The 286,387-nt window shown below is 36.1% G+C and overlaps 1 protein-coding gene across 2 annotated transcripts; it reads right to left on the reverse strand.

Annotated features, from left to right (window-relative positions):
- Positions 1-91,856: 91,856 nt before the first annotated feature.
- Positions 91,857-242,810, reverse strand: CDH12 (cadherin 12). 2 transcript variants are annotated; one of them, XM_041475908.1, is made up of 11 exons: positions 242,580-242,810; positions 209,787-210,081; positions 163,380-163,499; positions 156,439-156,606; positions 138,872-139,059; positions 129,002-129,255; positions 108,395-108,531; positions 101,625-101,746; positions 100,906-101,023; positions 96,425-96,676; positions 91,857-93,005 (listed from the first exon to the last, which is right to left on the reverse strand). In XM_041475908.1, the coding sequence occupies exons 1-11, from the start codon at positions 242,808-242,810 to the stop codon at positions 92,509-92,511; spliced, it is 2,382 nt and encodes a 793-aa protein (XP_041331842.1). In that variant the 3' UTR covers positions 91,857-92,508. The 2 variants fall into 2 exon arrangements, with proteins under 2 accessions (XP_041331842.1, XP_041331843.1); XM_041475909.1 differs by lacking the exon at positions 163,380-163,499.
- Positions 242,811-286,387: the final 43,577 nt, after the last annotated feature.

The raw sequence follows: 286,387 nt of genomic DNA on the forward strand, positions 1-286,387 counted from the left end.
CAAGCATCTACATTTGCAAAGAAATGTCTTGTTAATAATATGGAATACTTAATTAGAATCTGGGTCATTTATGGGGTTTTTTGTCATATAGAATGAGAAAAAGATTTAATCTACCCAGAAATAGTGTATATCTAGAGTGTTTCTAGAAAGGTCTTAAAGACTAAACTTTTCAACTTTTAAGTGTCACAGAGCTGCAAAAGAAATGGTACAAGAATGCAAAGGCAAAAAGTTGTGGTTATAACCCATCACGTGGTAAGGGTGAGGCTTCCTGTCTGGTGCAGCAAGCTGAAAACACTTCTGTTATAAGGATTAGATTATTAATTTTACGCTTCTTCAGTGTTTAAACACAAGCAGCAGCATCAACTTAAACACCAGCTTTAATACCATATAGGTTATTGCTTTATTTTTCCCTTCAAAGTATGTATAAGTATACAGATTTTATTTAACACACTTCTTGCTGATTTAAGTTCCTTTGTATGTTGACAATATTCTCAGGCTTTTCTGTTCTCTTTAGTCAAATTATAATTGTGACTTCAGACTTCATACGGTGGGAAGATATTCTCATATGTTCAGTAGACATGTATTTGGAGGTTTAAAAAAGGTATTTCACTGACTTTTCAGAACTAAATCTCTATTTAACAGGCACCTTTGACACTGCCACATTTTTGTTTGTTACTTTTTACTTGTGTACTCCTGAATAGCTGATGAATCTCCCAGACATAACCACATTCAAAACATTGAAATCATCTGATGGGTGGATGTGTGAGAAATTCTCCTATTATTGTGTCCACAGGGAGCTGATGAAATTTGTTGTATCGTGCTTTTTGTTTTATCAGTGGGTCTATGGTTTGATTTGTGATTTAGTGCTTTTCCTGGTGCTGGTTTTTCCTTTTGTCTCCACCCTTTTCCCAGAAATGTCGTCAGCTAGTTTCTAGTTTCTATTTCTCCAAATTTTACCCATTTCCTAAGACTGTTTTTCTTCCTTGGAAGTTTATTGGTTCACTCCTGTTATCCCCCGCCTGGGTTTTTACTCCCAACTCTCCTGATTTGTTGGAAGATGGGTCTGCCCCTGCCTTTCCCCTGAGATATAAGTCTTTGTCGGCCCCCGAATCGGGGCCCAGGAAGAAAGAGGGGAAGAAACACCATCAAATAAAGTTTCCCTGGGACCCCTGTGCGCTGCCTGTGTTTTATTCTGCGCCGAAACAACTGACAACTGGGATTCAAGGAGCTCCAGGGGGAAAACTGCCGCCCCCCTCATTCTCAACATCAGCTAGCTGGGGAAGCGAAGCGGCAGAGAAATTAATGAAATACAGTTGTAATCAAGGTGTGCAACATGTCCTAAAGCTGGGTCAGTGGTACCTCCACAATAGAGATCCTTTATTTCAGTGGAGGGCAGTGAGCTCGTTTTGCAAAATATTTCCCCTTTGGGAATTTGAATACTTAGTACACTGAAAAGCGTTTGTGGTTGCATTACAACACTTTATAAGGTCAGAACAGCCTTTTCTCTCTTTTGTAATAATAACTGGATATTGCTGAGATATGTTTATTGTTTTATCTCTGCCAATATGGCAGTTCAGTATTTACTGTTCCCATATTTCAGAGTAAGAAAGAGAACAAGTATTAAACAGTTATGACAATCCTTTGTGCTTACCTAAGAGCCACAATTTTATCATTGCTCTAAGCACTGTACTTAACCTTTATATAGGCTAATTAGTTTAAATTCCTTCATCTTTTTTCTCCCACATATACTTTTACAGAGCAGAAATTTTGTATTGCTGTAGCTTGAGATCATTCTGGTTTTACACAAAGTAGCTGCAGTGAATTAGTTTTCCCTTACGCTTTGATTATATTTCTGCACAGAAAGTCAGTGGGAGGTTAACGACTTCAAGGGAGCGTTGTTGTGTGCATGTTATTTAGCTGAATTAATCTTACTTAAATGTTGGGAAATGTTACTTACTTTAATGGGGTTCTATTTTTGAAGCTTACTCTTACAGTTCAAAGATAACTTAAAATGATAATGATAGCTTCTAGAAGTAGTGCTTCCTTCTGCAGGGTGTTTTCCCTATGTTAGAACCTTGGAAAACAACCTTCTTATCTTTAAGATTGCCAGTCCTTCCTTCAATAATTTCATAAATTAGAAAGTTCAGGAAAATTAAGTCAATGTGAATTTAATTCAAACAAATTACTTAAACTACATTAAACCTGCAAGTTGTTGTTTCTGTTCAAAATATACGGAATTCACTTTAGACAGAAACTTAAATCCAGATGGGGTATTTTTAAGCTTGAACTCCTATACAAGTATTTTCCCGAATTTAACTATTTGGATTTAAAATTTTGCAAGAGGTTCATAATGTCTCTATGTCCATCAGGTACAACTGAGATTGAATCAAGGGGAGATGATCAACTAACGACTCCTTTTTAAGAAGTCACCTTTTTTACTTAGTTCCTTTATGACAATTTTCTGCAGGAGACGTTTTCACAGTGGTAACAAAATAAATATTAAATTTGTTTTTTTAATGAAACCTTTTTTTTAATTACTTCCATCAAATATTATGTTTCACTAACTAGAAAAAGTTTGAAATTAACACTACTCATGCACACTTTAACATGCATGTTAGCAGCCTGATACATATACTAATATAATAAAAGCATGTCATATTTTCTAGTGATATTTTAAAGAAGGAAGATTGACTTGTACAATGGCTTCCCTCTGGAGAAAGTATAATGGGAAGTGTAATCAATCCCTATGAATAACCCCCATTGCTGCCTTTTTAAGGCAACAGCACAATTCTTTCAGTCCCTGCATTGCAGGATTTATTGAGACATATGATGGTCTGAACTGCAGCAACACTGATAATACCAGTGATTTTCATTGACCTACTGGTAAATATGATACTTTAGTTGCATTTTCTAGTGACTAGCAGAGATGAGAAAAAAAACTGAAAACTAGTCAACTGAGGCAGAGCACATAAAAGGTAATAGTGATACGTGATGTAACCTAGGGCAGAGGGTAGGAAGACTCCTAAGAGGGATCTGGACAGGCTGGATAAATGGACCAAGGCCAAGGGTGTGAGGTTCAGCAAGGCCACGTGCTGGGTCCTGCACTTGGTGGCAAAAACCCCACGTAGCTCCACAGGCTAGGAACAGAGTGGTTGGAAAGCTGCCAGTGTTCACTGACAGGGCTATCAACCTTTGGAACAAGCTGCCCAGGGAAGTGGTTGAGTCACCATCCATAGTGGTATTTAAAGGCTGGAACAGGAGTCATGTTTAACAGATGAACAGGCTTTAGTAGGGAACTTCATAGAATTAGGCTGATGGCTGGACTCAAGGACCTTAAGTGTTTTTCTAGTCTAAATTACTCTATGATTCCATAGATAAACAAAGATGTTTTCATTTATGTAATTACTTTTAAGATTGTCAGCTATCTTCACAATTAAAGATTAATTTGAATCTTGAGTGTTTGTCCTCAGGGAGAGGTGGTGGTCAGGAATTTTCTATTATCTATATTTTTTTCATAAAACACAGACTTTCAAGATTTGTAAATTTATGTTCTATATGCTGTATTACTTACAAAAAATTTAGTCTCACCAGTGTCTGTCACACTGAGAAATGTTGTGGCTCAGGACTTGACCTTCCTGAAAAAAATTTTATTTCAAACATACCCTTGACAGTGGTGCAATTCTTTGCAGTTCTCTTAATGACCCTTATTCTTAAATAGGAAAAAGTTCTCATCTTGAACCTATGAAAAATATATAAATATTTAGTAAAAACACATTTTTGAAAAATGTCACCATGCCCTTAAAAATGTCTAATTTTTTTTTTAAACCACTGCACAACATTTGGTTCTTCCTTGGGAGGGGTGAGGTGTAGGTGATCAGAGTTATACAGGGAAGAATTTTTATGTACAACAGTGATCATATTCATGTGCTATTTTTTACCTCCAGAAGTAGTTTTCACTTCCTGCTAACTTATTTTGTTTCTTATTGTTATTTACATATTCATTAAAAAATATCAGATTGAGCTAGAAACTATGTATGCTGCTGGTTAAACTCTTTGACATGATCAAATTACATAAATCTTCTGATATCCATGTGTCAGGAGATAAAAAACGATGATCTAGTTCTTATTATAAGAAAATCAGTTCAGGTCAGTATGTGCAATACCTTTTCACTGTGAACAAGAATCAATCTGTCAAACTGTGTCTTGTTAGTTTTCTGGAAAATGAGTTTTGATGATCTATATCTTGAGGCTCCTAATTCTAAATGAAAAAACAGATAGCATCATGTACTGTATCAATTTTCTGAGTGCACTAAAGTGCAAAGTTAATTTCTCCAGTGTTACACAGTTTTTGCCTTTCAGCATGACTTCTAAATGCTTTGGATTTTTTTTTTAGTTCTTCAACACAGGCTCTGCTGTGCAGGCACTTTCTGTTCTGTCGCTTTGATTTTGTAAGACTTTGTTAAGCTTTCTGATGTTTACATACTTTCAACAAACTTTCTCACACACAGTTCTGTAAATAACCTATGTTTTGCATTCTTTCATGGAGGTGGAGAGAATTGATAGACCCTTGGTCTGTCCAGTGGCATTGGAGAGGTGGCACTGTCACTTTTAGAAAACTATAAACGTTAGAGTTAGAAAATAAAGCTTCTTCTTTTTGTTCCTTTCGAGAGCAGCAGTGTTTGTGTCATCATTTCGTGCCTTATCACAACACTGTTCTACATGAAAAATGGAGGAAACATATGGATCACTCAGAATAATTAAGAAAATTCACAGATTGATTGTTTATATATTTTACAAATCTTGAAAATCAATAGTTAGAGGAAAAATGTTAAAATAGTTAGACACAGTAATGGAGTAGTTGTTTTCCATGCCCTTCTGCCTAGGTTTCTCTAAGGCAATGACTCAGGAAAATCATAGGCAAATTTGCTCACTCTTGTGTCAATCAGTAACACAGAATTCCTTTTCCTAGTTCTCCCCTCTTTTTCTTTTCAACATAAGAAATCTTATAAAGATGTCTGGGGGTTCTGCATAGCTCAGATTACATCACTAAAAAGTCAGTACCTAATATCCTTTTGTATATATTCTTTTTCAAGTGTAGATAATTTTCATCTGTGGATAGAATGGAAATTCCTGTGCCCCACTTAGACAACAACTTTTCAATTATGGAACATATCATTATAGAGTTATAATTTTGATGAAAAAAAATGTATAGAACTATCTACCACAGAGTTTGGCAGGCAAATACTGAAAATCTTATATAAGGTTTTTGAAGTCATGCCATCACCATTAACTTATTTCAAGAAAAGCTTCCATTCAGGACTACTCAGGAAATACCTTCTTACTCAGCATTTTTGTGACCTCCAGAGATGGATTTGAGCTGTGACCCTCTCAGATTAAAAATAACATGATTTTTACTTGGTCATTTACTGCTGCTTAGTGTTGGCCAGTAACAAACTGATAAAACTAAGGTCAGTTTTGGACAGTCTCATCTTACAAGGAACATATGTTTCTGCTTCTGTAGGGATTTTGATTCATGAAAAACATGAAAGTTTTTGTCTTTGGCCTCATTGGTATGGGGTGCTTTTAAAATTTTGACCTATCTGAAAATGTAAGTCATTCCACTGGCTGCTGATAAGAGCTAGTTGTTGTTTCAACTTAGTGCATTAGGAGTTTGACAGTGTTTCACAAAAATCTAACTCTTTTTTTCCTTTCTAGTATGTATTTTGGAAGCCTCAGTTATTAATGAGTAGTGACTGTAATTACAGGAATGCACTAATATGGCCAAGTAAAATCAATATTAATTCCATTGGAAATAATATGGATTTATAACTTCCTTCAAAAAATAAAAATGTGAATTGCAGCTTAGGCAACCATAGTTAGTCGGTAAGTAGTTACCTACTAAGACACTTATTATGCTAATTTATACTTTTTAATTAAAAATACTCAATATATTTTAAAAATATTGTGGGGGGTTTTGTGAATTAAAAAAAAAAAAAGAAGTATGCTGTTTACGAGTCTCATTTGTGAGAAATATGATTTTCTTTTAGAATACTTTTTACTAATTTATGTAGTCCTGAATATAATTTTTAACAAGACAAAACATGTACCTTTTCATCCAGTATAGAAATGCCCTGTCTATTGTGTGACGATAAATTATCACTTGCTGATCACTCTAAGAAGAACCAATGTTTAATGACCAGGAGAGATGAACTGAGCTCTCAGTAAGTAATCGTTTTCATGAAGCAGCAAATATAAGTGTGAAATGAATGATGAAAAAGACATAGATGAAGTGGTGACATATTTTTTTGAAAGATTGGTTTAGACCTCTAGCATGGGTCAAATTAGGAATGACTTTTAGAACCAACACAAATGAGTAAAATTCTAATGGAATCAACTAAACAGTCACTTATTAATATGAGATTTTGGTCTCAATCTCTCTCATAATCTGTCAAGTATTTAAATATTCATATAAAATATTAACTTTCCCTTGAAATTACTAAAACCTTCTACCATTATGCACTAATACAGAAAGCCTAGCTGTATTTTACTGAGGGTTAGGTATCACTCTTTATTGAACTCCTAAAATTTTATTGGAACATATTCTTCAAGATCTGTTAAAACTAGAATTTATCATTACATTTTATTGCCAATCCCACACTTAAATGTCTTAGAGGGGTTACTACAACTTACCTTTGTGTAATAATCTATTTAATGGTCTCACCCTTTCAGTATGCATTTGGAGGCAGTAATACATCTAAAAGGCAGTTTGATACAAATTAACTTTGCCAGTGGATCAAAGTAGGTAGGTACCTTGCTTGCTCACATATCACCTCTGTGCAATCAGTTCATAATTCACCAGTAGTTTTCCCTTACTTAGCAGCAATGGAAACAAAAAGGCTGAAAGTGCTGAGGTAAAGGAAAAGTTAGAGTTACACAAACCATAAAATCTGAAATTCTTTCCAAATCCTTCCTGAAGGAGTATTTGTGCTTTCTGCAGTGAAGTTTATTCCGAAGCTTGAGAAATCCACTATATTGTCAGTGTGTTGAAAAGATCTTGTGTTGAATTTTCATATAAGTCAATGGACTTGTAATATCTGTTCAGCAATCCACATAGTGTATATTAGATCTTTTCATCAATCATCAGACTGCTGATGTACTTCTTACTAATAATTAAGTAGCCTTGGATGAAGCTATGGGGATTACAAACAAAGCAAAACAAACCAAACCCACAAGAGACTTGGCAGGTATTTTGTAAGTGGCTCCCAGCCAGACAAGCACCTGCCCGTATCCTTGTACAAGTGCCTCATGTGCCTTGCCAAATTTCTTATATTTCCTATTGACCTGTTCCTCCAGGTTGATTAGATATGTATGAAGAGTACCCCTTCACTCTAGAGTTACTGACCGGCTTCCCTGCATTTGGTGTCATCTGTAATGTTTGAGAGTGAGCTCTGACACTTTCTCCAAGGGACTGACAAAAACGTTAAATGGGCATGGTCCTGCAAAATTGACCTCATGGTTCATAAACCAAAATCAACTGGAGAAAACATACTCTGAGAACTGCATGTGAGGTCTCAATTCCAGCAAACCCATCCTAGCCAGTCCCTTCTGCTGGTGTCATGATCTGGGTTCCACCAACAGGCCTTCCTTGCCCTGACCAGCCTCACTGGGGTCACTATCCTGGTGTCTTCTGCCAGGTCCAGGAGTTCTGTCTGGGCTCAGGCTTCTCAGGCTGGGACACCCCATGACACCTTGTGCTGAGTTGTGGTTGTCCCTGTGTTCAGTCTTAACATCTGCTCTTTCTGAGCAAACCCTCTGGATGGACCCCAGCCCTGACTCATCCCCTCACCTTGGCTGGGATTGCCATCCAGTGGATTGCCATCCCCAGTCCAGCCCTGCTTGGGTCCTGCCAGGCTGCACCCTGTTAGGGACAGCATGGCTTGTGCTGTCAGCATCTGCTGCTCCTGCTCCAGCAGCCCTGGTGGAGCAGCCTCAGTGCTGCTGCTTGGTACATGGTTTGTTTAGTCATTTCACGGGGCAAACATACCTGCCTGTCCAAATCAGGTGTCTGTTATAGAATACACAGGGTCTTTGTTCACTAGGGCTTCCATAATTCCAACCAAATTCTCCTCCAGCCTCTGAAGTAGGTCAGTGTAGGGGAAGGACAGGAACATGGAGAATTCTAGCCTTTATATGGTAAAATAGGATAAGAATAAATAAGAATCAAAGGAAACTTCAGCTTTGCCATAATAAAAATTACTTTCTCTTGGATAAAATAAAAGTCTCTTACATAATAGTATTCTCATTTTCAGTTTATTTAAGTAATATTAGTGTTTCTATTGTTGCCTCTATTGCTAGCATTACAAAAAAAAATATTCTCAGATAGATTATTAAAAATTCAGTAATTTAACTCTATAATTTTTCATTTTCTGCCCTGAGGTATGTTTCATGCTCTTTCTCCTTTTGATCAAATAAATGGAAGTACAGAAAATTCTTTTTGTAAGTGGGATCATTGCATTCACATTTTCCAAGTGTTTTGATAGTTCTGCCACTTATAAAATGTTTATTTTCCATTTCATTCAGACCATGCTATATAGACAATGACAGAAGGACCTGGGAGATCACTTCCTAGTTTCAAGAAAGTAATGAAAAGTTCATGAGAGCCACAAGCACTAAATCCTCTTGATGCTTGCAGCTCAGTTTAGTAAACAAAGCACTTACAAGATTTTGCACTGTGATTATACCAATTTTCTTTCATCTATAGGACAGAAATTATTTTATTGAATGGTTTTGTCTCCTGAAGCAAAGTCATTTTCTGCATGACCAGCAGTAATGTAATGTGGGAGATTTTAATAAGGGACAATTATTTTTAAAATTAAACTTTAAACAGAATGCAGATTGTAATAATATAGCAGGGAAGTACTCAAGATTAACACACTGCTTTTAAAATTGTTAACACTGAAATGCACTCTTTGATGATTCAGAGCAGCACAGAACTTCCAGAATTAAAAAGATTTTTCCACTTTTTCTTTCCTTATTTCTTGCATCTTCAAAACCTTCCTAAACCTTACATACAAAAAGAACAAATTACAACATTCAAAGAGAGACATCTAAACATTGTTGGATTTGTTTGTTTGTTCATTTTTATCTTTGATTTGGGGAGTTTTTGTTAAAAAAATATAGTGTTAAAAATAGTGTAAACATCAGAGAACAAAAAGTTCAAGTTAGGAGCTGTCACGTTCCAGTCAACTTCCTGTTAAAGTACATGGATGACAATCTCCAAATACAAGATCAAAGCCTCATTTTACATCTAGTAGCGAGACAATGTTGACATATTCAGACACTGCTGAGATCGTAGTCTTGCCATATACAGCTTCCCAAATGTTGGAAAATGTGTGAGGTTTTTAGAATGTGAGTATGGCACAAATTCACTACAGTTAAGACTCTCTGATGATCTCTATACATCTGTGGGCCTTTAACCTTCTCTCTGTCAGTTATTTTACACTGAGTAACTTTTAACTTGTAAAGAGGACACATACATCTGAAGAGAACAATCAATTACACATTGGTTACTCATAGAGCTGATAGTCAGAACTAATGAGTTCCTTCAACTTTGCCTGGTTAATATGCCCATTAACATGCTCATGATGAGCCTTTGCTGGCCAGTCAGTCTTAGATCAGGAAGAATTGGCCTGTGTTGCTCCCTGCAATGGACCAGCGTTCAATGTCAATCAATGCTCAGCATTGTAGTTTCACTGTTTCAGTTTTTGTTTTATTTACCACTGTCTGCTCTTGCATACCTGTAGTTTTCTTCCTGAATTCCTAAGCTGTTACTCATCTCTCTTTTAGTTTTCTTACATGGCATGACTCCAGGTTATGCAGTTTCTTATGTGTTCTTTTTCAAAGCCTAAGAGTTTTAGTGGTAAACTTGACCCAAGGTCATGCAGCTTGGTACATCAAACGTAGACATTGGATTTCAAACAGCTGAACTGCTGAGCTAATTGATAGAGATACAGGGAGAAAAAAACCCCAATAAAATAACATGTGCCACAATTTTTTGTTCTTTTCTCAAAAAATGGCTAAAATTAAATGGTTACAAAAATTCAGCATATGGCAAGAAATGATGCAGAATATCAAGCGTTAATTTCTAGAAACCTAACATGTAATTAACACTCCTGTCAGGTGGTCCTAATCAATGGTGCTAGAAATAATTAAGGTCTACTTTGGGATTCACCTCATGATGCATGTTTTCATTTGATTCAGATCTGTGTGACAGCTGCCAGATTGGTCAGTACATTAACAATTTGGCTGGGAGCATTGCCATGTACAAGGTCCTACTGCTTTAGCGGAAGCTCCAGAGTTCTGGGGCCAGTAACAAGCTTTTTTTGGTACAGATTTCATGCTGGGAAGAAAGCTACAAAATCCACTCCTATAAGCACTGATTAACTTGAAGACAGAAAGTTTTACTGATTCCAGGTTACCTTGAGTGTGTAAATGTGGAATGGCTGCCACTTATTTATAAGGGTGCTGATTATCCATTCTAATATTTAGAGCAACTGAAGATAAAATAATAAAACAACTTTGGATCTATGAGCAGTTATACTGGACAGAAAAATCTTTTACAGAGCAGAGAGAATCAGATCCTGAAAAGTTCTCTTAGAGCTCAAGTATACGCCCATGAGGAAGTTCAATTAAAATTTTGGAGATATGCTTTTAAGATACAAGTTCATTGGCCAGATTTTAAAATAGGAAACTAATACTTTTTTAAGATTTTTATTAGAATCTTAGCTCTATTAGATTCTTAGAGATAACTAGTTCTGTCCTAATAATTTTCCATTATTTTCTTTTACTTTCAGTGGGTGAAAAGGGAATTTTATGGAAAAATAAAGTATCTGAGCCATATTTCAAATTTCAAAGCATACTTGACAAATAAGAATGTACTCAACAGGAATTTTTTGTAGACAAAGCAGAGAAACACTTCCACGTGATTTTGTCAAGGCTGATGTTAATTTGAGGTAGAGAAATTAGCCAATGAATATGCTTTTACATAAGACTCTTTGCAAAAGTGAGTAGAGTGAGTTACCCAAGATGAGAATGTCCAGATCTTCAGACATATGCAGGCTGATATTACAAAAGTCTTGTATGTGTTAGGTTGGCTGCATTTTGAAGAAAAATAATTTGTATTAAATGAACACATTTCTAAAACCCAAGTAATCTTTTTTATTTCGTCTTGTTTTTTTAAGTGATTGGATCATTAAATATCAAGCAAGCTCTTTCAAAAAAAAAAAAATCTATTATTTCAGAGATTTCTCATTAAACCAGCTATTGACAAGGACGGATATATCACCTTGCATAATTGTTTCTAAATCAGGCCTTACACCATGGAGAATACTGTCAATTAATTATCTCAAGTTGTGTTGCAAACAGTTAAGGGAAAAAAAACAAATACTCCCCCGCCCCCAATGAACATATTTTTTAATGAAGTTGTCAGCTTCAATTAGCTTAGAGAAAGACTCAAAGACAGAAATGCTGAAAATTTTGTAGAATATATGTATTTATCTCTCAATTACTTTTTCAAAATATCTCTCAGGTCTTTTACATATGACAATAGTTTATGTGGAGCATAAAACCTGGACTGGATTTTATGCTTAGAATAAAAGTACATTTGAAATATTTATCAGGATTTTAAATGGAACTTTTAATTCCTGTTTTAGATTGAATGATGGCAATATGGATTAAACTAGAATGTTTTTCTGACAAAATCTATGCTAGCCTGTAAAAAGAAAATTAAAAAAAAAAATATTTCCCCTGTGGTTGCCAGGTCATATTAAGTAAAGTGAAAGAATTTCAGACTGACAACCTTTTCTGCCATAGAACATCTGGAATTTTCTGATGAGAACTTCCAAAGAAATTTCAAAAAAGACCAAGAAAAATGGAAAGGGTGGAGAAGGGTTTGTTAGGAAAGAATTTAAATTAAATTTCAAAAGTGGAGGTTAGATTTGCTAAAATTAGAGTTTCATGTTATTCAAAGAGAGCAGAGAAATAGGATCCAAGAATAACAGCTGTGGTACTATGAGGTAGGTAAGAAATTCAAGTAAGTATATTAGAGAAGAAATTAAAGAGATTAAAATTTAAAATAATTAAGTTCAGGAAAAAAAAAGATAGTTAATGTGCCATTAAAAACTATGTGAGTGTCAAATATTTCTGGAAAAAAGTAACAAAACAAGAGCCATAAGGAGACTTTAAACTGTAGTAAGTTAGGTACACATAAATGCCTTCTAGGAAAGCAGACTGTGGTGCTAGCAGAGGCAATAGCACATGATTGTGAGTGTTCTATCTCTTTGGTGAGTCTAAAACACAGGAATGATACAGTATTTTATGTTGCTGAGGAAATACATTGATATTCAAAGTATTGCAGCTGCATTCCATTACTATTTTACAATAAATTGATAGCCATATTGGTAAAGAGAAAGTTGTTGAAAATTTTATTTTGGAATTTTCTTTATTGGAAAGAGCAGGTCATTCTTCCATGGGGGCAGTCTTTCAAGTACAAGCAGATGCGGCTTGGGCTCCTTTCTCCATGGGTGTCCCAGAGGGCCACAGCCTCCTCTCAGGCATCCATCTGCTCTGGTATGCGTCTCCTCCAAGGGCTGCAGGTGAATATTTGCATCCCTCATGAACCTCCATGGGCTGCAGCTGCACAGCTGCTTCACCATGGGCTGCACCACGGGCTGCAGGGCAATCTCAGCTCTGGCATCTGGAGCACCTCCTGCCCCTCCTTCTTCACTGACCTTACTGTCTGCAGAGCTGTCCTTCTCACAGGTTCTTACTGCTTTCTCTGGCTGTAATTGTAACTGTGAAACAACTCCTGTTTTTGGGGTTTTTTGGGTTTTTTTTTTTTTTTTTTTTTTTTTTTTTTTTTTTTTTTTTTTTCTTAAATATATTATCACAGAGGTGTTATCAGCTTTTCTAATCAGCCCAGCCTTGGCCAGTGGCATATCCGTCTTTGGAGCTGCCAGCGTTTCGCTTTGCTGTACATGGAGGAAGCTTCCAGCAGCTTCTCACAGAAGCCACTCCTGTAGATCCCCCTCTGCTTCCAAAGCTTTCCCATGCAAACCCGATAGACAGACACATGGCATGTTATTTTAACATTTACTCGTTAGATAAAACCATGCTGTGTAAAGTCTAAGAACCTTTTGAGTGGCTTTGTCACCAAGCTTTCTTATAAATTTTTCTATTATTCAGATAAATCTTTGTAAGTACATATTATTTTTATTCTTTTTAGCAGTCTCACGATCACAGTGTTAGGGAGAAGTATGTTGGATAAGTTCCTCTTCCAGAATTTAAAACACCAGCATAAAACAGGGGACAGCACTTTCATGCAGCCACTCTGAACAAAGAAACAGATAATTTATTTCAAGTCCACAAGTTCTATACAGGGAGAAAGTCCATTTGAAAGTGTAATGGAAGCGTTAGTACCTAAATGATAACTTGCAGAAGAAATAAATAGAAAGAAAATGGGGAAGTCACTTAGTAAGTGTCAAAACTATAATTTGCTCCTTCCTCTTGATACAATGCCCATAGTTTATCTACTCCACTGCTCTTATGCAGTAAAAAGAACAGAAGTTCAGGGCGTAACAGATTGATGACATGTTTGTAGCAATATGAATGAGAAGGTTAGGAAATTTACATTACTGTGAGGTACAAGATGGATTAATGTAATTTCTGTTTACAGCCTCACATTTAATTCATCAGTTTTTCCAGGAGAAAATTCATTACTGGTATCATGCTTTGAGAGAGTTTTGGAGTACAGTTATATTAGTAGTGTATAACTGGAGACATTTGTTATGAATACAGAGCTTAATTCCATAAAATGTTGAATTCCATTAGTTTCCTAATGGAAAATAGCTTTTCTTTGATAAAACAGTGAAACAGTGTCTAGGTCTTGGAATATAAATGAAACAAAAGTATGAAAGTAAAGGTGATAAAATTGCAGAGCTCTAAAATGGAATTTTATTTTCTTCATCATGTTATTTTCACTACCTTTATTGTTTTTCTGAAACTTTGATTTAAATTTTCTCTTTCTTAATCTTCTCAAAATATAAAATTAAATTAAATTAAAAACAGAGAAAACTTGAAAATATTTTTTCTTAGTGGGTTACAACAGGATAGTCATGACACACTGCTGATACTTAGCTATAATACCCAATTTAGAAGAGGATTTAAGAAGAAATTTAAATAATATGTTGAATAGGAATGGATTTCATGTATATGTGTCACTGTTGTTTTTCTCTTTTGATATTTTAGTATGTTAGACCTGATACCATTTCTTCAAGGATTTTTACAATCTGTGTCATTATTCTCTTATTTTTGGGTGAAAAACACCTGGAATGAGGGAAAAGCTGCAGTTCTGTATTGTAAAACCTAATTTTTTTTTTAATATTCAAATCCAGTTAAAGATGTAGAATTGTCCTCCTTTGGAAGAATTTGCATTTGTGTACAAGATAGGAAGCAAAGTAACCTACCTGTGATGAGAACTAGGCCCATTCTTGGTCCCCTTGCTTTTCATTTGTGTCTGCCTCCCAAATCACAGCTCTGTGGCAGGCCCTGCTGTAGTAGCTGTCTCTTTAAACTAGCTCTGCCAGTTTCATACATTTTTATATAAATATGTCATCTGCAGTCAGGGGGATTTGATAGTTTTTATGCTGTTAGGAAATCGAATGGATAAACAATATAAATATAAAATATAACATAGATGAGGCACGAAGTTCAAAGATGCTATTTCACCAGAAATTAATTAATAAATTCGTTACTTGAGCTTTTCTCTTTTGTTCCTAAGGGAATTTAAAACAGCAGCAGAAGCAGGAATTTGTGATGGGGTAGGGAAAATGAAGACTCTAGGCAGCATTTAATTAATTTTGTAATCTCTCCAGGCAGTGAGCAGGCAGAAGAAAATACTTACACTGTATTGCCAAGATCTTGAGGTATTACAGAAATGTGTATTTCTTGTTTATTAGTAAATTAATATCAACTTATAGTTTACTTACAGTTTGCTTATATATGGTTATAGGAAACCAGAGGTCTGAATGCCACTGAGTGTAGCTCTCCTGTACCTTTTCAAAGATGTGTGCTCTGTGTCCCCTCCTTTCATTAAAATGATGGATTCAGGTAATTACTTTTCGTATGCAGAAGCATCTGGAAAGATCTGGAAAAAGGAACATGAATATTGTTATTAACAAAAAAGCCTAAATGGACATTAATATTGTAGTGTATTTTTTTTAAATATAAAAATACTAAAGAATTTTCTTCTAAGATTATCTTAAACAAAAACTGTACAAAATCTTTTGGATGTTTATGTCTTAAAATGTTCACAATACTTTTCCTTTTTTTCTTTTCCAAGCGTTACTAAAATGAACAAACTAACAAAACCGCAAAACCACTATATGTATCCAAATCTCTAAAAATCTGATCTTTTATATAAACTAAGTCCAGAGGTTTAATTTGCTAAAATATTGGGTTTGGTCAATTTTTACTGCATATTTCCAACAAAAAATGGGAGTCGTGCAACCTAATATATAAGACTGTCAAGGCTTGGAAGAGAGACTGCTTATGTTATAAGAATTTAATAAAAATTACATCCTTGTATCATTGTAGAGGTTTTAGCTGTTTTCTTCCTGCCTATTTGCTTTCAAAAGGAAGAAAGTAGGGTTCAGCAAAGCCCCTGGCAAAGGGTGTGGTACTTCTGCAACACCTCTTCTTCTGAGAGAATTACTAACAGTCAGAGAGGAAGCTAAACACAAGGGGTCAGAGAGGTGGGGGCTGGGGGACTGGGTGAAGGGACAGATATTTTGAACCATTTTTGAGTCATTCATGGACGACTTAGCATTCTGGGATTGTGATTTCAATACAGCAAAAGTGACACTGTTCATTCCTCCTAAGGGAACGAATATCGGTCACTGCCTATGTTTGACGACATTGTGGTGTTCTCTTTGAGAAGTGAGAAGGTGAGGAGAGATGAGATGGTGTATCCCTTTGCTTTTTTAATCAGCCCATTTTGAAGAGACAGGAAGCACTGCAAAAGATCAGGGGATGCCTCTGGCACAACTGTTGTACTCATTCTATACTTCCTTCTGTGGCTATATTTCAGTGTAGAGAACCTAAGGCTAATCATTGAACAAATGTCAACCTACCAGGATAAATTTAGTATAGACAGCTTTAAAATCTTTAATGTGATTGTAGTCATCTACATCCTAAGGACACGAATTCTAAGACAGCTTCCAGTTACTTGTCCTCATTCCTAATGTCAGCATGATCCTTCCTCCCTTGTGTGAGACATTCTAGTAACAAAAATATCCAAGGCTTATAATACTTCCAGACAAGGATATACATTTTCCCTGGTTTCCTTTACAGAGGTAATTTCCATCCTTTTTGCATACCCTCTGGGTATTTTTTATTCTTTTATTTCAGTATTTTAATTTTAAGCTTTAAAGATAAGGGACTGGCAGCCACGCAATAAAACAATTGTACTCTAGCTTAAAACTGTGCATTCCCATTTAAGTCCTCCAATTTCTGTTGTTGATCTGCTCTTGGATTTCGTATGTTTATTCCCTCTGCCAGTCCCAATTTTCAAGTTAATTTGTGGCCACCTGGTATTAGCAAGCTCCATTTAGAACATCAACATCACACAGCAGCATGCAAAACCAATATTTTGCCAACAGTTTTTGACCTTTAAATAACAGTTTATGTCAATGTGGCTGTTTGTAGTTATCCAACAATTGTATGATCCATAGAACAGAATAAGATCGTGCCTAGTTGAGACTTTAGATTCTTGTATGAGCCCTGATTAAATATCTGGGTTTAGTCATTCCATAAAATTATGCTGATGTAAGAAAGATTTTACTGGGTTAATCCAATATGATTTCTCATGTTGTCACATAAGGGGGTCATAGTGGACAGCTAGCAACTGCAAGAGTTTAGCACTCCATTGTTGTTTTTGGTTTTTTTTAACTTCCCATTCAGTGGTAGAATTTATATCACTGTACTTATTGCCAGAGATTAAAAATTTTTGTAAAATCATCTGGCATTTGGCCATATCAAGACAGAATTTTGAGCAAGTTACTTCAGTGAGTGTGGTGTTTTTCTTTACTTAGAGTAGGCCATGCAACACACAACAAGAAACTTACCAACAAGAAGTGGTATGACCAAACTATGGACGATTTTGGGGTAGGTTGTCAGATACCCCTTCAGTCATGTCTTTTCTTTATTCACAAGTATCCCATAATCAAAACAAATTTTTTTTCTTATATTCTTTTAAGACTGAGGACCATAACTGCAATATTCAAAACACAGGACATCACAGATATGAATTTATGCACATTACAGTTTTGAATTTATACCTTTTCTAGCAACTTATATAATTCTATTTACCTTTTTTGACTGCAGCTGAACTTAATTTGATAATCTTAATTCCTAATATATGGTAATATGGAAATGCTCCCTCTTGAATCTGTAGTTTCCTTCCTTGGCTGTGAAACAGAGTAAGGAATGTGAGCCAATTCAGTCTCCCTCCCCTTCCCCTCAGCCTTTTCTATCATCCTCTTGAGTGCTGATGACTAGCAGTCTGATATTTTGAAGTTATTTGCACTGATTTACATCTCTACCTCTTTAACAATGACAATTAACAAAACTTAAATTACAGATAACCTTTTCCCTTGGTAGGAATGACCAAAATAAATAGTGCCATTCTACATAATTGTGGAAAGGAAGGAAGGAAAGAAAGAAAGAAGACAAACTAAGATGAGCTTCATTTTAATTTTAAGCTGCACAACAATCTGTAGATGGGGCATGACTTCTATGGTTTGTTTAAAAGTGGTCTAGTGGTGCTAGACTTCAAACATCAGCTGCAGAGATTTTGTAAAAAGAGATGCCCTTTGGATGGATTGCTCTGTTGCTTATCTCTCTGTGTGCTGACTTCTCCAAAGAATATTGGTAGATAGTGCAGACAGCCTTTCCCTTTATAAAGGCTCCTCTCATTATTCTCCCTCATATTTCCATTATACTTTATCTTTTATAACTTCATAGAAATGAAAGTCATACTGCAGTGAAACTCAATCCTCTTTTTCATTTGCTAACTATTTGCATAACTGAATCCACTTATTTTTCTTCATAGATAGCTAATGTTATAGGCTTGTCTACATTAGGAAAATAGGTCATATTTTGAAAAAGCTAAATTATTAATGTTTCAAATAGCATGAAAATCAGAAGGAAAATGGTAATGAAATCTTGATATGTTTCAATACCAGGAGAAACTAAAGCACACTCAGCTTAAAGGCATAATATCACTGGACTAAAAATCATTACAAAAACATGAATAGAAATTAAAAAATATATATATTTGAAAAGTCAGGAGATAAAGACAAAAAGATTTCAATTGAAAGGAAGTTCTGAAAAATAATAATGTAGGAAAATGTTAGTAATTTGAGCATTTGTGTTTGCATGATTTGTGCATATTTCTCTCTTTAAATACATAGTAGCAGAGCAGCAAAAGTCCCCAGATTTGTGACTTCTCCTGGAGAAGGTGTTGTGGGAAGTGATTATAGCATAATAGGCAAAGCACAGCAAAATCAGTGTGTTTATCAGTCTCTAAGCAAGCTCCATTGCTGTCTAGATTAATGCATGCCATGCTGCTGGATCCAGATGCTCAGGCATGAACAGTCACTGCTTCATGGGGAAATAGCAACAGAAGAAACAGCCTTTCATGGAGTTTTCTTCTTAGGAGGGTCACTTTGTGAGAGCAGCATAATCTGTTTAAAATGAAACATTTTTTCAGAAGTAAAAACAAAATCTACAAGGCAGTTTTGAAAAGGGAAAATTAAAAAAAAAAAAAAAGTAGGCAACTAAGAGAGTTGAGTCTTTGCAATGGGACTGGAGTCTGGGATACTGTATGCAGTAGAGAAAGAAAAAAACAGAAAACAGGCATTTGGCACTGCTAATAGCTGGTGCTGGGGTGTGACTGCACCAGGAGGCTTTAATAGTAAGTAATTCTTATGAATGGAATGGGTTGTAAATGATGATGGAATAAAAATTCAGATTATGATAGAATAAAAATGCAATTTAGAGGAATATGGGTGTGGGCTGAGGGTTTACGGTAAAACCACAGAAGAAGAGCTGGGAGCAGATGATCAGCAGTCAATTACTGGCCACTAAACACATGCAGTGTTGAACTGGGAAAACTGGTTTCAGAACCAACAAAGGAAACACAGAATAGCTATTTAGTATATGTAAAAGATGTCATATACATTAAGTTCAAGTATAACACAGAACTGCAGACCAGTAAAACAAAAACAAGGTACAGTGCATATTCCAGAATACATAAAATTAGTCCATAAAATGAGGAAGGAACAATATTTGCTATCAATATAACCAATTTGCCAACTATTACAAGGGGAAAATAGCTCAGTTCACCTACATTAATCTTAAACTAGAATCAAAGTAATTAATAAACTTATTATGGACTTGTGTTAACCATCTATCCTTGATTTGTCCATTTGGGATTAATATATGTTGTACAACAGACAAGTCAGAATCCTAAGCATTTTTAAATCGTCAATAATCATCTCTCTGCAACTGAACATCCAAAATTCTAACCATGCTGGGGCACAGTCTGCACACTAGCTACACATGGCTTCCTATGGGGAGTTCATCCCCTTTAGCAAGGGCAGAAGTTACAGTGCCAGCAAAGATGGGTGCTGCTGTTTCTACTCTAAGGTATCTTCCTCTCTTTGTTACAGTCTTGTTACTTCTGTATTTCTCAGATGAACTTTTCATTTATTTCCAAAATATGTTAGAATTTTCCTATTTACCATTTACTGGGGCTGATGTTTTTCTTGCCCTTTAACACCCCTGGAGGTAATTTGTTCCCAGCCATGATATTTAATGCAATCAGTTTTGGGCAGGCACACTGCTGAGCTTCGTGCATTTAATCTGTATGCACACACTGTTCTGTACACTTGTTCTAATCCTACTCCTGTTGCTATTCAGTCTATTTGCCAGCAATGGGCTGGATGAGTGTGCCCACATCAGTGAAGAATTCAGAATATTGACAACTCACCACAGTAATACCCACATCTGTTCTTGAGGAGCGTAAGGCTGGGGATCATAGCAACAGGGAAGGGTGGATACAGTGAAACCTGTATACAGGTGATTTCTAATCTTGTTGTTGAGAAAAATAGTTTCAAAATGTGGTGAATTTCTTGTAAAGTTAATAAGTAACATTTTGAACATATTGATCGTTTATTAGTTTAATATTTTATTTAGAGTATCAACACATTTGCATGTAAGGTGTGTTTACTTATCACACATGGATTGCATGAAGGGTCTGATATGGTACTTCCACCTGTAGGTTTAATTTGCATGAATCACAAGGCCAACAGTTCTTTAAGATACATTGACCTATATATTTACAAAAAATACACACCAAAAAAATAAATTAGAAACAAAATGCTTGAACTGCTGCCTATGATATACATAACATCTCCCTTGAAATTGATTCACTTCCAGAAGACTAGACAATAGAAAAAATGATGGTGATTTTCATAGAGGATTTCAGGGGCGATGAGTCGAGCAGATGAATTCATTGAGGAAATTAATTGAAAAAGGCATTGATGAGAGTCAGAAACAGTTAACAATTTGCCCAGGGACTTATAGATAATGACAAAGTGGTTGTGAAAGAGGGTGGTGCCCATCTATCACAAGGGATAGGTGCCATTTCATGGCCTCTGGAGTCTGGCAGTGAGAGATTGCGACCACTGACTCATGGACTGCTGACCCAGAAAATCCACCAAGATTGACCATGTGGCCTAATTAGTACGAGAAGCAAGAGAATATTTTAACAAATAAAGGGTAACATGCTAATTTTAAGAGAACTAAGTAAGTTGTAGCCAACAAACTGTTATTTTTATTGTGTTCTAAAAGGTATCGATAGTGGAAACTTTTGAGAATCTGTGGGCTTAATTAATGGAAAAGCTTCCACCTTGCGCCCTGTTCAGAATCAACAACGTAGCCTATCTAAATTAGGCACCTTGCCCATGTTTACAGTCCCTAAATTGGCAACAGTGCCATACTAAACTCAAAGATATTAAGCAGACACAGGACATCTGTGAGTTTTGGGTGATGATATGTAATTTCACAAAAAATGTTGGTTTGACAACAGTCCGGTTATGTAAATAATGGATTAGAATTTGTTTTTCATGCTTTTTTTTTTCTCAGGTACATGTTAACCTCTTAAGTGCTATTTTCTGATGAGTGTGTGTGTGTCTTGGTTTGAAAAGACAGGTGTCTGCTAAGGAAGGCAGGAGCCCCCCCTGAAATGGAAAATGTAAACCTCCTCCCTCCGAATTGTTATAATTTTTAAATTAAGGGAGCTCTCAGGCAAAGATATGGGAGCAGGAATAGCAGTTCTTTATTAGAGAAGAAAATAAAAATAAAATAAAAATGCAAAACAACACTGATGCGACAGAATCAGAATACAGCCTGACACCCTGTTGGTCAGGGTGTTGGTAGCAGTCCCATTGAAATGGTGGCTGCAGTCCTCCTGGAGTGACAGGTGTGGTTCTGTTGAAGCAGTGATCCTGTAGAAAGGTGTAGTCTTCCTCTGAAAATCCAGTGGTGGTGTAGATGGGCCTGACCCTACTCCAGGAATCCAATGGACCAGGCAGCTGCTCCTCTGGGAATCAGTGGAAAAGGCTGCTGTGGTCTTCCAGATTTCTGATTATATCTAGCTAGGAATGCTTGGCTCCTCCCTCTGGGCAGAGCTTCTGGCAATGGGACAATGTAATTAGTCACACAGTGAGACTCAATGGCCTGTTAACAGATGATATCTCCCTGGAGGGAAGATGGGTTGTGGAAGAGATAAAGAAAACAGCCCAATTAACAGAAGATGACTGCCCCGTCAGATAGGAAAAGAATACACACACCATTTCCAACCTAAGACCCTGTGTAAGGGGAGAAGAAATCACTAAACATTTCATCCAATACTGTGGCAAAAATACATTACTGACAATCATATCTAACTCATCTCAAAAACAGTAACTTCAGTTGTGTATTTTAGCAAGTTAGTTCTATTCTAAGCATATTTTCTAACCCTAAATCTATTGTTGGTGCAGAGTGCAAATGTTCTTGAAAAGTTATTTAGAGGACAAAGGAAAAACAACCTAATGATCATTTTATTTGGGCTCTCTAATTGCTATTTGGCAGCCTTTAATTAATTCTGCTTCTGGTCTACAGAAAACAGACAGGGACTTTGAGCGATTTCAGTCTGTCATAAAGCAGCCTATGCCTTATCCGGACAGTACCTATTATGAGAGGAATTTACAGACACACAACACCTCTCATTCTTGACCTTTATCATGTCTGCCCTTCTTTGAGAGTTGTTGAATTGGCATATTTACATCTATTTATTGGTACAGTATCCCTTTTCTAGTGGACACAATGAATCAGTTTGCAGCAACACCTGTGTAGATCTTTGATAGCAGAAGAATGAACTCCATAGGCTTGGATTTTCCCTGCTCCCAAAAGGTTTTGTTTATTTACAGTGCTGCCCTATCCAGCTTAGGAATTATATTGTTGCCGTTGCTGGTAAGAGGCTTGGTGCCAGTTACACTGATCGCATGAGCCTTCGGACCTGTCAGGCTTTATCTGGGATTGTCCTGTTCATGGACCTGTTTCAGCTTGTTTAGCTGTAACACCAGCTGGGTAATGTCCAGGTAACTATTGCCTCTCTTGGTTTAATATTTTATTTAGCCTTGTACTGCTGTGTGGAATAACAATAATTGCTATTCCATGTTTGCAGCTACTAGGCCACAATAACAATTAATTTTTCTGCATAAAATAATGAAATATGTATAGCCTTAGAACAAAATTCAGAGCATAGGGATACAGCCATGGAATGACAGCAGAAGCCTACAATGTACCGGTGAGAGTGATAGCCACTGGGCTACAAAAAACTGATAAATGCCCAGCAGTTGTTCAGCAGCAGAATGTTGCCTTGGAAGCTGGGAAAAACCAGTTTTATGGATAAAAAAGTGAGGGAAAGGGTAAGTAACCAACCTAAGCAACACAGACTTTAGTAAATCTGAGTGCAATGGGGAGTAGCAAATCAGTGGGAGGGAAAACAGCAAGGTGAATCACATTAACAAACGTATTTAAAATGATACAAAACATGACAAAGAAGAAACCCTCAGCATTGTATCTGTGCTGCATAAGGACTTGCTCTTGAAAATACTTTGAGTGTAATAAACTGATGTGGATTCAAGCAAAAAAGAAAGTAATTCAGATGCAACAAGATAGTAACCATACTTGAGCTTTGCACATAAAGTAGGACGCTGTTTTGTACTGCAGACACTGATTTAAAAAGCCCCAGTTTTATGCTACAGGACTATTGGTCTTTTTTATTAATTTTTTATTAATTTATTTTTTATTATTATAATTTTCATTTTATGGGTTCTGGCTGCACAAAGTATTCTGTTGAAAGTCGGTAGCAGATTTAAAGGAGACTGGCTAGTAAAAATCACATGAGGGATAGAAAAAATACTGTTGCTTTTTCAAATTTTATGTCTATCCTAACTTTTGCCTCCTTGAAATACTAGGATTAAATACCAGTTGAAGTTGACTGTGCAGATTTTCACAGTGCTACTCTAATTTACATCATGTTCTATAGTTAAGGGGAAAGAATCCACATATTTCACCCACTGATACCACAAAAAGTAGTTCAATAAAACAAAATTGGTCTGAATACCAAAAGAACACTCTATTTTTTACATATGTAAATATTTGGATTTGCAATGTTTCGAGTCTAAAGTACTTACTTCAGCAAAATTTTCTGTGCAGATTTTATTAATTTCACAAAATTAACTCTGAGCTTTACAAAATTCATGGAGGCAGTTATTTCAAATTCCCCAGATGATTCAAATGATTTCCTAACAATTTCATTAAGGCTGTATGCACTTACTCCTCCATGTGCTGTGAACAGCATGTATATGTCAATTCAAGTTTACACATGGCTCACAGGTATATTAGAAAAAAAGGTTTTACAGGACTGCGTTCAGAAATTTCTATTTTCTGTGAACAGAGAATGCTATTCCTTAGGGCAGAGTCCATGGCATATGAGTTTTCTGTGGGAATCTGTATGAGAAATAGAGATACTTCACAAGTCTAAGGCTTCTGGTGGAGTTAAGATGGCCTCATAGGCCAAGGCTTATGGGATCAGATGTTTGAATTTATGTATTGAGATGAGCAACATTGTTTACTATCACAAAGTCTTTACCATTAGCTGGTCAAAGTCTTTTTGCATGATTTCAGTGAAAGCTTTGAGAATCGCTTTTCTATGTTACAAAATTGTTTTCTTTAGTTTTGTGTTTTAAAGTTGCAATTTGTTCTTTAGTAAGCAGCTGAACTAGTGCTCTGTCCTTACATAGTTGCAGTTTGAATGCTCAGCCTTCACCAAATTGTGCTTGGATACAGCTTTTAGGCACAGCACTGTTAATTGGGAATTTGGGTGAAGATATTTAATGTTAAATTATGTATTTAAACAGCTAAAATTTGAATGATTTCATAAGTGTTTGTCCAATACTTCTTTAGATACACACTCTTACCACAGTGCACTAGACTCTCCTCTGCACCTAAATGGAGCTAGGGTTTTTTAAGAAGAAGAATAAAATTTAAAAGTCAAGAATAAAATTAGTGATTCAGATCAGCAGAAGAAATCCTAAATGAAGACTGTCTTGTCCTAATAGACATATATGCTTATTGTGTTTTTGTAAAACCAGATGTGGAAGATGGTCAGGGGAATATATAATCAGCCACCTACATCCTGTTTGCTGTGGTTGTGTGTGGGTGGAGATTCCTGGTGCTTCACACCAGCAGGGGATTTTTCCTTTGTTGTTGTTGTTGTTGTTGCTTTGTTTTGCATTTTTTGTTTGTTTTTGGGGGTTTTTTTTCTTTTTTTTTTTTTTTTTTTTTTTTTTTCCCTTTTTTTTTTTTTTTTTTTTTTTTTTTCTTCCCTTTTTTCTTTCTTTTTTTTTTTTTTTTTTCTTCCCTAGGCTCCTAAATTGTAATCCCTATGAAAATGCAAGCAAAAAAAAAAAAAAAAAAAGTTGGGTTCATTTTTACATGTTTCCTTTTTTTATGCTGTGGTCTTTTTAATAACTTTCTTCTATTAAAAAGAAGAAGTGAATGGCCCTCAAGGGAATCAAAGCCATGACCTTGGCATTATCAGCACCATGCTCTGACCAACTGAGCTAATCTCAGGGCCACACTATGAACTATGTTTAAAAATTCAAACCAAATTCTATGCATTCTATGCATTTTAGCAGGTGTACTCATGAATAAATGCTAGTGTTTTAAGCTGAAATACTCCAAAAATATTTTGCACAATGCTATGGTACATTGGTAATATATCATTAAGGTGTTATGATTTGTAAACTTGAAGAATAAATAGTTTTAAGATTAAATATTTGTACAGGGATCTCGATCTCAGTATATTCCCAGGAGAAAAATCACAATTTTTCATATTATGGAGTGAAATCTAGACCAATTTTATGAGTAACTCTTCACACCCATTTTTTTTCCTTATAGGTTTTGGGGGATTGGAGTGGATGGGACCACAATGTTTCTTGTGAATTATTTTTAGTATATCTATGTGTTTTAAAGTCCTTTTATAGCATTTATAAGTATTTACTGTGGAATAATCTTATATTTATTAAGAGATATTTGTTCCTGTAACATGTTAATGGCATTTGAAAATGGTGATCTACATATTCAAATGTATTCCTATGATAATATTGTTAATATAGTCAAATAATTTCTATTTCATTTTTCATATATCCCTTGAAACTTTTACTAACTACAGAGGTATATGCTTACACTGCTGATTATGGGAAGTTATGATTTTAAAAGGCTTCAGCATAATAGTCCTCTTAGATGAATCTGGATGTAACTTTCTAGAAATAAAAATGCTTTTAAAATTAAATATTCACTGGCCTCGGTGTCTTGGGAACATTTCTCAGGTATTGGATGGAATCTGAGCAAGTGCTTTAAGTGCAATTTAGGAGAATTCCAAGGAGTCTGGAGATGAGTTAAAAATTCAAGAGGAAACACTTAAAATAAATCTGCATGTAGATGATATGGTTGAGTCTTTATGTGTTTGTGACTTTGTTTTTTATCTCAATTTTGTGTGGCAACTGATTGGCCAGTTGCAGTTGACAAGCAGAACTGTGACATTACAATGAAGTCATCACTTCTTAGTGCCCTTCTCAACAAGAGTGGATTAAGAGGTTGCTCTGCCTGGGGCTTAGCAGCCAGTTTCTACCACTACTGGAAATGAGTGCCTCATATGGAACTGATTTAATTCCACTCCTGTGATGCACACATATTTTTGGTCATTACACTGCTAGTCTTGAAACAGAAATATTTGTTGCAGTGCTCATATATGATGGATAAGGCATTTAGAAGAAAAAGCTGATACCTGTTGAATCTGTGCTGGAAAATTCAACCTTTTTTAAAGGAAAATAGGGGGTACTAATGCTATAGTATGTATGGGCCACATTAAATAGGGTTGGATTTCTTGTTTTTTTTATTCCTGGTTGAGTAGGAAATATCTGCCTTTCCTGTGTTCCCACACAATGTGCTAAGATCTCCTGCAGACTGCAAAGTTTGCTACTTCAATGGAAAGTTATTGTAAATTTTATTCTGTAAATTACCTTGAAAAAGTATAAAATTAACACAAGTGAGATGTACAAGAGACAAAACTAAGAAGTTGTTATGCTTTAGCAGGGAAGGATAAAATATAACTTCTTTTAAAGAACTGAGAAAAGTTCTTGAGAGGTTTTTTGTATGAGTAAAAATGTGAACTATTTGGGAGAACCACATAGAATGTGCCTGGAGAAAATGGGTAAAGAAGGGTATGTAATATTAATAGTTATCCAAGAGCACTTTGTGATGACTGCTTTTGGATAATTCATCGCAAGAACTGTGTCAGTAGTGCGGTGTGCTCATCCATGAAGTACTAAAAGCTTTGTAGTCGTGGCAAGGATAAATTCCCATATGTGAAAATGATCAGTGAAGGAAGAATTACTTTGCATTACTGAAAGAATGTTAAGATTCTGAACATAACATTTCAAAAGCATCTGCCTCAGCTTCAATTTACAAGTTCTGTCTCTGGTAGTCAAGGGTATGACAAGCACCAACTTGCTTTATAAACTTACTCTTGGATACCTATCCTGTATTTCTTTCTTCAGTCTGTAGTATCTGATAAAAAACGAATCACTTTTTCTCATAGAAGTATTTTTAGTTCAGGGAATAATGGAATTGCTGGCCTTGCTCTCAAAATTTTGGGTGAGTTTTCAACTGTCCCTAATTTGGAATACTTAGGAACTAGAGATTCAAGCACCTCAAGGCCAAGTCTTATCAGGTCAGGTATTACCTATTAAGTTGTAGAACTAAATGATGCAGCTTAGTCTCCAGTGAAAACTATTCTTAGAGCAGCTTTCAGCTGTCAGCCTGTGGATGCTCTTACCTAGTGGCAAATCCTTACACTTGAATATGTCATTGACTGTAGGCTGAACTCTTTGCAAGCGCGTGGCATTTAAAAGGAAAATCAAGAAGGTAGACTTCCAGTAAAAGATGTGTTAATGCAGTTACTATTGCTACCGAAAACATTCTGGTTTTGAGACTCTGTATTTTCTGCTGAAACCTTAAATCTGATAATCCTGAATTGGATCATCAGGAAAAATTCATGTAACCGTATGAAACCTCAACATGTAAAATATTTTATTTTGGCAAAAAAAGCACTGAAACAACCAAACTCTCTACCATGACAGTATTATTGTAGATTTTAAAAATATTTCTTATTATCAGATGATCTAGTGTTTCACTGCATAGCCTGAGGTCCTGGTGCCCGATTCACCCTTACAGCATAAAGCACCTTAAATTACTCTTCTCCTTCATCCTCTAAATTTTATGTTGAACAGTGATAATAGTTCTCTGAAGGATGCATGTCAGACTTATCATGAACCTCATTCCCAGAGACAACTGAGATCACTGAAAAGATGTTCCCTTAGCCACTGGTAGGCTAAGTTGGCCTAGCAGTTACTTTCTAGAGCCTTTTAAGGGTACGTCAGATCTTTCTGAAGCAATAATTTTGTGCTGAAGTGCGTCCAAAATATTCTAATTTTTCCTATTGACTACTACGATGCCTGTAAAATGTGAAATTGCCATCATCAGGGCATTAGATTCTCTGTAAAAACTGGAAGCAGCAAAATTTTTTCACTTCAGAAACCTTTCAGATCAGCAGAAAATCTAGATTACACCAAAGGAGTTAGAAGGTAATGGTGACATTTTTGTATCACACATAAGGCAAATAGAATATTTCAATGAACACTCAAATACATTTCTTGCAGTGTTTCAGCTACAGTGAGTCAATAATGCAATACAGCAGAAAATAAGCTCATATATGTTACTGTGAATATATGCTTTTATTATTCCTCTTATGTTATGCCCTTGGGGTTATTTTATGTTCAGGAGTTTTCAATACAGACATTGCTTAAAATTAATTTTTTAAATTATAATGTCACTTTCCCTCTGTCCAATAAATCTGACTTAATCATGGAATAAACCCTGCATCTCTTGCCTGGGATTACTAATAATAGCTCTTCCGTAAAGTAACGCTGGAGTGGTTAAAGAATCTATTTTAATTATTCTGCACACGAACTGCAAGAATGAAAGATGCTGTTTTTCAAGCATTTGTGTTCCATAACAGATAATGAGATGGCTTCTTGAAGCTAGGGATTACAAGGCATAGAAGTGCTAGCAGTCATTAACTGGAAGAGAGTTCATTATCTCTAACTGCAGAAAATCAAAATGGGTAATATGCATCATTAGATTGGCCTTTGGGGGTGGGTGGTGGATGGAGTGACACACTTCACTTTTAAGAGATAAGTAGCAATATTTTAATTGATATAAACTGGCAATTTAACAAATTTGGATAGTAAATAGTACAGTTGTTAAACAAGATTTGATAACAAGGTACTCTTGAATATTTACTGCATCAAGAACTGGGTCAGACAAAACTGTCAGGGAAACCCTCCTACAGAGTTCTGAGTTTCAGAAAGGACATCCTTATGTTCTAAACTCCTCCTAAGAAAGGAATTTAGGTGCAGCTGGATCCAAGTCCCAAACTTGATCAGGGTTTTATGTGTAAAGTATTACATATGCACAATCAATCCTTTATGTCAGCAAAGATTTCAGTATGAATTACTCACCAAGGATCTGCTGTGTTAAGGAATATTTCAGTCTAAAGAAGTAACCTTGAGAAGCATCTCTACTCAAGGGGAGATCCTGGCACGCAGCCCACTGCCACACAGGGGAGCTCAGCAGGCCCTGGGCTGTCCAGTATTTATAGGGTAAAACAATTGACTTAAAGTCATATTTGCATATGGACTATAGACATTAATTTCTTCCAAACTTGGCTTGATTCAAACCACTGACCGGCACTATTGTTCAGTACTTGCGCTGCTGACATTAGCTCTTGGCTCTTGGGTTGTTACCTGTCTCCTACAAATCCACAATGAGAGCTACAGCTAAAAGGATCAGACACATCCATGATAACGACTGGAACTGGTGGTTAGCACTTAAGTAGACTTATGGGAAATAAAATTCATGTTGGGATCTTAGCATGTGGAGTGGAGAGCAAAGCATCACAGGATGTATTGCTCCAGTGGATATTTTTTAAGTGCTTTTGTTGTAAGTGAAACTTGTCCTAGCATGAGTATTACAGATCCTTATCTTTCTTTGCCTCTTATGACTTCCATTTCCTCTGCATTTTAAGATTTATTAGAGAGGAGAAAACAAAAACAAGTCTGGTGAAGAAGAGCTCCTAACAAAATTAAGTCATAATCTTTACAAGGGATTCACTAAAAGAACATAAAGAATTATACAAATGTTTTAATGCTTCAGCATTTTAATCTTGTGCTGCTTTAGTAGCTGGAAGCCATCCTGGTTTGCCTGGTTTAAGGAAAAGTTGAAGACGATTTCACTTTTATAGTCTTGCTCACCAAAGTTTCCTCCACAAGCATAGTGAGTAGGAATGCTGAAAGAGGACCCAGATCTGAAAATAAAGAGGATATAGTTTCCTTTAATAGCCCATATTCTTGAGAGAAAGTATTTCTTACTTCACTGTGAAATATGCTAGTGTGTGAAGAGGAACAATATGCTGGTGTTCTCAACTAAGCTGGCCTTGTAAGGATTTTTATGAGCAAGCTCTGCTAGTGTTCAGTATGTAAGATTAATTTGAACAAAATCATAATGCTAAAGGAACTTCAATTTATTAAGTGGTGCATAATTGACATTTTTTATGCTTACTAATAAATGGATGCATTATGCCAATTTTCTCTGTAACACTGAGGTTTACTAAGCTATTGTAACATTTGGTTTCTGGTAAACAAAGGAAATTTTCATTTGTTCTGATTATTTCATTATGCCAGAGAGTTCCCACATAAAATTGTTTGGGTTTTTCGTTTTTTTTATTTTTTTTCCCCTAGGATTTTTATTGAACTCCTTTGTTGATATCCATATGTAACTTTTTCTTATAGTCTTGCAATGTACCCTTAAATGTCTTGTCCTTGCCAAACATATGTTCCTGTCACTATCTGTGTGCTCTTTAATTGAAGCAGTTTCAATTAAAAAGTTTCAATGCAAACTGATGTTTTGTTCTGCACTGCCAATGGAACTTCAGTCCAGATAGAATCACAGAATCATGGAGGTTGGAAAAGACCCTAAAGGTCGTCAAGCCCAGCCATTAACCCAACACTGTCAAGTTCACCACTAAATCATGCCCTCCCTGAAATCTACATTTACCCATTTTGTAAATACCTTTAGGGATGGTGACTCCTCCAGTTCTCTGGGCAAGCCATTCTAATGTTTGGCAACCCTTCCAGTAAAGCAGTTTCTCCCAATATCCAGTCTAAACCTTTCCTGCTAAAATGGGAGGCCTTTTCCTGTTCTATTCCTTTTCACTTGGGAGACAAGACTGACCCTCACCCTGGTGGTCAATACCTTTCCTGCTGCAGCAAAGAATACAATTCGGCACTTTTTCTTTGAGAGAGCACTGCTGACTCATGTTCAACTTAAAGTCCACCAGGACCCCCAAGTTCTATCCTGCGCTTCAGCTTTCCGGACAGTCAGCCTGTAGCTCATTCTGGCATAAGGGGTCACTTTACCAGGTACAGATCTTGGCACTTTCCTAGATGAACTTCATGAGGTTCCTGTCAGCTATTTTCCCCAGGTTCAAGATACCTCCTGAATAGCAGCACAACACTGACAACACTCATCCCAGACATCTGCAACTTGCTGAGTGTTTGCTCTGTCCCATCAGAATCATGAATAAAGGTGTTGAACAGAATTGGACCCCATACTCTGGGGTACATCTCTAGTTTCTTGTGATTTATAAAACTGTGGTTCTAACTGTCTGTTGTACAACAGCACTGTTATTCCAGGGTTTTACCCTTTTTAAGTCATAAGTCTTCAAAGTACTAAAGAGACGTTTTTACCAATTTATTGAACTAGATTGATTTGCTGTCTGTAGGAGCAAGTTGCTTAGTATGAAATAGATCCTCCTCTGCCTGGTCTCTGAAATTTTTGAAAAAATGTGGCACATGAAAAATGAGTAGGCTTTTAAGATTAATTTTGATAGCAGTAGTTACTAAGAGTTAATTGATCATTATACATGTTTTTCAGTTTATTTTTTGGCAGCCCTTTAGAGAAATTTTCAGAGAAGACAATTGCCTGCACTTAGTATACTCCACCTGAAATGCAGGTCTTTATGATGTAGGGATGTCTATTTCTGTGAATGTTGAAATATGATAAATGCAAAACATTTATATGTGTAGGTGGAATATGTATACTTTGTACATAACTAGAGAAAAATAGTATCATTTAGCAGACTGTCTTTGATAGGTTACCACTTAAGTACTTTGCACACCTTACAAAGAAAAACTCTACTGTCAGAGAGGTATTCGGACAAAAAGTCATGTTTCTACTGAAATTAATACACTGAAAACACATCAAGTTTTATTATATGTGGTTATCAACCCATGTACTTAAAATCTAAAATGCAAATTTAAAATGGAATGTTGATTTGAATTTTAATATGAGAATAAAAACCTTCAAAAGTTGAGAAGGAATTTATTTAATCATGTGAATGTTCAAAATATGAGAAATCATATTTTTAAACTCTGTGTTAAAATAGGGATGAACACATAGAAATTCTTAAACTCTAAACTTTTGTTCTAATCTACCACTACTAAACAAGTTTTTTTATACTGTTGGGACTCTGTATGCATGCAAATATGTCCTATGATTAGGTTTATTGCCTTAGGAGAAAAAAGGAATGAGTATTGGGTTCAGCAGCTGTAATCAAATGCTTTCTGCTCTCAAATTTCTTGCATGTGTACGCATGTGTTTGTGTGTGTGAGATAATGTTACTTAGTATATGAACCTAGAGAAAATTATTTGAGGTTGTGTGAATTGTAATATTTCTTTCAATTTAATTCCAACTCCCTTGAAACGTGCTGAAAAATGCTGCTGCAAGACTTTCAAATGCAAAAAAAATACTGATTTTTTTCCAAAAAGTAGAAGTATGCTTATCCAGTATTGGGTTTCCAATTATGCAAATGACATGGTACTAGATATTAAGATAAGCAAATACCTTTTTCTCCAGAGCTTTATAATAAAGAACATCTATTGCCCCTTACATTGCTCTTCCAAATAAGTTTGAAACCATTGCCTTTTACAACATATAGTGCCTTGTTTTAACCTCTGAATACAATAAATTGTGTCACTCATAATGCAGAAGTACCTGGTACTCTGAAGGATAATTTAGTCAAATTATATATGCCCTTGAGTAGTATCACCGCAATCACTTCAATAAAGATAACCTCTGTTTATGTACCAGAGTATAAACTTCCCTGGGGCTATGTAATTCATTCACCAAACTGCATTTTGTATTGAGAGCAACCTGAGGGATCAAATGGATTATGCAGTTGTCTGAGATTTTCTTTTTAGTCTAGATAAATGCTAAGCCAAACTGCTTCCAAAATGTAGAGTAACTCCACACTGAAGGTATTTGGAAACTCTCTAAAAACTTGGAGAGATGCCTTTTGCTGTGGGAGTGCTTGAGGCTATATTAATGTCCTGGGTTGGTAGAAGTATATAAGGTTTGTAAGATTATACAGAAATAATATATCTTTTTTTTTTTTAATGTAAACAGTCCATTTGCCTGCTTTTATTTCTGCATTAGCTGCTTTTGTGTTGCAATTTCTTTAACAGGTCTAGGTGATAAATCTTCCTTTTGCCTGTAGGAAAGCAATAGGTAGCCTTAGCCATGGAAGTTCTGGTTAAAAGATTAAGAAACTTCTGTTTTTCTGGCTCTTACTACAGTAGAATCTCCTAACAACTCAAAAAAAAAAAAAAAAAAAAAAAAAAGAAAAAGAAAAAAAAGCAACCAACAAACTAACAAAAAATCCACCAACAAACTAACAAAGAAACTAACAAACAAACAAACCCCAGTAATTACAAATATTTTTTCTTCCCGTGGGAAGAAAAGGGCAACTTAGGTTATATGCCTAATGCCTTGCCTATGCAAGGAAAGGTGAACCAAAGTGTAGTTTTAATACTCCTCTGTTCTCTCGGTATTTTCATGTTGAGTACACCCTTGTCACACTCTGTGTTTTCTGTTTATCCCTTTAAAGGATGGGAGATTAATTAATTCGGGAAGCTTACATTCAGCCACACACTGTTCACATTCTTGTGTTGTTGTTGTTAAGTACTTGACTTCTCTGTAAAAGGAGTAATGTGTTCTGCTTAAATTCTATCACAAGTCCTAGAGCAAGCCCTTTTCTGTAAGTTCAGAAGCTTTTTTCTTTTTGTAAATGGAGGTCTCTTCAGGATATGCATTTCATAGGCATGAAAGGAGACCCATAGAGCACTGAGTGTCAGCTTTATGAATAGTTTTTCAGAACACTGGTTTCATTAAACTATTACCAAAGTAGGGAAGAATTTTTTTTGTTTCCCCCTGCAGCTCTGAAATTAATTTTATAAATCCTAGATGAAATACAAAGAACCTTCCTAATCTTCATTGTGAAGTTCTTCAGAGGTACAGTAACAGCTTACCCTCTGGAGCACTTGCATAAGGCATAAAAGCCCAAAATCATGCCCTTGGTTTGCTTGATCTGGATCAAAGTTTAGCTTAGTCTTTTTACATGCCTGGTGGTTAGACAAACCTTCTGTTCATTGGTTCTTCTATACTGTATTATGCTGGGAGGCCTTGAAAGGTCCTTTTTGAAGCTTATACTAGTGCACTTGTAGGTGTCTGGATACATCATAGTCCCTCTTTCCTGTTTATGTTTCATACACAGATGGTGAATGAATTTTTATATATTTTTCCATTGTCCTTGGAAAAACATATTAGATGTGTCTCAATCTGTTTGCATCTAACTTAGATATGTGGCCTTCTAAACAGTCAATATTATCTTGTCAGCATGGTGAAAAACTTCCATGCTATATGATATAAACTGATAGATCTTCAGCCTCACATGTTCTACTCTAGTATGTACTAGCTGTTTTCTGAACATTTGAATGTGTTAGACATCATACAGAACATTTGGAAGAGAAGAAAAAAGTGAATTGCCATTAAATTTTTTCCAAATGGCTTACTGTGCTTTCTCTCTTCTTGGAACAGTATGTTAGCAAACTGATTTATGATTGTAGTTTAATGAAAATCTTAATTTCAATGAGTCACTTTCAAAGTCCTTCCAAAAGTCAGGTGACGCAAGACATCAATCATTATAAATTTATAAATCATTAAATTTCATTTTATTCAAGGAAATCACAGATTTGCCTGTACTGCAGATCTTTGCCCCACATTATGTTTAATAATATTCCTCTGCATATTTTCCTTCTCCTACAGATTTTATAATTTCAACAACTGCAAATTCTTAAGAGAAAAGATTTTATTTATTGGAGATGAGTCACTGGGAGACAAAGAATTTAAATAATTTGCTTATAATTGCAAAGTGTAACAAAGATTTATTTTGAGTGTTTTTTCTTTGACTGTCATTTTTCAATAACTGTGAGTGCTTTCAGTGGAAATAAAAGGGCTTGCATTTCATAACATATGAGAACATGGATTTTTAACATTAGTATTAATCATGTGTCCAAAATTTAAAGACACAACAGATGATGTAAAAAAATAAACAAGGCAAGGGATTTTGGGATATACAAAGTCCTGACATGACTTAGAAGGATGTCAGAGCAAACCAGCTCTCCGTTCTGTCAACGGTGTCAAAGTTAATCCTAACTGTTCATTTCAAGCTGCCTGTTCACCCTATGACAGCTATTTGAACAGATCAGCTGTAGTGGCAGTCTGGGAGTCTAAAATTATTCATGTGTTAGTGACCATGGAAGTTAACACCAAGATGTGAATAAAAAATACTTAATAGTTAGATCACAGTTCTTTTTCAGGATTGCTTTGCCCATATTTGTAGTAATATATGATCTATTAATAAACATGAATATATTCCAGTGTAATAATAATAACAAAGATATATGTATGTGCTGATTAAATCAGTTTCTCTTCCTTAGGTAATACTGATATATGCTTTGTTTCCAACTGTAAATTTTAATTAAGGTGGAAGGAAGGCTGGATCAAGAAGATAAAACATTGAAGTTGAAAGGCAGAACTGAAGGAGAAATGGAATTTGGTGATAAACAAAATGACGAGCACATGAGGCAGGAATATTTTAATAGATCTTATGAAGTACACAGCACACAGATTGAGGTGATACAGTCAAATGATTTAGCATACCTGACACATATATATGGAAGAAAATGGCTCTAACAGGGAAGAGGTGTAAAAAAAAAAAGTAAAAATTGAGACATTTAGAAACATGCAGTCTGTCTTTGCTCTCTTGACTGAAGGGAGAGTCTTTTGAGTTTCTCTCCTTAGAGACCTGATTTAGCTGGTTTGTAGGCATGAAGTTATGAGTAGTTGCACAAACCAAGGATGTAAAAAAAGCATATAGGACTTCCTGAATTGGCTAATTTTAAGTATCATTCTTGAAACTCTTGAAAATGAACTCATATTTCATTGCTCAAATTTTTAAAAATTAATAAAATAAGGAATCTGAAATTACAGGAAGTTACAGAAATGCTGGCTACAGCACAATGAAAATATTACTGTTCAAAGACCAAAATAAATGAAAGTAAATAGAAAACTGATAAAGACAGGATATTTTCCTAGATGTCTCCCTGAAATAAGTAGAAATTACCTGGAAGAAATAATTAAAACACTCAATTAAATACAAGAGGAAAATAAAAGGATATGTTGCCAGAAGTTTCAAAGGTCAGGAATTAGTAATGTGGCTGCATGTGTCCAATTTTACTTGCAAGTCAAGATGCAAATAAATGAACATAGTTAAGTGCAATTTCTGTTGGTTCAACTAACTTGTACAACTTTAACTGGAAATTACAAATTATCGATGAATGTTGCATTTTCAGATTTTTTGTCTCTATTCTTTATTATTTCAATATCATAGTCTAATGATAATTAGTAAGGGAAAAAATGCATGGTACCAGAATGTACATTGTTATGCACCAATGCCAGAAGAGGTCAATTGAAAGTAATTAATAAATACATAAACACCTTGTTTACAAATAACACGTTTACAAAGAACAAAATGTATGCCTAGTGGATTTCTGTAGAAGCTACCTGGAAAAGCAGTTACTATACCAAGAATCGGAAACAAATTTTTAAGAAACAAGCGATCTGTTGCAGTTTTTCAGACTCATGTGGTCATGTCCCTTTGTATATCAGCTGAAGTATAACCAGGTTTACATGTTTCAGTCTGTTGTTAAATGCTTTATGACCATTGAAACACCTTTGTGACATGCCGAATGCATCCAACTGTGAGACAAGTGTCATAATAAAGTGCCAGTCAAGGGACTTGAACTCTTGCCTCTTTTCCAAAAGACCAAGCTGCCAGTGAAAAAGTAAGCAGTGTTGGCTTTGTGTGTGTGTGTGTGGTGGTGTGTGGATCTGTTTTGTTGGGTTTTTTTCTTTTTTATTTATCGATTTGGTATGGTGTTGGCCCTGGGAATACAATCAAAAATTGTTTAATCTTTCTAAAGAATCTATTCTACAATATATTTCAGCTCAGTTACACTTTCCTGAATGATAAATTAAAACACTGTGGAGTTCTAAACAAGCTGAAAGCTCCCCCTGCTGTTTCAGAGCGCTAGGAGATGACTCATCCCTTTGGATTTTTTTATTTGAAAGAAAAGACAAAATCAGATGCTTAAAACGAGCTAATGGACAAAAAATGTTTATTTCAGTGATGACATTTTCAGCAGATGAAAGGCAGAATATGTGTGCATTAGTATTCAATTACTGTAAGAATCATTACAGATAGAATGAAGCTCTTTTAGTTAAACTAAATGAGGAAAAATGTTAACTATAAAATCCTTTTTTCGAATTGCACCACTACTTAATATAGGAAGGAATATTCAAGGTATTTGAGTCACACTTTACCCTTTATTGTTAAGGTTATACATATATTCTGGTTAAGGTCAATTAGCAATCTCTGAAGATTACACTTTTGAGAATATTGGGTAGTTTATTGTAGCAATACTCTATTCTATAAATGGTGCTCTGACACAAACTGAGTTATAACTTAGCTACTGTGTTGAAGGAAAACATACATATCTGGGATAGATGCCTTTCATTCTTCATATGAACAATGGGCTCCTATTATCCATAAAATCCAAAAATCAGTTGGTGGAGGGATAGGTACAACTGAAGGGCATATTTTTAACCATATTTTTATTTAAGGAGAATACCAACAATATTTTGCAATTTATTGTACAAAAAAGCATACTGTGCTTGGACAAGGTTGCAAATTACACTTGCGCAATACAACACAAACCAGAGAAATTGCATTGATGAGAATGAGAGGAAACCATCTGAATTGTATGCAGACAGAAGAAACAAAGTGGATCTTTAATTCTTTTTCTAATTCCTGTATAGTGTTTCTGATGTCTTTCACAGGGGGAGTAGCATCACAATTCTCACTTTTCCTGTTTTTTATTCTCCTTGAAATGCTGATCACACATCACCATCTTGATACATGTCAGCCAAACATGTAACAGGTCTGTTTTGTTCTCAAACTGTGTCATCTACAGCTATCTGTGCTTGTCTTTCTGGTTGACCATGCCTGGTTGCCAGACACCCACACAGCCAGGCTCTCATTCCCCATCCTCACTAGGACAGGGGGAGTAAATAGGATGGAAAAGCTTCTGGGTCAAGACAAAGACAGGCAGATCCATTACTGTCACAGTGACAGCAAAACAGACTCAATTTGTGCAAGAGCAATTTAATTTATTGCCCGTTGAAAATAATAATAGAATGGTGAGAAACAGAGACAAAACCCCACAAATAAATATTTTCCCTTTATTTGTCAACTTTACTTCCAAGGATCACCTTCATCTTGAACCTTCACTCCCGATTCCTCTACCTCCTTTCCTCCAAGGCATTCCTGGGAACGGGAACCTGTGGTCACAGCTTTCTGCTGCTCCTTCCTCCTCACACTTTATCCAGCTTCAGTGTGAGACCTCTCCAGAGGCTGCAGTACTTCGGGATAAACTTGCTCCAGTGCGGGTTTTCCACAGTCTGCAGTCTTCTAGGAAATATTCCCCGTGTCTGGTGTTGAGCCTTCCCACGATTTGGTACTGCGATCTTCTAGTTTTTCTCTCATCTAAAGGGGACAGTTAAAATGTAAACTGCTACAGAATTCCAAATTACTCTATTTCCTCTGCTGTTTGAAATTTCTACTTGAGTTTCTTAACTGCAGTCTGTGAGTTTTTTAGTACATCAGGTCTATAATGAGGGTTTTATTCCTGCTGGTATGCCTAACAGTGGTGGGTGAAAGGTCTGTTTTATGTAAGAATTTATAAAAATATGAATTGCTTATGTTGGCAAGTATTTATTATCCCAAATATATTTATATTTTAACATTACCCTGATCATTTCTGCATCTGACTACTTCATGCTTACTACATTATTTTATCTACCAAAACATACAAAGAAGGAAGCTATTACCATAAAATTAGAATCAGAAGATTCTTTAGGTTGGAAAATATCTTTAAGATCACCCTTAAGTCCAACCATTAACTCAGCACTGTCAGTCCAAAACAAAACTACGTCTTTAAGTGCCACATCTATATGTCTTTTAAATACCTGCAGAAATGGTGACTCAACTACTTCCCTTGACAACACTTTCAATGAAGGGGTGAAACTATTATAGAGAGGAATGAAGTCAGGTATCAGGGAGAAGTTTAGAGAGAATAATTGATAATATAGTCAGATGTAGACTGAGTAGAGCTAAGCAGCTCATTATTGTTTCAAAAGGTCAGGGTTGGATTTGCCTTTTTCCATACAAAGACTGACTCATAGGCTGCCCTTGCTCCCTTCTGCCTAAGAGCACCTTCTATTTTCTTCAAAGAAAAATCATCCAAAAATGCCTTAAAAAAGAAGAAATCTAAGCTAAAACTCAGTGTTTTACATTTAGATAGTTAGGGAGTGTTCTTAAAAGCTGACAGTGTGGGGTGCTAGCTGGTTAAGAGAAATCCCTCAGACAGTGACTCAAGTGATTTAACAGGAAAACTGATTGAGCCAAGGATGAAATCTATCAGCCAGCTCAGGATAAGCAAAAATAAGACCATGTTAATATAGGTAAAAATCAAACTATGCAGATAGCAGAATGTTAGTAAATTTTGCTTTCAAGTGATTGCTGTCATAAGTCTAGTAAACTCTCATAAAAAATTATAGCATTTTATTTCCAGTAGGATTCCTGCAAGAGCTTAGCAGAACACGCAATTCTTTTCTGTATAAACTAGAAGATGGATGGAAGTAGAAATTATTTCTAGATCTTAATTATTTTTCACAAAATTTTAAGTTAAATTCACTTTGGCAGCTTTACCATTTACTCAGTATGGTCTCTGGTTTCTGTCTCTTTTATTTTTGCAGGTTTTGCATTTATATATGAATGTACATGCATTTACATATGAACAGAGATGAACAAAGGGCAAATTGGAGTTAATATTTTGATGGATCTGCAAGGCAAGAAGAATGAAACTCTCTAACTTTCATGATAGAAAAATAAAGCTCCAGAAACAGTGACATAACAAATACTTATATAGTTATTAAAATACACCAGTTAAAGCTCCTGCATCTGACATGTTGATCAAAAGGGTGAGAGAGAAAAAACTGATCAATCATATTACCATTAGCTCTTTTACAGAAATAATCAGTGCAACGTAAACGCAACAAATACTTGCTGACGGGCTGCTAGTAAAAAATAATCTAATGTTCATGAAGCTGCAAAAATCCATGAAGGAGTGACAAGAAAATGATGCAAATATCTAAGATTTCAGCAGATGAAAACCAGCATTAAACCTAACTGACTATATGAAGATATATCAAGTTTCAGTGTTTTGGGATGAGTACCTATAAATAATTATTAATTGTTTACTGAGGATTACTGAGTGTAATTTCAGACACAATAAATAAAATATTTTTCTTTTTCTTTTTTTTTTTTTTCAAATATCTTATTCAGGATTTGTGTAGTTTATTTTGATTTCTGCATTAAGGCATTATGGTTTGGAGGAAGGCTTGTCTCTTTTTGTAGCAGTGAATAAAAATGTGCAGCTGCATTGTTAGAGATGCAGCTTGGTCTGAAGAGTGATAAAATAGCACATTATCTGAGAATCTGCCACTGAACTGCTTTGAATGATTTTTTTGATATGACTGTGGACAATGTCACTCTGTCATTGTCATAATTGATATTACATTAGAAAAATGCTTGTTTCTTTTCTTTTTCAGAATATTAAACTGCTATGCATCATTTCAACACATAATGAGAATCAGTATGTTCCTTTTGATAATGTATTATGTTGGAATTCGGGAGGCCTAGGTTGTATTGCTGATTGATGGTGCTTTTATAAAATATAATTCTTTTTTTGTTTGTTTTCTGAGGTGTTAGTAAACTTTATAAATAATGAAATATTACTCTAATTCTGTTTCCATGGATTAAAACTGAGGTTTTTTTCTCAGTCATTGCTTTTCTTATTCCATTTATGCCTGCTTAAAATGTGCCTGAACAAACCTTTATACTAATTCTTAAAAGTATAGTGATCCTAAAAATTCCCCATACTGTAATATGTCCCTAGAAATGAAAAAGGGAACTCTTTTTAGGGCTCCTGAACTCCCAGCAACAGCAAACTTTGCAATGGTTCCAGTGACTCTCATATTGTAGCATGTTTTCACCAACCTTATTTGTGTACACTGGAGGATGGAGAATAACAAGACAAGCACTCCTATCTACCAGATTTATTTTCAGTTTATATATATGGACAGATGGTTGTGGCTATGGCAGAGTGATTATTAAGACAGTGCTTTTGTTCATAAAAACAATATTTTTTTTCAGAGGAAGAGTACATTTAATGACTGTATTTTCAAAATTCTTATTACTAAAGTAGGATTACTGATCTGATACTGCTAGAGGAATTTTTGCTGCCATCTACTGATACAAAATTGTGATATTTTCCAAGGTCTTAGGTGAGGTCCCCATCAACTCAGTGCATATAAAAATGGTTGTTTATAGTGGCAGTTTAAAGATATCTTTCTCCTCTTCTGATGCCTGTGATATCAACTCATAATCTCGCTCACATTTATCATCTAAGGCCTCTATCATCTACCATGTTACTTGCCCTTTAATTATGTTGAAATAGTGTGATGAGGAATGTCTATGCTTCTTGAAGTTTTCAATGCCCATTACTTAGATGTTGACCTTTGCTGGACAAGTGGTGCTAACCAAGCTCTGCTATTACTTCCCCTCCTCAACTGGACAGGCAAAGAACCATACTAAAAAAAGTGCTTTGCTGGAGGACCTCTCTGATTATGTGAAAAATCCATATGAAACAAAGGTTTTTCAGGAGATTAGAGCTGGTCAATTTTTCTTGCCAAGATTTAAACCAAAATATTGTTTTGAGTAAAACATTTTCTAACACAAATTTTCCTTCTACTTTCTACTTCTATTTTTCAGTACTTCAAACATTTTTATTTCAGCGCAAAATTCTGGCAGTGATCAAATTGCTGTTTGCACAGTCAGCATTTGGGAAACTTCCTCTTAATATTGAAGCATTCTCAAATGAGATTTCCATCTGTTGAAACTCAGTAGGAAAATGCATAACTGAGCAGCTATAGAGTTTTAAATGTAAGGTGTGGAACTTGATCCTTTTCCACACAAGTTTGAGTCTATGCCATCAGAGGAATGGCAGCAGAGTGTGATGGTTATTTAGCTGAATGTTTTCATTAGATCTGACAGTCTCTTCAGATGTAACATGGTGTGTTCAGTTAACTGCATATTTTGATAGGGATGAATGGTACTGCTAACCTGAATAGCTCTGCTGATTTTTCATGGTTTTGTTTTAGGGAAAAGTAATGAATAACAGTCTTGTAACTGAGGAGAGCAATTGCTTTTGGACATTTATAAAAAATCACTTGGAGAGCTGAGAGCTAGATTCCAGAGATGAGAGTACCAAAACCGACTTCACTTATAGCTTATCAACAACTCACTATTGACTTGCTGCTTTTTCAGAAAATCAGTGAAGTAAATCAGTCATTCAAAACTCCTCATAGTTTCTAGATATTTGTGTGAGGATGGAAAATTGTTTGAAGTACATGCACATGCAGTAGAGGATCTGACTGTTTTCAAGTGCATTCAATAAATTTTAAAGGTTTGGTAGGAAGTGAGCAGAAAAAAAAAAAAAAAAAAAAAAAAATGTTATTGAGGCCCTAGAATTAAATACAGAAGGTTATGTTTTAGCAGGAGCCAAAAATAGCTATGTTAATCACCAAAAAAATTTGAAACCTCTTTTTCCATCTTTCTTTCACCTTTCTACCAGGTGATAATTGTTCTTGATCTCCAGGGTATCCTAACAGTTAAGCTGTTTTTATGTCAACCAAAAGCATTCTTAGCTCTTAGCAAGCACTTGTGAGGAGTTATGTAAAAAGTCTCTGGTAGCTGTGAAAAAAATCCCTCATTGCAACCGCAGCTGTGAAGCTGATAATGTACTTCCATAATACAGTACTTAATCTGTTTTATACATGGAGCTTTCAGGACAGCATTTATATGTCCTTGAATTAGTCACCTGAAACTTCATAAACTCTTCATGTCCTAAAGGCAAATACTATGCTGGGGGGTTCTTTTCTAAATGTTCTATTCTTGCACCACTCACTTGAGATGCAAAGCTGGGATATGTACCTTCATTTATATTTAAAGAATGTGTTATTGATTTCTTGTTCTTACCTTCCTTCTGGCTTCACAAGACAAGCAAAAAGTGAGATGACTTTGCTCTTTCAATGATCATATAGCTCCTCTGATTCAACATTTCAATTATGCTGAATTGGTGCCTGTAGTAATGTGTTCTCATTTCTCGTGTTCTAGCAGGGACATCACACTGGTAGTGCAATGAAAACACCTCACTTACACAATTTTAGTATTAAGATTTGTGGTTTTTAAAATGCAACAGAGGGTTGTTTATTAGTCTAAATTTTGAATTTATTTTTTTCTAGGAATGAATGAATGTTGTCTAATGAAGGCAAGAACTGTTGCTTGCATGACATGAGTATGCTTCTGCATTATATAAACAAGCTTATTTCTGCAACACAGTTTGTTAAAGGGAAATGTGTAATTAAAAATTCTGTAAACTAGGGCACAGTAATGAAAAATCTTCACAGTTCCAAAATACTGGATTTGAATAAGCACACAAAAAAATTAGAATATGTTAGAAAAAATTAGACCAGATTTACTCATTGTCATGTTTTCTTAAAATCTACCATTTTGATTGTAAGGTTACATGTTTACATCTGATGTAATTTCTAGTGTACTGATTTTTGATCAATCTCCATAACCTAATGCATAGTGTTATAAAACCCTGAAGATTCATTGATAAATGGAAATAATTTGTTCTTGATAGCACTATCATAATTCAGAAATTGTTCAACAGAGAGATATTAATGTTCCATAGGTATAGGGGAAGCAGTTACCTTGGTTTTGTGCCAGTGAGTGAGTGTATATGCAGTGGCATTGAAATTGATGCTTTTGAATAGATTTTAATCATTGCAAATCAGTTATAGAGCAATTGCTAATTTCTAATTGAGAAGAACAAAAAACCCAACAAAAACATTATCAGCAAACACCCCCTCAAAAAAAAAAAGCAAACTAAAAGTTGTGAAGTGCAAATAAATTTAACATCAGTTTACAATTTCCTACAGTATCTTTTATTTAAATTTATTTTCTATGTGTGTGGCTGGTTTTGTATTCTGTAAGCTTTTAGTTTGTATCCCCTGGTCACCATTTTATCTTTTGTTTGTTGTCTGATTTTCCAGCAGATCACATGCCAGGGTCATGCTTTGTAGTTTGCATCTCATCTCTGCTAGACCGACACTTGTGTTATGCAGTTCATTTTAAAGTCCAGGTGCAGCAGTCATCCAGATTGACATTTGAAGGATAAAACCATGGAATTAAAATCTTCTTTTTCAATTTGGAGGCGATGCATTTGTTTAGCTTTTGCACTGTCTGCCTGTTTAGGCATCCAGTGCTAGAATATGCAAAACTAGGGAACAGTTAAACAATTTAAAGCAAATGTTCAAACCAAGGGTATATTTTAACCAGCTGGATTTCAGAGCTGTTTCAGAGATTTGTAGAATGACTAGAGTTTGAAGGGACTCTAAGATCATCTAGTTCCACTCTCTCTACCATGGCGAGGGACACCTTTTATTAGACCAGGTGGCTCAAAGCCTCATCCTGACCTTGAACACTTCCAAGGATTACACACCCAAAACTTCACTGGGCAGCCTTCTTCTGTGCATCACAACCATCACAGTAAAGAATTTCTTCCTGAAATCTACTGTAAACCTACCCTCCTTAAGTTCAAAGCCACTGCCCCTTGTCCTGTCCCTACATGCCCTTGTGAAAAGTTCCACTCCCTCTTCCCTGTTAGTCCACTTTAGATACTGGAAGGCTGCTAGAAGAATTTACTGTGTACTTGCCTTTCCTTCCTGTATCATTAAGGACTACTGAAACATGTTTTCTGATGTATTTTGTAAACCAGTTTTATCTAGAAGTGGACAAACACAATAATATTATTGGGAATTATGTTTATAATCTGTCATGGTTTAATCCCAGCCAGTGGTACTCAGAGAGAGTCAGAAGGGTAAAAGATAGAAAACTCATGAGTTGAGGTAAAGAGAGTATAGAAGGGAAAGCAAGTGCTGTGCACACAAAGACAGACAGGAAATTCATTCACCACTGTCTATGGGCAAGCAGTTTCTCAGCCATCTCCAGGATGTATTCCGTATATAATGATGACTTGGGAAGACAAAAGCCATCACACCATAGGTGTCCACCCCACTGCGTTTTCTCCCTCTTCCCACCAAGACCTTCCTTCCAAGGTCTGGAATATCCCTTTGGTCAGTTTGGGGGACCTGTCCTGGCTTTGTCACCATCCAAGCACTCCCAGCTTCCTCACCAGCAGAGCAGTAGGGAAAGCAGAAAGGGCCTTGGCACTGTGTCAGCCCTGCTGAGCACTAACAAAAACATCTCTGTATTATCAACCCTGTGTTCAGCACAAATCAAAAACACAGCCCCACACCAGCCTCTGTGAAGAAAATTAACTCTACCCTGGCTGAAACCAGCACATGATCTTATACTCGGCAGCTGCATCTGTACTGTAAAATTCAGTGACACCAGCGACCACCTCCTTGCTTCACTTATGGCTTTAAAGAAAAAAAATTAATTTGATTTTATTTCCTGCAAGTGAGGTGTGGAGAAACTAGAGGAGAAAGATTATTTATTATTTTTTTTTCCCTAAAAATGACTTCTGAGGGCTGAGAACCATTTATCATTCAAAGAAGTGGCAGTAATGGAGTTTGGCATAGCATTTAGAATATTAAAAATAAAATGGAGAAGAAGAGTGTCAGTGAGACATGTTTATTACTATGCCTGAAGTCACACTCCTGCACTTATTATCTTGGTTAACATAATATTATTTAAAGAAGACATACAAGGAATGCAGAATTGATGAAAAAGTGCAAAAAAATGTACGTTTAATTATATAAAACCTAAATCAGTCAATACAATGCAGGTAAATAACTTAGTTTCTTCCAGCAACTGCATATCAGTAGGATTATTTGAAACATTTTGTCATCATTAATATTTTAATGGTTTCCCATTTATTCTTTTCAAACAGATCATAAATTCAAAAGGAAGTAACACTTCTTTGGTGTTGATCTCTCTAGTTAAAGTTCACATAAAATGCCTTTTAACAGTTGCAAAAAGAGATTTGTGTTTTTGCAGACCAACAAAAAGGTTTAATTTTTGTGGTTTTCACTAAATTACACTATCCTGTTCTGACTTCTAGGATACAGTCTTCTAGAGAATCAAAAAAGAAAGCAGGAATATTTGTATCTATACTGTGAGCTCATAGCATTACTCTTTTTATTAGTTAGCTGATTCTGCATTGTTTCTGCATTTATTCTGCATAAATAAATGCTGTGCAAGACAAAATTGTCTTGTTAACATTTTAGACTAAGGTTCAAGGACCACATAAAATGGATGAAGGCAGGTCTACGCAGAAAACGATATTGTCATTTTGATGAACTGTTGATGGACTCTCAGAAAAGAAATACTATATATGCTTAGTTATATTATTATCATAACCCATGACACCAAGATCACAAAAAAAAAAATTCCCTTTACAGTTGGGATGCACAGACTGAGTAATTTTGCATATTTAAACAGTGGTTATTCATTATTTTTGAATTATCCTATATATTAGACTTTATTGTTGAACAGATTTATTTCCTCTGGGATACAGAAACCCCATGTATCTTCCATCAGCAGAATGAATTTCATAACAAATTATAATATCAAGCATGAATTAACATAAGATCTTGGTTATTTTTTAATATTGTTATCTCAGTTTAAAAGTACCTAATGATTAAAATGGCACCTTTATTAATTATCACTCATATTCTATTGACTTAAAAGAAATTTTGAAGTCCACAAGCATTCAGTTTGCACTAGTGGTATGGTCTATTTTTAAGTAATTTTCCTAAAAATTCAAACTAAAAATTCTTTCATAATTTTTCTAGTTATGAAGAGCATTTACTTAACATAGTATTCTTGTCAACACTTACTATTTTTTTCTTAATATTTTCTAAAACGATATATGTACTTCTCTTAAGCCTTCTTCTGTAGGCATCCTTATGGCCCAGTGTGATTTTCAAACATACTATAAAACAGACCCTGTGAAAGACTGTTCTTAACCTCAATAATCTTGTGTTCTAGAAAAGGAAGATGCAACAGATCATTTGAACCACATTCATTTTATATAAGTAACAAAAAACTTGAAGGCTGCACTAATTTATGCTGAAAAGAAAATGAAAGCAGTCAGCAAATGATTAACATTTATTTAGTTAGTAAACATGTAGACAGTTATACATTAATGTCTGTAACACTAATGCGTTTTAGAAATAATTTTGCAAAGAAATCCTATGTCACTTTCCCAGCATGGCAATTAGTACTTATAGCGGACATTCTACACACTTTTGAAAATGTGAAATTTAACTATTTTGAGTTTTATCAACCAAAAAAGCATCTTTTTAACTTTAAGTATGTAAATACTATTCTGAGACATCCCTAGATCTGAAGCAAAGCCATTATTTTAAATGTGATTTTTGGGTCAAGATCACCTAGAGAGATCACCTTGCAGATGCTTTCTTAAAAAATAGTAAAAGCAGACAAAAATTCAGAAAATCACACACACTTGCCTCTCAAACATTTCAAGACCTAGAAACATCTTTTCAATAGTTCTGTGAACTCTATTCTCAAGTAAAACTAGATACCAGTTTCAGTTAGTTTGGCTCAGAAAGGCTTTTCACAAGATTAATCTGCTTTGAACAGAATTTAACCTGAGAGAGATTCCTGGGATTCAATGGAGAATATTTAATCAAAATCACAGATAACTAAAAAATCCTTTTTCAGAACAGTCAAGTGATAGTTATGTACTGAAGTCTGTACTTCAGGTATTTAGTGTTTAAGTCCTTGCTCTGGTGTCATGTCATTACCTTACCATAAACCCTTCAGCCATCGCTGTCATCTCTGCTGGATTCTGTGAATAATTTTAGTACAAAGTAGACACATATGAGGGAGAGACTACAGCAGTAATCTAAAAATCCCAGTGGGTCATGGGAGCGGCATGGGAACTTGCCTTTTAAAGCCTGGCTTTCTGTGTGACAGCATTTATGTAAGCTGATGAGCCTCTAATTACTTAGATAAGTATTCTAACTATAGGACTTACAGGTTTTGGAGTAAAAGAAAATGGTTTGGATTTTTTTTTCTCCACAAACTTGACAAAATTTGTCCAAGTGTATGTTGACATCTCAGTTAGTTAGAGGAGGGGTAAGCTTTTTTTTTTTTTTTTATCTAGTGTTAAAATATAAATAGGAAAGTGCTGGGAAGTGAAAGTAAAACACTGAAATAGCAAAAGGCCTAAAAAACACTGATGAAAGTGTAGTTTTCTGACAAGCTTCAGTTCTGCATCATTCTGATGGATGCTGCTCCACTATTTGTGTTTCTACCCACTTTCAGGGCTTTAAGTTCTTCATTGCTGCTGTTGATATTTGCTGCTTGCTTTCACAACTTAATCAGTTTATCTTCCTTTGGGATTATCTAGTTCAAAAGAGTATCTCCTGATTTTGGTTTATAGGTCACATATGTCAAGACATATGTTCAGGACATATTGTCAGGACACACTGTATATCTCCTGGATATATGTGCTCAACCCTAATGTGCTTCCAGCAAATGTTAGGATGATGGAATTCCTGCTTCAACATCTGGGCTCTGTGTGACTCATGAATAACAAGATTTGTTTCAAAAAACTTTCATGGGAGTAATTTGAGGTTTTCCACAATTATTGCTTTCCAGATATTACATATCTATTAAACTATCAAAGCATATTTTTCAGTTCTTTCTGTTAATATATACATATTCTAGTAGCTGTGCTCTGTGACCTTTGACCACAATTAATATCCTGCATAAAGGAAATAATGACAGCTGTTTAAATATTCATTCAATTCAGTTTATTATGAATCATTCCAAAATCTTAGCAAGACCTGCAAGATTTCACCTGAAAGAATATTAACTGACTGTAATTGTTAGACCAGTGAGCTTAAACAATGAACATTATAAAAGATAAATAGTGTCTCCGTCTCTCTGGGTGCCTCCCAGTGAACCCCGGCCAGCCCCGGGTCGGCAAACAGCGGGGGCAGCCCCGAAGTGACCGACAGCGGGGGGACACTCTCTGGTGCCCCGAGGGTACTGAGGGCAGCTAGGCTGGTCACCTTTGCAGCAGAAGAGACGATGGAGACATCGGTGGAGGGTAAAAGGCCGACTCTCAGCAGGGGCCAATCCAAGGTTTATTCGGAGCTCCCCAGAGAGCCCCACTCCTCAGGGGATGCCCCGTGCTCAGAGCCCGACAAAGGAATTCCAAGGTTACATTTAAAGGGGGGGAGGAAACCGAGGGTAGGTACAATTGCTGACCAATAAAGACCCTCCAGGGATGCAGCCTTAGGGATGGACATTTGGGATAGCGTATAGCATCATCTTTGGGGGGCTGACCCCTGACTTCGGGCAAATCACTCGACGGCTTTGACCGAAAGATCTAGATAGAAGGGATGGATGCTGGGTGACTGACAGAAGGCCAGGGCGGGGATTTGGGGGGTGATCTCAACACAGGAGAATAGTTACACAGGTAGAGGAAGGGGGTACAAAAGGGGTACATCATCTGGGGAGAATCAAAAGTATTACAAAGTATTACAAAGTATAAAAGCACGCTGCAACAAAATAGTACTTATTTCATAATTTAGGTATTCTAAGTCTGAGTGATCTGTACTATTTTCAGTGTAGGTTTCCTTCTGCAAAATTTTTAAAAAATAATTGTGGATCAAATGAGAAAGAAAAATAATCTTATCTTTGGTTTATGTCAGATATTTGATTGTTTGGGTGGAGTTTACTATGGCATTCTGTTATGAAACGTTCAAGATCAGAAGAAACTATACTTATGTCCGTTTTAATAACCCGTAGGAAATGGTCCCAAATAAAAAAGTAATTTTGCATTGCATCTGATTCAAAAAACATCATTTCAGTTTGGTAATAATTTAAAGTGATGCATATACTACCAAAATATTTCAGTGACAAGTTGTTTCAGCCCTTGCTTCAAGTCTGGTTAATTAGCTAATTTTAAATAAGCAAATTTAAAGTTTTTCTTCCAACTCAGAATGTCCAGTGGTTCTGTGATATTTCTTCCTGTGTTCATACAAAGGATTTGATTTCAGGTTAATTCTTTGTCAGATATATATCTGTTTGCCTGCATTTTGCTGCTTTCTACTTAGAGTCATGAGTAAGCATGAACAAATTAAGTGACTCCTTAAGTCACACATGTAAGTAGGAAAAAGATAAACTTTCTGTTTATACATGTGCATAAACTTATTCAGGAATATGCGTGTTTGATATATGAATACCTACATGTATTTTTTAGCCACTAAATTTGATAATTTTTTTTACTGAAATGATAATTCACAAAGTGCTGCTTAGCTTATTAAAAGTGAGATGTAGCTGGGAATTTTCTCCTTTAGTTCTTTTGAAATTTAGCTCTTAGCCATACCAATTCTTAAATAAACATACTTGAGTTGACTCCAAGTTACTCCATTTATACCTGCAACAAAGTTGCTGGGTTATACCATATTATTGATTTATGCTAAAGAGTCTCTCAGAGACTAGGAGGTCTGTTTCAGATTCCTGCCATTGCAGCTTGGAAAAAAAAAATCAGATTTTAATTTCTACTGTAGCTTATTTCATGAAAAGATAACATCAGTTACATGAGAATTCTGTGAAATTATAATTTCTATATGACTTAGAGTACTGAATGACTTTGGATGACATATATGAATCAAAATATCCCTAGTATTTTTCAGGGTCATAATGATTTTAATTTACTCATAGTGTTACCTAAATGGAGGTCTCTAATTTCTGAATCTTCCAGTCAATCTCTAGATCACATTTTCATTCATAATTGCAGCCACTGTACAAGGGTAGTGTAAGGATTGATGAACCATCCCATAATCTGAAGGATGGAGGAAAAAAATTCAATGATCTGCTTCACCATTTCTGATCAGAGAAAAATTAATTACAAGTTATATTTATGCCCATTCTTCACTAGATGAAAGGAAGTAGCAGTCACACACAGAAATATGCAATTGTGACATATGGTAAATCATATGGTCATTTACTAATAACCCTTTTTGTGAAAAAGTGCAATAACTGTAAATTTAGGTACTTCAGTATTGAAATATTTATTTTTTCACAGAAAAAAACTGCAGAATCTAGAAAAAAACTGCAGAGTGTAGAAAAAGATAAAATCTTTTCCTTTTGATCTTTCTAAAGCTGCCATTAAAAATATTTTCTAATAGAGAAATATTTTGAATGATCATTCTTAAACCTATTATCATTATATAAAATTCTTGAAACCCATACATTATTTAACATCAGTAACATTCTGTCCTTTTCGTGCAGTAGAAAGAGAGGTACATGAGCTCCCACAAAATGCACCGTATCAGGGAGGCAGAGAAATCATACAAATTACCAGGAATAATATGAGCAAACCCATGACAGAGCTGGAAACGTAGCTGACACCTCTACAGGCTCAACATGCATGATTCTACCAACATGTGGAGGATGTGCTGTTCATGTGTATAACTCCTCAGTCAGGAACATCACCTCTAACATGCCAGGCAAGTGTTGTTAATGTAATGTGTTACCCATTCCTGCAGTAATGTATGGTGAGGGTTTCCTAATGTATGATGAGGATCCTGTTCTATACTCAGTACTTCTTTCATGAGGTGCAAACATTTTATTTCCAAATAAAATATCTTTATCTTTTTATTTCTAAAAAAGTATCTTTAAGAACTGTGAAGTAAGCAATATGCAGGAGTCTTTATACATTGACCTAGAGTGTAATTATTCTCAACAAGATATGAAGGTTCTACACATGCATCAGTGTAGAGATGTATGGCTGTATCATGCTGTCCTTCATTAATGTATTTTCAGTGTTTTTTTCCTAGCTTATACTCTTCCCTGTTAGCTGAAAGCATGTTCCAGGGTTTTCCCACAAATTCTTATTCTATGGTATCACTACCAGGGGATTGAATCTGGCCTTATACCTTAGATGAGAAGGATGCTAGTTTAGTACTTTGCTCACATAAAACAGCCTTCTAATAAAAACAGTTATTCTCAATAAAATGTAGAATCTGACTGATTCAGTCTCTCATAAGCAACAGAAAATATCTAAAGCAATTAGACACCCCCAAATGCAGGAAAAAATTATTTTTGCACAAATTCCTTTATTTCTCCAGCATATAAATCTTAGCCTCTAGCCCTCTGCCATGATGCAATGGAACTAAGTCTGAGTGGGTTATCTGCTATGGTAAAATACACTGTTGCTATTTCTTTTATAACAGAGCTACAGACTCTTACATGTTGTGGTGCACCAGTTTAGTTGTTCTCTCGCACTGGGTGATTGGGAATTTGCACAGAATTGATTCTTCACCTACAGATCAGTATTACAGCATTAACAATTTACTGAAATGCATTAGTAACTTAGTGCAATCTGGACTGTAGATTTACTGTGCAATTGCAGTTGTGTAAATACAGAACTAACTCCCAAACTAATCACATGCTATACACAAGGACTATCAAACCTTAGACAAAGTACATTCAAAGTGCTGGTGTAATAAAATTTTGTCTTAGTGACTACTTTATCACTCCTGGAATATATATTTTTTTTTCCTAAACAAGCAAGACTGATGCACCTAATTTATAGTATTTGGGACTAAAAATGTTGACAGTGCTGTACTACAGTGCAAGGACATTACTACCATTTATGCTGTATTTGGAAGGGAAGAAGTCTGTCTGAGTTCATCCTACTGCTTTTAAGCTAGTATGAGGAAGATTAACTGAGGCCAGAGAGGTCTAGAGTCTTCTGGAGTGTAATATATGGCTCACTTAATGCAATAAATTAGAATAAAATACTATTGTCTTCTCCATTTTGAAGAAAATATGACTGAGGCCTGAGGCTCTTTACCTAAAATTGAGCAGAAAGACGATGATACTGTGAATTCATGAAAGGAGATTAACTACTGATAGTGATTGTAATGTAAAATTCTATTTCTATTTTTGGGTGAAATAAAACTATTTCTTCTGCATTTTTTAAAAATTGCTTTACAGAGATTTTTGTCTGGATGCTGGTTATTATCTATAAAAAATGGGGATAGATTGGGGTTTTGCCATCTTCTCTATTGAAAGACCTCCATGGAAATTTAGATGTGATAGCTTTTCCCGAAAACAGAAGCATGTGAGTCAAGTGATCTGTTCAAGGTATACAAGTGTATCCATGTGTTTGATCCTGGAAAAGATGTTTTGGCAGTGTGTTGTATAGCAGAGTCATTCCATCTTTCTGCCATAAAATTCAGTTTTCTGCTTTTGCAGAAGGAAGCTATATACCAATTCACAAATTTATCAGTCTGCATTTTACAAAATCATTCCTAGTCCTCATCCTATAGTTCCCTGAAGATAATCTTTTGGAATCTCTCACTTTGGGTTGTTGAGCTACGTGTCCATATTCAGACTCATTATGCTTTGTGTCTGTGCCACTGCTAGTTTGCTTGGTCCTGTCATTTATGTACTCACAAAAAAGATGGACAAGGCTTCCAGAGTGAAGGAATGGCTTTTACTAGAGGCCACTAAATGAGATGTTGGAATGAAAATTAGGATAATTCTGTGTATGCATTCATTCTTCAGATTTTCAGAGGGTTGTATCTACTCTGTAAACAGGTACCTGGAAATTCTGTACACTTAGTCATCAATATCCAGGACACAGCTGAAATATGTTGTGGCATCTTTCTGGACTTATTTTTTTCTCCTCCTAAACATTTTATTTCTGAGACTTACCAGTCTGTCAGTGTTTTTCAGTGTTCCAATCCTTTTTTCATTATTGATGCTTCACAACTTTTTGGTGTCCTATTCAAGTGCCAGGATATTTGGGCTTTTTTTTTTATTAAGGTATTCTTTCATGTCAACTCATATATGATCTGTGATTAGCAGGTCATACAGGTGCTGGTGTAAGAAAAGTTGGTTCTCTTTGGTCTTTCACGTTTCAGTTACTTTCTCTGTGATGAAAAGAGAAAATCTGTTGTTCACACAGCATTCCAAAGAAGCTGTGACTACATGGTGCTGAGCCTGAGCTAATTTATCTTGAGACAGACTTACTAACTGTCCCTGTGATGGCTAATGGAAATGTTCTGTGTTCTGTGTTCAAAGCAGTGCTGTGAACTTTGTGCTCATCCCTGAGACGCAAACCGAAATATCTGTAATATTTTTTGGTAGTCCATGCAGACATAGGTCCATAGTCAATCTTCAGGAGACCTGATTTGGAAATAAATACAGAAATTATTCTAATTATGGAGCAGTCTTAAAACATGTTTCAGTATCATAAGATAAATGAAGCCACTTCCTGGCATAAGCATTTTTTGCATTTCTAGAATAGTACATCTGCAAATAGCCGGAGATTAAACTCAAGAGGGGCAAAGGCAACAGAGTGGTAAAAAACAACACCTTTGACAGGCTGTCAGGTTATTTTCCTCTGTAAGAGTATGAAGTTTACATCAGTTTATGCCAGAAGGTGCTGCCTTTTTGCCAGTGTTTTGCAGAATAAGTTTCATTTCATTGATACCAAGTTGTTCATTTTTTTTACGAACAACTGCATAGATGTCAGTAGGATACTGGCTGTCAGAGATTTTGGGGATTTTTTTTTGTTTTGTTTTTTCCCCCAGGTTAAAGTAGCATGTTTTTAACCGTACTCACTTGGTTATACAAGCCTGTGTTCATGCCCAGTAGAAAATTAGGCCCTATTTGTCATTCCGAATAATATGCTGAATATTATAAAACACATAAACTTAGTATATTGAACAAAGAAAGAACACTATCTTGGAATTACTTTGAACTGCAAGAGAATAAAATTTAACTAAAATTGAGACTTTAAAATGAAATGGAATATTGATCCATTTCATATTAGATAAATACAGTCAAAGTTCATCAAAAAATGCCTCTTATTCACTTAAACAGAGTGTCCTAAAACTCCTGCAGATCTCCCTGGCCTGAAAAATTGCTACAATATTCACTATACGTTTTCTTTCAATTCTTTTATAAAACCTAATTATCAGAAAACCATTTGGAAATTCTTCTTATGTTTTCCCCTAAGCAGAGAGGAAATGAGAGTCTAAAAATTTAGTTTTCACTTTTTCTGAATGGGGGGGGGTACTGTTGCACCTTTTATCAGGACTGGTCTTCCATCTTTTCTTCCTTTTAGCATTGGAGAAGTTTGGAAGCAGAGTAGAAAAAATGGAGAGGAAAAAAGATGACACACTGAATTCCGTAACACGCTTCTTTCTTTTACTATCCAACCAGATTTTGGTCTAACTAGTTTCTCATCATAAGCACCGTTTATGTTTCAATGTTGTAAATATAGCAAAGTAAAATCTGCGGGAAAAACTAGCAAAGCATGATCTGGTTTGGGTTTTTTTATGTCTGTTATTATGTAACTCTCTTTCGCTATGAGCAGAATGGATATGATTAAAACATTTTCAGATTTTTAGTGAGAAATTAGGGACAGAAATATTAGAATGCAATATCTCTCTTATCTGTATTATGGTAGAGAGTTTGAATGATTGCTCAGCTTTTGCAGTTCTTTGTCCTTCTCACATTACATTAAGAACCAATTTCCACCTGAGATGTAGTATAAAGGGGTAAGATTCAATGAAACACAGGAAAAGTGAAATCCCAGAGATCTGAAAAGTAGGAAAGTGATGTCTCAAAAATTGAGATCTTGGTCTAAAAACTGAGCATAACACATCCACTATAGAAGTCAGATGACCTCATGATCAATCTAACAATGTGTTTAAGGTCATGCAGGGAATTTTTTCCAGTGCCAGGCACTGAGACCTGATCTGTCCCCATCCAACATGTGCAAGAAAAAGTTTGTCTTATTTTGCTCTTTTCCTTCTCTCACTTTTCTACCGGCTCAAGCTGCCCAATTCACTTTTGCTTTGCAAAGCAGTAGTGAGCATTTGTCTCTTATTCTTCTTTCCATTATCTCCACATTTTCCTAAAATTTAAAGTTTAAATTAAGATTATATAGTTGTGTCAGAAGTTTCTTTTAAGAGCTCTGATATACTGCATAGGATTGGAATGGGCATAATTATATTCAAAACATTAGTTATTTGCTGCTGGCAAATAACTCTTTCCTTCATAAAGCAGGAGTGCCTCTTCTATAAGAATTGCATCTCCAGCAGTATCAGATTATACCCAGGAACACTTGTACATAGTGCTACACTTTTACTTTCCAGGTCTACTGAATTTATAGCTGGCAAGCTAAAAGAATTTATAATCTTTTTCTCCAGTAAATTGCTCTATTTGTGAATTTGTAATTGTGAATGAGACCAGACTTATAGTGTAAGCCATTACATGCACCTGGGGTCCTATTGAACACAACCAAAGTTAGAATTCCGAATTGATTCCAATTGGAAATTAAGCTCAGCCACATTCAGCACCTCTAATCTTGAAGGACCGGATGGAACATAAGGTTTATTTTCTGCCAAATTTCTAGAATCTTAATGCAACAATTTCCCACTTAACCCAATAAAATTAAAAAAAAAAAAAAAAACAAACCAAAAAGAACACAACAACAACAACAACAACAAAAAAAGAAGATTTTTTTTTTTAATTTAAATCTAAATATATTTCCGTATAAAAAGAACACAACAACAACAACAACAACAACAAAAAGAAGATTTTTTTTTAAATTTAAATCTAAATATATTTCCACTGATGAAAGGAAACCAGAGGATAAGGATAGATGGAAAATTGCATTTATCTAAAATGAAGCATTGAGTCTAATATCTTATTGAGACTCCATTATGTTTTGCTCTTTGTGCAACTTACAAGGGAAATAAAAAGTGGGAAAGGTTTAATGCCCCTTTTGATGTGGGTAGATAAATAAGAAGTCATTTCAGTGGTTTTAAAAGGTCATATTTTACTACTGTCACTAAAACATAGTATTTATATTAAAGCTCTTATTATGGAGATCCTCAGAGAGATAATTTTGGACACAAAAATAAAGATATTTAAGTTTCTCTAACACATTTAATTCTTTAATTTTATTCACAACAATTAAACTTGCAGTCTCTTTAAGTCTCACTGTTATTGATTTCTCTTTACTTTCTCTTCAGTGAGAAAGTCTTTGTAACTTGATTTATTGATAAGACTTCCATGTTTCCCAGGCTTGAAAGTAACTAGCAATTAATTGTCTCCCCTTAGCATCTCTCTAGAGGTGACACTAGAGTGGCAGGTTTTAGTCATTTACTTTATCAAGATTTGGAGGTTAGGATTTTAAAATTTAGATTAACCTTGCTTAAAAGACAGGAATTTTCAAAGGTATAATCAGTGTGGTCCTGAGATGTACTGCAGTTTTTCTTCAAGTATATTTTCATTCTGATTTCAGTTGCAAAGACAGCTTCTGATTGCTTTTGTATGATACTTAAATTATTGTTAACTCTCCAGTAATGCAGGCACAGGAACACTACATACTACAGAGAAAATAAAGCCTTAAACTCATCCTGACATTATTAGAAAAACTTTGTGGAGTAGTGGAGAGAATAACTGAAAGCACTAAGATACAAAAATAAAATTCCTTCTGTCTTCATTGTCTGAACTACTTGATTAGCTAGTAGGTTTTGTTTTGCATCTTCTGATGCATATCTTTAATTGGTGGTTACACATTAGCATAGCAATGGTATCTTCCATGACTTACAGATTTTTTGTATAAATTGCATAATTCTTTTCAATATTGCTGCATACAGAGCAACAGTTCCCTGCAAAAAAAGGTAGCAGAAGTGTCTGATATAATAGCATAGTCAGGATAATTATATTTAAATGCTACCCAATATCCTTGGTGAATATCCATTGGTTGTTGAAACAAACCTCTACCAAAATACCAAGCTATTCATATTATATCAAGGAACTGGCAACCAGTTTGACTAGCTGATATTCACAAGCTGGTTCTCTTGGAAACTGAGGAATTTTCTTGATTTGAGTGTGAGGAATTTGATGAGGCTAGTTTGGGGTTTAACACATTCTGGTATTGCACCCTGCATAAGCTTATTTACTATTTATATGAATTGTACAATGAAAGCCAAATATGTATAATGAGCAATTCTATTAGTAAGAAAATAACTTGGAAAATTAAGGTACTTTCTCATAAAACTTTTTGTCCTTACATTTTTGAAAGAATGCTACCCTCATCATTTGGAGAAAGTTCGTTAATGCTGACACTTCCTGTCAAGATTTTTAAAATCAGTTTGTAAATATTAATATCCTTTAAAATTAAATTGGAGGAAGACATTCTAAATGTATAAAAGATATCCACATCAGATTCAGACTTATCAGAAGCTCTAAAAACAGGACAGAAATGTGTATTCCTATGGGAGCAGTGTAGAGCCTCAGCTGCCACTTGAGATGCCCACACAAATCATGACTTGACCTCTACAAATCAGATGCATGCCTTCCTTTTTATAACCATAATTGTCATTTTGTAGTTAACTTCATGCTTAACCTCTGGTACATCCTGTCACTTATTTTGCTGGGAAGGTGGAATGTAAATTTTGAAATGTGAATCAGCATAATGGAAAGTTGCTCAAAGTATTGCATTTATACTCTGCAATTGCATTCTAAGAGTTTTACTGACCTTGGGGAATACAAGTAAAAATCATTTCAACAAAAATTGAACATGTATTTTCTAGGAACCTGTAGATAAACCTTATGAGCCTTTCAGAACTTATTAAATGGGCACAGCTTTCTCATTTTTGAACTTTATCATCTGTCTGAAGCACTTTGAAGTAGTTTTACTGATTTGTGTAGTGGAGAAATGTCAATTACAGCCTTGAATTTATTACCATTTGGAAACTGATACATTGCCAGACAAATTATGAGACCACCAAATTAGTAACTTTATTGCAAAGCCAGAAATGCTCAGCAAATACTTGTGTCTAAATTTATTCAGTTGGTTTCCACTGCTTTTTACATTATTTTGTACAAGTTATGAAGATTAAAAAATAGATATTAACTAAATGCTGCTGAAATGTACATTGTTGTGGGGAAAAAAACTCAGTTTTCCATAAGTAGCAGAATATACTTTTAATATTTTTGTAAGTATATGTTGCAGAACTGATAAACTGGTAAACAGAATCTTAGGACATACTTGCCTGGTACACTGATGCTGAACTCATCTTCAGACAAGCTGTTACATCTGCACAAAACAGAGCATTGCAGTTTTGCACAGATCTACTGCTTTGGGGTTCAGAGCCAAGGCCTAGTATTGCCCCCTTATTTCAGTGGACCTGTGTACTGGGTTTATGTGGTCAGGTTTGAGTAGCAGATGGGCTACAGGGGCGGCTCTGTGAGAAAGTCCTGGAAAATTCACCTTGTCTGACAGGGCCAAGGCCAGCCTGCTCCAGGACGGACCCACCACTGGCCAAGGCCAAGCCCATTAGAAATAATGGTGGTGATGCTGGGATAGCATATTTTAGAATAGGGCATAAACTGTGCAGCTGAGGCCAGAGGAATAAAAATATGTGGGATAAAAAACTCTGAGGACATCAAGGGCAATGGAGAAGGATGGGTAAAGATGCTTCAGGCAGCAGAGCTGAGATTGTCCTGCAGCCTGTGGTGCAAACCATGGTGAGGCAGCTGTGCCCCTGCAACTCACGGAGGTCCATGGAGGAGCAGAGATCCAACTGCAGCCCGCAGAAGATCCCAAGACAGAGGAGGTGGATGCTCGAAGAAAACTGTGACTGTGTATGAAGACTCACTAAAGCAGGCTCCTGGAAGGATCTGTGGACTCAAGGAGAGAGGAGCCCATGCTGAACCAGGTTTTTAAGCAGGACTTGTGACCCTGTGGGGGGTTCATGCAAGAGCAGGCTGTGCCTGAAGGAGTGTGTCCTTGGAAGGGACCAACAGTGCTATAGTTTGTGGAAAGCTATAGCCCACAGGAAGCACTCACATGGGAGAAGTTCATGGAACACTCTCTCCCATAGGAAGTACCCCATGCTGGAACAGGGGAAGAGCTCTCTCTCTCTAAGCAGGAAAGAGTGGCAGAGGCAATGTATGATGACCTGACAAAAACACCAATCCCACCACCTGCTGTGCTTCTGTGGGAGAGCAGGTAGAGAATCAGGGAATATTGTTAAATCTGGGAAATAAGGAGGTATGGGGACAAGGCATTTTAAGGTTTTGATTTTATTTTGCATTATCCTACTCTGATTTTATTGGTTATAAATGTCATCATTTCCCCAAATACAGTCTGTTTTACCTATGGTGGTAATTGGTGAGTGATCTCTCCCTGTCCTTGTCCCAGCCCATAGGTCTTTTGTTATACTTTTCCTCCTCTGTCTAGCTGATGAGGAGAGTGATAAAACACTCTCAGTGGACATCTGCTGTCCAGCCAGGATCAGCAACCTTCACAAAACTGAAAATTGTATGGCACTACTGCTTTTATTCCCAAAAGAGTATCAATTAAAAGTTGAATTGTACATATATGGAAATAATCCTCTCAATAAGATAAAAAACCTCCAGCTGTATCAACAAAACTGGACTTCTTTCATCAAGAGAACCCTCAGTAAAAGGGTGGAAACTAGTTTCGTTTGATAACCAGCTTGATCTCACTTGCTTTTGAAGTCTCAGACTCCTAATTAGCAGCTCACAGCATGCTTCCATGTGCAATGACTGAGAAAAACAAGGCCCTCCTCATCCACTAATGAAAATCTGTATTTGTATTTCTTCTCTGTTACAGGTATTTACACTTTATTACATGTTATTGAGAATGAAAGATTAATTCCTTTAAAGATTTTTCTAAATTGTATTTTCCATTCTGATTCATTATCTTGCTTAGGAAATCAAAACCAAAAACAATTTCTACTCAGTAATTTCTCAGAGTGAGAAAATGGTGGCTTCTTTGAAGTCAGGGAAATATTCTATTTAAGTTTGATAACTCAAGGGTGGTTCTAGTTCAAATGCAGGATGAATAATATGAAGTAGTTGTTTATAAGTGGAAAAGTTCCATGAAGTTTAAAACAAACAGAACCCTGACTTATGGTATATTACAGTGCCAGATGCTGCTGTGGAATGAGAAGGCATAACTGCAGAGCTACTCCAGCTATTTAAACAGATAAATTCCACATTTACTGGCAGTACTGTCAGCTGGATGTGACTCTGGGTTTCTTCTTTAATATGTGACCTTGGCAACAAAACCTTCTAAAGTATTCTGATAAGAGATTTTTGACTCAACATGTATCTTACATGGTTGGGGAGCCTATAATAACATTGCAAAACCCAGCATCTTCACTTTTAAATTCTATAGTGTTTGTTTCTTTGGTGAAATTCATTTCACATTTTTCTGGCAAAAATGAAAAGTAAGATATTACAGTTGAGGTATAACTGAAAATAACTGGATTCTGTATTGAAATAAAATTTATAATATTCATAAATGTAGTTTATTTTTTAAATTGAAAACATTTTTAATTCTTGTACTTAAATAGTGGAATGAACATTAACTACTTGAAATCTTTTCCACTCGTGTCTCCTGACATGTCCTAGAAAACCTTTAGAGAGTCACAAGTCTTGCTTGTGATCCAGAGTTTATCCATCGTAATTTCAAAAATGCTGCTCTTTTTTAAAATGTGTATTTTATGAAATTATCAGTGTTAAAACTGTAGAATTTATAAAACTTGTCTTCCTTTCACACTTTAATCTGCAGAACTGCATTTGTACAGACATACCAGCTAGAATCAGAGGTCTCAGAGCAAAATAACCAAAGAGTATTCAGATACACTTCTTACCAAAGTGTAGACCAAAGGAAGGGCGAGAGAGATCACAAGCTGTGAAACAAATGAAGGTATGTGAATGAGAGGAGACGTGTCAGTTTAGTGATGTAATTTAAAGCATTCAAAGATTCTTGCTGTATTAGCCGTGAGAAAACAGTGTGAAAAGTGGATTAGTGGAACACTTGGAAAGCTCAGTTGTTAATGTAAGGGTCTGCAACATTGGCACTTTCAAAATATCAAAACCTACAGCCTTTACATCAGTTTAAGCCTTGGTACTGCTTCACTGCACAAGATAAGCCTGTTCTCTTGCCTTGAAAAGACTACCTAGTTGCATTGAAGTACTTATCTTTTATAATAAATGATTGAAAAATTTGCTGGCATCATTTCTTCCTTCTGTTCCTTACAAAAAATGGCTGAGTTTGTAATCGCTTTTCTTAATGCCAGAAGAGTTTCCTCTCGATCTTACTTTTGTGTTCATCAGAGGACACAAGAGATTCATGAGACTTAGGTTGCCTGTCAGCATATTATCCTCTTCCTGCCTCTTTTCTTTTTTATTTCTTTCTTTGGAAGGCTGCCAAAGATGTGCAGTATTGTTTCCACTTATTCTTATGTTTTCAGCAGGCAAGAATTAAAATTTAAACAAAAGAAAGCACAGAGTATGTGGGAAATTACATATAATACCTGGATGAGAAAACTACACATGCCATAAAAATTACCTGAGAGAACATCAGCTGTAGTGTTCAGAAAGACTAGCTTAGACACTTAAAATTGTCACATTTGTTTAAAGACAACAATTATACAGCTGTTTACAGAATATAACTTGTGTATCAGCCTCTTGTGATTTTATTGTTCTATTCTTCCATAGAATCTCCACCAATGATAAACGATAGTAAAATAAAATAGAAGTCTGTTTAATGGAAGAAACAAAAGGCTCAAAGAGCAAAAGCCAATCATTTTTGTAGAGCCTTAAATAAAGGAGGAGATAAATTTATTTTTAGGTTTCATAAGATGGATTTCTAAGTACAGAATTTCAGTGATGTCTAGATCTTATTCTGAAATACAGGAAAATACAATATTTTCATGAGTGAAATTAGAGTTCCAAGGTTTCCCACCCTGTCTCTCCCAATTTTCTGTTCATTTTTACATATAGTGCAAAGAAATACTGTAAAATATCTTTATACAGTTCAGTCACGATTTACTCACAGTGAAGCTAGATTCTTTCAAACTGAGATTTTTTTGCAGCATACATATAAAACAATGTAGACTACAACCCTGTTAGTGATACTCATTGATGTTATAAACTTTATATTGAGAGTAGAATAAAGTTACGTGAAGTTTGTTAAGTTATATTGGGTCTGGGAAGGCAAGACATACAAAGCTGTCAAGATGTCAAGAGAATGGAGTCAGGCTCTTCTTGGTGATGCCAAGCAATAGGACACGAGGCAACGGAGAGAAACTGATGCACAGGAATTTCCTCCCAGTTATGAGGAAGAACTTCTTTACTGTGTGTGTGAACAAGCACTGGATCAGATTGCTGAGAGAGTTTGTGGAGTCTCCCTCAGTGGAGTTATTCAAGAATCATCTAGACAAAATCCTGTGCTCTAGGATGTGCTCTAGGATAACCCTGGTGGAATAGGGAGATTGGACCAGATGATCCACTGTGGTCCCATCCAAACTGGCCCATTCTGTGATTCTGATTCTGTGACAGATAGGAATCAGAAATAGGTCAAAGTCTCAGGTAACACTAGATCATGTTTCCCAGAATTTTTATGGTATCTCTGTCTCTGGAGATACTGAAAACCTGCTTGGACAAAAATTTGGAAAACCTGCTGTAGCTGACGCTGCTTCAGCAGCAGGATTTGAATAGGTTGCCTCAAGAAATCCCTTTCACCCTAAATGGTTCTGCAATTTTGTGTAAATACATACCAACATATATTAATTATTTTTATAAATTTGTTACATCAAGTACAGCATTGATTTGTACTGTCAGAACTGTAAGCAGTACTTAAAAAAAAAAAATCCCTGCCAGGAACAACTGAGACAAAGTTTTTAAATCATATGACACAACTATGTGCCATACATTCTAAAAAATGTTTTTCCTTTTCTAATAGTGTGCCACTACATTTTTGTTATTAGGAATTTGTAACCATTCATTTTGTTTCATTACAACATTTGTAGTCTTTCATTATAATTTGCGGTGCCTACTTCAGCGTGTTCTGTGGAACAAAACCTTTCCATGGTGTAATCAAACAATCTGTGTACACAGTTATATATGATTGATCAGACTGATATTTCCAATTATCATTTCTGATTACATATTTTTCCTGCAGAATCTTATTGATTTTTTTTTTTTCTTGACATTTGCGTACTTTGCCTTTGGAAAGGCACACTTTTTTTTTTTTTTCTCTTCCCCGTACAGATGTTCCTGCTAGGACAAATAAAGGGCAATGGCTACTGGGAGAGATTAGGTTATTTATATTGCTCACTGCCTTCTAAGTCCTTTACCACAGAAAACAAGCTGAATCACAAATACAGTGTGCGCTGCAGAATGAGATTACACTTTTGGGTTTTTGCACTATGCTTTGAATATGCTAAGGGTTTATTTATATTATAAATACAGTTTTGTTAAAATAAATCTCACAAAGGTGGTCTCTAGTTGCACAAGCTGAATACTCCTAAGAGAAACTTCTACGCAGTTTGCATTTGCTTCTGAGAAAATACAAACAGTGTATTTTTTGGCAAAAAGTGAATTCCAGGTGCAGTTCTGTAAAGTTAATTTGGGGAAAATTCATTTGAGAGGAAAAAATTTCCGATGCCTGGTGGATGACCAGTTTATGTTTACATGATGACTGACAAGAGAAAGATGGGAAATTAATTTCTGGCAGGAACAAAATGCAGGTTGCAAACATTTAATAGAGCATCTTTTAATTATTAGAGTGAGGAGGATGCATAGAAGTGAATTCCTGCCTAACAAACTCTGTATGGTGCCCAGATATTCTCCTGTTGGCAGAACTAAACTAGAGCATTTATTATGTGTGGTAGTATGGTAAAAGTTTTATTTTGCATAAGAAAACAAAGTTAAAGACTCATAGTTGTGATTTTAAATACTCAAGGGGTTTTTGTTTTGTTTCTTTTTCAATACAAACTGACATTATATGAGAAAGGAAGGCAGAAACTCTGTAGTCTTAATTGTGATGTTGAAGTAGTCTACAGGTGTAAGGTAACTTTGAAGTTACATACTTATTGCAAATAGCATCATGTTTTTATTGTGATAGGATAATTTGGCTTTACATAGTTAAGAGAGAAAGCATCTGAGTATTTTTCACCCCATTAACAGTCCCCATTACTTTTATTTTTCTTTCTCTTTTTAAGAGCTGTTTTCATGTGGAGTGCAACTACTGTTTTCATGAAACAACATTGTACTTTTAATAACAGTCATTTAGACAGATTCATACTTCTTGCTGTGCACAAATGGCTCCTCAGTGTCACTTCAGGACAGTGTATACTGTGGGCTGTGTGGAATCACATCATCCTTTATGGAGCAGAAAAGTCTTTATGGCTGCAAGCATCTACTACACTGTAGGGATTTGTTTAGTGTCTCACCAGAATCATTAGTCAATTCAGAGAAAAGAGGAAGAGCCTGGCCCCAATATCCTGCTGGTACATAATTTTGGAATTACTGGGCAAACTGAGAAAGGGAAGGAGTGTCTGTGCAATTTATAGAAACTAAGGCTGGAAGAGACATTTTCAGGCCAGCTTTGTGGATAAGTACAATTTAGCCTAATAAAGGGGGTTTTGATCCCCTGAAGAAAGAAAAAAATTATTCTGAGCAGAGAATTTTTTCAGGCGATGAGGTCAATATTAAGGTATGTTCTAAGATACTAAGTAGCCATGCATTTCACCCATTTGTTTGGAAGGGCTAAGATAAGGATGACTATCCATTTAAATCAGAGGTTCAAATCCTGACACAATGGGAGAGGCAGAAACTAGATTTCTCAACTATCAATATAAAAGTGAGAAATAAACTGAAGAGAAAAATACAAATATATACATTAAGCCTTTTCATAGGGAATTAGTAAATTCTTTTGTTGAAAGGGAGAAATTGGGCTTTTTTGGTGGTTTGTTTTCAAAGATGCATTATATTAATAACAAAAGCATTCACCTAAAAAACGCATTGCAACCACTCTCAAGATCAGATTGTATTATTGTTTTTCAAAACAGAATGTCTAGAAATGCGTGGACATTTTTAATGCCTGGGCACCCACTGGGATTGCTTTCATACTGTGAAAAGTAAATGTGTAAATCCCCTAGTTCTTTTGAAAATAATTCTGTCTTCTATTTTCACCAGACACAGCAACCCATGCACTAGACAATGCTAAAATCTCTTTACTCAGGAATGGAAACATAAATAGCACTTGATGATAGTGTGTAGTATTGGATAACTTGGAGATAATTTTAAACATAGAAGAAGTGGTGAAGTATATTTGATAAAATTCACTGAGATGGACTTTCTGCTTTTTTCACTCACAGTATTCTTTCACTACTCTCTGGCTGAGTTTCTAATGATTTAATAAGTAGATTGATTTTAATCTTTTGCCTCCTGAAGTAGGCTGTTTCTTATCAGGTGTGCTTCTTGAGAAGTCAATGGAATTAGAAAAACTCATAGCAAAGCAAAACAAACTCTTTTGTTTCTTATTTCATTTAGAAATGAAATTTGTGAGGAATTTATAAATGTTCTCACAAGAAACTCTTTTCTTAACTGAGAAATATTTATGAAAAATGCTCATCAGGCGATGAGCTCTCACTACAATATGCAGTAATGAGGATGAGGAAACATAACTGAAGATATATTTGATTAAGCTCAATAGACAAACAATAGACAAATCATTGTATGCCCAGAAGGCTTGAGATGGAGAGCACTTAGAGGAAAAAAAAACCAACCCAAACCACAAATTATAGTGATTCAAAGCAGCACTAGTTTCAAAGCCACAGCTGAATGCAATAGTGTAAAATCAAATTAACATCTTGGGAGAAAAAAGCCTCTTTTATTTTGTTCTCTCTATTGTTTCGCATGCCCTAGACCTGCTTATTATGTTCTTTATTGCTTCTTGTGCAGGCAGATGTGGCAGTTGCCTCCACATTTGTCTGCTTTCAGTTTGAAAGGACCACTTTTGTGTGGGGAACCACTGGTGCTGCTTTTCCTTGCTTCTCCTTGCTTCCTGGAAGGGACAAGTGGAAGGGAAATGCAAAGCACAAGAAATGGGTCTACTCTTTCTAACTTGCTGGATAAGACTTATGCAACATTTCAGAAGACAGCCCTGCAAAAGGAACCCCTGGAAATACTGATTAATGTTTTACAAGACAAAATGCTAGAACATTTCTTGCTGAGATGTGATTTCTACACTAACTTTTATCTTATGCTTTAAACACCAACACCACAAAATGACCTCGCTGTCACAGCCAATTTTGTGAACAGGGTTCAGGATTCACCACAGGCCAGAGCACAAATCTGTAGCTAGAGTACAAATGCATTAGAGACTTTATAAAATACTATTTTTGATTACTTTACAGAAAAGATCTTATATAATGATTAACAGTCCTTCAGTTTTCAGAAAACAGTTTAGTTCAGTTATGAGAGTTTAAATGTTTCTAAGCCATTTTTTGCTTTTGATTTATACCCTTTTTAAAAACTTTTAATGGTGCTAATGTTGCACACCTAGTGTGCAACAAATATTAATGGCTATAAAAATTCTTGCACTTAGAGCACTTGAAGTGCTACACACTCAAATGTGGCTTGGGGAAAAAGAAGGGTTGAAAGCTAATGGGAAAAACCAGAAAGTTATAAACTTGATGAAATTGAGTCAGAATATATATATATATATATGACTTCACAAATTAATGCTCATTGAATTTTTTTCTTCTCAGCTATTTTATGGATAGTTTATCCCTTTTCTGTTTACCTTCTTTTTCTTCCACAATCCTTTGTCTTTTGAACTTTGCATTCTTATGTTGATACTGTTTACACACCTGCTTCTTCATTCCATTTGTGGCTGCAGATTTGGTGCACTGATACAACTTCTGTTCAGAAAGCTGCCTTTTACAGGATGGTGGATGAAGGGTGAGGTGCTCTGACTGCATACCTGCGCATGCAGTAAGGTATTTGTGGCAACTTCAATGGGAATAATTATGGAGTACCATACTAGTACTCAGCCTAAAAAAACCAAAAATAAAAGAAAAAACCTGAAGGTTATGGAATTTATTTGTTTTACTTGTATTTACAGCCCAAGATTTGGGTCTGAGATAAAACTCACTCCTTGAGTTATGGCCTGGCTCACTGAGCAATCTGTGATGAGGACGTGGACAAGAATGATGGGAAGAAGTAAAAGATCAGAGTGAGCTTCTGTATGTGTGTGAAACCATAAAATGCTTCAATCTGATGTTTCAATTTCCGGTTTCAAAATGAAGTCTCACCCCCAAATCTGGTTACGTTAAATAAAACAAACAAAACCCAATAACTGAAATAAACACCCCCACCCAAAAAGGGCCAACAAGAAGAAAAAAAACCCAGCTTTATATTTTTAGCTCCAATAGACAGTGTTTATTTGACTGAGAATTATGATGTGAGGGGATGAGATGAATATAAGTAAGAAATACTTTCCTTTTATGGCCTTAAATACTAATGTTTTTAATTGTTTTTTGGTGCCCCAGACATATCAAGACAATCAGTTATTTGCATAGCTTTGCCTTCTAAAATAATTTTATAATCTTAATGCTAGAAGCTCTTTCTTCCTTAATAGCAGTATAATTAAGTAAATTGCATCATTGATATAAATCAATGTAGCTACATTGCTTAGTTTTGAAGGAATTAGAAGTGTAATCTGATGAAACTATCTTGAGCATCTGGCCTTCAGATGAGATGCAGAGCATGTGAAGGGCAAAGGTCCTGGATTTTGGTCAGAAACAGCATTTCATTACACTATCCTTAATAAGACCATAAAACATAGAACTGGTTTGGGTAGCATGATAAAATAAAAAGATGGAATCTGGAAGTTCTTGCAAGTTCTTTATATAATAAAGACACAGACTGGCTTGTTTATGAAGTACTGCACAAAGCTAGCCAGATAGTTGTATGTATCACTGTTCTGGCAACAAAGTGATATTTCAGAATGAGTGTGCCATAAACTCTTTTCTGCTAAATAATCTATAAAACAATATTAAAGGTGATTTTGTTTGTAATGTCAGAACAGTAGTTTTCATAGCAAGTTGTGTCACATAAATGAAATATTCAGCTTGAAGTCAGAGGCATGAGAGAAAGCCTTGCTTGGCTTCAGGCTGTCATTGCTGTAATTGTTGAAACGATAAATTGTTATGAAACTATATCAATTTATATGGACACAAAATCATGGAATTTCAGTTGGCAGTTTTATACACCTGAGAAATGGTATTGAAAATTGTTGCCTTAAGACAATTTCTGCATAGAGTCATCTCGTCATGCTAACTTTAACTGCTTTAATATTTTTGGATGGGAATAAAAAAATAATCATTTTTCACAGAGGCAATCTAGAAAACAGCTTATAGAGAACCAATGTGTCTCCATTGTCCACTTGTATCATTGCTTGGAGTCCAGCCTGGTGCTGAATTAGCATTAGTAAAAAGTAAATGTCTCTGTTTTCCCCAATTCATTTGTCTCCAGATGTGTCCATGTATCCAGAGGTGACCTGCCTACTGTCTCGTCCCCATACATGATCTCTCAAGCAATTAGAATAATGCTCCAAAGTGACTGAGACAGTGATCTGACCTTTCTCTTTCTCCTGTACTTGCTGTTGTGTCCCAGGAGAATAGGAAAAGTCATGTTTCTTTCTTATACTTTTCTAGTTTTAAATACACCTTTCCAGGCATCATCTGTCTTCACAACAAAATGATGACAGAAGGCTTAAGTTAACAAATGTCTCACTGAAGTATTGTGAGAATTGAGCTTGTGTTTAGTAGTTTTTAATGGCAATAAAACAGAAACAGAAACGGTGATTAGTTGTCATGAGGTGATTAATAAATGCTGTGTTTAAGGAGAACATTTCCTTTAAATGGATGCAGATCTTTGCCAGGATAGTTTATTTTCCTCATAATATCGTGTATGGGATTATGTTTTGGATTTATGCTGGAAACAGTGTGCTTCACGCCTGGCACAGTCATGTTTTCATTACTGAAACATGTAATGTTTCTAACGAGGAGTCTGGGGGTGCACAAGGAGCTGAGAGGGCACACAGTGGGGACAGCTGATCTCATCTGACAAAAGGATATTTCAGGTCATATGGCATCCTTCCCAGCATATAAACGTAGAGGAATGAAGAAGGAAAGGGAGGCCTTTGAAGTGATGGTGTTTGTCTTCCCAAGTCACTGTTATACATGATGGGGCCCTGCCCTCCTGAGGATGGCTGAACACCTGCCTTCCCCTGGGAAGCAGTGGATAAATTCCTTGTTTTTCTGTTTGTGTGTGCAGCTTTTACTTTCCCTGTTAAAAAGTCTTTATCTCAACCCAGGAGTTTTCTCTCTTTTACCTTTTCAATTCTGTCTCCCATCCCACAAGGGTAGAGTGAGTGTGGGGATTAGTTTTCAGCTGGGAGCGCACAAGGAGAGTAGGAAATAGAATGACCTTTTCCATCCATTAATCATACCTGTTTCTTTCATTTCCCTGGTTTGTATGGAATGCAGGTTTTCATTTCCCACTGTAGCTGGTGCAAACCCCACAGCTCACCATGGGACTTCTGCTGGGACACTTGTTCTTCTCCACTATTCCCACAGTGTCTTGAAGAATTCATTTGCTACTCAGCTAAGTTTCTATTCCACAATATTTTGCATAACTTCAGCACATGTATTGTTTACTAACTCCTAGTTAGATCTGTCTGAGATATTGTGGGGAAGGTCCCTTTTCCCGCCCCTGCCAGATTCCTTTACTTGTTTTTGGTTATCCTAGAATATATATGATGAAACCAAATTTTTTGGCAATTCTCAATTGAGTTTTCATTTGGAAACCATTGCTTCCAAATGGTTGAAAAAGTTGACTTTGTGATTCATTTTACGTTTTACATTTTCCATAAATAAGAATTTTTGTTTAGAAAATGTAATTTATCTGTAATATATTGTTGAAATTTCAGTAACCAAAATTAAGCATTAAAAAGTTTTCAGATTTCTTTCCTGAATTAATTATTATTGATGTCAATAACCCTTATAAAATTTTAAACTATTCCCACCAATTTAAGATAAGAATAATTTTCATAGCTGTCAGAGAACAGCAAAATTTTCTTTCCTCTTTTTTTACACTTGGGTAAAAATCTGTGCCAAGTTCTGTCTTAAGAATTATGAAAACTAAAGCAGACAGTAAGTGCCAAGATAACTGTGTTTGAGCAAAATCATTACTTTTTTAAATTAATTTGTTTGTTTAGATGAACATTCTGTAAATGTGAAAGTCATGTGGAGTTTACATTTTTCTCCCTTCAGGTTTGCTGAATGTCTTGGTGTGATGTTCTTCATTATTCATCACCTTTTCAAGTGAAGTTTACCATATTATTGCTGGGACAAGGCTGATAAATCCCTAAAGGATTTATCACACATTGCATCCTACCTGTCAAATCAATAACGGTGGAGTGAAGGTTAGCTGGTAAATGGGATTAGGTCTGTTATGGGGCTGTGTATCTACACACCTCTAAGATGTTACTTTTCTCAGCATCTTTCCCTCAGAAAATCCATTCATTTTGGCAGAGGTGAATGACTCCTGCTTCTTCTATCAACAACAACTGAGAATAACTGAGTGCTGCATTCTTCAGCTTAAGTACATTGCCTTGGGTTATTAGTTGAGCAAACATCCAGTTATGATTCTCTGAAGTGTTAGTAGTAAAATGAATAACTATTGGTTTAAATGTTGACTAGAACCGAACAAAAACTTTGGTTTTGGATAGAACTTTACATCTACACAAGATAAATATCAGCATTTTTATCAGCCCTTGCTTAAAGGTAGTTTTCTGAAGTAATATGATAGTTTACTTGGGACTACCACATTTCATAATGCTTTATTAGAAGCAGTATAACATATTCACTAAGGACTTTACATCCTTGTATAATGCCCTCAGTGATATGTGTGAAAAATGCTAATAGGAATCTGGGGACGAGGGAGAAAAAGGTACCTGTCATTCTTCAGGCTTGCCATCAAGTGGCACAGTCCCTGTCATAAAGTAGAATATTCCCAAAAGCAGTCTTTATCAGCTGTCAGATATCTCCATAGGCTCTTCAAACAGATTGCAAAAATGTGGGAAAGGCTTATGTACATACTCTTTATTTATAGTCCCCAAACACTTACCCTGGGGAAAGGTAGGACATTACTTTGTAAAACACTCCAAAATGTAATTAAAAATGGGAGATCTTGAAAAGATTGTTCTGAATCTAGGCTGCAAGGTGACTCATGAGGAAAGTTGGCATGAAAAGTAGAGAGTAGAAAGTAGCACAGCTAAAAATGCTTTGGTTTATTTTTTGCCTGTAGTTCTCAGATAAACAAAGATAAAGTATATTTTAGTCATGGTGTGAACACTCCAAATCCATAACTCTTTCTTCGATAACCTTAAAAATAATCTCAAAAAAACCCTATCAACAGAGCCACTTTAAGATCATTTCCAAGCTGCTGTGGGACAGAGTAAGCAAATGACTGGATGACTCCTCTTAAATCAATAGTTCCAGGATTTTTTTTTAATTTTTTTTTTTTTTTTAATTTATGATGGCTATTCCACTACATCATCAAAGACCTAATATTGCAAGTACTGACTACATGCCTCTCAAGGTAGGCTCATCAGTATTTGCTGAGCAGAAATAAAGCACCTAAATGAAACTATTATAGAATGTACATGTCCTAGTCATCATCATTTCACTATAAATGAAGAAATGGGTTTATATCTAAAATACACAGGTAATTTCCATATGCAGATTAAACCAACAAATGAGTTTTAAACTAAGTTAAAGGAAGTTCTTACCTTCCACATACGTCTTGCATTTCTTCTCAAGTGTATTGTGACTGTGATTAACTACTGCTGAATTGTTTCTGAAAACTGCAGTACTTTCACCTTTTCCTCAACTCATCTTCACACTTTAAATTCATAACAATTATTAAAAGCATGTTAAAGGAATTGACAATAATGCAGATACAAGATTTTGTTATCTATTTCTCACTGCTAACATTTTTCTAGTAAAGATGTACATATTTGAGTCATTGTATAGACACTTTGAGCTTAGACAAACGAAATACAAACTACAAACAAGACTATATCCTCTTTCCCATTCTTGTAAAAACACTGAAAGCTGAAGAACTCTTTCTTAGGCAAATTGCAATGTAACCATATTTTGTAATTGTAGCCTTGTGTCTTTCTTCAGAAGAACATTTAAAATCAGTAGCTCTGTAATCTGCTTTTAAAAATGTTTAAGTTTTTTGGCAGTAGGTAGAAATCTGAGATTATGAAAGCTTTTCTAGACTGGTATATTTTGTTATAACTGTGCAGTAAATTATGCCAGCCTAGATTAAGCCCATCAGAAATATGTGATATTCTTTCCTGGATTCATCAAAACTAGCATTTTATGGGTTTACCATGTGTAAATACACATCTACTTTTTGCTTTCATGTAGAGCCAAATAGCCTGTTTATGTTGTAGGAACCCTACTTTTAAAAGTATAAGTATTTCAATTGCTTGAAAATGTAATTTTTTCCTTGCTTGCCTAAAAAGTTTATCTGAAAATTCTGGGAAAATAAAAAGGCTGTTTACATTAATCTTGACAGCCTGCAGGAAGGGAAGAGAGCAATTAATTTGTGATTAAGCCATTCCAAACAAATAATTTGAATAAATATGGCATTTTTCTTAAATTGGACAATACTTATTTTCGGTTCATATTTTTTCTTTGTTTAAATAATTGATTTAATAATTTTTATTAAAAAATAGGGATTGATGATCAGGAAAAGCTAAGGAGAAATAGATTTGAAAAATATACTTCCACCAATGAGTAGCAGTTTCTGTTTGTTTCACTCAAAAGGTAAGTGAAGTAAGGTAAGTCACTTTCAAAAGGTAAGTGCTTCCTAAAAATTAATACATTTTTCCTCCTTCCTCTGAAGTAAGATGGTATTATTTTTCTCAGTTTGGAAGGAGAAAAAGTCTTGTAGAGATTTTCATTATAGAATAGATTGTCTGAATTTAATGGTTTCTGCTGTAGAACTGGGGCTGTCTGATGGGCTCTTATGGTGGTGGGCACTATGCATACTCATACTAGTAAATTAAAAAATAATTAAAAGTGCTCTGAGCACTAATGGGAATATTTCTATCATACTTATGAGGAAATTGCAGCAGACAGAAATTTGAGAGAGATTAAGGCAATTGACATTTCTTTTGGGAGTTGCTATTTAGCTGCTAATGAACATTTGAAAATATTCCCTGAAATTTAGAATTATTCCACTTAGTTTAAAACACTGAACTGTGACACCTAAGATACCCACCTATTCACTTCAGATTCCCACCATAATTGAAGAAAATACCTGGACTAAAATGAGGCTGCATTAGTTACTGGTGAATCCTGACACTTCAGAGTAGGAAGGAGACTAAATCATCCTGAGAAACCAGAACATAGAGGAAAGCATTATGTGTAATTAAATACCGCCTTTTCTCACCCCGTCCATCTTCTTTTCTATACTTTTAAATCAGCAGGTCATCATTCTTTATTCATCATTTTGACATATTGATGATCTTGTTTTCTACTGAGAAGCACTTTTATCATGGATTCACTAATTTCTGAGATAGGGAATGAAACTGTTCTTTAACAAGAAGAAGAAAAAGATAGAAATACTTAAATGAATACAGTTTTATAACATATCTACAGTAGCTCTTTTACAATTTTTAAGTACTTACTATGGTGCAGCAGAATGTTCTCCTTTTTTTTTCTTTTTCACAGTCATTTCTGATGCACAAGACATAGACTCAGATAATTGCTTGCAGAATGACGAAAACTCCAGCTGGTTTATACAACTGGATTCTTTCTGCCTAGAGTGATCAAAAAAAAAAATCTCTGTATTTCAGTTCAGGCTGGTAATCCTTGTAGTTCCCTGTCCTTCATGTTGAAACAGACATCAGGAGAGATTTTCTAACATAGTAAAATCTGTCAAAAGCTTGTCTTCCCACAGGGAGCCGCTGATTGCTGGTCTATTGTTCCTAGTCTCACAGTGGTCAGTGGGACTTCTAAAATTGAACCAAACTTATCAGTCAGGTAAATGGAAAACAATTAAAATTTGTGAGAGTTCAGAAAGGTCATTTTGATCTGTTTGCCATCCATTCATGGCCTCAGTATGGTGCAGACAAATTCCTACCTTTAACAACAGAACATTGTCTTGGAGAATTGAAGAGATTACTGATATCAGAAGCCTAAGAAGTTTGTGTGGAAGCACTTTACGAAATCAAGCCAAAATGAAAGTTTTCAAAGTTTTCAAAAGCTTTTCTTCTTTTTTGTTCTTTTTCTTCTTTTCTCTTACAAATCATTATTGTTTCTCTAGGAGGGGCCAAAGGCAGCCATCTCTATCTTTCTCACTGCCAGCTATTGACACATATTGTTAGCAGCTACATCAAATGACCCAGTTGGAATTCAGAGGTGGAGAAGGTTATACCTACCTGGCAACTTGAGTTCCTGTTAAAAAAACACAAAGAACCTGTGCACTGATGTGCATTGACTTTTTATCGGTTCCCAGATAAATTCTTACACAGTGTTCTTAAGCTCAGATCCATAATGAGTCAAAACAAATAACATTCTCATGGATTTTGGCCAGAGCAGACTGCACTCAAATGAAGCTCATGAACATCTACAAAATCCCATATGGACAGTAGATGCCATGTTGCTGCAACGCTTTATGTTTACAATAACTGTTTGATTATGATTTTAGGGATTTTTTTTTAAATGCATCAAAACTGCTTAGGCTAGATGCTTTGTTTATTCATAATAGGAAAAATTACAGAGCAAGTAACATTGAATGGCTTTTCCTTGCTTCCTTTCAAGAAGCAGTGAAAAAATATTTGGCAGTGAGTCACTGCTAGATTAGCTTCCTTTATGCACACAAAGTTTTAAAGTGCAAGGTAAATAACATAAAGTTGCTCATTAAAAACTATCAATATTGCTAATGTAAATATTTTAATTCCTTCTCTTGGAATTTATTCATGTTCATATTTCTTTAGTAGCAGTTTTGATGCAAGTCAATTTTCCTGTGCTAACACACTACAGAATACACAGATTTATAACTGTTTCTATGTCCATTTCACAGAACTCAATAAATGCTATTATTTCAGCATAACCTATTAATGATTTAAGGACATTTTAAATGTCTTCACATATTGACATTAGGCTTATGCAATATTTTTTAAAACATCCAAAAACATCCATTTAAATAGTAGAAAAGTGAAAGAGGGGGCTGACTGAGAGAGACAAACTGTGTTTAAATATCACTCTATAGAGGGTACATCTGTAAAATAATTTCATCCTATATTTTTTGTTTTCCCTTCTTATCAGACATTTTGCCCTTTTCCAAATTAACAAAAGTTTCCCTTAGGATTTAAAAACCATAATATTGGAAAGTTCCTTCTATTCAGAACAAAGAATTAAGAGAGCTGTCCATCAATTGCATTGTTGTTTATAAGTAAAAGTCTGTATCCTCTGTGTCTGAATAGAAAACTAGTTCTAACTCAGAGAACTGTGGTGGTTGTAACTCTAAACTGAATTGTGTGCCTTAAGTAATTGTGGTGATTTTACCCTAGATGGACACCAAGAACCCATCAAAGCCATTCTATGACTCCCTTCCCCAGCTGGAAAGGGGAGAGATAAAAATTGGGAGAGACTACTCACCAGTTGCAGTAAGGGGCAAAAGAGACTTGATTTGGAAAAATTATTGAGTTTATTATCAATCAAACCAGCACAGGAATGAGAAATCACCTAAAACTTAAAAAAATAAAAAAAAAAAAATTCCCCTCTCCTTTCTTCTCAGGGTTAACTTTATTCCTGAATTCTGTACTTTGCCTCCCACAAAGGGGCAGGGGGACAGAGAATGATGACTGTGGTCAATTCATCACATGTTCTCTCTGCTGCTCCCTCCTTTTCAGGGCGAGAACTCGTCACTCTTCACCTGCTCCAGCCTGGGGTCCTTCCCAAGGGCTTCGGATCTTCATAAACTGCCCTGGCAGGGGTTCCTTTCCATGGGGTGCAGCTCCTCATGAACAGCCTGCTCCACTGTGGGTCCCCCACAATTCCTGTCAGTGGACCTGCTCCACTACAGGCTCTCCTCTCCCCTGGATCACAGGTCGTACGAGAAGCCTGCTCCAGCACAGGTTTCCCACAGCATCACAGCCTCCCTCAGACATCCATCTGCTCTGGCATTGGGTCCTCCATGGGCAGGTGGGTCTCTCTTCCCCCATGGAGCTCCATGGGCTGCAGAGGAATCTCTGCTTTAGTGCCTGGAGCACGTCCTCCATCTCTCTCTTCACTGACCTTGGTGTCTGCAAGGCTGTTCCTCTCAGGTGCTCTCACTCCTCCCTGGCTGCAGTTGCTGCTGTGCAATAACACGTTCCCTTCTTGAATATGCTTTCCCAGAGGTGCTGCTACCACTGCTGATGGGCTCGGCCTGGTCCAGCTGTGGGTCTGTCTCACACCCAGCGGCCATTGGCTCTGCCAGGAATGGGGAAATTTCTAGCAGCTTCTCACAGAAACTACAACTGGACTCGCCCCACTACTAAAACCTGTCCCTGCAAACCCAGTAAGTGTTCAGTTAAATCTGGCTCATATGTAAGCTGTCACAAGTCTTGCTGACTTGGAATGTTCAGCACTTTTTCTTAGCTGAATGCAGTTCATTGCTCTCAATAAAGTTGTGAGCACTTAGCAGGAGAAGCCTTATACTAAATACAGGAACTGTGGAGAGCCATTGTTGGGTACTTGCTGCTAATTTATGCTTTTGAAGTGCACAAAGCCCTCTGCAGTGCCAATATTCATCAGACTGTGTTGTTTTGGTGGATTCAAGCTTTTCCTCACAGTCAGTGGTACTGCTGAATAGAGATCTGAGCCTGTTGATTTCAATTAGCTAGTATTTGATTGTCAAATCTTTTTATTCTTGTTTCTATGAAGTTTTGGGCAAGCTGAAACAACTTTATTATAGAAAGAGCTATTATCTCTGATGTTAGTGTATAAATATATATATATATATTATCTTCAGTGACTGCCATTTTTATATCCATTTCTTAATGTACATAAAATTTTGTTACTGGTGGTAGCAATCAGCTTTACTACTTGAGAATTAATTGACAACATCCAGTGTTATTTTTATGAAACAAAAAACTCATAAAAAGTGAAATGAAAACTCGTAAAAAATAAACATGCATGCTATACCATGGGGAAAAAAATCTTAACAAATATAAATAAGGAGTCAAATAGGAATCACCAATACTACCTGGTATGATTTGTTTCTTTATGCGCGTGTACTGTTTCTAAGTGCAGCCCCATCCCATCGGGTCCCGCAAAGTTCGGATGTGCTGTAACAAAGGTACACTTACCCAGGGTGAACACGGTGAGGCCCCTTTCCTGCCTTGGAAGGATTCCTAACCTCTGAGCCACATGAGGGCAGCAAAGACCCAGACTCTAAGGGAGGGTTGCGTGAGCCGTCGACAGAAGTGATAATGCCACAGTGGCTTCTTGATTGTCCTACTTCTCTTTTGCTTTTCCCGGATAAATTTTAAGACGATAACAGTGATGGTAGAAAATCCATCACTTCAGTCTTTTAGAAATCACTGGACAGAGATGATGGCACTCTCTTGCCATGAGGAAGGTCCAGCGGAAATATGTATCTTTCTGTACGGAAATATGGAAAGTTTTCCTCTGATGCACTGTTTTAGTAATATTTTTTTCTTTTGAGTACTGTCTCTTTTTTTGAGCCACTTTGCTGTTCATTTTCACAGCTGCTTTTCCTGTCACACTGATTACAAAACAACTGAATATCCTGGGTTTTTTAATTGTTTCAATGTTTTATAAATTCACACAATGGAAACTTTAGGTAATCTGAGCCAAGAGAACCCCCCCACTATCTATTGTCTTGTCAGTACAATCTTAGCCTAAATCGTAGGAGTACACATTTCAGATTTCCGTATTTTAACTTTCTATTGTTCTACTTAACAAAGAATGAATTTAAACAGAAATAGAAATTCATAAAAATCAGATTAATAAGCATGCATGGCCTGCAGTCCTCTTAGTTTGTACTAAACAGAGTATTTCATAACTACACACAATGAAATGAGTCAAAATTTCTGTCAAAATTGAGACAAGTTTCTCTGAAATATAAAGCGTTTTTTGCAAATTAGGATAGTAAAACCTACCAGCTCTATGGTTTGATATGGCACTCAACAGTTGTCAATCAGGATAGTTCCATTTTCTGAAATCTTAGTGCTGATCCTATTTCACATAGGCAAAGAAACATATCAGGTGGTTACCCTCTTATTTTATTGTTATCCTGGTAGATAAGTATTCTATTTTTGTGCTGATGTTGATCATTACTTTTTTATTTTTCTAAATGTTAGTATAAACTTTTTTACCAAATGACTGTGACACTGATGCTCAAACAGTGCAAGTAGAGCTGAATGGCAGACATCTCTTCTGCAGTATCCTTAACCATTAAGTCCCAGATCCCACTGATCAGAACCAGAATCCAGCCGTTCAGACAGATAGAAGTTTGTTTTTTTGCTTACACTTCTGTTGCCTTGCACATGTTGGGGTACTTTAGAAAGTTCTCCTCAGATGTTCTGTTGAGTGAAGGAATCAAGTCCTTGCAGCAAAGTACTCCTTTTGTGCTTACTGTAAGTATGTGTCATAAAACATCTCTAACTGCATCCCACCATTTTTCTGGGGAAAGGACTGCATATCTGCCACACTGCATTTCAGGCATAGGCATACATCTGACCTGTTCCAAGGAAGAAAGGCTGCTGGATTATCAGCAGCTGGTGTTTTTCAGATGTCTATTTGTGTTCTGCTCTAGGGAAGTCCTCTTCAGATGTTTTTCAGTACTAGTAAAACACCTGTAAACATTATTCCTCTAAGACAGAGCATATCAAGCAAGAGGAGGCAGGCCAAGGCTAGAGTGTAGCTGGAACAGTTAGAGCTGAAGGGGATCTCGATGCCTGAGAGTAGCTGTAGCATAGGTAGAGTGCACCAGAAAATGATGGTGAGAAGCATATTGATTGTACATCAAGATTTGTAAGGGTTGCAGGACTATTGTGAGTGCTTCAGCAAATTGTTGCCAAAAATGTGAGTTAGTGGACAGGCAAGAAATAAATTATATGTTTTGGGGTGTGGAAGGTATATCTGAGAGAGCATGATTTTGTAATCCTCTCTAAGTGATCAAGAGTACCAGCAGAGAAGTAATCCTATTTACACTTCTGAACAGATCTATATAATAGTAATTCAGCAAAGAAGTGGCCACATCCTGTAGACATGATGACCTATCGCTGCCCATAGATCACAAGAACTTTGGTATCCAAATGATCCATTGTCCAATTTGCTGTAAAAGTGGAAATTCTGGAGAGGAGACTTACTGAAATAGGTTAGTGAAATAAGCTAAACCTGAGGTGTGGAACATGAAACTAACTCTAGCAGTATATTAATGCTGCACCTGTGTTTATTTTCCAACTTGTTTGCATTCCACTACCATCCTTTCTTAGCAGTATAACATTTTTCAGTCGGTCATGCTGACTCAGCCAGTGAGGCATTGCAGTCTGGAAAATGTTGTGCCTGACTCCTGTGAAAAAATTCAGTGATAGATAACTCTGTGCTGCTAACAGAGGCTCTAAACCAACAAAGGCTTTGAAGTCTTTGCAAATTCCTTCTCATTCTTTTTAACCTCATTTTCAGCCATGCAGCAAACTGAGTATTCTCAATCTGTGTCTCTATACTGGAATCATTCATCCTACTAGAATTGTCAGATTGATGATGAACTCATTTTATTAAGTTCCTTTATATGCTTGTAAATCAATGTATTCAATGTATTAATAATTTTAAAAATTGCTTTGACTATTTTCAATACTTATTGAAAATGGTGAACATTTGGTTTTAAACTTAGTAGTTTAGAATTAATTTGATAAAATATGATTTCAAATAACTTCTTGATGACTGGGTGGAAGTAAAAGCATCAACAAAAATTTTAAATACAATTTAATAAATAAAATTAGACACAACCACATCCACATTTATAACATTATTTCTTGTGTAGTAAAAGTATCAGCCTAGTAACTGCAAAGTGAAAAAAAAAGTTTCAATGTAAGAAATCTGGGGTTAGAAAAATGGGTGTTATTGTCTGGATACACATTTTTCTTTAAAATTTTCATCACATTTTTCTATTTTAATGGAATTTATTTTGAAAGAAGTAGATTGTCAAAAAAAGTTACTGTCAATTTTTTCCTATTATGATGAACTCTTTTGTTTCAGTGTCTTCTCTACTATTTGTTCTGTGAATCATACTCATACTAAAACTTTCTGAAATGCTTTAAAGCCATAGTTGAGGAAGCTTCATGTATTAGTTTTAAACACATTTCCTGTTGAAAATATATTTCCTGTTCTAGTGCCTAGAGTTGCCAAACTAATTTACAACACTTTAAGTTTTTAAAATGAAATTTAATGAATAAAAATAATCTCTAATATAATAAAATACACATGTTTTCAGTGAAAACTTGTTCCATACACCAGAACACACTTTTCAACTCATAATAACCATTATTTTCATTTACAAGTCTTGTGTCACTGCAATTCAGGATTGTTTCTGTAGAGTTCAAGGTGTTACAGTGCTGTTAAAAGTACAAGGCATTCTATCTCACACATTCAAAACATATCACCTGGCAAAAAATATATATTTTAAAAAATTATTAAGTTTTATTGCTTAAACATGTTTGAATCTTTAAGTAGTTATGTAGAATATCCATATGTCTCATCACATAGAGTGAAGACAGTGTTCTGATATCTCATTAAAAATTACTTCCTGTTTTTATGTGGATTTTTCATGGATATAGCTTTTGTTCTAAATTTTACTTCTCAATATCTGAACATTGCTGGAGAAAGGCAGGAAAGTTTCCTCTACATATTTTTAATAATAATTATGTGCAGTAGTCTCTCTTACAAGTTTTTTCAAGTTTTTTTTTTTTACAAAGTTCTTCAGTTACATTAAATATTGCAGATTCAGCAAGTGCAGAACAGAAAAAAAGAAGAGCTGTTGCACACTTAGAAATTTTTTTTTTACTTTCTTTTAATGGATAGTTCCAGCAAGCAATTCTAAGCCAGAGAAAATTCAACTTGATACTTCAAGTTTAGCTGTGTCTAGGTGAGTAACAGCAGCCAATGCATGAGACCAACACTGAGGGGGAATCAGAAGGTACCTGGCTAGATCTTTCTGTCATACAAAATCAGCCAGATAGCAACTTTCTAACACAATTTTTCTAACATATATTTGAAGTTGAGCATTTATTGCAGTGTATTTGTCACTCTGGAGATCCTTCCCCTAACTGAGCGCCCCAGCATCAGGTGAATGGAATTTTTTCATGCACACTGATCACATATTCATTAGTCATCCCCTCTTACTTGATGTATACATATTAATTTATTTCACATATTCAAACCCCTTGTCAGAAGTCCTTGTGTGGTCATTTGGAGTCTTCTTTTATGATCTTTAGTGTCTGGTGTCATAATATTTGAGGTGGTCATTCATTGACTCCAGCCCTTGAGTAAGGTCAATACCGCTGTTTTGCATGACTCCTGCTTTGTCAGCCTTGCAGAGTTGAGCTGCCATCCTGTTTGCTTAAGTTTCATCCTTTATCTATTTTCCCAAGCCTGTACTGTTCTGTTTTACTGTCCTTATCAACTGGAGCATTTTCAGTCCCAGTCCTAAGAAACATCCAAAGGCCAGCCTGCACTTATTCATGATTAATTGAGTCCAATCTTCTCATAGAATAGACATTTCAGTCTTCATGATGAAGGATGAAAAATTCCTGGAAGAAATACAACGAATTAAATGCCATTATTTCTCCACACAGGAAAGAAGACTTTGCCAGGGATTTGAGCTTGTAAAGGGCAAGTATTAGCTGTGGGAGAAGAATCTAGAGGGCAGAGTGCCTTGCTTGTGAGCCTAACTTTTCCTATGGTGCATGTGGGTTATGTTTTATGGCATGACCTGCTAAATTATCTACTCCTTTGCACACAATTATTATATATTTTCAGCAGATAGTGTGAGGGGCACAATGATCACCTGAATACTTTAGTTGCTGCAATCTTTGGAGTGCTTTAAATTGGGCTCTTCAGTTTTGTGTGAATGCTTTTACTGTTGAGCTACTTCATGGGAGAGAGGGGAGTTTCTTGTCATTGGCAAGTTTAGTTTTTTCTTCTGTTTTGATTGATTTCTGCAAGTGACTTTTGCAGCCTGTGGGATACACTAAGGCTGTGGCAAATAGGATTCCAACTGATGATTTAGAAAAGTGAGGATGTCCTCTGCATTTCAGCAGAATGTAGATATGTTAGCACTGTCACTGGTTTTCTACCTTACCTGGAAATTCTCCACAGAAAACTTACCTTGGTTAGTAAAGCAGGCCTAAGGACAACTTCTCATCTGAGAACCTGGCACAATCTTAGGAGGAAAAATACTCTTCAGAGCATGTTTTCAATTGTGTGTAAATGAAGTCATGTATGGTATGTAGATGTCTGTGGGAAGATTCAGATTAGTTGCTCTTCACCAGCCCTTTGGAGGCTGTGCTGTATCTAGCTGGGATGGAGTGAGCTTTCCTCATAGCAACCCTTTGCACCTGTGAGCAAAGCAGCACTGATAAACACAAATCTTCTGGCTATTGCTGAATAGTCAAGGTTTTACTTTCCCAACTCTGCCACTCCAGTGAGGAGGCTGGGGATGCACAAGACTTTGAGAGGAGACACAGACAGACCAGATTACTCCAGGTGGCCAAAGCAATATTACATACCAGATGGTGTCATGGTCAGCAAGAAAGCTGGAGGGGAAGGTTTTTCTTGGAGGCAGTCTTTGTTTTTAGACTGGCTGAGCAGTGGTCTCCACGTAGGAGGAGGAGATGAGATCATCACTTTGTCTTGCTATGTGGTTTTTTTTCACGCTTTTCTCTTTCCTTCATTTTTTGGCCTGTCTTTAACTTGTTCCATGAGTTATCTGACTTTCCTCTGCCTATTCTGTCCCCCAACCCATTGGGATGGGGAGTGAGTGGCTATATGGTGCTTACGTACTGACTGGGGCTAATCCTCCACAGGGGCTCTGTCACATGCGGAAAAAAGGGTGGATTTTTACATAAAGAGAAAATAAGATGCATGATGGAGCCTGGTCAGCTCAGAGACTTGGAACAAAAAGGAGAGAACAATTTTGGTTTGCAGCATCTTCTCTGATCTATGTTACACTGTTTTATTTAATCCTGCAATGCTTTGTGAAAATGCATGCATGGTCTCTGAATTTCAGAAGAGCAGTGGAGGCCATTTATAAGGAAAACGTGCCTTACAGTCCTTTGCAGATCATTTCAATGTGAAGAATGGTCCTGCTTAGATTTTCCCACATATTTAAGTTTTCTCGGCTACTGAGTATTTGAAATGAGGATCTCACTGTGGTCGTGGCAACAGTTTTCTAGAGCAATTACCCAGAGGAATTGTCAAGTCAAGACACTGTTTCATGAAATCTGAGCCGTGGGAGAGCATTGTCTTCTCCATAACCATAAAGAGAGAGCTGAAGCACTGCTGTCAGCTTGGGTTACAAAGCACTCTCTTCCAGATAGGCAGCAATTCAGACATAGGTATCTGTCTTTGAAAATCTTTGGTCAGCAAATTGCTTAATTAAATAATTTTTCTAATGTTACTTACCGTGCTCTCTTGACTACATATGATATTAAGCATTTTCAATCATATCATTTGGATCAACCAAAAAAAAAATAATGTATGTGATATAAAATTTTAATTTAAATAAACAGAATTACAATCATAAAAATTAGTCCTAGAAGGAAAAATGCAACACTTACCAACTGTGGGAGAGCATTACTAGAAATAATTATCATTCATTGGTGAGTTAAATTCATCAAACCTGAAAAAAGATAAACTGAATTTCTGTTATTAAATGTTGCCTTTTATGAACTGAAGATTAATATCTTGCTTTACTGCATTTGAAGCATTTCTATTTCATTTGTCACTGACAAATCCCTCTTCATTTCTAAGAATATATTTTTCTTAATTTAAGACTAAAAGCACAGTTGAGCTAAGAAATGTTAGCTTGTTATTTATAGATACAAAAGGATGCTAAATACAAATAGCCATAAAAAAGAGGACATAATAACTCCAGAGTCCTTCATCTCCTACTCTTTGTATTCCCTTCACAGAGAGGAGGTGTTTTTACATACTGTGGTAGAACAAGAGAAAATATGCTACAGGTTTTGATATTGCAGTTAGTTTTTTTTCTTTTTCACTTTCATTGTCTGATTTTTGCCAATGTAAGGTTGCAGAACATTAATTTGATGTTTGTTCATTCAGAACCATCTTATGCAAACCCAAACTACAGTTTTGCACCTGTCTTCCTGTGTCCTTTTGGTCAGATGTTTCTGGTGTGAAACTTCAGCTGTAGTCATTTATGCAGAAAGACTCACAACTGGGATCATAATGAATACACAGGGGGATAAAAATCCAACTTCAAAGTAACCCAAACAACCTAAAGCAGCAGGGGCTGAAGGCAATGGGAGCATTTGAATAATATTAAATGTATTTTCTGACCTCACTGCTCAGAGAAAATGAACTCCAAGGACAAAATTAAAAAATATAAAATTAAAAATATAACTATTTACTGCAGTCATGTGACCAAATAATATAAGACAAGCTTTTAAGGCATGTTTATTTGTGACCCCTCTTAATAGGATTTCATTTCCTCGCCATACACCTTTTTGTGTATGCTTCTTGAATTGTCTTTTTTGATGGAGGCATACAGTAGAAAAACATGCATTTGAGTGTAGATGCAGAGTGTTCAGCATTTGAAAGCAGCAAATCACCTCTAACATTACAACAGATAGCAGGAGAGCAGTAGCCTGCATTCCAGAATAGTGGACTAATACTGGCCCCTTTTCTAGTCAGTAACTTCATTCTCCCTCCCCTCTCTTTTTCAGGTGTTCTTGGAACACAGGGAGGTACCCAAGACAGCTAGCAAAGTGAAACACATGCAAAAGAGGACATGTATTGTAGAGGTTATCTTCCTTATGCAGCAATGATTTTTTTTTTTTATTTTTTTTTTTTAATATAGACTAAACCAAACTGTTTCATCAGCCCTAACAGCAATCAGAGTTAGTGTCCCTGTTAAAGACAGAAAAGTGTAAGGTCTATATAAGGTGTGCAGTATTGAAGGATATACAGCAATTACAATAGTTAAAATCTGAGGGAAATAATAAAATATGCATGTACATAAACATGTGATATGCAAACAATAAGAAAAATGTTTTTATCTATGTGATCTGAAAATCAGAAGTAGGAAATGTTGATATGAAGATCAAGTAAATTTAAAATAAATTCATAATAAGAAAATAAGTGAGTAAAACTTGAGTAGTAAACTTTCACTCAGCACAGGCAGAAGCTGAGACCCCAGCAAAACACCAAGAAACCAATCAGGTTATGAGTCTTCCCAGATGCTAATCAAGCACTATTCAAGAACAGATTCAGCCAGATATGATTCCTATGTATTAAGCAACACACAAACTATCTGTTTTTCTGGACTTTGTCAAGCCTCTTTTTCAACCTGTGTAAACTCTGAGTCTCCATGATTCTCTCAGCTAGTTATCACGTGAAGAACCACATCCAGGTTTTTCAATTTCGCCCTTGCATCTACTAGTTTCATGTGATGCCCTTTACATCTTTTACGGAAATTACAGTAAATAATTTATCTCTCTCCACCCTATCCTCATTGCTAGTAACTGTACAGATTGCTACTCTATTCCTTTGTTCCTACCTGAAGCTGTCTCACTGAAACAAGACTTAGTTACCATGGATGGAGCTTTGAGAAACCTGATCTAGTGGGAGGTATCCCTGCCCATGCTGGGGGACTGGAACTAGATGGTCTTTAAGGTCCCTTTCCAACACAAACCATTGTGTGGTTCTGTGATTCCACTCTGCTTATGTAGTTAGGCCCCTAGTGCTGTTGAGCTTACTCAAGCTAAGGAGTCCAAGCATGATTTTATCACAAGTCACAAAGTGGATGAGGCTGGAAGATCCCTCTGGAAATTATCTGCTCCAGCCTCCCTGCTTACAGCAGAGTCAATTACAGCAGGCTTCTCACGAAAAAATCCAGCTGGGTTTTGAAGATCTCCAAGATTGGATACATGACAATTTCTCTGAGCAACATGATCAACTGTTTAACAGCCTGACAATAAAGCACCTTTTTTCTTGCATTTTAATGGAATTTCATGCATTTCAATTTAAGTTCATTAACGCTTCTCCTTTCACTGGGCACCACTGAGAAACACCTTGCTCCACCATCAGGTATTTATACACATTGATAAGATTTCCCCGAGTCCTGGGAAGCAGTTTGATTGGAAAAACAGGCATGAAAGTAAGATATAAAAAAAAAAAAAAAAAAAAAAAAAAAAAACCCTTGAAATTTTAGTTGAAAACTAAAGTTGAAAAAAAGAAGCCTATGAATTAAATAAATAGGTTAAAAAACACTCCAAAGGCCCACCAAAAATCTCCAGGTACTTTTCTTAGTTTTTCTCAAAATAGAAATGGTTACTGGTGTTCTGACTACTTATCTGATTCTTGACTTCAATAAGTACAGAAAAGGACTCAGGTTATTATAGAATTTCCATTAAAATAGGTTGTGAATGAGTGTAATATAAAATCTGATTTTCATTCACACTTAAATGTCACATCAGTAGGGTTATTATTGGGGGTCATTTCATTATTTGCTTTCATTAAATTTTTCAAAGCTCAAATATGTTTTTATACACACGGAATTTGAATGTCTATGCTAATAACAATCATAATAATAAAAGTAATAATGTAACTGCAAAAACAGTACAAGCCCAAATCTCAACAAGTAAAATACAGTCATTAATGTAATATTAAATGCCTTTAACCCAGTGAATTATTACCTTTTCTTCCTGTATTCTTTCAGTAGAGATCTGTTATTCCATAGCATCACAGTCTTAACTCTCACATCAAGAATGGAGGTAAACCTAGTAAGAATATAGCATCAGCAGAACCAAATTTTTAGCAGTGTAAAATGTAGGCTGTGTTTATGAAGATATGGAAATCTTACTGTTAAGACAAAAATATTTTGAAGGCAATCTCTAGAACAATATTATTAGTAAACTATTGTATAATTGACTATGAGTCGTTTATTGGTCTTTGCTTCATAAATAACTCTTACTTCCAAAACCTAGAGTAAATCTGCAGTAACTGTGATTGTATTTTGAACGGTGAAATTTTGCCAATATAAAAAATAAGTAAAAATCATGAAAGTATAAAATATTCAACCATATCTTTGTGCAGGAGACTTAATCTACTGTCATTGCTTTCCAAATCCTTACTCTTTGACTCACTGTTATTTTTGCAGATCTGTGTTATGAGAATAGCAGTAATTTCAGATTTGTGTGATAAATGTCTTAAACCCAAATATTAACAATCTTCTATATTCTGACTCCACAGAGAAATTGTATGAACTTCCCTAAGTATTGACACTTTCAATTTTCTTGAGAGGGCAAAGAATAGTGGCAAGGATGATTTTTTTCCTTCTTCCCTGAAATTCCTTTCAGATGTTCTGTTATACATTTGTCTCCAATTCTGTACATCTGTGATGTAAGTTTAATAGTTGAGTTTCTTTAGATACTTCCACTCTTGGCTGAATGCTTCATTTCAGCACCAATAGTGTATGTCATAAACATTTAATTTAAAAAGTGGAATTTTTTGTCCCAGTGAAGTATTTGAATTAGTTCATCTGCAGAAAGTGTTTTACAGAATGTGATTTGTAGGGGTGTGCACTGTTGGGACATTTGAGATGATGCTACATGCGTATTCACTAGTGCCCTATTTTTGGAAATTAAAACAAAAAAAAATATTCTCTCAATTCTGTGCCTTTCATGCATTTTCTTAGTTTCTTGACACTCTGATAGCATTTGAGGTTTTGGAAGAGAGACATCCACTTCAACATCTTGACTGTGCAAGGATTTGTTTTAAGATACAGTGTGCAAAACCCGAAGAAATTAATTGATACAATTTACATGTGCACTGGGGCTCCCTAATCCTACTGACTTCATGTCATCTCAGATGCCTTAAAATATTTTAAGTATTGTAAATTTCATATTTCTTTAATTATCTTTAAAAAAAAAGTTTAAAATCTGACAAACATCTTCTAGAAAGGGAGTGAAGAACATGGAATTAAACAAAAATTTCCTGAATTGCAGGTTATGAATAAATGAAAAGCAATTCTTTTCCTTAGTTCTACAGAACTGTTTACAAAAAAAATACCTCTATTATGTTAAAATTGTTTTATAACACTTCAAAAATGATCTCCAAATATTTTAGTTATATATTTTTAGAACACTTTTGTAAGTAATTTTTTTTTCTAAAATCTTCCTTGATGTGTATCAATTATGTGATAGCAACATCTCAGCTACAAATACTTTAAATGTCAAAAATATGCACTTGATATTCAATTTTGGTACTGATTTAACATACAGCCACTGTCACATATAGATTGTGCGTAGCAGCATGGTAAAGGTGCACTTGATATTCAATTTTGGTACTGATTTAACATACAGCCATTCACTGTCACATATAGATTGTGCATAGCAGCATGGTAAAGATCATGTTTTCTGTGTACCCATTTTGGAAGTCAGGCTCACTGTCCAGCTTAGAACAAAAGCCTACCTATTCAAGACAACTAATGTTCAGCCAGTATGCTCTACAAATACACAGAATTTCCTCAGGAGCAAGCATGCCTCATGGTGTCAAAAAAGTCAAACACTGCCGTCACTTACGGTGATTTTACAAGTGAAAAGCATATAAAAGACTAACACAGTTGCTAAGAGCAGGGTTTGGCTACAGGACTCCACATCTGAAAATTATCAGAATCAGATGTTTATTTAAGTTGTGGCAACAGGTAGGAAGCCTTGCCATGCACATGCTACATGAGGAAGCTTTGCTAATTAGTTGTAACTCGTGTATTAATCAAGTCTCAATTGTGGCTAGTAGAAAACATAAATATTTCTCCTTTTATCCAGTGCTCTGTTTTGGACCCACTGTGCAGTATCAAGTTGCTTTTGATGTACTGTCAAGATGTGTGAAAATTTAAAACAATCTTCCACAAGAAAACTTCTGTGCTGTCAAATGGTCTCCATCACTTCATCTGCTTTCCTGTCCTGTGAGGTGAGAGCTTTTATTGGTTTAGGCTGCCTTTAGGGAATGCAGGATACCTTTCCTGAAAACAACAAAAACGACAAAATTTTCTTGTTGCCACTTTCTGTGTCTCTTCCTCAGCACACTGCTGGTAGAAACTATGCCAACTGTGCTTTTAATGCAGCCATGTCCAATTGTACTGAATGATCCAAAACTCATTTATAATGTGTCTCAAAGTCTTATTGAGAGATTAAGTTATATAATTTTGAAATAGCATTTCCCCCAGAGGGTAAAGGGAAACTTACGCACATTAATATCAGACTTGTCAGCTAAGTATATCTGATAGTTATTAATTCTTTAGCCATACAAAAGTTAAGCTATAGACCTGAGGTGAATAAAAGACTTCTGGTTCAAGAGAGACTCAGGCTGACCTTGGCAGTGCCATTAATCATGAGTACAGCTCAAACAGATTGTATAGCACTGCAGAGACTTTGGAAGGAGAATAAAAGGATATATGCACTTTGGGAACCATAAACCATTGTCTTAGAAAACGTCTATGCCTTAGATCATCAGAAAAAGTCACATAAAATAGTTTTGCAAGACATTTTTCAAGACATAATGCCTTGTGCATACCTGAACTTCTGTCATCTGCACAGCTACATTTAGTCATGGGTGTGTACATAGAGAGTGGACAAAAGTGCTGGTTTATATATTTATTCTGCTACTGTTTAAATTTTGTCAAGAACAAAATTAAGAAAGTGACCAACCTCAAAAGGTTTTCTCAAATGTTTCCTGTGGGTGTGGCAGTAAAATATGGTGCTATGCTGAACTGTAGCAGATCTTCAATGGAAAAATAACCATATTTATAATAGATATCTTTATGGCAACTACAGAGTAACAACCCAACTGCAAAGAAAAGTGGTGTGGAGTTATTTACATGTACTTCTTTACTGATACTTATAATGGAAAAGGTGTCTTGGTACTGAAAATACAATAATAGTCTTTAAAAACCCTCTCCATTTTCACGTTCTAATAACAGTCTCATTTCAAAAGAAGAGGGAGAGACAAGGGAAATTTCCTTCACATCAAGGAATAGCTGCTTTCATCTTTTTATTATTTTGGAAAAGTGTAGTATTTGTATGAACATTTTAAATATTCACTGACGTATGCTAAGATCTTTTCATTTTTAATTTGGGCTTTACATCTTCAAAGTGAGCAATAGCATTTTAAATTTAAATTTTCAGTGAAACTTTGGAAGAGGAAATATGATGTCTCAACATACTGTTTTCTTTAAAAAAAAGACAACAAACATAACCCCCAAACACAATGCACACACCCCCCTCCTCCCCCACAGTTCTAGTCATTAGATACTCCAGGAAGTGATCTCCATTTTTTTTCTAAAAGAAGTCAGCATGTTGCTATTGCTTCTTGTCTTAAAGTTCGTGTTTGATTTACCATTCAGTTTTGTAACACCATCACAGCAGACAGTTTACCACTTAAATGATAAAAGTTTCAATAGGCACTTTAGTGGAATTACGAAAAAGCTACCACTCTTCCACCATGATGCCAGAAAGCTACCTTCTTTCTAAGTCAGGTCAGTAAACTGCACCTTGTAGGCCTGAGCTTGTCTCAGTGTAATTCCAGAGTAACAAAATAACAACAACAAAAACCTGTGTATGTTACAGGATTTATCATTCTTAAATCAAACCAAAACTGACGGTATGATAAATGTAGTAACTTGCTGGAAACAATTGCTGTCTTTTATAATCAAAGTAATTGTGTCTTATATAAAGCTTAGGTTTATCTTTTAAATTTGTTGTTGGTTTGCTTTTCTTTTTGTTTCTCAGTCGTACTTGTACTTAAGTGACTTTGTCAGGGTTATAACTTTCTTCTCCAAACATATCTGCCAAGATCTTAAAGCGAGGACCCCAGTCACTCAGATAGTCATAATCCTGATCTGCCTCTGTAGTGAGGGAGTCTATAGAGCTGAGAGACTCTGCAACAGATCCGTTTCCTTCATAAGCATAGGTTGCCAAGGAGTCATAAGGGGGTGCTGAGGGATCTACATCATTTTCCTGCAGCCTTTGATTAATGAAATCTCTTATGTCTGTGTTATCTTCCGCTGGTGGTCTGTGGCGTGTAAAACGCAAGGTGTCTGGTTTTATGTCCCTGCGTATTTTATTATCTTCAATCACTTTGGGATTCCTCAGGGCACCTATGTCAAAAGCCTGGGTATCCTCTTCTCCACCTCCTTCATCATCATAATGGATAACATTATCTCTGATGTCTTCTTTAGAGGTCATCAGGGTGTCTTTCTTCTTCTGCCTCCGTAGTGCTACATACAGTACCACAATGACTGTAACGAGAGACAACTGAAGTTAAGACATGCAGAGATATAATTTAGTACTCTGATGACACATCATTATATCTTTCTTTGAAAGCCACAAGCAATCAAAGGGACTTTTGTCCTTAGAAAAGAGCAGTGCTTAACAGTGCTCTAGCCAATGAAAAATTATTTGCTCTTTGACATATGCATCTATCTTTCCTAAGTGCTTGCTGTACTGCTGGAGAAAGTACCAAATAATTTTCCTGCTGACCTGCTTTGCAAATGAATAGAATTGAACTGGTCTTCAGGTTTTTTAGTTCAGAGAAAGAGAGGTGATTTTTTAAAAAGTATTTTCCATAGAAAAATAGAGAAAAGAACCCTAAATTTACACTTTGAAGAATAAAAAACTAAACCAAAACCCAACCCAAAGAGTATTACAGAAAAAAAAAATTGGAATTTTAAATAGTAAATAGTTTTACTAATTTCAAATTTGGAATTTTTGAAACACAGAAAAAATAACCCTACTGTATCTTTTTATACAGTACACTTCAGCTTCTTCAGGGATCTGCTTCAAAAAATTACTTGTTATAAGGTTCTGGAGAGAAGAGGGGTCTAGGAGAGCTGGTTGATTTTCAAGTATTATGTCCTTCAAACTCAACAGTGGTCCAACCTGAAAAGAAGGAAATCAAGAAAAGGCAGCAGGAGGCCTGCACTGATGAATAAGAAGCTCTTGACTAAAATCAGTGATAAAAAAGAGGCATCTAAGAGTTGAAAACAGCGACAGGTGAGCCAGGAGGCATATACAGTGACAGTCTGAACACGCAGGAATGAGGTAAGGAAAGACAAAGCCCACGTGGTGCTGTCTCAGGAGAGTCATGAAGGGCAGCAAGAGGGGCTTGTACAAGTAAGACAGAAAGAAAGGGTAGAAAGGTAGAGTAAAGTTGGGCCCAATGCTGAGTGGGGCAAGGGATCAGCTGCCAAATGACATGGAAAAGGCCAACCTAGTCAGCAACTTCTTTGACTCTGTCTTTTTTTTGTAAAGTTGTCCTTCAGTAATTCCATGTCTTTCAGATGCGAGGGAAAGTCTGGAATAAGAAAGACCTAATCCTTGGTGGAAGAGGATCAGGTTAGAGAATACTTGAACAAACTGGACACACAAGTGCACGGGATATGGTGAGATACACCCGTGAATGAAGAAGAAGTTGTCACTCCTATCTTCAATTAGGGCAAGAAAAATGAGCTAGGGAACTAGAGTCTCACCTTGATTTTTAGGAAAGTGATGGAGAAAATAAGAGGGGGTGTAATAGCAACAGGCATGGATTTATGAAGGTGTAATTGTGCTTAACTAACTCAATAGCCTTCTACAATAAGGTGACTGGTTCATGAAGGGAGAAGAATTTTATCCTAACTCTAGCAAAGCTTTTGATACTATCTTTCATAACAATCTTCTCAGAAAACCTGAGAAAGTGTGGACTATGCAAGCAGATGGTGAGGTGGATTGTAAAGCTGCCAAACTGCCAGCTTGTGAGCAATATTTCAAAGTCCAGATGGAGGCCAGTCTCTAATAAAGTACCACACTCCCAGATAGTGGGACTAGTTTTATTTAATATTTTCATAAATAGCCTGGATGGTGGGATTGAGTGCACCCTCAGCAAGTTTACAGGCAATAAAAAAGAGGGGTTGTGCCACTGTTCAAAGCAATTTCATCAGGCTGAGGGAGTGGGCCAAAAGGAATTCCCATGATGTTCAACAAATAGAAATTCAAAGTTCCACACACACAGAGGAGTAACTGCCTACCGTAGATGCTGTTGGCCAACTGACCAGAAAACAGCTTGATGGATGAGGCCTTGCGATCCTGTTGGACAAGAAGCCAACAAGAAGCCATGAATGTCCCCTTGTGTCAAAAAAGATCAACAGCATTTGGGACTGAATTAGGAGAAACATTGCTAGCAGGTCTAGTGAGATGGTCATTGCCCTCTGCTCAGCTCTGCTTATGCACACTCAGAGTTCTGGGCCCAGTGCTGGGCTCCTCATTAAAAGACAGACATGGACTCCCTGAAGTGAGTCCAATGTAGAACCACAAAGACAATTAAGGGATGGGACCATCTGCCACACAAGGAGAGGATAAGAGAGCCAAGTCTGCTCATTCTGGGGAAGATGCAGGGGGATCTTATCAACTTGAATAAATACCTAATGGACAGAACTAAACATAGAGCCAGGCTTTTCTGAGGGTTGTCCTGTCACAGGAAAAGAGGCAGTGGGCACAAAATGAAATGTGGAAAATTCCATTAAAATGTTAGAAAAAAAGTCTTCTTTATCACCAGGATGTCAAGTAGAGGAATATGTTGCCCAGAGAAGTTGTGGGGTATCCATCCTGTTCTAACTGGAATTGTGGCAAAGGAGAGAGCATTTTCCTTGCTTGGAAAAAAAAAAAAACTAACATAAGTTATTTTGTCTAGTTGGTTTTTGGTTTTGTTTTAAATTCTTCAGAGTGAGTGTATTTGTAAATATAACTGCTACTCCATGGGAAGTGTGACCGTTTGCCATTCTTGTTCTGATTTGAAAACAAAATTTTCTCACAACAAAATTTTTTGACACAGAGCAGAAATCCTGACTTTTACCCACTCTTACTCAGAAGCTATTTTTGTAACCCTGAGCCTTCAGTAATTTACTTAAGTGGCACCTGCATCATCTAAATGCAATGAGGTATCCACATTATATTCTACGTCAGGAGCTATTTTTGCGTCCTCATTAGACTGTCATGGGACCTTGGAAGCCACTAGTATCAAAACTAGGCATAAGCCAGCATCTGTAAGACTCAGTCTGGTTTCTAAAGCCCACATTGTGCCTGTGTAAGCCTTAAAGTTGGGTTTATTTCATTAGCAGTTGCTTCAGGCTATTTTACAAGTCAGATGCACTTTGGATATGCTGTAAATAAGACAGTATATAAATATAAGGTAGAACAAATAATAATGCCACCTTATGAAATCAATGCCTGGCTGAAATAAAAAAATTCTTCCTGTGAAGTTTGATATAGATGTGGCCAGTAAGAGTCTATGTTGCAATTATTTTCTCCTCATCCATTTCTTCATTCTCCTTTTGCTTAAGTGGGCATGAAGAATTAAATAAAAACTCTTACTATGTTCTTACTGCTGTTACTGTCAGTAGGACATGCCTACTTTAGTAACAATCTAAAAAATTAATCTTTCAAGAAAGATATTTAAAATAATTTCAGAAAAAAAATTATTATTTGGGTTTCATTGAAAACTGATTCTCTTAATGCAATAAGATATATTGCATGGATTAGCAGATTCACGGTCATGAGCAATACTTTGGGATACTCTTCTAGAAATTAACAGCCTCACATTTTCCATGTCTTTTGTTAAAAACTAGGTGAAGCTAGTGAATAATCAGAGTAAAGCACTTTGCAGGGTTTCATGGGAACTAACCTAGAAGTATAACAATACACAACAAGATTGCAATCAAAGCTCCTGTGCTGAGGCCGACTGGTAAGAAGATTGCTTCCACGTTGCAAGACTGGATGGTGCCATCAGAATCACATCTGCAAACACGGATAGTCAAAGTGTTTGTGCTGCTCTGGACAGGGTAACTGCTGTCTTCAATTACTACTGGAAGAAAGTAAAGCTCTTGCTGCCTTCTGCTGTAGCCATTTCTTCTGGTTTCAATCCCAGCTGTGTTGTCTGTAAAACATGACAGTCATTAGCAGATTTTTATTGTGTACTTCACTCCATATTTTAGCTTGATACACCTTCAGTAACAGGCTGGTATTTAATATTTGAAACTTGGTGAATGACATGCATTATGTAATTGCCTTGCTTTGCCATTACAGAAAGTATCGTATTCTGACTGGTACAGTTATTCATTGCAGAGACTTAAACAATATTCCTTTTCCTGTAAACCTTTTTAACAGCTGACATTTCAAAGAAGATAAAAGTAACTAAAAAACCCCAAACAAAACATTACAAGTGTGATTCTGAAGATTTTTCAGGTTTTTTTCACTGGGTCTCCTTGCATTTTAAGCCTGTGGTCCAAAGGATTTTGATTGCGTATGAATTTAGACTCATATATCTATCAACTAATTAATTACCTAAAAAATATAAAGTAATATACCTGGACAATATAAAATAATTTTAGCTTTCCGGACGCATTAAAAATAACTAAAGAAATGAACTAAGTACTAAAAAAATCAGTAGTTTCCATCAATTAGTCCACTTCTAGACTGTCATTTCTTCCCAGTTAGTTATTGCTGCTTTTCCTGAATCAAACAAAATAGCAAGGAAATGATGTAAAGATTAAAATAATTACATTAAAATTTGGAAAGGAATTAATGAGATGACGGAACTAAATGAAAGTAATCTGCTGCAATTACTATTATTTTATCTCACCTATATGCTTTATTATAGTTTTTAAAAAAGGTAATATGATGGTTTTTATGTCTCAGAGGTTTGTTATGAGGTAGAAGGATTAAGGGCTCTGAACTTCCCACTCATATACTGGTATGGAGTTCTGACTAAGGACAATAAGAAGGAACTCTAAATATCCAAAATTAGGTATGTTATGATTAGACACCACTGAGACAGTGCATAGCTAAACAAATGCTTCAGACTCCTCCTTTTCATCAAACTCAAACTTGGACAGGTCAAGTTCAGTTACACTACGTTTTGAAAAGGAAAAATGTCCCAGAATAGTGTGAATGCTTCAGCTTTTTCTTTCTCTCTATGATTACCTGCAAGGTATAATAAGTTTAACTAATTTGAAGACATTCAGTTGAACCTTATTTCTGTTATTTTTTCCATATTTCTATTATTAGAATGATTTATATTCTTCTATTTTTTCTTCTAAGTGAAACACTGAAGATCACTTTAATAGCCTCCAATGCAACTAAATGACTTTTCATCCTCCTTTGAGAAGAATCAATCAGATCAACCTGTTAACTCCTTGATTTTGAACGCTTTTTGTTGCTCTTTTATGACCTCTTTCAATTGTTCAAAGTTCTTTTGAGAATACGAACACAGGCAGGTATTTGAACTCTACACAGAAGAACCTAAAGAAGCTGAGATAGCTTCTGCTTCTTCAATCTGCTGGCAATAAATTAATTTATATGTGTGAGAAAAAGTAATTCTGTCTCTTACATGAGCAATGGAGTGTACTCCACATGGAAGCTGCCCTCTAGAGAGCAGAGTGAGGCCAGCAAAGCAGGAAGAGGGAGATCTGTAGTCCCTCTGGAAGCACTCCAGCTCTGCCAGGGCATCACTTCTATTAACACAGTGGATTGATCTCAGTGCTGCTGAAAGGCAACCTTGAGCTTCTGTCTCGCTCCAGTCCTCATTAAGTTATATTCTGAAGTTTGGGGCCTGGCTTCTCTTGAGTGCAGCACAAGAGTACCTGCTGAAGTTACACCTGCTGAAGTATCAGACAACCCATGATTTTCAGTTGTACAGAATAGCATGGGGATTAGGGCTTCTTGATATATTTAAAAATTTGAAATGCTGCCTTTAATTGTACTACAGTGAAAAACACTGTGTCCTCAAAAAATAGAAAAAAATGCTTTCACATAATACCTGCTTGTTACTAACATAATTGCTAGCTTAAAAGAAAATGGTACTTGTTTTTAAAAGATTTCTTTAGTGAAAATAAGGCTGTGTTAGTACACCTCTAAATTGTGCACAGAACAGACCTTCCTCCACATTTTTGGCAAACAAAAGGCAGATGATATTGCAAGACAGGGTTTTTGTTTGGACAGATTTTTTTCTAATATCTCTGCAAATCATCAATAATGAAAAAAAGTTTTTATGGGGTTTTTTGTTCCTTACATTGTAACAAATCACATACTTTTTTTTTTTTTTTTTTTTGTTTCTAAATGTTAAGAAATGCTTTTAAAATTTTATATCTTGGTGGTTTCCACTTTTTATCGGAATATTGCACTTGTTTTTATGCAGTAGCGAAGCTTCATTAACAGATTACTGAGATCCAAAGTCATCTCAGTGTCAACATTACTGGTTTAAACACGGAAATTTAATTATCTAATAATATTTGAACAATTTCCTCACCAAACTCACATGCGAAGCACACTTTACAAAAGCTGTAATTACTGTATAGACTTGCTAAGTTTAAAAATTCTTTTGCTGTATTAAATCTGTTAAAATTACCTGAGAAGACTTCTTTTTAAAGCGGAAGTTTGTGATTATTAAAAAAAAAAAACACCAAAACTTGGTGAAGTTTAAGGATATTTTAAAAAACAGACAAGAAAAAAAATTAATACTCTTACTTTAAAGAAATTTTTACAAAAAAAATCAAAGTAATTTAGAAATACATAGTATTTATGTTCTAAGACTATTTAATTGTGAAGATTCTACCCATATGGGCCTTGAACTATGTTCCACAGCAGAGTAATGCCCTAATCTTCCAGGAACAGAAGTAAGGGAACCGGAATCTGTTATAAAGTCATCCTTCATATTCATTGAGCTCTCTGTCTCAAGAAAACTGTTTGAATGCCCTTTGATAAAATGTGTTAGATCTACATAGTTTTGGTTTATAAGATACTATTATTCATGTCTATAATATTATGAATGGTTTCACTATATTCTCTATTTGCGAATCCCTAAGGGAAGTTCTTGGCTCATCAGTTCAATCTTTTTAACTATTTATGGCACATAAAGATAAAAGTCACTATTTAGTTTGGGAATAAACCATTTTCATTGTATCAGCCTCTCAGGAGAGCTATACATAAAGAGAAAAGAAGCACAGTTTGTTTTTTCAAATTTATTTCTTCCTGGCATTTCTTTAGAACTAACAGTGGTTAGCTTATGTTGTTGGCTTTAGTTTTCTATTACATAACAATGTCAATAGTGCATGGCCTCAAAAATTATGTGGGCCATATAGATAATTTAAATACATTTTTTTTAAAGGCCAAAAAAATAGGAATTTTATTTCAATTGATGTGTTATTCATTTCTAGCACTTTTAAGGGCTTGGGTCACTTAATTTACAAGAAAGGAACCTTTACCTCACAAATGATGTAACCACAAATTTAAATTGAAAACCGCAAATAAAAAATTAAGAGTTATATACTTTTTTAGATAGTGATACTTACAACCTGCAAAGTCGAATGTTTTTGGACTTTGTTGGATGGCTTAGATATTCTTTCTTTGAAGTGTAATTTAAATTTAAATATCATCTAATAGGCTGAATACATTTTTTTCTACTACTTGATTAAAGTAGTTAGTGATGAAAATTTATTACAGTTTTGGTTTAGCTGTGTCTGTTCACAAGACTACATCCTTGAAGATGCTTGCAGTAGAAAAAAAAGATCAAATTTTTGTCTTGTTTTTTTCTTTGCCACCTAACAAAAGAGTTAAAGTCAATAAGGAGAAAAAAGGATATTCAATTATGACAAAAATTGGAAGAAAAATCAGGGATGTCAGCTGCATAAATTTCCAGGTTATTAAGGGTGTTGTACTTCAGCAGCTCTGTCCATATTTGGAACTCATTCTGCAGGACTATGTATCCTCAAGAAAGCACAATATCTGGGTACTTTGAAAATGGTTAGCAAAGTCATAGTATTTAAACAAGACAGCAATAGTGCCTTGTTTAAAGGTATACCTGCATTGGCATATGGATTCTTCCTGAGATACTGAATGATAAAAGGAAGAAAATAAAACAGGTAGCAGTATTTTTGAAGGCCTGTAGGGAAATCTCAGCCTTTGGTGTTCTGACAATTCCTGCTCCTAAAAATAAGAAAAGGTGCGAGACCTGAATTTATATTAATGTAAGTCCCAGAGAATTTAGCAATTAGAAATGTCAAAGAAAAATGTTAGGTCTGCAGACACAACTGCAATTGAAAGTAAACATATTTGTCATTGTAACTACAGTCCGCTGCTCTGAAAGAGAGTTATGGGTAACCAACTTACTTCTGTAATCATGGACTGTGAAGTTTGGTTTGTTGGAAGCCTCAGATGACAGTTTGAAGGAAAATCTTTGCCCAGCTGGTGACAAATCTTTATCTGCTGCAGTGATGGTCTGTATCACCTGAAACCAGATTAATTCTGAATCAGTTCACTCTTCCAAAAGCAGCAGTTTTGTAGAAGTACAAAGTGAGCATCAAATGAAACTATTGAAAGTGACTTCTTGCTGGATTACTGTCATTCATTCGAACACTGCACAGTGAAAGCAAGAAGTCTGAATTCTATAACCACTGAAGAACTAAGAAGGTCTTGCTTTGACATATCTGATAAAAATCAGAAAGATTTACTGTACATTCATGGTATTTAATATTTATTGATTATATTAAAATGCTAGTGATGGCTTTCGGTTGAATGGTTATGCTTCACTTTATCTGCTACCACTTCTGTCACAGATACAACCCTTTAAGGAAAAGATTTGTTCTCCACTCATAGCTATCAGTAAAGGGTGGCTCAGGCCTATATAATTGGAGAAATTAAAAAAAAATATAGGCTGCAAATTGGCCATAAAAGTCAACAAACAGAATTCCAATATGTATTTCCAACACAAACATTTTGTTTGTAGAAGAATTCTGCCCATGATGTAATTTTTAAACCCAGAAATTTCTACTGCTGTAAATAATAAGGAAAGAAAAAGCAAAAGAGCAAGCATCACAAATTTGAAATACCTGTCCTGGCTTGGCATTTTCACACACAGATGTCTCATATGGAACTGAAATTTCAGGAGGAAACTCGTTGACATCCAAAACATTTATTATAACATTGACTTTGCTGGTTAATAGTGGGTTACCTATAAATAATTTTAAAAGGAAAACATTACATTTTTTGTCATCATCAGTCTCATAAGCTGTTATAAACTTGTGATTTCAATACTGTGTCTCCCAAAAGCCCTTGACTTCCATTTATTTCTGTTTTGAACTAAGAAGAAAAGAGAACCAAACTTCTTATCAATTTGTATCAGACTTTGATCCATTACTCTTCATGGGTTAAGGAATCAATCAGGGTGATTATGTTTATCAGAGCATAAACAGAAAAAAAAGTGAAGGTGTACCTGTTATTAAGGATGTAAACTTTTCTCAGATCACCTTTCATTAAGCCTGTGGAAAACACTTTCAATGATTAAAACTGAATTATGTTTTCCAAAACTAAATGCAGAAAAACAATATTTATGGCTTAGCCATTGTTTAAATCTTCAAAATATTAAGGAGGCAAGCAGAGCATACCAATTTAGAAGACAGAGAAAGAGAGAAAGATATGGAAAAACAAAATCTTGCTGAAAGCCAGACAGTCAGTGTTAAATTCAGCAGTGAAACACACACAGCTGGCATTCAACTATTTGGCCATGTCATGGAAGGTATTTCTTTAAATGTAAAAGTGTTTGCAGGCAGCAAATATTTTTGTGCAAAAGAAATGTTAAATAACAGTATACACCGTGTTTCTTTCCACTGTCCTTCCTCTATAGATAATCTTCATCAGTCTCTAGATGCATTTTATAAACAAGTTTACTCGCAAATGCAATGTCTGACAAAACAGAGACACTAGTACAATACAAAGCAGATAATGTTCACTTTTACTTTATGCTGAGACCTCCTGCAAAACAGCAAATATGTGAAAAATAGCATAGCTGGTGAGTAAAAAGTATAATTATTTCATCCTTTTTCATTAAGATGAGTGGCAGAAACAGTTAACTACTGAAAAAATCTATGCTATAAATCAGGGTGTTGTAGGAATGACAACATGGGATAGTGTTTAATTACAAGAGGAGCTGTGTTGAATCTTCAGGAGTAAATCATATAATCATAGAATCATAGAATGGCTTGTGTGGGAAGGTACTTTAAAGATCAGCTAGTTCCAAACCCCCTGCCACATGCAGAGACACCTTCCACTTGACCAGATTGCTCAAAGTCCCTTCCAGCTTGGTCTTGAACACTTCCAGGGATGGGGCACCCAAAACTCCTCTGTGCAACCTGTGCCAGTGGTTCAGCACCCTCACTGTAACAAATTTCTACCTGGAATCCAATCCACATTTACTGTCTTTCAGTTTGAAGCCATTCACCCTTGTCCTGTAATTACATGTTGCTGTCAAATGTCCAGCTTTCTTGTAGGCTCTCTTTAGGTAATAGAAAGTCACAATTAGGTCATCCCAGAGTGTCCTCTTCTCCAGGCTATAAAAGCTCAATTGTCTCAGCCTGTTTTCATAGGAGACATGCTCCAACACTCTGATCATCTTCATGGCCCTCAATGGACCACTCAAATTATTTGCATTGGACACTTGCTTTGCCCTTTGCTGCATTAGTTATGAACAAAAGAAATGCCAAGGATTATACAAACTGCAAAGTTTCTTCACGTTGTCACTATAAAAAATTTGCATGCTTTCTTCCTTATTCTTTGGAACTACTAAATGCAGGAGTAGTTTCAGGAGACCTCTGTCGAAACCAAAGGTACTCCCCAATTATTTCCCAAGTTTCACAGGACTAGCTGCAAGATGAACTTTGTTTTACCTATTTACGAGTAGTAGATAAACAGACCAAGCTATAAACACAGCTTGGAGCCTAGAAGACAACAAAAATGCACTATCCAGATCTCACATTTGTAGTCCCTACCTAAGAATTTAATAGAGAAATATTTAATATTTAATAGAGAAAATATATAACAACATCTCTTTGAATTCTCGTTAATTTCCAATTCAGCATCATCCCTACTTGCAGAAGGTCTCTGTGGAGGAGGGCATTGTGCAGTACAATCAAAGACACAGTTTGGTCTAGCAACTAGGAATTGGGCACTCATTCTTTACATGCCTGAAGAGCTGGTTGAATTGGTTCCTTTGTAAAATAGGGAAAAAAAAAACCCACAAAAACAAAAACAAAACAAAAAACCCAAACAAACAAACAAACAAACAAAAAAAAGCAACAAAAAAACACCAACTTATTTTATTCAGTAGAGGGCAAGACCTCTATAGACAGATCAGAAAATCCCTGAAGAGGTCAAATTCACACAGCTACTGGGAGAAACAATCTGACCTAAAACGTTCTGAAAGGGACACATCAACTCACATGGAGTAACACAGGTTTTTCTTTAGATGTTTTTGTGTGTCTGTGTTCAGTTTAAGGTACAACACTGAGAATCGGGGGTCCAGGACATATTCTTCAAACAGATTAGAGATTAATGCATTGCCACCAAGATACAGGCATAGATGTCCATTTCCTTTTAGGAATATGCTCACAGTGCCTTTCCAATAAAACTTTTGAATGTATTCAAAATTTATGCATCGTGTACATGAAAATATCAGATGATTTTGATAATTTCTGTTAGACGTATCAGTTTCTTTAAGAAGATTTTTAGGTCATATTTTTGTAAAGTAACTTGTATAAATTACTTTTTTCTGCTTTTTGCAACAGTTTAGGTAGTAAGTGACCATATTTTTAAAATTAACAAAAGGATTTGACTTTTTTTCCCCCTCAAAATCACAACAGAATAGCATACTCTGGAAATACACATGAAAATGAGTATATTGTTAGATTTATTTCTCACTGATGGTATCTGATTTATTCTCTGTTGTTCTTTGAAAGATAAATTACAGACCAAAATCTTCTATTCCTAAGTATTTCAGCAAACTAGAATTTTACCTTGCATAAATGCTCTGGAAAAGACAGACATGAAAGTAAAGAGAATTACCAGAGCCCAAGATGGACCTATTTCAGGTTTTCATTTTGTTTACAGGATTTTCTTTCTGGTTTGCACTGACATCACTTTAACTACTAGTATATAGAAAGGAAGACTGCAAGAAGATTGTGTACAGCTTTGAATTCATATATAGTACCAAAGACCTGTAATACTTGATGTGAGCAAGCATGAAGAATTGCATTTAAAATTCTACTTTGCAGACTTGACCTCCATTTTCTCTGCCTTTTGGTTGATGTTTCGCTCAAATTCAAGTCTTCATGAACCCTGGGAACACAATTGTGACGTATATACTGGTATCAGTGAGTGAGTCACTAAAAACATACTACTTATGGCTTTTAAACCCAGATTATACAGATGAGAAGACAAACTGGGTAAATCATGAGCCTAGAAATTAAGAAACTGATTTAAAGTTTGAATTCTGCATGTAAGATATAGGAAAATTAATTAGCTTCATTAATTTCTTTTATCAACTTAATTAATTAGTCGACTTAATTTTCCCTTGTTTTTCCTGTCTATAAAATAGTGACCATGCTGCTTCCTTTTTTTGCTTGATTACCATCATTTGTCAGCATCTTAATGGTTCAAAGCTATTACAGCAGTAGAAAACGTAACATTCTTTGAATAATGGACTTGTGAAAATCCAAGGTATCTGAGAAAATAAATACTGACCATTGAGGAGAACTGCTGATTCCTTAATCCCAGTTATGGTATATAGGAGAAGATCAACTCCATCTTGAGATTTAAGGTGAGGTTTCTTTAAGATTCTCAAAATTTGGGTCTAGACATAGGTGAGTTGGGAAGATGGTTTGGATAGGAAGGATTATTACTTCATTTTTATCTTTAAATTATGAGGATAGAAAACAGAAGTAAGTTCTTATGCATTTTATCTGTCTCCTCTTTAGTAAAATGGAAAAAACACTTCCATACTAGGTATAGAAAAAACACTTCCATACTTAGGCAGCATATGGAGGAATTTTGAACATGGGACTGTGATTTTTTTATGCCACTATGCTCTTATAGCAGCTCTTGGTGCAGTTTTGGCCTGGGGCAACCAGTGGTCTTATAGACAATTCACATGCATGTGATGGGAATTAGTAAGGGCAGGGACTACTTTTAAAGGACTGATTTACATCTGGAGGGACTCTGGAAGGTAAGAAGGCATAGAAATCAGCTACTTCATGCCAGCTGGCCTTCGTGCTTGACATGAATGAGCTCCATGTTTAATTTATTAATTTGAATAGGTTCTGTGGCATCAAAAATGTTCAGAAACAGCAACCATGCAGACTACTAGGGTGTTGATTTATTCTAATTATTAAGAAACAGAACAACAAGCTAAAATGAAATATAGTCATGCAATGAAAAGAGGTACAGCGGAATTGGGAAGCAAAACGGGGAAAAACAACATAGTCTGAAACCTCCTCCACCTGCTCAAGCACTTTGTTCTATATAAAACCTGAACTTTATATCTATTAATGGGTTAGGGATGTTCTAGGGATTCAGCTGCCTTCTCAGTATGTCTGCAGAATAATCATCCATCTCCTGCTTAAAAGCATTTCCATTCAGGGACAATTCAAGAAAAGTTAGTTTACAGAATGGCCATTAGAATGTGCCTAAAAAGTGTGAGAGGTGTTTTTGTTGCTATTCTCTCACAATGAGAAAACAAAATTTTAGCAATGGCATGTTTAAATAACATTACTATTTATGAGTCTACTTATTTATTCTTATTTTATAAAGATATACTATATATATACGTCTTTATAGAGAGATAAAGTCACCAGGAAGTGAAAATACTTCAATAACAATACTGTCTGTTCTTTTCTGAAGAAAGTTTATGCAGCTAATTTCAATACTGGGCCACCTCTTTACATAGCCATGTATATGTCAAGGCTCTTCTCAGTGTATTTCTCCTGTGATAAGGGATGACAGTCTCAGTTTCTATGTCAGCACTGGACAGCAATTTTTTATATCAATATTTCTTCAAATATAGCAATTTCCCCTCAAACTTTTTCAATTTTTTTTCTCTCTAACCATTACTTTTTGCTTTTGTGCGGTGTGTCATCCCTCAATCCTCCACCCTTATTGCATGCTCTTAGTCAGACAATTGCACACAATGTTTTGACAGTTACTATAGCCCAAATCCTCCCAAATTTTGCCAGTTACTAGTATAGTAGAGGTATGGCAATTATTACCATTATAGGTAACAGTCAGTATATAAATATTTTGGGATATGCTGCAAAAAAGCCCAGATATGTTTTAGGTGCAGATTCTTAGCATAGCAATTGGTAAAATTTGGGATATCAAAATATATACTTTTTGCTACAGGTCTGCTTAAATGTCATACTATTATAAATATGTATCCATGGACAAATAAATTTCAGGGGTTTAGACATCTTTAATTACTCTTGGGAATAATAAACAGATTTAAATCAAGTTTACTAAAACTGTTTCCCTTGCTGCAGGAAAAAAAAATCACAAATCTCAAATGTCCTTTGCCCACTACTGAGTCTAAATAGTTAAGCTTTACTGAAACATAGACCATGATGATACCTTCTTTCTGCATCTGCCTGCCTTTCAGTTTCTCTGGAAACAAATTACAGTTCTGTTAATTTTTCTGTGACTATACATCTGCACATGTATCTCCATGGAATCAACCACTTCTGACAGTTTAGGCTTCTCTGTTAGTGTATGTCTTTTCCAGTCTTGGAAAAAAATTCAAGTGTTCTGGTGTTGTTTTTATATTTTCAGGTTCCAAGGAGTGAGCCCATGGTTCGAGATAACTACAACTGAGAATTGAGGTTGTTTCTTTTTTTTTTTAATCTGAAATAATATATACCATCTCTGCTTCCCAAATCTCCTTCTTCCTGTTAGTAGCAGGTATTAACTTTTGAAGACTCAGCCAAGCAATACATTGAGGAAAACATGTTATTAGCTACAGAAACTTGCCTTTTCTGACACATAAACAACATAGAATTAATAAGCAATACCTCTTTATAGCCTGTTGATGTCAGAACAGAATGAATTCTTTGGCCTTTGCTCAACTGCTAAGTGACTAAAATACTTGTATTCAAAGCATGAGATACACCTATGAGAGTTAGTTTGACAGGAACATGAATGAGAAATGCCACACATGTGGATGGCAATGAAGAAAGTTGCAGGTACATAATACCGTGGAAGAAAGCACTTCTTATTTAAAAAAGGCTATGAAGAAGACACAAAGACAAGAAATGAAATTATCCCACCACAAATCACATAGGAAAAATAAAAGAAGGGGTTAGGCATAAAATTTTGGGCAGAGAGAAGAGATAAGAGCAGAGATGCACCACACAGATTCATTTATTGCATTAAATCTTTACTTAATTTTAGACTTTTTTATCTGAGTATCAAATGACTCTTTACATTTTTCTGCCTTCAAAAAGCATATTGACAGACCTGTTATTTGACTAACCCAATTTCATATTAAGTGACTTACAAAGTCAGAAACCAGAACTGGAAGGCACCCATACAGCTCCTTATGCTCTCCGTGCTGACAAAAAGCTTTTCAGCTTCTAAGGGAACTGTGGTTACTGCAAGCAAAACCTTACTAAACAGGACTGATCACATTTATCCTCATGAGTCTGGGAAAATTATATTCATTGAACCTTCTTAAATAAACACTTGGCAATTCAAGTAGTCTTCACATTATATTTATACCTGAGCATTATATTCTGAGAAAAATACCATATTAGCATATTAATTCCATTTGTGTCATACTTACTAACTTTACTTGCAATTATAGAGAAATTGTATTGTGCTGTGCTTTCTCTGTCCAGTAATTCATTAGTAGCAATGGTTCCCTCAGTAGCATCTATTGTAAAGTAGCTGTCCACATCATTCTTCCAATCCATGAAGTATCTGTATGTGAAAAATATTAAAGAAAGTAGATGAAAATGTGCAAAGATTACTCATTTATCATAGCAGCAGTGTACCTGCCTCAAGTTTTGTTATTTTTCCCTTCGCAGCTATTATCATCCTTGCAGGAAGAAGACAATAAAGAATGATTTGTTTATTTCTTTTTTTTTTGCCAGGTTGGAATGCTCAAGGGGAAATGGGATATAATAAAAGGTTTAAGACTCCTGGTGTTCAGGTTATTTAAAAACCTTGAAGTCCCAAGAATTTGATGCACATCTTCTGTGACCCTGATTACTTATATCAGCCAGTTTGGAAGCACTATATAGGCTTAGAGGGAAAAAGAGAAAATGTATGTGAAACAGGGCTTGAGGTGATGAATGGTGATGGAGTGTGCGAGATCTGGTCTCTTTACACCCATTTGTAGCTGCAGTGGGCTGGACACAGCCTCACAAAGAGGTGTCCTAAAGGAATTTGGCGGAGTAACAGCAAGGGAGATGGAGAAGACTATGCTTATTCCCATACATATATAGGATCAATAAATAGCACTTTGTGAAGAATAAGTACCTTTCACTGGACCTGTGAGGAACAGAGAAATACTATTATGTTTTTTTGTTTTATTTTGTTTTGTTTTCTTGAGCCCTCATTTGTCAAGAAGTATGAACATAGAACAGATTTAAAACCAGAAACATTTACTTATTTCTTATTTTTCTCTAGCGAGGAATAGAAAGCAGAGATGTACCTGGTAACACAGCTGCTTAAAAGCAATGTGATAACTATCCCAAACCCATTTCCCTTAAATGCTAATTAATTTGAAAGTCTATTTTCACATTTGATGCTACTGTTTGTAGTCACAACAGAATAATATTTTTTCTGATGCAATTGCCTCTAGCTACTAATTTCCTTTTCATTGTTAGTCTCTTCATACCTTGATAGTGTTTCTCAAAAACTAGGCAGGATGAAATTGAGAAAGCCATTTGTGAGCAGTAGGTAGTAAGAACAAAATGGCACTCAACAAATACATTCAGAAGATTATAAAGCCTAGAGGACCACTCCTATGACATCTCATTTCATGCAAACCAGTGAGAATAGGAATAAAAGCTGCTTTTTCCATCTCTAATTAGAGTTATTTATGTATTTAATATAGAGGGGATGGAATGATAAGCACTGTGTTTGCTTCCGTAGAAGGAAGAAACAGTAGAAAGGAATATGTCATAGTCACAAAGAAAATATTTCTACTTGGTACTAAGAACGCCAATAGCTCTGGAAGACTTAAAGAGTAAAAAAGCCACAAATAAGGTGATGTGCTTGTTTGCAGACATTTTGTTCAATCAAAATCTCAAAAAAATTCCTCTATGTAGATGAAGTAGGTTATTTCATCGATTGACAGGCATCATTACCGGTTTACAGCTTTAATTGAAAAGCCACAGAAATGGTTTGCTAAAGGCAGCATGTATCCTTTTACATAGTTGAGCAAGCACATTTTCTTGAATATGATATTATTATCTACCCATATTGGTAATTTCAATCTCTTTGTTCAAAATTTGCTTGACATTAAAATTATGAAAAATATATAAACCATTTATTAGAAACATCATTACCCTAAGATGCTCTCTCAGGAGCAGCAAAATTACTCTGTCAGGCTTTGCATCTTTAATAAATTATAATTTCTTCCAAAATTAAATATGCAGCAACACACAAATAAATGAGTTCAAAGCATGAGAAAGTAACTTGGCTTTTATTTCCCCTTAGGAAGATTAACTTTGCCTGAGTACCCTGCACATTGCAGTATGAGCCAGGGAAGAAAAATACAGGCCTTAATTCAAAGCACCGTGTAGGGGATGGCCTTCACTGGAGGCTTTGAAAATACAGAAAACATATTAAGTATGAGCACTGTTGTGTTTGAAATGAAGTTCAGGCATGAATATTTGTAGGATCAGAATCTGGTAGTCTGGAAGTATTCACACAGGTAATAATTTCATGCACAGGCCCAGTATGCCTATTCCTAAATATAAGCATCAACAGGACCAAAGTTCACAGCAAGCACCACAAGACTAGCGCTACTCCTGCTGTTACTTCTGGCAGAATTCCTCATGGCTTCTGTGGAAATGGGAATTGGGTTAAATTAAGCATGTTGTTTCAACTCCTCGTATTTTAAGAATCTACATATCCAATTAGACTACCAAAGGGAGAGGTATAGGCAGAATTATTGGAGATGTATTGTCTAAAAGAGATAAATTAACAGGAAAACGTGCAAACAAGCATCCATTCTTCCTCCTTTGATAGGTTCTCCATGTATAGTACCCAAGAAAACATTCCTAGCAGAAAATCCTCTTACAAGCAGATCTTCTGGACACAGAATTTCTCCCAGACACATCAGTAAGCCTATAAAGCTTAAGAAAAGTAGGAATAGGACCCCATCTGTCTGGTCTTGAAATGGGAATTTTTTTGGGACACCCCACTGGGAGGTCACTTTTGGCAAAAACCCTAAGAAAATGTAGGTTCCTTTCATAGGCAGAAATCACTCTTTCACACATTGATGCTCAGTGTGTGATTTTTTTGTAAATAGGACAGCAACAGCTAATCTCTAAGGCCAGCTGCATAGCCTGAGCTCTGTCCTTAACATGGAGGAGATGGTTTGAAGAAGAGAAGAAATGGGAAAAATGTCTCCAACCAGAAAAATCAGTAACTTTCCAGAGATAAACCCAGATATCTGGGACATAAAGCCTGACATTTCTTGTGAGATTAGGATACACAGAGGAACACTGTTGAAATACTGGTATTAGGACAGCTGTCTAGATCTTCCAGTCATGGTCTAGCAGTTTGAAACAACTGAGGTTGGTTTATTTGACTGCTCAGAGTGCCTGCAAGACTGACCATGGATAAGTGCACTAATCCTAAGAGGCATTTCCTTCCTTGAAAAGTTAGGGGAGAACTTGTTGATATAGGACAAAGCAGAATTATTTTCAGAAGTCCCTGAACAGGCCTGCCTTGCAGGTCTCAGTACCAGATATTCATATCCACTGTCAGTGAAGAAATTGTGACATGTATGTCTTTCTGAATATTCTTTCCAGCAGAAAAGTGTTTTCCAGATGATATTGTTGAAGGCAAGGAGTGTGTGGAAGGACATATCTTTGCTAACACTGTCTAGAGTTTTCTCAAGAACAGCTGCATTTGGACATCATGTAGGATAGAAGAGATAGAATGGAACAATTTGGTTTAAAAAATTATAAGATTCAAGCCTATAAGGCTCACCCAGAGTCCACAATGACCTCTTAGGAGCTCCAAGAACTATGGACATTCACCCTGGCTAGACAGAGAGGCTGCATGTCCCTCACAAGCTCTCACAGAACACTTCCACAGAAGAGGGCTCACCTCCTTTCAGAGAGAGAAGGACAACAAGGAAGACCGAGCTGACTCCTGCTGCAGCACAGAAGATGGCAGTGCTTGATGGAGTGCTATTGAATGCATGAGTGACAGCAGGTCATCCCTGTGAGGATAACAGTGACTCTGAGCCATTGAGCAGACAACTGTAGTGCCTTCAGACTGTTGTGCCATGAATAAAAGAACCGGACAGCTGTCCTGCGCTGCTGGAGAAACCCGTGTGACAACTTGCTCTGAAGGGATGGGAGGTGGCAGGATGCTAAGGAGGCTGTGAAGCCTAGGACTTGGGATGTATTTTTTGCTCTTAAAAGTGTGGAGGGGAAGATTTCTCCTGCCTATCACAGAAAACGTTTGTTCTTGATATTATGGTCATGTAATGTAAGCCAGGAAAAGAGCAAGGTAAGAAATCTAAAAGTGTGTGTATTTTAGAGGAAGAGAAGACTGCTTTAAAGCTGTGCTGGGAGGATTAAGGCCAAATGACAGAGGTAAAACTCAAGGATTGACCTTAAAGAGTGCTAAAGCACAGACAATAGATAAAGTGAAAGATAAAAAAGGTAGTGGCAATATCCAAAATTAGGCATTTGAAGGTTAATGGTTTCTGATCATTATGCCTTTGTGCTCAAAAAACATTTCTTTAAAAATAAAATTCCTATACTTGTTTTGTTTTGTTTTGTTTGGTTTGGTTTGTTTTTTTTTTTTTTTTTTTTTTTTTTGTTTTTTTTTTTTGTTTGGGTTTTTTTTTTTTTTTTTTTTTGGTTTTTTTTTTTTTTGTTTTTGTTTGGGTTTTTTTGTTGTTTTTTTTTGGGGTTTTTTTTGAGAGAGGGAGAAATAACCAGGTGATAGAGGAGCTTTACAAAAATAACCTTAATTTGTCTCAACTCACACTTTGCTGATGTAAAGCACATTGCTTACTCTAGTACCTAGTGACTTACAACACAGGCTATTTTTAAGAAAAATATTGCAAAGAAAGGTAAGGGATGAAATAACAATTCTGTAATGTGAGAGATTACTAATTGTGTATATGACCTTAAGTTGTTTAAACTGCATTCACTTTAAGTTTTATTTAAATATTAAACTGCAACTAAATGAATTTCTGTGTCTATGACAACTTAAGATATATAAATACCACCCATCATATCAGAAATAAAAAGCAGTGGCCTAAAAACATTAGGAACATAAATGAAAGCTAAGAGAATTCAGTTGGATATTGTGATTGGTTACAATTTTTTTGTAATTCCAATACATATATAATTAAATAGATGAAAGAAGCATTAAAGCAGGAATGGCAAAAGTGATAAGGGATTGGAGGAATATAAATGAGATTCTAGGTGTGATGAGACTACCTGAAAACCCAGAGGAATTTTCATTAGTAGAATAATCATGTGCTGTGGGTTGAAATTATTAGATCTCTGCATGTAACTGTATGTTGAGAATATGACACCTCTACAGTACAATTGTGTCATGGTCATTAAATCAATAGATAAATATAAAAAAAATAGAGAAAGCTTACAGAAAAGCAAGAAAAACTGTCTTGGGTCTAAAAATTTCCAAGTTATAAGGAAAGATTAAAGGAACTAACATATGCTTAGCATGGATAAGAGATGAAAAAAGGGAGACAGGGATAACAGCCTACAGATAACTGAAGAGCTTCAACAGCAAAAAAGGGGAGGGTAGGATTTTTTTTTCAACACAGAGAAGTGAAGGACCAAAACTCAGAAGGGAAAGTTTATGTGTTGTAGCAAAATCTTTCTGTCAGTGATGTACATTATGCTGCATACCAGAGGAATGACAGAAGTGCTGTCACTTGGTACTAAAAAGGCAAGCTGGGTAATGCAATAGAGACTATGGAGTAAAGGACATTTCTAGAAAGGTGAAATTATAATCCTTTCTTGCCTCTGCAATTGTAAACTCTGCTAAATAGGAAACAGTATCATCATACCAATCATACTCATCATGAGGTGAAGTTACAAATGTTTTAAAGTATAACAATGGTTTTCAGGTCATTTTAAGATTGTTGCTAATAAAATGTAGGAAAACAGGTAAATCACTCCAACAATGAGAAACAAGAAATTTAGACTTCAAGTTAAGCCTGAAAGAATTTAAAAAGTTAGAGAATGCTATGTGTTGAAGGATACACGTTACATGTGCTCCAAAATCCCATCTTGCCACTAAAATTTCCTTCCTGCAACTCTAAATCCATTCACTCTGAGTTATCATTGTGTAAAACTCAAACAAATCTTATCACCATATTTACATGCATAAATATGAGAAACTCTAAGTCAGAACTTTATTGCTCTTCTCAAAGGTAAGTGCTAAACTCTTCTGCCAGTTACTGGAAGTATCTTCCATTCCAGTCAATGCAGAGCAGTGATTTCCATGATTTTGCTAAAGATGCAATCAAGAATTTTCAAAATGAGTCCCCAGTGTAAAAATATTGAATCAAATACTCCAGCATAAGCTTTTCCAATTTCTGAGCAGCTTTTTTTTACTGCAAAAAAGATGGTACAAAAGTACATCAGTCCCTGCTCTCAGAGTCCCAGCCACCTACTGAACAAAGGGTTACTGAAGGAGTCAGATGTTCTGTGTGAGCTGCTGCGTCACAAGGGCACAGACACTCATCAGCTGCAAGAATTCATCAGCACAGTCTGCCAGATGTTTGTCCACTCTGGAAAGTTTCTCAACAATGACAGCTTTCTGCTTGTTGCTGTAACCCATGCATGCCTAAAGAAGTTATTAAGTTCAAATAGGTAAAAATAAATTTAACAAAACATTTTATTTTCTTGTGCCAAATTATACAATCATAAGAGTATTTATGACTAAGTAGGATTGTTAAATTACCTTTAGTCTTTCTCAGGGCTACAGCATTTGAATCAGAACTATATTAATTTATTTTCTTTTCCATATCTCCCTTTGACTTAAAAATTACCCCAAATCAGTTTCTTTTCGTTTTCTATTAACTTGAAAATGTTGTTTCACATAGTTTTACAGGAGCAGAAATGCTAAAGAATCTTTTTTCTCCTCTGTAATACTGTAATACGAAGTAAAATGTCATGTACTACTTGCTCAACAGTAGCAGGCAGGTTTGCACATCATTCATGTTGTCCTCTGCTAATACAATTGCAATAATTTTTAAGTGCCCTTTACACTGTACAACCCAGCAGCTGTTGTGCTGTATGCATGCACACTATTACATATGTGAAATATTTGATATTTTAAAAAATAAAAGTGCTTGTTATAAAAAAGTACTTGTTATATAAAGCACATGGATAAACTCTGTAAATGTAAAATATTCTAAGAAATAAATTTCTTAGTGTAATGAAAAGAGATAGGACTTCTCTTGTGCAGAACTCCCAGTTTTAATACCCTGGGTTTAATATTGTGATATTCTGCTTGAAGGAAGTAAATGCAATCAAATTTACCTATTTTCACATAAAACCATAATCTAAATACATTCGTACCTATCTTAACTTGGTTCTTACATAGCAGATGCTGTTCCACTAGTTTGTGGGGTATTATTTTTGTTTATATATTTTAAATAATTTATTAAGCCATCTCCCTTAATAACAGGAGAAATTTTCTGTACCTGTGCTGAAGATCTTAAGAATGCTACTGAGGTATTAGAGATCAAAGCAAAGGAAACTTGGACTGGTCTGCTGTCAGATCATATCCCTTCATCATATCCCTTCAAGATATCCCTTCAGTAATCTCATGGATACCAAGTAGATCCCAGAAGAACCCTACCCATGCCAATACATAACAGTCTCAAATAGGTTGGTTTTGCTTTTCTTTTTTTTAGAAGAAATACTAGAAATGGAAGATAAATAATAATAAACAAGCAAACAAACAAACAAAAAAACCATCAACAGAGAAAACCCAGCTCTATCTGAAGTGTGGAAAGGAGTCAGCACAGTCACAGAAGGGCTTCTGCTGCTGTTCCAGGCTAAGTAGCTATGTCCTATCCTGACCTCCCTTCCTACTGTGAATCAGCATTATCCTGTAGTTCTCTCAAATGCAATTTCCTTTTCAAATGAAAAGGGAGAATTTGTAAAAATGTATTTTGGTTTCAGCTGCTTTGTGACCTAACCAATGTCACAAACGGGTCATTGCTTATTTGTGCTTGCAGAACTGATGTCAAAAACCACCTGAAGTGTGATGCTAAGTTTGCATAATAAAATGCAACCAAAAATGAGCAGCCAATGTTGGTCGGCTTTACTGTCATATAATAACACAAAACCAACAAGGGGAGCATACACTGAACATTTTCAGAGACACTGCTTTGTTCCAAGGTATCAAAAACTAGAGATGGCCTGTGTGGCTGATGTTATAGAAGTGGCAGAATTGTCTTTATACCACATCACACTTGACACACCTAAAAAAAAAAAAATACATCCCCAAGTTCACTGACATACCAAAATATTTCTGTCTGTTTTACTATGATTTTTCATTCAGCACTTCACACAAAAAGCCATAATCTTACATGATTTTGCAGAAACTTTCAAATGTACAATACACTGAGGTAAAGTTTTTGTGATAGTCCACGCTGAGTGCTTTTGAAGATCCCAGTGAAGGAATGTATATAGTCTTTTAGGAAGGATAGTTTTGCAATAGTTAAAATGTTTTGGCTTAAAAAACAGACAATTCTGGAATTATTTTGACAGAAGCCCAAATAAGTTGCTGTCTCTGTATCCTCTTCCAAAGTTCAGCTATCCTGCGATCTGTACTTCAGCCCTCCCACAATGAATGTTGTATATACTGCCCATCATGTGGTATGCTTAAGAGAAGGACGAAGGGATTGTTACACCTTGGGAGAAAGTATGAATGCTTCTTGTCATTGTTCCATGCCTGCCATTTTCATGCCTTTCACGAAACAATCTCACTCCCACAAGAAAAAAACAGTTTGTCTTAGGCATACTACTTGACTGGGTTCGCAGTCCTTACACAGGGCTCCCTACTTCTGTGATTTTAATCAGGAGGTAGAAGGTTTAGTGGTGTTAGCAGTCAGTATCTTACTTGGTCTGGAATGAGTAGTATCAGTGCAAATAAATTACATTTTGCTCCTTTGGAGAAGATCAACCATTATGCCAAATTAATTGACAGGAAAGCAGTGGCTACAGACAGCCAAACTAATGATGGGTCAGAGTCAAGCGAAGGAAGCTGTTAAACTTTTCATAAGCCTTATAAATCTTACATAGGAATTTTAGTAAAACATGGTAGGTAATATGGGAATTAAAATGTGCTGCAGTTCAGTTATCAGCCCTTTCAACCTGCCAATTCTGCTTGTCTACAACTTCCTGTGATTTCTCTTCCTTCTGCCTTTAAAGGTTTTGTTCATTTGCTTATCTGACCCTCCAGTCAGCTCCACTGTCTGCTCTGCATTTCTCATTACCAGCTGAGTATCTTATCAAAAGCTGTTGTCATTTGGAAAATGCATTGTTTTTATTCAGTCTCAACATCATTTTTCCTGCTTCATTGAGCAAGCAGAACAGCAAGACAGCCAGGGAGAGGGAAAGCTTTGTCCTGCAGTTTAATTAAGTCTTAGTTTTTGGACTGTGAGCAGCAGCAGAAGGCATGCTGGACTTAACACCCTCACTCCCGGCTTAGCAGTCAATCCTGCTATGGTAGGAAAGCAGTAGAGCACTTTCTATACCAGCACTACACATTATAGACCCTGAATATAATTTCACCCTGATTTGAAAGGTGTGCATTTGCCCTTTGCCCTGCTGCCCATGGTCTCTTCGCTCCCCTTTCATCCAGCCCATAGCAGGAAGAACCCACCCCCTGCATCCACCAAGGTACCCAGGTATCAGAGGGCACAGCTCACGCTTGGTGAAGAAGAGAAGGGCTCTTGCTTTGCTGGTTTAGGTGGAGAAAGAGCATGCTGGGATGAGTGTCTGGATGTGTAGAAGTATCTCTACTAATGGGCAGAGTGAGTACAGAAAGATGGAGCAAGTAAACCTGAATGAATACTTCAACCCTTAAGAAAGCTGAGAGGCTGAAAGCAGATGCTGTGACTCCATCAGATAGTCAGCCTCAGTAGATGCCTAAACTTTATTTTGCACTTGGGTGCATCTGACATAAACCCAAAGGATAAGACAGAGGTGCTTCCTGGGCTGCTGTTCCCATATCTGGCCTGGAACACTTTGTCTTCTGATAAAGTGCTAAGGCATTAAATATCATAAATACGACAAAGGAGAGCTGGCCCACTGGCATATAGCCAACATAAATAATCTTTGATTGTTTTCATTTGCATCATTTAAATATGTAAATATTAGCTATTTTCTATATCTTTGGGAACCAAAATCTGAACAAATACCTTATATTTTTATCCATTCAAAAAAGCTGAACTAAAATGCTGATGCTGAGATAATAAAAGAAAAAGCAAATAAAATAACCATGCTGACTCCAGAGAAAACTGCAGCACACAGTAGAAGATTTATTGCTTGCTTAGATCATCAGTTGGGACTCAGATTTTCAGCTGGATCTGCAAGGGGAAACAGTGAAGTCAAGAATTGGAGGCTTATTTGTGCTGCTTTGAAGTTGATTTGATGAAGTGCTTATAAAATAAGAAATTATTCAGAACAGCCCTGATGCTGCAGAGCTGCTGCATTTTCCTCTTTCATTTCTCCTCCCCAAGCCTCTGTTATATCAAGGAATGCAAGATCAACAGAGGTCAATATAAGTATGAAGTCACCTTTTCAAAGGTTTTATAAATTTCATGAGGACACCAGGCAAAATTTGCTGGATAAGCATCTCCTTACTCCCATTTGCATGCTGATGGCCTGACCTGAGCAACATCAGGTCTCATAATTTATTTCTAAAATTGGTTCCTCTCTCTTCCTATCTGAGCTGAATTTCTTTGCTGTTTCCTTCACACTATTTTCAGGCTTATTTTCTAAAATAATCTGTTGTTACAGTTCTGTATTCTTACTATTTCAATGAATGCTGACAGTAGTTTTTTAGCTATCATAGATGATTCCCCGCCTTTATTCTCCACAGATTCTGTTCCAGCTTATTAAAGGTGGATGTAACAGAATCAGAGAATGGTGGAGGTTGGACCTCTAGAGGTCATCTGGTCCAAGCCTTTCAGTTCAAGAGACACCAAGAGCCACTTGCCCAGGACTAACTCCAACTGTTTGGGTTTTTTTAATATCTCCACAGACACCCCACCACCTTCTTGGGCAATCTGTGCCAGTGCTTGGTTAACATCACAGCAAAAAGTGTTTCCTGTTCCTGATATGCAGAGGAAACATGTGCTTCAGTTTGTGCCCACTGCCTCTTGTCTTGCCTCCAGACACCACTGAGAAGTTGTCTCCATCCTCTTTGCACCCTCCTTTCAGGTGCTCCTACATGCACTAAGTGCTTCTATAACTCTTAAGATCCTCTTGAACCTTCTCTTCCCTGGACCACAAACTTCTTGGGTCTACACATCTATTTCAGTTCAATCTCCTGACTGACATTTTATAGTGTAATATGACTGCATATGCCAACAGAAGATCACTTGCTGTTTTTCACAGGCTTCAGTAAGTTGATGAATTACTGACTGTAAATAAAGGTTACTGGCCTCTCTCATGTTTAGACTTTGTTTTCAGTTGCTTTTGACTTGCTGGACTTCAAGTGCATCCAGGAGTTATCTAGGAAAATTTATACAAGTCAAATGAATCCCATCAGTCTTTTATTTGGGAAGGTCTGATTTTTCACTAGCACAGTCTTTCTGACTTGTGCCACTTTGCTCCATGTTCCTGCCAGTCTTGAGAAAACCCACACAGATCAAAATGTCAGTCTGCATGTGTCCCAAAATTGCAAATAATGATTTTTAACGCACAACTCCATCTGTTTCCAGTGAACCTGCTGCAGCATCACAGAGGCTAATAAGTGACTACATTTAACTTTCCCACTGATCATGTGTGATCACTTCAGCCTTAAGTATATAGATTTAAGATTAAGACAAATTCACACCTTTTTTGTAGTTTCTCTTTGTAATAGCTCCAAGCCAATCACTGAATCAAGGTACCACAGATCCTGAATTGATACAACTGAGCCACTTACCAGCTGAGCTGTGATAATTGTCTGCATGAACCTAATCTACTGCAAGTGCAAAATAAAATGTAGTAATTTAAACTAACATGAAGGGGATTGCCACAATAATTTGTTATTCACACTTTGTTTCATGGTAAAGGTAAAGCAGAGACTGTGCTGCTAGAAAACAGCTCCTTTCAACAGACAATTTATACACAGAAAAGAAATATTTTTTCTGCACTCTCTTTGAAAAGTCACTTTTCTGTCCAGTTCCTTAAAACCACCCAGTCGCTAAGGAGGAAGACAGGTCATTCAGACCTAGAGAATGACAGAGCAGTACATAGGACCATAGGGGAAAATCTTACAGGAAAAGGGCAGTGGAGTAAAGGATGTGATTGCTTGAGTTCATGAAGTTTAGGAGCTAGAAAACAGAGAACAAAGGAAGAGCCAGAACGTGGGGAGCAGTGGGAGCCAGAAGTAGGAGTTAATTGCCCTATATCATACCCAGCATTGCTGGAAGGTAGGTAGATGGAGATCTTGTTGATTATATGGTAGCTTAGTGTTCACAAAAAAAATGAGCCAAATGAGAATGGAGAGGATGGTGAGAAAAGAGCAGATGTGTCTGGTATATGTGGCATTGGAGTCCCTAGAATGGTTGATTCCAACCTATCCTTGAGTGAGCAAGAGTCCCTGTGTAGATTGAATCCAACCTATCCTTGGGTGAGCAAGGATAGGTTGGATTCAATCTACACAGGGACTCTCAGCCAATGTCATCCAGTTCTAAATGCAGATGTATCACTGGCCAGAGAGCTGGATGGGGCTAAAACTTCAACCAATCACATGTGTAACTGGAGCTCCTATAAAAGGAGCTGGAGGAATAAACTCGAGGCTGTTTGTCATAGGAAGCTTTGGTGTGTTGTCCCTGTCTCCAACCATTGATCCCACGAAACACGTTGGTAATAAACATAATTGCCAAAGATATACCTTGGGATTCACAGAAAATGTTGGAGGGAAACCCAGTTTCCATAGTTTTCAAAAGAAGATAAAGTAGCTGGAATAAAGTGAAGTAAATACGTCAAGACACTGAGATCAAAAAAGGTGTCTGTCCTCAGCAGAAGAAAAGAAGAGGATAGAGAGGATAGAGCAGGACACCAATGAAGCTGATGGGAGATGATTCAGCAGTAAAAATACAGAAACCAGCCATGGGAGACAAAAAGACTGTGGAGTAGGAGACTGGTATTAGACAGAGCATAAGAGATATAAGAAAACAGTGGGCTAGTAGGAGAACAGAAAAGCATACCAAGGCATCTGCAGCAGAAACTGAGAAGTAGTTCTGCAAGATTAAAATTAAATAGTTTGGATAAATTAGAACTTGGAATAAAGGTTTTAAAAGTGGGGTGTGTGACAGGGATTTGATAAAATGCAAAGGATAGAGTATAGCTAATATTGCAACAGAAACTGACAGGAGGCAATAGAGCAAGAAGTGTGCAGAACCACCAGAGCAGCTGAAAAGGAACCAAAATTCATGAATCCCAACATCTTTTATCTGTACAAAACTGGCTTGCTTCTCTCCAGCATGATACCATACACAGAAAAAATGGCTGTCACTTAATCTGTTATTAAATGAAGATGCTTAAGGTACTGGAAATAGATGTCCCAAATTTTCTATATATGTATGAAACTGTAAGATATATTTTAATGTCACAGGGTGGGACTTTTTTTTTAAAAGAATATATAAATTCAAAAAATGCAAGCATAAAAAAGTTGGAAGAATTCTGGGACTGAAAAGTCAAATTCTTACATTAATTCGTCTTGTTGGTGCTTGTACATTTAGATATGGTGTTCTAGGATTCAGGAAGATTTCTTTTTATTTATTTTCTTGATCTTAACATTACAAAGTATTTTTCTGGCAATAAAGATCATATTCATAAAAGTGTATGAACCATTGTGAACTAGTTCAGAAAAAAAAAAAATGAGTATTCCTTTGAAAGCACATGCAGGGAATTCTTATCCCTGAGATACTGAGGACAGGACTGACCTATGGATAGTACACATGGCTTTCTACTTTAAAATCACAGTTTCATGACTCTGGACTTGGTCAAGGAAATGCATGGTCCCCACAGCTTTCCTCCTTTGATTGGTTCTTTCAGTTCATAAGGCAAAACTCCTGAGTCAAGCAGAGAAGACCTGAAGGACACTGTTTTGGCACAGAATATGAAACCCATTGTTAATTAGAGTTGTCTGGGATTCACATCAGGGACAATAATCCTCTTATACTTCATGCCAGAAGATCATCTCCATGGAAATCTGACAACTTCAGACGTGTCAGTGCAAAGTTGTTGAACTTCTCACATACTGTTAGACGGAGCTCACTAGGAGGTACTGCATGTAATTCGGTCTTGCCCTCCATTTCTAATTTCTTGTTATTTAGACAGCTTTATCTATAGCATTCATGCTGTATGGACACATAAAACAGTGATTTTTAGGAAGTCCTAAAACCCCTCATTCCAGAAGTACAAGGATCTTTACCAAAAACTTGCGTAGATACAAATTACAGGCCTTGCAACACACTACAGGAGAGCAGCTTTTTTTTCCTCCCAGTCATCTTCAAACTGTTGTAAACTAGAGAAGTTTGGGAAGAAAATGAGATCGGAGCTGTTTTTGTAAGTGTTTTGGGATTTTTAATGGCCAAAATGTACGTAGGACTTCACCTTAACATGGTTCTTGAAGCACTATGGATAAAATGGGAATAGACAAAACAGATCACTTGAGACACATAAGCTCCAGATTTAACACAGTTTGAAAATTAGGTGCACTGGGGTAATGTTCCAAAACAGCTGCAAAGCCAGTCACCCTTGCAGGTGTTGAATACCTGCAGCTCTTTTTCTCCTTGTGCTTAATTTCCTGTTCATTACTAAATGTATGCTCTGTGCCCTTTCACTCCAACATTTCTAGCAAATACCTTCCTACAAAATAAACCTTTTAAGGTTTCTGACTTGTCTAAAAATTTGATACTGGTCACAGAAGAAAAGAGAAAAATAATATGGCCATTTTCAATGTCCTCCAGCAAAACATTTTTCTTTAACGTCTGAGTCCGGTTTTCATCCTTAGTTATCTCCCCCTTCCTGATGTGTCTAACATAACAGACATAAAATTTTTGTCTGATAACATGAATTTTGTTGCTGGAACAAATACTGTTTCTTTTCATCTGAGCTACTCTAGCTTACATTGCTCTCTGGAGTTTTGCCTTCTCTTGCATACAGTGCAGATTTTATCCTAGTCTTTATTATTTGGCAGAAGGTTGACTATTTCTTTTTTCTGTTACAGACTTCATAATAGGCAAATCATTCCAGGAAAACATTTCACAGAAAATGAATGAATTTGTAGAGAGACTACAATCAGTAGTTGTAGTACTACCAGTACTTTGTATGGGCTGTGTCTTCAAAGAGCATGACTTGCTTTTCCCCATTTGTTTTGAGTGTATATTTACTCAGAAGTTGCTTGGACTCTTTTGCAATACGATGAAATTGATTAAGTCATTTTTTAGCTCTATGAGATCATCTAGATTTTAAGTAGCTAACAGAACATGATTGGTTAAGATACAATAAGAACTTGCAAACACATTTAATGCCTTCAAACTCATTTACACTTTTCTAACTTATGGTCTTGTTTTGTTGTTTTTTGTTTGGTTGGTTGTTTTTTTTTTTTTAATTTAGAGGATATTAAACTTATGGAATATTGAATACTTATACATTTGTGTATTGGGTCTGATTGAGATGGAATTCATTTTCCAATAGCAGACTTCACAGTGCTGTGCTCTGCATTGGTACCTAGAAAGGTGTTGATAACACACCAGTGTTTTGTCTACTGTTGAATAGCTCTGGTATAGCATCAACTCAGTGTCTCCAACATTTCCCAAAATCCTGGGAGGGGACACAACTATGCCAATTAAATTAATGAAAAGGATAGACCATATCATATGACATCAGCCAAGATATGAAAGCTAAGGAATGGAGGAGCAAGGGGGGGCATTTGTCATTTACAGTGTTTGCCTTCCAGAGAAATCACTATGTGTGTTGAAGTCCTGCATCCCGGGAAGTGGCTGAACACCCCTTGCTGATAGGAAGTAGAGGAAATTTTTTTTTTTTTTTTGTTCTCTTCACTTATGCATGCACAAAGCTCCATTTTTTGCTTTACTAAGCTGCCTTATCGAGTTGTTTTCCATCTTATTTTCACTCCCCATCTTCCTGGGAAGGGGAGTGATAGAGTGGCTTGGTGGGCATGTGGCATGTCTCCAAGGTCAACCCACCACAACCTTTTTTAGTGCCCATGGAGAGAGACAAAGGCAGTTCCATCTCTCTCTCTCTCTGACTGTCTGATTGTCTGTCTATCTATCCATCTGTCTGTCTATCTATCTATATCTCGATATTGCATGCTAGAGTAATAGCAGTTATCTAGTTGCAAGCTCCTTTGTGGGACATGAGGTTTGTCAGCTGTGCTCCTTATCTCTCTGTTTTGCTGCGTTTGCTGGGAATGTGTTAACACAAACTATAGCTCTGTGCTTTGCCCTGACATGGCAGCCTTGTTTAGTGGGGAGAGCTATCTTCTGTGGATGATGAGGAAATACATCTCCCTCTCCCTGCCCAAAATTGATGTGAGTGGGTTTATAATGCAGGCTGCCATGGGCATTGCTCACCCTTATTTAAGATGCTTAATACTGTTAATAGTATTAAGGAGTACTATGGGCACACCATGGGATTTGTGGAATCTGGTGTTGTCCTGGTGTAAGAGAAGACTCACTTTGAGTATGGAGATATTGAAATGTGCCCTGAGACATCCAGTTTTTGGGTGTCAGGGTATGTGGAAGCATTTGGGCAGGTTCCTAGGGTGGTTATTGCCTCCAGTTACCTGTGACTTTACACCTGAACATGTAACCAACCCTTGCACTGACCCGTCAATGATGGAAGGGTGCCTTCCCACCCCAGTGAAAGCCAGCAGCTTCTTGCCCTGTGCTGGGGCTGGACCTGTGCCTGCTGAGCCACTGTTCAGACCTCACAGAGGACTGTAGTTGAGGCAGGAACCCAAACTGCATTTGAGGACACTATGGCTGACACAGGGACTCAAACCACAGCAACTACAGTACTTGCAGCAGCAGTGGAAACAAAATAATGGGTAAGGGAAGCTACTGGTCCATATAATTGATAAGAAAGGGAGGAAGAGGAAAACAAGGAGGAGGAGAAGGAGGAGAGAGAGAGGAGAGGTCAGATGAAAAAGCTGGTCATTCAACAAATAAGTTTGAAGGAGTGAGACAAATCAAATAGAAACCTGAAGTTACCTGTTCCTTGACCTCATCAGAACTTTGAGACTTGCGGAAAGACTACAGTCACCAGCCAGGTGATGCTGGGATAACAGGGCTGACAGTCAACAATTAGAAGGTCATGAGGCCACAACAACTGAAATCCCTTGCTAGAGATGGGGAAATTGAAGGAGAAATTGGAAAAGAAGGAGCAATTTGCAGTCTCTAGAGATGACCTCTCTAAAGCATGAGGGCACAAAATCCATTTAAGGAAGATCTTGTGAATTCCCCGGGAAGGTGGATCACTGCAGATTAAGGTATCCAGTCCTTGAGAAATAAGAAGTCCTGGAAGTGCTCTATAGTTAAGTAAAAAGGGATAGTGTCCCTGTCTATGTTTAGGGACAAATTTTAGGAGAAAATGCCCTGAAATGAGCATTTCCTCTAGAGAGAAGGGCTTTGATCATCCTGTTTGCCAATGAGAGAAATAAATCCTAGCAGGTGAAAGTCCAAAAACCCCAAAACTGTTTATTAACAAAGAAAAAAACAAAAGGGTGCCCATAAGCATTAAATAAATGCTAGATACTGAAATTTCAAAAACTTCACCCTAACCCCCCACCAGACAGGACAGCCATGAAGCAAACATGGAGGCTGCTCTTTATATCAGGGAAAGGGAGGAACAGGAGTTAGCATAGCCACTCAGGCAGAATAGATGGGAATTTTTCTGATGTTAGTCTCCTCCTTGCAGAAGGAGAAGCTGGTGGGTTTTAGTGTCCTTTCTCATGTTGGTTCAGCTGCTTTGAGGTCTCAAGTTTGGGGTAGCCTCCCCACCAGCTCCCCAGATGGGTAAAAAAAAAGTCAAAAGGAAAAAAAAAAAAGCAGAAAGAGTTCAAGGGGAAAAAAAAGAAAAATGAAAAGAAAGCAGCTGTTTCTGGGCATAAGCAGACAATGACGAATAAAGTATCATTATAAAATCACCCCAAGACAGTCCCTAAAGATCCAGAGGATGCCCTTTGCACAATGGCCATATGGAGGAAGGTGGCTCAAAGTGCCAAAGAAGCACCATCATATAACAAGTTGTCCCAAAACAAAAGAGGCCATGCTCTATTTACTGATGGATCTTTCTGAGTGGTAGGAAACCATTGGAGGTGGTAAGCTGCTGTGTGGAGTCCTACACAAGGAGAAGGAGAGGCAAACCTACTTGCAGAAGTGAAAGCCATCCAACTAGCTCTAGAGATCTCTGAATAAAAAAAGTGCCCTGGATTCTATCTCTACACTGACTTCTGGATGGTGTCTAATGTCCTGTGGTGGTGGCTGCCCCAGTGGAAGAAGACTAACTGGAAACAGGGGCAAACCTATTTGAGCTGCTGTACTGGGGCAGGACATTGCTGCAAAGGTAGAAAATATGACTCTGAATGTAACTCATGTAGATGCACACGTACCCAAAGTCACACCACTGAAAAACACCAGAACATTCTGGGACATGGTTCATGTTTTTCTGTGGACATGAACCAGCTGAATCAACTCATAAATGTGACCCTGGGAGCATTTATGGGACCCCCTACGCAGCTTATTGGTATAATGGGTCACCAGAAAGAGCAGTGAGACTAAAATGTATTAACTGTAGATGGGCATTTGGACACTTAAGCAATGAATTCAGGGTTAAAAAACCGTAGTCATGGACCTTATAAAATGGCTTAGGATTCAATATTCCAGTGAACACACTATGTGGATAAACCATCGAGAGGCAATTATTTTTCTTGTGTAGTTGCAAATACAGAATCAGTAAAAAGCACTTGAGTCTCCTAGGAGCGTTTGTGAAAAAAAAAAAAAAAAAGCTCTCACTGAAGACTGGTTATACATCCAAATGATTCCACTGTCATATGAAAAACTGCTCAACAATGTGATTAAAGGCCTTCTATCTGGTTGCAAGAGAGTATGGTTTTCAACAGAATATTGACTTCACTGGGGCTATTTTCTTTCATAGGCTACCACCAGGGAAAAAGGTTCAGACTTCAGTCTTTGTTAGTGAAGGTTTTGATCCTTTGTCAGAGAAGGAATGTGTCACAGAGTCATGGACAAATACATTTCTATATTTTAAAAAAATGAAAATTATATTAAAAACAAGTGAAACAAACATCAATAGTAATAGTTTTAAGCAAAAATTCATGACTTGACAAAGCAAGAGCTAAACAGTCACTGATGTATGTTAAATTTTTGCGTGTGATTACAACTAACATGCTTATTGTATGTTTTGAGATTATAAGTATTGAGCCAAAACACACATAATTAATAAACATGGATTTAAAAAGTCCAAATTCAATTTGTAATCAAATATGCATGAATTTACATGTGCTTGGTAGACACTTGTGGCATTTTCCTGTTCTCTCATAGTCCCATTTGATAAACATTAATATTTAAAGATTGATGACATGTGCTGTCTTTAATATTTCTTATGAAAATCTGGGGATAAAAAGGGCCTGAAGTCAGGTAGGCCCAGAACAAATTGCTACTGGAAGTATGTGTTAACAACTGCCTACATCTTAGACCATGCCTAAGTTTTAAGGAGCTTCCTTATTGGTACATGACTCTGGTTCACTTTAATCTTTCTAATGTGGCTATAAATAGGTTCTCAAAATCAATGTATTACATTTGTATACCAGATCCCCCCTCCTTTTTATTTCATTAAAATAAGCTATAGCAATAAATGAGAGGCTTGCCTGGCAGGAGTTTCCTTGTGCTGAACACAGCATGTTGGTCAGCAATCATGTCCCCATAGCCTCAGCCAAGACACATCTGATGATTGTTTATGAGAGCATTCATTCTTTCAAAGATGTAGAGAGTAAGTGGTGAAAGGGACAGTTCTGTCATCCATCGGGGTCTAACTCAGGCATAGCAAGTAAAACCTTCTTTCTCACTACTGTACTTTGGAGATATTTTTGTGGAAGACCCTGTGTAGAGGACCAGACCTAAACATATTTTGTCTCAAACTTTCTGAGCATTGCTATAGGAAAGGTGTGATCAGAGGAGAGGATTGTGCAGAGGTGGGGCTGGGCTGTTCTCAGCCAACATCCTGCTCCACCTTGAGACTCATTCTCAGCTTCCACCTGCCAACTCATTTCCTGGAGAAATTCTGGCTGTGCATGTGCCAACAAAACAGTGTGAAAAATCTACTTTACGTAAGAGGTGTGCACCAGGTTAACTATAAAAGTAATGGATTGGGCCCCCTCAGTCTCTCTGGAGGAGCGTTGTGGCATGTGAGCCAGCATGGTTTAAGGAGCTTGTTGTGGGAGTTGAGAACTTATTGAAGTGTACCTTACAAAATTAAGGGCTACCACTCTTGTGGAAGTCCATTGTAAGAATTTAAGGGCTTGTTAGCTGACACCTTATGAGTCAGAGTTATAGTGATGGTACGATAATAGCATGAGAGTTCCCTGACATGTGTCTTTGTCAGACTGAAGGAGAATTTATAGCAAATATCACGTCCTCTACCAGTGGGTTGTGACACCCAGAGACCATGCTATTCCTTAGTCTTAACACACCACCTCTGAAGTCATGTCAATGTGTGGTAACTTACATGATCCATACGATACGAAGCTCTGAGCACTTAATTCACTCAAACGAGCATTTCCTTCCAATATTTTTTCAGAGCATCAGTTATCTGTTACAGTGACAGACTAGGTATATTTCATCTCTTCATACTAAGTTCTTTGCCAGTGCATCCAACTGTCAGCAGCACTTTGGGTTGTCAGAGAGCTACTAAAGGAGAAAAAGCTCTCTTACCTAACTGAGCTGCTTCCAGCATCAAGGTCTTGTGCTGTCACTGCACCTATAATGGTCCCCACCGGTGTATCCTCATAGACTTCCATCGTGTACGTGGGCTTGCTGAACACTGGAGGTTCATCCATGTCCAAGACGTTTATCTTCACAGTGGCAGTATCTTTGAATGGACCCACTGAGTGAAATCGATGGTCAAGATGGAGATTGGAGGCCTCCACCTTAAAGGTGTATGCCTTCTTTGTTTCAAAGTCTAATGGCTGTAGAAAGAACAAAAGCAAAACATTATATTTGACTAAAAATTAAGCATTGCAAAATCATTTTGGTTGGATTAATCAACAAAACTTAAGATGCCTTTTGTGCAAAACTCATCTCCTGAGTTAATCAATCATTTAAGTTTGTTTTGCAGTTCATCTTATGCTAAGGTGAATTTTGAAATAGGCCAGATGAATCATAGTCAGGAAATTACTGCTTCTCTACATCAAAAAAATCAGGATGACTGGCATAGATGTAAACAGTTACAGTGTAGATGTCTGAAGATAAATGAGTGAGATTCATCTCTTGCAAATGAGCTGAGTGAAGGTTAGTCAGAGATTTGCATTTGCAACTCCCATGCACCGGTAATCAGCTGTCTCTAGCGGATCCAGCTCCTTAAATAGATTTCCTAGTTTTTTTAGCAGGAAAGGCTTTCAGAAGACCATGACAGTGATGAAGATGAGCCCAAATGAAAACTCTGGTATATACTAATGAGTCAAACCAAACTTCAGGTATGACTTGGAATGTGAATTCTCACTTGATCTGAAACAAGCTTTTCCTGTAAAATGTCGATCTTAGCAGTGAACTGCTATTCATGCCATATGTTTGATCTGCATGTACATTGCAAAATGCAGACTTTGGCTCTGTCTTATGATCCTAGGTGTAATTCATAAGGTCTTGAAGATGACACAGCAGCTTTTGTGTAGTTATGTGAGGTTTTGACAGAATGTATCCTGCAAAATAAGGTTGTTTTGATGTGGGTTTCTGTCAACCCATATCAATTTAGTGTCTTTACTTCTAGAAAAGTAATCATCTCAAAACCCTTAATGCAGTCTTATTTAGTTGAAAAGATGCAGAAGCTTTATTTTCATTTAAAGGGTTTATCTGCATTGGCTTTCATGTTGTTTTTAACGTTTCTAACAAAGCCTTTTCCTGATGTCTGGGTAACACTGGCACCTAGTGGTTTCTGCCTATAATTGTTAAGCTGGAAATTTGCTAACAGGAATGAATAAAAAAAGAGCGCGTTTACACGTGTATGAACAAGAATATTTCAGTGCCTGTTATTTTTGAACCAGTGCTTTCAGACAGCTGTCACAGCCAGGATAGATTTTAAATTCTTCAGTTTTCTGTCTTTATCACAATAGGACATAATTGGCCAAATGACTGACTGGTGTAAATTGAAACAGCTCCATTAAAATCAATTGAGTTACCTTGACTTGCATTAGCTGAATAGCTACCATAATGATTATAAATCCTTATAAAAGACTTTGTCATTTCAGTAGACTAGATGCTACCTTGCTACCTTTTTTTTTTTTTTTTTTGAGCTGAGGATTTAAAATTAGCCACATAAATTTTAATGCCTTAGAAATAATCAGACTTGAAAGTAATTCACTACCAAATGCAACCATCCTCCTACAGACAAAGTTACCAGAAAAGCCAGTATGGGCTGCACCTTTGTGTCTGCACTGACAGAAAGAAGAAGAAACTAAGCCTGAGAAGAAACAGACAAAATTAAGTCTGGTAGATCTCATGTCCCAGTGGTTAAACCCTAAGATGTTGCCTTCACTAAAAATAAAAATGTTGGTCCATTATCCAGATTGCTGCCACACTGTATTTTTATTTTCTGTACTACAAGTGCACACTTGTTATGCATTGCCAAAATAATTTTACCCCCCAAAAAAAGAAAACTCTTCTCCAGATATTTATATTAATTGGGTAACACTTTTTCAAAAAACATAATAAGAGGAGAAATATGAAGTTTAAGGACTTTGTCAGGAGAAGAAAAAGTCAAGGGTTAAACTAGAGATAAATGATTAAGACAAAGAAAGTAAGAAATCTAAGCTCCCATATAGGTAGTAATTCTGGGTAATACCTTGTATGTATTTTTCATACCACCAAAATTGCATTAAAACTTTTCAGACTGGCTCCTGTAATACATCAGTATATTTGCAAAGAGATGTATTAATGGAAAGAGCCATAATTCATGCAGTCTTTGCAGGCTGTCTTTCACCAAATTACTCTTCAAGCACTTATGCGAGATCATGGTGCATGGGCAGTGCCCAGTCACAACATTTCGTGATGCAAGGGGAAAAGAAGGCAGGAAGATTTCAAACAGTTTTGTCTATTGATATATTCAGACTGGCATATTTTACTGCACAAGTACCCAGGAAGCAGGCAAAGTGGCTGCATTACTTCTCTACTCCCCAGCATTATGGGAAAATACTAAAGTATATTTTTAAAAAGACAGTGTGTTCCCAAGAAGCGATAATATTTTTCCACTGTAATCTCAGAGCAACTCATCTTCTTTTTCTGTCCTTCTATGGGTCTGATGATAAATATAGTTAGGGGTTATGCGGCCAGTGCAAAGCACAGATGGCAGTCAAAATAAGAAGAGACAGGCTGAAAATGATGAGCCATCATGAGAGAAAGAAATCAGTGACAGACTCCCACAAAATAGCAGAAATTAGCCTTTAGCCTAGGTGAGGCTAAACCACAACTGAAATGTATGGAGAGTTGAAAAATGTTGCAAATGTTAAACTAGGACTTAATTTCAAATAGAAAAAGATTTTGTACAACATATATCATGTAGCAAGAGTATGGTTTTATTGTCTTGTGTGAATGGGGATTGCATGCTACAGTCTCCTGACCAGTTCTGGTTTTCCCATATTTGAACAGTTAAGTCATATAGATAGCATTGACAGTTTAAGATTTAGGTTTTTTTATGAATTGTCCAGACTCTGCCTGAAAACAGTAGAATTGAACGTCTGCATAGGTCTCAGGCAAAACCTTTTGGATTTTTGATTTTTGGTTTAAAACATGTTAAAAGCCCATTTCATTATATTTTTATTTTTTAGTAGATATCACTAAAATCTGTCAAGGAAATGAGTGGTCCACACAATATTTTACCTGTACTAAAACAACAACAAAACCCCAACAAACAAACAAACAAACACCTCCATCATTGTGTTTTGCTGTTATATAATAACTGTCTGAGGGTGCTCAGTCCCATTTTCATTTTGAATCTGGAATAGGGCTAAGGAAATAAACACAGTAAAATGTTTGAATTGTACAAAAATCTCCAAACCAGCCCTGTAAGGTTCTTGAAATGTCTTTCAATAAAACAGATTTTAATTAAATTACTTCATAGATTTTTTTTAATAAGCAAGAAAAATATGTATTTCTTCTATAAAAGTAATTACATGCAGAAAGTAAATTTGAATAAGGCTTTTATTTTGCAAAGTTTGTTGTTTTGCTTTGGTTTTTTTGTGTGCAGTAAACAGCATATTTGCTCATAATAAGGTGATACCTTATTAACTGTGAACTATTAAATAGCAGGAGTATTTCTAATTGATATTCTAAGTACCAGTGACAGAACAGATGTATTTGACCCCCTCAACTTTTCCTCATCTGCTTTTCCTATGTAGAGGTTACCAGCTGCTCTATATAGTTGCCTAGTAAAGTGTTATCAGCATATACACACCTGTGCACAGCAAAGCCATTCTACAAATCCCCAAATCAAATACATACTGACAAATTACTTTACCTTGCAACTCTGTAAGTACCATGAATGGACTTATTTAGTATGACTAGGACAGCACAAAAACAGCTCTGTATTAGAAATAAACATATTTTGAAATATTGTTGTTTTCCACATTCAAGGCAGAAGAAATGCTGCTATAGTGGGAAAGAGAGAGAAATAATTAAAGAACTGAAAGAAAAAAAATGGTCCAAAAGATACAATGAATTCTAATGATAAGCACGACAAGGGTGGAAAAATAATTACCCTGTCAGTTTGTTCTGCTTCACAAAGAGGCAGGACTGGAAACCCCAGAAATTTCTGCTTTTTATCCACAGATATCCACACATAAGAAATACTCTCTCACATAAGAGCGTATTGTTTCTGATAGAGGTTTTCACCTACAATGATGGAAAAGCTACATTTTCGGATGAGTTTTTAAGCGACAGGACATATGGATAGTTATGGATAGTGCGACTGGGTTGACAGGAAGTGCATAATAAATTAGGCTTGACTTCATAATAGCATTGTGCAATTGCAGAATAGCTCTGGGTCATCTGTGCTGGTCTCAAAAGCTGGAAACACTTTTCCCTTCAAATGGGTTGGGCATCTATGCATTTTGTTAAATATTGGCATAAGACAATTTGCTGTGCATTGACACAATTTCTGCATGAGCAGTTAAGTTTCACTAACTGGATTTCTGCACTGGATTCTAAATAGCATAAAGAAAAAAGTGGTTTTACAAAGCAGGTTTTAGTAAAGTAGGTTCTAGATCAACCAGGAGCATTCATTAGTTAAGTGTTTAGAATGCACAGTAAAAAAACGAGATCTGTAGTGAGTATTTCAAGATTTGATGGCAAGTGGACAAAATATATGTCTGTTCTGTATCTGGAGAAGGGGAGAAGCTGACCAGTGTCAGGGGTTCAGTTGTTTGCTGCTCTCAAGCTTCTCACCAATTTCTGAAGGCGTCTTTCCCTGTTTCAGGGAAAACCAGACCAAACAGCTCTATCCACAAAGACTGAACGTCTCCTCTTCCTTACTTTGTCTGTTGCTCTTTATGATCGTATCTGCACACAGCTCACCATTTTCTGCCTGTACTGAAGGACTTAATATCACCTGCTGATCCTCCTCAAAATGCACAACCACTATTCCCACTCCCACAAACCCATGAGTTACAATTACAGGCAGACAGTGCCTGTGCTCACACTTGCGGAGTTAATTCCCTGCCTTTGGATAAAGAATGGGTGGGGTGGCATGCGATGAGAAGTCTGTACAATTTTGGTAGTAAAGCAAGGAGTAGCTTTAACACAGTTCTCACTGAAGGACATTGGGAGTCTGCCTTATGCTTACTCTTGTGTGGTACAGGTGTTCTCAGACCACTCTTAGATTACAGCAACTTCCCAGAGCTATGTACATGGGCTGTCCCACAGGCAACACAACTGAACTTAGCCCACAGTCAAGGCACTATTTACTGACTGCATTAAAGGCTTCTAAAAAGTGCCTCCTGAGGTTAAAAGGAAGCACACACTCCCAATACTTTCCTCCAGCTTCTGGTTCTGTTAATTGTCCCCCAATTTCTTCTATTTTATCATCACTAAAGTCACTGTTTCTCATTGTGCAATGCTATGACATGCTGGGATTTCATGGCCACAGCTTTGTCATCTGATCAATTAGTTTTAGTCATGGTGCACAATTTACACAAACCAAGATGTGTTTGTCCCCTGAATTTTCACTGAACCATGTGGAGAAGTTCACCCAGTATAGTGGAGCAGTGTAGGATCACAACAGGTGAAGCTTAGAAGAAGTTGTTTTCCAAGGTTTTAATGAAACTCTGCACAAATTAGTAAAGTGATGTTTTCAAGCAGAACAAGTTCAGTGCCTGAATCCTACTCAGTTTCTGGATTAGCACATGCTGAGCTAATTAAAAGGCTTCTGCACAAAATGGGTTTATTTTATAAACTCATCCTTGGTTTAATAAATTGACAACTTTTCAGAGAAGGTTGGAACCTTCTATTTTCCTTTACTGTTGTGCCTGGCCATTAAAGATTGCAAAATCAGTCCCTTGCCTGGGACTGATGCATCTGAGGCCACTATACCCTGGCATGAAGGCGATGGCCCCTTCTGTTACCATGTTTCTTATAGCTTACACCCACTGTAGTTTGCTGAAGATTCAGGTACAATAGAAGATGCTATTTAAATACCAAATGCAATAAACACTTTATTAAACAACATTAGATAAGGGAGGGAATTATAATTCTATTCCTAATATAGCAATATTTCTGACTATTTACAGAGAACTGTATACAGCACTACCCTTAAGCCAAGTTTCCCCCTCCCCTTTTTTAGGGGTATTATTTTCCTTTATTTTTTATTTTTAGAGGCAAAAAATATTACAGTACTAACCACACAGTGGTGCTGGATGGCATTTGGATGATTTATTTAGCAGAATATAAGAAAAGCCATTTCATTTTTAACACATGTAATTACCACAATACTAGTAGTAATCAAACTTATATAGGATCATGGCACCAAAAAAATGAACAACCAAAACAGATGATTTAAGATTTTCAACTTGTCCAGCTGTAGCTGTTCTTACCCATTTCCAAAGTAGAGAATGGCATCCCTGAAGCAGAGAATGGCCTTCTGCATCCATCAACATAGTGTGCTAAAAGGAACAGTTTAGTCTGTGCTATTTTTTTCTCATCAAATGTATTTTCCACCAAAAATAAAGATAGTCCAGGAGGGCTTCATTTTTTACCAATTTTGATATAGAAATCTCTCAATGTTTTTCTGCATAATAACAGATAAAAAAGCATCTATGCAGTGATGGACAGTTTCTGGCTGCAAGAAACTTTTCAGGGAAAATAAAAGCAAATTTTATAAATGGTATTGCAGTGGCTCAGCACTGAATTAATGCAGCACTTACAGCACATGCTTACAGAATATGCTATAATAGACAAGAAATTGCAAACTTGTTTTTAAAGCATATAGCACTTTTTATTAGTAGCTTTCACTGTTTATTATTTATAGTTCTTAATTGAATGTGTCGGTCTTATTCATTCACCCACTTTCATTTTTAAAAATACTTCAATACATACTTAAATATTTGCATAATTCCACAAAGTCAAATGAGGTTGTGTCAATTTTATTTTTTGCTTCACCTCTCTAATTTTCTTTCTGCATGCCCTAATGACATCCTTAAACATTTCCTGAGATGCCTGCCCACTTTTCAAAAGATTTTATAACCTCTTTTTTCTCCATAGTTTCTTCAAAAGCTCCCTGTCCAGACACGTCAGTTTTTTGGGTCTTTTTTCCTGCAGCTGTAGCTTGTCCTGTAGCTAGTCTTTTGACTCATAGGGATAGCCTGCTCCTACACCTTCAAGATTTCTTTCTTAAGGTATGTCTATCCTTCCTGGACCCTTTGTTTTTAAGGGCTGTTTCCCAAAGTACTCTCTGATCAGCATCCTGAAGAGGCTGAAGTTTGCCTTCCAGAAGTCCAATGTAGAGTTTAGTTGATACTCCTCCTTGTTTCACTGAACACTGGAAACCTTATGATCACTGTACCCCAGATAGCCTCTGACCACCACATCTCCCACCAACCCTTCTCTCTCCGTAAACAGAAGGGCTAGCAGAGCCCCACCCCTGGCTGGTGATCTTCAAACATCCTCCAGCAGCTTACAGAATAATATATCCCCCTCTTCATCCTGGTTGGGTGGTCTATAACAGACTCCCACTAGGATGTCTGCCTTGATGGCTTTCCCCCTGATCCTTACCCATAGGCACTCAACCTCATCACCATTGACCTCAAATTCTGTCTTGTCAAGAGACTCCCCAGTGTACAGAGCCACCCCACCACCTCCCCTTCCTGTCCCATCCCCTTGAAAAGCCTGTGACCATCCATTGCTGCACCTCAGTCGTGTGAGTCATCCCACCGTGTTTCTGTGATGATGACTACGGCCTAGCTTTCCTTCTGCACCATGGCTTCCAGCTCCTCTTGTTTGCTGCCCGTACAACATTAGAGTACATGCACTTCAGGTGGGCTCATCTCACCCTTGACTCTGACTTGCCACTCTTAGGCTCATCTCTGGAGAGCCTGGTTTCATCCCCTTCCCCCTTCACACCTAGTTAAAAGGCCTCTAAATCAGCCAGTTTATGGGCTAAAATCCTTTTGCCCTTGTTAGATAGATGGATGGAGCCTCTCTGACTCTAGCAAGCCTGGTGCTGTAAAAGTTACCCCATGATCAAAAAACTCAAAATTGTGCTGATGACACCAGCCCTTAAACCACTAAACCACTTATTGGTAGCATGGGTTTTCCTGTTCCTTTCATCATTTATCTCTGTCACTGAAGGAACTGAGCAGAGCACTGCCTGCACTCCTGTCTCATCAACCAATTGACCCAGAGCCTTGAAGTTCCTTTTTAATTACCCTGGCACCCTTCTTATCAACATCATCACTGCCAACCTGGAAAACCAGCAGTGGGTAATAAATAAACTTAACCAAAAGTATAGAAAATTCTATTGCTGTGTATAATTAAAAAAAAAAAAAAAGAAGCACATAGGAGGCTTAGGACTAATGCAAGGAGAACTGAATTCTATCAAAAACCTGGTCTTGATGATCTGGTCTCGATGATGAAATATTAATTTTTTAATGGTTCTTGCTTACTGCATTTTCCAACTGGCAGTGCATATGGAGGGGTATGCAGCTGCTCAGCCTGACAGCTCCAGATGGACCCATTTTTGAGTCATCTGCACGGAGGGAAAAAAGGTGACCAGAACGGTTTTTAAAAATGAAACTAAGTCTACAAATTCCCATTAGGAGGAAACAGAACACTCAAACCTTTAGTCAGAAAAGAAGGGGGGTGTTAAGAGGTCAAAGAGTTTGTGTCTCATTGACAAATTACTTCCTGTGAGTATAGTGGCTTCCATTTTATGTCATTAAAACTAGCAGAAGTGTCAGTGACTTGAGATCATCATGTTCTTTAATGCACCCATGGATAATTTACTATTTCCCAGGTAAGGAAGTTGAAGCCAGGACTTCCATTATTAGAATGGATATAATTCAAGTATAGATCAATGGTCAAAGCCAAGGAAAGTTAAGCACCAGCATTCTAAATTTTCTTAGAATTAAAGCTTCACTTTTCCTAAAGCTTATCTTAACATACATGTCCAGAACTTTTTCCTTCCCAGACACTTGCAAAGAGTTCAGCTAATAATTTGGTTTTTTTTACAAAATCTACACCTACAAGTCTGAGCTGTCTATAAAACATAACTATGCCTTCCAAAATGACCCGTGGTTCAGATTTCTTTCTACAGAACATGTTGATCATTGGTGTATATGTAAATGCCTGGGCTCAGAAAATAACAACTGGTTAAAATGTGAAATTCCCTGTTTTGATTTCTCCTACTAAGTGCTTCAATCACTAAATTCTAAAGGAAAAGCACCCTCTCCATCTTTGAAATTCATGAATTCAGTAATCTTTAACTTATTCTAGTGTACTAAAGCAACATCAATGACCGAGATGTGTGTTTTTCTGCATGAGTATCTTATAACCAGCTACTTGGAACGCTATCACGAGTTTGGAAGTAGGGCATGGCTATTTGCCATTTGGGACTCTTCCACCCTGAATAAAAACTGTGTTCACCTTAGTACTTTACAATATTCATTCTCAAAATAGCAAACACAAAGTCAAAATTTTCAAAATAAAAATAAATAAAAATGCTTATAAGTCAAAATTTATTACATTCTATCTAATATAAAATATAACTCTTTCATTCCATGCTCTGAATTAAAATGTTTTTTACATGGTTTTAGGTAGAAAACTTCCCAAGCAAGAGAAATTGTACTTTCTAGACAGAGACTAGAATTGCTTCTTCACCATGGCATTATTTATGAAACATCACACCTAATTGTATATGAAATGAAAGATTAAACTGCAATGTATTTTAACATGAAGATCACAACTGTGGATTCAAATAGAGCTATAAACTACTTATGTAGGACTACTACTGTGAGCTACTTATGATGTAAAATTGTGAAACATTTAATTTCCTTAGCTGGTTTACCACATGAGACGCAGGCACATTCACCCATTGGTGCCACATACCTTTTTCAGTTTAATGACTCCTTCCTGGGTGTACTCATCTGTTGTGATGTCAAACAAGTTTCCTCCATCTCCTGGAACTATGTTGTACTCAATTTCTGCATTTTTTCCAAAATCAGGGTCCACAGCTCTGATCCGTCCAATAGCAGAACCAACGTGAGAGGTCTCAGGTACTTTTAAGTGGAAGATACCTGTGACAAAGTGGTAGACAGTCATTCTTGGGATTTCTTGGTAATTACAACAGGTATTTCTGATTAAAATCATGGAGTCTGGGTAAAATAAAAAGACCTAAATAATCTGATTAAAATTAGGAGAGGAAAACAACAAAGGTTTTGAAAAATATATTCCAGTTTTATCTATTGACTCCTTAGATTCTAGATTTTGTCCATTGCAACTGCAAAGTCATTAGAATATATGTCTCTTGAGATATATATCTATATTTCTATCTTTAATTTTTCGCATGTGGTTGACTCTCTTGAATTAAATTGTACTTATAGATAGTAGTACAATTAGATAGCACATGTTTTTAAACACTTTCCTCCTCCTGTTTGTTTTTTTTTTGTTTTTAATTTTGTTGTTCCTTTTTCATTTGCTTGGGTTTTTGGTTTTTTTTTTTGTTTTTGTTTGTTTGTTTGTTTTGGGTTTTTTTTTTGTTTGGTTTAGTTTGGTTTTTTTTTAGAAAGTATATTTATGAATTTCAAGTTGATTGAAAGGAAGAATTCAATGGAAAAAGTTTTCACCCAGTTCTTTAAAATTCAGTACTATTAATACACAACTGCTTTTAGAAGATATAGAGTATTGTTCATACATGAACCACCAGAGGGTGCTCTTACTAAAATTTCAGGGCTAAACAATTTTTAGCTTAGAACACTTTTGCTTTCAGATTATTTACTACAATCTATAATTTAACAAAAAAAAACAAAAACAAAAACAAAAACAAGCCACCAAAAATTACACACTTTTAAAATAAGTGTTGCTGCTGGCATGTAAGGAGAAAATGGTTTCATTCAGGCGAACAGCTATGTTGAAAAATGCTAGACATAATAGAGCTAAATGTGAAAGTCAAAAGTGCTTTGAGGCAGCCTTGATTTTCGCAACAGCGGTAGCAGCAGGCCTGGGCTTGTAACATGGTGCCCTGACCTATTTCACTGCTCCTGAAGTGTCTGTATTCCGTGTTTAGTTGCACCTCTTGCTGGAGTTACTACTTTGCTCAGCTGCCAGTGAACACCTCCACGATCAGTGTTTACAGTGGGCAGGCAGAGCTCACCTTTTTTCATGTAGCAGTCTCTGCTGTCAAAACTGCCAGCAACTTTTGGAGCTGGTTTTAAGCCCAGGATGTTTGATTCACTTCATCCTGTCTCTCAACAAAGCTAGCCCCATCATTTTATTTCCCTTGGTTCATTTTGTTTTCCTGGGTCAATGTTCCACAGCTCTCACAGAGCAGCCCCTTCAGAAAACATCAGCAGTGGCCTGCTCGGTTCTGCTATGTGTGACATGTGGGAAGAAATTTGCACCTCTTTTTCAACAGCATAGCAGGAGAGGCACCTGTGACTCTTGGGAGACACACTAGGGGGATGTCTCAGAGATTTCCACCTGGCAGTGGTTCAGCCACATATCACAAAATGAGGCCCTGAAAAGCTGTATATTATGTAACAGCAGGATACATGACTTTCACATTCAGCTGCTGAATTAAACAGCAGACAATGTTCCCTGTCGTTATCTCCTTACAATGCATGCTGTGTCAGCTTTATCAGCTTCACAATATTTTCAGGTGAGGAACAAAATGACATTAGCACTCCTGGATTAGGAGCAGACTTACTCTTTTCTGAGCTAGTCATTTGAGGTATAATACCTATATAATTGTCTGTTTGATTGCCTCTGAAAAAATCTCTTCTGTTTGCTTCCCCCCCTCTGGCCAACAGTATGCAAAGTATACCAGAAGGCAAAATTTGCCTTTTTTCTTAGAGAAAATCCCCATAAGTAAAGTCAGCTTGTACCAGCATTTACTTCTGGACATCACAGTGTATAGGATTGTATTATCCATTGACTGAGCTACTGAAGACTGAGCATTTATCATTTCACTACATTTCTTTCCAAGGGAACATACTAAAGGAAGCTGTACTTCTTAGTGTTTGTCTAACAGCAGGAAAGGATTATTGTGACACAAAATGGTGTAATGACAAGATAGCCTCAGCTATTTCTCAGATGTATTTCAGTGATTCTGACTAAAGAACAAAATTTCAACATGGTATTCACGATACAATCAGAAATCCTCCTATTATTTAATGTCATTTATAAACACATGCATTACTGGGTCTCTGCTATGCAAATTATGAAGTAAAGAGACCAAAAAGGCCTATATCTACACTTGAATCTTATATTAAGTTTCTGCAACATAGTCCTAGCCCTGATGTCCCAGTCATTTACTGGCACTTATATCAGATAACAGAAATCATTGCTGCAGTCACTGCTGTTTGCATCCACAATTTTAGTGAAAATCAAATGTAAGAGCATATGATCAAAGATTTTTCCATCTTTGACAAATTGATCTATTTTTAGTGATCTGAAGATCACTCAGATTCACTAAAACAAGCATTTCCCTATAAAATATTGCACCTGGATGAAAAGCATATGGGACTTACATGAAGTCAAAGACTAAATTATTAATTTCTCATTGTTTAGGCTTTTATCAGTTATTTTCAATGACTTGGCATTTCATCATTTCCAGAAATTCAACAGCAATAAAGATGGGGTCATCCAGACTAATTTGAAAGTCTGAAGCAGTCTTCAACCCTGCAAGAGTCATATTTCTAAAGACATTGTATGTAATTACAGTCCATTGTCCTTCTGTGATATTATCTTCACAGCACATGGAAGCTGTTAACTGTTCTACTGTGACAACTTACTTCCAGAATAAAATAAATGGAAACAAATAATGTATATTGCTGCCAGCTCACAGAAAAACTTCAAGGGAATACAATATATAGCATGAAACCCCCATTCCCTTCCTCCCCACCCTCAAATAATAGAATCCTAGAATCACAGAATATGTTGAGCTGGAAGGGACCCAAGAGGAACACTGACTGCAACTCCTGACCCTGCACAGGAGTCCCTGAGAACCACACCATGCGCCTGACAGTGCTGTCTAAAAGCTTCTTGAACTCAGAAAGGCTCAGTCTTTGTAAGGAGAACATTTGAAATGATCCATATATGCTATACATCAAATGAGATAGAAAGACAGTTTTGTAGATTTTTATTTTTCTGTTTCCAGCAGACATTACTTGCTGTGGACTTGCTGTGACAGTTTAGCATTATTCATTTTTTATTGTCCATTTTGCCTGTATACACTACTACCTCCATTTGCTATAGAGATATATTGAAACAGGCCTGAGTAATAGCCTTTTACTCCCAAAGGTCCTGAAAACCTTGTTCTCTTCAGCTTCTAGGAATGATGGAACAAGCACTTCAGACAAACTTACGCAGCAGCTGGTTATGCTGCTCAAACAGTTCTGTCAAATTTTGTTGATGTGACTTATGTGGCAGAATTTCATGGGGGCACTGGCACTGTGCCAGAGTCAATCCATGACAGCTGCAAATACTATTCAAACATTTTTTTCTAATCTGTCACCATACTTGTACTGTGCAAGATTACCCTCTTCTGAGTTTTTTTTTGTCTGTACTTTTTTCGGCTTTCTGGCACTTGCCAAAGTATTGCGTTGCAGTGGACCACAATAGCATGATTCTTAAAGGCAAAAACACTGAAGTTAAAAAATTTATCTCTCTTTCTTTTAAATCTTTAATGCTTCTTCAGGAGAAAAAACCAAACCAAACACCAAAACAAACAAAATAAAAACAAACAGCCCCCCAAAACAACCAAAACCAAACAAAGAACAACAACAAAAAAACACAACAAAAAAAAAAAAAAAACAGCAACACAAAAACCAAACAACAAAACTCAAATCCACCAGACAGTGTGTTGTAATATTCTTTTAAATTCATTTTCCAAGGCATTTTAATTTTTACCCTGATCCAGGTAGTAAAGACACTGATTTACATCTGTTTAGGAATAATCATAAGGCAACAGTTCATATTTTCTCACTGGTGTTTTAACTACAGTATAATAGGCAAAGGAAAGTACAATGTAAATATATAAGCATACGCTCAATATATTAAACCTGCTACATGAGCTACACCTAATCAGCCTCATAAATAGCAGCATCTGATGCATCCATTCCTTTCCTGGATGTGGCTCTGTGCCCTGCAGAGGGGCAGGGACATTATGTGGGGGAAAAAAAGCTAGGCTGTGTCACCATGCGCCTGATGCAGGTCACGCATGATCTGAGATGGGCTTGTAAAACTTTAGTTATGGAAAAGATCCTTCCAGTCTTTAACCCACTTCTCTGAGTAAGGGTTTGTGGTCTCATTAGATATAACATAAACATGCTTAAAATTTTCTGATTCTCTTCTGTGGATTCCAAAGTCCTCATCTAGAAAAATGCATCTCCAAATGTTGCAGAGATTGTGGATGTTCAAGAGTCACCAGTACTTCAAGGGAAAATGAGCAGAAACAAAAACCATTTTGAGTTTGATCCTGCCCTAGTTTAGGATAATCCACATGATGGATCTTCTCCAGAACTGGCAGCTCCTGAGCCAGCTCTATCTGGCTCCTGAGCCAACCCTCTATCAGCCCTTGAGGTGAGTTAGCAGACTGTGTTTTTGAAGCCATCCTCCTTCCACCTTCCTATAGGTAAAATTATGTTCATCATACTGGTATAATTTTTGTATATTGAAATATTCAGTATAATAATTTGCTGGTTTTTGGGGTTTTTTTTCCTACTGATAAGGTGTTGTGGTCATATAGCTTTCTAAAAATAGACCTACCCACTGCATGTCAGAGAATAATTCCACAGACATGAACATCCCTCTTGTTGGAGCAAGGGTTCAGGAAATGGGAAATGGCAGTTCATTTTTTTTATTTCAAGATAGTCAAGCCCACAGCTTTTGCCTTCAAAGTGTGCTGGTTGTTGCATAAAGAATACTTGTTGCAACAGCAAGTACTCTGTTTAACAACAAAATGTAAAAATAATTATAGAAGCAGTTGTTTGGAGGCACACACTCAGATGTGTCTCCTAATACTGAGGCATGGATAACTTGATCTTCTTTGAAGATCTTAAATCATCTTTGTATGGTAGTACAGTTTTATCAAGAGGGGAAGAAAATACTAGGTTCTGTGAATTTCTCAAATTTATAAAGAAGAGTTTCTTTAGACAATATGGAGTTTCCATGTTCCAACAGGCTGAGAGAACTAATCAAGTTCCTGAGTAACTGCTTTAGTCCTGATGTTTTTGTTGTATACAAAAGATCCCACCTTTATCACTTCCTCTTTTTGACTTTGCCAAAGCATTCACATGTTAGTGTAGCTTTCTGTAACTCTGAAGGCTTACGTGGCAAACCAGTTCCACATGATAAGTTTCATTATATATCATAACCAATGAAGAATTGTTCTGCTAATATCCAGTCTACTCACTAGAAATTACTACCAAACAAAATAATCCAATGAGAGAAATCATTTTTGGGGGATATAGTCTAAAAGCTTGAATCAATTATTTTGTATATAAATTATATAGTGATTATAAAGAATTATCAAGGTATAGATTTCTATATCTATATATATATATATATAGATATATATCTTTTTTCTATCTTATAGATAGAAAAAAGTTTTGAGGAGAAGATATCTTTCCTTTTTCAGAATCACAGGCAGCATGTAATTGGCATTTATCAGGTAGGTTGCTTGGTAATATTTCGGTGATCACACCATCACCATGAAGTAAATCAATACGCTTGTTCCCTTCATAAAATTTAAATTGAAAGATACATGTGAAACATTAACATGATAAAAAGTACACTTTCAAGGATGCAACATAGAGTTTGTAATGCTCTGCTTAACATCCCTGCTTCTTAAATATCTTGCCGGAGACTTTTCATATTGTCTTTATCACTCTGGCACAAGATGTAATAACACAACTTTTACTACAATTCATTCACTCTTAGGAATATGGTTAAGCCATTTACTTTAGGATCTAAGCCAGGTGCTCTAAATCATCTGTATTGGAAGAATAATTTTTTTCTCCATCGACTAAGGAAATTAGGTTCCTATCTTAAGTCCTCCAAGTCACACCTCAGTTGTATCCCTAAAATCACCTAAACAAAGCATTCTCAACATCTGTATTACTCAAAAAACTCCTTGTGAAGACTTAATTTTTACATACTCATTAAGTACATTTCATGCAATTTTTTTCCCCTGAACTCCATGTTACTTTTCATCCCCATGAGGGCAGAGGATAAGGCCAAAAGATGAAATTGTGAAATCAAGTACATGTTTATAATAGTTTCCTATACTTTGTTTCAAGTTTTGGTTTATTCTCAACAGTTTTATTAATTGCTTGTGAGTTAGTGTGTGATATAGATAGGAAAATAGTGATATAATGGGATAGAAATTGTGTATTTTGCATTTGTCTTCTCTTATACTTTTATAGCAAGTATGCTCAGCTTATCACCAGTGATGTCTATGTTTTACAATTTAAGTGTTTTAAGTAAGCTCTCCCTGTAAACACTGCTCATTTTGCAATAAAATGCAAAAGGCATGAGTGCTTAATTACAGGTCTTTCTCTTGTAAGCACTAGACAATCACATTTACAAATTCAACAAATTTTCCATAGAAGCCAACAAGAATAAAATAAATTGTCATGAATTCAAGACAAAACTTAAAAAATATACTCTAGAGTATTTTTGTTATTTTATTTTTATTTTTATAGCTTTCTCTCTGCAAATATACTGAAGACGTATTTTGGATTCACAGAAGACATTTACAAACTGCTTGGTATCTTCAGCTCAGCTTCTACTGCTGTCATTAGGAACATGTGGATTGTTGCAAGCACTTGGCATCCCATTTAATGCTTTTACAAGGAGTGGAGCACTGCTGAAAATCTGCATACAACTGTAGTTCTTAGATATTTTTGAAAATCATGAGTCTAAACTATTGTGATTATAATTAGATAACTACATATGGTCTGTTTCACTTTATGTTGCCCTTTAGTCTCTAAATTTTCAGAAAGTAATCTCACCATGGTTAGAAGCAGAAAGGATATGTGGATTTCTTACTTAGATGGAAGACCTCAGGGAGAAAGGCAGATGTTGCCAGAACTGATAGTGACACAGCAAGTGACACTGTTGTCAGTGAGTCACTTTGGAAGCAATTCTCAAAGCATTGCAAGGCAACCCCATGCTGTTAAATCTGTAGCCTTAGCTACTTTTCAATATCAGAGTAGGCGGAGATACATGGGGCTTTTAAGACATACCAAGGTTACTGAGAGTAATTTCATGCATCCAATCTAAATACTCTCTGTGTTTTGAATGAATAATTTCATCACTCCCCACAGAAAACACATTGTAGTGGAATGAATGACATGATTCCTGCCAAAGGTTATTGAATTTCTATGAACGGTTTTTATTTGCACCTTCTGTACATAAGGTAGCAGATGTAAAATACCATTATTAATGATAATAATCTACTATGATGGTAACTATAGTGTTTAAAAACAATTTACCTAATCTTTCCATTAATGATTAATTACTACTTAGAGATGATGATAGGAGGGAAATGAATTAACAACAGAATGTTATGACAAATAGACAATATTTAACTTTTAATCACTATTGTGCTCATTTGTATTTCTTGAACTGTTGTTTACAGTGCAATCAGAGCATTGTATTTCAGCAAGTGAGAAATTACCTCTATCTTTCATTGACTATGGAGTAGTTTGAAGAAATAGCTATATTTGGGCTTATGCTCTGCTTTGCAGCTAAGGGTTCAGTCTCTCACAGTTTAGACTTTTAAACATGTGTTTTGGTTTCATTTAATGCGTACTCCAAATTGTCCTCAGATAACCTTTGTTACTTATGCATTCTAGAGAAAGTTAAAAAACAATGTAAGTGTAGCAGACAAAGAATTTGCTAAACACTTAGTGTTTTGTGAATCTGTGATAATTGAATATCTCCCCCTCCAGCTGATTTCTCAGTTTTCTTCCAATTAGTATGCTTTGGTTGGGAATTCAGTTATTCAGTCTGAATAAAATTATTCACTCTTCAAGATGCTTTATGATTAAGAACATGCAACAGTGGCAGCTACAAAAAAGAGAAGAAGTTTCCAGGGAGTTTTTACTGAGGCTACATGCACCTTGGGGGGAAAACCAGCTCTTACTAAAAGTGCATGAAGAATTCTGATATGGAAAAGAATAAGAAAAAAATTAAGAAAAAGTTTGCCTAAGTGTAAATAGAAATTTTTATAAAGGTTAAATTTTAACTCCTTTATGCTGGACACACACAAATAATGATAGAAGACTACTTAACTGTGGGGTATTGTGACCCAAAGAGGGCTGCATGGCCTGGATTACAAAGCATAGGCTCAAACCAGTTACAAATATTACACAGAAATTTAATGTTCCAGCCATTCTCTGTGGCCCAGAAGCCAGCCAATATAAATGGCCTCATTCCATGTTATTAAATTCTTTTACCCAAACCAAAATAGGTCAATTCCATGGAAAGTGACGGCAGAAAATAGTTCCTGACCTGTACTAATTTCTCCAAATGCCCTGAAATTCTCAGAGAAAGCTTTACTTGGTGTTGATCAAAACTGTGCCCTGGACTGTACAGACAACGTAAAACTCCAGGAACTTTCCCAGATATTCTCATGTCCTTCTTTTTGCTTTGAAAAGCAAAATGTAATAAGCCATTGTATATTTTCTTTTAGTCTATGTAAAAATGCCCATAGTTACACTGATTGAATGGTGGTGACGGTAAAAGAAAGATACAGAGGCTTTTTTATGACTACCTGCCAAATATGTAACTCAAGTGAGTGAAATAGAAACAGCAGGCAAGGGTCACTGAGCTGTGTGACAGGGCAGAGGCCTAAACATGTAAGATGAAGATGTAAAGAATTTATCTGGGATGGTGAAGCCTCATGATTTCAGTATAGCAAAATATGGAGAAATGTAGAGCTGGGAGTGACTCAGAAAAATATAAATTCATTTTGCAGTGCTATCATTGGGAAAGGAAAAAAAAATCTGCTTGTGTAGTTGAAGGAGAAGACGGCCACAATCTGGTTATACGATGAAAATGAGATCAAGGATAAATATTCGTCTCTCACACAGCAGAGTGGAGACAGGATTGCATGTTGAAAATAAGAATATACAGGATGGAGAAGAAAGAGAGGCCAAAGGAGGATGGGACAGGTGAGAAGCAAACACAAATTGTACAGAGGTGTGAGACTTGGAAGGAACCTGGAATACAGAGGGGCTAACTTTCGTTCTTGTCCTGTACAAATACTGGCCACCTGGTATTTGTTGTTGTACTGATTTGACTGTAGTTTTACTGATGCTAAAGCAGTAGTGAATCAAAGGTAATGCAATCAGAAATGGGTGCTCTTTTCCTGATTGGTTTGCAATTGCATGAGTCCATTTCTGGAGCCTTTGCATTCCTATCTTCCACCACTGTTTGAAATGGTTTGTTAAAGTACGTGTTTAACTCAAAAATGAAGTTTTAATTTATTCATAACTCACAGTAAATGAAAATCAGACTTGCGTAAGATTTTCTGACATAAAACAATATAAGCTTGGTTAACAAAATCAAGCTGGTTCATTTTTCCTTTTATGTCTTATGGCATAGACATTAGAAAATTAAAGATGGAGAAAATCAGGATTTGACCTTCCCTCCTTTTCTGATTCAAAGCAAGCTCTGGCTCAGTCTCACAACTAATCTCTGCCTGCAGGCTAGTCTGCAATGAATCTGTCCACCTGTCCTGTGCAGGTATCTCCCAATTGGTGTAACAAGTAATTAGTTGCTGGAACTGAATTAGGACATCTTGTCTGCCAGGCAAATTTTTTAATCAATGAAAGATGGACTCATTTTCATTCTGAGATGCAAGTGCTGTATATAAAGCACAACTTTTAACAGAAATACCGAGAGAAGCCATGTTTCCATATCTAAATTACAGGGAGTAGAACAACTCCCCAGAAACTCATGCAGACTTGTTAAAATGCTTAATTAGGCAGATCTGAACCTTAATCCTGAGTACATTTTCTAGCTAAAGAAAAACAAATAAGTTTTCTGGTTCTAAATTGTCCAAGAAGGAGGGAAATAATCTCCCTCACTTATTTTTAAATCAAATATCTGCTTTCATTATTTACATTTTTTAGATTAGTGAACAGAATAATTTATTAATCACATGATCTTTTTCTATAGATTTCTAATGCACTACTGTGTGGGATTTGTGTTGCATTTTTCTGAAAACTTTAAAAGTAGATACCATTGTCTCTCATAAGCTACTCATCCAAAGCAATGGATTAAAATATTTTCCTTTCTATCTCTTGTGGACCAGAAGACATGTTCCTTGCACTCTGCTTCTGAACCAGTTTTTCAGTATAATCTGAGCTAGACTTGTTCAAAGTCACTTGAATGGAATCAACCCCATTTAGTTTACTGATTTAAAAACTGACCAGCTTTAATGTAGTAAAACTTAGCCCAGTTGATGCATGTGCAATTTCTGTGATGTACTAGGTTTCCAATAATATATAAATAAGTAACTATGATAAGAATTTTCAATCTAAGAAGTGTGTATGCATATGTATATATAGGCAGGCTATTCCCAGTTCATCACTTGATTGTTCTTTCTTTTTAAATATTTCTACAGATTGTAGTACTTGACAGTAAGCCTTTTCAAATAAACTTCAATAAATAATCACAGAAAAATAGATTCAATCTAAAGGGTAATAATATGCAAAGCCTATTCCCAATATATAATGCATATTATGACTATATAATAGATCATCCAGTTAATAGATCATTCAAGTGCCATGCCAAGGTTAAATAACTAAGAGAATCATAGGCTAGTTTATGTTTGCAAGGGTCCTTTTCACTTACACTGAAATTCCTGGAATTGCATAAATGGAAGGTATTTTTCTCTTTGTTTCTGAATTGTCTATTTTATGAACTTCATTCTCTAAGATCAGTGTTTCCTGTGCTGTCTCCAACAGAGGATTTAATATATTCTATGGAATACACTGTACTGGCCACTGAAATCCAAATCTAATTACCTGCAAACTCTTACAGTATGGACTGAGGTGCAAGGTTATAGGAATGATCCTTCAACCTTGCTTTATTTTAGGTGTCACCACCAGAAAGATGAATAGTTGTGTTTCTGTTTCCAAAAATGTTAGCATTTCTGGAAATTTGCCATGTTCTTTTATGCAAACTATCTTGATAGATTTCACTGAGATGCTTTTCGAAAGACCAATGACAGCAAAAAAAAAATGGTCCTTGTGATGTCTAGGCCTTGCTCTACAGCTGTCTGAATATTTTAAGTGTGGTTGCAAAGCTGCCCTGAGATAATGGTTTCTGACCATCTGAGATGCATTTTTTTTAAAGCAAAAACATGCACAAGTAGACAAAATTCAAATGTTGGGTTCAAACCTTAATTAATTTCTCTCCTATTAGAAAAAGCTTTTAAACATTCTCTCACAAAATTGACTTCTATTAGCTGGAAATGATGTGATAAAATATAGCTTTATCCAAATAGTTCTTTTGAGTTCAGAAAAGCAAATTCAGGAGGTGTCACCTTAAAAAATGCACACCCTAAAAAGAAACCAAATTTATTACTGGCTTCATAAACACTTGAAATCTTTTATTTGCTAATATTAGAATAAATACTATATAAATTTTAAAATTCAATTTCATTTCTTCCATGTCAGGGTCTTATTTTCCAAAAGCATATTTATGTAATATTAAAACAAAAATACATTCTATTTCTTTGACTAAAATTATTCCATGTGCTTTTATTGCTCCGCATATAAGAGTTTATATCTGTAAATTGTTTTTACACTCACTCTTGTCAGCAGTGAACAAAAGAAAGAGACTGGAAAACTGAAGCATAATAAACTTACAAAGTATGAATCCACCATTTCACTTAATTAGTTTGATTCCATAAAGAATAATTTATAGCAACTAATTATGCAGTTTTTGTCATTTAAATGTTGAAGTAAATATAACCCATCCATTTTTTCTTGAAGCTTATTTTAAGAATTGGAAACAAGCCACTGCTGTCCTGGCAGCTTGCTCCGACTGGTCCTCTGCTCGATGAGTTAAGGGTTAGCCCATTAGCTTTCAGGAATTATGTCCTTAAATATGTTTTTACTTAGCCAGCTATCATGTACATAAGTAGCGAGAGAAAGGCCATTGGTCCCTTTGTGGACCAGGATGCATGCTTACACATACACAGCTTTTGTTCCCTCCTCTCTGCTCAAAGGCATTGTTGTGTTATACCAAATTTTTTTTCAATTACTTGAACATTGTTGTTATGATAGGAAAAGTACTTACCTTTTCAGTCATTGCCTTATTTTTTTTCCTCTTGTTTTGGTAAAAATAGAACTTTGATATGAAATATTTATTTTAATATTTGCCAAAAATATCTATCTTTAACAATGAAACATGCACAGCAATGCAGAAAGCTGCTGTACTAATGAAGAGCCAGGGAAGAAAAAAATACTCCTGGAAATAAATTTTTACTGATAAAATCATTCAGATTAATTTTTTCCTACTAGGTTTAAAGAAAATATCAGTTTACTGAAGTGTCAGTTTTCTAAAATGTGGGCCAACAGATACCTGCAGGTCAAACTCTGACAGAAATATATGTTTAGAGCTTTCCTCTCTGTTACACTCCTCATTACTAGGAGACATGCAAGGTGGGAGTTCCCCACTGAATACGTTCAAAAGCACAGGTTCTAAATAAGAAATTCCATGTTCAGCAGAATAGTCAGTGGTTTTTCATCACTGGATGCTGATAACCCATCCAAACCTGCCTGTCTCCTTAAAGGACCCTCAATGAGATGAAGGTGTTTCATGATACATTTTTTTTGCAAGCTTGTAATGTATTATTTATCAATGTAGCTCCTTCCAAATATTAATAATACATGTTCTCCTATTTCTGCTGTGAAATCTTTTTTTTTCTCCAGCTTTACTAAGTTCAGAAAATAAATTTAAACTTTATCCTGTGAAATATTAGGTGATCTATAGCATGGCTTCTTTGGCATAAGTCCTTTGCAAAACTGTGGTCCTGATTATGTGACACAAAAACATTAACGCTGCAGCAGTTTGTGTCCTTTCTTCCAGTCTTCACTTCCTCCCCTTGCTGACCAACGACGAGCAGTGGGATACTGGAGGTCTCAATCCCAGCAGCACCCAGGGGTCCTGACCTCTTGCCAGGCCTGAACTTGGCACCAACATTGACTGGATTCTAAAGACTTATTTTTCACATAAACTAAAATTCTTCACAAGTATCCTTTTAGCTATGGTAGTCAAGCAAATGGCAAACTCCTTTTCCTGGCAGGTAATTAGTCCAAATCATTGCAATGCTTTCAAGGAAAAAAAAAATGAATAATACAGTTGTTATGTTTGAAATATAATTCATGCTCTACTTTTTCTCAGTTATTTAGTTTAGCTGTAATTAGCCTAGCACCTCTGTGAATTTCAGGCACACTACACATCATCTCATGCTGTGTAACCAAACAAAGCTGACTAAGTAAATCTACATTGATCAAAACTGTTGCCTCTAACACATGAAAAAAAAAAAAAAAACCAAACAAAAAACCCCAAAAAAACCCAAAAAAACCAACACGTGACCAATACTCTGGAGTTCCCACACTGACATGTTAAGTGTTTGTTATTTTCACTATCAACACAAACCTCCAATCTTATTCTCATCTGTTTTGTTGAGCATCACTGCTGTAATTTGTCTTTTGTGACATTTGATATTATAGAAAGAAAAGGTTTTCAACCTTACTAGCATGCAAAGTACAGGACAAGCTTGGTCTCTTGTGTGTGATTTATTTTGTTTCTTCATAGCAGCAATTGTGCAAAGATGTCATAACTGCAATTCATGCATTAAATGAGACCTGGAGGCTATCTTCTTCAAAGAGGATGATATATTCCATGGTTTCTCTGTGTCATGAAAGCCATCTGACATTATGCGAAAATTGTGCATTTTTGCACCACCACAGCAGATGAAAGCATACAACAAAATATAAAATACTAAGGCCCCTAACAACAAAGGAAGTAAAACATACAACTGAAAACCAGAATGGGAGTGAGCACTGGGCACATGAAGCTTGCCGATGTACTGAGTTTTCAGTCTCCAGACAGTTAGATTATTTCCTGTTGTACCCATGGTACCCTTCCAAGAGCTGAAAAGGAAGCTGAAAGGAAGGGGCAGACTGCAATTGTGGGCAGTTTAACAAGCACTGAGGATGAAGGCAGTAAGAATGATGGTACGAAGAGGCCCTCTGGGATGATATGCTTATTGATCAGGTTTGGAGCATCCCACAAGTGCTTTGACAGCATGTCATGAAACTAAAGGACATATCATGTGAGGTCTGATAAAATAAAAAAGTCTTAGGATTGAAATTTAGGCTAGCAAATGAAACCTGAAGATTAGGACGTTGATAGTAGCATAGTTTGAACTAGTCTCACCATGTACAATCAGGAGAAAAAGATTGAAAGGTAGAGCTTTAAATGCCTGGCTGAGAAAACGTGGTGAGGAGAAGTGAGTCACAATATTAGAATGTTGGAGCACTTGTTAAAGAAAAGGAAAAATGGCAAAATTCCTTTTGGCCATGAGAAAAATAGGCTTATGAAAGTTTAAAAACTTTTCTATGACCATTGTGATACCAAGTGAAAGGTTCAGGAGAATTTTCAGGTGTTGGAAAGCATAAAATTAGAAAAAAAAAAAAAAAAAAAAAAAAAAAAAAAAAAAAAGCAAAGGTATGCAGTTCAGACAAAGGGTGAAGTTATGAGAATTCTGCATTCTTCACTGGAGAATGCTACAAAAAGAGATGACAGACAGCCCAGTAGGAATTGCAGAAGTGGTAGCTCATGCAGAATCAAACTAGGGACCAGTAAAGATGAGAAAGAAAGCCATAATACAAAGCCAAGGGTTAAAATGGGACCTAGTTACCCTAGTAGAGGTAACTTTAATGCTTAATGCTAAAGAAGAATATCAGCATTATACCTGTGTTCAATATCTGTGGGAAAGAAGAAAATCAGTCAGGCAGCATAGCATCAAGGAGCAAAGTACGCAGGAAAGTCACAGCAGACTTTGTCCGTGGAGGAATAATGATGCTTGTGAAAGGAATCTTTGTCAACTAAGACTTAAAAAGAGGACAGTATTAACATTGGGTATTCAGGAAAAGTTCCCTAGTTATTCTACACTTTACAACAACTATAATTAGCTTAAATGCAATACTTGTGCAAGAGCAATAAAAACTAGAATTACAAGATGGTTGTATTCAATTAAATAAATAAAAATATGAAAGTGTAAATAAATAAAACTGAGGCATATTACTATAGAAATTCTGAATGGGATAGCTAAGACTGTTAAATCACTATGGGTGGTGTGGATACTATCTAGGGATATAATTTAGAAGACCCACAGCAAATGCACATATCCATTAAAAGGAAAATCTGTAAGGGCAAACAACATAGCTAATAAAAGAAAGAACACATCTTTCAAAAAAATGAAGTTATATCTCAGAGAGGACAATAGAAAGAACCATAAAACCTGCTTTATCTATAAAACCACAATAAAGAAGACAAAAAATGAGTTTGAATAAATCTCTGTAAAGAAGCTAATAATAATTGTCTTTTAAGACATCTGGAAAAAAAAGCCTAAGAGGAACTGTATAAAGCCAGCCCAACACTGAAATACATAAGTGCTCAGAGAAGATAATATCACAAACGTAAAACTTACTATATTTTTTTCTTTATTGTTAGTGTAGAAAAAAACCTGAGGAGGATTTTTTTTTTTTTTTTTTTAGTCCTAGAACTTTATAGGGGACTCAGAAGAAGGTTAAATTAGCTATAGAAGCAGTTGTGGAACAAAGAGACACAACAGTAACAAATCATTTGGATTAGCTGTTACATGCCAAGAGCCTGAGGAATGAAATAAGGGAACTATTATGATGTGCAATATTTTGCTTCAAACCACTGTGGCAAAAGAAGGTTTGGAGGTATAATATAACTCTGATTTTTTTTTTTTCCCCAGAAGTTCTCCAGGGAGTCCAGGGGAGATAAGGGTGGATATGACTGACATGTACAGGCAAAACTGTAGGCAAAACAGTTGGAGCAGATTTACTCAATTCAGAGGGAATTTCCCATTCTGAAAAATAAGAAATCAACACAGCTTCTCTAAATAAAGCTGATATTTTGCAGTGCTTTCTGAATTCTTTGAAGAGGTTAACATGCAGGCAATTATGTGAAGATGGATTAAAAACAAATGAGGGGAAGCTGTTAGTTGTATGATATATATTAATCTGTGTACCTCTGACAGAGGTTGTGGACTCTGAAATTTAACATAAATTTCAAAGCAATGGGGCAAAATGCTGCAAGAAAAATACATTGCAGGTTGTTAAATATAAAGACATTAGAACTAAGTACAATTCGAAAGTAAGGAAGTTTTATGAAGTATTGCTTGGCTTGTTTTGTAGATACCATTTAGACATGAGTGTAAGAGACAGAAGGAATGACCAAATGCATCCTTCTCGTAACATGATTTTTCTTACATGCTTGCAAAAACACAATTTTTTTTCATACTGAGTAAAAGAAGAATAATTTTTATATGAGAAAAAACTTCACAGTTGCGGATGTGGTTTTGTACCTATGGAGTATTCACGATACATATAGTGGGATTTCAATTCATAGGCAAGAAAGAGATGCAAAGTAAAAAGCTGCCATGATCTTACTGCAGATTCATGCAATATATTCTAATATGAATTAGCCTTACTAACGAATTTTAGCAACTAATTATTTTGGCATAGTTATCAAGATATATGCTTGATTAGTTTCTGCATTTTGAAGGTCCGGAATATACTAAACTTCAGTAAATTTATGGAGACAAGTGACAATCCTCCTAATCATACACAGACTATGAAACTCTTTAAATTAGCATAATTCTGAAAAGCTTCATTTAAACTAACTGATGTGAAACATAATAAATTATCAGTGAATGATCACTGTTTTGAGGCTGTATGTGTTTTCAGGGATAGATATCATCTTCTGTGCCAAGACATCTAAAAATCTGTTCCTGAATATCATATCAGTAATGCTTAGCATGAGCCAGCTCTGCCTTTGGTACTTGGAAGTCTCAGGTAATAACCTTTTGTAATTTGAAGGAGTTCATGCAGTTTCCCTTGACAAAATAGCATTTCCCAAATAATTATTATAGTGTAAATGAAAGGAACTCAGGCTCAGGCTAGTTTTGTGGAATGATGGTACATATCCTCTTAAACATTCAACTCATACTTTCAAATTGAGCTTTATATTATTTTTAAAAAACAGGATGTCTGATTTTTTTCATCGTATACTGTTCTTTTCCCAGGATCTCAATTTCTTATCTACAGGATTTTTCCAAATTAATACTTTTAGTCATGCTTATTTGAAAATCAGTACTTTGGAATATTACATACTCTTAGGAAATCTGGGTGGGTTGTCGTTGACATCCGTGAGAGTAATGTTTACAGTGGTAGTACCAGCTAGTCCTCCCAGCTGTCCTCCCATGTCCTTGGCTTGGATTAGAACTTGATATTGTTCTTTCACTTCTCTGTCCATATTTGGCAAAGCTGTTCTTATTACACCTATGAGAAGAAATGGGAAAGAAAAGGAGCAAATAAAAAAAGGGCTGTGACTGTCTATTCCTACAAATTAATATCGGATCTCGAACGAGGAACAGAATTCTTCTGAATGGTTTGATGAGAGGAGGTCACATGAAAACATGCAAATCACTCAGGCTTTTCAAAAGTGTTTCTCAGCTATTCAATCACTCAAAATGACTGTTTTGTCTTTTCAATGAGGTTATGAATGGATGAAAGAGAATGATGCATTTTCACTTGGGATGTGAATGCTGTGATCATAGGTTTGCCACATCAGGGATGAGGAACACTTATACAGAGTAAGGGAATGTGGAAAGAGGTGGCATTGCATTGCAGAGCCTGCATCTTCAATTCTTTCCAACCATTCACTTAATAATAATTTCAAGTTACTGCAGGCCAAGACAATGTTCCTCTGTACAAAAGGAGGTCTTTATTAGAAGACACTTCCTTTCCTAGAGAAAGTTTTCTTGATATAGCACAAATATGCAGTGAAAATTTGGGACATTTCTTTTAAAAAAGGAATTAAATATCACAGTAAGACATTGCTTTGAGTCTTTAGTGATTTTGGATAGCTGCTATCTAAGCAGATGTGCCATAATCTCCCTTTGGATATGCTAAGAATATATAGAATTAAAAGGAAAACATGGAGAGTGAAAGAGGGGGAGAGAAAGGGAGAGGTACTACTGAACACACAGATTAACTAATGAGGTTGTATAAAGCTAAAAGGTTTGGGGTACTAAAGACTTTTTCTTGCAATCAAATATGTAGGTGGAAATACATGCCTTCATCAAAATTTTACAAATACAAATAGCATTGCAAAATTTATTTATGTTATTTATTCAACAGTTATCAGAAAATGCCTAGGCACATTGGTGCAGATAACATGCAAAATTGAAAAATAAACCAATAGTAAGTATGTCCTTCCTGGTTATTATTGATTTAGAAAGTATTATTTTCTAGTATTAAACATTTTGATGTCAAAAGCAGGTTTTTACCTGGCGTTAAAATGAGTCTGGAATGGCAAGAAGCAAACTTCAAGGACCATTCTTATCTTTATAGCAGTTAACCACTGCTGTCTTAACAAGCCAGAATAGGAATCATTAGCTTATAATACTTTTTCAGAGTCTAGAAATAACGTTGACCTAAATCTGCTATTTCTGGAACCTATTAAAAATTCCCATTGAATTGAACTCCATAAAAATATCCTTTCTAGCCACCTGTAACATGATGATAAGGACAATATTAGGTATCACCATTTTCCTGCCTCAGGATGGCACATAGTATACTGCTTGCAGTTTGCTTCAAATTGAAATATTGAAATTTAAAACTGAAAAAAATTTGTTCATATTCATGAGATTCAGAAAAAGTATATTTTTGCAAAGAGGATGAACCTTACAGGTTTCCTCTTGATTCTCTTAAACTTAATTAATGCTTATTTTGGCATATATTTTGTGGAGGCTATATGTTCCACAGTATTTTACAACAACCTTTGTATGTTCATTCCAAGGAGAAAAGACCTATGGGAATGAAAGCCCTCTTGTGTCATACTAACAAAATTAAATATGAGAATTACAGAATCAAACTATGCTAAGTTGGAAGCCACCCATCAGGATCATTGTGTTCAACTCCTGTCCGTGCAAGACACCACAGGAGACAGACACCCCAAGGACACCCCACATACCTGAGAATGTTTGTACAAATGCTTAATGAACTCTGTCACACTGAAACTGTGATCACTTCCCTGAGAAGCTGTTCCAGTGCCCAACCACCCTCTGGGTGAAAAACCTTTCTCTGATATCAAACCTAAACCTCCCCTGACTCAGCTTTATGACATTTCCTCGAGTCCTGTCACTGGTCAGGAGAGAGATCAGTATCTGCCCCTCCTCTTCCACTCACAAGAATGTGAGAATGTGTGTCTCACAATGAGACTTCCAATCAGTCTCCCCTTCTCCAGGCTCAATGCACCAAGTGACCTCAGTCCCTCTTCATATGGCTTCCCCTCAAGGCCCTTCACCATCTTCGTGACCTTTCTTTGGATGCTCTCTAGGAGCTCTCATGGGTCTTTTTTATATTATGGCACCCAAAACTGCTGCCAGCACTTGAGGTGAGGCTGCCCCAGTGCAGAGCAGAGCGGGACAATCTTCTTCCTTGCCTGGCTGACAATCCTGTGCCTGATGCACCCCAGAACATGGCTGGCCCTCCTGGCTGCCAGGACACAATGACTCAGACTCAACTGGCCATTGTCCCGGACATCCAGGTTCCTTTCCACAGTGCTACTTTCCAGCCCCTCATTCCCCAGTTTATACACAACCAGGGTATAGACCGAAGAATCTGGTGCTTGTCTTTGTTAAGCTTCTTATGTTTGGTGACTGCCCAGCTCTCTATTTTGTCAAAAATCTGCAGGACCTCCCTGACCCAAGAGAGTAGACAGCTCCTCCCAATTGTGTGTCATCAGCAAACTCACATAGTGTTCCTTGCAGTTCTGTGTCCAAATCATTTATGAGGATGTTGAAGAACACTGTGTTGAGGATGGAACTTGGCAGACCCCCCACTAGTGCCAGGTCACCACTCTGATCACCCCATCACTCAGGTCACCCATTCACTACAACTCTTTGTGCCTGACCTGTGAGCCAGTTGCTCACCCATGACATGATGTGGTGTTTACCCAGCTGTGTGCTGGACGTTTTGTCCAGAAGGATCCTGTGTGAGATGGTATCAAATGATTTGCTGAAGTTAAAAAAGATGACAGAAAAAACTAAACATGGGCACACAGCAGATTGTGAAGAGAAAATGCAGTTTATCTGGTTGATATAGGTGTTCTGGGTACAACTAAGTGACTTTCTCAGAAATTCCAGGGGTTTTTCAGAATATGAAGAATGGGCTATCACTCCAGTAGTAAAGTTTCAAATCACCCACTGTTTATTCCTGTCTGGAAGTGTAAGGTCATTCTATATATTTTTCTGGAAAAAAAAAACTTTTATCTTTAGAAAAAAAAATCTATCAAAATAATTTTTATGTCTAGGAATTCATGGGCAATTTTTTTTTCTGCCTACTCTATTTCAAAGGCTTATACAAAATACTGAGAAATATTACTTCTTCCAAAATCAGTTCATATGGACAGGACAAATGTGTATTAGAGTTATCTTACCAGCAAAAGAGAAGAATAAAGTAGAGGTAAGGATCCACGGGAAGGAAAGGGCTACAAATGCTGGTATTTCATTTACAGCATCACAAAGAATATCTAAATTTAAATCAAAGCATTATTAACATGTAGAGGCCTTATGTGCATGTGATGGTGTTCCGAGTTTTTGTAAATCATTTTACATTAAGATTTTACAATATTGTTCAACTGCAGAAGTGAATAACATTGATTTTCTTTTTTTGTCTTTTCAGATGTCATCAATATCAAAAGTGTAGAAAAATATGGTCTCCATGAGATTGCTGAAAACTGAAAATAGTATGTATGGTACTTGGGCCATAAGATTTTCTTTCCAAAGTTATTGACCCATAATTCAGCACGAGATCACTCCCTTTTGTGGAAAAGAAAACACAGATTCCAAGAAAAATCTCCTGCATAAATGTTAACATCAATACTCCTGCTGATACCAATTTGGATTTCAATAATATAACTGAAGTCAGAAGATGGACTAGAATGCAAAGTCTAACAAAACCTGGTAACATCTAGCCATAAATAAGAATATTGACCTCAAAAACATATCAGAAAATTGGGTAGAAAGGACATTTTTATGGTGGAAATGTACATTTTTATAAGAAAAGAGAATATACAGAGGAAAGAGAAGAGAGGTAATCTGTTTTAAGAGAAATTCTCATGTTAAAAACTCCTCACATTGAAATCAGGAGAGAAATTTTATAGCATTTAAAAGTACCCCTGACATACAAGGCTTGAGGCCTTACATTGTGGCATTCAAACAGTTGCTCTCCAGATGGTACTGTACTTCATGTAACCTCCCTGAAGTATAAATAAAAGCTAACTCTCCTGTTTCCACGTAGTTTGCTTATCTCCAACAAAAAGATGGAAAAAGATTAGGAGGTCAATAAAGACAAGGAGTAAAAGGGGCAGCTGTGACATTCAGACCCATAGAGGTTGAAAACTATTTAAGTGTACTAGTTTCATATCAGAGTAAATGTGTAACACCTCTTAGGAGTGATTTGAGGAAAGAGTATGTGCTAAGTCATGTGCTTGACAAACACAACCTTTATTTCACACATAAAGTTATGGTCAGCGGTTTCTCTGTTACTGCTTTGCAATGGGATCTTGAGCTAGCAACAGAAATTTCCACAAGCATTTCAAGATCTGTGCCGTAGAAGCTAAAGACACAAACAATGTTGGGAACTGTTTTGGAAGGAATAGAGAACAGAAGTGTGGTTAAACAGCTCTATACATCTATATCAGCTGCCTTCCTGAATACTGTGTGCACTTTCTCACTCTGAGGAGGAGAAGGATGATTATTGGTATGGAATGGCATCTGAATAAAGAAGTCTTCAATCTGGAAAGAGTCATTTGAGGGAGAATATAAATAGAAATTAACTATTCACTGTCTTATGTAATGTGTGAGATATGAAACAAGTTAAGAGATGCCCCTATTTAAAAAAAAAAAGAGCAAGAGGAGCAGGTTCTTAACCAAATAAACTTTTGCTGTGGAATTTCTAGTTGGTGGGTATGGAGCTGCTGTACCCCTGGACAAGTCAAATATACTGGAAGTGGAAAAGTTGTGAAGGAGAAATACTTTCAGACTTTTAGTTACTTTGACCCTGCTAGTCACCCAGGAACTTTGAAAGGACAAATTCTTTCAAGACTAGAAATGTATTTCAGGGATACATCACTAAACACGTTTCATCCGTCACTAGAGTTAAGCAGGCCATCACTTTTGGAAACATGACACAGGGTAGAAACTTAGCATAGATGTTCCTGTGTTCTTTAAATAACTACAAGATTATGTCTCAAAATTGTTTTGGAATGCAAGAGATGGCAAAACAAGCCAGCAACAACACAAAAAATGCTTATTAATCTGCTGGGGTGTTCTGAGTTTGTCATTGTACCAAAATGACTTTTTTCCCCTTTCCTGTCAAAATCACTCAGGACAGATTTCTGCAGTAAAACTCTGCAGTCAAAAACTACTGTATAAACTCCTCAGTTATAAAATAAAGAATTTTAAACAGCAGATCTGTAGCACTGCCCTGGACTTCTGGATTTTAGACCAAATCCTTAGGCATCATCCTGTGCAATGTTATTCACATACTGTTTACCTCTAAAGTCACTGTTAGACCCATGAGTCCTGGACTTCTGGATTTTAGACCAAATCCTTAGGCATCATCCTGTGCAATGTTATAATATGTCATAATTGTCATAATAATATGTCAATTGTCATAATATGAACTTCCTAACATATGACATGTTACAGCATATTATTGATGCTTGTAGAAGCATGAATCTATATGCTTTTTTTCTGGTATAGGATTTTAAACTACGCTGGCCTACTGTTTCACCAATCTTCCTCTACAGCTGTGTCCATTCTTTTAGCACATGAAATTCATTTAAGGTAATAGCCAGGTTTGTATGATGTTCCAGGGCTTGTAGGGTGCAGGCCATCACCTATGGTTGACTCACTATTGAGTAGCACATGAGAACATATGACACAGCCATTTAAAGGGCCATGGAAGAAATAGTTCTTCTTCCATGTGCTACTCTTTTTTTCTTGTGAAACTTGTACTAAAACTCTAATTTTGGCTCCAGTAAATCTTTTTCTTGCCACTGAATTTATACCCATTCTTTACAAAACTGAAATGAAAAATAAAATATAAAGGCAACTACTTTTTTTTTCCAGACACCCGAAGAAGTCCTATTTCAGTTTGAAAAATAAAATTGCTCACTGCAAACTGCAGTATGATTTCCTGCTAAATGGAGCATGGAGAAAAGGAATGTGTACATTGGAGATGGTGCTTTCACAGCCTTTCAAAGCTCCACCATCATGGCTATAGGCCCTGAATCTGACATTCAAGTACAGCTACATTGGAAGGCGATACTATTTGCTGAAAGGAGCATATGGATAGCTTTCCCTGTAGCACACTCAGGATGCCACAATGTGTGTCATTCACCATGTACGTTATCGCTTCCTCAACTGAATTACTAAATATAGAATCAAGAATGACATTTAGAAATATAGGACAAGATACCCAATTTACATGTCTACCAACCTCCCAAATACTTCAGTCTCTTTAAACATATTATCTTTTTCTGCTCACACATCCAGTAACCCCAAAGATAATATGCCCCAGGAAAAGAGGAGGGAATGAGACAATTACCTGTTCCACAGTCTCAACTTAGTTCAACATAACAAAACAATAATTGCTGGAGAATTTCTGACTGTAGGTTCAGCAAGTAAAAATGCTGAGAAGACCCAAGTTGAAATACTCACTCATCAGGGAAAAAAAAAAATAAGGATGCATGTAGAAGACAAAGCTTTATCTTAGGGAAATGGCAAAACATTGAAAAAATATTCATTCCATGTAGACATATTTTAGACGTTCCAGTAGTGATTGGACGAGCATGTTTCTTTTGTTTGTACAACACATTGTAATTAATAAAAAGCTAGTCAATACTCAAAAGTGAATCATGGGAAATTGCTCTCCTGGATTTTGGCCATATCAACCAGGTCCATATTTATTCATTGACACTGCCTACATGAATCAAAAAACCCAAAGCTTAAATTTTCCACTATTGCTAATAAACTGTTTACCTGTCTTAGGATCAATGGAGAAATATGGTTGCCCCTGAAGAATGCTGTAAACCACTCTAGCACTGTTTCCATAAGTGGGATCATCAGCATCTGTCGCTTTTACTTGAAGCACATATGCTCCTGCAAAGAAACACAGGTAATCAAATTTTTGTCATAGAGCAGTGATCAGCTATATGTCAGACACATTAGACCAGTTGCTCATGGATTCTTTTGCAATTCTTGTTCCACTGGAAAAAAGGTGAGAATAAAACTATTAGTTCTTCAGGTCCATGCTAGCAGGCATCTAGGTAATAACTAAGGCATAAAGGGGAAGAAAGGGAAAGGTATGCACCATCAGAAGATACTTATAAATAGTTTATGATTTTTTGCAAAAATCATAAACTATTTTTTTTGCAAAAACCTTTTACATAAAACATACAGAATGGAGGTTTGGGAAAACTCAATATTAAATTTTGAAAAAGGATTATACCCCACAGCTTTGTGAAAAAGTAGACAACCATGAAAGCAAAATATGGGAGTTGCCTTTAAAACAAGTGTTTGGTCAATCAACTCCTGAATCTTCAGTAAGATCAAGTGAACCAAGCTCTAAGTACATTAAAGAACTGCACTGCAGACTCCTAAAGTTGGAATTCATATTCTTACTGTAGAATGAAATTAGGTGTTTAGTTCAGGTAGTTGTCTTTAAAATCCAGGCTTGAGTACCCTTGCCCTTCCAATACAGTTCAGTAAGAATTAGAAATACTGTGGAGAAAGTATTCCTTGTCACTTGGTTTTCAGCCATAACTATAACCAGACCTAGTGCAGTTTTCTTTACATTACAACTTAAAATGGACCAATGGAGCAAAAGAAATGCACATGAAAGCAGAAAATTCATTGCAAATGGAGAAAGTCCACAGAAATATCTTGTTCCTCCCGCAGTTTGTTAATCTGTTTACTTGCATTTCCTCACTGCCCCATAATTAAAATAGTTTTCAAACTATACTGCAGCAAAAATACCTGCCACATTGTTAGGCTTTCCCATCAGCCTTGAAGAATTTTTTCCTATGACCTTCTGTGCAATTCAATGTTGGAATTTGCATTGTTGATTTGGAATGAAGATTGCCTACATGAGAAACAGCACAGTGATGTGTGTAATCTCCACCATTCCTGTTTTAAGCAGCATTGTGCATTTGGAGGTCATTGGACATTTTTCAAGAATATTCATGGAATACTGCAAGACCTTTAAGACTTCTACTTTTCTGCAATGAAAATTGACAAGTTTTAAAAAATATTCAGTATTGGAAATAAACCTTAATGGACTTGTCAAAGTTTTATTCTGGGAGTACCTCACTGAGAGATGTTCCACATGAAAGGTCCTATGACTTTGGCAGGAAAGTAACAGCAAAGGTTAACTGTTTGAAGGACAATTTTTTCAGTGCCCGGCCCATGTAATCTCGTCATACGATAGCAATGACTGACAGTGGTGCTGAGAGGTTTGGTACTAGCATTGTAAAAACACTTGCTGCATGATGGCAGCACAGACTTCTCCTGTTATGGTTTTTTGAGCAATAGAGAATGAAAAGCTATTCCAAGAGACATTCTATCTCCTGAGAAAAACACAAAAACATAAGTGTTATTTGATTAACAATCACTTTTTAAAGTTAATGGGCACATCATGTTCTTAAGCTGACAAGAAATTTCATTAAAATCAACTTCTAAAAGAAAGAAAATATTAGCAAATAATAAGTGAATGAATGAAAATAAATACCACAGCTAAATCCATATCTGTATCTCCTCACTCAAAAATGTGATGATGCAATGTGAAGAAAGCAGACATTGGCCATCAAAGTTCCTGAAAATTCTGTCACCAAATGAGGTGCTTGATGATTCCTGCACATACTGATTATTAGTGTAGATATTCCTAGGTACATGCTCCAGGTAGTCCAACTTTATTATACAAAAGGAAGAAGAAAAGTTGATGTGCAAACTAAGTTTTATTAAGGGAAACATACAGAGTCTGATAAATAGCTGGCACTGAATATGAAAAATATTCCATTTCACATTGACAGCATTTTCAACTGTATTAACCTACCTGTCAGATCTTTTAAACTAACAGATAATATGTAAAGTTTATCTTTTTATGAGAGGCCTGGCATGTTGGTTTGTATTTTTTTAATATGCCTCCAGTCATTTACTTATTGAAATGCATACTTAATGTTCTAAATGGGCTTTCTGAAATTGGTTTCTCATCCTTTCAGTATTATCAAGTATTGCTCTTTGTATCTAACAAGCTTTCTATTTTATTGCAAGGCATGAAACCAATGTATTTTTAAAAGTAGACTCTAAAATCAAGTTATATTTTTCCAGGCAATAATGCAGGGCACTACAGCTGTAAATCTTTAATGTGAAAATGTTATGAGGAAGGATCACATTAACTATACTTCATGACATTTCAATTAAAATATGTACTTACATTACTACATGGAGTAATGAAATAAAAAAAAAGATACAATGTTTCTTTTTAGGGAAATACCTTATATGACAGTCAGCGTTTAAATATATTTTTAATTTTTCATGTGCAAGCAACACACATTTGATGTAAAACATTACAAAATGCAGAAAAAAAGAATGATGTGCTTTAGTTATTTATGTTTTATAAAGAGAAAAAAATAATGTTAAACCATTGACACAGCTCAAGAAATGGTATGGAATTTTAAAGATTGTGTTTTCTTTGAAAAAATACAAGTGGTATTGAAAACTAACATTCTGTAAATCACAGCAAGCATACTCACCTGAATTTTACTCTAAAATTTTACTGCTAAAACTAAAGGACACTCATCAATAAGTGCTAATAGAATGGAGCCTAAGATTTATAACTTGTTGGCAAAACTGACAGAAATAGTACTAATAAAAAAGCCTTGTTGTTTATATCAGAATAACTGTAAGGAACTGTAGGACATCTGAGTTTATACCATAAGAGAAATGTTTATGAAATATTGATTTGACTTCTAGAACAATTACCTTATTTTTTTTTTTTTCGTGCCAGTCCTATTGGTAAAAATGTTATTTTGCCAAAATAAAAAGAATCTTTGAAAGAAGACCAATATTGATGGAATCTTTTCTCATCCAAGGAGTACTACAAAGAAATTTCAAAATATTCTAATAATTGGTTTGAGATTTTTAAATTGCTTATTTTGTCAAAATTTGTTTAAAAAAATATTTTAAAGTTTAGACCCTCCCAAATTTTGAAACAGAATATTTGATTCATTGATTATCTTTCCTGTTTTGGTTTTGTGGTTTTTTTCCTTATAAAAGACTAAAATATTGACCCTTTTTATTATTTCAACATAGAAATATATTTTAACTTCACCAAAATGTAGTTGGGGCGCGATATCTTGCTCTCCGTTGAGCTATTTCTGTCATTCAAAGTAATCAAGCATGAAATGTGAGCTTTTTATGTTTAGTTTGTTGACCTGAAGAGCATGACAAAGAGTACACAAAGCTTGACTGGGACTAGTTAAAATGGTTATTTCATTGTAAAGGAATATGAGAGGATTCAATGCTATGAGAATAACAGAGCAGACTTATTTAAACATGATTCCCGAAAAAAAAATAATGCACAGTCAATAGAATTGCAAAGACAAACTAGAAAGGAGACGTTGATATGTTATGTATTTTCTTGTTAAGAACAGCTTACACTAGGCCTGCAAATCCCATTAAGTTTGGTTACAAATGCCAAAATTCAGTTATGTGGTAGCAGTGCACTGTTTTACACAGGAATTGAGGGTAGCCTGCTTCAAGTCTTTGAAAGGTAAGAGAAGGCTGGATGGGAGCAGTAAGTTTGAAAGGTTAATTGAGAAAGGAAGGGATGCTGAAATTATCATATCACAAGACTTCAAGTTTTCCATAGGCTCTGGCTGGAGCCTCCCTCCACTCCACAGTGATCAGAGGTTCAGTCAAAGCAGGTGACTCAGGCTGTCATCTTGCCAAGCTTTGAATTTCTTCAATAAACAAGACATCACTTCTTTGGTGATACTGTCAAGCAGATTTCTACCTCAACTTTTCTCGTTTGAAATTCAGGGCTCTGATTTTGCCACTTTTCTTGTTCACCTTTTTTCCAGTCTTTTGTTAGTAGGAAATGAGTTTGTGACATTGTGTGTGAATTGTCATGGAATTACTTTTGGTAATGGACTACCAAAGGTAGTTTCATTTACTTCATGGTAAGTAAAGACATGATTTCCTTGTACAGTCAAAAAAACTGTCATCTTGCTGCACAACCTCTCCCCTTCCACATGCATTATGTAGTACTTTTGAAAGAAATTAGATGATTGTGAAAATATTTTTTTATGGGATGGGTGAAGGAGGAGCACAGCTGCTGGCATAGAAACTAACTATTTTGTGCAATGTTCTTTCTAAACAATTCCAAAAATAGCACCATGGCAACCCAAACAGCATCCATCTTCTTATCAGAATCCAAGTAAAAATTGAATCAACACATTTCATAGTTGTGGGTTTGGGGTTTTTTAAGTTTAAGAAAAAAAAGAAGTGAATTTATGGCTCACTGCAGCACTACATTGCAATTCAGATCAGGAGATTACGTGTCTCAATAAATATTCCCCTGACCTTCCACTAGTAGTTTCAGCAAAACTCCGGCACTCAGAGGACACGTGCATTTGTAAAGAGAGATGCTGACATTGCCCTTTTGGGGCTTATCTTCTATAGAAAAATTACCAGTAATAAGTTTTGAATATATACTCCGGACGCTGACTCCCACAAAAGTAATGTGAAAAAGACATATTTTACTTGGAAAAGTCAGTTTCCAGTTTATGTATTCATGGCTGTGCAGCCTCGATAATAGCACAGGCTTGCTGGCTCCATCAATATCTTGAACACTAGACACAATCAGGGAAGCACACTTTATTCCTGTTTTGCATTCCAGACATCACCCTGAACATATATATTTCTCTCAGCTGTCAGAAGTGGCCATGGCCACAAAAGCACTACTGCCATTCCCTTTTGTAATCGATGAAGAATGGCAGCCTTTTGCTAATAGTTTTGCTAAAAGCAGCTGTTGCAAATCTCAGCATTTAGTGCATAATCAAGCATATTTCTAGTATGTCTAGAATAACAGTGAACTTATATTGGCAACAATCCAGGGAGTATGGAAGCTGGCTTTTTTTTTTTTTATTTTTTCCTGCTGGTCATCCCTGTCTCCCTCATGGATGATGAGGGAAATCAGGGGAAACCTGCTGTGGTAGTTTCAGCTAATTGTTTAGCTTAGAAATCAGTGAAGCAATTATTTTCTTTCCCCCTTTCTTTTCCTTTTTTTTTTTTTTTTTTTCTTTTTTTGGTACCGTCATCTGTTGGGGTCAGCCAGAGTTAAGCAACTCGGTGTGGCTCAGCTAATAACGCCTGTTATCCACTGAATATTTATTTAATTTATTTATTTCTATTAATTTAGGCTATTCATTTATTTATAAAGACAGTCAGTGGCTTACACAGTCTCAAGGCTGTGATAATGTTTACAGAGGTTACACTTCTGAAGAAAATTAGGAGCTTGCAATAGCAGCTAATAGTCTAAACCCAATATGCACATAAAGGTGTGGCCTGGTAAAGTAACTGCTGGAAATTATGCATAAGGAGAACGGCAGAGGAACCAATTAGCAAATACTAAGCTTAATATCTACCTGTTTGAGAAATACACCTCTGAAGAGTGATTTTTCCTTTCTGTTTTCAAGATTGTTTTCATCTTAACAATAAGACAGAAGTTCTTCTTATATATATATATGAAATTTAGCAAACAGAAAAAATTAGCTTTGACTTCTGCTTTTATCTTGACAACTTGATTATTTTTCAGGCTATGACTTAACAGGGATTTAAGTATGCCAGTATACCTTCATGGCTAGGGTAGGTGAGATAAAAATAACCAGTACACTCTCTAATCATGATAGCTGTATTGGCAAATCTCCCACTGTAGATGTTTCTGTGCTGATAAAAGCATGCTTTTGCTGCCTTAGTTTATGTTTTTCAGTAAGGTGGTTTAAGTTGTATTAGAACCTATATGATATCAAATGCTGTGTCTCAACCAGACAACTTTCCCAAAAACACCATTGGAAATCAGATCTGTTGTGGGAAATGCCTTCTTTGATGGAATTGCAACACAATTAATTTTAGCCCTACTCAATGCACTGAAATCTTAAAGGCCTGAAGAAAAATGAGTCAGCCCTAGAATAACAGCACAAAGACTTGCTATTCATTTATTAATCTGTAAAATTGTTTCCATGCAATTAAAATTTTTTTTCAGACTCAAATGTTCAAAGAAAATACTAAGTTAAATTTGAGCAGGGAAAGTGATACACTGGAACTGATTCCAAGCGGATGCAGCCTGATGATTGTTATGATATTCACCTGGACAGGAATTGTTAGTATCAGCTGCATGCCCTTTCAACAGCATAGATTCTTCTCATGCCAGATAAAAGAGTATTAGATAAAGCATTTTTAAGCATTCACTTTTCTCATAGAAGAGGTCCTGGAAATTCTTAATGTGTGACAAAGAACTTGAAATTGTGACACTCCTCCTGACAGCCTTCAAGCCCACTTGCCCCCAAAATAAAGTATGCCAAAAATGGTGGCCATCACATAAAAAACTCAGGAGAAAACAACTCACAGTGTTACTTCCACTATTTTATGGTTTGAAGTTTTCATGAGTTGGAGTTTCACACATCAGTTCTTCAAATGTCAAATGATTTATTCAGAATGTAGTAATAAGAAAACTGGAGCTTTACAGGGGATACAAGAAAAAAAAATTACTGTGAAATAAATGTCATTCAGAGTGAATGTAAGCTAAAGAGACGTGGTTTTGAATCTCAGTAGATGTTCTAATGCTATATGGAGGCTGGGTTGTTTCAATATTTTTTTACCAGATATTGGACCTGTTTAAAAGTAATTTAATTCTATGTTCACCCAGGTATCTTTAGCTAAACAAAGTTGATTTCTACACCAGTATTTGGTGAAAAAAATATTTTTTTAAAATTTTGAATGAAATAAAGAATTTTATCAAGGCCATTTCCCCAGTTATATTTAGAGTCATGTACTTAGGCTCAAGAATTTGTAACGGAATTACATACTTATATAGTAACATTTCAAGGAAAAGACATTTGGAGATGTTCATGACTGAGCACTTCTAAAGTTTACATTGCCTATATCACATTTCTTTCTACCTACTTAAAATATTGTGGTTTTTATTTATTTATTTATTTTAATTTACCACTTTTTCCCACTCAAAATCTACAAATATGCCGAGGGCAATGTGACTTCTACACAATCAAGTATGCAATGAGATTCTCTGTGAAAGTTGCTGACTTTGATTATTTAATCAGAATATTCCTTTGAAGACTTTCCTGCTACTTGAAGATCAAAGTACTGAAGAATTCATAGAATTCTACCCTATACATTTGCATTAAAATTTAAAATGTAATCTGATACATTCAGTGACTTAATTCATAATGTCAATACTATTTTACACAGCTCTCTACATCAATACCCAACTACAATAACCTTCTGTGGTGAGAGGAGACAGTAACCCCATATACCCACCATAGTGGTATGACTATAGGGGCTTCAGAACACGGAACAGCATGGATATCCTCAGGCTTGACAAGAGGTTCCCCTCATGCAAACCCATGTGCAAGAATAAGAGAAATGGCAAAAGAGGGATTGTTACTTTAGGTGGCATCAGGCACGTCTTCCATCACAAATGGTATTTAACAGAAAAAAGGGGAAGAAATCCAGCATCTGAAAACAATCAGGATAATAAGCCCCTGTGTAAGCCCTGGTCTGATTCCTACCCATGACCAATTTACACCATGAAACATACCATTTCCAAATACCTCTTACCTTTTGCCACAATAACTGAACAAATTACTCCTAAAACAAAGCTAATGATCTAATTTCCCTTTCTACAAGAACAGTACAAGGAACTGAAGGGAGTCAGAGGTTTGTGATGGATGAATAGAGAGAGCTTAATCAGAGCTCACTATGGTGACTTTTCTCATCTGAGCTTTGTGTTCCCTCTCAGAAATCCCATCCCTGTTGTAGGAATGACCCAGTGACTTATAAAGGTACAAACTCAGGTCAGCTTCAGATTTCCTTAATAATTCACAGCAGCTGGTGGACTTTGAACATGCAGCTGAATCATCCTTGCAGCAGATGCTCTTGAAAGAGTGGGAACAAACAACTGGCAACAGAAAACCATGCAGGCATTAAAGGTCCAAGTGGACAGACTTTAAATAGAGCCCTCATGTTAATGGTAAGCACATAATTAATTCCACTTTGTTCTTTCACTAGAGGGATCGTACCATCACTATCTTTGGAAGTTCTCAGGAACAGATCAGAAATGCATTAGGAACAACATATGTGTGGTGATCCTCATGGAAATGCATTAAGTGATTCTGAGATTCCTTCTGTCCTAGCTTTGTGATGACTTGTACTGCATAAACAGACTTTCCTCACTTCTGAGAACCTTGTTCTTATGGCTATGATGGAAGTGCTTTAATTTGGTTCAGGAGTGTACTATTGAAGCAGATCTTTCCCTTGTCCTCAGTACGCTCTTTCAGCATGTGAACTTGATGATTTTGGGTTACAGCTAAGATGGAAGGTAGGTGTGCACTTGATGCAATGCTACTGTTAATAGGTAGTTGATGAGAGCGTATTTGAAACCATGAGGGTTTCAAATACTCTGGATGCCAAATTCTCATAACATACTGTTTCATCACACAGCTCTGTTTCTATTGCATCATGCTACTGCCTAGTATGACATCACATTATTTTCAGAGCCTTTAAATACTATAGCATTACATAAGTATCATTATTATTTCACATCAGGAACAGTTGCAACTAAAATAGCAAAAATCTATAAAGTATTAACTGAATATATAAAATGCTATCATAGTACAACTACACATATTTGGCCAATTTAATGGCACTGAAAAGAGAACATTTTAGTGATTAGGAGAGAGAAGGAATTCAAACCACAAGGTCATATTACACATATGGAAGTTTTAAATATAAACACTTACAACTGAGCATGATTCTCCTGTCTCAGATATATTAGCGTGACAACTCCCTTCTTTTCATATGCTTGCATTAGGTTTTGATACTTTTTTTCATAAAAACATTTTAAAAACTTCTAGTGTACCAGTCTGATTTTTTGTTGATCTGAACATTAAATGAAATTTTGCATTTACTTATAACTTGGATAAATATAATGCTTTGATGATACTGTCCTAGTAAACAAAACCTCAAGCATCCTTCTCAGCAGGCAAATTTCTGGACTGTGTGCTGCCAGAGTGGGGACATACATCCAGTTTTATTAGGAAAAGTCCACTGAGCCAAAGAAAATGTCAGTGTTTCACTGGAGGAATGCGCTTCCCAGGCATAACTGGGAAGATGTTCTTTGCCAAAAGGTTACAGAAACATGTTTTTCATTTTTTTCTGCCTTACTAAGCACAACTCAATTTCAGGATACTGCATGCAGAGTTTTTCTCAGCATGAGGAAAGACTGAAGCAGAAGACGGTAACAGAGATCTGGTCTTGTTCTTAATTCAATAGCAGACTGTTACTTAACAAATTATCTTACTGTTTCTTAGGTTCTCCATGATAAAATGAAAACAGGAGCCTTCAGACCCTCAGTGGTAGATGCTCATCTAAGACAGTTTAATGTGCAATGACTTCTGGTGCTCTGGTAGTGTGATGGTAATAGAAATGTCTTCTGTTAAATCATTGATCATGACATAATAATATACATATAATATACATATTTTGAAAATGTAGCAGAATACCACACCATCCCAAAGTAAGACATGAAGAAGCACATCCTAATTTTCAAATCCCTCAAATTTATATCTTTGAAAGAATATGTACTACAGTCAAGAAGCAGTCAAATAACAATCTCAAGAGCTGACAGAATGACAATATTGCCTATTTTGAACAAAATTTTATAAGTGAATAAATGTTATGATAGAAGAAAGAATCTTGCAACCTGTGGCTGTGCAAACACCCAATATTCTTTGTGGCCAACTTGTTAAAAACTGAAAGACAGTGTGGCTTTTGGAACAAACAAAAAACCTGAAGGAAAAATATGATTTTAGTCAGTACACAAAAAGCATTTCAGTTTTGAGCATGGTAAACAGGCAAGAGCAAGAAAGCTTTTGTTTCCAGGGTTGCATTAGGAGTGGAACACATTCAGGTATGTTGTGGGAGTTCTCAGTTCAGATGATTTTTTTGCCTGAGGAAATTCAAATGTGTACTGCCCATCTTTCTGGAAAATTTTGTACATGTGACTGCTTATATATTTCATTTAATCATTCACAAGGGTATACACCTGTTTTCTAAAACAGCTTCCTGACTCATGCAATATTACTCTTTCTTTCATTTTGTTCCATCTCAGTTTCTTCTGTATGAGCACTCCTCATCAATGGAAATTTGTGTTTTCAGAAACATGAAACAATATTATCAAGTGAGCCTGAAAGACACACATTTACCTATGATAGGTGGAATAAGACCACTGCTGGTAGAGAAACAAAAAGTTTAGTCTTCTACATAAATTGGAGATCTGTATTAAAAATTTTCCCTGACACATTTTTATGTGTGCATAATTGGCTAACTGGCAAACAGATTCAAGACATTTTGAATTGAGCTTTTAAGTGAGTGAACTCTTCACTGACACAAAATTGACTTCTGTAGCATTCTTGCCTTTTGTGACTCAGCTTCAACCTCCTAAGAGAGATTCAAGGAGATGTTGCAGCAAGAAATGAAGGAGAATATGGAGAAGAAGGAGGTTTGAAGTATGGGACAAAACCCCCACCTCCTCTGCTTAGGGAAGAAAATAATTCTAAGATTGCTCTATTTTATAATTAATATTGTTTTCATCAGTGTGTCCTAGTTGTGGGCACTGAAGTTTTACTGTTTAACTTCAGGCACCTGAGACCCAATCTCAACACTCAAAAAGTTAATGTACCTGCCTGTCCTAAAATATGGGCAGTGTTCATTTATCAATTAAAGTTTAATTCATCTGTTATTTAAAAATAAGCCTGAACCCTTATGGGATAGTCTGTGTTATACTGACTGCGTGGCTTGTGGCTGCAAATCTTCTAACTGGAATGATGCCAGATCAGATGAAGAGCCAGCCAGTGGTCCTGGGGTTATTCCAGATGACATTAAAGGCTGTATTAATGTATGTACCACTCTTCCCAGAGTCCAGACCTCCACCCCCAACAGTTCTTGTTTTGCCATGGATGACTAAATAAACTGTTCTCAAAGCTAGTCAAAACATGTATCTTCTGGCAAAGTGTTATTATTTTCCTTATCTTTTAGCCAATTAAGAGTATTTCAGCTCATTTTATGCAGCACTTCCCATTTTAAAGTCCTGTTTGAGAAGGCTGAGATATTGTTCATCCTAAAATTAACAACAAAATTGTAATTACCTTAGATAGCAAAGGACCGTGCATTTAGACACTCTTGGTGCTTTGAAATTCAAAATCTAGCTATCTCTATCAGTCTAGATAAAACCAGATGTTTCCCATCAGGTTGATAATTATCCAGATAAAATGGATAGAAATTAAATTTTCATAATTGACTTTATGAGCTATCAGTTGGTTTTGAACAGCCTTTCTGTTGGAAATACCGACTCAAAGCATTGCCTGAATGATTCTTCAAGCATTCCTTTCTTCAAATCACTAACTGACAATGTACTCTGTATCCACAATATGTGATTGAACTCCATAGGAACTCTTAAAATACAAAACCTTTGTAACTATCTCAGATAACTACAAGAAATCCAAAATATTTTGCTCTCCCTTGCAAAGAGACATTAACATCCTCAAAAAAAGGGGTGTTTAGATTACAAATAATTTTTAATTTTATGTTTCTTATTGCATTTCTCTAACTTACTAGATCACTTTGAAGATTTTAGCACTTACAAAAACTTGGTAGCCAAGGTTCTTTTACCTAATTCACTTGAAACCAGCTCAGAAAAATTTCAAAAGTTTTTAGAAATATACTTCAACCTATGTGTTACAGATGCTACAGGAGACAAAAACCCCCAGCTTTTAATAAATTATCATTTATTTCCCAAATATAAACATTTTTGACATAATTTTCTTCCCCAAGAGCCACAATCACATTTGTCAACTTAACTGATCCCTGAAATGAGATCCAAATTATTCAACAGGGATAAAATTAGTAGCAAGCCTCAGGCATAAGACAGCAGTTTTCTTTAGCATTCATTTTTGGTTTATTAACTGCTAAAGATCAACAGCAAATGAGATCATATGATGATACTGCAGTCCAGTTTAATAGTCTCCTACTCCTGCAGCAGAACAACTTTTTGTTTGTGGGTTTTTTGTGTTTTTCTTGGTTTAGGTTTTTTTTTTGGCTTTTTATTTATTTTATTTGTTGTTGTTGTTGTTGTTGCTGTTTTTAATTGATTGGTTTAGTTTGGTTTTGTTGGGGTTTTTTATTTAGTTTGGTTGGTTGATCAGTTTAGTTCTTTAATTTTTCTAAAACTCTGGAACCCTTTAGATGAAATGGAGCACAGTTATGTGCAAAGGCACATTGAATTCCTCAAATTTCCAGCATCTGAAAGCAGTAAGTACCCAATTTTCCTCTCAAATTTATTTAGGCTTCTAGTCATAGGACAAGTTACCATCTAAAAGCAAAATCAATCCAAAACAATAAAAATGCCAAGTCATCCACTGAGCTGCTAGAAGTAATCTTTCTTTAGAGAACAGTGATACTTTACCTTGACTGACTGTAGCTCTTCTGCTGGGCTGCTGAGAAGACTCATACCTTTTGCAATTTCCAGCCATATTCCTATTCCCATTCCCACAGCCTCCGTCTATTGAGCCACACAGAGGAAATTTATCCAGTCTAAACTGCAGTTTCCCATAGTTGCTTACTACATTTGCTTATCCTCCCTGTTTCTCCTGACACGTACCCTACTGCACTTGTTATGAAACCATCTCCCTTGTACCCCTGTTTCTTTCTCCTCTGAGTCTTTCACTATTGAACCTATTTTTGACACATTTCAATCTTTTTTACCAATTATGGGATGAATAAATGTGACATTGTATTTTCTGGAAATGTATTGCAAAGGAAATATTTCACACTGCATCACAACAATGTTTTTCCTGTCCCCATTGTACCTAGTGCCAACAACAAGCTTCATGTCAAGATACTGAAAAAAATATACTAAGTAAACAATATGGACACCTTAATGAGAAATCTAAGCAGTATCAGGCCACTTATGATTTTCTGTGTTTTAATTTATTCATTTTTCTTACTCTGAAGACCTCTGTGATTTTTCTTTTTTAATCATCAAAAGTTAAAATAAAGAAAATTAATAGTAATCTATGTTAATGGAGACTAGTTCAGGAGAAATGTATAGGAAGACAGTGGAGAAAACAATAATTTATTTCTTTTTTTTATTGCAGCTAAATATAATGCAGACTACAGTCTTATTTTCTTAAAATTCAGTAGGCATGTGAAGGCCACACTGAATAAAGGAATGCACTCTGACCATTTTGTAAAAATGTCTAATTAATTTTCCTTTGTCACTTTCAATATGTTTCTATTACATGCTTGGGACTACTAGGGTTCCCAATGGTAACTGAATTTTGCAGCTGAAAATTACTGTCCTTAAGTAATTCTAAGAATTTCTCACTGAAAACTCTTAAGCACACATCAGATGATGGCTGTGGCCACACAAAGAAAGACTCTGCTTGGTTATACTTATTATTTTACATTGACTTGAGTATTATTTGTTTATTTAGGATAATTGCAAATTTTTTGAAAAGTCACCTGCAATATTTTCCTCTTCACTATAAACGAAGATTATATGTTTCTGAAATATTCTTCTCATGGGCAGCCATGCATGATCCAATAGACTGCATGCTCTTTGCTAGAAATGAATTCTGGGAGTGTGTCCAGTTCACCCAGTTATCTGAAAAGTTTTAAGTGGTGCAATGCAGCAGCAGGGCAAGTACAACTGGCAGAAGGTACCAGCACATACTGTCGTCCAATATTCCTGTGGATAAAGGTAACCTGTGTTACCTGCATGGGAACAACTGACTGAATAACTGAGATTTCCAACGCTGCTGGCGACCAACAGAATGCATTTGCCAGTGACTGTCATTGTATTTGAACAGCAAGAACTACGACTACTACAGAAGTGCTCAAATCAACTGAATTGCAATGTAATGAAGGAGTAAATAAAGGCATTTTTATCCCCTCAAAAACTCCCCTGTACTCCATTACCATGAATTTCCTGTACTTCATTACCATGTTCAGAAAATTATTTCACAGAATTAGAATAGGTTCCTTAATAGATACTCATAGCTGTGAACAGACAGTTCAAGTAAACACTTAATAAATTGTTTTCAACTAATTTTCTTTGTTCTCTTTATTACTCACATGGAATTTATTGTGCAAAATATAATGGTAATTTTCCAAAATGAACAATGGTGAAAATTATGTTTTTAATAACTGTTATATTTCTTCATATCTTATTTAACTTATAGCACTTGCAAAATATTCTGTTTTATGGTAGAGGAACAGCCTCTAAGTTACGACTCCACTTTCCAGGAAATATTTTCCAAAGGATAGATCCACCAGATGGTGCCATTCACCTAGCCAGATGAGGAATTTGGTCCATGAAAGCTTTCAATTTCTTATTCATTTATAATATTTAATAATCAATATATCCTTGTTCACCATTTTATCGATGTCCTATGCATTTATGAATGTAATGCTGATTTTTTATTTAGAGACCTAAATTTGTCATAGCATCTGTTTCTCAAGGAAGGTAGGTGGTCAGAGATGTCCCAACATGTTATTCAGTAGCAGAGTGGTCAGTTTTGGTTTTGGGTTTTTTTTTTTCCTGAGAAGAATAAAACACAACGCTGTGTTTTAAAAATTCAACAAAGGCACCTGGGAAGGATTAAGCCCATGTACTAGGACAGGCTGAGGGCTGGAAAGCAGCACTGCAGAGAGGGACCTGGGGATCCTGGTAGACAGCAAGCTGTCCATGAACCAGCAGTGTGTTCTTGTGGCCAAGAAGGCCAATGGGATCCTGGGGTACTCTAGGAAGAGTGTAGCCTACAGGTCGAGGGAGGTGATGCTGCCCCTCTGCTCAGCCCTGGTGAGGCCACATCTGGAGTGCTGTGTCCAGTTCTGGGCTCCTCAGAACAAGAAAGACAAGGAGCTTCTGGAACAGGTCCAGCAGAGGATGACAAAAATGATTCAGGGATTGGGGCACCTCAGGAAAGGCTGAGAGAGCTGAACTTGTTTAGTCTGGAGAAAGACAACTGAGAGGGGACCTAATTAATATGTATAAGTATCTGGAGGAAGGATGTCTACAGGATGGAGCCAGGACAAGAGGAAACAGGCAGAAACACATACACAAAAAGTTCCAGCTGAACATGAGGTGACCAAGCACCAGAGCAGATTGCCCACAGGGGTTGTGGAGCCTCCCTCACTAGAGAGATTCCAGAACTGTCTGATGCAATTCTGTGCAATGTGCTCTAGAATGACCCTGCTTGAGCTGGGAGGTTGGACGAGGTGACCACTGTGGTCTACTCCAACCTTACCCATTCTTGTGGTCCTGCAGCTGATGTAAAACTTGCATGTGAACACAGAAAATAAAAAAGGTAAAAAGAAAAGCAAAACCTTCTACCTCACTTCCCTACTTTTTCCCTCAGAAGGAAGCAACCCATTTCTGTCTTCCAAAACTGCTCAGAATGTTTTACCATTGGCTAATATATTTAATTTATCTTCTATTAATTTTGGTCTCCAGATTTGAAACAAGCTGGAACTGAGTCTATCCATTAAATAAATGCATGGGTTTTTTTTCTGATTTACTTTTAATGGCAATTTCAAATTATTAGTATTTCTTCTCAGAAAAATAAATATTTATACACCTATTGTTCCATTATCAATCCTAGTCCCTAGTCCTTAAATAGCAAATACAAGTCCAAATTTCCATTTTAGCAAGAATCTTACTCTCTTTCTATCTTCATACCATATCTTAGGTAGTATTCAGTTTTGCCTGATCCTTCATTTGAGTACAACAATAGAAGACCATTGTATGGGGTCCTAAATCCTTACCTGGTCGACCCTTAATGAAAATACATTATTTTTTTCATCAGGCTTAATGTAGCATTTGTCAGAGAGGGAGTCTTCATTTGTCTCCATTCCCCAGAAGTGATTCCCTCTACCCATTCCACAGGCTGCCTGTCATCACTGTTCCCAGCACAGAAATGACAGTAGAGCAAACGTATCTGGAACAATCAGCAAGACAGTTTGAGGTGCCTGTGAAACAAGGCACTTACCTAGATGTAAACGCTGTACTTACTGATAAAGTGCAGACTAAAAAAGGGATTAGACACAGACTAAATGGTTTGGTGCTAATTCTGGACGCTTTCCTACATGGCTGTGTGCCAACACAGGGCTAAAAGCCACACAGGCATAACAGTGCTCATCCGTTCACCTGAGATACAGGACATGTCAGGCTCTGCACAGACATGTCCTAATGCGCACAGGCAGCCCTGGGAGCAAAGCTGCTTCTCACAATGCATGCCCAGGGATTTTGCACCAATGCATACAAACTCTAAGTGAATCCAACACAAATGTTTCTCTATTTAATGCAAAAAATTCATACATTGAGCCAAAAAAAAAGAGCATCTATAATGTCCAATTTAGTTTTCATCACAATTCTGGAAAGCCCTGAAAGCAGAGTACTTTGAGGAGTTGAAGTGCCTCCTTGCTCAAAATTACTTTCCCATTTAAACTTTGAGTCTCTCAACCTTTACTCAGGACAATGCTAATAGATTTTGGAGGAACTCTTACCTTTATGAGCATGTTCTCTGCCTCATATATTGACAGAACACCATAGCTTTCACTTTCTTTTGATTGGTGCTCTGTTCCTTTATTTTTCTATGTATTTTTCATTGAACTAAATATAGTTAAAATTGTGTCCAGACTTTGACATATTAATTTTGCATATATAAATGCTTACAAATTCGATCTGTGGCCTGAATATAGCAAATACATTTGCTTGTGTGTGCATGTGTATATATAAATATATATATGTATTTGTTACTGACCTGAGAAAGTTAAAGCTTTTCACATATATAATTAGCAGGATTCCATATTCTACCAAGTCCCCCTTTCTTGAGTTTTGTGTTTGCTTAGTTTTTGTAAACTGATGGTGGTAATAACAGGTTTGCATATAAAAACTACACAGTGCCAAGACTGTTAATAGTGGATCATACAATTGCTAGAAAGCATTCCATAACAGTTTCTTAGCTTTTTTAGGGTAACAATTACCTAATCAAAAAAAGGAAGACTGATTATAACTTCAAATTTTATTTCTTAAAAAAAAATGTTTAATGAGAAAGGTAAGTCATGCTAGTTTCTAGGTATCTGGGGACCCAGCCAAATCTGCTGAACTTGGCTAATTTAAAGCCCAGTGCTAGTTTCCACAATGGATTGCATTAGTACACTCCTAGAACAACTCATCTCATGAAATCAAACTAAAATGACAGATGCCACAATGGTGTTAAAGATTCAATACAGGTGTTATGGCACTAATCCAAAATTCAACAGAGTCTGACTTCTACATCCAGCATACTTGTTCTTATTGACTGTGTGGTTCTTTCCATGTCTCACAGTGTAACAATGCATTCAAAGAATTTTTTTTTATTATTATTTTTAATTTGCCTTCACTGAAATTAGTTGCTGCCCCTAGACTCTGTTGCAAAGGCTGACTTATGTTTTCATTATTCCCTATTTTCACTGGGGAATGCCTCTAAGTAGAGAACAGTGGCAGTGCAAGAAAGGTTAAGCAGAAGCACCCTTGCAGTAAGTCCTCTGTCAACAAAGAAGAAATGAAATATATCAGATAGCTTGACTCAAGACATTAACTTCAGTGTGATATTCTGAGCCAGACTCTGTGGAATATAGTTTGTTTCAGGTACAACAGTGCCCTTTTGTCAAGATAAGCAGGTCTTCATCCGGAGTTCCTTAAATACAAAAAAGTTCAGTAGTTTAAACCAAAATAAAGCAATTAAAGTTAACTATTTCTGCCCTTTTTAGACTTTATGACTGTTATTGGCAATGACTAATGAATTATGTTTACAGAGACTGTTGCACAAATCACCAAGGAATTTTTCTGACAGCAAATCCCACAGACTAAGGACTCCATACACCCTCTACTAATGGTGTGGAGCAGGACTCACTTTAACAGATAAGTCTTTCAATATCATTGCACGTATATACCTGAAATTATATGTTTCTTTAAACTCCTCTCTCCAGGGTTTGTACACTTTATGTTCTTGACTGGATTTAAAAATATGTGACCATTAGAAAGATACCATCCTAACGGTATCTCATTTTTCATCCCTTTCATTTTCCTGATTATAATGCACGAAAAGATGCATTTGTATTCCAATCACTACAAGGAAATATTGAAAAAAGCATAATCATTTAGCCTTTTTTCTGCCCTCATCTCCTAGTAATAAGAAATTTGTACACTTCTCTATAAGAAAAAATGTAATAGCCTTTTACTTTAAGCTATGTTACAGTAAGAGAGATTTCCTTATAGAATGATAGAATGGTTTGAGTTGGAAGGGACCTTAAAGATCATCTTGTTCCAACACCCCTGTTGTAGGCAGGGACAACTTTCACTAGATCAGGTTGCTCAAAGTCCCATCAAACCTGAAACTTCCAGGGATGAGGCATCCACAATTCCCTGGGGCAACCTGTTCCAGTGTCTCACCACCCTCACAGTAAAGAATTTCTTCTGTATTTCTTAATATCCAATCTAAATCTGTCCTCTTTCAGTGAAGCCATTACCCCTTGTCCTATGACTTCATGCCCTTGTGAAAAGTCCCTCTTCAGCTTTCTTGAAGGCTTTTTTAGGTACTTGAAGGTGCTCTATGGTCCCCCCAGAGTCTTCTCTTCTCTGGACTGAACAACCCCAACTCTCTCAGCCTGTCTTTATGGGAGAGGTGCTCCAACCCTCTGATCATCTTCATGGCCCTCCCCTGGATGTGCTCCAGTAGGTCCATGCAGCTCTGGGGTCCCTCCTGTTCTGGGGACCCCAGAGCTGGTTGCAGCACTGCAGGTGGGGTCTCACCAGAGCAGAGCAGAGCAGAGCTGAGGGGCAGGATCCCATCCCTTGCCCTGCTGTCCACACTGCTTTGGATGCAGCCCAGGACATGGTTGGCCTTATGGACTTGAAGTGCACATTTCTAGGTTATGTGGAAGCTCACAAAAGGAAAGAACTGAAAATGGCAGGTGTGTTACCGTAATTAGTATGTAACTCATACAGTATGTGGAAAAACACTTCTGATCCTTAGGTCAGTTCTCAGAAAAGGAAGAAGCATGAAAATGATGACATAGGACAGAAGCATGAAAAATGATGACATTTCTAATCCCTTGTCCCGTTACATATGAAACACAGGAATTGAGTATACTTTATTCATCCACATAGGGCCTTTAACCATGAGTTTTTTGTAAGATAAAAATTATAAATGCCACTGCTTAGAGCCAGCAGCACTAGAGATCAGCTCTTGCTCCGACAAATTTTGCAATGTATACTCCCACCTTTGTGAAATCAGTGTGCTTTGTCCATATTTGCACAAAACTAATTTAATTGAACGATAATACAATAAGCAACTTAAAGACTTTTTTTCTTTTGATAAAATTTTGGTTTTTTCTACAGAAGTAATACCTCTTCTCCAAACATGAAGTCAGAAGTTCTACTCTACATAATTTATTGTAGTTTCTCTGTTCTCATGGTTTGGTAAAGCCAAAGCTCATGCAGTTATCTCCATAACTGACTACTGGCATGTTTGCTATATTTTGCTTGGTATAAAGCAGAGAAAGCTAGTGATTTATCTTTGGCAAGTTATTGGTACGTCACCATATGGCATACAAGAAAGACTTACCAAATCATACCTTCATGTAAGTACATTTAATAACAAACTTCCATCCTTTTTTACCCTAAGAAAGAGAAAAGCCTCTGTAAGAGATATGAAGACCACAGAAAGGCTGATAATACCTTTGTCCCTCCTTTTCAGTATCTATCTAGATACAGTTCTCCACTACTCCCATTCACTTACCAGGGCTAAATCTCTGGGACTGCTGACAGGTGGTTATCAGCACCTTATTACAGACCCACTTTGGGACAGAAACACGGGCACTTGGTCAGGGCCACAGGGCACGAGGAGCACGAGGAGTGCCACAGCCGTGGCTGCAACTTGGTGCACTCGCTGCCCACTCCTGTTTTTGTCCTCTGCTCTATCCCTGAGGGCTTTGTGAGGTGACACCTTCAATGGCCTCCCAAGCAACACGGGTATTCAACTTGCAGGCAGCTGGCTACCTGTCAAGCAGCTAACTAAAGAAAGATGTCTTTTCAGATGTCTTTTCAGAACCCAGGCAGGTCATGTCTCATTCCCCAGCCCTCTGCAGTCACTTAAAATGATAAGAGTCATGCTACTTAAATATTGCAGTAAAAATAATTATAGGATGAATATGCTGTATGGTTTAATTGAAAAAGAGAAAAGCAATTAGAGAACTCTGAGTTTAATTTTATATTAAACTTAAAGATGTACTCCTGCACTTGAATTCATTTTTGCTTTCTCTTTAATATGCACATATCTGATTTTTATCAAGTTAAAATTAAACACAGAAGGACAACTTACCAAACATGATATGTGCTGTGCCCTTTCCTCCTCTTACTTCATATGCTTAGAAAAGATTTTTTTTCTTTTTCTTTTTTCTTTTTTTTCAGAAAGCTTGCTGTCAATTACTTGGATTTTTAGGTCATCACACTAAAAACCATTCACCACTTCAGTTTCCTTTAATTATCACATATTTGATTTTAAAAATTCTTTAGGCAAAATTCTATTCTCAGTTACACACATGCAGCCCCACTGAAGTCACTAATTACCGTTTAATCAGATATATAACTTACTCTTAGGGAAAGCAGATAAGAATGAAAGGAAAGGCAGGAAAAGAAAGGACTCAGAGCACAAAATAATAGGCTGACTAGCAAAGATAATTTAATAACATAGACATAACTAAGGCTTATGGTGAATACTCTCTTCTTCCTCTGATTTTGTGAGTTAACAGTCATTTAAGATCAATGACTATGTACATTTCATCAGTTTCATTTAAAAGACAAAGGGAAAATTATGTTTAGTTATAATTACATTTATAAGGAACATGCTGGCTTTTAAGTTTTCACTATTGCTATTTTTGGAATGTACTAAATACTCAAAAAGCAGAGAGACAGAAGGTCAGCTAAAATGCAAAAAGGAGTATCACACCAACAGCAGAAATAACAGTAGAAGGAGTGATGTAGAGAGATTACATGCATTGCACCACAACCTCCTCTACCCCTGAACTAAGCTATCTAAAATTACCTAGTTAATCTTTTTATTTAATGTCTAGCTGCATTGAGATGAACAAGAGCTTGATTAGTTTGAAAAAGCAAAAAAAGTTACAATGACAACATAAACTATCCCAGGAAGAGAGCACACTGGTTTGGTTTTTTTTTTTTCTTTTACTTTAATGTCCATACTAGTTTCTTAAGATTTTCTTATACCACAGCCAAGCAACCACTGCACCACGTTGCTGCCACTTGCTGGCAAGGTTAACAGCAGGTACAACATGAATAGTACGGGCTGCAGAGCTCTGTGTCTGCTCCTGTGCCCTGTAATCAGGAGATGTAGCATCCTTAGGTGCTCACTGATATGTACTGCCATGCCTGCATTTACCATCTTCTCTAGGTCATGTTTTGTGCAGCCAAGTTGCCAGGACATTGGCTGTGAGCTCTCTGCACCTGAACCCAGTGCAGTGTTCTCCAGCCTGGCTTGAGCAGCCTGCAGTAAATGTTCAAGCCAAGACAGATGTTTTGCCCCTAAACCAGATAAGGACTTAATATGCCATTATTTCTCTTTGCTCAAATGTGGGGATGGTGCTTTTGAGACACAGCAACATTTTCAATTAATATAATTAATTTTTGCGGCAATTGCCTAATTATGGCCTCTAACACACATTTCAAAAAATGTTATCAGAAGCACAATTGCATTGGCTGTCCAGAATATATTGAACCACTGCCAGTTATCCATGTTTATTAATTTCACTAAACAGTATTTTCAGTGGTTAGCATCACTGACATGGCTTCAGTGGATGTCAAGTTTAAAAGCTTTTTGCTCTATATATCGTAACTGTGTATAATAATACATTTTCACTAGTCATGGTTGCATTTCAAGAATTTTGGACTTCTAATTTCAGTTGAGAAAAGGCTTGGGAGTCTGAAAGTTATTCCTACTTTTTTTCTACATGTGTTGAATCTGTAAAATTGAATTTGAAAGCCTGTTAGGGAAGACCTTTTCAAGAAGCCTTCTAAAAATCTGCATTTGGCCAGGAAAACCTGCAAAACACTTATGATTTCTCAGAAATTTTGACAACCCTTTCAGCTAGAAAATGAGTTAAATCATTATTAAAAATTATTATATAGTGGAAAATAAAGATGTTCTGTAAAGATGCAGAACATCTTTGATGGATTGCTTTTAGAAATGTTTTAGAAGAATGTTTTTTTTTTCACTGAATTGGTTTATCTTTACCTAAATTTAAACTATAACTAAATGCAACATAGTTAGTGATAATATTGCTTTCTAAATAGCTGTATGTATATTTTCAGATGGTCTCAAGAACTCCATAATGGTCAGAAGAAAAAATGGAGTCACTTTTCCTTGTTTCTCTTGCAAAATCTAATTCTCAGAGTTGGTTTGGGGTTTCCTTCCTCTCTTTATTTTGCTCTGTTTTTTCTTCAAAGGATGAGATATAAGTAACATTTTCCTTCCAAAGACTCCTGTTATTTCCTTACCTTTTGGCTTGCAGTAGCATGACTAAGAAGTTTTAGTGGGGAATTTACATATTCATCAATTAAAAAACAATGTAACTCTTTCTCATACAAGATATTAAAAAATAACAAGATATTTAAAGATAAGAGTTTGAAATTCTTCCCTCCAAGAAATGTCAAATCAGAAAGAGTGTCCAAGAACATGGATTGTGAAAATATAATATTATGTAAATATGCCCAAAATAATGACGTAAACATATTTTATTTGTGATTCTTGACAGGGAGGTTTGTAAAGCTGTTTTCAAAACCTCCTAAGAAAAGCGTTCTGATTCACAAAGGCAGCCTTCCATGCTTCAAATTTATCTTCTGTGCTGGTTTTGGCTGGGGTAGATTTAATTTTCGTCACGGTGCCTTGTATGAGCCTATGTTTTGGATTTGTGCTGTACACAGAGTTGATAATATAGAGAAGGGTTTTTGTTATTGTCCAAAATGGACTGTTGTGGTTTAACCCCAGCCAGCCACCAAATCCTACACAGACACCAAATCCTACACAGCCACTTGCTCACTCCTCCACCAGTAGAACTGGTGAAGGAATCAGAAGGACAAAAGGTAGAAAACTTGTTGGGTGAGATAAAGGCAGTTTAATAGGGAAAGCAAAAACCATGCACACAAGCAATGAGAAACAAGGAATTAATTCACTGTTTCCCAAGGACAGGCAGGTGTTCAGCCATCTCCAGGAGAGCAGGGAGGTGACACAGATGACTCCATGACACAGAACAGTGACTTTAGATGACAAACACCATCACTGCAAATGTTCACCCACTTCCTCCTACTTCTCTGAAGTTTATATACTGAGCATGATTTCATATGGTTTCGAATATCCCTTTGGTCATTTAGCCCACCTGCTGTGGCTGTGTCTTTTCCCAGCCTCCCAAACACCCCCAACTCCCTCGCCAGTGTGGCAGTGTGAAAAGCAGAAAAAGACTTGGCTCTGTGTAAGCCCTGCTCAGCGATAATAAAAACATCTTTTGCTATTACTTATCAATAACAAAACCAAAAATACTTAGAAAGTATTATCAACCCTATGTTCAGCACAAATCCAAAGCACAACCCCACACCAGTCTCTGTGAATAAAATTAATTCTACCCCAGCCAAAACTAGCACAAGTTCCTAAGTTATATATTTTACAAATCTTTATATCATAAAGTATTGTCTAATACACAGTCATTTTGTGATAATTGCTTTTTAATAAATTAAATCATTGTATTAAAAAAGACAATAAAATAGAGAGATGATGTCTGAAGATTGACTTTGTTAAATCTCTTGAAACATAAGTGATAACAGGGTACTCTTGCAAATCCACTTGAGCTTTCATGATTTTTTTTTAGTTGTTCTATACGTGATCCCATTTAGAAAGGTGAAGGAATAATATGGGAACTTTTTAATTAAAATTGTCATTGCCCCAAATACTCTGAAAAACACATCAACATTTATGGCAAATGGAGCATGAAACACAGCACTGTGAACATGATGGTCAAATTGCTGGGTATGTAAATATTCTGCCTCAAACCCTTTTCAATGTCAGATATGGCTAAATATTTAAAGAATGGTTCTGCTGTTAAAAGAAGCTGTCAGAAAATAACTGTTTTGTACTTTGGAGATCTGCTTCTTATGTGACTCGTGACTGAAAATATCAGACTCTATTCCAGCTAGCTGCATTCATTTTATCTGCAACGCTGGCTACACAGACAAGATTGAGTGTGCTTACTTATGTCTCTGGCAGTATTAACATAATTGTTAATTAGTTTCCAAGAATAAAATCTTAATTGCTGATAAAGACTGTGTATCAAAGCACAAGTGAGCAGTTTTGCTCGTGACAGCGTGTGGGTAACAGGAGTTCAATATGTCTAGGCTTCAGAGTACACCAAACATTGTGAATGTTTAGTACCTTAGATTACTGTGCCTACGTTTGCTTCATATGTTAGAAATGGTGAGCAAACATTTCAAATGCTCACTGTGAGATAAAATGGAGGGGAAAAAAACATTAGAAAGACAAACTACGGGGAGTCAAGAGAAAACTTTCTTCCATATCCACCCCAAGCTGGTAGGACATCTGCTCAGTGCCCACCATCTGGGTGTGTCTAATTAGAGACTACCTGGAATAGGCTCTCAGAGAGCTATTACAGAAACAGCTCGGCAGCAGATGCAGCTTCAGTCCCTGAGGGCTGAAAGATAAGGCTGCAAGAAAAAGGGGACCACTGAGCAATGGGAATATTGTATCACTTTGTGCAGCAGTTTTGTAGAGTGAAATGCTTGCAGAAGAAATAAGTATTGCTTGCACTTGGAATTTACATGGAATCCAACAGGGAGTGATGATTACACAGAGCAGCAAGTACAAAGACATTGGAACAGCACACTGAGATGTAGTAAATACATGCCATCCCATACTGATGCTTCTGATGCATCACAGTTTAGACTGATGTGATATGGATTTTTTTCTTCTCTTTTTTTTGTTTTTTTTCCTTTTCCTTGAAGAAGCATTTTCCCCCCCATTTTTTAAACTACTCTTTTCAGGTTTTAATATCGCCTCAATTTCAAATTATATTCAGCTGAAATTTAACACAGATCTTCTCTGTTTAGTTTCCCACACTCTAGCCAAAAAATCTCCTTAAAGATAACTTTCAGAGGTTAAACAAAGTGCAGTATAACATCAGGAGGAGCAAAGTTATTTTCCCCTTTTTCTAGCCTTTTTTCCCCTGTAAAACTATCACACTTGCCAAGCATAGTACTCTGCAGACTGAAACACAAACTCAGAATCTTTAGATATCTCAAGATAACTCTACGGAACTGAAGCAACTTCCCTTGTACCAGAGATGCATTTATGTAAAACTGCTGCTTGTCAGAGAGCTCAATTCTTTTTTTTTACCTTTTGTTATTTCTACTGATCCTAATGCTTCACTGTATAGAGCCTGCAATAGGGAAGAAAGATCTTAGTTCTGGTGGAGCCTCATTTGATACGGCCATGTACATGTCATGACTTGGCTCATGGCTTAGAGCACAGTCCCAGCTACGGAGCTCTCTGGACCCCTTCTGCGCTGCCCTCAGAAGAGCCACCATCCGCTCTGCCTCTTGTTAAAATAAGGCCATGCTTTTAAAAACACAAACCATAACAGGTATAATACATCATAAAGGTTATACCTTCTCCATAAGCCATTTCTGTTATGTTGCTTATGAAATACCTGTCCTTTCCTGGGTCTTTCAGGCTAACTTGCATGTCTCAGAGTCTTCACTCCAGATCACCTCCACTTTGCACAGCAGCAGGAACAGCTTCAGGGAACTATCTGACTGTGAGACCCTCTGAAGCCTAGTTCTCAAACACTCCTGATCTTTGGCCTCCACCTGTCTTGTGCCTGGAGCCAGATGTGAATAGACACCTCTAGTTACTCGCCTTTGGGGCTGACACCACATGTGGACAGATGAATAAGGTCCTCTGTAAATAGGCAGTTTCCATTTCCTTGGACAGAAAATCACTGACTTGATCTTACTTAAATCTTCTGCATTCTATGATTATAATTTTCCCAGAGGTGATCTGAATAGTGTAAAAAAATCCATATGGGACTGCAAACATTAATGATGTTTTCACCTGCAACAATGGCAATATAAATTATATTCTTAGGCACAAAAAATATATTCCTCCTCCTATTGTAATTTCTGTTAGAATTTAATGCAGTTTCTCAGTGTTATCACCTAGCTTTTAAATGCTCAGTGAGGTTTTCAAGCATAGAAATATCATTTATCAAGTTCCTCCTGGTAGCTTAATAAAGCTGTGCATTAGTGAAAGTCACTGTAGTAAATTTGAGGACTATTAGAGATCAGTAGCCCCAGCTCTGACTGTGCAGTGCACCCATCCAATGTCATCAGGGTGATCAGAGCTCAACAGTCTAATGACAAGCACAAGAATGGATTAAGCCAGCTGGGATGGGAGATGGAGAGATGTAATAGCAAGGGACCTGAACACGACCTAGTTCTGCTTATTCTTTTGACATACTCAAGGTGTGTTTTTTAAAGGATGTAGTGTTAAACCTCTTATAGAAGAAAAGAAACCCTATGCTGATTTTTTGTCACATGAGGCAAGATAAAAATACTGGGAAATGTCCATGCAAAACCCTCAAAAATGTGGAAACATTTAATATTTATGAAAAATTTAAATATGTTGAAAGATCTGCAATTACATTCCACTTGCATACTGACATGGTGGGAACTCTAGTGTTAAAATCATCTTGATACGCACAAGAGTATCATGCAGTCCTCAAGCAGAGCTCAGATCCGTTTGTTAGTGCCCAACTGAATCCACACAGAAGTTTGCAATGACCATGTTGCAATAGATAATTGATCTTCAGTGAAAACTTTAGTTATAAACATTTAGTATGTTAAGAAATCTTTTCAAGGCTTTTCAATGGTTTCCCTCTGCCTTGGATACATAATCCTAAATATTGCTTTAATTTTGGATGTAGAAAAATAACTAAATAACTCAGGCTCATCTTAATCAAAGATATGTCTATATTTGTGCTGAACAATTTTACCACAATTATCTCTGAAATTTTAGTAAGAAAGGTCAAATTATTTGGGTTTCAAAATTTCAATTTTAGGTGGTCCTAATTTTTCAGGTCAGTAAACTAAGAAAAAGCAGCTACTTGTACAGACTACTTGTATGTCAAAGCTCTTTATTTACACTTCACTAAAAGAAATATTAAAATAAATATTAAAAGAAAAGGAAGTCGTTTTTCCATACATCTCTGACTCCCCAATACACTTAGGTCCTGATGATTCTCTAGGGCAACAGCATATGTACTTCAAAATCTAAGCATAGATTGGTAAAACAAGAAAATTCTATGTCAGTGTGGTTCCCCAGATGAAAAATGGACAAAAAAGGAAAATGAAATTTCTGCTAACAAGTTAAAGATCTGCTTCATGAATGGGACCAGTGGCAAAAACAAATACATTGTACATTACCAAGGTGTGACATGATGTTTCCTCTTGAACAAATATAAAAGAAAGGCATGGTGAGTATCTTCTTAAAAAAAGAACCCAACAAGTGTAAGAAAAAAAAGCCTTTAAAGGTCATCAGTTTTTCCTATGGCCTCTGGGCTAAAAAAAAGAAGAAGAAAAAAAAAAAGAACAGCACTGAATGTTGTATATCACCACTGTACTAAAGTACAGGTGAGAAAATGTGCCTGAAGATAAAACTCTCAGCCAGTGCCTGACATTCTTATATTGCTTTCCTAGCAGAATTTTCCTCTGTATTCTTCATTTAGTAAGCATGTAATCAGTGTGGATCATCTGCTAGTCTACATACATAATGGACACACCACACAAAAGCAGTTTAAAATTAAAAGCTGTATGCTTTATGTATATTTTAAAGTATTTCAGTATGCTTGAAATAAGATTTGAGATTAAATTACACACTGTTTTGCAGATTTGGGCATAAGATCTGTAGGAATACTTGGGAATTTACTAAAAAGTAGAACTAATTTACAAATACAGTGGAAAAACATTTGGAACTGATATGAACATTTGTAGAAATAAAAGATCATGGGAATTCATCAGCCTAGTGAAAGATATGATTTTTATAATTTTTTCAATCGTATTTTCAGAATACACTGCTGTATGGAGTACTACTCTTCATTTTAAAAGAGCTAGTCTCACAAAATTTTCTGTATTGGAAGGTTCCTATTCATTCCAAAAATAAGGTAAGATTTTTCAGAAAAGGGGAATTTTTTTCCACTCATAGGTAAATAACAAATACAGTGTATTTGCTAATATGTCTCAAGTCAAACTGGAAAAACAAAACATTAAATAGCAAACAAAATAAATAAACAGGATTAGTATGGGCCTGGGAGTTCTGGCTTGGCTCCATTTCTCATATTGCAGTACTACTCCATTTCAAAAGGCAGTCCCTAAATGAAGATGGGAGATTAGGAGGAAAAAAAAACCACTGAGGAGAAGAATGAGGTTCTGAGTTGCTCAGATACATAAATCTATCTAAGAACTTGAGTTATCTATTTTTGCATGTGGGAATGAAGTTAAAGTTCTTCAGTTCTGAGATTGTTTTTAAAACTGAAATTCTGTCCATTTTTTTTTTTGAATGAAAATACCTGAAAATTTTCATGGACAATATTAACTAATCCCACTACACTTTTAGTGTACAATATGTGGTGTTCTGCAAATTGGAATGCAGTGTTAACTGTCTGTAGTTCAGGCATCTGTGGAAAAAAAAAATTAAACAAGGAGGGGCCCCATTTTTTTGCCCACATTAGAGAAGCAATTGAATATGGCACCTTATTTGTCTAGTTTGGATAAGACAGAGTAAAATATGGGTGAGCATACAGTACAGATCAGATTTTAACGGCGATTATCTTCCTTATAATAAAAATGTAGGTATTTCTATCAGTGAAAACTAATTTTTTTATTTTTTATCAGATAAATTTTATTAAGGTATTAAGTATTTGTTAGCACAATGTGTGAAGAGAAAAACAAGTGTGTGTGAGCTGTGAAGCTGACCCCAGTCACCAAGGATGACTGCCATGGTCCTGTACATACATCTGCCAGCCACCACTTGAGGGAGCAGAAATGTGCTGGAGACAGATGTGTGCAAAATACCAGAAATATAGAGGCTCATTAACTCTAGGCTATGTCAAAGAAAATACACAAAACTGATAATTCCTGCCTCATTATTTGAGTATCTAAAAGGCAGCACTGAAATCACCACTCAGAAAGCATTCAAGAGAGTCTCACTCCACATCTACACAATCCTCACCACTGCCGTATCCCCACCCTAGTACAGAAATAGTGTGTGCTCAAAACATCTCACTTTCCCAGATGTTTAGTCAGAGGACTTCTGTCAGCAGGAGCTCAACACTGAAACTCATCTGAAGAAAAGCTTCAAGATGTCTTTTTCTGGGACTTCCCTTGGCTTCATCCTCACTGTCCTGAGTTCCCCCTGCCACCCAGGGTGGTTTATCCTCCTCCCTTCCTGTCATTTGAGCATCGTCAAAAGATTACACTGATCAAACAGTAGCAGTGGAAGTTATTTTCTCTTCATGGAGGGTTATCCCTGGATAAAATGACAAATACCAGGCCAGGTCAGGACTTCCACTCAAGAATCCTATTACATTGCCCCATGGCCCAAATATCTTGGCTAAGCACAGCCTTGGATTCATCTAAAATGTGAATGAAAGCCTGAGTGCAAACTTTAGGAACATAACTACTCAGCACACCACTTGGCATAAGTTTCATTTAAAGAAAACTAAAGGGTAATGAAGCCAGTGAGATCCAATAATTATATTTTAAAGTAAGTAATTGAGATTTATTATTGAAATAATTGAAGGAAATATGGTAATACAATATACAGTTTCATTTCCTTTCTCCATGGTCATTCCTTCATCATGTTCTTCTGTTCCTTATCAGTAACCATTCAGGTGCATAACTGGTAATTGGATAGCTCTGAGGAAAAATCTAAGCCCAAACTTTCTTTATCTGCCTAATTTCCTAACTGCTATAAAATGTAAGCAGAAAACATTTGTTTGCCTTCCTCTGCTGTCACTGCACTATGGACTGACAAATCTTTGTGACAAGAGTTACAGCAGTTCTTCTTTGAGGAGACTTTCTCTTATTTGGGAGTTCTGAGCCATCACCTCTACAACATATCCTTCTCCTGATGTGATTCAAGTATATACATAGCTATAGTTATATATATTTTCTTTTATATATATATATATATATATATACATATATACTTTGCAAATATTTCACTGGTTGTCTGTTAGTTTGATAAATAAGTGTGTTGAAAAATGGTGTTTGCTTAATTAAAATACCTGGACTTTGGAAAATAGGAGTAAAATCAAACAATGATGCTTAACTGTCTCTGTAGGAAGGGTGCAGCATTCTTTTATAATTTTAGTTTTAAGCCCTTGTATCCTATTTGAGGGCTTTAATGCCTCAATTTTATTTCAATGCATTATGTTCTTTAAACAAGACACAAGACAAAAAAAGACCAGAGCAACAAGCAAATAAATTGTGACCATACCTAAATGCACAAATGCAAGTATTTCAATATTTGTATAGCACAGATAGGAGACAGAAAATTCTAGTTAAGGGTGATACAAATGGGCATAACTTTGTATTTCACATGGTTAAAATTATAAAGGTGGAAACTCTACAATTCTTACCAGATAGGAGTTTAAATCATTTACTCATTAGAGTTATTCTGAGCCTACTCTGGGATTTTTCCATCTGATTTGCATTTTTCTCTCTATTTTGATGATCAAAATCATTTGTCTCTGGAGATCAGATAAAAAGCAATGCTTAAGATGGCACCACTGGCCAAAAAAAAAAAAAAAAAAAAAAAAAAAAAAAAAGAAAAAAAAAGAATAAAAAAAATAAAAGAAAAGAGAAGAAAAGCAAAAAACTGAAAAAAGAAAAAAAAATTCAGAATAATTAAAGATAATTAAAATGGTAAAGGCAGAGTATATCATTGTTGTCCAGGCTGATGTGTAGTCTGACGCTTCTAAGGTAAGTATTCTATTCTAGAAATTTTCCTTTATATTCTACTCCCCAACATTCTTATGTTTATTCATGAATTCTACAACCTGTAAGGTGAGGTAAGCAAGCCTTGATATTTATAAAATTCTGAACTTGTGAAATACCAGAGTTAAAATTAAAAGCACCTAATATGGCCTAGATATCCTCCATAACTCATAAAAACAGAGTTCTGCATTTCAGAGGAAAATATTTGCTCAACATTTGTTGTGTTAAAATTTTATAGATCAATCTACATCTGTTAAAAATCAAATCCAGATCTGCATGGTTATCAACTCACTAAACTAATCCTGCTCATATTTTTTAATGAACATTAATATATTGTCCTGTTATTCACCTGCTTTACTAACCTTTTACTACATATTTTTTTGTATTCATCAACATTTTTTTTCCCTGACACCTTTACAGACATATTTTAAAAGCCATACTGTTTTTTAAGGTAATTTCCCCCAATTCACTTGCGCAGACATCCTGTCTGTTTTTTTATCAGTTCTGGTACCAAATAAGTATTAAGAATCAAGCTCTGCAATGAATATTTCTTCTCAGTTTTTGTCAACTTCAAGACTACATCTATAAAACAGAGATGTGACATTATGTGGTGCACATATTATGCACAACAATACTGAGGGCATGAATCATAAAAACGAGCCACTGCAAAATGCAATAAGCCCAGATGCAGGTTTTTTCTCTTTGGTGTTATTTAGATGCCTAACAAAGAGATCCATACAAGCGAGCTTATTAGGGAAAAGATGCTGTAAGAAATACCAATGAGAAAAGCTGTATCCTAGATATCTTCTTTCTCAGAAATTATTTACTGAGAAAAATTTTGAACTCTTTTCTGCGTTAACAGTTTAAAGCAACCTTATTGCGATAAAATGAAGAAGCAGAAGATGTTGCCCTCCTGACTGCTCAGTGGATACATAAGCTACAGAATTTTTAAATCATTCTCCTGTTATATGTTGGTTGAATGCTTATTTCCTACCTCCTAAGTGAATGCTCTCTCAAGCGCATCACTCTTGAAAAAAAAAGGAGGAAGCTGATCTGTTTTATGTAGGATCATTAAATATTTATCAGGCCCAAAAAAAGGGAGAAGGAAGAAAAGCTACAAAAGGCTCTGGTGGTTAAAACATAAGGAGGGGGTATTCAGAAAAAGGAAGGTATTAAAGCTGCATCTGCAGCATCTTGTGTGAGTTTTCTACATACCTCTCTGCGAAATGAAAAACATATAACCTCTCCTCCAGCAACATTTTGCATGGGATATAACTCTGAACTCTGAAAATGTCACTGACTGGCTTCCGAAAGAGAATTAGGTATATCTACTTTATGATTTCTGACAGTGCTTAGGCATTAATTGGCTTCTAGCTGCTCAGCAGTGTAAAGTTCAGATGCTTCTATGTGCAAGCAGATTTGGGACAGACTTAGATGACATTTTAGGTACCCATGGAAAAAAAAATCATGGAATTTTACTTTTTTTACAGTTTCAGGCAGGTGCTAAGATATTTCATGTGGAATCAGACAAATAAATGCATGTGGGTGTCTAACCCTCAATGGTATGCCCTCACTTACTGTAGTAGTTCTGAATTTGATTGTTGTTTGGTCTGATTGGGCTCCAGAGACATTGCTCCAAGTACCTGTCCAAATTTCGAGGACATGTTGACTCATATTTATAATGTAGGTCAGCAAGAGTTAGGTGTCTGTAGATAAGGGATTCTCAGTATAGCTTGAGGAACTTAGTGGTACAGCTCAAGATATTAAAAATATTTGGAAGTCTAAAGACTGACTATGGTTTTCAAAACCATTTATATGCCCTACACTTAGTCATACCAAGGAAAAGAAATACAAGATTCATGTAAAACTCTCAGTGCCAATTTTCCCTTAAAAATCTGTCCTGAGTACATGCTGATGAAAAGCTTTCATGAACAAGACCCTACAAAAGAGTCTAAAATCTCTACTGTTGATAAGAGCAGTACTGATGTGATGCACAGTGTCTACAAGTAAGTCAATACTCAAATCATAGAACATATTTGCAGTGTGAGAGGTGCAGCCTCATGTAGTCTTTAATACAGACAGTCTGAGCAACAGCAGCACTGGAAATGAACCATCAGGACATTTCTGCAAGGTAGCTGGTGAGTTAGTGTCCCAAAGTCTCTTGTACTATGCTGCCATAAAACCTGTCCTGTCGTCACTGTTACTGTCCCCTTGTGCTAACCAAAGTAAATCGATCAAGGTGGCTAAAATATAAAGCATCCAGACTGCAGTGTAGGTATTACTGAGCTGCCACAACTTCATCTCTACAGTAAATCAGCAGGATGTGCTGGTGCAGTTCTTATCCCTTATCTTTCCTTTAAATCAGCCGTTCAAAGATCTCTTATTGCTGTGCAGTGGCCCAAAGAGAGGATTCCTTCTTTACAGCTTGCCAGTTCAATTACTAGCTTCATATGGATTTTGGAATTTAAGGAGCTGATGCCTTGCTACGATCTTTTGATTCAGGCAGGCAGTCTGACATCTTGGCACCTCTCGGGTCATTTATGTAAGATTTTCTTCAGAAGGAAAAGCTAGAATTTGCTTTTGCTTATTTCGTACAAAGAAAAGCTGATGGGGGAACTGATTATCCAACACTTTATGTTGCAACAATTCCTAGTACAGCAGTGTCAGAATCTGGGTTGTGTGAAATAAAAACAGCTGTTTACATTTCTTCACTGACTGCCTCTCCCTCCACAAATGTTGAGTTCCCCCCCGACCCCCTTATTCCCTCACCAGTATTGCAAACAAAACTATCAGAAACAGTGATTTAATATGTCATAGTAAATCTATTTTTACTACTCAACCAGGGTAAGATTTCTCTACCCCCCCCCCCCCCCCCCCCCCCCACTGTATTACCAATTGGATGATCTTTGGAAGGCACAAAGGATCATCCACTGTTTGAACAACAAGGTGCTATGCCTCACTGAATTATGCTCAGTGATTAATATTGATTTAGGACTTAAAACCTGTGAACAAAGGATTCATTGAGAATCATATGGAAAAATCATGAAAGAATCCCAGAACTATCAAGCATCTGTTGAAAACTGTCTGAAAGGGTTTGGTTTGTGTTCAGGCATAAGGTGATATGGAGTGAAAGCAGCAAGAAAAAGTAGATGAATTTGCAGCTACTGAACCAGAGAAGTCGCAAGTAGGGCTGATAATTTGAGCATCTGTGTCTGTATCATCTCCTGCAAGACCATAAATTGTAGACTTGAGCACTTGAACCTGCCCTTCAGGCATCTTTCTCATCTGAATTCTCTCAAGGCTATTGAAAATATTGATTACTGCTGCCTTATCGCTAAAAGGACAGCAAAACTAGCAGGGGCTCAGAGGCAAGCAGTAAGTGATTGAGACATGAAAAGTTTTCCACATAGAACTTTAAAGATTTTATCTGTTTAATTTAGAAAAGAGACAAAAAAGATGCGGCATGATAGAGATGTATTCATTAGGTAGGACTATACCTACATCATCTGCTATTGTACACCTTTTATCTTCCAGACTAAAAGTCAAAAATGTTAAAAACAGGGAAAAAAATGTTTTGTAGAATGACATGAGAAATTTAGGCAATGCACAGCCACTACATCTAACAAAATGGGGATTAGAAAAATATTTGACATATATGTGAACCCAAACAACAATCCTTTTTAAGAGATAGAGAAGTAGTAAATTGTGCTTGGATAAAACTTAGTCCCAAATAGGCTGTGACATTATAATCTGCCTAAATGTGTATTTAACCTTCTCCCAGGCTCTAGTTCTGGAAATTTACAGATATGAGAGGATAGATAGGTTTCTAAAGTGATGTTTCTACAAAGTCGGAATCTTAGCTGCATCTTATGTTTCAGATAAGTTGGGATACTTTTTAAAATCAGAAGAAATTATAAAATTGATGCTTGCTGAGCTAACAGCAATAAACACAGAGGGAAAATCAAAGATATTATTGGGGAGATGATCTTCAGCTGTAGGTTTCTTGACCGGATTTTTATTGGATTGTTTTTTAGGATTCATATTATCCATTACCATTTAGAATATCTATTCCCAAAGCATCATGCTACCCTCAGTGGGAAAACTAGCAGTCAACAAACTATTTCCAGAGAAAATCATCCGTTGCCAACAGTATGTACCAAGATGTGAATGGTTCGTTGAAATTACACCTCTGAGAGTACCAGCACCAATATTCTCCATCAATCCTGGTGCAGAATGGTGTGTCAGGTAGTCCCTTGGTTGGAGGTCCTCTTGCCTACTCCTTGCCATTTCCTTGTTCTCTCAAGACTGCTCCACAGGTGTTATTGTACAAGCTGGCTTGTACTGATAAATAAGAAGAATACTGATACCTTGAGTGCTTATGCATTAACACCCTTTAAGCTTTTTATGAAAATAAGAGAACTGTTCTGAAGTTTTGTTAACAGAAATAATAGCTGTCCTTTTAGTAGTGTCAACATAAATCAAGTTGAAGGCAGTATTAAAGGTGTCAATTTCTCTCCAGAAGCTCTTGAAGTGAAAGCTGAACAGTCTATAAAGATTTTTCCTCTTCCTCTGCTGTCATTCTTTACTTTCACACCTGCCTGAAGTCAACTCCCCTTCTATTTCCAGTCTTTGCCTCTCTAATCCTCAATGATCTCACATTTACTGCTGGCTTCTGCACAAAAGGTGCTCAGACATAACTGGCAAGTAAGGATGTCTAGACAGTGAAATTTTACTTTACTGTGATATTTCAGATAGTTTTGGATTTTCACATCATCCTGCATCATTCCAGAAAAAAAAATCCTTAAAATTGCACTCCAGAAAATAATATTGGCACTGCTGAGTTTTTAGCAAAGAGAAGAGTTTCTTTCATTTCCATTGGTCTTCTTCCTATTTAGTTATGACCTGTTTAGCTTGCAAGCTAACTAGCTTGTCTGGAAAGTAATGACAACCTGTCTTGTCATCTGCTATATGGAAGAGAAATCAGGGAACAGGCAAACACACCATGTTCCAGGCTTCAGAGAATGCCTTATCTAGGGGTTCCAAGCCAGCCAGTGCTTGTCTTCTCAGGGTGATATAAAGAATGCTCCCTTACTAATACAGGAACCACCTGCTTAATTTTCTAGTCACCAGCTTACCTGTGGGATGACTCACTAGGCAGACATCTGGTTTTTCATAAAAAGTTTTAAGAGAATTACATGTTTGCACCTTTCATTTGTACAGAAACTTAGCAAAATATCTCATGTGGAAAGGTTTCAATGAGCTCTATCAGGATCGTTGTTGAGAAAAGGCTGGAAGGATGGCAGATTTCTGTTACTAGAAGATCTGTAAAGGTTCCTGAGTTAGGAAAAACCTACAGTGTGCAGGACAGATATTGGACTGGATTGCCAATCTATGCTGCTACTTACTACAAACAAGGAGAACTGTTAAGTACCTAGCACTCATTAAATCCAAGGTTGGCAGACAGATGCACCTACTAATTGGCTGACATTCTATTTAAAGATACTCTTGTATATGCTGTTCCTCAGTCTGAAGATATTTTTAGACCTCTGGTTTATGCAGATTTTCTTTTTCTAAGGTATTATTTTTATCTGCAATATCTTTGCTGTAGACTTTAGGCCTTATGGGATTCTCTAAACAGAGAACAACTTGTCCTTAACAGGACAAGTCTTAGTTCTTGTTAAGTCAGATTCTCATGAACACTTTCCTTATCACTCCAAGCCTTCCTAGGATTACATCTAATTTGCCACACAGTGTTATTTCTGCACACAGAATTAAAACCTTTAATCATATTTGGTTTAGTGATTCCCATTTGCTTAGTAATTTTGAGACTATTTTGCATTCTTTTTTGCCCTCCTCTAGGGCTGATGATGACGAGATTGCTTCACACAATCCATCAGTGACTGATTTCTTAGACTTCTAATATTTCTTAATACAGAGTATCAGTCGTCTGCATTCATTTTCTTGTTTTACTGCAGAGGAAAACACAAACATTGGTGACTAGAACACTAGATATGCACTCACTTTCCATGCAAAATAGCCATTAAAATCCTTTTAAAATTTGGCTTGTTATTATTACCTGCAGTGTTTTTATGGGAAGATGGGTAGGACATGATTACTTGTCATAAATGAAGAGCTGCCTTGTGCCAGTGAAACCTTGTGCTTGTTTCTTCTCTGAAAAGTTATAAATAGAATTGAGCGCATTAAAAAAAAAAAATAGTTCAGTGAAATAGTGGCTGAAAAGCAACTTTAAACAAAATTTATATTCATAGCCATGCAGGCAGTGGCTTGAAAAGCAGCTTTTATAAAACATATTTAATGTTTACAGTCGCTCAGTGGCGGAGAAGAGTAATACTTTTAAAATACATTTAATGTTTAAAACCACTTGGTGGCCAAAAGAACATCTCTTACTGAAAAACTATTTAATGTCCAGAGTAATTTTGCAGTAAGAAAAAAGCAAATTCTTGTTAATGTTTATCATTTACAGCTGATCTGTGGCTACTAAAACAACTATCAATACAACACATTTTATGTTTACAGATATTACATGCCCACATAAAAACAATTTCTATATTTTTCAATACCGAACTTAAAATATCAATTTCTTTCCTTCATCAACTGTGTAATTAACAAAAAAATTAACACATAAGCCCAACAATTGTAATACATTATATCTTAAACCTAAAGGTGTTTATGCAAACAGCAAGACTTGACTAATAAAGCTTCTCCATATATACAAAAAGAGCTAATACTCAATATCACTGAAACTACCAACAATATTTGGAATATAGATTTAGAACAAACCTAATTACTTAATTTTAATAATTAAAGCATTGTTTGGACACCTAAAAAATGTTAGGTTGTATCAAAAGATGTGTATGATAAAATATATTATTTTATTTATACGTCTGAGCTACAATAAAGTCAGTGTGTGGAAACAAAGTGGTTTTAACTGCTGTGCCATGGGTTCTTAGCTTTGCCCACAGACAGTTAAACACAATCACATAGAGAATCAAAGAATGGGTAAGGCTGGAGGAGACCACAGTGAGCCATTTGGTCCAACCTCCCTGCTTGAGCAGGGTTGTCCTAGAGCACATTGCTCAGGATTGTGTCCAGATGGTTCTTGAGCAAAGGAGACTCCACAACCTCTCTGGGCAATCTGTTCCAGTAATTAGTCACCTCATCTTCAGGTGGAATTTTCTGTACATCCATTTCTGCCTGTTGCCTCTTGCCTTACTGCCTGGCCCCGACAAGAAGAGGCTGGCTCATCCTCATGACACAATGCTTATCAACATTGATCAGGTCCCTTCTGTGTTGTTTCTTCTCAAGGCTGAACAGGCGGAGCTCCCTCAGCCTTTCCTCATAAGAGAGATGCTCCAGTCCCATAATCCTCTATTTTACCATCCACTGGACCTGCTCCATGTCTCTGTTGAACTGAGGAGCCCAAATCTGGAGACAGCACTCCAGCTGTGCCTCCCCAGGAACAGAAACACCTCCCTCAATCTGTAGGATATGCTCTTCCTAATGCACCCCAGGATACCTCTGGCCTTCTTGGCTGCAAGGACACACTGCTGGCTCTTGTTGTCCACCAGGGCTCCCAGGTCCTTCTCCACAGAGCTGCTTTCCAGCAGTTCATCCCCCAGCCTGTGCTGGTGCATGGGGTTATTCTTCCCTAGTTGCAGGACCCTGCACTTGCTTTGTTGAATCTCAGGAAGTTCTTTGCTGCCCATCTCTCCAACCTGTCGAGGTCCCTCTGAGGGGCTGCACAGCCCTCTGGGGTACTGGCCACTCCTCCCAGCTTTGTGCCATCAGTGAACTTGCTGAGGAGGCACCTGCACCTTCATCTAAGTCATTGGTGAAGAAGTTAAACAATATTGAACCCAGTATTGAACCTTGGCAGACACCACTAATGATAGGCCTCCAATTAGGACCTGTGCCACTGATTACAATCCTCTGGGATCCATCTTTCAGCCAGTTCTCAATTCACTTCACTATCCACTTATTTAATTCCCATCTCCTGAGTTTGCCTTTGAGGATATCATGAGAGACAGTGTCGAAAGCCTTGCTGAAGTTGTGGTAGAAAATATCAAGTGTAGGCTTAGATATATGTGAGATAAGAATCAAATCCTTTAAATGGTTTCAGCACTAATACTGACATTCTGGGACTGTAAAAACAGCTAACAGAAAACAGCTATACAGTGTCTCTTTTTAACAGCCAAAACTTCTCAGCTTTGTTGAGAATTTTGCTGTTCACATGTTTGTATAGTCCTGTGTGTCACAGCTTTCATTTTATAGATTGTCCCACCTCACAGTATTTGACAAATGTCTTAGTTTTGCTGACAATATCCAACAGCCAGGGTGTATGAAAGGAATCTTGCAGTATGGCAACAACCATTATCCTTTAACTAATCCAGTCTTGATTTTCTGCACTATTTTCTCCCTCTCTTTTGATCTAATTTTTTCTGGCTCCCCTCTGCCCCATAATTGAAGCTGCTTAGTTGCCCAGGCAGCTTCAATTATGTGGTCTATCATAAAGAAATACTTTTGTTTCAAAAGCTTTCACTGCCTACTTGTAATATTCTCTCAATATCTCAGTGTTGGGGTTTCTTAACATGCTTTTTGTTTTACATTTTATGCAATGTCCTGTATATTGGGAAAAACACTCTTTGAGAAAAGGCAAACCAGCCCTAACCTGTCTTCCCCTCTGCTCCTTCCTGAAAACTCACTTTCCTACACAGTGGCAAAAAAAGTTATTCTGATGATCAGCACAGTAGACGTATCTTTTCAAAATTAAAACAAAAAGAGAATCAGAAAGGCAAGAGCTGTAATTAAAAAAAGTAGATCTTAGTGGGAAATCACTGAACCATCAATTGTGATGAGTTATCTGCCACCTGACATAGCCCCAGGAAAGAACACAGAAAAATAATGATGGAACATGGATTTTTCTGAAACATAGTCCAGATGACCCAGGGCACCAGGTCTGACCCAAGTGATGGACAAAATTTGTATGCTTTAATAAAGTATCAAATTAGAGGACATGTGGATGTGATCCTGTAAGGTGAAATTCAGTGCAGTTTTGTGAAGGGAAGTTGCTCTTCACTAAACCTATTAAAACTATTGGGTGCATCAGTGAATATATAGCTCAAGATTACTGGCATAGATTAAGAGTATTTAAATTTCAAAAAAAGTTTTCAGCAAGGTTCCTAAGCAAAGACTCAGAAAAAAAAAAAAAAAGTTTAAGATACAACAGCTTTTCCTTATATAATCCAAATAAAAAGAGATCTAAAAACAGTAGGAATAAATTGCCAGTCTTTATATGAGAGAGGGGTTGCCACTGGCATCTCTCTTGGATCTGAACTCATAGGTTGCCAGTAAAAGAGAATATATGAACAGGTGACAGCTTGACAAAATGAAAGCTTTGCTGCAAAGTGCTACAGGGGAATCTTAACATAGCATGAAACTGAGAAAATGGAACTTCACATGGAGAAACACAAAGAGGATTCAGAAAAAGTAACTTATCAGTACTCCTGCAGAGGTGGGTTGTAGCTCTGTCACCTATTAATTCTTGATCTTGGGATCACTATGGAAAATCCTCCAAAGTTTTCTTCTCAATGATCAACAGCAGACAAGAAAAAGGAAAATGATCAGTGGGAATAATTCAAGAAGGAAAACTGGATAAAAATAAAACATATTCAAGATGTTTGTATCTCGACTACGACATCCAGCTCCCATCATTTTCTCTACGGACTTGATAACACCAGAAAAAAACCCTGGAGACCAGGCTGGAGCTGGAGGGGCTGCAGACAATGGCTGCAGACAGATTATGCTGTCGGTTATCTGTTCATGAGCATGCATAATGCCATTCAAAAGTACCTCTGGTCTCAATGGATTCCCAAAGTAATATCTTCTGCAACAGCCTTGGTAAGCTTTTGGAAACCCTTAAAAATATATCGCCATCAGCTAGGAATCTGTATCATTCAGCATTTGCTCCAATGCCTTATAGTCCTTCCTTCCCCAGCCCATGATCACTGTAAGCTTCAGGCTAAACTCAGGCACACAATGCTAAGCTAAGCCAAACCAGAGTGCAGGTTATTACCCACCACTTCACCAGGTTAATTTTCTACATATTGTAATTCTTGCACATGTAACTACATGGATGGATATATTAAACATATGTTCCATTTATGGATGTATATATATGCTCCATTGTCAATGTTCAAATATAAGCCAATGTTTAAATAAAAGCCAATTAAGTATTCACTCCAGAAGGAGAACTGCTAGAAAATTTGTAGAGACTATTTTCACACTGACAGTACCAACTGGAAGCAAATCCATAAGACTCTTCAGGTAGCTACACCACTGAGGAACACAATAAAAATAACCTGACATCAACTTTCTATTATCATTGACCATCTTGGTCTGCTATGGTGATCTGGAGTTTGTAGAGTCCCATCTAATCAATAAAGAGTTAATATGGTGGAAAAGTATGAAAGGAAATTGTGCAGGAAAGAACATATGGTAGCTGTATATTGTGGAATTGATGGGTTTAGTAGAGGCCTAGCTGGTCTATGTTTAAGCATAGAGGTATAATGAAAAGACCTTAGAAAATAATTAGGAGACTGTGACAATAGAAGTCATAAATTTGCTGTTAAAATCAGCATATTCAGTGAAAGAAATGCATAAGAAAGCAAATGCATTTCTGTGCACATTTTTGTGTATAAATATATAAAAAGTATATAATAATATCTTTCCTTGAATGTGTGCTTAATGCTGCTATGCCCCCATTCTCAGTCATCTGGACTGATAGCTTTAATAAGGGGATAACCTTGGTTTAAACTCAGCTATATTTGCATGCTTACGTCAACTGTATTGCAACAGAAGCTCGCACAGCTGCCAGAAGCAACAACACAGTTGATTAAACTATACTTAAGGAGAACATGTTTTGCTAATACAAACTTACAAATGGAGATATTAGGGCACCCTTTTCAGTTCTCATAGATAAATCCATATTTCTTCTTCATTCTACATTTTGGGACCTATGCTAAACCAAGAAAATATATTCAAATAAAAATATTGATAAAACCAATTCAATATAACCAAAAAAAAGAAAAAAAAAAACAGAATAAAACCCCACAACCAACATTAGGGGTTCAGCTCTTAAGCTTTTATAAGTCTCTTTCTAAGCACAAGATAACAGCATAGCAATCTACGTTCATAAAATATTAGTTCTGCATTGTAATTTGACTCCATCTGCTGAGTTTTTTTGAAGGGTATTTCAAATAGTTTGTAAAATAATTTTCAAAAATAATAAATAATAAATAAAATAATTTTCAGATAGTCCTTTAAAAAGTAAAATCTTCACCATAAAATATTCTGCACCCCATTTATCATGTGAGCAATACAATGTCAACTTTGGAGGCACTGATATCCTTCCACTACAGTGTGGAAGCTGTGCTCACTTTGAAACTATCAGAAGCACTGGAAATCACAGATGGGTACAGCAGCCCACATGTTACAACAGTTGGTAACCCAAAGGGCTTTTCAAGAGAAGATCTTTCTTGTTCATGGCTGTGATTGACTTTCCTCTCCATCATACAAGAACAGATTACAGTGCATGTATAGAAAGAGCAAGGCTGGGTGTCCATTCAAACTTTGGCATGAAATAGATTTGTGTCCTAGCTTGTATTGGGTAAATGTCCTTCTAATTTTTTTCTTTGAGAGCATATGAAGAAATTTGGCTCCTGGTAAGGAAGGCACCACTAAGTAAAAACAGCAGTCCTAAAACTATCTCTTCAGAAAAAAAAAAAAAAAAAATATATATATATATATATATATATATTCAGTACCACTATCTTTTTTAATGAGTGATATTAGTTAAAAGGAAAAACAACTAATATTATTGAAGTACAGAAACTGTAGAAGAAAATTCAATCTGCCCTCAATGTAAATTTGAAGGTAAAAAGTAATCTTCCACCTACAATATGCATGGAAAGTTCTAAGAAAATCTACTGTGAAAAGCATGGCTATGACAGGTATATCTAAGTAGTACCTCTGTGCAGAAAACCAGAACTTGAGAATGACATGAATTTTCTTTTTTTTTGTACTATTTCTAGTAAAAAATTACCAAGGTCCAGTTGATGTGCGATTTTATTATAACACTGCAACTGCAACCTCATCCCAGAGGTGAATGCTATGGCATTATTTCAGCCATCCCAGATTCAGCAATAGCGATTATTAGGAAGTCTAGAGACATTACAAAACAGAACCATGTAGCCATGACAATTTCTAGAAAGTACAATTACTAATAATATTACCAATAACCTTGGAATAAAGTACCAAACTGGGTAAAACTTTGCATGCAAATGTCATGAAACAATAAAAGCCTGGAAGCCACCAGTCACAAAAGCTTGTCAGGCTTACATAAGAGACTAGTAAGGGTTAAAAATGCAGTGTTTCAGTGAATTTCCGACAATTTCCCAAGAAATATGTGCATGAGTGCAGTTTATAATCAATACTGTTTTAAATCTATAGTAAGTGAAATTTTGAACATTTGGTATTTAAAAAGTGGCAACTAGAAAATGAAATTGTTAAAAAAAAAAAAAAAAAGGATGAGAGGAAGAGGTTATCTGGGTTTTTTCCTAAGCCAAGACAACCATATGCTGCACCAGTTGAAAAATCAAAGTGATTTTCAATGTCAGCCTCAGGCACTGGTAGGTCTAAGCATCTCTAAAGGTGCAACTAAATGGTGCTGATGATAGAAAGGAGTAGTTTTAGATCCTCTGAGAAATCAGTGCTTGCATAAGGAAGGAAAAACAGATAAAGAGAACAAGAGAATAGCAAGGCCTACATCAGAGAAGGCACAATCTCCTGGTACACTACAGAGGACAAGGCATTTCTTCATATTTTTGCTGCAAGACAACCCAAAAGCAAAAATTCTTATCTGCTTTAGTAGCCACTAATTGAAGTTTAGGGTTCCATTTAGGGAACTCTTTTACTTGCATTGCCTTTTCTGATCAATTTTCATCCATCTTTTATTATTTTTTTATAGAGGAATAGATATAGTGAATGTGACTGAATAAAGAGAAGACCATGAAGATTTATTTTTGCCATGGCATCCACTTCTGTTTTTCTCAAGGAGAACAAATTGAAAAGCATTTCTTTTAAAATGCTGTATGCATGTCACAGCATGCTCAGTTGTATCTCATTTAGTCATGTAACTCCTCATCCATGTAAAAGCCCCCAATGTATGGCACACCTTGAAGAGTATTTCATATGAAGCAAAAGCTCTGTTAGCATTTAATTTGCTTCACACATATTTAAGAAAATAACAAAGAAATATGGGGGAGAACAACAGAATAAGGGAATGAATGTAGGCACTGTTTTCTGCTGTGCTAACACCATCACTGATTTTCATTTTTTCTTTCTGCTAAGGTTTGAAACGCAATTTCACTGCCAACCATAAGTTCACTGGTGAGAAATGTTATTCTGAATTTGCCACAGACACAGGGGTCAAAATGTAACAAATGGTTTTCATCTATACATAATACAACTGTAAGTAATATCATTATGCATCTCATTAGGGGAAAAAATAGTGCACCTATATTGTGAATCTACAGACAGAGTCCTGTAGGTGACTGCAGCAAATGCTTCTCAACACTTCTATAAGATTAACATGATTATCTCTATATGTCTACTTACATCACATTTTATCACATTCTATCACATTCTACTGCTCCTTACCAAAAAATTTAAAACAATGCCTCATTAATTCTATGTAGCAACTTGTGTAGATAGCTAGTCGCCTCCCAGATTGACTTTAAAAGTATCAACATCTGAGGTGCATAGCTGAAGGGGAACAGTATCCCTCTTCCACTTCAAAGTCAGAAAACTTCCAAAACTGTTAACAATTACCAGGAGTATGAAATGGCTGGTACTGCCTTGTGAAGTACTGGGAAAATGCATTTTAGGAGAGAGAAGGGCAATAAGCTGGAACTAGCACTGGGAAGTTAAATGACTCCCAGCCCAGAACAAATTAATTTCTGGTGCCTGCAGGGAAACCCAAAATGCCATCTGGCAGCAGGATACAAGCACTGTACTTATGTTGAAAACACACTGCTCAGGACCACTGGAGAATCAGCCATCAGGAAGAGACCAAAAGGGCCCGTTCAGCCTATTCCTCTGCTCCAAAGCAGGATCAATGCTCTTTATGTCATTCCTGGCAGATTTCTATCGTGTTGTGAAAATTCTTTAAGAAAAACCTGTTCCAGTACTTCAGTATCATTACTGCAGTCCACCTTTTTCTGAAAAGAATTACTCTGTCCTCTGTACACTAGGTTTTTGAAAACTTACCATGTTCCCAGGCAATCTTTTTCTTTTTCTCTTTTTCTTTTTTTTTCTTTTTTTTTTCTTTTTTTTTCTTTTTTAAATTAGGAGTCTGATGCACTAAAGATTTTTTTGGATGTTAGGCTTTTGATAACTTGACCCACTCTTGCAGACTCTCATTCTTGCATTGTGACCAAGGCAAGGGCAATAGTTACTTTGAGCATGCAGAGTATAAGAGTATAACAGGAAAAAGAATTGTCCCCTAATGCATAATTAGGAGATCATGCAAGGGCTGTAGGAATTTAAGAGCCACAAAGACAAATTTAAATAAAAGACAAGATGCTTTTTTTAAACTCATCCTACCCTCAGAAACTTAGCATCACAGGTACTCATATTGCTGGATAATAAGTTTCTAAATAAGCAAACAAAGCTAAAACAAAACTGTAATCTAGGCACAGAATATTAGAAACATTTCTAATAATAAGTTTTAGAAGTTTTTTTTTTCATTTCATCCCTCTCTCAGCAAGAAAAGTACACTGAGGCAATTAAGTCATATGCAATTAGTTATCAAGCATTTACAGCTCCTTACTCACCCACTGGAGACATTTCTGGGACACTGGCAACATAAGGCCCATCCAGAAACTTTGGCTCGTTATCATTAATGTCCTGCACTTTGATGATGAACTCTGATTCAGGCTCTAGTGGTTTCTTGGTGTCAACATCCACAGCCTGAGCCCGGAGTGTGTAGAAAGGTTTTTCTTCTCGATCTAGGCTCCTTATGGCATGAATGTCTCCCGTGGTCTCATCAATGGTAAAAACCGTGCCAGCACCATCTCCTGAAAGGGTATATTTAACAGTGCCAACTCCCTTGTCCAAGTCAGAATGAAGCTGGAGAAGAAAAAGAAGAACAAAAGAGAGGACAGAAACATTAATGGCTTTTGCTAGGCCAGATAGCATTTTTTTTTTTTTTTTTTTTTTTTTTTAATGTAATAAAAGACTTTGGAGGAACCAATTTCTTAAGTCCTTAACTGTCTCTAAGTGCATGTAAAAAATGTGGGTAGTATGTTATGCAAGACTTTTACTCCTATCCAGTACAGCACAGACTTGCTGCAGTTGAGTAACAAAAACTCAGTGAAGCAGGGCTTCACAGTTTTTATAAACTGAAATTTAAGACCAAGCATGTAAAATCACCCATAGCCACATCAAACAAATGTGAGATGACATGAGATAGTGTCAAATGCTTCCACAGGCATTTTGCTTTCAGAGAACAAAAAGGGAAATATCTCATTGTTTCAAGAGCAAGAGCTTGATGGCATCGGAAAATCAAAATCAAACTTGGTTAAAAAAAAAGAAAATATACACCTCATGATTACAGTAAATGCTAAACAGAACTAAAAATACTGCCTTTTACACAAATACTTGATCCCTTACTTTTGAATTTTTGGAGATAATCACACTGCAGACTGTGAATCTAGGAGTTTCTTGCTCATTTTGAAAGAGTACAGAACTCAATATTTTCTGCCTTGAATACCAATATACACATTTTTTTTCTGGCTATTACTCTAATGAATTTCTAGTTATAATTTAAAAATAAAATAAAAAAACTTGAATTCAACTTCTTGGATGTTTTTGTCCCTTTAATCAGTGTCTCTCCTACAATAAAGCAGCCTTAAACATTATTTTAAATACAGGGTGCTTTTAAATCCAACTACAGTATGATGAACTTCTTTCTCAGATGCCTTTACCTGCTCCATACTCATCCTTTAACTACATCTAAAAGCTTTGAAAATATACACAAGGTTACACCACTGATGCTGAAATAGTTTTTAAAATATTCATCCTCTTTTCCCATCTAATGAGGACTGAAAACGTCTTCTATAATGGCCACCAGTCAGAATGGAGTTTTCAAGAGTGAATTCTCCAAAGCTGAATTGTAAAGCAATTATGGATATAGACTTTATTTACATGATGTACTGCCCAAGGTGAAACCCAATAGAGGAAACATGGGATATAAAAGGAGATTATGTAGAAAATGAATTACTGAGAAACTAAATGGTTTTGGTAATGGGGCAAGAAGCTAAGCTACAGAAAAGGAGTTAAAGGCAATTACTAACATTTATAGCTATTGACTTGAAATTGAAAATAGGTCCTTGTGACTGTGGAAGAGGTCATGGTTTGTGGCACAGAGAGAACACAAGCTTAGTCTCTTCTTGTCTACTTTTTCATCTCATCATTCTTGCTCAGCGAATATATTAATTTCTGATCTTTCATCTAGCTGCCCCCCACATGTGATTTTAAATTATCTCTCCAGTTCAAAATAAAGTATTTTGCTTCCAAGGTGTTAAATATTTCCTTGCTTGCAAAATGAAAAGATTATGTAGTCTGAGATAATGAATGTCAATTTCTTCCTTCTTATTTTAATTTAAATGGCTCAAAACTTCCTGCTGTTTTATTACACTCTGCTTAGTGTAAAAACTTGGTATTTTCCTTCCATTACCATTTAGAGGCTTATAGACACACATCAAGAGAAAAAAAGAATCAAAATGATGATGAGAAATCTTGAAGAAAAAAAATGTTAGAACTTTTTAGAGGGAACCAAGCAACTGTTTTAGTAGCATCCCTATATTAAATAAAATTTGTTTGGGTTTCATTGTGAAGACTACCTTCATACATACTCCTCGAAGTAATAATTTCACAGAGCAAAGTAATGCAATTATGAAACAGGAATTTGTAAACCGGGAAGCATGACAAGATTACTCCCATCTCCTGTCATTGGATTTGGCACTAAAGCTGAGATGGTTGAGGGTGTTTCTGATTGCCAGCTGTAGGTTTTGTGTTCAACTAGTAACAAATCAAGCTGTATTGCATGTCTTATCTGAACCCCTGGATTATACTAGAGAGAATAAATTATAGTTCCTTTTCATAGCTGGAGAAAAAGCAGGAAAAGTTAGGGCTCCCAAGACAAAGGAAGACTGAAATACAAAGACTAGGCTAACACAGGTTTTTTTTCAAAAATGTATTGGAGAAAAAAAGGTTTACAACTGGTAGGAATAGCAATTCTACAGTTGCAGATTTATTCACAAGGCTTCACAACTATCACTCATCTAGTACAACCTAGGAACCATTCCACCTTTTTAAGCAGATCTGCAATGCACTGCATTAGCTGGGATGTGTCACATTGTATTTATTCACCAAATCTGCTGATTTTGACATAAGCTTCCTAGATGACATTGCAGGACAATGTGCAAATGCATGCTTATTTGTAACCCACACCAAGCTATGCATTTTGTGGGTCAATTCAACATTATGCAGTGTCAAATTACTGCAGGGGAATAGCTGATTGATTGCTTTAAAATTAACTAAATTTTCCATTAATAAAGGGGATGCAAAACTTAGATTCAGATGCAAGGATGAAGAGCAAGAAGCTAGCATTAGCTGTATTTACACAACACTAGGAAATAACCCTGACTTTCAATGTCTGAAATTTTCTAGAAAGCAGTTTAGGCTAAAGAATAAGTGCTTGCTACTGTGTCTTGATTTATGTGCTACAAGCTCTATTGCACTGGAAGAAAAGACATTTATTTTTTTCTGCTGAAGAAAAAAAGATTTGTGAGAGACTAGTTTTTCTGACACTGTGTCAACAGCAACTTTGGGTTTGTATCCCATTTCACCTTCTTGATCACACTTATTTTCTAATACTTGGTCTTCCACAATTTCAGTAAAATTAAAGAACAAGAGAACAAGTGCTCAGATATTACCTACTTCCCTCCCCACAAGGTATTTACAATCCAGAATCACCTGAATTTACTGTAACAAGGTACAAATTATTGTATTCACACAGGTTGTCTTAATTTACGTTTTCCCTATAAATCCTGAATATTAAAAATGCATCAGAGGATTGGAAATGTGAGGGATTAATTTCTATCTTTGTTGAAATCTACACTTGTATTCTCTACTATATAAGTAGCACAGCTTAGTGTCAGATCTTTGGGCAAATCTACTCCAAGTGTAAAACTAATAATTTCTTGCAGCAAAACCCTGTTAGTGCAGAAAATCATTAATATTTTTCCATGATGGCAGAAAAAGACATATAATTCCATAATTCTTGCTAATGTGTGCAAACAATAACACATATGGCAAAAGAACTGAATGATTAAAAAAAAAATAAAGGATGAATAATAAGATGGAGACTATTGTAAGATATATTGCATAAATCTATGCAGCAATTATGGCTGTGTTTTTGAATCCTATCCAGTACCAGATGCCAGACTGAGTCAGTCTACAAATCCATGTGATCTAGCAATCTGCTTCAGTCTGTAACAAGCTGAATGCTAGTTTGCTTCAAAGAGGAAGAAAAGTTGGTAACAACTCTCTAGTAGCACATCTGGGAGAAATTACTTATTCAGTTCTTCTGACAGTTTCTAGGAAGAAGTATGATTGTATTTTAGCAATAAATTAAGATGTTACTGCTTCAATAACTTAGTGTTATCAGCTCTGTGTCACTTCAAGAACTCACACACCTGCCCATATAATTTCAAACCACATGAAAGACCAGTAAAAGCGTTAGGTAATGTACTTCAAGAATGGGTCCATACTCCTAGGTAAATTGAGCATTGCAGGAGTATAGATCAGATGTATTTGTTCCTCAGTATCCTGTGGTGCTGATTTTCTCTTCAGTATCCTATTCATCTGATCCTCAACTGTTCACCTTCTCTTTTCTTAAATACTTCTATGACTTCTATTAATACAGCCATTTTGAAAGTCAAACATGTAAATTCACATACATAGGTAAAGAAATTGGAAGCAAAAGAAGCTTAAAAAATTGCAAGATAGTCTACTTTAAAATGAAGCAATCACTATACCCACACAAATCATGCCAGAACAAGGGCTATGACATCTGCCAGGATTGCTGTGATCTTAATTTCACAGCAATACAGACACTGAAAGTTGTTGTATGAGTTGACAACTTCCCTTTCCACATTTCCCAGATGCCAAGGAATGTTTAAAACCCCAAAACTAATATATTTACCTTATGATACACTCTGAGATTCTAGGTCTTATTCCATTGCCAATTTCACAGGATGAAAAAACCCAGAAATTACTGTCCCATTTATTTGTTACTATTAAATCAGTTTAAATGCTACATTGCAGTACATATCTGGACTTAAAAAATGGTAAATGTTTCAGGCTATTAAACATTCCTTGCCTGTACAACAGTATTAATTATACATCCCACATCTGTATCTTTACATCATTTTTCTTTATGGGATATATTTTAGGACTTACTCCATTATTTTCTCTTCCTGCACCAACTCCCAGGTATCACTATTCATTCTGTAGCCACCAGCCCCCGTACTTTCTTGGGGAAGATGTGCAATAAAAACTATTTGAGAAACCAGAACACCAATTCAACTCCAATCCTACCTAAGACTGAAAATACAGAATGATAAACCGAACGGAGTAAAGGAAAAAAGGGCCATTTTTGTGCAGTTAACATAGACCCAAGCAGACCTATTTTGGCAGATCTCTACTGCAAAAGTGTGTGTTGGAAAAAGGATTACCCATTACAAGAGAAGAGGGTGTAAATGAGTCTTGATACTTTCTATTTGGAAGGTTGCCCTTTCAAAATATAATTATTCTACACATATTTTCTCTTGGCAAGAACTCTATGATCTATACAGATTGCATAGCTTCTTTTAAAAACTGATAATTAGAATCTAATGTACTGCTTTCACACAAATGTATTTATTTCTTCCCTCTAAAAATACATAAACCTTGAAAATTTTTCTAAGATTCAAAGGGTATGGGGGTGCCAGAGACTTTAATTCAGGACATGGAAAAAAAAAAACAACCCGAAACAAAAAAAAAAAAAAAAAAAAAAAAAAAAAAAAAAAAAAAAAAAAAAAAAAAAAAAAAAAACCACCCCCAAAAAAACCCCACCAGTGTAATTGTTGCTAATCAAATAAAATCAAATAGCTTTTGTTTCTTTCCCTCTCCGCCACACACACACTACTGCACAGGACATTTAGGGACGAGGTCAAATCTGCTCACAACAAAACCAGTGCAAATGATTCCTGAAATGTTTCCTGATCCCAAAAGTTTGGATTACCTAGGGCATCTTCTAAATAATAATTTAACATGGATTAGTCAGGCAAGACTGCAGCCTAAGCTTGTATTGAGAGGAGTTAGGACACTACTACAAATGGGTCAGATGCATGACAATAGGTATATGGAAACAACGAGCAACTAAAATCACAGAATCAGAGAATCCTTGAGGATAAAAAAGACTTTTAAGATAGCTGAGTCCAACTGCAAAATCATGAGGTAAACGAAAGGTGAACAAAAGGAGAAAATATTTATTTTTTTAAAGGTCATTTGGAAAAGAACATTTTTCAAAGCTGAAAATTATTTGTACTAGGAAGAGGTGTCTTTTTACTAGCTTTGTACAGGCCTTTTATAAGAGACTCCTATCTGTGAGCTGGCTTTCTTAGTACTATGAGAATTTCAAACAATAATTAAAAATGTCAATTAAAGGATGCATATGTGTGTGTGTGTGTGTACACATATATATACAAAAATTTAAAACATATTATTTGAATTAGTAAGCTGTGCATATCTTATAATCATGGTTAATTTTCTTTGTGTTGTATTTCTTTGTCTTATTTTTTCATGTTTAGTAAAATATCTGCTCTTAAGAATTGACATGCTTCTGACTACTTTTGGAAAAAATAGTAATAAACAACATGATTCTGCATTTTGAAATATCTTCTTGTTCAAATTAGATTACAATACAACCTTATTCAAAAGCAATTAAGTAAAAGAGAATTTATACTATTTTTTTAGTGATTCTTGTTTCACAAATAAAGATGAGCTTTATTAAAATTAAAGCAATTATTATCCAATTAAATAAAACATCTCCTTCAGTCATGGGGATTTAGTCTAAGCACACTAAGTCAGAACAGACTTTTCAATAATGAGTGTGGTTATCAGGTGGTAAATGATGGCAAATGAGTCATAAGAAAGGAATAAAAACAGTACCTGACCTTCTCAGTTCAGATGAGTGTTCATCTTTACCAACAACATGCACTCGAGGGGTTAAGGATTGTTATTTTTAAAATTCTTTTCTGCATGAATATTTTTGTTGCATTATGTGGAATTTAATAGCAACACTTCTATAATCACAATGAAAAAACTCCCAATATGCCTTTGATGGAATGCCATATACATAAAAATACTGACCAATGAAAAGTGCTATGCACTAGCAAAACATTGAAAGAATAAAAATTTCTCAATAATGTCTTAATATAATTTAATTATACAAGTAATTATATATGTAAGTTAAAAGTTGCATAGACTTTTGATGATTATTTCTGCATCACCATTTCAGCTGGAGCTGATGCATATAGAAACACAGTGTTTTGCTTTGCCCTCTTCAACTTTAATGCAAGAATCAACATAAAAAGTAAGTTTTAAAATTAAATTATTCTTACTGATCTCATATAGCTCCATGTTACAGTGTGCTCTGTGTGCACATGTTGATAGGTTTCAGTTCAGTGTTGAATGAATTTCATTGTGTTGAATGTCATTTGAGAGAAATGTCCTGCAGAATGGTGACAGCCGATGTGAACTTCAATCTGTTGAGGTCTCTGGGTATAGTCAGTGTCAAATAACAGCATAATCACAGGTTCCAACAACAAATTCCATTACTGGCCATTAGACAGCAACAGGAGACAAAATTTGAGGAAATTTATCAACTTCCAATTTCTTCTTTATCCAGCTCAATTTTATATATCCTTCCGAAGGATTATGAGCTACAATGCAGGGTGCAGCTGCTGATGACAGTTCAGTGGAAAAGGATTCTACCATACTACTAAATTTTTATAATTTTAGAATTTTTCAAAGTATTTAACAGGAACTGAGGAGGGGATAGAAAGTGAAACCCTCACACTCCAAAACCCTTAATGTATCACAAGGGAAAAGTGATGTTGTGCTATGTACCCACATACATAGATGCAGTCTTTTCTTTTCACTACTGTGCACCCAAAATTGGTGGTAAATAATCTTCTGGGTTGAAGGAGCCTATGGAATACAACACCTGTTACTAATGAATGCATCTGAGTTGGCACCAGTAGGTCTGGTTTGATCTACACCTGTGAAAGCACTGGTACCCACTCTGTACCCGTGCCTGGCTGGAGTCCCTGTGGTCAACTCAGAGGATAATGTTGATGTCCAAAACTCAGAAATGAGGGAAGGCAATTTGCCACAAACAGGACTCTGGGGAAAAAATAATCCAAGCTTTAGGCAGGAGATATTTGTATTCCTCTTCAAGACAACACTTAGTCACTGATTCCAAAAACTAAATGAAGAAAAGACAGTATGACAATCGAATTCTAACTCTTGCTATTTAATTGTGCAAGATCAGCAAAATGTTCAATGGCATTGCTGTACTCAATTAAAACTGTAAGTATGAAGGGGTGGTGATCTTTTGAGGTAGTGATTGCAGTATTTCTTTTTTGAAAGAGGAATCACTATCAGAATATCAAAAAGAGCTGCATCTCTCTAGATAATACATACTGACACTAATACATTATTTTGCACCATGTTGCCTGCTGTATCTCTTCTACAATACATATAAAAGATCAGTGCATGAAAATATTGATTACGCTGTATGAATAAATATAATAAAAAATAGACACTAGAGACTTAAGAAGTCTTTATGTGATTTTTTTTAAAATCTAAACCAAAATTTCTAACACACCTGTTAAAGGAGAGTTTATAATTTCTAATGATTGTCTACTTAAATTTATAAAGATAGTCTCTCTGCAGATCACCAGATAACCACTGTTCAGAAAGCTGAGAACAAGCAGGAACTTTATACTGCAAAGCATCACTGAAATGAAGCTATTGGCAAGGTTAGAAATTTTCAGACTAGAATGAGATGTTTATGCTCCTGAAATGATGAAATCTGTTTTCTTTCTAGGGTGTGTGAATGTGATCCTGTTTCTGTATAATAATAGTCTATAGATCTCTTAAGCTTCAAGGTATAAAATCCTGGCTAGTTACTTGGACTTTTCTATACAGAAAATACCATCATCATCAGAGGACACATTTTATTCCTCATCTCACCTAAAAGTTATGACATTATGGACTTGTTTTTTATTTGAGGTTTAATTTATGATGGGAGTTATAGCTACAGCCAGTCAGTTGCATGAGATTTTTTTCTCTCACAGGAGTTGCCCTACTGATGCTAGTAGGAATATCTTGTGTGATAGGGAAGAAAGTGTGGGGTGTGCCATTCAGTTTCTGAAGTGACAGACAAAAAGACAGCTGCCTGTTGGCAACTTCCATGCTGCTGGAAGAGATCTTGGCTCTGAGCAGCTTCCCACTCCTTATCTTGGTGGTATTCATTTCTCCACCCTAAACATCTGGAGCTAATTGAATTCCCCTAAAATTCTTTACATCAGACTGTCCCATCTAGTTAGAGGAATTGAATAACTGACTTTTGTAAGCCTGGTTATTTTCAAATCAATTACAGAAAACTCAAATTACCTGCTGGAGTTGCTCTTCTGAGGGGGGAGCAACCTGTATGAGGGATGGTAGCTGTGAGGCAGCACACATTTCCATACCACAGGCGCAGCTAGGAGAATAAATACATCTCCAGCTATGCAGTCATAAATATCTAAAGGCAAAGTAGTCACAAAGTAGTTATCTCCTACTGTTCATCAAGGCCTATCACAGAAAACCCTAGTTAGGGGTTAGCCGACCTCCATAGGCACATAAATTTTTGTGTGTGACCACACACAAAGTGAATCCCAAGCCTGACTGGCTTCCTGAATCAGCCATGCAAAATATCCAGAGTTAGCTTCTCTGTAAAGCCAAGGGCTCAGTCTCATTCCTAGAACCTAATTAGGCTCCCTAAACAGGTTTACTCTACTTCAAGAAGTCACAATTTATCACATGCAGAGGCATGAAAGGACGTGTTATTATACAGACTCATTGCCTTACCCATTAGTCAAAATAAGCTGAAAATTTTCTGCATCCTCCCTAAACAGGTTTACTCTACTTCAAGAAGTCACAATTTATCACATGCAGAGGCATGAAAGGACGTGTTATTATACAGACTCTCATTGCCTTACCCATTAGTCTAAATAAGCTGAAAATTTTCTGCATCTAGGATAGTAATAGAAATAATAACATTAACAATACTGATAAATACACAACTTTTAAGTACTTAAAAAAGGCACTGTCATAAGCAATAAGTGACAGGTTCTTGTAGTTAAACATAAAAAAAGGACTAGAACCATAGCAAACACATGCCTAGAAATGTGTGTTGAATGAGTATCAGTTTAAATCCATTGCATTTGGAAAGTTAAAAGATTATAAAAGGTTATACTTAATTTTATACTGATTAGAATGTTATTTAGCAAATAATCTGCTACTTTCTGATTTATATCAGTGCGCCCTTAAAATCTAGCTGGAGCTTGAAAGGGTTTAGAGTAAAGGTCTACTAAATTCTGCTGGTGCTGATGAAGCTTTCTTCATTTTTATCCTTCCCTTAATTAATTTTTCTTTGGTTTTCTTCAATTTTTTTTTTATTGACCGCCTAGCAAATGAATGTTAAAAACTCCCTTCCTCATGTATTTAAATTTAATGTTAAGTTACATACAAAAAGCTTGTTCATAAATCACACTTGCTGTAAAGCTCTGTCATTTAAGGTGTCTCTTTCTGTTTGATAATGATGTACTAGAACAGGTAGAGAATGACAGAGTAGAAAGATTTTACCTCAGCCTGTCTATCACTGTGACAAGGCATACTATCATAAATGGTTTGACCAGTGCTTTTACCTAAACAGGAAAGAAAATATCTTAGTACCATCACAGAGGTGAAAAAGTAAATTTTAACACATATATTAGAGGGATAATTTTAAGGCATTTACAGGCACAGAATTTATGAGTCAAATATGGTATATTTTGAATCTTTAATCTCTTTGTCTTAAGTTGGCCAAAAAAAGTGAGGCAAACATTCACACTACAAGACACACAAAAAAATGTAAAATAATCCAGCAAGCATGAACAAATAATGCTTAATGTGCAAGGAATAGAAGGTACACCAAAGAAACTGAAAGAGCTCTTCTGTGCCCTATGCATCAATTCCAAGAAATCACACTCCATGAATAATGTTCTGGCTGCAAGATTTCCTCAGAACAATATTTTTAAAGGCTGTGTTATCACACAGCAGTGTTGATTTTCCTTAGATTCCAGAAGTAGCATAGGAAAGGGTTGTGCTGTATGTATTTCTTTCATTTTGCTGAAGCAGTACAGATAAGTGACATGCTGCATAGTTTGCATTTTTCTGCTAGCTTGTGACGCAGGTTTTTTGGGTCTTTTTTGTAAGTTTTGAGGTTTTGCAAAAATAGGTAAACATTCTATTTTAGTGGGGTCTTTTAACTAATCAACATTTGCACGGGAGAAAAGTAGGTTCTTAAGACAAAGGCAAAGCATCAGATAGAGTCTATTCTTCTGCCTTGGGTTGTTTAAAACAAGCAGGATTTATATGGGACTATACAGAACTGAATCAAATCCCAGAAAGACTGTATATATTCTAAGTTATGGATACATTTATATTCCACCTATCATTATAGCTACAATGTGTAAGAATATTGGTATGCCTTCTTTCTAATAAAAATGTCACACCTATGTACTAACAAGCAAAAGAGAAATATCTTTCACAGCTCAAGGTTACATCATTTTTGCTCAAATGGAGTGGTTTAATTATAAATCTGAATATGATTGTCTCTGCTGGATTTTCGGGATTCACTTTTAAGACAAACATGTTGTTACATACAGTTATATGCTAGCTATAGCAATCACTTTCAAGATTTACTCATGTATTTAATGAATAAAGACAAATATTCCTGAGAATCCATTGACAGTACAATACAATAGATAAAAAAACTAGAAAGCTTTATAATTTGGAACAAAAAATTACTGTATGGCTGCTGTAAGATATCTGTTTTCTATAGCTGTGGCTGTACTTATGTTTTATGCTGATGAGATGGAAGAACAGCCACATCTGCTGCTGCTACTGGGAGTGGAGAAGGAAGAAAAGAACATAGAGTCATTTTACTCCAGACACAAGAGGGTAGGAAGGTTATTCCTGCAGAGAACTTGGAAGAAGCAGGAAGTGAAGTAGAAAAACTGTGTCTGGATGAGTTTGTATTCATTTTTTCTGACAGAACTACTCATTGAAACAACAGAGATGTTAATTTGTTCCTATCTTGTACATAATTCTTCTAGAAGTCCTGGGGAAAATCAGCTAACAAGGACAAAATCTCTCCAGGGTCCAGGGAAGTGTAGCTGTGTCCATAAAGCATAAATCTTGGACTTTAGAAAGCCAATGGCATAACTCCTGTTGTCTCCAATTTTATTCAATAATAATTAGGGCCTTGCAAGCACTAGCAGAGTACTCTCCTGCAGAGTATTGGCAGGGTTCTCTCCTGCAGACTGAGGGTAAACATTTTCTTTTGTTTAAGTTCATGCACTTAGGGAAATTTTCTTTTCACCTTTAAGTTTTACCATACTAAAGATCTCAAAATGGAAACAACTGAAGTTTTTACTTGTGTGGAAGTCATTCACCATCTCTCCCCCCTATCCCTCCCACTCCTCCTTTTTCATTTTCCAGAACTTCACATACCTCAAATAATCATATTTTATTGTTTCAAGATTCAGGGGTCAGACGAACTTCATAAAAAAAATGCTTTTTCAATTTAACACTAGCCTTTGTTAGACAGACATTACTGAGAAATCCTTCCAGTGGTGTGAGAGTTAGTTGTGATGTGACAGGGCTTTTATCCATTCATAAATGTTTGCAGAAGTCAGGCTTCTTTCACTGACAAATACTGCAGCTATTGGTAGCTAAATTCACCTGCATTTGCAGCAGCTGTTAATTATGATCAAGGAAGTGATATTCACAAAGGGAACCCATTTTAGCAATTTTCCTAAAAATATTCCTTTGGTGTGATAAATGACACACGCCCTTTTTGAACATAAGAACAGACTTATCTATTAAATAATAATATATTCACTGGCTGTACACCCTCTGAGCATCAAACATCATCTTTCCTTTGTTGTTTCCTTTTAAGTTTTTACAGATTTCATCATCTTATGACACTTTCCAAATGTAGAAATGAGGACTGAGGAAAGTGTTTGTGCCTCTTCAAAAAACAGTAAAATATTTTATTTACTGAATAATAAACTGTATTTTATTATTACTTACTGTAATAGTAAACTGTAAATATTTTACTTACTGAATTATAGAAAATATCTATAGTGAATAAGGCACCTTAAAAAATATACAACCTAGTAACATTAATTTTGATTATGCCTAAAAGATGTATGTATAGAATGAATTGCAGTTATTTACTAATGAATTTTTCAAAATTGAGTAAACCAGGAAACAGTAGTTATTTCTGTTGCTTCCACTTTTTCAGGGAAAAATACTCTAGATATAAAAATTAGCAAATCTGTTGAAAGCTAGCATTTTTAATTCTATTTAAAATTAGATAACAAAATATTTATTTTCAGTGTTATGTTGTTTGTCAGAAAATCTCATTTCTTTAAAGGATATCTGATGATGATTTGTCTTCTGCAGTATTGATTTAATGAGTCAGAATATATTCAATGTGAAAACTACCTTATGAGCATATTCTCTTGTAAGTAGTGCTTACAGTAATTGAACAGTAATTCACCCTAGTATTGAGGCAAGTTGTATTTCCCTGTCTCATTCAGAAGCAAGCTCTAAATACCAAAGTATGATCATAGTGTGTGACTGACTGTAGGAATACAGCATGTACTACCCCTAAAAAGAGAGTGTGCAAGCCATCCATGGAAAGCCATGCAAGGATGTACTCTGTAGAACTGCACTTTATTTATCTAGTGGGAACAACATGTAACTGCCAAAGTCATCCATGGAAAGCCATGCAAGGATGTACTCTGTAGAACTGCACTTTATTTATCTGAATAAAGTGAACAGCATGTAACTGCCAAAGCCCATATCCAAGCAGGGCACAGGTCTATTTGCAACAGCCACGTGCCCTGCAGAGCTGACTGTATTAAAGGAATAAGGTCCTTAAGTAATGGAGTCTTATTTGACTCAATAAGAAGAGAAAAAGGCTCTATGCACAGAGCTTCCCACCTTCTCACCCTGACCTTCCACACCTGCACAGGAAAATAGCCATCCTTCTTGATCTGCTATGAAATCCAACTTAGAGCAACACCCTTTACTCTAAGACTAAGATTTTTGAGAGGCTGGCTTAGCAGAATGAGAAGAATATAGCATTCAGTTGTAGTGAGCCTTTTTAAGCTTTCAGAATAGATTTATCTCTCATTGGCATCCAGCTGGCCTTGTTTTGAGTGCTGCAGAATTTTCTTTGAAAAAATCATATAGCAAAGACAGAAAAAAAAATTAAGCAAGATCAAGCTTTTGATTTACTACATGTGTGCCTTAAATGTACATATTTTTCATCTTAATGATACATTTTCTGGAAACAGGAATTGGTGTTGTGGGATGCCAAACACCTGTCACAATGAAATTTCATGCTATAAAATCATGAATAAACTATGTCCCAGCACATTTACAGCCATATCAGGATAATGTTCTTCTCTAAGAATTCAACTGAATACCAAATTTAATCTAAATATTCTTTTTAAATTCATAAGGTAAGAAACACCAGTAAATACTTTAAAATTCATAAATACATCAAGATTTCTTTGCTAATTTGTTCATTAACTTAATAACCTAGTTAGACTAGGCTTAGCTTGATTAACAAGCCATTCTAATAGCAATCTCACATAAAATAAAAATAATCTTAAAATTAATTTAAGTAACACTTTTAAGAATAGGTGTTTCCATTAAAGGAACAACTGGTACCTGGATCAATAGTTTGATACTTTCATCATATTTTGATATACCAGTTCACTGTACCACTAGTAGCAGTGTAGCATTTCTGACTTCCTGAAGCATCTATTTTGTGGACTGGGTTAGTACTGTGGACCCCTAAAAACAATTTTGGGTCTTGTATGACTCCTTTTTTACCGACACCATATGGTCGACTGTGGAATATGGGATTCTTTGGATTTTTTTTTTTCTTGTAAGAACTCAAATTTTGTCCCTGTGAGATAAATGTACACAAATTCTTTCTTTAGTGTGAGATGAAGGTGAAATTGAAACTGTATTTTAGAAGAAAAAAAAAAATGGCATAATCTGAAGATGTCTCTTCAGTACAAAAATTAAAAACTGATTTGATGCTGATTAACTTGCTCTCAAAAAAATTCTTCAGTATTTAAGCACGTTTGCCCTCAACAGGCACTGGTTTTGATTTTAAGAAGGAGCAACAAGAGATATTTTTGGGAGACAGAAAAAAAAATATACAGAGTAGTTCTCCAACTTACCTGTGATCTGTGAATATAATGACTTTGGTAGGCAGATGAATAGATGCTTCAGCCAGGCTGGGCTGTACAAAGCACAGCTAAGAAAAGATACATGCTTGTCCATAAAGAGGTTATAAAAGAGAGGTTACAGGTCTCAGGTGGAGGATATTTCTCCCCGTGAGTGCAGTGCAACTTTCTAGCATACATCTTTCCTCAGCGCAGCAACATAAACGCACCAGAATCATTAAGGGAAGGTGGTAAGGTGCTTCCAAATGACTTCCCAAAAGGGCAAGACTTCCCAAAGGGCACGTAAACCATGGCTTTCCCAGCATTACTGACTACATTTCACAGGCTGATCCTGCTGTTACACCTACCTCTGTCCCACAGGAAAGGTATGTGTGCCAATGCTGTGCCAGGGCAGCAGACACCAGCTCTTTCTCTACTTAGCCCTCAAGAACTCCTACATTGCCTGGCTGAACAGTATTGCCAGCTGTGAAAAGAATGGAAAAGCACTTTTCCCTGCGAACTGGCAAAATAATAAACTAGTCATGGCAACAGCAAATTAGCAGCACATATCAGCACTGCAGGGTGTATATAGGATTTGTGTAGCGACATGCTGAGTCCCAGCAGTATTACGGACTTTGACAAAGCAAAGTTAACGATGTTCAGGTTCTACAAAGCCATGTTCATGTAAGAGCTACAGAGATGATAACTTTACATCAATTTTCAGAGAGCATTATCAACCCTACTTAGAGAAAGGGAAACAGACAAGGAAATAGAATGGTACAAAGAAGCCCAATGGTACAATTTGTAAACAGAATTCAGTGAAAGTGTACTGACTTTAATGGCAGTACTCAATCGTTCAGCTGCCTCCAGCACAATAGTTGTAGATGAGTGTGAAGTTTGCTTTTCACTCAAGCCATAGAACCTCAAAAGTCAGAGAAATGAAGAAGAATAGTGTAATTTTACAGAACTTCAGCTAGGGGCACCTAAGAAATTATTGATCTTAGTAACTCCAGCCGAGTTAGTGAGAAAGAGAGAGAGAGAGAGAGAGACAATAGAGAAACATCAGCTCTACAGAGAACACCAACTAAAGCAACTTGTTTTCCTTCCATATGAACCTGGGTCAGTTTGACAAAGGTTTAAGGTCAAAACCACTAAAGGTCAAGACTGCAAAACCAGAGGACCTATCAGAAGAAAATTTGGATTGTTTACCAGCTCAAAAGTAAATAATTAAATGAAGTTTCCCCAAGTGCAGGTTTTACACACACAAACAGACACCCACAGATTGTCCATATGCTTGATTTAGAGTAGTTCTTTTCCTGGTTAACATGGGAGGGAAAAATGGAAAAAAAAAAAGAGAGAAAAGAAGGAAAAAAAAGAAGACTGTGATCAAAGGTGTAAATTGCATGCATTACTAATGGATGTTGCAAAACAGTTAACAAATGTTTCCAAAAGAAAGGGCAAATGAATTTTACATAGCCAAGTATTTTAAAAATACACATTTTATGAGAACCTTAAAGGAAAAAACCAGATGGCATTTTAGACTGCGTTCTACATACAAGATTTCTCTATCACGGATTGTGAATTATGTATATATCCTTCTCATATCTTTTATATATAAAAAATGTTTTGAAATATTAATTTTCCTAGTTTAGAAAATATTAACATGAATATTTTCAGGAGCACATACTCAGAAGTACTAGCCTTCAGAGAAATAAAAATAATTATAAGAGCATAAAAAAGTATTTAGAAAATTACTTATGTTCCTCATAACACCTTGTATCATTTTTGCATGAAAATCTTTATCTTGAAAAATTCAGTTTTCAGTTGGACTATTCTACTTATATTTCCATTTAATAAAAATAATTGAACTACACTTCATCTTTCATTATTGCAGTGAAAAAATCTGTTTAAATAGACCATCTATTATAAAGTAAACAATCCTAACAATCATTTAAGATCAAGTCAAAATTTATTCAAATTGAAATATCTTGGTGAATTCAACATAAATTTGATCTATCTCATCATATTTTTGCTCTTGATATGTTTTTCGCAACAGGAAAAGTAATGGGTGAAAGTTCTAACACAAATAATAACTAATCATAAAAAGATGACTTGGACAAATGTAACTTTTACTTGCAGATCACACAGAGACACATAGATGCACAGACAAGCAGCACCAAACTTGGAAGTTAATTTCTTCTAAATCAATATTATTTTACACGAACAATATAAAGACTTCTTTTTAGTACCTAGATTTTTCAATGATTGTAAGTCATGAAAGATATACACTACAAACTTGAAATTTTTACATATTCTGGCATGTAAGGACAATAAATATAAATATCACTAAAAGTTACTCCAAAATTGAGAGTACATGCTCATGCTTTATACTACTATTTCACATACTTTCTTCCCCACCTTAGTACATTAGCAGTATGAATCCCTTCTGCTCAGTAGGTCGTCTTAAAAATACTGGAAAATTTAACCAAAATTTAGGGAAAGATGGCTGACTAAATATGCCAAGGACTCACCTAGCCTTGGGTAGTGTCTCTGTATTTATTTTTCATTAGACACAAGCTGTACCTGTGTTAGCAGGTAATGTGAACCAGTGAGAATGTTCTGTGGAATGAAGCAGCTGATGGAGAAAAATGATGCAGGCAATAAATGCACCTAAGGGTTTTCTGCTGTGAACAAAATCTCATCTGGTTCAGTGGACTAAGTGCCAATTCATGTAGTGCATCCTCTCAACTTTTTATATCGAGAAGTGATCTTGTTTGTACTCTCCAAGACCTCTCCTCATGTGAACAAAAGCACAGTAAGTCTGAATGATCAAGAGATTTGCCTCAAAAGTGTCCTTCAATTCAGAATGAAAACACTCATGAAGATCTGCCAGCTATCTGGTAACAATTCTGAAACATGGCTATGACTTCAGAATTTAGGAAGTATAGTATCACTTCTTAATTTTGGAAGAATCTAAAGAATTTTTTAGAAAGGTCCCATTTAATTTTTGGACACAGCCCAAGGAAATGAACTTTATGTCTGCATTGTATCTTTAAGTAAATATATAGACCTCTCATTAGCTGATTATGAAATTTGTGGTGGCATAAAGTAAAGTGAACTGGAATTTAACAGGACAAAATGAAAATTAACTTTAAAATCCCTGAATCTGAAAAACAATTTCTGAAAATGTTTTCCTTAATAAATTCTGTCAAAATGTGTGGGGTATTGACAACATTTAGAAAAATTTATTTATTTACTTTGTAGGCACTGGTTTAGGTTCATCTTGTCCTTTAGTGTATAACATTAATGAACATTAAGACTAAGAATGACTTTCAGGGTTCTTTTAGATATTGTAATGAAAGAATATGAACGGCTTTGAAAAGTCCTTGAATAAATTTACCCATATTTATCTTTCTAATTTACTTTTTTCCTACAGTTTGAGTTACATTATTAGAAAGTAACACTGCAGATAAATTACTGGAGCAAATAATTTCTGCCTACTTGTTTAACTAAGCACATGAATGGACTTGTACACCACTAACAAACATGAGAGTAGACTCCTCACAAACGCTCAGAATAAAAGAACCTAGATATCAGGAAGAGGGATTTCACATGCCTTTTTTGCCCAAAAATACCATTTTACATTTTCACCAATAATAGAAAATTATCTGTATAATGCATAAAATGTGGTCAAATTCAGGACATATTATCTTGCATAGCCTATAGGAAAAGTAATGTCAATAGGCTAATTACTTATACCATTACTTTTTATAAGTTTTTAACCACTAATACTTGGAGATAATTAAAGAAAATGAGCAGCCTGTCAGAATTATTTAATACACTGAGGAAGCCATTACTTCAGAATCAGTCTCTGGGGCTGGGCTCCCCAAAGAAACATGTTAACAATCTGTTACAAGGAACACAAGTGAATACCCATAAAGCACAAGGCAGACAGACTGTTAGGAACACAAGACTCTCGGTTGCCTGTTTTGCCAGTTATTTTCATAATTTTGTTATATATTTTGATGATCCATGAATCCTGTGGGCTCGTGAGGACTTGGCAGCATTGACCTTTAATCCCATTCCCTCTTCCCCCTGAGCATACTTTACCTTACTTTCTACCTTGCAGTTACAAATTTGACATTATTAATGTCAAGACTAGGAATGGACTTAGAAGGTAACTATTTAATCTAAAGAGCACTGCAGTGCTGGATGTAGGAAAATTTAATCAGTAATCCTTTATTTAATTTCCAGGTAGGCAGATCTGCCCAGCTCCCTGTTACTGTGTCCTTCAACAGAGACACAACTGCCTACTTATCAATCCAGACAATATCAAACTGTAAACCATTATTTATATAAAAAGCCCCACATTTAACAAGAATTAGAAAAAACCAGAAGGATGGACTTTCTAGTTTTTAAGGTTTCAATTTCATTTATATTTCATTCATAAATTATTCAAGCAAATAATTCAGTCTTCCTGTGCTTTGACTCCCTACTTAGGGAAGAGAGCTGCTACTTTCTTGCCTCACAGAATCACCACAAGGACAGTGACTGAAATGTTCAGATGCCTAAGTGATGGGGCCCATAAAAGCATGTCTTTCAATCATTCTACTTTACAGACAGGTTAATAAGCAAATTGGACAGAGCAATTAATTTTTTTTGTAGGATCAATTAAAATTTCTTTTTAAAAAGTGTTGCTCCAAAACAAACTAATAGGTTAGACATTTTTGGGGTGTTTTTTAAATTTTTAATATATCTAATTTTATTACCCTATGTAATAAAACTATGCTATATTTGCTACCAGATTCACCTGGCAGAAGACTCAGCTTGTTGAAGAAGGAATAATCAAGTGCACTTCAGAACCAAGCCTTGCAATAGCTTTCAGATATGATAGTGCAATAAACATGTCAAAATGGTGAATAGAGTAAATAAAATAGTACATAAAAAAGAACTAAACCAAATATTGTTTGCATCCAAATGAAAAGAATGACTTATTTTTGGTCCTGTATTTTGCTATTAAAAAAAAAAAAAAAAACCAGCTCAAATTCTTGTTTCTAATATGAATCATACACTTGTTACTGCCTTTTAACTTCCTGATAATAGCAAATTAGTCTATAAGCATATAAATTACTCAAAATAAGTAAATATTTTACTTTTTAAAAATATCACAGCAACACATACCTTTACTGAAAAGAAAATTTCAGTTATACTGGTCAGTTTTTCAAGTTTTCAGCATCTTTATAATGATCCTTAATCTGTACAAATGCTGTCTGCCAAAATTCATTTGGCTTGCGCAGGAATCTCCTGATTTTGCAAACACTCATTGATTATTTTCTTGGACTCTACTACTGGCACCAATTAATCTAGAAGAATTTACCTGCTATTGGGCTGATACAGCTGGATTTGACAAGCAAGAGCTATTAACTGGCTTATATGACAGTGATGAAAAGTACTCTTGGTTTCTAGAAACTATATACTACACTAATAATGTCAATGAGGCTTTTTTCCTTAGTTTTCTCTTCTACAGTTTATGCTTCAATTCTCATAGTGAGAAAAAAACAACATTGTCACACCAATTAAACTGTCCTATCTCACTCTTTTATTATAATCCTTAACTGACAACAGCAATAATACAAACATATTTATAGGCTGATGGTTTTTGACGCAACACCTCTTGCTGACTATCCAAATCTACGACTTGACACACTCAAGAAAATGTCTTTGGATCCTGCATTATGAAACACTAAAAAACTGTACTCTCTTCAAAGTAGTAATTTTACACTGACACCAAAGTACAAGAAAACATAAAAAATTCAGAATCAGCTGTGATCAGCATCTTACTCAGACATCACTCCTGAAAACCAGTGCTACGAGGAAAAACATAAATAGAACAAGTTCTGCTGAATGGCATAGAATAATCATCAGGGACTATGGTTTACCCACTGCCACAGTGACATAGAAAAGGATTTACTAATTAAAGCTCATTTATTGGCATTATCCTCCAGGATATTGGAACAGAAAATTCTCTCGTCTCACCTTAAGCTTTTTTAAAGGGCAAACTGAACTGAACACCCAAAAAATGTTTTTGAAGACCCAAAAATTAAATAAAAAAAAAAAAGGCTGGTGTACACATTCCTGAGAGACCTAAATTCTTATTCAACCAGCACATAAAACACTCTCCTTCAATGTATGTGGGATTTTGTATATGAAGACTTTATACAAACATATACAGAACTCTGAAGGTTTTTAAGCTTGCAAGATGAGAATGGAATTCTTCCACAGAAGTAAAGCAGAAGGTGTAATTAAAAAAATCCTTTCATTTACTTCTTGATTTTCAGCTTATCAGGCAGTCAGAAAAACAAGGCATGATCACAACTCTTACCCCCTTAAAGAGGTCATTTTATTTTCATGAAGCAGATTGTGAAGTATCATTTAAATCATCTACTGCCTTTTATTAGAATGTCATAAGATTTGCATAAGAGGGTAAAAATATCCCAGCAAGAAGACATACAGGAATAGTTGTGCTTTGTATCTGTCTGTCTTTTGCAAGCATGTTTGAGTCTGAGTGTGGGTACCACTGTGGTTCAAGGGTAGTCACATTCATGCTGAATGTGGATGATGAGGTTGCCTGGGAGGTTTCACTGCACCTGATCAAGTCCCCTCACATTCCCATGTTGGCCTGAGCATAGGCTGAGCTAGCTCCCTCTCACTTAGAGTCAGAGAGGAAACCAAATCACCAGCTGAGTGTGTGGGCTGCATCCTCAGCATAGCAAATGTGTTTTGTGCTTAGCTCACCTTCAGATAGAAGGGATCCTCTGGGAGACTTGTAAGGGGCCTGAAGAGGCTCAGCTCTTTTTAAATGTTTTAAGGACCATCCTCTTGTCAGTGACACAGACTAGAAACCTAAAGAAGCATTTTGTGTGGAATGGCTGGCAGTATGAGATATTGAAAGGCATGAAGATTTGCAACAACATCCCAAGCCTCTTGCAAGAAAAATGCCGGACATTTTTCTTGGCATTACATTTATAACAGTGACCTGCACTACTGTCTTATGGTTTTTTAATCTAATATTATTACTAATATATCCAAATCAACAAAAAAAAATCAGTAAATTGCTACGCAAAGTACTGCAGATGTTTGCATTTTACATATAAAGAGAAATGTTTATATTTTTCACTAGGAGAAATGCCATTTTAAAAAAATGTATATTTTCGGTTTAGAACTGATTTCTTACTTGATGAAATTCCTTGCCCATTAAACTATCCAAATCACACGCAACAAAGTTAGATGAGTCACTTTTGGGAACATGACTAATATAAACACTTATCATTATTTTATTCTAGGTGGAGGAGCACGTCTGTTACTATTGTTGGACCCCATGGCATGGTATGCTGCACTGGGTGCACGTGGCCTCCAACACAGAACTCTGCCTCTGGCAAAGGTGAAGGTCACAGTCACCACAAAATTGCCAAGCATACAGTAGTTCGTGCAGATATTGGTGGTGACTATAGTTATTAGCCTTTGGCAAACTGATTTTTTATTAATTTCTCATTCTCTTATCATTGACATGAAAAAATCTGTTATCTCTGCAGCAGCCTATGGCATGGAGCTACCTATTTTGGACTGATTCATTTTGTGAAGAATCACTTCCTTTTCTTTGCTCTGAATGGGCAACCTGTTGGCTTCATTTGTGCCCCACACATCTTGCACTGGAATCTTCCCCCTTTAGTCTCATCCCTATGTTCTAGATATTTTTGAGACCTATCATATCTCCTTCTCTTTGTTTCCTTTCCAGGCTAAGGAAACCTATCTTACTCAGTTATACCTCACTGACGAGTCAGTCCAAAGATCCCGATTAACCTTTTGTCCTTGTCTGTATTTTTCCAAGTTCTTTGGGACACATTCTCTGAGACTGAAGAGAAATCATTTCCCAGTGTGGAAGATACAGGCTCACCAGAAATTTAGATACAAAGCTGTATTAATGACATCTATTTCCTTCAGCTGCTGCTAAGAATTTCTAACATGCCATTTGCTTTTTTTGGCACTCACCGCACACTAAGCAAATGTGCATACAGCTATTATGAAACAAGATCCCATTTGAGAGAGATTATAATTTCCACAGAGAACAACAATTTATTAATGAAACTGGAATTATTCCCCTCCTCCCACAGTCTGTTCCGCTTCACAACAGATTGCTTTTACAGTCTTATTTTAGTCCTGTTTCATAGTGTTTTTCCCCATTTTTTGCACTTAGCCTTTGTCTTTAGTAACTGTAGTAGCTTAATTTGAAAAGCAAACACTTCCCTGGATACTCTCACACTTTCCAAGATAACTTATGATGACAGTAAACAACATAGGACCCAGCCTCAATCCTTACTGATACTGAATCATAGTGTCCAGGATGAAACATAGTAATGTTTTTTCCATGGTCAATTAAGCATTTTCACAAAAATAAGAGAGAATAATCCATCTGTTAGTGAAAATCTATTTTTTTAGCAAGGAATAGCAAAGTTTTAATGACACAACAGTATCAATCATTGATAACAGAATCAATAACAACTCTAACTTACATGTTCAGGGACTGACAGCTAAAATAAATACAATGAACACAAGGTAATAATTTTTATAATTGCAACTGGTGCTAGAAGACAGGATTTTTTTCCAAGTTTGCTTTGTTCTTTATACACACTTTTTCCTCTTATTGTAAATACAAGAATAACTACTGCACACAGCTATTTAGACAAAACCCATTGTATTTATATATGTATGAAACAAAATCTTCTCCAGAGGAAAATTAAATTTAAGCTAGTTGCTAAAAACAAAACTTCATTAGTTTTAATTTTAGTATGAGTCAATGATAGTGGACATTGTGTTCTCTTATTAGTATGTCTTTCAGCTTTTCTCCTTCCTTTTTCACCTTTTATGAGATCAGCCCCTGGGCTGGGTGGGGGAGGGACCTGTCACCCAGCAGTGACATGTTTCTTTCAGGATATTTATAATGACCTTTCTCCTTAGTCACCCTCTCCTGCCTATAGGGCACATGTATCACTGCCATGCAGCAGTCATAGAACACATGCATCTGGTACTGCACAGCGAACTACCTCAAGGAAATTACCTTAGAGTTATTTTAGAGTTTAAAAAAAATACTGGAAGGAAAAGGCCGATTTTACACCAGAATTTTTTTATGCTTTATATCATCTTCCACCCTTAGAAACAACATAATCTTTTTTCTAAGAGCCTGCAAATGCCTCTACAAGGTTATTGGGTTATTTGGGATTTTATAATCTCCATTTAGATTGACTAAATGATAAAGAAGTGACAACAGGGAGAAAACTATACCACAGTGTTCATGTTACAAAATTATTTTCCACTACTGGGGCATCTAAATAATATTTGGTTATTTTTATGAAGTATTATTATGTCCTCAGTTTTAATCTTCTCGCATTCCACTTCTCTTTGTTAAGACCTTTATTGACTTTTCATGTTGAGTTTTTTGCCTTTTTTTCCCGGGCTAGAAAAATATGCAATTTACTCTGCTTTATGAAATAATTATTATGTAATAAAGCTAGGCTCATTTATGAAAGACAATTCATTTCACCAGCTCATGTAGAAAATACAAGCAAGATTTTGGGTACACAAGTTCTATTTGAAACTGGAAGAGAAGCTGTGGAGTTCAAAGCTGCTGTTAACTGGGTTAATTCTTCAGAATTTAATAGGATACATAACAGATTCTATGCAAGAAGTAAGGTGATTGTAACTTTTGCATCAGAGTGGGTATCAGGTACAGGGAGACAGAAGGATTTGGGAATAGTTGTCTCTAGAGGGATAGGAGAGACAGGACATGTAGAGCCTGTGGGACATAAAGCATTGCTGAGAGAGAGGGAAATGGTCATTGCCATAAAACCAATACTTGCTCCAAGTCCATTGTTTTCTATGTTATATAACAGAAATTGTGGTTTGATATATCACCTTCAGAAGAGCAGAGGGGTTTTCACTTAATGACATCTGCTGTTAAAATACTTTCGAGCCACTAAATAACAAACTATTTTATGTAATGTCAGCACTTACAATACTGCCAATCCAAATAATTTCTGTTTATGACTTGCATACAAGGCTATTAACTGTAGCGACTGAAGATGAGATAACCTTCCAACTTGTTAGCTTCTCCTATATGTTGGTGCTGGACAGCTGATAGGAAATTATTCTTTCTTTTTCTTATGAAACATGCTTTATTAATAATTGATTCTAGCTGTGGGGTTTTGAGTTTGTTTTGTGGAGGGTTTTTTTTTTGTTTGTTTTTTGTTTGTTTGCTTGTTTGTGGGGTTTTTGGGGTTTTCTTTGTTAGTTTATTAGGGGAGGGTTGTTGTTTCAGGATAGTTATAATTTTGTCTGAAAAAATGAATTTAAGTTTGAATTTTGTTACATTTTGTTTCATGCTCATAATTCAGTTTTGAATTTCAGTGGTGATTTTTCATGCTATGTTTTCAAATATTTTCATTTTATTGAAAACTATTTAATTACAGAATCACAGAATATTCTGAGTTGGAAGGGACCCACATGGAACTTTGAGTCCTTACCTGCACAGAACAGATTCAAGGGTCACACCACGTGCCCGGGAGCACTGTCCAAACTCTTTGAACTCCGTCAGGCTGATGCTGTGACTACTTCCCTGGGCAGCCTGTTTCTATGCCCAAACAGGCTCTGGATGAAGAATCCTTTCCTAATATACAATCTAAACCTCTCCTGATACAGCCTCAGGGCATTCCCTTGGATCCTGTTACTGGCCACCACAGAGAAGAGATCAGTGCCTGCCCCTCCTCATCCCCTCGTGAGAAAGTTGTAACTGCAATAGGATCTCCCCTCAGCCTCCTCTCGCCCAGGCTGAAAAGACCTGAAAAGTATCCTCAGCTGCTCCTCATACGGCTTCAGCTCAAGGCCTTCACCATCCTTGCGGCCTTTCTTTGGATACTCCCAATAGTTTAATGTCTTTCTTATATTGTGGCACCCAGCACTGCCCCCAGCACTCGAGGTGAGGCTGCCCCAGTGCAGAGCAGAGCAGAGCAGAGCAGGACAATCCCCTCCTTTGCCCAGCTGCGATGCTGTGCCTGATGCCCCCCAGGACAGGGTTGACCCTCCTGGCTGCCAGGGCACAATGACTCATGTCCAACTTGACATCGACCAGGACTGCATGGTCCCTCTCCACAGTGCTGCTTTTCAGTGAAAACTGTATAAACATCCAAACTATATAAATATGCATATTTTGACAATTATTTAAGTAGAATTATATATATTTATATTTCTGAAATTTGCAGTTAAATTTTGTTTCCAATTACTGTTTTAATGCCAAATCCGCATCCCTCTACAATGAGCAAAGGAAATAAAAAAGTCCACATTGTGAAAAAAGTTATCCATCTCATAGATTTGAAATCCTGAGCTTTAATCTAGTCTCCTGTCACTTAGCAGTTCCTTAATATTTCTGTAAATTTTTTGTCTTCCTACTGAAAATTTATACTTTTGTAGCACATTATGGTATCTCCTTTTTTTTGAACACCTCACATGTTGCAGCAATCACAAATTTTATTCAATTTCTGAACATTCTTGTTATTTTGGTTTCCGTATTATTACCCAGATACAGGAATGGCTCCAGGTATTTAATACTTGCCCAATTTTGATGTCTGGCAAATGCTATTTAATTTATTACTTGGCATTCTGATGCTTTTCCAGAAAGAAGGTCTTATGATCCCAGCAGATTTTTAATTGATGGTCTAATGTTTCACTAATTATAAATTCAGCTTGTGATGCTGACATACAGAATACATGCCCATGTCTGATCTATCAACAGCAATTTGTCTACCAGGTGAATCACAAATTCTCAGCCAAGCTCCATATTTAGATTCAAAGAAAAAATAAAATCTTCACGTTTTCTTGGATTAAAGGAGGAGACAATGTTTTGATTTATCTGTTGTCCTCAAGTCCTTTGAAGAGTTTCTAAATATGTTTTAAAGTATCTTTTCCCATATTTCCCTGTGTAAATAAACTTCCTGCCCAGATGAAGCCATTTGTACAGAAGCATTCCAAATAAAACTACAATATGTGTAAGATTTTTCTTTAGCAGTTTAATTTCTACAAGCTCATTTGTATTTCTCCATCTGTGTTGGCAACACAAATTTCAGACATGCAAGCACCATTAGCACCCTACACTCAGCTGTGTTTGGAGATCTTGTGAGACCCAGTCATTCATCCTAACAGGACCATTTCCACAGGCTCTAAATCTTCTACAGTGATCACTGAATCCTTGCATAATACAGCCTGCTAAATTTTAGAGTTTAAAATATTTCAGTCTGTGACCTCCTTAGCTGTTCAGAACAATAACCTCAACCTTTTACATCCTCTAAAACATGGGTGACAGCTCAAGAAGTTGATCCTTCCTTTTTATTTTGATCTCTCCTTGTCCTGAGCTCACTCTTTCTTCTCTCTCACGCAATCAGTGAAAACACCGTCCTCTTTTTTTCTCCTAGCTCCAAATAGCTCATATAATTTTCATCAATGTAAGGGCCACAGGCAAGAGGTCCTCCTACTACTACTACTACTACACTCCTAATTTACCTGCTATGAGCTACCTAAGCAAATCAATAAACAAAGTGAAGCCACTAGATCAATAATAAACACTCTGTTGCAAGTTGTTCATCTCTGCTGCATGTCTTTGTACACCTTATAAAGAGGTTAGCTTTCAGGAGTAAACATTAAATGCAGGTCTGACTTGCTCATGGGGGTTTTGTGTTTCCATGGTTCCATTTCCTTCTCACACTTCCAAGTGCAACTGTCAAAATTACTTTGTGTCTCACATACTCTATGCAATATACAGGATGCAAAGCTTTTAAAATCATCACTTTTTTTCACCAGACAGACGTAAGCGGGAGAGACAAAGGTCTCAGCTCAACAGAGCAAGAAAAGAAATCCAGAATTCTGATACCAGTTCTGATTCCTCTTACACCATTTTTTACCATTTCATTTCTCCTCATCAATTTCCTTGTCTGTAATAAATTGTGACAGTGCTTTTGCTTGAATATGTGCACGGCATAAACTCTGAAAGCCAATTTAGTAAGCCAGGTTAATGTGATCATGCCTGATTGCTCTTTAAATTACTATCTAAAGACCACTAAGGCCTAACAAGATTTCACTTTGATGTCAGCAGACAGAGGTGAGTATATGTTTGATGTACTGAACAAGCTCATTCTTATACATAGCATATCTTTCATATTAAAATCATACAGAATGAGTAACTGTGATGTCCTGCATCTTGGGAGTCAATTAATACATTACTAGCAGCAGTCCCTGAAACAATTTTCATCGCCTTGATGATGGCACTGTGCAAATGTCTAATGGAAATAATACACAGCTATCTCTAATATTGTTACTTCAGTTGTTGGAATGGAATCTAATAAATTACAAAAAACCCTTTTGACAACTTTAAATGAAATATTATTGTGATCATATTAGAAATCTAGTGTAAATACAATTTTAAAAGAGATGAGTTTAATCAGGGTACATTTATGAATAGATTTAAATGGGTTTTTTTTCCTTCAAAGGGCAGTAGCTTTCAAATTCACTGCACATATTTCTTTTACTTAAATTTTATTTTTTCTTTCAGGTTAACTCAGTGCTTATGAATAATGCCAAAATGATAGCCACTGCTCTGTAAAATTGTTTGTCTGAACAGATTAAAAAAAGCAGTACATAATTTCCTTTACAGACTGCCCTGTCATACCGACACTCACCCAAGAGGGAAAATAACTGTAAAAAGAGGGCATGTATTCAGAAGTACATGTTGATTTAAGCCTAATGGAAGGTGGTCAACATTAATTCCATCATATTAAAAATTATCCACTAAAAATGCATAAATAAATTCTATACTCATATTTCAGATACAGAGGATAAATGATAAGGTTTTGAAAAAGCACGCTGTTCTGGTCACAGATATAGAGCTCTGCTTCTTCCAAATCTGCACTCTTTCTGCCTTGATACATGGGCAAAACGTTGAAGATGATGAGGCTTTTTCAGGACAGTCAGATGAAAAATACCATATTGTTACATTACCCTGTACTGCCATAGAACAGTCATGAATATTAAATTTTTCAGCATCCTTTTCTTAACAAAAAATATCTGTAGTAGTTTGTATGTGAGCATGCATTAATGTGACAGAGGTTTAAACAACAAACTTGTAAAACATAGGTTATTAATTGGCAGAAAAATATCTGGTAAGCTGAGGTTCTGGGATTTTTGTTGGGTTTTCTTGTTTGTTTGGTTGGGGGGTGTTGGGTTTTTTTGGTTTTTTTTTTTTTTTGTTTGGTTTGTTGGTTGTTTGGTTGTTTTTGCCACACTGGAAAATGGAAGAGAAATGGCCACCACACTGAAGAGGACTTTGCAATCTTTTCCTATGCACCATCGACATCCATTTGCCTGTCTCTGCAAACTTGAGGACAAACAGCAAAAAAATTCTCACTGGAAGCAATTGTGCAGGTGTGCAACACAAGAAAAATGTGATGCACACCTGCACACTAGGAATGCAAAGACATATAAAGGGAAGATGCCACATGCAGCACAACAAAAACCTTTGCTAGTATTATCTTGACCATGTTGTTCTCTTGAACTTTCAGTTTATTTTGCTGATTCTGCATGTCACTGTTGAAACACAGCAATAAAGAGAGGTTACAGACATATTTGTAGTGTCCTGGTGGGGCTGCACCCCCTTCAGCAATCCTTGCATAAGGGCAATTAAAACTGCTGCCTTGTGTAAATTGTACTGGAACTTGTAGCACTTGATCCTCTGATGATTTCTGTCACCATTCACTGAGACCTGTGCTTTTGCGCAAAAAACAAGGCATGAACTTTTCGTCTTCATCTGCACGTGCTGTTTTTGCCTGGCTTTCTGGAGTTTCACAATACCAGGAAAACAAGTAAAGCACTGCAAAGTAAATGGGCAAGTCTTATTTTACTCCCAACACCCTGTCCATTTTCATGGGTTACATGGTAATATCATACTCTAATTTTACTTTTTAGACTGGATCTCTTAATGAAAGTTGAGCAAAGAGGGTTATCTTCTGTTATCAATCTGATGCATTTTCATACTTCTAGATTACACAAGCAGATACCCAAACTTTAATAATCAGGTCAAACGCTTTATTGTGTAAGCTTCAAGCACAATTTCAAAATCACCACCTGTAAGCTAGACTAATTCCCACCAGTTTGTAAACTATATTTTGATTTGCAACCTGACATTTCTTGAGACAGTTGTCTAAAAACAGACATGAAAGGAATTACATGCACTTGCCAATAATAGAAGACATTATTTCTGTAAATCTGTATTCTCTTACAGAAGGTTTGCAGTATTAGCTAGTCACTCTCAACTGTTCAGTGAAACTGTCAGCTGATTTAATAGATACAGTAAAATCCCATTTATAAATTACTATGACATAATAATATAAATGTCTATGCACAGGTGTCCTGATGTCATGGCTAGAGGAAGATAAGACCCTTGTGATTTCAGGTCACATGAAACATCCTACACTTTATAATATACTTATTATTATTTTAAAGTATATTACAGTAGCATTATAAAAATAATTAAATTGAAAATATATATGCTTTTGGAATAAATATGTAATTTTGGTGAATCATTTGATTCTGCAGATCTAGTTCTGCAATCAATCCAGAACTCAACTGCATTTAACATCTTAAAAATTTTATGTGATTTTACAAAATTGCATATGATCTAAAGATACCAGTGAGTGACTCTTGGATATATTTTAGTATGCTGACAATGGTTTGAATTTATATGAAGCTTGGCTTTTGCTATCTGGATTTAAAAGCACAATTTCTCTACGGAACTTCTCTCTTTCAGTGTTATACCTGCATTGAGAGCTTTGTGGAAAATAAGGGGAAAACACCAACATCTCCAGCTTGGTTTTGCTTATTTGTTTGTCTTCTGGGGGGGGGGTTGTTTTTTGTAAGAGATTCAGCAAAGATGACATAAAAAGACTGGCAGGGTTTATTGTTTTTTTTCAGATATAGTAAATCAGATAGTTAATATAGATAAAACAAGTTGTGATAAACAACAAAATAAACATTGTTGAAGAAAGTGTTAACCTAGAATTATTTGCTCTATTCTAGAAGTAGGTGTTTTGAAGTAAAAAAAGGGTTTTGACTTTTTGTCTTTCCATGTACTTGAAAAGTATCACACAATTTGTAACAGTTCAAAAAAGTCTTAAGAGATAAAAATATTCCAGGTAAATCTGTAATAAGTGTTAGTCTTAATGAAAATATTCCATTAGTACTAAAGTTGCTTATAAACTTAATGTCAGTGGAGCAAAAACAGGACAAAGGAAGAATCTGATTCATCAGTACATTGATAATAGTCCATTTTGTGCAAAATTACCAATTTTTTGGCAGTTTAGAACTGACCCTACATGACTACCAAGAAAAACTTACACAAAGGAAAAAAGAATACTGAAAATATAGTGATGCATAAGTAATATCTCTGTCTTTTGACATTAAAGGCACAGCAATCACATTGCCTGTGCTACAGTACCAAATGTGATGAGAGTCCTTGTTGGCATCTTCAGCGAGGTGCCAGAACAGATATGTCTTAGAGAAAGTGTAACTTGTATCAGCTGGATATCACAAATATGATTTTTTCCATTATGTGGTCCCCCTTTCTTCAGACTTACAGCAAGCTCATTGTATTAACTTTGTGATACAAACACACTGCTTTGCAAATTGCTTTGATTAATACATTTTAGGGCTTAACACGAATGTCTTCACATGCAATATCCAAATACATTTTTGGCTGCTGTGCTAAATAATCTACTGTTTTATTTATACATCCTCAGAATAGTTTTCTGGAAGGGTGGAGGAAACATTAATTTTCTGTTGATTTATTTATATTTAAGGAAAAAAAAAGTTTTCCCACTTGTACACAAAAAAAAAAAAAAAATTCACAATGGTATTAAAGTTAAAACAAGCATGATGACTCATTTTTACAGCAGGTGAATTTGAAACCTTGCTGTCTAGGGAAGTGGCATTTGGGGACCCAGGAAATAAATTCCTGACTTTTTATTTTCACTAAGTCCTTTACTTAAACTGAAAATTATACACAGCATCCAATTATACATTCTGCTAAGATTTTCTTCAGGTGTCCTTTTCAGCTTTCCTATCTGAAAACTCTGTTGTTTAAATTCACCACCCCCACACCCCTCAAACAGTTTTCTGTTAATTACTTATGCCCTCTAACAGAAACAGTGGACATATGATGAGAGAGGGAATTGCAAAAATTATCAGCAGGTATGATTGTGCTTGTCTACACACAGTATAAAAGCTCTACTGCAGGACTTTGAATTATGAAGCAATAAAACATATTAGAAATACTTGAAAACAATCTGAACAATCAGAAATAAAAGCAAATGGTTCTGAGACATAGGACAACAGACCAAAAAGGATGTCTCTTCATTAGCTGAAAAGACACTTGGAATAACCATATCAATCATAGGAATGACTGTTCATTCTGAGTTTGAGATTTAAAGTTTATATATTATCTCTTGATATCAGAACAATGTTTGTTGCTAAAAATCAAATATGCTACCACAGTAGTCTCAATTAAAATTAGTTGTAAAACACAGACTTATATCAGAACTCTCTTATTTTGTTTGTTGTATTGTTGTTGTTGCTGTTGTTTTTGTTAAATATAAAAAGCAAGAACAGGGAAATAAGACAAACATACAAAGACAGAAAGTATATAGTGACTACAGGAAAGGCTGGATGGTAAAAACAATCAGCAGAGGGAACTACTCCCAGTTGAAGACTTGTCCCGTCCCACCAGCAACAGGCACACAATTATAATACATTATACTACTTCTCTGTATCATTTGAACTTTCAAAGAAATAGTAAAAAATTACCTTTCCCACATACTGAGGTTCAGAGCCCATGTATTCCTCCAGCACAAAAAACTGATTCCACACCCAGCCTCGTTTGACTCGCTGGGCAGATGATCTCCTCCCTGGCACTGGAACAACATTTTCTCTTGGCTGTCCTTCTAAAATCTCTTGTGCTTGTGGATGCAGTGGTGTTAGGAGACCTCCATCAAACAGGACCCAGAGAAGCAGGGATAAGCAGTTCCTTGTGAGCATTGGCAATGGCTTCTCTACCGCAAGAAATAAAAACTCCAGCACTTAATGCCGAGCAGAGGAATCCAGGTTTGAGGTGTCTGTGGCCTTCACCACTTAGCTTCTGATTTTATTGCAGAAATGCTAATGCAGGCATTAATCCTTCTGATGACAAGGTATTTGCCGCAATAAATTCCATCTATAGGGACCTATAAAAGAGATTTACATGCAACATCAAATTACATAGGATTACACTGAAGCATTCATCAAAATTCTCACACCTAGTTAGTTTCTACAGACAGAGAAAAATATTAAGAATCACAGTTAAAAAGAGATTACTATTTTCATTTTCATTGTAGCACTGAGCTGCTCTAGAACACTGTGTAGTTATTACCTCACTCTTGCTCTGCTTAGCATTACCTTTGTGTCCATCTGAGACAGGGCTGTAGTCCTGTAGATACTTTAGGATCAGTTATCAAACAAAACTGTTTCTCATCAGTGATATCAAAAATGTTTACTCTTTTTTATTTTACTTTTACTCAAATTTTACTCAAAAATCTTTTACTCAAAAAAATATTTACAAGCAAAATACTGGAGAACAGGGGATCCACTCTTTCACCCTACTGTGCAGAGCAGGACCCTTTGCTCATTTTCTCTGCCACAAAAGCTTCTTGAAGTCTTCTCTACAGTGTGCTGGTTGCCACATATAAAAAAAAATAACTACCTGTAGGACTTAAGATAGATGCATTTTACTTTTAAAAACAAAATACAATTTATAGAGCTATGGAATTCACCACTTTGTTAAGGTCATACTGTGTCATTGATTTTTAAGCATAGGTTTCTAGGAAATCGATAGAGTTCTGCTTAAAAAACAATGACATGATATGGACCTCAAAAAACAAGAATAATAAATTACTTAGCCATATATATTTTTCCTTTTCAAATACTGCCAAAGGTTATATTTTCCTTAGGAATAATATTATTACTATCCATAACAATAAATAGCATAGAAATTCTTATTTGTTGGGTACATGCTGAAGTGTTTAAATGGAAAGAATTTATAATCAGGAACCTGGAAAATTTAACAAGTCTTAGGAAAAAAAAAAAAAAAAAAACACCCTAGAAGAATAACTGCACTTCCTATATTAAATTTAGGGTGAGACTTCCTGTTCAGATTTGAAAGGCTACATTTTAGGTCTTAATAAAAAAGAAAGCAAAAAACCTGGTGAAAGGTATCTACTGAGTGTTTTAATTCTGCCTTCAGAAAGGATAAAATATAAGGAAAGAACTCCCATCTGCTCAGAATACTTTAAATAAAGTTTTTCTAAGTTATGTTCAAACATTTTAATGTTTTTCATCTACAGCAAAATAATGCTTTGTGCAATGAGTAAAAACTTCTTACTTCCACAATCATTTGCAGTCTTTGGATTTTATTCCAGCAAAGGAACCTTAAGACGTGACCTAACTGCAACAGAGATCTGCATTCAATATATTTGGTATGAATTTATTTTTCACCGAACAGTTCACATGTGGTTTTCTGCTTCTTTTTTTTTTTAATGTATTCAGTGGTATATAACATCACATTCAGACTGTGTTCATCCATAATTCAGTCCCAAGATTTCCCAACTTTTTTGCCTCTCCTGATCCATGGTTGCAGAGTGCATGCCTTGTTTTTACGACAAAATCATAGTAATCATGAAACATAGCAAAAAATAGAACCAATCAACTCAACAAATCCTTTTGAATTGCCCAGACATAGATGGGAGGTGGAAACAAATATAAAAAAAAAAAGGGGTGGGATAGTCTGCACTGCTTCAGAAATGCCAAAATCATGTTGTAGTCAACTTTATTGCCATACCACTTCTCTTTGCTGAGAAGACTCTGTACATTGCAGTTCTCCCAGCAGAGCTCTGCCTCCGGCCATGGCTGTCAGTCAGGGGGCTTTTAAAATGTTATACAGCACCAAAAGTAATGCAAAGAGATTGAAAGACTTCAGTGAAAGGAGAGCAATTCCCCCTTGGCTGGAAGGTTAGTAACCAAGTGCAAGACACAGAGCACTTTAACCCCTTCTCCATTGGTCTCCCAGACAGCCTCCCAGAATGCCTACTGCAGAGTCAGGAAAGAGCAATGCCAGTGCTTGCTTCATTTCCTACAGCTTCAAAAGATGATGAATGGGAGGGTCAGGGAAAAAATGGGAGGCTAATGGATGTTGCAGTACAGGATTGTAGCACAGATGCCCTCATCAGCTACAAAAGAGTTCAATGTGAAGAATTTCTTTCAATTTTTCTTCTTTTTTTTTTATTTCTTTTATTTTTTAAATTTAAACCTCAGCAAGGCAAATAATTGAGACTCTCATGCTTTGTCACTTGAAAGCATCACTCCAGCTTGCTATTCTATAACATTTGCACTGTAGGAAACTGAGGCAGAAGGTTCTCCCCCATAATTTCATTGCTGGCTTTGCAGGAGGCTTTGTCTGATAGAATATATTTTATAGCACCACTGGAACTTGTACAGGAATTCAAAAGCTAATATATATATTTTTCTTTTAGTCTGTGCTCGTTGTTTTGCATTTTATTTTTAAGCTATGTCAAAACCTGTCTTAGTGCTTTTATATTGTCAAACACTCATTGGTCCCTTATGTACCTCTGATCAGAAAACTACTAAGACAACTAGGAGACAAGGATTTAAAAATCTGCTCAGAACAATTAACCATAACAAAGGCACCATATTTCCTAAATTTTTAGGGCATTATTTCCAGTGATGCTCATAAAGAAATACTTATCCAGTGAGATAGTTGTGAACAGACATGCACCCTCATTGCATCTCTTTCCCATATATTACAGAAGTACAGATGGTCAGATTTTTCTTAGATCTTGGGGTTTTTGTCAATATTAGCTGCTGCTACTGATTTCTTCAAACTATCTTGTAAGGATTTAAGTACCATTATACATGATCTAATTAACCCATAAAGAGAGCTTCAAAGTGATACCCTGTATGAATTTAGTCCCACATATGCTTTTATAAACTGTGATTACATTTATTCATTTCCCCTGTTTGATGAAGGGAAATAAATGACCCAACAGCAAGAATGGACAGTCTGTTAATACACAATTATTAAGAAATCTTGATCATATTTACTGTATCCCCCAAACTGCAGGCTTAGAAACTCATGAAATGCAAATGATGAATAAAATATCACTACTAAAATTATTTATTGGGAATAACAAAATACAGTATAAATGGTGCTCCTGCAAGAATTTTGATTCTGACCTGGACTATACTGCGATTAATCTAAAGAGCCTGAGCAAAGAAATGCTTTTGGAATACAAAACCGATGCATGCCATTTCTGCTGCAACAACCCTTAATCAATGGTGCAGCAGACACAAATCACCTCACCAAGCTTGGCAAAGGTTGTCCCTTGTAGAGAGAAGAGCCATAGATCCTCTGCAATCACTAGTATGCACATAAGGCCTCATGTAGAGAAGTATTTGAAAAGAAAGTTTAAATGATCTTTGATCATGTCATGGTTTAATCCCAGCCACCAACTCAGCCCCACCCAGCTGCTTGCTCACTCACACCCAGTGAAGAAGAGAATCAAAAAGATAAAAGTGAGGAAACTCATGGGTTGAACTAAAAACAGTTTAACAGATAAAGCAAAAGCTGCAAATGTAAGGAAAGGAAATAAGTTTATTTACTCCTTTCCCATTGGCAGGCAGATTTTCAGTCATTCTCAGGAAAGCAGAGCTCCATAATACATAGTGGTGTCTTGGGAAGACAAATGCCATCACTCCAAACATTCCAACTTTTCTTCTTCTCCCCTGCCCCCCAGCTCTATATGCTTTCCATGATGCCATATGGTCTGGAATATTCCTTCAGTCAGCTTGGATCAGCTGTCCTGGCTGTCTCCCCTCCTAACTTCTTGTGCACTCACACACTGGTGAGCTGGGGTGACATGCAGAAAAGGCTTTGACTACATAAGCACTGCTCAACAATAGCCAAAACACCTCCATGTTATCTACTCTGTTTTTTTTTCAGGAAATTTTCAGGAAAATCCAGAACACAGCTCCATACTGGCTATTATGAAGAAAATTCATTCCATCCCAGCCAAAATCAGTGCAGACCTGTATGATGTATCTACTTGGATCAGACCACAGATGCACCACTGTCACACCCAGACAAGCAGGAAACACTAAAGCTCCATGATGCACTCAAAACTGTTATCAGTCCAGCAAGGCTGGTAATTGAACCTCCATGAATGGAGGCAAATTGCTTACTGACAAAGTATCCATTATGCACTGATGGTGGGAGCATTTCTGCAGCCACCTTTACCGTAAATCTATCAGCACAGAGAATGCTTTAGCTCACGTGATATAAGAGCTAACGTAGAGCAACCATCTTCCTACCCATAAAGAGGTTTGCAAAAGCTTGGCGATACTGTAAGATGGTTGATCACACCAGCAGGAAAGCCAGATAACATCTATAACTATGGATATGCTGTATTAGCTGACCATGTAACCTTGTTTCTCTGCAGTATCTTGGAATAAGAAGAAAAAAAAAAAAAACAACAGAAAAAAAACAGTCCCTGTTTTTGGTATCTATTAAAATTAACTGACAAAATATTTAAGATTATATATCATCTGGTTAAAGAATAGGTAAAAGGATATGGTAAATCTTTCTCTGAGTTTAAACAAATCAGATAGGTGGATATCCTCAAAGTCATTTAATTAAACAAATCCCATTAGATTAGACTCTAAATTACCATATTTCCTTCTGAGTTTGACTTTCCTGAGCTTCACAACCTATCTAGATACCTTGTAAATGAAAGTAATTATTCCTTTTTCCACCTGGTCTTTTCAGTTAACATGGGAACTACTTGGTAATATCAAAAGAGCGGTTAGGAGGGAGATTACAATTAAACAGATTATAAACCACAAACTAGCAAAAACATTAATTCTCAATCTGTCCATCCTACAGGTCAGAAAACTTTCAACAGATTAAGCAGGTGCCACCTCTGCAGCTACTATAACAACTTGGCAAAAATAACATATGGAATCCATGCCAGGTAACTGCCATGGGGAAAAAATAATATCAGTGTTTCTACCTGCTGGAGTTTTAACATCATCCAAACCAGTTATTCCCTTATCTCCCTTTGTATGAGATTCAATAAACTGTATAAACTGTCCTAGTTTAACATCTGACAGCAACCAAGCACAACACACCTGCTCACTCACTCCCTCAGCCAGGAGGCTGGGCGCAAGAGAACTGGGTGAATAAAAGTGGGAAAACTTGAGGGTTCAGATAAGAACAGTTTAATAACTGAAATATCATTAAAATATTAATAATACTAATAACAATAATAATAATATTGCTCTGAAAAGTAAAATAACTGAGATAAATAAACGCCAATAAATACAAATGAAAATAATTGGGCACCACCAGTGAATCGATGCCCAGCCAGTCCCCAAGCATCAGCTCCCAACCTTCCCCCTAATTTATTGCTGTGCATGACTCCATATGTTATGGAACATTTCTTTGGTTATTTGGGATCAGCTGACCTGGCTGTGTCCCCTGCATCCTCACATGTGTGCTGGTGGGCTGGTGTGAGAAACAGAAAAGGCCTTTAGTCTGTGTGAGCACAGATCAGTGATCAATAAAATATCCCTGTGTTATCAAAGCTGTTTCCAGCACAAATCCAAAACCACTGCCATACCAGCAACTGTGAAGAGAATTAACTCTGTCCCAGCCAAAACCAGTACAGAAGCCTAGGCTGGCTCTCTGTTCAAATTGAATCCTCACAAGGCTGAAAATCTGAATCTCAGTCCCATTACTTCAGAGGTTGTTTATGTGAAATTGCTGATTAAGAGATGGAACAGAAACCAAAATCACCTAAGCTAATCCCAAATATTCTGTACTGATTTAATGTGTCAAATATATGCAGAAAGTAAACATATGAAAGCTGAATCTTGGTATTTCTGGAAGACATATGTCCTCATACGGACAAGAACTATACTCTGTAGACTATTAAACAACAAAGAGATGGAAGCATTTCCCATGAAATAAAGTGATTTTAGCTCACTTTTGTTAAATTCTATTACAAAAGCCCTCAAATCCAACTATTTAATGTCAAATATTTTGCTTATTATAAAGTTACTAATAATTCAACTTGGCAAGAATAATATCAGTTTGGTTAAGGCCATGATTTTTGGATTTTACTGCCAAAGCCACTTCCTCTCCTTATTCAATTGTTCTCTGCAGAGATGTATTTGTATACTAGCTAAGAGATCAATTCTTATGTTAGTTGTGCCTACAGAGTAATACCATCTATGAATCTGCACGACTCCATTGAGTTTTAACTGGCATAAAACCAAAGTGAGATGAGAATGATGTCCCCCATCTTTGAGCAAGTTTGTCCCTGTAAGCGCATTCATGGGAAGGTTGCCACAAAGATATATTACAACACAAAAAACATGTGATATATTCTATCAATACCCAGTTAACACATTTATGAAATGTCTAACATTGGAGAGGAGTCTAATTATGGCTAGCATTTCTAAGCCTTACAATAATAAAATTATTATATCTTCACAGATATGTTTTAATAATTGGCTTTCTAGTATATAAAAAAGTGATGACTTTAGGGAGTTTGGTAACATAACAAAATCAGATACTACATACTTCCACAACCAGTGTAACTTTACAATGCTGGGGCTTATAGAAAAACTAATGAAGAAGTGCAATGTAGAAACATTCTGAGTTCAAAATAATTAACTGGTTCTGCAGGCAACTATTTACACATATTGTGGCACTTTTGTCATCATTAGTAATACTTACAGGAGATCATTTATGACTGAGCCAGCATCCTCTACCAGGGAAATTACCACTTCTAATTCACAAACATGCATAAGAATATGAGGGAAATAACTGTTTAAAAAAAAAAAAAAAAGGACTGGAACTTTCATTATAAAATGTAAATACATGAGTAAATGCACAAGTCTCTGTAACTCATTGAACTCTTGAAAGTTAACTCAGGTAAAATGAAATTTCACTTTCACTCCAGGTTTATAATTAATGTATATTTTGCTGAGATTCAAATTTAGGCCAGTACTACTCTGTAAATGCATAATGCAACTCTACAGTTTAATCATCAGTTAAAAGAAAGAAACAAACTGTTTCCAAAAAGAACAAAGTTTCCTTTACAAATATAGTCAGATGATGAAGCAGTGTCATCAATTTCATTTTTATTCTGTCTTGTGACATGTTTGACTCAGAAAAGCCCTATGGTCAACCTATACCTACTTTGTCAATGATCTAGAATCTTTATTTTTGATAAATTACAAACATTTTCATTTCTGCTAGGAATCTGTCAATGTCAATGCTAAAGCACGGACAATCAGGAAACAATCCTTCATTCTACTGTCGTTCTACACTTTTTGAATAAATATATGAGATGGGGGAAAGGAGGGAAAAGGAATTAAATCAAAACATTTCAACACATTAGAAATACATGTAAAGCAATAATTGACAAATCTGAGGCTGCAGCTCAAATATATTTATAATTTTGTATGTAACATGAGAGATTGAAATGCATGTGAGCATATTTTAATGTACTCTTTAACATTATTTTCTTAATCCTTGGGATATTTCTGTTTTTCTGAACATGCCAAGAATTCTACCAGATTGCAAACATACTTTAGTTAAGATCTCATTATTAAAGATTTTCTGCTATTGGTCAGAACCTGATTATAAGAAATTTGAAACTATTTAGTATAGTTTCCGGTTTCAGAAGGACTAAGAAAATAAACTAAATTACAAAACTAACTCAAAGATAGAAATTTTGAAGTGAGGTCTTTCAGGCATTTGTTTGTGCATTATGTATATAATGGTGCAATTATTGCTTAATATCAGCTTGGTGTATAACCTTAGACATTTAAAATTCAAAATATGGGTCTCCTCTTGTCCATTATTGCAACTACTATAAAGTAGATTTAAATGTCCTTGTCTCCATGAAGATAGTATTAAAAGGTGTTTAATCTCCAATATTCCTTTGTGTAGTAGATTATGGAAAAACATAGTCCAACTTTTAGACTTTCAGTCTTCTGATAGGTTAATAGATTTGTTCTAAGAGCAGTGAATTATATAATTTCAGAGGATGATACCATCCTCAGGAAAACATGACAGACAGGAGTTGAGTTCAAGAGGTTTCTAGCCATTAATCTTGTGAATTTTAACAGGTAGTCCCAGAGACAACAGAGGTGAGAGATAACCCATCAATTTTCTGAACTGTGAGAATATCAGCTCAGACCTCTCAGTATTCTGGAGTCACCTACTTTATTCTGGGATTTCTCCAATGCTCAATAAAAAAATAACTCTTATGCTTGGTAATTTATCTCTTTTCACAACTCATTTTGGATTTTTTTTCATCCTACCTACATTTACTGGTAAGACCATGTCTCTTTTCTGATCATTGATGAACTAAAAAAAAAAATCAAAAACATCAAAACCTTCATGGATTTTAAAGTATCAGAAATAGTAATGCTAGGGCTTCTATTTTGATTCTTTAAAAGTTTTCTTTGTTTTGCTCAGCATTACTGCATAGGCACATAAGGTATTAGAGCAACTGAGGCAGGCTCTAGTTACACTGGCAACAGCTACTCTAACCAGAGTACAGTCATCTACAAATAACTTCAGCCAAAGTAATCCTTATTTGTATTTTGTTTTTCAGAACTGGATGTATTTCATGAAGACTCACCAAATATCAAAGCTGTGTGTGAATAGCTGTGTGTCTCTCGTTAAGAAACTTTTCACTCAAGTAAAACCCTCTACTTGCCAGCCAATGTGAAAGTGCTCCCAAACTAAGCCAGTGATTAAACTCAGAGATGCTAAAAGCAGCCAGGAGACATTTTGTGTGCAATTTCTAAAAGAAGATTAAATAATATTTGTGCCTCACTTTCATCTGTATAAATCCTGATGTCTCTTGTGTACGATTGCTCATTTCACAAATTTAAGAGTAATGAATTGAGTAATTTTGTAACAGATGCCTGCTGTGAATTTCAGCAATTACGACCAAGCACAGACAATAGATGAGGTGGTGCACAAGGAAATAAAGTGACACTCACTACAGCAGCTCTGTCTTGTCTAGGAAATAAATGAAAATCTTACTGGTGAAAATAATTTTCCTTTTAGATTCTTTCCTATCTTTCTAAATTTCAAATTAAAAAGACAAGAAAATAATGCATTAGAAAAGAAACATATCTTGTCATCTGTGTAACACTCATGTTCAGGAACATAAATTATTGGTACTTTTTTTTTCCCCTATATGGTACACAAGTGAATCTTTATTAACTGGTATGAATATATTTTCATAATATCATTCACAAATGTATCTGCTATAATTTAATAAATTAAAGGCAAATATGATTTTTTGTGTTTCATTGTTCATACATACATATATGCCCAATCTCACAGATTCACAGAAAATATAGGAAATGGACAAATTTAAATATGAAATGCAAAATCTCATCAACCCTTGTATGCTTACAATTTTAAAAGCAGTTTCTTCAAAAATAAAAATATCCATAATGGGTCATAAACTATTTTCAGTTAGCAGTGATTTAACTTAGAATAGAAACCATTTCATCTTACTATGTTTCGCCATTAACACCCTGCTTTGAATGACTTCAATAATTAAATGAGTATTAATTAAAACAAAACACGTATTTTCATAAACTATTATAGTCAATGTCATCATTCTTTAGAAAAGGCAGTGGTTACTTTTTTCTTTTTTGTTTGCAACTTAAGCAAGGTTTTTCGTTTATTTTGGTCTGAGCTCCTTCCATGCTACAGTAAAAATGCAACTATATAGTAGCTAGGTGGTTTATGATTTATGTAACTTACCTCAAGACATGTAATGAGCAGCTTGTTTATTGCATATAATGCATATTTTATTTTTTTGTATAATAAACATAAATTTGTCTAGTTGTTTCAGTCTGCAAAACTGTGGTTTAGATAGGAAATCAATAATGTCTTTTTAAGGTTAAGCTCAGTGAAATGAAGTGCCGAAATAGTCCTGATGAAATTGCACCTCAGCTGAACTCAGAAAGAACAGCATTATGGCAAGAGGATAATGTCATACCTGCAGTATTATAGATTGCAGCCAATCAATCAGACATATTGTAATCGCTAAGGGCACTGTCCTGCTGTACTAAAAAAAATACCTTCAGGTCTCAAGGTAGAAAGATTGACACATTTAGTCTGGAGCAACCTACATCAAATATTTCCCTAAGACTAGTGAATTAACCTTACTAGAGGACACAGCCCAGACACACATTTTGTCCTGGTATAAATGGAGTACTGGGCCTAAGACTAAGCTGTAAAGAAGGCTACTAATTTGGTGGAAATAAAAAAGTGTTTCCATCCATGCAACCTCAGATCTGTGGTCAAGTGTAACCCACTGTGTGGTTCCTCTAATCACAGAAACACAGGATGGTTGAGATAGGATGGGACTTCTGGAACTCATCTGGTCCAAACCCCCAGCTCAGTCAGGGTCAGCTATAAGAAGCAGCTGTAGCTACACAGGCAAAACAGGTTTTTTCTACAGATGGAGACTACACAACCCCACTGGGTGACCTGTTTCAATGGCCTGGCCATTCTGCAAGTTTTTGATGCACCTCACTGTCCACTTAACTTTACCAGTTTCCCTATGAGATTGTTTGCAGCCGATGTGAAAAGCTGTTTTAAAGACTACATTCACTACACTGCCCTCATCCACTAAGCCAATCGCCTCATTATAGGAAGCTACCAGGTTCCTTAAGCATGATTTCTCCTTTGTAAATCCATACTGACTTCTCTCAGTCACCTTCTTGTCTTGCATGTATTTGGAAAAGGTTTCCAGGCATTAAAGGGCTTTATTATTTTCCTGAGGGCTTAGGTGAGGTTGATGCCTTAGGCCCCACAGATTTGTGTAGGTACTGATTGCTGAAGTGCTCTCCATCACTGAGAGCAAATCTTCTTTGGTCTACACATTAGCAGCAGGTACTTCCTGCTTTCCTGGAATTTTAAAACCTCACCCACTAGCACTATGATCAAGTATCTTCTTAAAGATAGCTTTTGTTGTTTACACTAAGACGGTAAGTGAGCCAAAATAAGCCCCATTATTTTTCAAACCCTCTTCACTTCCCTCTAGGAAAGGACCATTTGAAAGTCCCAAGAACTTTTAGAGAAGACTATAATTATTTTTTCAATTAAATTCTCAATTTCTTCCTTATAAATGAACGAGTCTTTTCTTCTTATTATTAGTTACCACATTTGTTAACATGGAAGCCCAAATATAGGTCTATATTTCATGCTCCTAAATAAAGTATTTTGATTTTTCAGAAACACTGTTGACTTCAAATGCCTGGTGAAAGCCTTAAAATGCTTTCAAGAAACAAGGTACACTCTGTACTCTAAAGAATTGCAAGCAAATAGCAATACACGTGCAGATACTCAACACATATTAAATATGCTAAATAAAAGCTATTTGAAAGACAACATTTTAATGTAAAGGACAAAAAGAGGAGCTCACCTATGACATCTAAAATATTTATATGGATTTTCTTTTTTGCATGAAGATCTAAATTTTAACGGTAAGGGTCACACTTTATCATAAACATAATAAAGAAAATTTTTGGCTTTTTAATGAAAAAATCTTGTTCAGTGACAGAACTTTTACTTGGAAAATTTTCATATATAAGTAGAGATAAATCAGTTTGCACAGTGAGCTTTAAAAAATACATCTGTAAATTAATTTCCTTATATCTAGAAAAATTTACAAATTTACTCTGTTTCCTATATTACTCTAACAGAAATAGTAAAAATATTTGTCATCATATTATGACGGATCGTTCAGATATATAGAGAACAATTAATTCACCATAAAATCAAGCATTTGCTTTGCTGAGTGTTATAAGATATTAAAAGTAATTGATGATATAAAAGACAGTAAAATATTATTGCTTATGAAAGTTCCAACAGAAATTATTTTATAACTTTACCTCACTAGCTAAAACTTGCAATGATGTTAGAGCTTTTGAAATTTCTGGGAGAGTTTTATCCCCAGGAAGAGTCTTATTTTCCATTTCAAAAAGAACAAAACCAATTGTTTGGTTTTACCAGTTTTGATACACATACATATTTTTATATGGTTTGTGGCATTAAAGAGTATTTAAACCCAAACCCTGCAACTTGGAAATGGAATAAAGTTGTACTTTTTAGATTATATCAACCACCATTGGCTTTACTATTCCTTTGTTTTTTCAGACAAAGCATAGTGCAGCAAACTCCTGTGACAGAATTGTCCATTGATTCACCACTTGCAACTCTTCTGTTTCTCAGCATCTGCTAAACCACCAGATGTATTTCCACCTATTTATCTGCTTTGTTCAGACCCAGAGACAGAATTTCAGGTGAAGACCAAAGGAAGAGAGAGACCAGACAGGAGCCCTTTAGACATGACTCTCATCTGATGTGCGTGAAATAGAATCTCTGTTGAGCAGTTCAAAACCTGGACTGGCATTAAGATCACAAACTTGAAACTCCTAACTATGTTTTGATATTGCTGAAGAAAAGAACTATCCTTCTACTTTTGTTTGAGTAAATATCATGAGGTTTCTATAGAATTTATTTGCATAATAATGGAAGATGCAGAAACCAATCTACTGTCCTCAAAGGAAACAATAAGGAAAAACAAGGTTCCAAGATTCAGGTTTGTCATTAGCACAGAATGAGCTACTAATTCCCTAGGATACATAACCTCCAAATCCATGAAGTACTATGCCTTCTGAAGGCTCAGTAAAAAAGGCTGTAACTCTTTGCTACCTGTGTTAGCCATCTTTATGGTATTCAAGCATCACTAATTATAATTAAATATTTAACTAGTTAGCATCTGCAGCAATAGTTTGTAGCCTGGCTGGGCAGCAGCACACAATCAGAGCAGAAAGAATTGTTGTGATTATTTCTTAATAAGGTAGCTAAAATGGCTCTCAGCTAATCAATGAAAAAGGCTGACTTACTCAACCCTTGTTCAGAAACAAGCTGAAAAATAATTATGCAAATGAGAGTTTTCAACCAGGTTACAGAGACTTTAATATTTTGATATTACTGAGAAATAATCACACTACAGTTACGTAAGAAAACCTGCAGATGAGGTGTTGTGGTGCACCAGTTTAGTTGTTCTCTTGCACTGGGTGATTGGGAATTTGCACAGAATAGTTTTGTATTGCACTGTATAGCTTATGTTATATCATGTGGTTTGTTACCCCGTTTCCCCATCACATGGTCTTTCCCTCACCTGTCCCGGTACCACCTGGTGGTCTCTCCCCTGGCTTACCCCTCCCCTCGCCTCTCCTCACTGGTGTCCCATTGACTGTGGACCTCTCCCTCTGTCCCCATCCCGGGAGGTATAAAAGCTCCCTGCTGCCAGGGAATGCCCTCTTTTCTCCCATGGGTTTGTCCACCTGATGTGTGTCTTGGAATAAAGGACAACATTTCTGACGTGGAGGAGAGCGCTTCTCAGTGTTTTACCTTCGTCTATGAAGTATCGTGTGGGCAAGGGTCTATAGCTAGCCGGAGTGGACCCCAACATCCCAGGAAACATGATTCTTCAATGATGCACAGGGAATTTCTAATTGCCCCTAATTCCACAGATGAATGTCAGCCACTGTGCAGCACCCCAGTTGTCATACTGGCTCAAGTTACAAAAATGAAGAACAAAATACTGCAGCAGCATTCCAGCCTGTCAACACATCAATCAAGTCACCCCTTTATTGCTCACTAATTAATCACCCTCCCTACCTCACTCTCTTTGTGGTTTTTTTTTCTCTCCACCAATTTTAGAAACAGTATTTAGAAGAGAGCAAAGGGAAAAGAGATGAGGGGAGATGAGACTTTGTCATTAAAATGTAACAGCATGTTAAAACAAGACATTAAGTTTGTAGTTAGATGCATGAATTAAAGAGGTCTGCTTCAGACGTCATGTGTACCCAGCACTTTGAAAACTAGGGCAAGCTTTGGATACATATTAGCATAGGGCACAATATATCTTTTCATGATCAGCTTGTATGGGAAGTTGGACTATATGCCTTGTTAAAGCTCAGAATTTGCTTGTGTGAGTAATGGAAAAAATTACAGCATCCTCGATGATTTAGTTCACGTTTCCTGTTTGATGCCATCTCTGAAACAGACAGACCAAACTGTTTACCAGTCTGATTTTGAAGACCACTAGTTTTTTCAATAATTTGCAGCAAATCTAAGACTTTTAATTGTCTTTCAGAGTTGATGAGCCTTTCAGCCTATGGGAGGTAACAAAGTTTCACCTCCCACACATCCCTTTTGTTCTGCAAAGGTTAAGCATTTAACCACTTTAAAAAAAAAAAAAAAAAAAGAAATTAATAAGATAAATTTTTTATTTTATTTTAAAATAAAATTTTAAAACAAAAAATAATAAAAAAGTAATTTTTTTCAGAGCAAAGCCAAAACCAAGTATTGCAATTTCTCTTAGTGATTTCTTTTCTTCTAAGAAATCAAGATAAAACTCTCAGGTCTCTAAGTTTCTTCAACTTATTTCAAAAATAATACAATGTTCGGTCATTCTTATGATACCAAAACAAAACTTTCATGACAGCTACATTTGCTTTGGTCTGCAGGACAAAAAATTCAGGACAGTCCTGAATCCCTTTATTTTGTATTCTGTGTGTATATATATGCATAAATAGTAAGACACACAGAGGCATGTTTATATATACCTAAGAAAAAGGTTTATTCCTTTTAGGCATGCCTAAGAGTGGTAAATTCTCAGAAAAACACCAAATATATTTTCTGCTGAATAACATGAATTAATCTTCCCAAAAAATCCTTTCCACACCTAGTTTACCTAAAGAAAAAGCATTCGTGAGGGACACTGCCAATAATATGACTTCCTCAAATGTTTATAAGGTGCAGTTTCCCTTCCCATACTGTATGAGCTCCAAGAAAGTTGCTGTTTGCCAGTAAAAAAAAGAAACAAAGTAGACACTTGGTATATCTTCCATTTTCTACAAAGGGCAGTGGTCCAGTGCTTAGAAGAAAAAATAAGAAAATTAAATATATTCTTTTGCTGAAAAAATCCCAAATATAATGCATTATTCCAAAGAATATAATCTCTGTACTCAAAATGCAAATGCATTTTCTGATTTTGACTGTGTACCGGTTGTTGCGGTGTGATGTCGGTGACATTTATTTCTCAAATTGACAGCACTTACTGCAGCACTTTTACATTCCATACTTTATTTTTAAATTTTCTCTTGTCAAAACTGGAACTATAGATGTAAATCTGACAAAAGAAATAAAATTAATCCTGTTTGTGTCCCAAAAGCTTATTGAGGTTACAGAGGGCAATGTGGGAGGAATAATGTGATGAACATTTAAGACTAAATAGATAAATTTCAAGCACAAGAGATGCTAGAATACATTTTGCTTTCTTTCAAAGTAAGGAATTAATAAGAGAAATAGTCCTTGTTTGCAGAATTCTTACTGCAGCACTCAAAAAGTACAGCACAACTAAGAAGGCCACAAAATTTTCAAGCCGTGAAAAATAGAATTGGACATTTACTGAGACTTTAAGGAAATGAAAAATTGCAAAAGAAAACATGACAGAAGCTGAAAAGACAACCATTTTAAATGTCTAATCTTTTCATACACCCTTCCATGACATTTTCTCTTCTGATACTGTTTTAGTTTTCCTTTTTAGACTGTAGGAAACAGACGCAAAATAAAAGAGGCATGCACAGACTCAATAATGGAATTAGATTTAGATTAGGATTATATGAAACAGGAAACTTTGTAAAATAGGAAGATCTTTATTTTTTAAACTTTTAGATCTGAATTGTCTTTCCATTGTCGAATGAAAGGTAAATATGACTGATAACTTAGTGAAAAACTCCTATCAGAAATGCTGTAGTTGGCTAAACTAAATCAAATGAGGTAAAACTAAAGAAAAATTATTTGAGAAATGAGGAAATATTTTTGAAAACTCCTTTTAAATTCAGACTTTTTCAAAGTATTTTCAGATATAAAACTTAGAAACCACTTATAAACCACTTAGAATAAAAAAAAATTTAAATTAAAAAATTCAATAGTGAACAAAATCTATTGACCTCATAATTTAAAAAAAAAATTAAAAATTAATTTCAATTTCATATGGTATATTGAAATGTCATCTCTTTGTAAATTGCACTTCATTCATAATTAAAGAAACAAACACATGGAAACACAGATTCCTTCCCTTTTGGAATTATCAGGTTTTTTTGGATCACTACTAAGTTAAAATCCAGAACAACAACAAATCCAAAACAAAGTCTGTTCAAAAAGATTTCCTAAGCACAAAATGAAAAAAAAAAAAAAAAATAACCCTATTCTCCATTTAATGAAGCCTTCCAAGGTAAGGCCTCTCATAAAAACAGCATGTTGTAGTGTTGTATAGCAATTGTTTTCCACTGCCCTTTAATAAAAGAAGCTCCAAAAATCTTTTTGAACAAAAACACCAACTAGAAAAAAAAAAAAAAAAGTAAATAAACTCAAATACAGCAATAGCCCTGCATCCTGAAACCACTGCTGTCATAAATTAAATGGAATACATTCCAATTGGAGATATCAGTTGTTGGAGGTACAAACAGAAGAGAAAAAGAGAAGATTAAAAGGTGCCATCCTGTAAAGCAGACACAGGAAACTATAAAAGTAATTTTCAACATAAAACACAAGCCAGAAGTCTGCCCAGATGGTTTAACATTTCATATTAGCAGAGAGGTAAAATCTATGTCCCTATGATAGGCAATGACCTTAAAAGTAGGAGACTACAGAAATCCAGCAGTTACAGGCAGAGAAATTTGAGCCACAGAAAGAGTTATGCAAAGGAGGCCACAGTGTTCCTTGAAAGCCAGCAGGAAGAGCAAGGACTCAGAGGTAAAGATTTTGAAGTCAGCCTTTACTTACGTGCACATGATTGAATTTTATAACCCAGCAGTTCTAAATAATTCTCTCCATAAAATGACAGTTTAATTTTATAAAATCAGCATAATTTTCATCTATCAAATGCTAAGCTGTGACAAGAAAGACTTATTTGCATGAATTTCCATCCTTCTGTCAACACAAAGTTTCGTGGCAGGCCCGTGCTCTTGCACCTGCTCAAGCTCTCAAGGCTTGCAAACCAACCTCCAGGGACCTGTAAGATTGGCTTCCCTTTCTTCAGCCACTTTTGTCACCTGTCTTCTCCTCCCACCTTTCCTTATTATATGCAGAAACAGAAAATCCTTGATTTGAGTCAAAGGCCACAAGATCAATTAGGACTTGTCTCTTACCAAACCACTGTTCCCCATACTCTGGTGCTTCTGACTCAGGAAAGGGAAATAACAAAGATAATTAGGTTAAACTGGTTACATTTCATTATTTAAAAAAAAAAAATACTCTGTCTTAAGACTGATATTCTTTAATATCTTCCTCAATTACCTAGACAGTGAGATCAAACATACCCTCAGAATGCTTGCAGATGAAACCAAGCTGAGTGATGCAGTTGACACAGCTGAAGGGTGGGATGTTATCCAGAGGCTCCTGACCAAATTAGAGAGCTGTGATGATGACAAACTCACAGGGCTCAAGAGGACCAAGTGCGAGGTGCTGCACCTGGGTCAGGGCAATCCCAGAAATGACTGAAAAATAACTAATTGAAAGCAGGCCTTCAGAGAAGGACTTAGAGGTTCTTGTGGACAAAAGCATGCACATGAGCCAACAGTGTGTGCTTGCAGCCCAGAAAGCCAATCTTATCCTGCAGTGTGGCCAGCAAGGCAAGGGAGGTCATTCCGCCCCTCTGCTCTGCTGCTCTGCTCTGGTGAGACCACACCTGGAGTGCAGCATTCAGATTTGGGGTCCCCAGAACAAGGAGGGCATAGATAGACCAGTTGGAGAGAGTCCAGAGGAAGCCATGAAGATGATCAGAAGGCTGGAGTATCTCTCCTATGAAGACAGGCTGAGAGAGCTGGCATTGATCAGACTGGAAAAGAGAAGGTTCCAGAAACACCTCAATAGTAGCCCTCCAGTATTTAAAGGGACTTTATAGGAAAGATCTAGAGCAACTTTTTACATTAGCAGATGGGACAAGGGGGAAAGATTTTAAAGTAAAAGAGGTGAGAATTAGATTGGATGTTAGGACGAATTTCTTTACTCAAAGTGTGGTGAGACATGAGCAGAAGTTTCCCAGAGACATTGTGGAGCCCCATTCCTGGAATTGTTCAAGGCCAGGTTGGACAGGTTAATCTAGTGGCACATGGTAAGAGGCATGAATTAGATGATTTTTAGTCTCCCTTCCAACCCAAAACATTATGTGACTCTATGATTCTATAAGTCTATGGATAGTTTTGAAATAAAAAGGGGAAGAAAGAGATTTTGTATTTATTTATAAAATAAAAGAGATTTTATGTTTAAATTATCAAATCAAATGTGAAAATATTTAAAGTTCATTATACCTATTCATATTTTAATTTTCCTTTAGAATAATGTGACGCAGTCAAATTTTAACTGAGTTAGCAGATTGCTTTCCATTTCCATCAAGAGACAATCCACAATTTCATAGATCCCATGACATCTCTGTATTTTCCCTTTTATTCAATTAAACATTATTTGCTTGCAGATATGATGTCAGTTAAGATAAGGATTTGGTTACTTATTTCAACCTGAAAGATTTTACATTGGAATGAATAAAGGAGACTCTTGCAGAGCAGAGTACATCCTAAGCTATTTTTCATTCCTGACAGACGTACATGACCAAATAATTTTAGTGGAGGGTTGGGGTGTTTGTTTGTTTGGTTGGTTGGTTTTGGTTTTGGTTTTGGTTTTGTTTTTTGGGGATTTTTTTGTTTGTTTTGTTTTGTTTTGTTTTAATTACAGAAGTAGTAACACTCCCCTAAGAATGTTTTGCATTTCAGGGCTGCATAAATTATGGGTTCCTTATCAAGGTCTGCTCTCGGCCTCAGTTTTCACAAACTGAAGCTTGGCAGGATACTCGCACATCATCTTTATTCAATAGTCAAAGGCTTCTTGAGCACAGTCTAGGATGAAAGGCATGATCACTTAGCCTGACGTGCTTACATTTGCTCATTCTGATTGCAACAATAGAGCAGATTTGCCCTCTTGAATAGAAACAGCTTAAATAAGTTCTTCACCCTGTTACAGTTTCACTTATCCTATAGAGGCTATGGTTAAAGCTGTAATATGACATTATTGACACTAATGGGTTTTTCGCTGTCTACAAAAAATGCAGGAAAATTATAGTAACTTCACACCTTCAGGTACTCATACCTAAAAGTTTTTACAAATTAATGCAAAATTATTATTGCTCTATAATACTGTTGGTACACTGAATTGTTTAAGCCAGTCAGAAAAGAATTAAAAAGTAATTTCTTCACAGTATGTCATCCGTGGTTTATTTAATTCTGAGGGCATCCTTTGGCGTCTGTATGCCTACTGGGATTCTGAAATCTTCGGCAAGATCATTTTACTACTAAAAAGATTCACTTAGATACAAACAGCCTGCCACCAAGCTGACAGCAGACTTAGTCAGTCACAATTCTCTCTATGTCTATCTCCAACTTTTTCAGAACTGGAAAAATCAACTCTTTAATGGGTTGCGTGAGAACAATGACTATTTTGAGACCCTGTATGAGAAAGTCAGCTCTTTTCCTTAGGAGGAGGGGTACATGTGATTACCATATGTCAACCCAGCGAGCTGGCCTGAAAGGGCTGACCTTGTGTCGCTTTGCGATTCCAGGAGCAGAAGCCTGACAGGACACTCACCCATCACCATTAATAATCTGAGAAAGCCAGGCTCCTGGATGAAGAACAAGATTAAAGATGGTTACAGAGTTCCAATGAGTTATTAGCTGTTAGGCTGATGTAAACATGACTAACGGATAATGGGATTAGCTTGGCTGAGCAGAAATCACCCGGAGGACCTAAACACTTTCTCTTCCACCCTAAAATATTTCAGAGAGGATGAAAAAGGGGGAGGAAAGTCTCGTGGGTCACTTTAACAGCCTGGGTGGGTTATGACATTGTTTGAAACAGAACCCTCTTAAGGAGGCAGATATGCTTTTTACCTTTGCACAGACAATTTTAGGCTTTTAAGGAAATAAAATTAATGTGGGGAATGAGACAAACAGATACAAAAATGTTTATTTTGCTGGGTTTTTTTCTGGTGTATTGTTGCTTTTTTTTTTGGTAACACCATTTAACTCTATAAACAGCAACAGACTTGACACTGTTGTTAGGCAAACACAAAACAAACAATTTGGGATGCAGCAAACTTTCCTGCAGGACAAGCCATTTTCTCCTAATCAGTGGTCAGATCTTAAAATTAAAAAAGGATAAAAGATTCTGTATTTCAAATACACAGATAAACACCTAGACAGGCACCAAAGACAAGCAAGGCATTGATGCAGATCTTTATCAATGAAACTGACACAAAAATCTGCTTATCAAAGCAGATCTAGGCTTATTAAAGAGCTTAGAAACACACAGCTGAAAAACGTAGCATTCACACAGCCTGCAGAAGCACCCCTCTCCTCCACCAAAATAAAACAACCAGACAACCCAAAAACAACAACATCAACAAAAAACCAAACCGAAACAAAACCAGGAGAAAAAAAGAAAAAGGAAAGTCAAACATCAAAAAAAAAAAGAATAGAGAGGACCAGGTGTTAGTGAAAAATCTAAATTTTTTTGCATCCACATAAGGCATGAAATCAACAACATGTCAGTTTATAATTAATTTCTCTGAGTCTTCTGGCTCCCTTTTATTTTGCTAAAGCAGATCAGGGAAAGAAAAGACAATAGAGGAAAGAGGCTAAAGATTTGTGAAAATAATGTTTGAAAAAGTTCAACAAATAGTTTCCCACTTTTCTTTCCACTTTTGTGGAGTGCATTTTAGAGCAATGATATGGATGGCAAAACAAACCTTTGTGCTCACAGGACCTGCAGGCATTTTAAATGGCATTTCAGAAGAAAAAAATGTGGCTTGCAGGGAAGCTTAAAAGAAAAAAAAAAAAAAGCATCAGTATACATCAGTTCCACATGAAATGAACTCAAGTCCCTAATGTCCAGAAAAACTGATACTTGACTTTCCTCATTCTTATACTACAAAGATTGAAAAAGCATTATACACACTCAATAGTGCAAATTTCAGTAATTTTATCAAGAATTTGGGAAAAACTTACTTCTGGGATATATTGTAGCTGCAGTTCTGGGAGCACTTTTTACAAAGCTTAAATTTCCTGTGACTCCTTTTGCTGCATATGGTCACTGTAGATAACATATTTTAGGACAGTCAGTGTTTCTTCTATTGAGAACAGCTGCAAAGCACAGTGGGATGTGAGCACACATTGCCCTGGGTAAACAGCATGACATTCAATGGTCATTATGGACCTTTTTTCCTGGTGGTGCTTTTGGTTCTGTTCATTTGTCTGTTCAAAAGCATGTATTCACTCACTTTACAAAATTATTTTTCAGTTCAGAAGCTGAAATGGAAACCATCGTTTCTGAGGTTAGAGTCAAGCAGGGAAAAGACAAGAAAAAAATGAAGAAGGGAACGGAAGAAGGAAGTCAGAAAAGGTAAAAGTGTTTTTCTAAAAACCCTTGTCAATAACAAGGCAACTACAGCTTCATTCTTTCACCTTAAATACTATGGCCTTCTGCATCCACTACAAGTATAATAAAGGAGAATTTTTCTGCTGTCTGTTTACAGTTGAGGAAACAAATCTTGATAACACTCTATTCAGTTTTGCATTGGAAGGAGATGTATGTAACACATGTTGAGTTTGCTAACATTTCTTTTCTGTGTGGTATAATGTCCTTCCATGCATCTCCTCAAAATGCTGTTCTTTAAAAAGAGGTCAACAACATTTGTCATATAATCTTTTTTGGCAAAGCTTTCATTGTAAAGGAAACACTTTCCTTTATAATCCTAATTTCCTTTATCAATCCCTGGTGTCTAACACACTTAGCATACACCTTCAGAAAATACTGGCACAAGTGAAATCCTACTTTAAGATTTACAGCTACAATGTTAATATATATTTTCCTACCATTTTCGTTAACTTTAATCCTGAATGTTAAAAAAAAAAAAAACACCAAAAAACCCCCAACCAAACAAAAAAAAAAAACCAAAAAAACAAACCCAAAAACTGACACAGTTCTTGCAACCTTATTGAAAGAAAACCAAGAGAAATATTCATTACAATGCAACAAAAATTGGTTTTCAATTTTTTTTCCATCCTGTTTGGGAAAAAAAAAAAAACTTCACAAAAAACCCCCTAATTTTATGGAACTAGGAAAGAATAAAGAGTTTATAATGTAGCAGTATGGTTATTTATAACACAATTTGATGGTGGTAAACAAAAAGCACATAAAACTTTTTAAACATTAAAGAAAAAGTGTATTTACTAGATAAAACATTGGTTTCATAATCTTCTAAAGACCAAAAAACCTAAATTGTGATCCAAGTAATAATGAGTAGTATATATGCTAGGACTGTTTCATTTATATATCCATATATATCATATAAATAAACTCTTCAGAGTGTAGCACATGACTTTCTAGGCACTAATGAATAAAACATCTTGATAGATCCTCACAGAATATGAATACCACCAACTGTATTTCACAAAGAGGGAATTGAATATAGAGCAAAGGGATCTGAAAAAAATCCACTGAAGCAAGCAGAGCTAGGATTTGAACTAAATCCAACCATGCGCCTTCAACATTGGCTTAGTCCTTCTTGGCTGCAAGTGATAGACTGAAATGCCAAATGGTTCTTATCTAAAAGGTTATGCCACTTTTAAAAACTGTATTCTGAGAATAAAAATTCATTTAATAGATTTCCATGTTACTTAAAAGCTACATGACCTGGCACAGCAAGTGCTTTCCTCAGCTTCCAGGTCTTTTAAGATCTTTTAAGACTGACTCGTCAATGCCTTCATGTTGCAGCAAGTCACATGCACAGAGCATGCAACATGTATTTTATGATCTATCACACATGTAAACTTGAAATGCCCACAGTTAATCCAAAAGGGAGCATCCAAAATACAATCAGTTTCAGTGTGCTCCATGAGTGCACAAACCAATGAGGTTTTAATGAAGGAAAGCCATCCAGAGGAAAAGAAAAAAAAAAGAAAAAATTAAAAGGAATAAAAAAGAAAGGCTATAGTCCATTACAATTTTTCACGTTGATTTCAATCTTTGGAAAACATACACCAATTTATCTGCTGACCTATAATTTGTGGCTGATCTAAATTGTGTAGTGCTCAAAGGGAAGTTATTCTGTGTAAAAAAGAATAAGAAATTTGATTACTCAAGTGCACTGTCTCATGAATACTATTGATCTCTCTCCAACAGAGAGTGGTGAATACTCCCTGTAAAACCTTTGTTTATAACAATTACATCTCAATAGCACTGCATGCAATTTTCTGCTTTTGCTTAATATATGTTGCTCTTTTGCTCTACAGTACCTTGCTGAAAAGTACAATTATTTTCAAGAAGAATTGATCATATTTTTTAGTGTTACTTATCCATGATCGTGAACATTAATTTGAATTTGGCTTCTACACATAGATCAAAATTTGGTTTTCTTATTCAATTTACAAACTGTCTACACTTAATCTGACCTTTTACTCTGCATATTCTAACTACCAATAACATGATAATCACTAGGACATATATACAGCTGAAAGAAAAATCAAAATGATTTGTAGGCACTATAGTAGGCTTCTTGGTTTTTACACCTGTTTTTCTGCTTTTTATGGTGCCTAATCTAGGGAGAATAAATGAAGACTCACATTTTTGGTTGCTCCAAACCCTGCTGGAGATATAATGTTTAGGTTCCTCCTATTTTTATGTTCATAATATCTAAGTGGCAATCAGTCATCAACACATTTAAAAATAACCTTAACTCAATCCAAGTTAAAGTAAAATGCTTATTTCCTCCTCTATAATTTTTTTTTTCTCTCTTCAACTCTAATACTTTTAATGTTCTCACAACAGGAACTTAGCCTATTTAGCTAAGGTTAAAGAAGAATGTTCTTTCTCCTCCTCTCAAAACCAGATATAGCTGGTATGCTCTTGCAGCTAAGATGGCAGAAGCATTTATAATCTTTTCCTTACTTTATAACCCAGACAGTACTGCCAGAGAGAACCTCTGCTTTAATGCCTCCACCAAAAATCATTATGTTTTTGCAAAATGTTACATTCCTGTAGCCACGTTCTCCCATCAAATTTCCCAATGCACCCAGGCAGCATCTTCGTTTCTCTTAGAAAATTACTGTATCGAGTACATACAGAGAAAATCTGCTGACTCTGCTTTTTGTGTAAAATAAGTCCTTTTCTGCTTCCTTAGATATATTTGCTTGTTATATCTTGTACTTGACTGACCAATTAACATTATTTTACTCAGTCAGAGAGAACTGCCTTCTCCTCTCTTCCCTTGGTGAACCACTGATACATTTTGTGATATGCAATCAATAAACACTACTAATTTTGTAATTTTTCCTCTATACTAAAACCACACAATTAACAAACATTTTGATGTTGTACAGATATGTAGCTCATTGCTACTATTAAGATAAAACATGGTGGTAATTAGTCATTCTCTGGTGAATGATCTTCAGTGTCTTTTTCTAAGCCATTGTCAACATCTTCTCATGACTAAAATTTTACAAAACCTGTACAATGATAAGCAGACCAGGATCTTTTGCCTCCATTTGTGCATGCTACAGATCACTGTCACTTTATTTTTTGCGTGAATTATGCTGATTACTTATTCCCACATAAGCCTGCCCACAATTTTTACTCTTTTGTACAAGCCCTTCAATACTTCACTGCATCAGATCTTAAACTGAAGTGTCAAAATAGTTTTTTCATCCGTATACTACTGAAAGGAAAATATCACAGTAACAGTGGAATGTGTGCTGGTTTTGGCTGGGCTGAAGTAATTTTTCTCCACTATAGCTAGTATGGGACTATGGTTTGGATTTGTGCTGGAAACAGTGTTGGTAACTCAGAGATGTCTTGGTTGCTGCTGATCTGTACTCAGAGCCAAGGTCTTTTCTGTTTCTCACACCACCCCAACAGCAAATAGGTGGGGGTGCACGAGAATTTGAAAGTGGAAACAGCCAGGACAGCTGATTCCAACTGACCAAAAGGATATTCCAGACCATATGGTGCCATGATCAGAAATATATAAAGGGGAAGGTTTGCCATAGGACTGCTGCTCAGGGCGTGGGTGGGCATTGGTCAATTGGTGGTGAGCAACTGTTATCATTTTCATCACTTGTATTTCTTGGGTTTTATTTGCCTCTTCTTATTGCTTTTTAAATTGAAATTAAAGTTGTTGTTTTTGTGTTGTTATTATTACATTTGCAGTTATTAAGTTGTTCTAATTCAAAGCCATGAGTTTCTTGCATTTACCTTTTCAATTCCCCTCTCCCCCTCCTGCTGTGAGGAGTGCGAGCAAGCAGCTGTGTGGTGCTTGGTTGCTGCCCGAAGTTCAACCAGCACAGAGAGTGAGAATAATATTTTCAGATGAAGAAGGTGGCGATTAATTTTGAGCATTCATTTCCTGTCTTCATTTCATCAGCCTTTCAAAGCACTCCTTTTTATAACACATTGTTATCTAACTGGGCATGCCCAGAACAGATGTTAAATTAAGGTCATATTATATTAAATAGTATGATAAAATATAAGCAGTTAATGTCTTTTTTTTTTCTTTTTTAAATTAGGAGTCAGCCAGCAACACACTTTCCATTACCAGCAGAAGACTGAGTCCAACAAATGCAGTACATCTTTCCTCATATTGCTCATGCTGTCCTAGAATGTGATTATTTCAGTTTTATTGGCAATCTGTTATTTTCGTAATTCAGTATATGACAGGACAGCAGCTGAAAACTCTGCAAGGCTCTCCTCTGCAGGTTGCCAGATTTCTTTTTGCACTTCTTTGATTCTCTGCTTGTAAGTAAGATAAAGAAAATCTTGTACCTTGTCTTTTATGAGTTACATTATAGAGTGATTTTTCTGTACCTTGTATGGAAGTGAAAAGATTTCCAGCAAGTTGGCAAGGAATATTTTTTACAAATTTAAGACAGTTACTATTCTTTTGGAAGGAAGGAGTGCTCTTTGCTGAGTGAGAGGCATTATTTGATTTACTAACTAGCACTTTAGGCTCTGTAATCTATAGCTTGCACTGTTGGCCTATGCAATGAGCTTCCACAGCTTGTTCTATTTCCTTGTGCAGCTGAGGTTCATATAAATAGGTCAAACTTTTTTTCTCCAAAGTCAAGTAACCTTCATGCAGCCTTAGAAAGTATGTTTTCATGACAGTCACAAGTCTGCTGCCTTTGTTTAAAATCTTAGTTTGTAGTAACAGTGACATATAGGGTAACTTGAAAGAAATTGTATATAAATTACCAGGCTCTAATGACTTAACTACACCCTGCAGTGTCTCATGCCCAGTGGATATTGGATTGCACTGTACTGAATAACAGGTCTATAATGAATCTCCTGTCTTTCTTCCATGAACATCTAAAGTGTTGGAAAGAGTGGTCTCTGTGATTTGTGCAAAATCTCACACTCTGAAAGATCTTTTCACCAAGCTACTAGTGGAAAGATCAATAACAGTCATGTTCAGCAATCCTTAATATCTTTTTATAAAATAATATTTCTATACATTATCATGATCATTGCTTAAACACCTTTCTTTTTTACCTTTCTTGGTTTGAAAATGTTTCTTTTCAGCTTTTGTTCACATTTTAATTGCCAAAGCAGAGGTTTTCTTCAATGCTGTAACTGCAAAATAACAGGCAAAATATCCTAGTTGGAAGAATAAAAGTTGGACAAATTAAGAGGTTTGTTTCCTATAAAAGTATTTCAGAGCCTCACTGAATAGAAACTCCTTCATTTTCTCAAAATACTGGAAGTTACATTTTTTGTATCTTCCAGAGTTAAAAAAAAGGGGGGGGTATTATTTTGCCTTTTTGTTTTTCTCATGGTCTAAACTTTTAGCTCTTCCCAGTGCTGCTCAGAATTTCTAGTCGTTCTCGTTCATTTGTCTCTTTCCCTCAGAGTAAATGCCCAATATATTCTTTATTAAATCACACATCCATGGAAGTGTTCAAGGTCAGGCTGATGAGTCTCTGCACAACCTGGTCTAGTAGAAAGTGTCCCTGTGCATGGCAAGGGGTCTGGAACAAGATGATCTTCCAGATCCCTTTTAACCAAGCCATTCTATGATTCTATGATATCAAAATAATCATTCCCAGAAGATAAACCAGATGACAAAGGCAACCCAAGAAGTAATCAGAGATTAATTTTTGCTTTAATAAAAGCATTGTAGAAGTGTTTCTCCTAGAATTTTATTCTTAGCAAAAAAAGATGCTCCTTATTCCCATTCCTTTAATTACTTTTCTCTCTATATATAGAAAGAATTTTATCATAATTTTGTTTTGGGGGTACAGTTAATTTTAATGTTTGATTTTGATTGTTGGGGTTTATATTTAATTTATGTCATCTGCTCGTACTAAAAAAAAAAATATGAAATATCAATTTACCTAAGGAAAAGGGGAACCTTTTAGTTGCGTAAGTTTTAGGCAAGGTTGGAGTCTTTCTCTCACTCTGAACTATGGAGTAGTTCATCTGACATCTGTTAAAATGTAACAAGAACAGTCTTTTGACAAGCCCAGGTCTTTTACCAAGACAATATTATAAGCAGTCACTCTTTCTCCAGTTTATTAACCTACACATGTAGTTCCAATACTTAAATAATATGGGTAAAATTGTCACTAGATATGATTAATTTTACCTTATTGCTCCCTTGTCACCTGCTTGGTAACTATTTCATTGTTTCTGATGTATAAGTGCCCAGTCTAAAATTAATAAGTGCTTTCCCTATGTAGATAATCTATTCCTTTTTAGCTGCAATATTCATCATGAGTTGCAGCTCAACAGAACTTGCATCTTGTCAAAGTATTTCCCTTTTTCCAGAACCTAAATACCATTAACTTTACAAAGCAGCAAGATATTACAGTGTTTACTTTGTTTTCCAGACAGACTTGCATTTACTCATATCTGTACACCAAATGCTAGAGATTTATTATTTCCAATTTTGAACTATGTTCATACTTATGCCTCATGTATCTTGTCTTGGCTTGTTGGCAGAGTCCTGAATTCTGTTTGCTGCTTTCTGTCCCAGAATTTGCACCTTTTTAAAAAAATATAACAAATCTTATGGTGAGGGGCATATAGGCAGATCATAGGCAAAACAGCTGCAGGAACAAGATCAAGGAACAAGCAGAGCATCCTGGTACATGTATTTAATAAGTTTAGATAGCATCTCAAAGACCTTGGCTTATTTTTTTGTATCCATCCCGTATAGTTATGGATTCATTTAAATTGTCATTAATCCATCCCAGCCCCTTGGGTCTTGAAGTGATATATTTAGGAATAGAATCAAATATGTAATTTTTCAAGTTCTGCAGTAGATCTGGTCACATTAGACTGACTCAAGGACATTCAAAAGCAACTCCATATGAGTTGTCTTCTACCTCAGAAGAGGTCAGGCTATTAGTGTTTTTAGCTACCTTTAGTGTCTTGAGATGTAACAGTCGCACATTCAAAGAATTTATCAGAAGTAGTTTCTACTTTTCATTATTTTTCACATTTCTCCTTAAAGTTACCTGTCCAAAGTCAGATGCAAATGGAGCAGAGCACAGATTTCCACATGTTCATGTTTTATCTAATTTCTCTGTGGTTGGAATCTCTGGGTTTTAAGCAGTCAATAGCATAGCATGGCATCTCTCTCAAACACTATTCCGTCATAATATTATACATCTTGAAAAGTGACCTAGTTTTGTATCAGTCCATAAATTACAGATCATAAATCATGACTAGCTAGACTATGCCTGAAAATGTTTGTGAGTACACATTGATAGGAAGGTGGTTTTTTTTAAACAAAAAGCTGCAACTCTGGATTTAACTACCCATGAACTTAATAAGAAGTTTCAAATTTCAAATTGAGGTATGCCATTTCTTTGATATACACTACTGAATTACACAACCATGGGCTGAATTATGCTTTCAGCTTTTTTTTTTTAACTTTTATTTTTAAAATTTTCTAATGTTTTCTTCTTCATCCATGTTAGATTCAGCTGAAAAATTTCTCATATACAAACCCTTATATGCTTCAGGAAGCCACATAACCTCTCATGCTAATATTCAGAGAAATAATTCCTGATCTTTTACTTGATGAAAAAAACAACTTTATAAGACAAAAAAATCAAGTTGACATGTCCTTCACAGGATGGATATACAGATGATGTATCTGCTAATGTGACTGGATGCCCAAAAACTGGACAAAATGACACAGTGTAATTAAATCTACGCAAGGCCACTTAGCAATCAAAACTGAACCTGTCACACAACAGACATGATTCTGCCGTAGGAGAGGCAAGAAACAAAGGAAGATACAGAAGAAAAGGCAATAAGGAACAAAACACCATGACAAAGTAGTCAACACTCCTAATGGCTAAGGGGCCACTGAGTAAAGAGGGCCATACACAACACCTTTCGGACATGTCTGTCCATAGAGGGGGTATTATTGCATTGCTTTATAGCCTTAACAAATATATGGGACTTCCCATTACATATAATAATGCAGAAAAATGCTATTGAGGAGATGAAGTGAGCATGAAGCACAAACACTTCATAATCCATTGGTTGAAAAAAATAATGTTATGTTATGACTTACATTTTGTAGAGCATGTTAATGGTAAGGACTTTAAAATATACATGTGGATGTGAATGCTAATGTCAGAAGTTATTAGGAAGTTGAATATATGTTTTTATATTTATGAGACATTTAATTAAATTTTGAAGGTAAAATAATGTTTAAGAAAAACAATTGGGGATGGAGGCTATAAATTCTATGTTGTTACCATACAAAGAGACAGCTTTACAAACAACCAGGATACAGCATCAGTTTTCAGTATTCTCATGCTCAAAAACTAATATAAGTTTTGTTCTAACAGATAATCTCCTTTGACAGCAATGTTAAAGAAAAGCATCTGTGCATGTGCAGCACAGTTGTCCTATTAAGACCCTAAAGGTAAAGGTCTAGCTGATATCAACTCAGTAGGTAGCTAATTTCTAGTTAATTAAATATGCAGCAACTAGCTAATACAGTGTGTAAAACTCTTATCCTCTTTGAACTCCTTAAGACCCAAATTTTCTTTCAAAGTGAGTGCAACAAAAAAGAGACATTGAAAAGGGATGAGAAGGACAGAAACAGAGCTTATTAAATTTAATCTAAAAATGAGCAGCACTTCATTTAGTCCCCATTACATTTCCAGTGCTATTAATCAGGCTTCAAAGTGCTGTGCATCTCCAGACTTCTATACTTTGGACTCTGGCTGTGTGATGCACGCTGAGCTGAGATTAAAAAAAAAAAAAAAAATTGTGGATCTACCTTTATATTACAAGATTTCATAAAAACAGCAGTGTAATGAAAATCGTTACATTCCACAATGTTTTGCTTACTCAGCTGTAATTGTCAGAATCATGTTTTATTTCACTTTTGTCAGAAAGGAATACTAGTGGTTTCTGATGTTCTCTATACTCTTGGCTGATAAATGAAATAGACTATAGGAAAAAAACCAAATTATGAAACTTCCAGTTATTAAAAGGGACTCACAATTCACACACGATTTGTTTCACCTCTTCTACAAGAAGCTCCAAAAATTTACTTTCAGTCCTTGAAATGCAGTATGTCTCCATCAACCTCGCTGCATTTTGGAGGGACAAAAGGCAGGGGGCACATAAAAAAGGCCTTCAAAAATCCTGGCTCTCCTGCACTCTAACTGTTCTGCTTCACATATATAGGAAGCCTTATTTTGTAACACTTTCTAGTTCACCAAAACCACAATCTAAACATAATTTTGAAGACTGTGCATATATTTAATAGTGTATTCATACATGACACGTGTCTCTGTATTACAGGAACATTTTGAGAAAAATGAGAATCAAATGCACCTAACATATATAGCCTAATGGTTAGCTTCACTCAGGTGAGACCTCTAACTTCAAAAGAAATAGAGAAAATGTCCTGATAGAGTTGAATTGTTGACAGCAGTGGCTTTAATTAGGCATCACTTTGTCATCCCTACTGCTCTTTCTGGCTGTACACAGCTCTCTCACAAGATCTATAGAGAGCTGTCTAGCCAGGCTTAAAACTGAAAGTCAACTGTCATTCATTCTTCCCAGAGCCATGGATCTCTGGGTTGCATCTGACACACATTCCTGCATTGAGGTTGTCATTATTGATGTGAATAGTGCTGATAACTAGTTCTTTCATAAGAAAATGCTGCTCTGGTGGAACACCCACTCTTCAACATATAAATGAAACTTCTGAGAAACAGCAAAAAAACCTTTATCAGAGACAGAAAACACAAAGAACAGTTCATGAAGCATTAACCAATGGAGCAAAATGGAAATTAGTATTAAGAATTCAAATTAATCCTCTTAGCATCAATAAAAATTATTTAAACTCATCAGACTGCCTATTCCCCTTCAAATCACACATATTACAACTGTCTCTTCCTGAAAAAGTGAAGCACAAAAGCATTTTGATAATTTCTGGAGTTTTTTCTGCCCTATGGTTGACTTTTTACTGCTGATTTTCTTTGTACATTTTTGTATCAAAAAAAATTCAGACTCTCCTATAATTATGTTCCACAACTATTGCTAACTTGATATTTTCATGATATTTTAACTTTTAAGTGTAATTTTATTGGGTACATTGAAGTAGCCCAACATCATTATCTAAGGCTTATTAGTTATCAAGGCTCAGGAAACTGGGATTTTTCTTTTTTTTTTTTTTTTTTCTGTTAGATCATGTGAATTCCCTACCTTCCCTTGTTACTAAGCTTTGTTGGTGAAACAGACTTTGCCTTCAACCAAAAGATTGTGTTGCTTTTTCAGCTGCTTCATTAAAAAAAAAAAAAATAAAAGCCTTCTGTCTTAAACTTCTGACATCTAAATGAATTAAAAAATAAAATCACATAACAACAAAAATCTTTTCTAGAGATTAAATTTGCGCTCTTGTATTCTGCAATCATTTGACTACATGAATGCTGGAACAGATTAATTTAAAATCCTGATTGAGTATTTGGAGTTGAAAACAGAGCAATAAGTCATTGAAAATTTAATTTCCCTTAGATTTACAGTGAAAGCTCAGCTTTGATCTATGGCATCTATGTCCCAAGAAACTGGCCATTCTTAATGTTATCACTCTTCAGACACATACTTCCATCACTGAAATATAAGGTATAACAGATATTTGGAACACTGGTAGAGGACTATAGTAATGAATTAACAGGCTGAAAGTGGCAGAGAAAGCTTTGTAGAATGTAGTTATGATGAACAGACATCCATCAGCATGCCAAGCCTCTGATTCAGCAATGAGCTTCTGTGTCAGGCCCTGCTTCGAGGCAGGAGCAGTCCCACTGATCTGAGCCAGCCCCAGACCTAGCACAGAGAGGTGCACTCGAGGAGCAGAATGATGCTCCAAAAGCACAAACCTGCCACAGCTCCACTTATTCCCATCAGGAATAAGTCAGACTCCTGTGATGGCAGGAGTAGCAATTGATGACAGAGGGACAGCAGGCCTGGAGAGAGGGAGCTTTCAGACACTTTCAAACCAACAGAGAAACATCCTGTGGAACCGTATGGCCACCCTGCTACTCAAATCTCTCTGGGTTTTGTTTGTTGGTTTGATAGATATAGTTGCTGTTCAGTAAAGTACTTGTGTTGGATGCCTTTGCATATTCTCAGTGGTTAAAGGGTTGAGTCTTGAGGATTGGGGGGTCTCAGCCAAGGCTCTGTCATCATCGTTGGGTCATCCTCCAGGTTAGGCAAACTTGAAACTTTGCTGGTGCTGAGCTGTGTCCCACTCAGAGGAGATTGCTGGTCACAGCCCACTGTGGTCCAGGAGAGCTCAGAGGGTCTCACTTAGACTGCTGTTTATAGGGCCACAAGCAATAAGTACTTTACTGAATTCAATGGGAATTTTTCCCAGGTTCCTCCCTCATACATACTCCTTTAGTTCTATGTGTCTATGAGTGTGAATATGGCATAGCAAATGTACCGTGAATGTTGCTCTCTTAGATTCTTAAATAGATTAGATTCATAAGTAAGGCCTAGAAGTGAGTTATTCTTATGCTATAGCAAATTTGATAGAATCTTTGGCTAAATTGTTTAAATTAGGCTATCAATTAAGTGCTGTAAACTTTATGTGTTCTTAAAACCTCCAGGCCTGAACCAATTGTCAAGTCTGGGGCTAAATTTGGCAAGGGGATCCACTCTCAACATAGTGACTCAATAGGAGAGTTTCCCTTATTCTTTTTTATCCTTATAATTTCCCATTCTTACACTTTTTCCATCCCAAGCCTTCACATAGATTATTTTTGGTTGACTTTAGATTTCACTCAGATTTTTCTCTGTGTGCTTTAACAATCTAGTAAGTATAGAGTGAACCTTGCCAACAAACTTTGCCAAGCTTTTCCGTTAGCATTAAACCTGCTTTTGCCATTATCCTTGAGTGACCTAAAACACTCACTCATGGCACATCCCTTCAAATAAGGCATTAAATCTATAAAAATCAAACAATAACAATATTTTTTAAAAAATAAATTGCGAGTTTTTTGCATTTTTTAAGAAACCAAAACAATCAAAGACAATAGCTGATGAAAACTGCTGGAACCAGGGAAAAGAAAATTCCCATATAACAGAAATTTTCAGGCACTGAAAATTTTTCTGATCACCCATGAATATAAGTTAAAGCTACTTGAACTAATGAGTCAATTATGAATCTATGAAATCGTCCATAATGTTATTGTGAAGATTCTGCATTATCTCTTTCAAAAATTTATGTTCATTATAACTCAATATACCTTTGAACTTCCACTGAAGATTTCACATTCCCTTTAAAACATCATAAAACATTCCAGTACACAAAAGTTGTCTTGCCCACCTTTTTCAAATGGAACATTAAAGAACAAAATTATTGACTAGCTCATTTATAAATACTTAAGTACCAAAATGTAGGCAGTTCAAACTGTATTACTTAAAAAGAACTGGTATGACAAATGACATCCTTACAATAAAGGACCTTTTAGACTAAGGAGAAGAAAGATATATTGACTTCTAGACTGTGTGCCAATCACAAGCTGAATTATTCTGTTCAGTGGTATCTTCGTGGGATTTTTTTTAATACAAGGAACTAAGGGAATAATGCTGAATGAAAAATAACCTTACCATTTAAAAAGCTCATCCTATTCCCATCAGTGAATCAGCAGGAAATTCAGCTGCTAATGAACACCTCTAACCTTAACCACATCTATGAAAAAACTTGCTTTGCCTAAGCATAACTGAGAGGAAATAGCAGGCTTACAGTGTATGAAAAATGACATCTTCAAAAGTATTACAACAAAATTATCTAATTCCACAAAAGAAGTTTGTATGGATATATTTTTTTGTACTAGCTGTAAGAAGACTAAAGCTTAGCTTCTTCAGTGTGACCAAAAGGAATTTATGGATTACAAAATGGTAATTATAGCATTAGTGTAAAATTAGAAAATGATAAAATTTCCATTTAACCTAAACGATTACATAAAATATAATCCAGAGAAAAAATAGTTTAAAAACAACCCCAAACTGAAAACACTCTCTCTTGACTTTCTAAGGTCTTTCTCTCATTTAAAAGTATAAGCAAATTGTTAAGTCTGTCATAAGTCTTCACACTGATCTATATATCCATCTTCATTTTAACAAAACCAGTCATAAATGTTGTATTCTTGAATTTTTCATATTCTTCAATGACATCTCACATTACTATGGATAATGATAATAATGACTACAAAACATTCTGTGACTCATCTTGTTAGCAGCAGGTTCTTGAACCAGCACAAATACTCAAATAAGCCAGCACTGAACAGAAATAGAATCCTTATGTTCTATCTCAAAAGAAAATCAATTTACAATCTCCCACATGAGCTACCCTCATTCTGTTTTTGTTTGTCCTTGTTTTCTCCTTATTAAAAAAAAAAAAATTGCAAAAGCTACATTTCTGCCACTAATTTATTTTGGTCAATTAATGAAGCATGCATATTTGTTGTAAGAGATAAGATTAAGTGAAGTAGTTTTACTAAATTATATGAATGGTTGGACAGGAATTAATTTCTTTAGAATCTACAGCACGTTCACAGTTTTGCCTGACATAAATTCCTGGAAGACAGGTTTCCACAGTATACAGACAAATTTTTGATAAGAGAATTAGCATATGAGGAAAAGACTGTATAATGAAAAGGTGAAATACAACATTATGCTCATTTTGTTTTGTTTAGGATTTTTCCTTGGTTTGGGGTTCTTTTTTGGCATCAGAAAAGGACTTACATGTATATTTACACCCTAACTCAGCTTTACTTCTCTTCTGCCCTGTACTTCCCAGACAAAACCAGCTCTACCATACTCTTTCTGTAATCATAAGTGGAAGTCTGCAGAGGCTGGCTTGAAGCAAACTTTAGGAATACAATAGCAAAGAGCTGGATCTACCTAAAACCAGCCCAGATATAGGAAGTGAGGGAATATGTTGACAGCCCATCAGGCATGATAAATCAGGGGAAATGCTCCTGAGATGTCCCTGAGACAGAAGATGGTGTGTCCCACTTGTGGGAGTTCAGCACCACAGAACACATTCTCAAAGCAAATGGAAGTACTTAGTGTCTCTTCTTCATCTTAAGTAATTAATCTTGGTTTTCATTTTTATGCTTTAATTACTTTGGTAACCTCCTTCCTCTGCCTCAAAAGCCAGGGACTGGCTGACCTTGTAAAACAAATTCTGTCACTTTCTCTGTGTCATTCTAGTTCTTGCTAAACCTGAATTGTTTCAAAGATCTCTTGTCTAAGCTGCAACTAGGTCTGACACATTTGCAGGAAATATTCATTGCAAAACCTGCAATTTTACTCTTTTTTTTTATTCTAACTAAAATATTCTCCAACATAGTATTCATATGCCATCAAAGTAATGGATTTTTCTTTCCTTTTTGTCTTTCCTCTGCCAGAACATATTCTAAACTTCTATAGAAAAGTAACTACTTTATTTTTGGCTCATGTACTAGGGAAGCAATTATTTACTATGTTTCAAATCTGCATTATTTGCCTCTTCCTGCACAAAGATTTTAATTGCAGTTTTTAAAATTTTTAAGATCGATTGTGACCTCCACCAGTGACCATGAAGCACTCTGCAGAACAGAACTCTGCTTCAAAGCCTCCACTTCTACTCAAACACATTATTACTTCTGTTAATTCATGGGAGTTGATGCCTTTGTAGATTAATGTAAAACAAAAAATCCCCAAACTCTGTTGTTCACATTAATTAAGAACTCAAAATCCAAAGTCTTTCAAAATTGTCTGTATGACTCTTGTATGTAATTATATTGTTTCAAGTTACAAGCTGGGCGAAGTTGAAAGAAGCAGGCAAGTGAAGAAGTATCTCTTCATTGTGCATCTTTATGATCAGAAACACATGAAAAGCCTCCCTCTCTCATCAGCAAGTCCAGACCAAATTCACAAAGTACAGTAATTTTCAAAGGCTGAAACCTTTTGCTAAAGAATAAAATCTATCTGAAAGCACCTACCCTGGTTGAAGAGATGGGGGAAGAAAAGGTGAGCACACCCTGAAAATTCTGTCATTTTGCTTTCCTCTCTCCAGTGGGAAGGTTGTCAGCATCAGCCCTGCAAACCCCATCCTCTGCTACCACCATCCATCCCCTCCTGTTCCTCCAAGGCATGCATGTGGGATGTGGTGTTGGAAAGTGCCCAGTGCAGCTCAGCCCAGCAGAGCCAGCGTGGGGTGGAGGGATGGTCCCAGCAGAGCCCAATTCCCAGTGCAGCAGAGCAGTGCCAAGGCATGACACAGACAGTACAGCTTGCAGGGGTTTGGCTGTCAATTTTTCCATTGTCTTGGGCTTTGGGACAAGGTCAGCTGGGAGCATAGGAACAGCCACCATCTTGTCTTTGTCCCGGTGGGCACACAGAACTAAGTTATGTGGGTTTTTTGTGGGAAAAGCACCTTCTCTTTTTGTATACTTTTGTTAATGCTATTGCTGCTGTTACTGTGTCTTTCTTATTCCACTGCTTTTTGTTTTCAGGAAATTGTTATCTCAGCCCACCGTCTCTGCCTTTGTCCCTCTCGTACTGGAGCGGGTGAGAGAAAGGTGAGTGGCTTATTTGTAATTTAATTTCCACTGAAATGACTGAGACCTTGCCTAGTGCCCAGCTTGTGTTACATGACTCTGGTATGTGCTATAAAAGCAAACCAAGGACAAATAGCTTCTATGGAGGGGGTTCTCTCAAAGCTCTGGGCTACACTTGGCCTGCTCTGATGATTAGGTAGGAACATAAAAGAAACAAAGAAGACGAACTCATAACAAATTTATGCCAGGTAAGACATTGTGCAGCAGGAAGCTAGGAGGTGATAGTAATCTAGGTATCAGTGTCCAGATGGCCATAGTGATGGAGAAAGTAATGATGTCACCAATGAAAACATTGGTTGCTTACATCAGTCAGCGTGCTAGAAAACAACAATAGCAACAGGCTTTCATGGAGGACATCCTTGCACAGTGGTCCCATTCTACTTGCAAATACCTTTTATATTATATGTCACTAAGCAGTGTGGTTCTCTTCCTGTGTCTACCTCACCCATGACAATTATATGAAATAATCAGTTGTACACACAAAGTCACTTTGAATTGTGAAGAAAAGAGATTTGCATTGCATTTGGCAATTTTTTGCAACATTGCATCAAGGAATTTACAGCCCAGAATAGATCCTGAGCTTTATGAAAGCAGCTAAAGGTATAAGCTTTGCCAAAACTCTGTGATTGGTGTATTTTAGTGATCATGAATCAATTAATTTTTACTTGGCAATTCTTGCAATTAAAAAATTCAAACCAGCCTCTCACAGTGGGGCTAGTATTAAAGCCCTTGTATGCAGAAAACAAACTCCCTTGAGGCACCAGACCTTGTAATGTGCACTTCTTCTATCCCAGTGCAGCTCAGACTGTAAAAAATGCTAATTAATCTCCTACTGTCTGCATACGCACAGCACTGTTTTTACAGTATTATTCAAATATTTAAAATGTCTTGACAAAACATGTTCTGAGAACACTTAACAGAATCTGAAAGGACTAAACAATGGGAATTCTTCATTACTGCTGATATGCTGCATGTAGCACAAGAACATGACCAAATACAGTAAATGGTATTTACAGTAAATAAATTGTAATTATAAAATTTTGAAGATGGCATAAAGAGATTTAATACTGTGAGAGACTTTAATTACTGTTCATGGCTTAAACACTGTTATGAATGACCTGTTTGCCCATTATGGTAAAATGGTGTAAAGAAGGTGTGACCACCAAATCCTCCCTGAATATGCCTCTGGACTGGAACTTTAGACTGTGAATTAAAATGCTCAATCAAACTTGAGATAAGATAAAGGTGACACTATTGTCCATTTAGCTCAGATTTAGGAAGGAATACATAAGGCTGAGGGAGAAGAATGTATCAAGAAAGATATCAGCTCTGGCTGGCTTCGGGGGCAGGGAGTATGAGGAGAGAGTTTTTGGATATATGGCATAACCTCAGGTGAGAGGCAGTAAACATCCACCCTCCCTTACACTAATTGTCTCAGTTGTAAACCCTCCCCTGCATTCACGGGACATTCACATGAAGGAGGTGTCATAGTCCATCAAAGACCCCATGAACTTCTCCCCAGACTCTTTGCTGAGGCCTTGAACTGGAGCATTGCACATGATGAGAAGTGATGCTGCAGATCCACAATCTGTTGCAAGAGACAGTGTCAAACTTGCCCCCTGCCACCCTGCCAGGAAAGGTACCTGGACATTCCCACCTTGCCTAAACCTATAATAATCCACTGAACTCTATGTTGTGCAGGACCCTCACCACCCAGAAGTCTGGGAGAAGAGAATCAATGGTAGTGGTGATATTTTCTGCTTAATCTGTCTCTGTCACTCTCCTTCTCACCCACCCCACCAAACCTCTTTTTTCTATTTCTTTATATCTCACTCTCTCTGTCCCTCATATTTACTGTTAAATAACATCCATACTTTTGACTTCAGCATATGGTCTCATTTGCACCTTAATTCGGGCAGAGGCATCTCTCTAAAAAGTTTAATAACCCCATTGTAAAAAATATACATCAGTGTTTCAGTGTTTTGGGAGGACGAAACTTTTTTGCATAAATGATTTTGGATTTTTCCTTATTTCTGCCTGAAAACACAGGCATGTAGATCTGAATTTGCTAGTAGCCACAATAAAAAGCCAGTAGCAGGTAAAAATAACTATTTGTCCCCCACCTTACAGAGATAGGGTGTATTGTTTTATTTATTTACCACAGTAAGGTACAAGGGAAGGTACAGTATTGAGCTTTCTCCCCTTTGATCTTTCTCTAAATTATTGAAATACTTAACACTGAAAGTTTTATGGCTGTTGCAGAAATAAACCAAACTGAAACTGTACAGTTAGTCTAAGAGGTGTGTTCTCCCATCCATGTATGCACATAGTCTCTATCAGCATTAATGAGAACTAGCCATGCATATGGATGAGAGAGCAGACCCCTTAATTTGTTTAGATGAGACCAATTTTACTCAGTGTAAGCTAATGCATAATTTTGCAGCATGCTTGTGTGGTTGGTGAGTCAACATGTTTTGAGGGTTTCACTTCATATTCCAGGAGTGCCTGTGTATGCTGAGAATATTTGAAACATAAGAGTGTCAGAAGATTAGTCAGGAATATTGTTCTCCGGGTACTTTGTCCCAGTGAGAAGAGGAGCCACAGCGACATTGAGTGACCTCTCAAAAGCAAACCAGGACAGAGAGCGACTGTTGAATGCCAGAAGCATGATTTTGCATTGAATCCCTACCATTAAAAAACCCTTAACAGCCATCATGAGATCTGTTATAATAAATCATTGCTCTTGATCATTAAACACAGGTCAGTAAACTTATGTTCCTAGTTAATATTCAAAATCTGTATTACCTCCTAACCTCACAGCAAACTCATAATAACCTCAGTAAACATGTTTATTCAAACAAAACATGCATCAAGAAAAATGACTAAAATGCATGAGAAATAAAACCCCTAAACCACAAAATACAAGGTGACACCGAAGACCTGCTCAGAAAAAAACCTGTGATACCCTTCCCCTCATTTGAAAATGACTTTCAGTCTGAAAACCAAGAAACATCTTTTATGTTAAATACACTATCTTTCTACTACTTCACCTTTTACTGATAATCATTTTCCTAGCTCTCATCAATCCCATTTTGTGAAGATTAGAATGGTTTTAGAGACACAGAACTGTGAAGGCATTGTCTGTTTCATGAAAAAATTGCAGACAGATAAATATGATAGCTTTTTTTTTTTTTTAACCCAAGAGAAAATACAAGATATGTCCCAAAACTGAAGACATATACATGTGGGTAAAGGACAAGAAACTGCACCTCTATAAATGTACCTATAAAAGAGACCTATAAAAGAGTGCAGATCCATTTGGAAGATGATGATCCATAATTGTCTTTAGGTCATTTTGTTAATCTTTCCTTCAAGATTTCACATTATGGGTGCTCAAACCATCTATTTGAGAAATGTAACTTTTAGTTTCCAAGAGGTTTCAGTGATTGTGTTTTATGAGGGTCTGTGTGAAGCCATGAGTAACCTGTAAAGATCATCCTAAATAAAGGTCTTGTGTAACCTTGTGCTACACGCCATAAGCAGCCAGTTTGAAACATAGAGAATCAACTGAAAATATATAAAAAGTTTTAAAAATATCCTCATATTCTACTTTTCCTGCCTTATTTCCACAAAGAATACAGAGCTTTTTCTACTAAATTCAGCATGAGGCCAGAAGAATATACCAGTAACTGACACAAACACACAATGTTTCCTTTTCAAAAGATGCTATTTTTAGTCCAACTGATGGAAAAGATGGAAAAGGGGACCACCCAGAAAACTGAACTATTTAATTATAATATGTTGCATCACTCTCAATATCTCAGTGGGGAAGAGGAGAGAGCGAAGTGATATAAAAGCACATGTAGGCATTTGCTCTATGCTGTGTGCATATAAATTGCCAAACACATGGAGATCTACAATTTAAGATATAGACTTAGGAGAATTTATGAAATGAATCATGAGCATATGACAAAAAATGCTTCATAAAGGCAATTAATACAAAAGAGAGTGCATTTTCCTCTTGTATAAAAACTTTACTTTATTTATTCCAAATATGCATTTCACCATAATAAGTGAGATGAGAAAGAGAAAGACACTACTGGGATACCTTTTCCATCTTGGTAAAGAGTAACTGTTTTTAAGGGAGGCAACAGGTTGGACACTGATTTCTTCAAGTGAAAACAGTTTTTGGAAGTCAATACTGATATTGACTCAAATGCAAGTAATAAGAGAAATGCCCCTGAGATATCTCTTTGGATTAACTAATTTCAAAACATATTGCAAAGTATGGAGAAAACTGGAGAGTGGAGTTAAGCATTTTTATCAGACAATGCTTGGTAAATTATTACCACATTATTTTTATTACAGATGTATGAAAGTATGAAAATAAAAGATTGTTATAGGCATTTTCTAAGTGAATAATATTTTGCTGCTACCTAAATTCATGTAATATTTATAAGATAAGGGCTTATTTCCATAAGTCTTAGCATCTGAGGGAAAGCAAGCTGCAGTGTGTATTTACTAAAATGTAACTACATAGTTAGTTACTTAATAATTTATAATAATAAATTATAATAGTAATAGTTTATCTTAACTGGGAATAAACCCAAACTGCCAAATCTTAAACTCATCCCAGCTGGATATCATGTTATACATTTGAAAGGTTTATAAACTCTTTCTCTGATAATCCCCGTATATAATATATGCACAAATAAATTAACCTCATGGTCTCAAAGTAATTTCTAATATTATTTTGTTCTCTTCCCCAGGCCAATCTGTGTTCCACATCAAATTCAGCACACCTGCACAACATTCCAGCAACCTTCCCAACTTAGAAATGTAGTATCCACGGTATTTGAGCTGAATCTTCAAATTTTATTTATTTACATGGGATCTCTGTAGTTAGTGAAACGAATCTCATCATGTTTAGTTCTCTGGACAGTTAAAAGACCTCCAATTAAACACATTAAAATGAAACTTCATTGGAGTGAAAACTTCACTGCCAGCAACAGCTCCTAGACTAAATAACCTAACCTCTCTATTACCTCAGTAATTCACAGTGTGAATTACCTATCCATCATCTTTTAGTTGAGTTATTGGAGGATTGAGCACTACGGAAAGGTAAAAATGAAGTTCCTATTTTGTTCAGCATAAGTAAAGGTAGACAGAAACATTCAAGGGAACTTTCAATGTTACTGATCAGGTGTGTAATCCCAGACATATTAAGCAGAAAATTCTACACAGAGAAATGAGTATTTTCTTTCTAGCTTGCTCCTGCATTATGTAGAACTGTTAAGAGAGAAAGATATCAGAAAAATTCTTGCCCCCAGTATTGTATATTTGCTACAGAATAAATCTAAACTATGGTACTCTACTGCAGAGGGGCAGTTTGAATGAAATCCAATAGACACTGCTGAAAAAAACTTGGTTTGGATTGTGCTCTCTCACTTCATATGAAGACTTCAAATGTACTTTTTCTTTTTATACTTTTCGAAAGCTCTTGTCAAGAAGGTCTTCATCTTGTCAGTAAATTATTTATTCTAAACCTTTATGAACCTTTTGAGGGTTCATTCACTCCTGTTGTAACAAAGACTTAAAAAAAGCTTTTACAAAATACATGTGGGTAATAATCCATGAAATTTTACCTGTACTTTCCTCTTCATCTGTTTTATTTACACTACTCTAAATAACTTATGGCTGTGACCATCCTTCTGTAATTAAATTAAGCCGTAATTGCATCAAAATATTTAGACAATAGTTAGTGCAGTTGAATGATGAAAACAAAAACAAATTTTAAAAAATTAGAAATAAAAAAATAAGCATTTAAAATTCAACTGCATATCTTAAAATTAACAAGCAATTCAATTGCAAAAACTTAATGAGAAAAAAATACTCACTGAGTGTAAAACATGGCACCAAAAAGTTCATAAACATTTGCAGCCTCTCCAAAGAGAATCCACATCAGGGCAAAACTAGCGATTATATTTTCATAAATTCTGTGAAGAAACTAATTTTCCTTTTCCATCAATTTATATAGATGCCTTAATCACCACAGCTTGGGTAGATCAATTAGATATACTTGAAAGAATCAACTGAGCAGTTCTTGTACTGGATGCAAAAGACCTTCCCTTCCCTTCCCTTCCCTTCCCTTCCCTTCCCTTCCCTTCCCTTCCCTTCCCTTCCCTTCCCTT

The sequence above is a fragment of the Pyrgilauda ruficollis genome, unplaced genomic scaffold (assembly GCF_017590135.1).
Source record: "Pyrgilauda ruficollis isolate IOZ18807 unplaced genomic scaffold, ASM1759013v1 scaffold37, whole genome shotgun sequence".
In the NCBI taxonomy this organism is placed as follows: domain Eukaryota; kingdom Metazoa; phylum Chordata; class Aves; order Passeriformes; family Passeridae; genus Pyrgilauda; species Pyrgilauda ruficollis.

What these genes read in the sequence shown, in the direction of transcription:
- CDH12 (XM_041475908.1), bottom strand. Translation starts at nt 242,810, where the DNA reads ATGCTCACAAGGAACTGCTTATCCCTGCTTCTCTGGGTCCTGTTTGAT. An exon ending in CCCAGAAATGTCTCCAGTGG is followed by an intron (nt 163,500 to 209,786) that starts GTGAGTAAGGAG and finishes GTTTCTTTGCAG; the next exon opens with GAGCATATGTGCTTCAAGTA. An exon ending in GAGTCATTAAACTGAAAAAG is followed by an intron (nt 129,256 to 138,871) that starts GTATGTGGCACC and finishes TTCTTTCTACAG; the next exon opens with CCATTAGACTTTGAAACAAA.